This window comes from Microtus oregoni, unplaced genomic scaffold (assembly GCF_018167655.1).
Source record: "Microtus oregoni isolate MIOR12 unplaced genomic scaffold, Mior012 000000F_ref0000247, whole genome shotgun sequence".
NCBI lineage: Eukaryota > Metazoa > Chordata > Mammalia > Rodentia > Cricetidae > Microtus > Microtus oregoni.
Genome location: NW_024543059.1, coordinates 15,735,559 through 16,005,288, shown reverse-complemented (window position 1 = coordinate 16,005,288; position 269,730 = coordinate 15,735,559). Strand labels below are relative to the sequence as shown.

General features: G+C 48.6%; 8 protein-coding genes across 13 annotated transcripts; 3 read left to right on the top strand and 5 right to left on the bottom strand.

The window, feature by feature from the left end:
- The first annotated feature begins 6,516 nt into the window (after window positions 1-6,516).
- LOC121446395 (collagen alpha-1(I) chain-like) lies at window positions 6,517-40,061 on the top strand. Its single transcript, XM_041649047.1, has 9 exons — window positions 6,517-6,634; window positions 6,765-6,949; window positions 7,173-7,396; window positions 21,776-21,890; window positions 22,956-23,027; window positions 31,757-31,915; window positions 33,230-33,368; window positions 37,045-37,425; window positions 37,543-40,061. Exons 1-7 carry the CDS (start codon window positions 6,517-6,519, stop codon window positions 33,359-33,361), a joined length of 1,005 nt encoding a protein of 334 aa, XP_041504981.1. The 3' UTR covers window positions 33,362-33,368; window positions 37,045-37,425; window positions 37,543-40,061.
- A 57,767-nt stretch (window positions 40,062-97,828) lies between these two features.
- Window positions 97,829-116,546, bottom strand: Rhcg (Rh family C glycoprotein). The gene is made up of 11 exons (XM_041657655.1): window positions 116,360-116,546; window positions 109,067-109,253; window positions 105,694-105,844; window positions 103,448-103,595; window positions 102,479-102,645; window positions 101,603-101,740; window positions 101,295-101,431; window positions 100,889-101,013; window positions 100,595-100,668; window positions 99,232-99,427; window positions 97,829-98,084 (listed from the first exon to the last, which is right to left on the bottom strand). Exons 1-10 carry the CDS (start codon window positions 116,544-116,546, stop codon window positions 99,245-99,247), a joined length of 1,497 nt encoding a protein of 498 aa, XP_041513589.1. The 3' UTR covers window positions 97,829-98,084; window positions 99,232-99,244.
- A 22,214-nt stretch (window positions 116,547-138,760) lies between these two features.
- Window positions 138,761-176,522, top strand: Ticrr (TOPBP1 interacting checkpoint and replication regulator). Its single transcript, XM_041656852.1, has 22 exons — window positions 138,761-139,494; window positions 143,480-143,759; window positions 145,339-145,565; window positions 147,003-147,237; window positions 149,467-149,596; window positions 152,190-152,329; window positions 153,710-153,928; window positions 155,938-156,089; window positions 157,699-157,799; window positions 158,431-158,524; window positions 158,614-158,693; window positions 158,860-159,087; window positions 159,509-159,605; window positions 163,663-163,720; window positions 164,949-165,110; window positions 167,528-167,618; window positions 169,139-169,197; window positions 170,239-170,370; window positions 171,254-171,411; window positions 172,999-175,087; window positions 175,211-175,336; window positions 176,007-176,522. The coding sequence occupies exons 1-22, from the start codon at window positions 138,832-138,834 to the stop codon at window positions 176,114-176,116; spliced, it is 5,631 nt and encodes a 1,876-aa protein (XP_041512786.1). The 5' UTR covers window positions 138,761-138,831; the 3' UTR covers window positions 176,117-176,522.
- A 7-nt stretch (window positions 176,523-176,529) lies between these two features.
- On the bottom strand, window positions 176,530-194,771 carry Kif7 (kinesin family member 7). 4 transcript variants are annotated; one of them, XM_041656867.1, is made up of 19 exons: window positions 194,679-194,771; window positions 192,938-193,289; window positions 190,672-190,872; window positions 189,947-190,340; window positions 189,296-189,815; window positions 188,603-188,719; window positions 187,898-188,113; window positions 186,987-187,144; window positions 186,467-186,582; window positions 186,187-186,339; window positions 184,240-184,442; window positions 182,019-182,216; window positions 181,689-181,814; window positions 181,358-181,531; window positions 180,188-180,403; window positions 179,345-179,551; window positions 178,553-178,751; window positions 178,313-178,459; window positions 176,530-178,220 (listed from the first exon to the last, which is right to left on the bottom strand). In XM_041656867.1, exons 2-19 carry the CDS (start codon window positions 193,263-193,265, stop codon window positions 177,853-177,855), a joined length of 4,041 nt encoding a protein of 1,346 aa, XP_041512801.1. In that variant the 5' UTR covers window positions 193,266-193,289; window positions 194,679-194,771; the 3' UTR covers window positions 176,530-177,852. The 4 variants fall into 4 exon arrangements, with proteins under 4 accessions (XP_041512801.1, XP_041512795.1, XP_041512813.1 ...); XM_041656861.1 differs by having other exon boundaries at window positions 176,531-178,220; window positions 181,358-181,534; XM_041656879.1 differs by having other exon boundaries at window positions 176,532-178,220; window positions 181,358-181,534; window positions 186,187-186,336.
- A 6,578-nt stretch (window positions 194,772-201,349) lies between these two features.
- Plin1 (perilipin 1) lies at window positions 201,350-214,037 on the bottom strand. The gene is made up of 8 exons (XM_041660092.1): window positions 213,993-214,037; window positions 210,301-210,505; window positions 208,191-208,273; window positions 206,640-206,892; window positions 205,952-206,124; window positions 203,127-203,330; window positions 202,444-202,689; window positions 201,350-201,688 (listed from the first exon to the last, which is right to left on the bottom strand). The coding sequence occupies exons 1-8, from the start codon at window positions 214,035-214,037 to the stop codon at window positions 201,350-201,352; spliced, it is 1,548 nt and encodes a 515-aa protein (XP_041516026.1).
- A 3,118-nt stretch (window positions 214,038-217,155) lies between these two features.
- Pex11a (peroxisomal biogenesis factor 11 alpha) lies at window positions 217,156-224,353 on the bottom strand. 2 transcript variants are annotated; one of them, XM_041651191.1, is made up of 3 exons: window positions 224,185-224,353; window positions 221,229-221,344; window positions 217,156-219,078 (listed from the first exon to the last, which is right to left on the bottom strand). In XM_041651191.1, the coding sequence occupies exons 1-3, from the start codon at window positions 224,238-224,240 to the stop codon at window positions 218,510-218,512; spliced, it is 741 nt and encodes a 246-aa protein (XP_041507125.1). In that variant the 5' UTR covers window positions 224,241-224,353; the 3' UTR covers window positions 217,156-218,509. The 2 variants fall into 2 exon arrangements, with proteins under 2 accessions (XP_041507125.1, XP_041507135.1); XM_041651201.1 differs by lacking the exon at window positions 221,229-221,344 and having other exon boundaries at window positions 224,185-224,322.
- Window positions 224,354-228,332: 3,979 nt separating this feature from the next.
- Window positions 228,333-261,991, top strand: Wdr93 (WD repeat domain 93). Of its 2 annotated transcripts, XM_041658213.1 has the most exons (17): window positions 228,333-228,632; window positions 229,192-229,384; window positions 230,962-231,026; window positions 235,813-235,891; window positions 238,609-238,724; window positions 240,759-240,797; window positions 243,879-243,914; window positions 245,238-245,322; window positions 248,619-248,790; window positions 250,715-250,782; window positions 251,252-251,338; window positions 252,492-252,611; window positions 253,507-253,720; window positions 259,017-259,080; window positions 260,201-260,357; window positions 260,671-260,875; window positions 261,892-261,991. In XM_041658213.1, exons 1-17 carry the CDS (start codon window positions 228,333-228,335, stop codon window positions 261,989-261,991), a joined length of 2,100 nt encoding a protein of 699 aa, XP_041514147.1. The 2 variants fall into 2 exon arrangements, with proteins under 2 accessions (XP_041514147.1, XP_041514157.1); XM_041658223.1 differs by lacking the exon at window positions 243,879-243,914.
- Window positions 261,992-266,351: 4,360 nt separating this feature from the next.
- Window positions 266,352-267,663, bottom strand: Mesp1 (mesoderm posterior bHLH transcription factor 1). The gene is made up of 2 exons (XM_041656670.1): window positions 266,974-267,663; window positions 266,352-266,683 (listed from the first exon to the last, which is right to left on the bottom strand). Exons 1-2 carry the CDS (start codon window positions 267,646-267,648, stop codon window positions 266,618-266,620), a joined length of 741 nt encoding a protein of 246 aa, XP_041512604.1. The 5' UTR covers window positions 267,649-267,663; the 3' UTR covers window positions 266,352-266,617.
- Between the last annotated feature and the right edge of the window lie 2,067 nt (window positions 267,664-269,730).

The following is a 269,730-nucleotide window of genomic DNA, read 5'->3' as shown; positions in this document are numbered from 1 at the left end:
CTTTCTTATAGAATCTAGGGCCACTAGCCCAGGGATGGCACCACCCCCAATGGACTGGGCCCACCCCCATTGATCACAAATTAAGAAAATGCCTTACATCTGGATCTCATTGGGACATTTTCTCAATAGACACCTCCTCCTCTCTGATGACTCTAGTTTGTGTCCAAGTTGACATAAATCCAGTCAGCACAGTCTGTAACTCCATGGATCCAATACCTCTAGCTTCTAAGGGAACCTGTACTCCTGTGTACATATGCACATATGAACACAGACACAACTGAGAATCAAAATAAAAGCTAGGTGTGGTGGTACATGCCTTTAATCCCAGAGGCAGATTTCCTGCAGAGTAATTTATCCCTGTAAATTTGAGGCCAGCCTGGCCTATAGAGTGAGTTCCAGGACAGCCAGGGCTCTGTTATATAGAGAAACCCTGTCTTCAAAACAAAACAAAAAGGACTGGTTAAAAGTAAATCTTGAGGGGCTGGAGAGATGGCTCATGGCAGTTAAGAGCACGGACTGCTCTTCCAGAGGACCCCGGTTCAATTCCCAGCATCCACAAGGCAGCTAACAACTGTCTGTAACTCCAAGATCTCACACCCTCACACATACATGCAGACACAAACACCAATGCAAATAAAATGAAAATATTTTAAAAAATAAATCTCGAAAAATTGTTATGGTGGAAAAAATATGCAGAAATATACTGGTCTTTCCACAGTGTCTTATGTCTGAAAGGTATAGCGTCTCAGTGCATTCTCTGTCAAGGCCTGGGGACATGGGACTGAGGAGTTTGACTCAGTTGGTAAAATGGACCCATGAAAACATGAGGACCTGAGTTTGATCCACAGCACCCATGTTGAAAGCCAGGCATATCGATGGCTCACTTATTTTTTTGTTTTCTGTTTTCTGAGACACGGTTTCTATGTGTAGCCCTGGCTGTCCTGGAACTCGTTTTGTAGACCTGGCTGGCCTCGAGCTCACTGAGATCCACCTGCCTCTGCTTCCCGAGTGCTGGGATTAAAGGTGTGCACCACCACCGCCTGGCAACACAAACTATTTTTAAGAGGCAGTACAAGAGCCAGGAATGTGAGTATATACTTGCAATCCCAGAATTCGGGAGGTAGAGGCAGGATCATGAATTCAGTTCCAGAGGTCTTAATACACATACCAAGACTCTTCCAGATAGCTGGGCATTGTGGCTCATGCCTAGACTCTGCATTTAAGAGGCAAAGGTGGGGGGATCGTTCACAAATTGGCAGCCAACATCAGGGTTGTGTGTAGTGAGTTCAAGTACAACCCGAGGTGCCTAGTGAGTTCTCTGTCAGCCTGGGCCATGGAGTATGACCCTGGCTTCAAAATACAAACCAAACAGCATTCCAGAGGCTGAAGCAGGAGGATAGTGAATTTGAGGCCAACTTGGTCTACATAGTAATCCAGGAGAGCCTGGGTTGCAAAGGAAAACCCCTGCTTGAACAAGTCAGACTATGGAGTTAGTGACATAGTACTTGCTTAACATGCTCAAGTCTCAGTTTCAACGCCTGAAAACCACACACACACACACACACACACACACACACACACACACCATACCTATCTTCCAACCAGGTGTACTAGTGCATACCTGTAGACCCCATCCCTCAGGAGCAAGATCCAGAATGATGGTGAAGTTACTAGCTCTTGGGCCACACAGTGAGACCCTAACTCAAAGAAAGAAAAGAAATAGTTACTCTGGGATCTCATACTGGGTCAGCCCCTGACTAGCCAAGACTTCACATGTTTGGGATTGGGGTTTGCCAGGGTGGCGTGTCGCTAGTGTTTACTGCAACAGTTGGAGTAGGGGTAGCGCTCAGTAACGGTGTGGTTACCCCAGTGTCTGGCGCAACATACCCACTCAGTCGTTAACCCCTAGTAGGTTTCATGCTGCGAACAAATCCCAATGCAGCAAATCTTGCACCATTTTCAAGGCTAATCAAACTCGCTTCCAAGTACGTTGTAAGTTGTCAGAGCTACCACATGGTGGCGCGCCTGCTCTTGCCTCCATGGAAACTCTTGAAGGGTGGTGCTTTTGACAGGTGTCCGGCTTTTTTTTTTTTTTTCCTAACTTTATTCTGCAGCCCTGGTTTGCTTGGAACTCCCTCTATAACCTCAGACGCTCTGTGATCATCCCGCCTCGCCCTCCTGAGGGATGAGAATACAGTCTTGAGCCACTACGCCAGCTCCAGGAGACTGGCTCCCAGAACGTGTGCCCTTGACTGCACTGCAGTGTGCTGCCTGCCGGGAAAGGCACACGGAGAAGGATGCTGGGCTTGGCAAGAGCTGCTTTGAGTCAGAGAACTGGCAGTGACGGGACAGAATCTTGCTAAAGCAGGCCAAAGACAGGAACAAGAGTCCGCTGGAAGGGAGAGACAGGAGTGTTTCCGACATTTTCTTTCTTCTTGACCCTCTGGTTTGTTCACTGACTCTCTCAGGTCGCTTTGCTCCTCTGCAAGCCTCCAGCCTAGGCCCTTCCTCCAGCAGACCCAGGCTAGAGATCAGGTCTCACCCGGTTAGCTCTCAGGGAAAGTGGTGAACATAGGAGCTGTCAACAGGGCCACAGAAACCCATCTGGTCTAGCTGACAGGGAGGTCATAACGGACCCCTCTGGGTCACAGGCTCTGACTTAGAATCTTCTTTTTAACAAAAGCATATATTTTCAGAAGTTTGAAGCCATGTGAGGTTCAGCATCATACTGATTAAGTATATCCAATGGTGTTTGCAGGAAGGTCGCGTTGGAATCTGGCCCAAACCATGCCACGGTTTCCATGGACCTGAGCTACCTTTGCCCCAGATTACCCTGGGTTTGTTCTGTCTGCTACTAGGAGTCACGTGTTGGTTTTTTTTTTCTTTATACGCATAAGCACATCTCTTGCCTAAGTAGAATTCATTTTCATCTCAGGCATAAACATCTTCAATTTTAAGCAGGGCCCTGTGTTCTCTTCGGTTCCAGAGGCCTCGATTATAGCCTTTGGAAAGCTAATTACCTTTTCTGAGCTAAGCCTCCAGCAGTGTGGGCTCAGAACTCAGCATTTATTTGTTGAGTGAATGAATGTCAAGAACCCGCCCACACTCTGGCCACTGGGAACATCATGTCTGAGCCTTCAGAGATGTTCCGGACTTCAGCTGTGAGATCCAGGCAAGGTAAGAACCTCCTTATCTTACAGGCATTGTCTACACTTTCAGGCATTAGATGCCCCCACCCCACCCAAAGGGAAATAACCTTTTTTTCATTTTCTGAAGTCTGTAAAGCTGAGAAGGACCCTGGCTGAAAGGAAACCGCAGAGATGAGAAGGCACAGCTGGGAAGGGGCTGATATTTAGGTAAGGACAGGGTCTGAAGTCCCCAGGCTCCATTCAACTGTCCTGATGTCCCCAGCGATATAGATGATGTCCTTGACCCACGGCAGAGTTTGAAAAGTGAAGAGGACTCAGGAGGGGGAGAGATGTCCAGACCACCCCGTAAAGTAGTGGCCCTGATGTGGCTAACCATCCGGACGCGGGCGTAGCACCGCCCACTTCGCTCAGAAGGAGAAGTCTTTCCCGCCGCCAAGCTAGGCTCGGTGCGTGCTTGCTTCCGAGCAGAAACCCCGGCAGAGAGCGCTGTTGGACAATGCGCGGAGCAGCATCAGCACGCCAGAGCCGCTAGGTCAGGACAGCGGAGAGCAGAGGACCCTGGGTTCCCCTGCGAGAACGAAAGGAACGAAGAAAATGTGGGTGGGAGTGTGGGAGACCCTTAAGAGCATCTGTGTCTGCAAGAGCTTTCATTTAGTCTGGTCAGATCTCGCAGCTCTGCAGGTCTCGCCAGCTGCGGTTCTGGAGCCCAGAGGAGTGGGAGGGATCGTTTGAGCTGCAGAGTGGTCTGGCTTGGTTGAGTCCTGCGACCTTTCTCCTCCCGCTTCCCAGGCCTGCCAGGAGCGGCGCCCATCGAACGGTGCATCGGACGGTGTTCTCTTGCTGAGTCCTGAGTCCCACCTGCACCCTTTCTTGGTTCACAGTACCCATCTTTGCCCTCTCATTGGCTCCTCTGTGGCTATGCTCTAGAAATCTGTTCCTAATTAACTGTGCCAATCCTAGGAATGGTCAAAACAGGCAGACCAGAGGCCGGATCGACTTTTAGAAGCCCTGTGCATCAGGGTTGACGACCTGGTAACCCTACAGCAAGAAGGTCATGCTTCAAGTGACCTTGCTCTGGGATAAGCAATGGCTAGCCTTTCCTGGGCCACTGATATTCGAACTTCCTCGTTGTTTCATGGGTTCAAGGCCAACACATAGTCTCTGGGAGACAGTGTCAGGATCCCAGCCTGCCTAGGGTGTTTCTGGGACACATGGCCTTGGAGTCCTTCCTAGGCTACCCACCTCATCCCCGCAAGAGTCACGCCTCTCTGTAGCCATGGTTCCCATGATGGGGGAGGGGGGGGGTTCTCCCTCCGTCATACTCTTGGATCTGGGAAGGCATAGCAAGATCATACTTGGCCACTTCTCAGTGAACCTGGGAAGGTGTCATGTTGGGGAGGCAATTTGGACACGGGGCACAGTGGTGCTCCCAGAGGGGATTCCTATTGAAGAGGGACCCCCTTCCCACACTCCTTTTGTTCAGGAGCGACTTTGAGATGCTGGAGAGACCTGAGGAAAGCCAAGAAGGGGAATGCCAGCTGTGAGGGTGGAAATGGAAGACTGAAGACATGGAGAAGGTCTTTGCTGGTTGTCACTTCCCCATCCGATTCCCGAGATCCAGTTCCCTCAAAAAGCAACCACTAGCCAAGCATCTAGCGGCAAGCCAAAGGGCGTTCAGGCTGAGGTGAGTGGGCCAGATTCGTTGGAGGCAGTTGCGACCACTCTCTCTGAGAGTGAGACCCGTGTAACCTCAAGGCGAACCTGCCCTTTTCAGTGACTTTATTTCATCCAAAAAAGGCAGCCGAGGGCGGGAGTGTAGGGGACAAGCTTTGACGCAAGGCCCAGAGCCGCAGAGGCCTAATGGATTCAAGGCCTGCACAGGCTGAGGCGCACCCGCCGGCCTGCCCGCGCTCTCAATAGCGGACAATGGAGTCCCGGGGTGACCCGAACAAAGAATTTGGAAGTAGTTAAACTGCAGAACACGTTCTGGGCCTGGGTGCCTCCTTTCAAAAGGAGCGCTAGGAGAAGAAAAGAAAGCACTGGGGGGTGAAGGGGGTGAGAAAATGCCCAGGGGAAAAGTTGGTAGGTCGCCCTAGTTGCCGCCAGCTACCAGACGCCAGGAATTGAATAGGAAGTGGGGGAAGGGGAAGAGTGGCCCAGTCTGCCAGACTGTAAGGGGAGCCTGAGAAAGTTAGGGGAATGCTGGGGTTCCAAAACAAGGAATAGCCTTTGCCTCAGGCAAGGACACCCCCCCCCCAACACCCACACACCCACACAACCCTACTCTAGATCAAGCCTTCAGGTTAGGCCAGAGGAAGACCATCTTCAACTTTAGAGACTACAGCAGAAGCCAGTGGATGAAGTGCAAGGGAAATGTTTGAACCCTTCAAGGGTTCCCCACCAAGAACAACTACCCCCCACCTCTCTCTCTTGGTTCCTGTGTCTACATTCTTATGGTACTTCCCAGGGTCTCTGAGGCTGCTCTAGCAGGTCTCTGGACACATCTCCCTCTCAGATCCTTTTCTGGAAGCTTCTCTCTGGTTTCCTTTTCCCGTTCAGTTCCAGAAGCCTGATTCATCGCATTTATTCCATCTCCCCCTCCCCTGCTTTCCTTCCCCCTCTCTCTTTCTCTTCTTGCCCCTGCTCTTCACAACCAGAAATCTAGATTCTTCTAATAAGAAAAATTTCATTATTTTTTTCTTTTAAGGTCAGGCCTCCAAGTGTAGATTGAGGCCATTTGATATTTTATCTCGTATTTTTCCAAAATGAACATACCACGACCTGGGAAGAGAAGACGTCTAGAAAACCAACTATGTGTGTATCTATCTCAAACTAATTTATAAGAGGAAGACTCTAGAAATATCTTGGAGACCCAAAAAAAAAAAGTAAGAAAATAACAGGAAAAAATTTTCGGAGCGAGACCAGGAAGAAGAAAGGAGCTGTGGCAGGCCAGCTTCCGGGAGGTGGTGTCCCAGGAATCCCAGACAGCATTCCCTATTCAAAAGGCTCCCTCCTTTGGGAGGCGAACAGTTTGCAAGGGGTTAACTGCGTTGCTCATGAACTTGGCCTGTCTGTCTGGCTCGTGATGAATGATGAGACCCGCTGACAAGTTCGGCCGGAGGGACCTCCCCTGCTGTGGTGGCGAGAGAAACATACACTGGCAGAAGGGATCCTGAGCGAGCCACCGGGGCGCAAGAGGAAGAGGTGGTTCCGCAGGTCAGGCACTCGGGTCTGCCTGCCCTTTCTGTTCCCGCCTCCTCTTGACCTCTCGCCCCCTTCCTTGTAGCTTCCCAATATCATCTCAGAGCACTAGAATTTCAGGGGCTCTGTCTCGGAGTCCCAGAACCCTGTGCCCGCCCTGCGGACAATGCCGAGCGAGGTGCAGCCAGGCTCCGGAGCCCGCCCCGGGGAGGCCGGATTCAGCATTTGGACAGCGGCTCGGGGGCGGTCTGCGGCCCAACGAGTTTGCAGGTGCAAGCCCACGGGTGAGGCGGGGTGGGGGAGGCACTGGGTCTCGGAGCAGCACGATCCAGCCTAGAACACAACCCACGCTGTTAATGAGACACGTTCCTGAAAACTAAAGGGTCGCTTCCGAGCCCACACTGGGACCCCCAGGATCTGCCAATCCTTCATGGGTCCCCTCAATCATCACTTGTGTGTGCGAAAAGATCAAAAGACCCCTTTTCGCCCAGGGCGCCTCAAGCCCTCAGCTCTCCTTTCTTCGCCGAGCATCCTGGATCCTGGATCCTGGAGCTGCCAGCGAGATTTCCAGCCCTGGGCTTGTCACCACTTCCCAGGTGGTTGGTGGCTCTGGGTGAGCCCGGTAGTGCGGGTCGTTTGCGGAGAGGGTTGCAAGCTGGGCAGGGGCAGACAGGGCCGGGTCTCAGGACAGGGCGCCCCTAGCATCCTGCCTCCGCCTCTCTGTTCCGCACTGGTCCGGGTGAAGCCAGGGGGGGCGGGGGGAGCCGCGCTGACGTCACTGCGGGCCGTGCCGGCCCGAGAAGGCGGCGCTGAGCCGCTCAGAGCCGGGAGAAGCAGCGCGCCGCCAGGAGCCCCCGCGCCACCGCCGCCGCGCCTGCCTCTAGCAGCTCTCGGCCACGCGACCGTGCGAGTAGCGGCTCCTGGAGGGCGACCGGAGCTGGGCCTGAGCCTGGGGACTCGCCTGATCCTGGGCGACCGAACCACCGTCACCACAACCGCCCCACCCCCGCCGTCGCCTCATGGGGCCCCGGCCCCCTCCCGGGTCCGTAAGTTCCAATGCCTTTTGCGTTTCGGTCAGGCCAGCAAAGAGGAGCTAGGGCGCCAGGGCAGTAGTCTGCACTAGGACAGCGTCAGGAAGACGGTTGGACTGGTGAAGGGGCCTGGGGTATCCCTGCGGGTCCCTCTTGGGTATCTCACGGGGCTCAGGGCTTTCCTTGACTACTGGAGGGATGGGGGTTGCACTCTGATTGTGGGTCAGAGCTCAGGCATCTCTCGCAAATCGTCAAGACCAAGGTCAAGGGTCTTGGGACAGTGAGACGCGCCCATGGTGTTCAGAAAGGGACAGGGTAAGGGGTCCGATGGAAGTTGTGGGAAGGTAGAAAGGTTTGAGAGAAAGAAAATGTTTCTAAAAGAGATTCCAGGGAGTCCCCCTCCCTAACCCCTACCGTGACTCCCGTCTTCCTTCTTATCCCTCAGCCCCCGCCAACATACAAATAATCTACAAAGTGGCTTCCCGGGAAAACGTATTTTGAGAGAATGCAACACACAGCACCCGCTCTAAACAAGATTTATGACGCCCTTTTCCCCTTCTGAAATGGGAAGTTGGGAAAGCTCTTCTGCTCAGCACCCCCCGCTCTGTGCTTTCGGACAGGCCTTTGGATCTGTCTGTGGGTGTCTCTGGAGCCTCCTCTGAGTTGAGAAGAATGAGGGAAGGCATGGAGGCTGAGACTGTCGAGGGGGCTTCTCTGGGAGCAGCTGGGATGGTGGGGTGGCGTAGGATGGCCCAAGCAGAGCAAGGAGGTGGCCAACTCTAGCAAGGAGAGACTCAAGCCCAGATCTCTGGAGCAGTAAAAACATCCCCCCCCTCAAAAAAAATTACAAGCTTGGAGCCATTGTGCCAGGGACTGATGCAGGGTGCTGAGTCTAAAGGGGAGACCCCCTTTGAATCTCCATGTTCAGGAGGTGATAGATTCTTAAACCTTGGCGGCAGGGCAGTGGGGGATGGAGTTTATTTGAGGGTCTGGCTTTCAATCAAGGGAGGCCAGAGGCAGGCTAAGTGGGCAGAAGCTGGGGTACACCTCAGGAGTCTCTACCAGCAATATTGGCTGCTAGAGGTCCCGAAGAAAGGCTTGGCCTTTGGAAAGGGTGTTTTTGAGGTTCCTGTTTAGAAGAGCCCGCACCCTGCCTGCCTACACCTCAGCTGCTGGGGAAACAGGCTGGGTGGAAAGCCAGAGAAGGAACCGCAGCCCAATTGGCCATGTGTATTTGAGGGTAGGTGTGGAGGCTTCTTAGCCTCTGGGTACCAGGAGCTGGCTCCAGCTGAGGGAACCCAAAGCTGGATCTCCCAAATGAACAGCCTTTCCAGCCTCCAGACAATAGGAAGATCAGCTCATCAAAGCCTGGGCCCGAGGAAAGAATGAGAGAGGAAGGCAGCAATGGGGGAAAAGGCACCTGGAATTGGCCTGGGTTGTGGCTAGAGATTCTGTGTCCTAATTACAGCCCAGAGGGGATCAAAAGGAGTGCTCATTCCAGAGTGAATGGCAGGCCAAGAGGCTACATCTGCTGTGCTCCATCAGCCTCAGGCTCCCAGCCTCAGAATCTGGGCAAGTCTGGTCACAGGACAAGGGTGTGAGCAAGGCTGTGAATTGGCTCGTCCTTCTCTGAACCCCTTAACTCATTGTGTCCTGAAGGGGAAGGTGCCCATCTACGGCCTGTATTGAACTGAATAACTACTGATCATTGGGAAATAGAAACGTGGGCTAGAGGCAAGCGGAGCACTTGCATACAGATTGCTCTCACAAGTAACACACCAGCCTTAGGGGCAGCCTAAGGAGAAAGTGCAGTGTGGGTTTCCTGAGTCAGTGGGCTCTAGAGCAAATGTCTAGTAGCTTCTGTAGATTCAGTTAAGGGCTTTTTTTCCCTCTGTGGAGCTTTGACTATGAAAGATGTTGTCTCCTATCTTTGGTGGAGATGTCTAAATGCTGGACTTGCCCCTGGATGCTTGCTTCTCTAATTAGCCTTAGGCACCCCTAAAGCTTGGGTTTCAAACCTTAGCTGACGGAGGAAATTCTGGGCAAGTGGAACAGCAGAGGGAGAGAAATGTCAGGTGGGTGATTCTCAGCACCATGGCCAGGGCCCACCAGCCGCCCGCAGTTTTCTAGCTGGGCCACCTCTAGACCCAGTGGTGGTTCTTCTTGCGAGTTAAGGACTGTGCTGGGACAGTGGGCTAGAGGCGAGAGATTGACGTGGGAGGAAGTGCGTCGAACTCAACTCAGACCCAGTCCAGGATGCAGAGGAGGAGACAATTAGAGCCAAGGTCAGTAGGGTCTTCCTTCAGTAGCCTTGGCTCCAAACAATGTGCCTCTGCTGGGTGCTGACCTGGGGGCTTCCCCTGCTGTACCTGGGTGTGGCTGCTAACAGACAGCCCATTGCCCTGCCCCATCAGAACAACCTCCAAATGGCAGGCAGCTCATGGTTCAAGGTTCAGCCTTACTGTAATCTTCCTCCTGAGAGTGAGCCTATGATGCTTTCATGCCCCTGGGTACTGGAGGGGAAAAATGAAGGAGTCTCTGTTCCAGGATGGTGTCTTATGCCAGCATGGTGTGGGTGCCTCTGCCTGGTCGACCTCACCTGTTCTGGCAAGGGACGTGGTTTCCTTAAAAACAACAGAAATGCGGCCTTGGTGGCATTGACCTGCTGCACCTGAACTGAATGTAAAATCAAGCTTTTTAATCTTTCTCCCAGAACGCTAACCAGCCCTAGGCTTGCGGGCCAGGGCTCCAGTGTGCTGTTACCGTGAGCCTCGCTGAGGAGCCATTTTGTGCAGCATCCTGCTTAAATTGCACTCTGAGAAGGCTCCTTCTTTTCTCTCTCTCCTCTTTCTCCTGTCCCCTATTTCCCCCTTTCTTCCCCCCCTCTCACTCTCAGGTGAATTCTGTTCGCACACCTCCCCTCTACCATCCAAGCGCAGGGTGGCCCAGAAGGCATAGAGCTCAGGAGGTCCCCCACACTGACAGACACACAGCTAAATGGAAAAGGGTGTAGATTCCAGAAGCCGTAGGCGGAGAAGAAAGGGGCACCCCCTAATTATGAAAATCCTTTAGAATTAACCACGTAGGGCCAAATTTGAGGTTCCTTCCAAATCCTAGCTGTTGGTAGGTCGGTAGGTCGGCCTCTCTATTTTTCTGAGGCTCATCAAGGTCTGGCTTATGTCCCTTTTCTGGAGAGAAGGATGTGTCTGTGAGGTGGAATTTGGAGAGTGGTGTTTTACCACTAGCTGGCTTGGTCACAGGCTGACCAAGAATGGCACTGGGAATACAGCCCACCTTGGATTTTGGGTCAAGCTGAAATAGGACAAATCCAAAACAGGCAGCAGTGTAAAGAGGTGCATGGCAAAGCCTGGTCCTTGACAAAAATCCAGATGTGTTATTTAAAAGGAGAATACCTTGGATGTGTTTAGGAAAATCCCCAAACCCCTTCCAAACCACCCGCTTTGGGCCTATGCTTCGAACACACCCTGCAGAGATTTGCTGGTGGAGAGTGGCCAGGGATTTCCAGCCCCACTAAAATAGATCTGAATGAGTAGCCCCCACCTAAGCCTGGGGTGCTCCCTGGACCTTAGGACAGGAGTCTCTGACACTCCTGTATAGTCATTGCTGGGATCCCGGGATCAGCTAGCCTACTCTATTGTTGCATTTCCCCCTAGCTCCTGGAACAAATCTATCGAATTTTTCATATTTAATCCTTGGCCTCCCAGGGATGGGTGCAGGGGTGAGTCAGAGGGCCCAAGTGGGAGCATAGGCACCAGGAAGAAGGGAGTGGTTTCAAGAGAGCACCTATGAGCCAGTCACATTTGGGAGCCTGAAATGGAGCTCCAGTTTAGTGGACAGGCTCAATTCTACGGTGGCTCTGGGAAACCCAAGGTGTCAATCTTTTTGCTCTGTGAACCAGTTGGAGTGAGTAGGCCAGTTGTGTGCTGAGAGTAGAAAGATGGTAGGAGATGTGGGTTTTTTCTCTCCCTGTGGGAGATAAATAGGAGCCCAATTCCGGTCTTGGGTATCTTCAAAGCGCCAGGGCCCAATCGATTGCACCTTATTGGCTATGCCTAGGAATAACCAGAGGGAAGGGAGCCAGCAGCCTGATATCAACATCTAGAACCTGGTTTGAATGTAGCTTGCCGCTGGAATCCTTACAAGTCAGGCATTATGTATGGGATACACTTACTGATCTAGACACAGGAGGACACTCAATCCCTCCCTTAACCCCCAGTCTTTACCGCGTAGTCTGCACAGTGCTGGGTAAGGGGAAAGAGAGACAGTAGATGAAGTGACCGGTTCGCAGTCTATCAAGCGCTCACTTGGGTTGTCCTGGCGATACCACGACCTTAACCCTCTTCCCTCAAACTCTAACTCTGGTGGTCTGCGGTGGCCTCCAGGCACCCAAGACTTTGAGGGGAGGTCAGAGAGACTGGGAAGAAAAGCCAGAGGGTGTGCATCCAGGGACGCAGGCCTAACGCTTCTGAGGGCAGAAGGGGGCACTCCCCTGTCCTCGCGTTGCAGGAGCCGTGGACGCCGAGGCCATTGTAAGGCTGGGTGGTGCCGAGCGCGGGAAGGGGGCTGGGATTTGAATGGGAGTCCGTGATAGGCCGATTCCTGGACTGACGTCACTTCCCCGCGGGGCGATTAGCCTGCGAGAGGAGGGCTGTCGGTCCAGTGCGCTGGGGGCAGCCGGGGCGCCCGAGGCTGCCCGAGCGCAGCGCACCGGTGCCCCGAGTGCGCCCCGGGTTGCCGTCGAAGCGGGCCGCGGACGCACTGAACGGAGACCTGGGGATGGAGATACCGCGAGGGCGAGGGAGGAAGGGAGCTGGGCGAGCCGGGTAGCGGGAGTCCGTGTGTCTGTGTGTCTGTCGGTCCCCTCTGGCTCTCTGCGTGCGCCCGAGGCTGCGGGAGAGGCGCCCGCTCAGGCCCCCGCGCCGGGTCGGCAGCGGCACGTGGGGCCCACAGCGCGGCAGCGGTGCCGGCGAAAGGAGGCCCGTTTCTCTCTTTGGTTATCTAGCTGTATGAGTGCCACAGAGCCGTCATAAAGCTAGATAACCGAAAGTAGAAATGACTCTCACAACTTCTCCGTGCGATCGCCCGCCCGGCCGCCCTGGCCACAGGAGCCAAAGGAGCCCACTGAAGCCCACGCCAACCAGGGACTTCAACTCGACGGAGCGGCCGCGCCCGGACCAGGTATCCGACCTCGGCTTTCTCAGGAACACCCGCCGCATCCTGGAGGTACTCCCTTCACCTCTTCCTCGTTCCCTGCCCCCTATCCCCATTCCCCAGCGCCGAGGCTGGAACCCCAAAGTGGAGTGGGCTGGGGGCAGGGAGCGGGCTGGGGTTGCAGAGGGGTCGCTGGAGGAGAAGGCGCCAGCCTTTGCCTTCACCCCATAAATCAGGCTTGAACAATCCGCTCCCGGAGCTGCGGACGGGGATTTTGGGATGCAAATGCGATGAGAAAGAGAGGGGGAGAGAGAGAGGAAAGGAGAGAGAGAGAGAGAGAGAGAGAGAGAGAGAGAGAGGAGAGCGGTAGGCGGTGGGGTGGGGGGAGTAAAAGGGTGGGCGGGGGGCTGCCCTGCCGCTAACAATGCGGCCTTTATCGAATTATTCGACGAGTCAGCCCCTGAGCGCCATTAGCATACGGCTGGGGGGTTGCTGGAGCTTCGCCCCTCGGTGAGGTCAAGTTCTTGATAATTTGATCACTTTTCACCGGCTCTGGCAGCTGCCTTTGTGTGCAGTTGGGGGGTCTGTGTGCAGCGTGAAGCGGAGCAGAACTGGCGGGGAGTGTGCTCAATGGCAAGGGGCCTAGGCGGGGGGCCTCCCGCCCCGACCGACCAGCCCTGCCCTGCATACAAACCAAGAGCAGGCTGGTGGGCCGGAGAGACCTAACCTCTACGACTGCCCTGGTGCGACGACTTGAGCCGGCGTCTCCGCAACTTCCCCAACTGGTTAAGGGGCAGCCAGGCTCTCTGGAGCTCTTCTCCTTCCCGCCCCAATAAGTGGCAGCATAAGATGTATTACAATGTCTAGCAAATAAAAAAGCAATTGGGGAAAATCTGAATTCCGTTCCCATGGCAACCTAATGCTGCACACCGGCCACTCAAGCTCCAGGTCCCTCTTAGCTGGGCGCAGCGAGTGGGGCGTGCCACTGCTCAGTGTACGAGGTTCTTAGCCCCACGTAGCGCCGAAGATCCCCCTTCAGGGTTTATCTGCCTTCCAGGCCATTCTCCTCCTTGACACTCCCTTCACCCTCTTTCCTTATCTTGAAGTTTGGGGCCCCTGCAACTTGGGAAACCGTTGACCGCCCCCACCCCCAGTGGATCTAGATCCAGCTATGGGCCCTGTCGAGCTGCAGAGAAGAAAGGATCCAAAAAGTCAGTCCCTTCACGTTCCTTGAAGGGCTTGCAGTTGTTTTTGTGGGAATATCGGTGTGTGAGTGCCTTACCAGATTGACTGGGAAGGACTGGAGCCACCATCCTGACTTGACCCGTTTTCATTTCCTTGAACAAATAAGGAAGCAGATGGGGCGGGGAGACAGACTCCTCCAGGGTCACACGGCTCAGAGGTGGCAGAGGTGGGCCTTACCTATATATCGCTTTACCTCCATCTTGGCCCAGTTCAATCCCAGGAGCCTCCGCCTTAGGTTTTTTTTTTTTTTTTATAAGATTGTCCTCTCAGCCCCCTTGTAAGAATGGAAATCTTTTTCCATCTTCGCACCTACAAGTCGCTTTTTCTTTGCTTAGCAAAAAATATTTAACAAACAAAAAGAAAAGGCTATGTGTGTAAAAGTCAGACATTCAAGAGGTTACAATAGGGAGACCCCTTGGCTCTGGAGAGGGCAAGGTATGGCTGAGGCAGGTGGAGTTGCGTTGCCATTTGAATTTTAGCTGCTGGTCCAAATTAAGAGCAGGCAGGCAATGGCAGGAAAGCAACTATCTCTGCCTCCTCCTCCTCAGAGATGATCACTGGGTGGAAGAAGGGTTTCCATGATCCTGTTACAATGCCTTCCTTTTTGAAAGCCCAGTCTCTCTCTACCTGTGAAGGGTCACTCACTGGCTTGGTACCCCAGGAGCACCCCCCCACCCCAGCATCTCCTGGGCCTGCCCTCCCTTCCCAGTGCACTTGGGAGCCTGTGTGCTGCTGGTGACCTCATTTCAGACGAAACCAGAGCAGCTCTCCCAGCCTGCTAGCCCAGCACTCCCTGCCTCCATGCCTCACAGCTGAACTGGGCTTCTGTGGACCCTGCCTCACCCTCACCGCTTACATCCTTCTTCCCACCATCCCTGCTCCTTTGCTATTTTGGAAGAACCGGTCCCTCCATAAGGCAAAATGGCTTTAGAGCATCACAGCTGTGCCTGTGCAGTTCAAATGTGTGTTGCTTTGAAACACCAGCTTCCCTTGCTATCAGGGGCAGGCCTGAACCTCCATCAGGACTGCGGTGGAGGGAGAGTCCAAGCCTGAGGAAGTGCAGGACTTTTTCTGCTTGCTTTGTACCAAGGGGAAATCTGCTGATACAAAACCTTGCACCTAAGGGAAAGGATGAGGGCTTTGAGGGAGGTAGTGGTGGCTCTTGATGGAATGGCATACTGATTCTGATTCAGACTTTATCCTCACACCCATTAGAAAAGGCTTTAAGGCGTGCCAACCCACCCATTTCATCCTAACAGAGACATGTTCAAATCCTACCCCGGACACTTGGAGCCCAAGATACAGGCTCAGAATTATGTTCCTTATCAATCCCCCTAGCTAGTTTAGGCCTGGAGGAGCCAGCAAGGCCTGGGGCCTCCTCAGCCTTTGCTTCCCACCCCATCCCCTTCCCATCTGTTCTCCAGGTCTCCTCTGGTCTGGCTGCCCAAGTAACGGTGGGCTACACTGTTCCAATTTCCACTAACTAGTCTCTTTCCAAATAAAAGGCTTGTGGGCCCCGAAAACGCGGCTGAAAGTAGAGTTGGAAGCCAGAATTGGTTGGGATCTCAAAGATGTCAACCCCTTTCATTCTACAACTAGAAACACCACGGAACCTTTGGCAGAAGGTCGCACGGAGGCCACTTGGCAGGGCAGGGTTGCAGGCAGCCCTCGTTGATCACAGGCTTCGAGAACAACTTCCTGGTCCACGGAATTTCAACCCTGAACCATACCAGCCTCATATATATAGGCCTCAGCCTGACCAATGAAAAGCTGGCATCAGCAGGCATCACCGAAACGCAGGCTGCTGTGAGGCCAGGAGCCCGGCTCTGGACTGGTCCAGGAGTTCTCGACCGCAGTCGGGACTCCCGGGAAATGGGAACAGAGCACGAAGCAGCGGGGCCAGGAGGCCTCCCAGGACCCAGCGCGACGCTGAAAAGCATGAAGGGTCGGAATTAGGCCCTCATTTAGCGAGCGTTACTAATCCGAAGTTACAGCGCTAATTCCCTGATCCCGCCGCTCCCACACGCAGCGCCGGGATTAGAGGCGAGGCCGCCGCCGCCCCGCCCTCGCCCCCAACGCGCAGCCCCGCGCCCCGGGGTCCGCGGATCCCGCTAAGCCACCAGACTGCGCCTGGCAGGCCAGAGTGTGCAGATCGGCCTGCGGGGAGCGCTCATCCGTGAGCCCCAGGACATCCTTACAGGGATTGATGCGCCCTCCAAAACCCCTGAGGAGCAGTGCGGCCCGCTGGGCCTTCTCCCACCCGGGTGTCCGCACCCAGAGGAGCGGCCCTTTGGAGGCTGCGGCGCCATTTTAATCGCCTTCTCTTCCACCCTTGGCTTCTCACGCGCGTGGGGTGGGGTGTCCTTGTCCCCTATTCCACCCAGACTGGAGCCCACCCTACCTTCCTCTATCCTGGTTTATATGACCAATCAGCTCTGGCCTAGGGTGGGATGCGCGTTACCATGGCGACAGCCAGAGCCCCCTAGTAGTGCTACCCACCTGGAAGGGGGTAAAAGGAAAATTGGGGACAAGCGAGAGGTAGGGGCCTGAAGGAAGATTGTGGCACTTTATCCTCTCACTCACTCCTTCTTAGACCCCATGGAGATGTGGGCAATGAGGACCCCATCTTGGTAGATAGCTGGGCTTGTCCCTGCTTTTTATTTTTTAAGTCAGTTTTTCAGTGAGCTCTCCATAATCTTTCTCATCTTGGTCTGAAGGTCCCTCTTTCTTCCTAAGAGAGTATTCGGGAGTTTCCAAAAGCTTTCCCTAAGCTGCCTGTGATTTCAGGCGAGTCAGTTTTCTCATCCAGAAGATGGGGTGTTTGTTCAGGTGCAGCCAAGAAAAACAAGTTTATAGTGGGTGCTCTATCGTGGTTAATGCCTTCGAGGACAGGGCTTGGGGTAAGACTCAAAAACTGTATTGCCCTTTCTATCTAGGGAAGCCAAATTTAGGTGTCTCAGGGATTCCTAGAGTTAGCTTTTGATTTCTCCTCCAGACAGCTGAAAAGTGAAGAGAAGGGAGGGTCGTTAGCAGTAGAACCAGGGTGGGGGCTGTGGCTGGAACAAAACCTTGGTCAGTGGCTCTGAGAATGGTCGGCTGCAGCCCCTATAGCGCTGGCTCCTTCCTTCCAGCCCGGTCCGGCTTAAGCACCACTTTAAGTGGTCCCGGCATTCACTGGCCAGCCCCTCACCGCAATTGAGCCGCAGGGGTTTGAAAAGAGGGCCAGGGCCTCAATGACAGGACCTTGGGCCAGGCTAATTGGTTTTGGTTCAAGGGGATACTAGATTTGTGAAAAGCTCCAAACCGCCTTTCCCACGCCAGAGCCAGGTCACAGCATCACCGAGAAAGGTTGGAAGAGATTGGGGCCAGAGGAGAAGTCTTGGAGCCAGGTGCCTAGGGCTGGTCCTCTTGCACTATCCGAAATAGCCCTCTGCTTGAAGAATAGGGGGTTGTGAGGGGCCTCAGCAGCACCTGTGTTTAGGGACAGCCTGGTCGTAGAGATAGTCACCCAGCACTCCTGGGCTGTGCCAAGAAAATGGTCTCCCACCTCTTACCCTTTGGCTAACCCTCCTTGTGAAGAGGTCCCACTTTCCCTGCTGGGGTCATTCAGAAAACAAACAAACAGAAATGGTGGTGTAATAGTTCTCATCCCAAGGGCTAGACCAAACCTGGCCTTTGTTCTGAGACTATACTATAGTTGGTCTCAAGAAGACCCACCTGTCCCTTGATATGTCTCTAAACTATCTTGAGCACTGACAGACATTTCAGAAACAAGAAACAGGAAGTCCTCAGTACTTGAAAAAAGTAATAATAAAAGTGGTGATCCAAAGGTTTCTTTACAGTCTCAAAAACCAAGCATTTATTGTGATATGCTTTAAATCTAGTATGACTGCACAAAGTGTCTTTGTAAATTCTTTACAGTGTGTATCTCAATACCTATGTGTTTGTACCAAATGGTATATAACATACCCATTCTTAAGTGCACATATGCACACATTTTGTTGATATGTAGGATTCTACACTTATATTAACAGTCATGGGAGTGTGCTATAAGAGTCAGCTTTACTGGATTTTTTCCTTAATACTATGGATGCTATGGAGTGCTCCACCACAGAGCTACATCCCTCCTCAGGCCCTATTTAAAGTGACAGTGCATCCACAAAGACCTGTATGTGACCCATTGTGTCTATGGAACATTCCAATGGGATCAGGAGCTGAAGAAACTGCCTCCCCCAGTCTTCCAAATTTTGCCCTGTGTTTGCCCACGTGAAGCATATGATCAGGAGGGAAAAGGTACTTGGGAGAGATAGAGAACTCGATGTATTCCATTTTCTATTTTTATTTCTATTTTTAATTGCCCAGAGCCTAATTTCTCTGGGCCTCTGTTGATTTGCACATTGGAGATTCATGTGTAAATATGCATGTGGCATGTATGCACGCCTGGGCCTTCTTATCACCAAGTGTGCGTTCTCGGTGTTTAAATACACACAATCCACACCGAGGCATGATTATGGGCTTACTATTTGCCTCTTCTCTAGAATCGGGTTAATTTTCCCTTGGCTAATCCTCAAACCCATTAAGTTCTCCTCTCCCCACCCCCACACACAAAAAAAAACCTGCAAACCCTACTACAGACCAGTGGGCTTGCCCTGCTTCTCCAGCAGGCAGCTCTCCAGGCAGGGTGCTGGAGTGAAGGTCCCTATTAGGCAGACTTCATTAATGTTACCAAATATACCCCGGCACATTTACTCGTCTACTATGAAGTATTATCATAAATAATTAAAATTAAACTGCACTTGTCAAAATAAATGAACAAAGTAGAGTTAGTGATGTCTTTGCTTTGATTTGCTTGCTAGGGGTTTGCTTATTCACTAATTTGAAGAAAAGAAGAAAGGGAAGGAGGAAAGAAAGAACAGAACAGACTGCCATGGGAAGGGCAGAGCCGTGGAGAGAGGAGAGGAAAACCCCTCAGTCATCTGCCATTGGGTTTCCAGTCATTAGGGCACTCTGGGAGGCTGGAATGCAGCCTCAGACGTCAGCTCATAATGAATATTGAGGTGTGGATGTGGAAGGGGGGACTTCTTTGTTTACTGAGGAATGGCCATGGGAATGGGGGAAGAGGATTGCCTTTGGGGATTAAGGAGTGGGCTTTGTTTTTATGAAGGGCCTTACTTCTTTTCTGAAGTTTTCTGCAGCTAATTGATTCAATTCAGACATTCCTCCTCCCCACTCGGCCAGCCAAGGCCTCGTGTTTGTGATGTGCACAGCCCTGTTTCCCCATCTGCTCTGGCCCCTTTCTCCACGGTGACCCCTGAAAAGGGGTGTGAACCTGCACATCAACCAGAAAGAAGCTCTGGAGAGATCAGTCAGGGGCCAACACCTTTGGGTGGATATGTGAGGCACACACACACACACACACACACACACATACACACACATTCCTAAAGGCATTATTTTCATCTGAAAATAGATTATAGGTGTACAATTCTGTGAGTTCTGACAAATTTACACCCAAGATAGCAGTTCCCCCCTTCCAGAAACTTCTCTCTTGTTTTTTCCCAGTCTGCCTGCTCCCCTCTCCCCAACCACCCTTTGAGGTCTCTGTCAGTTTTACCTAAATGGAATGTAAGCCAGCACTTTTAAAGAGGAATTCATTTCAAGTCCGGAGAGAGCACACTGTCCTTGGAGGCCTGGCTGAACATGTGCCCACGAATATGGGACTTAGGTCAAGCATTCTTCCCCTCAGATGGACCCAGAAGTCAAACCTGTAATTAGATGGGGGTGGGGGCCGGTTTGGGCTGGTCCTTCCACAGGACAGCCCTATTCTCACCCTAGGTCTGTTAATGAGCTGGGGACAGGTGAGCCTCACACATTCCAACTTGACTGCCTCCAGCGGCATCCAGGAGCTGCTGGTGAGCTATTAATGGAAGGTGCGGGCTTTGTGCTAATTAGACCGCCTCAGCTTCCATCTGTGCAGGCACTGGAGCCCCTCACTGGCCAGCCTCACCACCCCCACCCCAGCATACAGCCAAGTTCTGTTACCCCCATGAATTAGGGGGACAGTGAGCAGAACTGCTTCTGGCTGGCTTAGGTCAAATCCCTAGTCTTTGTGTGTTTCTGAAATGTATGGGATGGTGGCATTTCTCAGCCCTTCTCCCCCTTGTTAGGGTATAGTTGGATCTCAGCGAAAGTTGGATGGAAGTTTGGGACCCATGGCCACCCTCCAGGGTGGGTCAGTGTTGCAGGTCTGTCTGGGATTGTTTTGTAAAGGGCTTCTCTTGTCTGCCTCCTGGAGAGGGTGGCCCCAGTCCCTTGCTATTACTCCCCTTAGTCTGCATCTATCTAGTCTGGTCACTCCCACCCACCTCACCTCACCCTACAACTGCCCAATCTTAGCTGCCTCAGCCAGCCTAAGCCGAGAGCCATAGCCCTTACTTATCTGAAAACAACTATTAAAAAAAAAAAACCTTTAAAATGTATTTATTTCACTTCAGGCCTCATGGATTTAATTTTTGCCTCTTATAAACGTTTCATTGAAAAAAAAAACACGTCATGTCATTTAAAGAAAAAGCAGCTCTCAGAATAGGAGAGCTCCTTGTCTAAGATGAAGGAAAAAGAGGGGCATTTCTGAGAATGTTCTTTTTTTTTCTTTTCTTTTTTTAGCTCCTATAATCCCTCAGGGTGTGTGCAAAAATATCAAGCCCTTATATCAATGTATCTCTTATTATTCTGGTTGGGTTATCCTGCTAATAATACCGTTGTCAACGGTGAGAGGATTATTGGCCACGGTGGAACTTCTCCAGGTTCCCTCAAGAGTTTGGACCTACACTGGAGGGTGAACCCTGGAAGGGCTGCAGAAATCCCCTGCTTATGGGGAAGGTAGGACTGACTTGCTTGTGTGGCTTTTTCTGCCCCTGGAGGTGTTAATTCCTCATCTGAAGTTCTAGGGTTCAAGATTCAGAATCACGGGGGGGGGGGGACCCTCACATTCTAAATTTTAGAGAGGCTGAGCAGCTTGGACGGGGGGTTCTACTGTGAGGTAGGATTTTTTTCCCACAGGGTTTACTCTTTCTCTCTCAGGATATCCGTGAGGTGTGGTCTTCACCTCTCTGGGTGAAATGGGGGACAAAAGTACCTGGACCTACAGGGGTCATGTGGGATTTACATAAAACATACAGATAAAATCTCCGGCACGTAGTGGGCAGTAGTCAGATGGTAGCTCAAACGGCAGGGGGTGCACACATGTCTGGGTCTGAAACTCAGAACTTTCCCCCTGCTGAAGACAGAATAAAAGCCCAAATAGATGCTCGGAGCATCACCAAAGGGCCCACAGGCTGCCTTCCTCCCCCAGCTAGTGCCCTATCTGCTGAGTCCCAATGGCCTCAAAGAGCACCCCGTGTATGGGGGAGATCAGAGAGAGACAGGTATAAATTCTGAGCTTGGATGACTAACCAGGGGGGCATCTGTCTTGAGACATTTGAAGTCAGCAGACCTGCATTGACTACCCTAGTAAAGAAGGCTAGGGCTGGAGGCCAAGCCAGCACCTCCAGGAGGCCCGTGTTAGCTCTGGGCATGGAGCTGACTTTTCCGGAAAACCTCCAGGGGTCGAAGTTTCATTAGTTATGACACTGAGGAAAGCCAGGTTGTGCCTTGATTGAGTCGAACTCGGGCTTTCTGTTTAGGTCAGGAACACACATCCAGGTCCCGAGGGACCTCGCAGCGACAACCATGGGTGCTATGACAGAACCCCCACTCCATTCCATAGCAGATACCCAATCCGATGTTTCTCCCATCTTCCGGGTGGATGTGGTTAAAGCTCCGAGAAGTCAACATTTTCCCCAGGCTGGGGTCGTGACCTGGAGGACAACTGTGCCCCCACCTCCAGGCCACTGCCCCAGGGCCCTGAGGCTTCGAATGAACCGGACACCTTTCTAGGAGTCGGTGGCAAGCGCCCGACGTCTCCCGTCTGTGTTACAGTGGCTCACCGGCAGGTGCTCCAGCTTCCCGCCCGTCTTACCTGAGCTCTGCGGCACCTGCGCTGGCACCTATTGCCTCTCCGCGCGAAGGAGGACATGCCACGGCCACGGGAGAGGTGAGTGGCTGTAGCCAGGGAAGGAGGACCCAGCAGTGTCCCCAAAACGGGTCGGCGACCAGGAACGTCGGAAGATTCCAGGATCCCGCTGGTAAGGCGACTGCCTTTCTACCCGAGTCCCCTGGAAGGCGATCCCCCTTCCTCTCGAGGCCAGAATTCAAAGTCACCGTGCCCTCACGCGTCCCCAAGTGGGCGACGGCTTTAAAAATACACCTGCTAGCTCGTGCTCTGCAACGCGGTCCCGCCGAGCTGGTCGCGGAGCGCTTGCAAGCTAAGCGCACCGGGATGCTGGAAGGATTCTGGCCTCCGAGGTGGCTTCTTAGACCCGTCCGGCCGAAGCCACAGTCGCGGGCGGTGGCCAACCTCGGCTGGGAAAAGGCGCAGCCGCTTCTCCTCCGCCCGGGGGGTCAGGCTAGGCGCACAGTGGGGGTCCAGGGCCTGGTCCGGTGCGCTCACCCGCGGCGCCGACAGGGATCCCCGGCCGGCCTCACACCAGGTCTTCCCCGGGCCTACAGAAGTAGGCGACACCCGGCGAGGAAGACCCCGGAGCGCGGCCTGCGCGGGCACACCCGACGCCGGGTGCCGCCGGGAGGAGAAGCCGAGGAAGGGCCTTGTCCCCTCGGCCCGCACCGAGGCTCCGGAGGGGCCGCGCCGCGGGTCCGGGAGGCCATTTTGAGAGCGAGCAAGCGGCAGCAAGATGGCTGCGTGGGCACGAGGTAGGTCGCCGCGCCGCGGGGCCCGCCGAGCTCCTCCTCGCGCCAACCGGGCCGCTCGGCGGCCCATGGAAGCGGCGAGCTCAGGGAGCGCACCCGGCCTGGGGAGTCCTGGAGGCTGCCTGCCCTGGACCACTCCAAATATTCGACTCCCGCCCAGACCCATCTTCCTTTGCCCAGGGACCCTGTCCCCCAAGGCCGCAGTGACCTTCAGGGCTGCAAAGGAGAAAGCAGCAGGAGAAAGTGGAGTGCTACTGGGTTCCTTGCAGGGACACCATCGGAAGGGCCTTCTCCACCAAGCTGAGGAACAGGCCCAGCTGACAGTGGGTTTTGTTGTTATTTGTTTTTGTAGTTTGGACCCGCAGGCTCTTGGAGAGTTACTTCCCAGCGCCCACATTTCCTTGAAACTGTGATGCTGGAGGCGGTGAGCAGCCCCCCTCCATTATCCCAGCCCCTCGTGTGACCCCCCTGAGGCAAAGAGAGTCCAGAGCCCCAATGTGAGACCTTGTGAAAGTGTGGTCGGGGTTCAGGGTGACCTAGAGACCCCATTCTCACTGTCTTGGCTGGACAGAGACAGTTTGAGGATAAAGGTAGACAGATGGCAGCCATGAGACAGCATCTTGGCCTTGCCCTCTCCAGACCTCCGCCCAAGAGCCACACAATTTTAGGTCAGCAGTATCCTAGTGGGTTTGTGTGGGCAGAACTTTTCTTTCTCCTATGCCCCTATTCCATCAATCATTAGTCAGTCTGCCTTCTTAAGCTATGGGCGCCCTAAAGCAGGTCAGATACATGTGTTTGTATATAGAGCCACCATCCACCAAGAAACTTCAGTTATCAGTTTATGTTTGTTGAATTCTGCCTTGTGCCAGGCCTAAGTGCTTCATGTGAACTTGGACCTCCTTACGTAGGGTGATGACTCCCTTAAGTGACTCACCAGAGGGTAGGGTGTGGATCTCAGGCTAAAACCTGAGGCCTGGGTTCTCAGTTTGAGTCTCTGCAAGTGCATATACGTAAACATAGACACAATGATTTATCATGTCTGTTCTCCTTTCCAATAACCATCAAGCCCCTCCTGAACCCAAACCCCCTTCTTACTCAGCCCAACCTCACATCTGAGGACTCTCTTGTCACACTCCCGAATGTCTACCCTGAAGCCCTGGCTTAAAATAATATTTACGATTGGCTACTGTGGTTGCTCGGAGCTTCTTGACAGCCAAGACAAAGAGAGAATGGTGACTTTGTAACTCTGCTCAAAAAGGAAGCTTGTTAGTACCGGCCAGAGATAAACATTTTTCTGACCTCTGGTTTGTATAGAATTGATGTAGCTCAGTGGTGAGCTCTTGCCTATGGCTCAATACCCAACACCAGAAAAAAATATTAATAAAGAATGATGATTATGTAGGTTGAGTGCATATATCACAGATTGGGACATGAGCGCCCCAAAATTTGATTTTCTTTGAGGCCACTAAGTTAGTGAAACAAGGGCTAGGACCAGTCCAAACAAGGACCAGACTCCCCGTCCAGTCTTCATTCTCCAGAATCCAGGCTTTAGTGGCCTTCAACAGGGAGATGCTTTACTTGTGGCCTAACGTCCGCTCATCTTCACTATGAACTCTTTTGCCCCGGGTGCTGTCTCTTTCTTTCCTCAGGTTCCGGGTGTTAAGCTGGATTTATCATGGTAGGAATCTGTAAGCGTGTGGTAAACAAGACCTAATGCAAAACCTAGTGCTTGGTTGAGGGTGGAGGCAGAAGCCCTGACTGGGGGGGCGGGGGGCACTTTTACCATTGTAGAGTTCCTGTACCTAGTAATATAACCATAACCACCAGGGCCACCCCAGCAAATGGTGTGAGCTGGGGAGTGGATTTCCCCTCTAGGAGACTCCTGGCCACACTATCACAGTACTGGTCCTCACAGGAAAGGGTCATTTGTCCTTCACGGGCCTTGTCAGTGAAGCCTTCAAATTCCTCTAGTGAAGCAGGGAAGGTGTGTCTGAGTCCCAGTCCTGTCGTGCCCACCCCCTCCCGCCCCAATTGTTCCAGGAGATCTTCAGTCCTCTCCCATCCCTTCCCAGGTTTGGCTCCTGGGGCTTAAGTACACTCACTGGTCCAGCTGTGGCTCAGGTTAGGAAATGCCAGTGGCCCCCAAAAGGTGGGGTTTGAATCCTGGGCTTGATGACTGTAGGAACAGAATAGTTCAGTAACCCAGACATCTGTACCTGGAAAGTGTCACTCCTGAATATGGGGAGGGATGAGCTTCCTAGTAGGGAGCCCCTCTTTCCAGAGAGGCTTCCACAGATCCGGTCCCAGTCCTAACTGGGCAAAGCAGCAGAACTGGGACCAGTGTGCAGCGAAAGCCCCAGCTGCAGAGGAAAAACAGGGTTCAGCTCCCCAGATTAGTTACTGTCTACAAGGATTAAAGGCCCCAAATAATGGCCAGCTTCTCCCCTGCTCTGTGCCAAGGGAAGACATGTAAATACAGCCGCACGCCAGCTTAGGCAGTAGATGTGTATAAATCGAATTTAGCAAATCAGATCATGGTTTAAATGCACTATTTAAAGCAGTCCTGCAGTGAAGCCTTTTACAAAGGGAATAATCATTTTGTGATGCTAATCATCAGCCTCCAATTTATCTCCTTTGTAAGTTCAGATGTTGGTGCACTGGGTGTCCTGAAATCGGGGCGCTCTTGTGTGGGGCTCCAGCGATGGCTGTCTGCCTTCTTTCTCTGACCTCTCATTTAAAATGGGTGCATGTCCTGCTTCTCACTGGGGGCCTCAGGATGCTTGTCATTTAGCCTGATAGTTCTCATCCGTCCCACTCATCTTTTCATAATCTGATAGAGGACACCATTCAGCTGTTCCTGGCTCCTTTTCTGAGATTTTCGCTCTTCCTGGGGGGAGACACAGGCCCTGCTGTTCCCGGGCATTAGAACTAACTCCCTCTCTGATCTGAACCTCCTTTTGTTTCCTTGAGCTTCTGATACCTCTGTTGTTGATCATAAAGACGATTTCAGAGATGACTACATGACAGCCCGTCTCTGAATTTAGAAGGTGAACTAAATGCAGGCACCCCCTTACTGAATAGGCAGTGTCCAGAAATGTTCTCCCCATTTGCAGAGGGAAAAAAAAAAACCACAAAAACCCGAGGTCTGGGTGTTAAAGTGACTTTTTCCCACAAGTTAAAACCAGAACTCAAAGGAGAACCTGTCTCCTAATTGCTATAAAAGTGTTTTATACACTGAGCTGTAGTTCCTTTCTCTGCAGAGAAAATAAAATCAGACCATCTGGGTGGGAGAAGGAGAATGAAGAGATGGATCCGAGTGGAATAAAGGAAGTGGGCAGGAAGCTGGGGAGCTGTGAAGAGCCTGACCTTGCTTGGCTCACAAGCCCTGATATAGTGTCTTTGTCAATGCTGCCACTATTGACGCGTTCCTTGGTAATTATGACTGTGTGTTGGCATGGCGACTCAGAGTAAGAAGACTAGAGGCAGTGGGTAAATGCACGACTTGTTCTCGCCTTCTAAAGCAGAGAGGAGCTTTTGTGGGTAGTTCTTCCAGGGAGACGTGGTGGAAAATTCACCAGCCCCTGTGCTGGAGCACGGGTATTGATGCGCCATGGGAGCCAGGTGGCCCTGAGCAGGGTGACACAAACAGAGGGCCTCAGCAAGACTTGGGTCTGACACAGAGGTCTCCCAGAGGCCCCTCCAGTTCCCTTCTGCTGTCTTTGTTCCCCGGACTTGTAACGTCAAATGTACCCATTTCTACTCCTTTCTGAGTTGTCTCTATTTCAAATAGGTTGATGTTGCAGTGTCCCTGAACTTGCTTGACCATGCTGTCCTCTCCCTAATAGTCCATGGCTATGCATCTGGAAGCTGAAAGGGAAGGCTGGTAGGCCCAGATGTGAGGATGGAGTCTGGGGCTTTCCTTTCTTCTACCTTGGTGTCCTCTCCATCATAGATAACCTTGGCCATATTCTTATCTGAAAACAGGGACCTGCTGCTGGAGTCGAGCTGTATTGTTCTGTCCAGTGTGATACCCAATAGACATGAATGGTTCATCTCATAAATGTGGATGGTTTGGGTGGTTTGACACATTTAAATAATATTGGACTAAATAAAATATATAATTAAAATGACCTGTTTCTTCTGTCTTTGGACTGAGGCTTATAGAATTTAAGATTACATAGGGAGCTCCCCCTTACAGTTCTGCTGGAAATGGCTGATCTAAGCCGGGGGGTGGGGTGGAGCCCCCTTACAGACCTGACACTTGAACTGATTGTTCTGATCATCCAAGAGAAGTCTAATCACAGAGGTCTATGCATAGAGTGCAGGGGAAAACCAGGTGGAGAGTCTCGGGCCTGCGGGGGCTTTTAGGACAGCCTAGAAGAGCCCGTTAGGTGGAGATTACCCCTCAGTCCTTGAAGGTGGAAGTTGCGGCCTGAGTCTATGGGTGATATTGTATTTTTCAACATTTAAGGTAAGAGTAGCCCCGAAAGAACCTTTAGATAAAAAATTTTAGGTCAGCAGTACCCTAGTGGGTTTGTGTGGGCAGAACTGGAGCTGACAGGATTATTGTTCCAAAAGTGGGACCCACACCCCCCACTGGTGAATTCATATTTTCCCAAATACAGAGAAAGCACTAAACAAGGGAAGACAGCTGTGTGTCCCAGGATCACATCAAACTCCCTTTTGGCTAGGTTCCTTTCCTTGGAACATGGCTGGGGCTGCCCATCTCCTGACTGCCCCTCCTCCGCTCAGCCTCAGCCTATTAGCAAGCCCCAGCTTCTGGGATGCTCCTTGGCTCAAAGCCAGCATTTTCTTGGAGAGGCTCCTACTTTGGCTCCCTGCCAGGCCTCTGGTCTCCAGAGAGACCCCCCCCCCCCCAGGGAGGTGCTGGGCTCATCCTGCTGTCAGAGGGGAGAGGTCTGTTCAGCCTTCTCACCTTGGAAGATCCCAGGCTGTGGGCCAGCCAGGACACCAGCTCTGGCCTCTTTCAGAATCTTCAGTTTCTTACTGGGTTAAGGTCCTGCCAGCCTCCGTACTCTGGGGGTGGCAGAAAGTGGCTCCTCACTGGAGTTTGAGAGATGGGGGATGTAAATCCTAGTGAGTCATAGTGATGGTGGCACAAAGCACCCACCAGGTGCTTGTTCTGTGCCAGGTTCTATGCTAATCTTGGCACAGTGGGTCTCTGAGGCCTGGTTCAGAGTCAATATAATCCAGGGCCCACCCTTCTTTTCTTAGCCAAATGTCATATGGAGTGGCATGAGGTATGACTCGGAAGCTGTACTTCTTAGTAGCCTGACTAGGTTGTCATGAGGTCCTTGTTTCCCAAGGGATCAGCTGGGTCTTGGGAAGCAGCATGGAGTTGTTTGGGTTGCTAGAAGATGTCTCTGCAGCATCTCCTTCTTCAGGTAGGCAACACAGCTGAGTAAGCCAGATGGGAAAGCTCAGAACCAGGCCCCCAGGACCCCCAGTAAGAATCAAAGAGGTGGGAAACATCTCCTTGGGTCCTGGCTTGTCTTGGTATTGTCTGTCAGCCAAAGCCTTGCTGTGCTTCAGTTTATAAAAATCAGGGTGGTTAGCCCGGCGGTGGTGGCGCACGCCTTTAATCCCAGCACTCGGGAGGCAGAGGCAGGTGGATCTCTGTGAGTTTGAGACCAGCTTGGTCTACAAGAGCTAGTTCAAGGACAGGCTCCAAAACCACAGAGAAACCCTGTCTCGAAAAACCAAAAAAAAAAAAAAAAAAAAAAAATCAGGGTGGTTCCAGGACAGCCAGGGCTACACAGAGAAACCCTGCCTCAAATAGATAGATAGATAGATAGATAGATAGATAGATAGATAGACAGATAGGGACTACACAGAGAAACCCTGTCTCCAATCAATCAATCAATCAATCAGGACAGCCAGGGCTACACAGAAACCTTGTCACAAATGAATAAGTTAAAATAAATAAATAAGTTAAAAATAAATAAACGAATGTATAAATAAAGTCAGGGTGACCCAACTCCACCAACTCCCACAATTGCAAGAGACTGACTGCTTAGGGTAAATGTGGGTTTTGTTTCTGCTCCCATAAGTGGTACACAATCATATGGGAGAGGGGTAGGGTCTGCGTCCTCTGTCCAGTCTTGTTTTCTAAGGTGTGTGTTGTGATATGATGTGCGTATGTATGCCGTGTGTGTGCAGATAGCTGCAGAGCCCAGAAGGGGGCTTCAGGTCCCCTGGAAATGGAATTACAGATTTGTAAGCTGCCTAACAAGAGTGTGAAATGTAGACTTAGTCCTCTGGAAGAGCCGGAAGCACTCCTAACTGCTAAGCCGCATCTCTCCAGCCCTCATTCTTAAACAAGAATGCCAAGACTGCCTTTTGTCTGCCAGTTTGGCAGCACAGAAACCTGCTGGTTAGGAGAGTGGCCATCACCTCTGAGAGTATCATTTCCTTATTAAAGAGTAAAGAGAAGAAGAGGGGGTCTCTAGTGTACCCGTCCTTATGAGTCTGCAGTTTCTTGTAACATTTATGTATGTCTATCTGTATAGTGAGTGTGAGTGTGTGTGTGTGTGTGTGTGTGTGTGTGTGTGTAGATCAGAGGACAACATGAGGAGCTAGTTCTCTCTACTGTGTGGGCCTGGTGATCAAACTCGGGTCATCAGGCTTGGCAGTCTCCCTATCCATCTTGCCAGCCTCAGTATTTCAGCTGCTGCAGATTCTCCCTGATGCTGTCAGGGCACAGCAGTGAGGCAGAAACCACAAGGCTTACGGAGTCCAGGTTCTGGGGCCTTTCTGATCTAGTTCAGAAACCATGAGCATAGCAGGTTTCCTCTTTGCGGGCTACTGTTCCACCTGCAGATTTGGGAATAACACTCAACAAATACCAGGGCCTAAGTTCAGTCCCTGAGTCTGAGACAGAAGGAAAGGAAAGAAAGTAAAGGAGAGAGAAATAGAGATATTTAGAGAAAAAAAATTAGCATGTATCCCTTGATGTCCATATCGTGATGTCGGTCACACATTTGTCGTGAATAAAATCCCTGGAAGACAGCAAGCAAGGGACCAAGCTGTGCTCTCAGTCAGCTTAAACTGTAAGCCATTGTGTTTCCTGACCTTTCCGTAAGCTCTACAGTCTAGGGAGAATCCCGACATGCTCCCTGACCTCTGGATCAGAGGGAGGAGCTTGAAAAGCCTTAGCAGGCACATCCACAGGGTTTTATCAGGTATCAGGGGTATGTGGTCTAACTTGGATCCAGGAAATTAAGAAAAGAGGAATTTGTCTGTGCCCAAACATGTTTTTTTTTTTTTTTTTTTTTTTTTTTTTTGGCCACCAAGAGGGCAGGAGAGGGCATCCATGCCACAGGAGAGTATTCTCTGGCCAGAGGTTCAGAGAAACTGCAAGTATCCTGATGGACAGGGCATGAAATTTGGTATGGAGCATCAGGTCAGATGGTAGAAGCCGAGAATAACAGGCAGGGAGCCAACTAAAGGGACTGGCCTGGTCACCATGGGTACAAGGTGGGGAGGATGGAGGCTGTCAGGCCCTGTGCCACCTAGGCCAGCTGGAGCTGAGCAGGCATGCCCACTCTGTGCCTGTCAGCCTGTAGCACTTGGCTTGGGCCTGGGAGCTCATGGAGCCATTTCCAAGTTTGCAAGGAAGTTGTGGAGCCCAGAAATTGGACGTCTTCCCATGCCACAGTGTTTTTTTCTACCACAATCATTTATTCATTCAACATTTACTGACGTACATTATGTGTCAAGTAAAGCCTCGGGGACAGAGAGGAGGAAACCACAGTCCTCTCTCCAGCCCTTTAGCTCTTGTAATATGGAACTTCACGTATCTATCCGCAACAGGAAGGTCAGGCTGAGGGGAGGGAGTGCTGAGTTAGCAGGCATGGGATGTGACAGTTACCATCATTTGGTGGCTTCTTGCCTCCTCTATCCCTCTCCAGTCTTCAAGAACCTGCAAGAGCAAAGCCAGAGGCCATTTCATGCTTTGCCCATGGTGGCCATCAGCTGTCACTTAGCTTCAGCCAGACTTCACTTCTCTGGATCCCACCGGTTCTATAGTTTCCCTTTCTCCATTTAAAACAATTTTGATCTTAAGAATCAGAATATCAATAACTCACTGGGATTTATGTGTGAGACTAGTAGAAAACATCTTAAGTACAATTAAATAATAAGCCATACCTGGAGGAATTCATGGATGAGTGTTTTCTTCTCCTTAGACACCGGAAGGTTCTCTGGATTGCCAGGTTCAGATTTCTACCCTGGTTCTCCTCATGCTGGATCCTGAGCACAGTTCTTGGCACTTAGGCTTGCGTTAGTAAATTGAGAGTGGAGAGCACCTGGCCGCCACTTCCATGCACAGTTGGGTTATGGCCCAGCCCTGCAAAGGAAGCCTTAGCCAGCCCTCTAACCCCAACCAAGGACTTTTTCTGTCCCTTGCCTTCCAAGAACAGGAAAGACAAATGGCTTTCTTCTTCTCATTACTACTACTCTGGTAGACTTGTTACTGGTGTGTGTGTGTGTGTGTGTGTGTGTGTGTGTGTAGATAAAACTCTTAGATACTGTATGGTGAGTATCAGAACACATCAGAGGGTCCATGCCACTTTTGGCTACCTGGGAGTTCTTTCTAAATCTTTGGTTTGGCCTCAAGAAGACTAGGAGGACATGCTTCCTTATGTACTGACTAGCTGTTGCTAGCGTGCAAGGTGAGTGTACTTGAAATCGGTTCTTCTGTGGACAGGTGAGTAGCCACTGGTGAGACAGAAGCACTGGGCACTTTCTAAAACTTCTGCCTTTCATGCGGGAAAGCCAGAGGTTTGTGAGGATGCTGTCCCAGGAGGAGAGCATGTACTCTGGGTTCTGTATGCAGGACAACAGAACAAGGTGGTTTTCAGGGTCTAGCTGCTAGCAAGTGAGTCTTCCTTATACTGAGTGGCCTTGGCTCCCTTCTGGCTTTCTTTGCTTAGATTTCCTGGAGGAAGTGGACTGAATAAATGTCACCCCCACAGAGACTTGCCAGTTGACAGCTCTCAGTCACAAGGAAGCTGCTGGGAGATACTTCCTCCAGAGTAGAGTGGCTCACAGACCCCTGTGCTGAAGAAGGAGGAGCAGAGTTGTCTCATTTCCTGTTCCGCTGTCCTCTCATAGGCCTTGTCTCTCTTCCAGGACAGTTCCAGGGTCAGAAGAAGGGAAAAGAAGAAAGACAGCTTGGTGACAACTAAAGAGGTGTCTCCCTTCCAACACACGCCGCGGGGCCTATGTACGTCCACAGCTCTCACCAGCAGCTGTCCCCTCTCTGGACGGTGGTGCAGACGGATGGTACAGGTAGAATGTGCTCTCATTCACTGTCGTTAATGCTTTTCCTTCGCTGGGACGAAAGCAGCCTCCTCTGAGGAAGACACCGAAATAGGGGAGCCAGATGTGAGGACATACACTTCCTGTCCTGGCTCCTCAGGAGGCTGAGGCAGGAAGAATGCTTGAGCCCAGGATTCAATGTCAGTTTGAACAACTAATGAGGCCCTGTCTCAAAATATAGTACAGTAAAATTAAATTAATAAGCGGATGGAATGTTCCCTTCTTGTGGGCCTAGTTGCTTGCTAGGTTGACCCATATAAAGTTTCTTTACTGTTAAATCAAGACCAGTCAACTGTTGATAGGGTTCCTTCATGAGATGGTACACATTAACCATTTGTGTTCCTCTCATGCTACGACACCCCTTCAAAATTATTTTAACAGCAAGAAACTGGAGCCTGAGATTGTGCTGAAAGGAAACTTTCCCAGCAAAGCTCCACTTTGCTCCGACTTCAGGATATGTTGTCTTGAGATGTAGGACAATCAAAATGACTTTTGAGGCCCAGATAATGGTGGTGCAGGCCTTTAACCCTAGTGCTTGGGAGAGGGGCGCAGGAAGATAAGAAGTTCAAGGTCATCCAGGGCTATGTGAGCTCCTTCCTCAGAAAGCAAACAAAAGAAATAAAGGAAAGACAAACGGCTTTGGCTATCCTTTCCTTCACCATTAAAAAAAGAAGGAAAGCCTCTGAGATAGCCTCGCCAACCCTGACTGGACCAGTTACGGGACTCTGATTCAGAGTCCTTTGCTTCCATGGGTGGGTGAGATGGTGTTTTACTTCTCCATCATGGGAGGCTGTGGTGCAGTAGAGGAAGCAGGGTGCTGGGGTACTGGCTCGCAGCCACACCCCAGCGGCGGGAGTGCCATCCAGTCTTCAGTACATCACTGTCAGTGTGTATCTGTGGCCGCCTCTGGGTGTGTGTGTTTCTTTTTGTATCTCCGTGTCAGTGTCGGGCCGTGTGTCTATTTATGTCGGCCGTCTAGGCGTGCTCAGTGTGACAGGAGCTGGGGGCGGTGTTGGTAAAGGAAGACAGTTCCAAGCCTCAGCTCTCCCCTTGGGGACATCAGGATGCTGGTATATGTGTACTGCACATATATAGATACAGAGCTTTTGTCACGCTGTTTATTGGATGGGGGAATGCATTCAAGTGTCTGGCCAGGTATGGCCTGAGCAGTGGCCTGGCTGGGGAAGCCCCATCTGCCAGGAGCTGACAGAGTTGCCTTGCCGCCCTCTCTGTCCATGGGGAGCCCGTCCTTCGCAGTTTACCATGTACTCTCTAATTTATTAGATGAAAGGAGGAGAAAATGAAATGTTGCCTGAAGACAATGGCCGAGACAGCCCGTCCCACCCTGCACAGCCGCCAGCGCCTCCTTCCCCAGCCTTGACTCCTCTGTCGCGAGTCTGCACATTACCCTGCTAACCCTGAGGTAAGAGAGAAAAGAACCCCAAACCATTCTGTTTAAAAGTTATGCCCGCCCCCTGCACGTGCAGAGATAGCTGAGAGCTGAGAGCTGTTGAAGGAAGAAGCCACCAAGATGAAGGCCTGAGTGAACATAGGATCTAGCTGCTAGACCATAGACACAAGGCCCTTCATCCGCTCTGGGGCTCCCACCTCACAGTCCCAAGACTCCCAGATCCCAGCCAAGCAAGGGAGGGGCAAGGGGCCCAAGGCAGCTGCAGGGGCTATGTTAGTAAACACTTTACTGGCTTCCTATTTTCTTCACACACACCCCCACCCTTCTCCACTCCCTGATGCCCCTTACACACTCCCCCCCCCCCCAGCATCCCCCTTTCTGTGGCCTGCACAATGAGCTCATTGTCCCGGGTGTGATTTGAATAAGGGATCTGCGGGCCTGTTCCCAGCATTGTCCGAGGGGCTGGGAAAAACCCCAGTGCAGGCAGGAGGACCAGACCAGACAGAGACAGATGCCTAAATTAGCAACAAAGCTTTGTGCAGGTCCCCTGGACAAGGGCTCGCCTTGTCTGCATGGACTCAAGGGTGTGGAGCTGGCCGGCTGCTCGCATGTCTCCCCCATGTTAATTAGTTTTGCATGCATGTCTGAGAAGGTGCCAGGGGAGCTGTGTTTGCCTTCCTCCTCCCCCAGGAGGGGGCCCTGTTTGTGACTGGCCAGTGGGCTGGAGGCTGGGAAGTTGAGCTTAGCAGGGTTGGGCTGGGCCTACCTGGGGAGCTAGGCTCAGATTCTGGATGGGGATTCCCAGCTTCCCTGTCCTGCTGTTCTTTGCCCTGTGGGGAGCCTGGCTTTGCTCTCCGTGCCCCCTCCACTCCTTGCCCTGCTGCTGAAAGTTGGTCAGTTCTAACTATGGGGAACTAACTCATTGGCTTCTACCCAGACCTAGGCTACTGCCTGTCCATCTGGCAGTCTGTCTCTTGCGACACAGGGCCCCTTGGGACCAGGCAGCAGAAGCGACCAGTCTGGGCTCTCTTCTGTCCCAGAGCCAGATGGCCAGTCGGCTTATCGCATTACGGCCTCCTCTGTCCCCAGACCCCTGCCGTCCATTGCAGGTCAGGATCTTGTTTAGGATATGGTGAAGAAACTTCCTTTTAGGCTCTTGTAGTAGGGTGGTGGACAGTGTGCAGTCATGGCCTTGCTACTGGCTCACTGTGTAACCTTGGACAGTGCAATTCCCTCTGACCCTTAATCTCAGTAGCCGAATGATGAGGCTGAGCTTCAGGAACCCTTGCTCTCCTCCTAGCCGATACCTCTTTGCTGTTGGTGATCAGCTCAGCTTGTGTTCATTCAGCACAAAGACAAGGGTGAGACCAGTGGGTTCTGGATGAGGGCGGGAGGACTATGGAAGGACAGAGTCGAGGCTTTGTGTTTTCTGGGCAGGTGGTGGAAGTGAGGAATCAGCAGAGCCTGTCTCCTCGGGTCCTCCCTGAGTCCCGTGCCAGGCCTGCAGCTTCCTCTGGCCTGTATGCTGCAGTGGTGGAGAACCACTCCAGCCCAGCCCAGGTTAGGAGAAGCTGGACGGAGAGCAACTGCTGGCTGGGGCCCCAGCAGGCCCTTGGCCAGGGCACAGGGCACAGGGCTGAGAAAGGCTGGACACCTGCTGGGCTAAGCTCAGCCAGGCTTCCTAGCAACTTCCCAGGTCATGTCTTCAGAGTGTCTACCCCTCTCGAACCCCACAGGAACCCCAGGAAGTGAGGGGCAGGTATGCAGCCTTGCTCCTCTCATTCGCGGGCTCTTTGCCGGACTCTTCCCACCACTCATCCGCACAAGTCTTCCTTCTTGTGACCCAGCGTTTGGGTGACTGAATGTCTAAGCATAGGACTCGTCAGTACAAACTCCCTGCTCCTTTCAGATTAGTTTTCAATCAGATTAACCAAGCCTATGCCATTCTTTATAGACAGAAAGGAACTCTCTGTGTGTCTGTCTGTTCTCTCTCTCTCTTTCTCTCTCTCTCTCTGTGTTCGAATTTTAGCTAGGATCTCTGTGTAGTCCTGGATGTCCTGGAATTCCCTGTGTACTCCAGGCTGACCTTGAATTTACAGAAATCTTTCTGTCTCTGTCTTCTGAATGCTGGGATTAAAGGCACGTACCCCTACTCCCGACTACTGTGGGTCTTAAATAAGTTGGGGTGTCTTCAGATCCAGAAATCCTAAGGTCTTTAGGAAAATATGCCAATGCCCAGTTGGTCCCCTCTCTTGTTCCTTTTTGCCAACCTTCTGTTCTCAGACATGGTGGGAGGTACCCTGCTCTAAAGCAGGCAGCTGGTCAGAGACCCACGGGGAGCTTTGTGGTTGACCCCAGATGACCTTGTGGGACAACAGGTGAACCTAGGCTTTTCTCCTCCTTTAGCGAGTTTTCTGCCTCCCACCTCCCTTCATCTCAATACCCCTTCCCCTGACTCCCTGAGCTGTTTCTCACTCAAGCTAGGAGTCTGGTGGAGTCCAAGCTTAGTGAAGAAGAGCGCAGAAGCCAGACACAGTGAGCCAACTGTCTGCAGTAGGGGTGGGAGGAGAGAAGATGGCAGGGCCTTGGGGGAGTTGCCCACTACCCTTCCTGCCCCATTCCTCTCTTAGCTGCCTCAGCTGCTGCCTCAGCTGTATCTGAGCTCCTTAATCTAGTGATCAGTGTGGTGCTGGGAGGGCGGGCTGGCAGAGGCTTTAGGAGGTGACAAGGGATCTTAGGAGTCACACTCTGTTGATGGAGCATCACCAAGTGTCATTGCAAAGCTGGGGAATCACATTCCACGCGCAGCTCCCCCTCTGGAGGCAGCAGCCTTGGCTGGGCTGGACCCAGGATGGGTGGAACCCAGTGGAAGCTAGGACACAGCCCTTGCCTGCTGCAAGGCTTCACCTTGTTCTTTGTTCCTGAGAAGGAAACTTCCCAAGATTGGTGCTTTCTAGTCCTTTCTATGTGACCAGTCCTTTATTTTTCTGTAGCTACCCTTAACCGTACCTCTGCTCCTAGATCTTCCAGCTGCCAATCTCAATTAGAAGTGGTATCTGAAAAAATAAAAAAGAAGTGGTATCTGTTTGTTACAGGTCATCATTCCCCTGGTCAGTCAGGAGAATGCTATCAGAGCTGGCCAGGGGGAGATGTGTTCTACAGATGAGTGGTTATGCTAGACAATGCCTTCATATTAGTGTGAGTGGCTCTGAGGAAACCCAGACAGCTTCTAAAGAGAAGTCAGGATGTGAATGCAGGCCCATGTGGCCACCAGGAGGTAGGCAAAAGCCTGGCTGGAGAGAAGGGACAGAGGGACAGAGACGGGACAGAAGAGGCAGACACACAGCCCTGGATTCATGGGCACTTAGGTTCCTGAGTGTCCTGGGAGTTCGAAAGCCTCATCTGTAGTGTTGAACTAGCTGCTACCTGTGGAGCTGTGGTGACTCTAGCAGGCACACCATCTCTTCTCAGTAACTACGTGACAGAGAGGAAGGAGCTGAAGTTTTCAAGGTCACTCAATGTGGCTGTGTTTGGGGGAATGGAAACACTGGCAATATTCAGAGTATCAACTACCAACTGGCTTTGGTACCAGTATGGCAACTTGCCTGAACCAGCAGCCCATGAAAGAGGGCACAGCTGGACCCAAATCAATTCATTTGTCTTTTTGTCTCTCTGCTCCATCACAAAGGTGTCTGTTCATCTGCAAGCTCACAGCCTCCCTCGGGCACTTCCTGACAAGATGGCAGGATGCTTGATCCTGGGATCTCCTTTGCTCTCTCCAGGTTGGATCTGCCTTCCTTGGGGGCATGCCCCATCTGATCTGAGCTGCAGGCTGGCACTGGTGAAAACCTACCACAGCCTCTCTCTGTGGGGATGAGCTTCACCTGGGTCTCTCACTGCCCTGTTCAGCAGCTCTGTAGGCCAAGGAGTAGGGGCCTGTCCCCATTCTGACTCACCTCCTTATGCTCTGCTTCTTTCTCAAGGGAGCCTTAGTGGCTCCTGCTGAGAGTGTGATGCTGGAGATGGATGGAGCCATGTTATGTTACTGAAGAAAGCTTCTGGTCTCAAGGTAGCATAAGTCTTCAGTCCTAGAATTTTGGAGACTATCCCCTGCCTTAGACATGTGCACCTTGACAGTAATGGCTTTTACTGGGCTTTTCTCCTTACTGAAATCTTTCCCTTTCAGGGTCTGAGGTGGCCTAGTAAAAAAAAAACAAGGTCACGAGAAGATCCACTCATAAGTCAGAGGGTCCTCGGTTCTCCAGCCCACTGTCCTGCTTAGGACACAAGGCAAGCTTCTTCCCTCTCCGGACCTGGAAAAGGAACACTGCATACAACGGTGTCTGCAGCCACTTAGCCCCTACATTTTATAATTTGGGAATTCTTCTTTTTTTTCTGCTTTGTTACCTACAAGTCAGCCTACCCCTCTTCCTGACTTTCAGAAAAGTCAGCTTTTTCTCCTTCAAGCTGTCCTGGGACACAGGTCAATTCCTCTACCTAAAGCCTAAGAAGAAACAACCAACCAAAGAAAGAGAAAACCCAGAAGCTTGTCTCATTTCTGACCTTCGACATTGGACTGGAAAGTGGCCTGGGCCAGACAGTATGTTTTGGCTAGGTGTGCTTCCGGCCTGAGTCTGGATGCTCTGTCTTTGCCTCTGGTTCCAAATGTTCTGAACAGTGCCCCCGTGGTTTTAGGAAGGTTTGCCATATATTTGGGGCCTTTCCTGGGCCAGAGCCCCTTAGATTCTATGAAGGCACCACTTTTTCTTGATGTCTGGTTTCTATCCCTGACTTCCCCAGCCAGGTGGTTCCTCTATAGGCACAGCTGAAACGAGTCTGGTTGTGAAGTCTAGAAGGCGTGAAACCAATATCCCTGTATGGCCAGGGTGACCCTGGGCCAGTGCATAGCTTCCCTGAGCACTGTTTCCACGTTTATAAAATGAGAAGGGGGTAGAGAGGGGAGGGGATATGCCTCAGTGGTGGAGAGCTTTCCAAGCATTCTCAAGACGTTGGGATGTATCCTTAGACTCAAAATATAACAATAATAGTAGCCATGCCTTTCACATACATTACGTGAGATATAGAAATAAGTCCTTCTCCAACTTCAGGACTTCCCTGCTGGGGAGGTCCTGAGATGACCTTCATTTTCCCCTTCCGAGCCCTCATAACACCTGAATGGAATTCAGAGGGCATCTGCCTCCCTGAGCGCCTCCTGCTCACAGACTATTCCTCTTGTCTTTAGAGCGTCCTGCGAAAGGAAGTGATGGGTCAGGCTCTGTTCAGCTTTTCTGGAAAGAGAGAAGTGGCAACTCCTGCTAGGGTCACAGGACGAATACAGAGCCAAGCTGCTTCAGGAACAGAAGAATAGAGCAGGAAAGAAAATGCAATGTCACCACCCTGTCACCACCCTGAGGCCCCTGTACAGGGTGCAACCCAGCCACCAGGGACTCAGCAGGAGAACAGGGAAAGTGCTCCACAGCCCTCCTAGAGGGCCTCTGTCATTGACCAGCTGGCCTGGCAACTCCTCCACACCTGCCCATGCCACACCTTTCTGGATAGTTCTGGGTCTGCTGTGCTGTGGGACACTCTGTCCAGCCACTTGGGAAACGGAAACTTCAGCACTGGCATTTCTACCCCGGAGAACTAGGCAGCACACTGGGAAGCAGCCAGGGGAAGGGACTCCAGCCTCCCAGGAGTTAAAGATGCCTCTCCCCAGCTGTCCTCCCCTTGGTGCTCCTTTTCCTCCCTCCTTCTGCTCACAGCAGGCAGGGCCTGGAACCAGGAGCCATGCTGCTGTGCTGTTGCCAGGGGAGCTGGGAGGCAGATCGGAGCTATGCAGGGAAAAGGCTCAGCCTGTCAAAGTGTCTGAGATGAACCACCGCCATCCTGTGCAGCTGGGCTCAGATGTGTCTTGGCTCTTGTTCTGTGCCTGAGAACGGTGAAGCCCAGTGAGGTTCAAGGGCACACTCGCTATTCATTAGTCAGGGGTTCTTGACGTCCTGTCTCTCCCAGGCATGGGTTCCCCCCTTCCTCTTTCTCTCCCTCCTGTGACACATTCCTGGGTGCCTGTGGTGAGGACTGCACACCCCCTCCTGCATGGCCCCCTCCACACAAACCCTGAATCAACTCCTGTTAAGGAGACCAGGCGGGACAGAGACAATGGCTTCAAGAAACCATTCAGGCGGGACCCCAGTCACATTGGCCTTCCCTCCACTCCCAGTGACCCTACAGATCTGACTCTGCTGTGACTCGGGGCACCCTTGGGCCCCCAGCTTGCACAAGCCCAGACAGGAGCAGGCCACTAGGTGCTGCCCTACACAACAGGGCCAGTCAAGTGCTATTCTCAGTGGGCCCCTCGGTGGGCGCCTCTAACCCACTGGCTAGATATTTTTGTGCAGTTGTTTGGGGAATAGAAACTGTACAATATTTTCTGAAATGTTCCAATGTCAAAATTAAAAGGTGCATTTACTTGGATACTAATTTTATGACTAGGAATTTTCTCCAGATACAGTGGGAAGGTTTGCTAAGGAGCATGGACAAGGAAGTACGGTTCAACTAATGCATTATTTACTCCTGTGGAATGCTTCAGAGCTGTAAAAGTGTGGCAGATCTCTGCACGCAGGTGATATTCAAGGGTGACTGATAAACTTGAGTGGATATAATCTATTCAGATAAATAATAAATAAATAATAAATTACAGAACAATCAAGTATGTTCTTGTTTGTATACATTTAAGTCAGTCATGGAGTCTGAGTTATGTGAAGCTCGGTGATAAGATACATACAGCACACAAGAGGCCTAGAGTCAAATAAAATCTATCAGCCATAAGCTGTGTCTGTGTCTGGATAGTTCCTGAACACAGGCACTGGACGGCAAACCTCTGGGAAATGGGAGGGATTTCTTCTTGTGTGTTTGTTTGTTTTTGTCTCTGTGTTTCTGAAATGCTTTTATTGAAAACGAAAGGGTAGTAGTCGTTTAATAGGCTTAACTTCTCTCAGTCAATAAAGGGTAGGCACTTCAGGACAAGGTGGTGATGTGTCAAGGAAAAGTGTCTTAACAGTACTGGTGGCCTCTGGCCAATGGCATTACTGCAACCTAATAACCACACGTCACCACCATTGCTGCTACTATTAACCTAAAGCCCACCGTGCTCCAGGCTTAGCTTTTCTGGTTCTTGCTTAGTTGAGCATCAATTTTCAGTCCCTCCTATGCAGGAGACAGAGTAAGGAAATCAGAGGCACTACCCTAGAGTGGGTAAGTCAAGTGTGGCTCCTGATTTCCCTCTGGGAGGACCTGTTTCGAGAAGGGGGGGGGGGCTTTGTGGGCTGTGTTGATTAGGAGTAGGTACCCTTCCCTGCTTTAGCCCAATGGAGGTGCCCTGCTGGGGACAGCCTGCCTTCAGGAGTGGACTGACTCAGAAAGACTATCTGCATACACAGCATGTGTCCAGAGATGCACCACCTGACTCTGCTGCTCCCAATGCTAATCAAATGCCTGGCTTTACCCCCAAAGGAGTAAATTGCTTGCTAGAGGGTGTCTGTAAAGGGCAATGTGGAGCTGAGCTTTGAGGCCTAAATCCAACGTAGGTCTAGATACCACATCCCACAGAGCTCTGTGTTGGGTCCTGAGACCCAGGAGCCAGCAAGTAGAGTTGACCAGAGGAACCTGGGAAACTCATGGAGGTCCCTGGACTTTGATGGCGGCTGGAGGAAAGCAGCTGGAGGTGGGACTGTCAGGTGCCAGGCCTCCTGTTCAGGTGCAGGGAGCCCTGTTTTTATACTGTGGGAGGCACTGGTACACTCATTTTACAGGCGACACTGAAGTTCAGAAATGTTGTTACATGTTCCAAGTCACAGCTAAAAAGGGCCAGAACTGAGATTTGACACCCCTCTCATTGATTGCAGTCTGGACTCCTAACCCCAAATATATCCTGTTTGGCTGGGCCACTTAAAAGAGGTTCCCTAAGTCCAAACCCTCCTGGCCAGTTAACCTCTCCCTCCAAGGTTTCCATAATGTCTTACCTGGGGCCCTCCCTAATGCTATCTAATTTCAGCCTTGGGCTATGCCACGTCTTGAAGCCTGGGCACTAGGACTGGAGAAGGAATTCTGGGCCACATAGAGATTGGAGGCCTTGGGTTAGTATTGCTACTGGGGACTATGCTATCTGCCTCCTGAGGACTGGTCATCTGCACTCAGCAGTTGCTGTCCCTCCTTCGGGTCCTCTCCTGGACCCACCCCAGTGCTTCTCAGAGGTGGACCTGTGGGGGCTCCAGCAAAGCTGAGGCTGGAGGAGCAGACATGGGGGAGCCGAGAGGACACTACGGTTCATGAGCCATTGGAACTCTCCCGAAGCCATTGGTTTTTCAGGACAACGCTGGGGGAGGATTAAGAGAAATTCTGCGAGAAAGAACTCTTCCAACCCTGAGAGCCCTCTGCCTCTTTTATCTTAGCTCACAATTAAAGGCTTGAAAAGTCTTCTCTAATAATTTTTTTCTTGGGCAGACAAGAGTGAGGAAAACAAGACTCAGCCCCTGGCAAAGACAGCTCATGGTGTTTTGAGGTGTGAGGGGAAGAATGGATGGAGAAGCTTCAGAAAGCCTCAGACTGTCAGTCTCTCTTACCTGGGCTAGGGTCACAAGGGCAGCCAGAAGCCTGGCTTGTTTTTAGGCTGGAGAGTGTAAGAGTCTTGACATCATAAGTACCGGAGTTCTGAACTGGGAACCAGATCCCAGTCTGCTCCTAAGCCTCCAGTAATGTCTTCTCAATTTTCACCATGATCCCATAAGACGATCACATTTTCCACATTAGGAAACTGAGGCTCAGAGAGGATTAGAAACAGTCAGAGCCACGGTTAGGAAACAGTGGCCCTTGGGCTCGGGAGCTCTATGACCGGAATGGGAAGCAGGGGGTCATGAGGCTCTGAAAGCCTTTGACAAGTTTTTTCATGTATGCGCAAAATCACAATCACGCTTTCCTCAGTTTTCATTCTCACAGGCCCTTGTACCCCAGACAATAATTAACACTCTCTCGCTCCCAGCACACTAAGTGCTTGCGCAGTCCCAAATTACATTTAATCCTCAGGCGTTGGTGTGCATAGCTGGGCACCACCGGCCCTTATTCCCATCTAAGCAACGGAGAGGGTAAGGACCGAGAAGCTGTTCAAAGTGGCCGGTGCGAGTGTGAGCGGCTGCTGAGACATGAGACTTCAACAGTGGAATGCCTGTCTGTCCAGATGCCAGGCGCTTACCCAATGCCTCCCTTAAAGCTTAGTGGCTGGCCAGCCTGATCTGACCCCAAGATCCCAAATGAAAAACTCTCTGGCCGGCTCACAGCAGCCGGAACCACTGAGTAGTTAGAGCCAGAACCACCGACTACCAGGCAGCACTCCCCGGGACGCCCGAATCCAGCGGCCAGGGCGGCAGGCTGGAGCCCCAGGGCACCGGGAGGAGCCAAGATCCTGGGCTGGGAGGGGAGGACTTGGAGGCGGGCGGCACAAAGAGCTTTTTATTCAAATTTGTTTAGAGTTTCGCGAATTTGCATGAAAAATGTGTGAGAAAAGCCAGCTCCGGTGACCTCATCCGCACCTGCCATTAACGTTCAATTAGCGGCTGAATAGTGCCTGCCGACGCGACGTGCAGAGAATCCTGCCTGCCCCGCGCAGCTCGGCAGCGGGCCGGGCGCGGGATCGGGAGGAGGGGCGCGGCGGGGCGCAGGGCTCCGCCTGAGGCTTTGGACCCGACACCCAAGGCCTCCTCACCCTCAGTCTCAAGGGACTCTGGAATCCCAGGGCTCTGGAGCACCAGGCAGTTTGGAGCAAGACGGGGCCATGGAGATCCGGGCTCCCTAGGGTCCTGGCCGAGTGCTCTCCGGGCTCCCGGACCGAAGGTGGCGGGCTAGTCCTGTCCCGGCTCAGACAAGCTTCCTCGCCACCTTCCGGACAAAGTGTCAAGTACAAGTTCAAGTTCAGGGGCAGGCCCCAGGAGGAAGGGGTGGGGGGAGCCATCCCCAGCTGCCTTTGTTCTCCGGGATAAGCGCTCCCACGTTCCCCTCCCGGGCGGGGCCCGGCGCAGATACCCCCGTCCCGCCCCACCGTGCCCCGCTACAACCGCCTCCTCCCGCCCGTTCGGTGCCTGTGCCTGGGTCCTGGCGACCCTGCTCAGGGCCACGGAAGGTTCTGGGGGCTCGGGGCGGGTGGGGGAGATGCGCAGTCCGAGCCCGTGGGAGCCTCCCCGGCCCCGCAGTCCCAGCAGCAAACTGCGCTTGGTCGGACGGACGCCCGCGCGGAGGTAAGGACCCTTGGCGGGGTTCGTCTGCACCCCCTGTGCCCGGCCCCACGCTGGGCTCGAGCGACCTAGACCAGCAGCGCAGCGCGCTGCAAAACCGCCAGGTTGGGCCTCAGGGGGGCGCGCTGCGGCTCCCCACCGTAGAGGGTGCCAGACTTCAGGGGGGATGGGTACTGGGTCAGGGGCGCCTGGCGGAGGCTGGGAGAGATCATTGATTGGCCTCTTTCCCAGGGGCGGCTGGTTCACCATCTTTCTTGCAACACCCCCTTGGCCTCCAAGCCTGCATCTCTCTGACTTCGGCGCACCTCAGATTTAGCAGGGAGGGAGGGTACCGAAGCTAAAGCAGAGCTCCTCAGACTCGAGTCCCCTTGGGAAGGAGGACTGAGGTGTGCTTGCGGCTTAGCTAAAAGAGGAATCAGCGGTGCGCTCACTCCACTACCTCCTCCCCTTCTCCGGAGCACCTAATTGAAAGTTTTGTACCAAATGGCGCTTGCAGATGTGGGCTGAGGTGGGGTGAAACCCACTGTCAGTGCTGTGATCTTTATTCTGCCGCTAAAACCTCCTTGGGTTCCCGCACGCTTGATTCCTGGACTCTTCCGAGTTAGATGTAACCCTTTCCACCCCGCCCTCTCCTAAAGCGAAAGAACCACGGAGGGCTGCGTCAGAGCTGCCTTTCACTCTCTTCTTCTGGATTGGACACCGTTTTGGTGATACTGCGTTACATACTGTTCCAACATCCATGACAGTTGGTTTCTAAATTCGCAGTAAGTTAGAAGTGGAAAGTCAGAAATGTGTGTTCCCCGCTGCACCAGCTCTGCTGCTCCCCTTGGGTTCCTCTGCTTCGTTTGGGAGTCTCCTCCCTGACGTCTCCTTTATGGGACGCTGCCTGACCGAACTTTGACAAGTTCCTCCTTGCCGCCCAGGATGCTACCTCAGACTTCCATCATCTTCCCTCTCTCTCTTGACATCTTCAGCTGTATTGTCAATATTTATCAATAAAGAAAACGGTTTATTGATAAATGGATTTTTAAAAAGATACAGCATCAAGTTAAAAAGCTTTGAGGTTTGCATTCGCTTTGCTTTTTAATGTTCTCTTCCATGTAAGGAAAGGAACTCTCAGGTGCTTCATCTTTCTGTTCCATAACTTTAGGGGTCTCTTGCGCAAGCAGGGGCCATAGAAAGAAAGGGTGAGACGGCCTCTCTATGTGTTTTATTAAAAAAGAAAGGGAAAACATTTAGAGTGTTTTGTGAAAGCAAAAAGGAGAAAGCAGAAAGGAGCCCCTTCAACGCCATCCAGCCCTTCACTCAGTCTGACCTAGTATGGGGTGGCCTGGAAGAGCTAGGGGCATGGGACCCTCTGACAAAACCTTAGTGTGCTGTGGAGAAGCTGGCTGAAAGTGGGGGTCAACTTACCTAGAATCGTTCAGCTCCATGAGATCTGTCACTGAAACACTGTGTTGGTTTTGTATTTTGTTTTTGTGGTTTATAACCTTTTTCTATGTTGCCTTAGCTGTCCCGGATATCACTAGGTAGATCAGGTTAGCTGCAAACTCACAGATGTCAGCCTGTCTCTGCTTCCCAAGTGCTGGTATTAAAGGTGTGTGCAACTATGACCAGTGTGTCACCAACACCCTCACAAGAGAGGAGTCTGTGGAGAAACTTTTATTCCTTAAAAAGAAAAGAAACCAAAGTAGCTTTATTTGTTTATTCGATGAATACGGGTGTTTTGCCTGTAAGTACATCTGTGTATCACGTGAGAGCCTGGTGCCCTCGCGAGCCAGAAGAGGGCATTGCCCCCTGGAAGCAGAGTTACAGACTTCCAGAAGGGAGCTGCGATGTGGGTATGGGAATCAAACCAGGATCTTTTGAAAAAGCGGCTATTGAGGTATCTCGCTAGTCCCCCAAATGACTTTTCTTAGTTTGAAAAAAAGAATCTACGGAGGCTGTTCTAGATATTTCTCTTCCTCAGGGGGGAATTTTGGGTTAGAGATCTCATCCACCTGATTCTCCCTGAGGGATTGTGACGTCTTAGATGAACCCCTCTTTTCCCTCCAGCCCCCCCCAGTTTATAAGTGACAATTATAAATTGTAAATAAGGACACATTAGGCAGCCATGGTTTGCAGAGTGGCATAAATACTTCTCTGCAGCAGGCAAGGACAGGTGTTATTAGTATGTGTCCAATTCTGAAGTTCTCTCAGTTAAAAAGCATGGATCCTGTTCTTAACCCCCTTTGAAGAGGAAAGCGAGGAGTGGAGACCATCTGCCTCACAACTAGAAAGAGGTGCCGGTGGTTTCAGCATGCAGCTATCTATACTGCCAAGACTCTAACTTGTCCCTGAAGCCTCATTCCGCTCCCTCTTCTTTAGAAACCTGTCACTTTGGTCAAATCCCTATTTCTTCATTTGTAAAATGGGCTTGCTGATGGACCTGCAGTGAGGACGACGCTGTCTGACCTGAGACATTATGAATGAACCCATGAGAAGCAGACAGTGTTATGGATAGCAATCACCTTTAATAGTTGGTACTGTCATTTTCCTCCACTCCAAAGCCTAAGAAGAATTTGACCTTCCTGGCTGGTCTCTAAGTGCTTGCCTAAAGCAGTGGTGAAGAACTGGGTCTAGGAAATGATACTACCCACAGCCAAGGAAGACTCACGGATCCCCAAGGTTCTAAATACAGACACTCAGAAAGCTCTCTCTCTGCTCTAAGCAGGTTGGGAGGGGTGTTCATGGAAAGAAACTCCCCATGGATAACCTAGAGACGCACAGACCAAGATAGAAAACTCTCAAAGGAATACATCTGAAGCCTGTTTTTAATTTTTTAGTCAGTTGATTGGTTAGTCATCACCTCTGGGTGGAAAATAAGACTGGATCCTGCTACCAAAACAAATCATGTCACTGGGCTGGCTGTCTCTGCCACCTTTTAAAAATTTAATATTTATTTATATCCATGTTTATTGTGTGCCAGTCAAAGTTTTAGGCATTGGGGATGAAGCAGAGAACAAAACAGAAACACCACTACCCTTGGGGAGCTGGTGGCTGGTGTGTGTGTGTGTGTGTGTGTGTGTGTGTGTGTGTACTCAACATCAGAGAGAATACAGGGATAGCTATGTAAGCTACCGACTCACCTGCCACTGAGCAGATCCTCCATGGTGAGACAGGTCAGCTGGGATCCTCTCTCCTTTAAAGACTGGCTCCTTCTCTAATAGGCAATAAGCAAAGGCCACTGGGAAAATAGCTTGATGGCAGAGGCACTTTCCTGGCACATGTGAGGTCCTGGGTTCCAAGCCCAGTATGAACCACCACAAACAAGGTCACAAACTAAGGCAGAGAACTGTCTGACCTGATAAGGGATTGTGCCCTTCCCCATCCCAGGGAAGACTGAAATCCCAGCAGCAGAAACAAGGATAGAAATAGTGACATTTTGTGGTAGAGACCAAGAGGACTGGGAAGGGTGGAGCTGTATTCAGAGGTCTAGGGAAATTACATTAATTACATTAATAGCTAACCCAGGAAAGTTTGTGATTACCATGCCAATACTGTTTTAATTCATGTTAGTAACACAACCATCAGAGCCCTGAGATGAAATGAGGAAGGAAATCAAGTGGCCCAGAGTCACAGAGGGAGCTAGTACACCTGAGTGGGATATGAATCCCAGGTAGCGTGGTTCCAGGGCTTCCATACCTAACGCTCGACCTAACTGCTAATCTACTGCTAATCTGGGTACTGGGGATGGGTTTCTCCTCAGCTTAAATCTATCCCCTAGAAGGTCCTTAGAGCTGCGGAGATTTCCTTCTGCTACTTTCTGTCACAAGTGTTCAGACTTTATCTATTTGTTTCGAGGTAGGGACTCACTCTATAGCCCAGGCTATTCTCCAGCTTGTAGCAATCCTCCTGCCTCCGTTTCCAAGATGCAGGATTTATACATCAAGTATCCCTCCTACTCCTTTGCAGCGTCAACTTAGAGATGCCAGGAGCCTTCTTTTGCAACTTTCTGTCTCTTGGCAGATAAGGACACCGAGTCTGGGCAAGGACTTGCCTGAAGACATTGTCCAACTAGGCACCTGCCCTCAATCATGGTCTTGGCAGAACTCATTCAGCAGTTGCCAGCCAGGCTAGAACCTAATGCAAAGGCCTCAGGGGGAAGAGCTACTGCTTTGACTGGAGACTTTTCCAGGCTCAGCTGCCCACATTGCTGGGCACCTCGGTGCCAGTGGAGCAAAAAAGGTGATCCAGATGGTCTTCAGGGGCTTCAGAGGACCTGAAGCACCATGCACTGAGAATCAGAGCCCCCCCCCCCCCCCCCCCGGGAAATGCCCTATCCTCTTTGGAAGGAGGAGAAAATGCCAAGGCCCACCTGAGTTTGAAGTCAGAAATGCCAGGACGAATTGTTATGTGTCTCCCCATGCTTGGGGAGGCCTGAATTTCTATCCATTCTCTGAGCTTTTATTTCCCATTCTTTGAAGGAAGACAAAGACACCTCCCAGGGGAGCCTGGTGGGTGAAGGAGAATGGGGGTGTAGGAGAGAGGGTGAAGGTGCTCTACCAAGGGGAAGACGACTGAATTGGGGGGTCCTGCTTACTCCACATCAATTCAATAATTTCGAAAAATTGAGTTTTAGACCAGAGAATCATTGTCAGCCCAAATTCAGCAAGAGGATGGGAGAGGATCCAGAGGGTACAGGAGGAGGCAGGACCCCCCTGAGTTCTACCTCAGCCTACCTCAACCCTAGAGACTCCCTGGCTGCAGCGAGGAGGGAACTGGGGTGGGGTGCGTTCTGTTTAGAATTCTTCCACTGCAATGATTTCCACCGTTTGTAAAGCTGGATGCCCTCTTAATTGGGTCTTCTGGATTTTCCTGGCAGAGATGGAGGCCATATCACCAACTAGCCAAAACACAGTATCGGTGATTGAGCCAGAGTAAAGGAAAAGTATTTTCTTCCGCTCCAGTGACCCCCAAATATAGACCCAACTATTCTTGGGTGAAAGATTTCTGCCTCTGTTGAATCTGGGGTTAAAGTTAAGAGCACTGGGTTTTATCTAAAGAGCTAAACTCAAAAGAACTTTTTGTCCTCTACTTTTGCGTGGCCCATCAGGAGGCCTACCTAACTCAGTAGAGTGAGGGAGACACTTGAAGCCCCTGTGGCAACTGTCCTTGCTCAATGAGTCTTTGCTGGAACGCAAGGACGTCCACCCAGGCCCTAAACTAATCTGCCCCAAAAAGAATTAGCCCAAAACTCTCCTAGAAAAATAACCTTAGAGGACTGGCCAGTCAATCCCATCGTCTTGCTTTCGCTAAGAACATTATTTATATGATATTATAATATAATGTATTTATTATGTTGCTAGGATTTTTAAAAAATCCTAATGTGAAAGAAATCATTCAAGATGTTGGTCCCAACGGCCCTCGTCCTGAGCAAACTTATATCGATTAGATATGCCTTAAAGTCTTGGAAGCAGCCAGGCGGTGGTGGCACAAGCTTTTAATCCCAGCACTCTGGAGGCAGCAGTAAGTAGATCGCTGGTTTTTAAAGTGAGTTCCAGGACCACCAGGGCTACACAGAGAAACCCTGCCTCAGGAAGAAAAAAAAAAGTCTTGAAAGATATATATCTTGGCATATATCTGTAGTCTACCTCCCCTGGTTCCAATCTAACTCTCATTTAGTTCCTGAATTTGGGGCCCCAAGTAGGGGTGACCTTGTGCCTGGGATCTGGCAGCCCCAGTCTGTGGGTCTGTAGGATTTGATTTGCTTCCTGCACGCAGTGGTGCAGGGTGCGTATCCTTTTAGCCTAGGAACTTCAGAGGAGTCTCAGGCTCCTGGCCTCAAAACTTTTACCTAAGCCTGTCGGGGCAGAAAGCTGTTCTTATGGGATTGGCCAAGCACAGTTCATCTCGACCTTCTGGGGCTTGCCTGGCACTTCCTTTATCCCTCATCCTGGAGTCCCTTTGGCGCAGGAGGTACCCAGAGAGAACTCACCCTGGAACTCTGTCTCAGGCCCTAACAGGAGACTTGAGGGGAAGCGTTTCCTTTCTTACAACCATTCTTCCTTCATCGCGGTGGCTTCCTCGCCTCACTCCGCCTGCAGCTGATGGTTGCGCAGTTAAGGCCTTAGGCATTCGGAACTCCCTTCCTACTGTTCTTCGCGGCTCTTTCACAGTCAGGATCTCGGATTCGCCTGAGAGTCAGGTTTACCCTATCCCTATAATTTATTCTAACCTCAAGGTTTCAGAAAAGTCTCTGATGGATGTCACTATATGTACAGTGTGCCTCCGAAGGGAGAGCTATCCGGTTGTTCGCGATGGGAAATATAAAAACTTGCCTCGTGGTGGGTGACATCAGTTCCCTGCCCCTTGGTTTCCTATCATCCTGAAAGATTTTTTTCTCCCTAAGGGGAACCTAGCTTGTTTGAAAACCATTTCTCCTGTCTGATTCTGTGGTCTGGAGATAAGTTATCTTAGCAGGCTTTTCAAAACGATTTAAAACAACAGCAACAGAAAGCAATCCAGACAGGCCCCAGGAGGACGCACACCACTGGTATCTCCGATCTTGGGACATCACTAACACTCAGCACCCTCGCAGCCTGGGGTCTGCCACACACAGATTGCCCAGCCAAGGCCGGGACCTGCTCTTGGCTGGTCTATGACCAGTTCCGTGTCTAAGCACAGGAGAGCCAGCGCTCTGTGTCCGGGGTCGGCGCCCGCCAAGCTCGCTCTGCCTAGGCGAGGTCGCGCTGAACCTAGTGGTATTTAGGGATTCCGCAGCAGCCGCGGCGAGGGCAAGATCGGGTTTGTCCCACGACCTTGGCGCCAGCAAACTGGAGAAAGCGACAGACCCCAATTTTCTCCCTTTGGAGTTGAAACAAAACGTGAAAGCCCGAGCTTGGCCGCACCGCCAGAGGTGGCGCCTAAACGGCGGGCGCCTGAACGTATTCCCAGGCCTGGGTTCCACGTCCCGTCCTAGTTGTCCAGTTAGTTAGCTGGTTAGCCAATAGTTAACTCCCAGGCGACATTCGTGTAAACGCAAGGCCAGATCCCGCGAGCCTCTGCGGCCTCGAGAGCTGCCCGGTTGGGCTCCCAGAGGAGGGTCGGAGGGAAATTCCTGGTAATTAGAGGGGAGGTTTTCTCGGAGCGCCCCTCTGTGATGTGGCCTTGGCTCCAGAAGAGGAACAAAGGGCTAAGGTGCCAGCGTTCGGCGCGCCCTCCGGCCCCGCGCGCCCCGCATCCCGCCCCCTCTCCGTGCCGCGGCGGCCGCGGGCTTTGTGCGCTGGGGCAGCGCGCCGAGCTGCACCTGCCCGGCTTTAAGTACCTTGGCTAGGCAGCTCGGGCGGCTGCTCTAATCGCCATCTCCAAAGTACCTGCTCATGAATAAACACCAGCCCCATTTGTCAGGTACTTAGCTCTCATTGTGAAAGGGAAATTGGTCCTTTTCTGAAAGTGTCTATCCTCAACCCATCTGCACAGTCCTGGTTGCAGAATTTCCCCCACCCTTCACACACACACACACACACACACACACTCACAACACGAGGCTCCTCCAAGCTAAAATAAACTCTCTTTTCTTCCGGTAAGTGCGTGATTGAACCGCGACAAAAGGCCGAGAGGAGGAGGCCGCTGGGTCAATAGCCTGCGTCTCTCCCATTGATAGGAAAAGTCAGCACCGCTCTGTGTTTGCCACAGGGGCTTTGCAAGTCGTACTTGAATAAACCTGCAGACACGCTGCCCAATGGGTTCCCTGGACACTAGGCAAAATACTGGAGGCAGAGGTCTGAGATGTCCTATAGACATTCCTACCAACTTGGGTGCCTCACTGTACGGTCATATCCCCCCCCCCCCCGGCGTCAGGTTTTGATCTGGCTCTTAAGTCTAGGGCATTTGTGATAGAGACTATAAAAATCTGGATAACACAATTGCAAATACCCAGGCCAGTTGCGAGGGAGAGGGTGGAGTGGCGCTTCCAGGAACCGGCTGCACCGAATAAGTAAGCTTGCGCCCCGCCTGCAACTGAGGGTTCAGAATGCACAGAGCTGGGAAGGGGTAGCCTGCCAGTACATTCTTGCTTGCCTGCTAGAGGGTATAAAAGCTGAAGAGAACAACTATGCATTTTAGGTTCACACGAAGGCAGGATAGTAAACCGCAAGTAGCCGGTTGACATCCTGGGGGTGTGCTTCTTTTCCACCCTTACATTCTTGCCGACCACTGTGCTTTCTGTGTGCCTGGCGCCTGTTCCCGGGACTCTTCCCGGGATGGAATTCGTCCTGAAGCACAGCGATTTTTCCAGACCTGCAAACAACCATGAGCAGTTCTGAAAATGAAAGTGTTTGCTAAGTGGAGATTCCTCTAAATGAGCGGAGGGAAGCGGCTTTGTCTTCATTCCGTTCTCCCGATTTCGTTCTGTGTTTACAAACACCAGCCCAGAGCCCCTATACCAAGCCCAGCTTGGCAGCTCAGCCCTTGCATGGCTCATGGAGGTGGCCAGGCTGGGATTCCAGCGTCTGGAAGCTCTGGATGTTCAGATATGCAAACCTTGGGCGCAAAATCGGGGGACTCCTAGAGCTCTCCTTTTACACTGAATACAGCTTCAGTTTCCAGATCCCTCCCAAGCATTAGGAAGGACTTTAGGGTTTCTGCCGTTCTGTGGTTACTGCGGTAAGTGGGTCAGTGGTGAGCCGACCTACTCTGGGAAAATCTGATGGTGGTCCACAAGCCTAGACTAGGTGAGGGAGGGAGCCTGCTGCAGGCTCCTCCAGGTAAGTGGGAGAACCATGGCTGTCCTGGAGTCCTTGGCTGGTCCCAGACTTCCACGTGGGTGCAGAGACAAGACTTTCCAGGTCCTGTCCAGTCCTGGCCAAAGAAACAAAGTCAGCATAGCAGAAACTCAAACACAGCAACTTATTTGAGGAATATTCTCGAAAACAACAAGTTCTTGTTTCTCTTTGTCATTAGCTGGTGGTAGTTGATGGGGTTGGGGATTGGAGTGAGGACAGACAAGGAAGGGATAAATGATTTTAGAAGAAAGGCTTAAAAGTATATATAGGTTTAAAACCTCTGGTGTCCACCCCAGGGGTTCAGGGCCTGAATCCCACAGCACCCCTTACTTATTTGGAGAAGACTCTTGGAGAGGACTCAGGAATCCAAATTAGTTAACCTTATGTGTTATGTTGGAATGTCTTACGGTAAGCGTGTGCGCTTTACTTCTTCACAAATCTATGGATCTGGGGAGGCTGATTGTTGCAGGAACTAAGTGTTTCCCTTCCAGGGCAATGGCTGGATCTCAGATCATAGTGGGAGCACTGAGAGGTTTGAGCCGCTCCCTCCAGTGCTCAGGTTTGGCTTTCTGGGTCAAACCTTTGGTGCATACCCTTGCTGTCCCTCAAGAAACCAGCCTCACTCTCCCAAAGGCCAGGGTGTGGAGTCCAGTGGGAACAGATCAGAGGATAGCTTCAGATCTGGTTACTCCACCTGGTGGGGCAGCTGGACCAGAGGCGTGGCACACCTGCTGGGAAACCTTGGCATGTTGGAGAAGTGCCTTCTTGGACCTGGGTCACATAGAAAAGTCCCTGGGCAGGTGTCTCCGTTTGAGCTCAAGCCAATACCCTCCTCATGTCTCAACAACACAGCCTTTCTTTCCCAATTTTCACTGGCCCTATATTGGGCCCCAGCCTGTTGTAGCCTTAGTGAGGGCCAAGAAAGAAGTCCTGGGGTTGCAGAGGCTCTCTCACGCTGCACACGGAGCAATGGTGGCCCCCTGAACATGGTTATGTCATGAGGTGCTGGTACTGAACCTCTAAATGGGGTTGAAAAGGAACCTGTCATCTTGTCCCATCACCTTCTAAAAACCCCCTTGTTTTCCTAAAAGGATTCAACCTACATATAGGCTTTTGTCTTCAAGCCATTTGCCTTTGATTGCTAGGGCCCCTGCTCTGGCTACATGATGCCCACAGAGCAGTTGCGGCAGCTGGGGATAAAGGCAGGGAGGGTCTTCACCTGTAGTGTAGGGCAATGCCCTCATTCTCCACAAAGTTAGCACAGGCCTTGCTAGCAGAGAGAACTGGCTGTGGTCTCCTTAGACCCTGGTTTACCACCCAAGGTCAGTGTTCTGCAAGCTTCTGAGCCCTGCCCTTCTCCCGTCTGGGGTGGGTAAGAAGTAGGGTCTTGCTCTTTCAAGGGCTTTTCATGACCTTTCTTAGGCTGCCTGGAGCGTCTCTGAACACACCAGAGATCAGCAGCCAGGGCCAACTCCTGGTACACACACTCTACCCAAACCCGGCTTTGATGCCCTACATACCCATTAGCAATCTGTGTTGGATGGAGGAGGCAGGGTGGTCCTAGAAGCCCTTAAAAACAAAGGGCTGCAGTACCCAGCCCCCCTTCCGTTTAGGTTCGTGCTCTTGGTTCCACTCTGGTTGTGCTAGCTCTTCTGCCAGCGGAGCAGAGAATGCAGCTGCCTAGATTTCACTGTTCGGACTGGGTCAGGTCCGCAGCTGTGTACGCTTGAGCGGCCTCCTCCAGAACCTTCTGTTACAGGTCAGCCGGCAGAGGGCGCCCTGGGAGAAGAAAGGAGCGGGTTTGAATGCCTTTCCTGGGTCCCTGGCGCCACACTGTGGGGCTCGATGATTCACGGTCAAACCTGTCATCCCTGTATCCCAAACTGGCAGTGTCTTGGACAAAGCTACAGAAGCAGGCCTGAAGGTGGGTGGGAAGGAGGCGTCCCCACCTACAGCAGGAAGGATGCTGGCTACTGCTCCACCGAAGATCTTTTTATAACCACGTGAACACTGAAGGCAGCCATTGTCAGGCGCACTGTGGAGGGGTGCGTGTGCCAGCAGTGTGTGCATGTGTTCACACGAAGTGTGCAGAAGCAAGGGAGGGCCAGAAGGTATCATCCGTGTGATGCCTGTTAATTCTTCTGAGCTGGTCGAGTTTGTATAGAACATTTGGTTCAAGTAATCGCTCCTCTTTGGTGATGGGAGGCAGGGTTTCACTAAGTAACCCAGGCAGGTTTTGAACTCCCGATCCTCCTGCCTCAGCTTCCCTAGGACTGAGGCTACATGTATGTACTCTACAACCTACTTGAGCATCCCCTTTAATGGCAGGAAACTGCGGCCCAGAAATTGGGATGGATTTATCCAAGGTCCTGTAGCAATTATAAACAGTCTAGTGTTGACTCAGCTAAGGCTGGCAAAAAGCCTCCTCTCAGCTGTCATCTGAACACCAATATCCTCTACTGTTAAACAATGAGACTGTACCAGGCCCATGCTTCTGGGTCACCTTTGGAGGTGTGAGTGTGTTCATGTCCCAGAAGCAGCATATGCTCACTTGGGGAGAAATGTGTCTTAAGCGTGAATGTCTGTAAAGGACTCTGGGTGCCTCAGGTGATGGCTAACACCTGGTAATGCTACCATTCCAGAGACTACAGGAGAATTGTGAATTTAAGGCCAGCCTGGACTACATAGTGAGTTCCAGGCTAACCTGGGCTACAGGCTGAGAGTGAAGAGGGAGGGAAAATAAAAGGATATTTGTGTCTGTGTTCGTGTGTGAAGGAGTGCCTGTGACCTGGGAATAAATCTTCAGACAGTGTGTGTGTGTGTGTGTGTGTGTGTGTGTGTAAGAGAGAGAGAGAGATTTCTATCCCTAGTTCTCTATGGCCCACTGACCCCCACTCTCTGTTTTTCCCCCCGCTCCTTCAGATGAACCCTGGAGCACACTCATCCCTGAGCCCCAAAGAGAGAGTGGGAGGGTCGAGGGGTGCTGGCTCCAGGGTGTGGCTGTGTCCCAAAGCCCAGCAGGCTCCGAGGGTTGCAATTAGGCAAAGCTTCTGGCCTGCAGAAGGAGGAGGAGGATTATGGCAAATTCATTTCTGTTTTCCACCCCAGTAAGCCTGCAGCATGTCCCTGGTGTTAGCATGAGAATGAGCCAGGGCTCCAGGAGCCCCTCCCCACCCGACCTGCTGACCCCTGTTCCCCCACGTGAATAGCAGGACTCACGGCCTGGACAGCCACTCCAACCAGTGCCTGCAAAGCCACAGCTCCCACTCAGGGTAATTTAATATATTTTAAGCCCCCGGCGGCTTTATTTTCCCTCCTTTTTGAGTTTGTTTTAGGCATTCACAGCTCTCACCCCGTCATTAGACTGCCTTATTTGACGGATGGAAGGACCTGCTATGAGACCACAGCCCTTTGTATCCCCTACATAAGCTGGGCTTCCCCGTAATTAGAATGGTATTCCCAGCCATTGAGGCCTTTCATGAGGCGGAACAAAAACTCCCCGAGATGAATATCCCCCAACTCTCAGCCCCCTGGATGGAAAGGGGACTGTGAGTTAAAGGGACTCCTCCGGGAAGGTAGTCTGTGATCAGGGACATCTGAGATCCTGCCAGGAGCAGACATTTAGGGGCCACAGGGAGTGGGCTCCAGACAAAGGTTGGTCAGGTTTTCCCCAGGTGCTTAGCCAGCCCCAGGACCCGCTTGGCTCAGCCTTTTGTGGCAGAGGATCCGTATATACTCACGGGATTGTGGGCTTAGTAGTAAACAAGAGTGTACACGTAACTCTACAGCCATCCGGATCTCACTTAGAAACGACTTTACATTTAAACATACAAACATACATGTCATAGTTACTTTCACAAGTTTTAGGATTCTGTTGTAAATACATGTATGTGAGTGCATATATGTGCACACACATGCTCAGGACAGGACCATATTGTCACAAACCAAGTAGGAAAAGAGTTGCAAATGTACATATATGTCACATGCACATCCTTCAAACATAGAATGGAATTGCGGTGTGTCTTGTCGGTGTACACACACAGATGGACCATCTTGAGGGAAGTGTTGCTTGTAACCACATGCATGCACACACACATACACACACACACACACACACACACACACACACACACATACTTACACACTCATACCCAGATCATCTGTGGCAGTTCATGTACCATGAAGTGATTCCACACTTTCCTCTGAATTATACATCTGGCCTCCTTCTTAAACCTATGGTTAGCCTGTGTTAAAATACAGATTGACATGCACATACATGTGTGGATTTGTAAACATTGTCTGTTCATACTGACACAGGAAAATACTATGGAATGCTATGGAACCAAAATGTGGTTACATTTCCAGGGTAGATCTTATGACCAGACATGCAAGAACAGAAAGAAAGAAAGAAAGAAAGAAAGAAAGAAAGAAAGAAAGAAAGCCAGTTGGATTGAGTTCTTCTCTGAACCCCAGATTTCCCATGCCTTTGGGAAAAGGAAACCTCTTTTAGGGCATTTCCACTGAACTAGGCTTTAAGAATAAACGGCAGGCATGTGGCTATCTGGCCGGTCAGTAGCTTTTCTGCTTTTCCACAGGAGAAGTTCAGAGGGTGTTCTCAGCAAACCAAGTTTCTGAGTGGCACCCAGGAGAAACAACTCCAGAGGGAAGCAATAAATGCCCCATTTCTGTGAGGATTCAAACAAAAAAATGGGGTGATCACAAGCCACGGATGCTGTGGGGGATATGTATCAATAAATTCAGCTTCTAGTCTGTGTCAGATCCTACGCACGGAGCTTGGAGTGTGATGGTGAGGGATGCACGCTATTAATATACAGTTATGGTACGAGGTGCAAGAAAGGTCAGGGCCAGGAGAAAAGTCATGGAATACATCTCTGGTTTCTCTCCACTCTAAGCCTTTATGCGTGTATCCCTGTGTTGTCCACAGTTTTCTCACAGGGGCACCTTTTCCTACAGAGGACCCACACCACAGCCCTTTAGCCCAAGCCAGAGCTATATGCAGGGCCATGGTGAGGGCAACCTGTTGGGGCCCACTCAGATCCCCAGGACCAAAGATGAGGCTGATGATCCCACTTCAGTAGAAAGTGTTGAAGATAAGTGGGTCAGTTCCCAAGTGCAGTCAGCTGCATGCTTATTTTTAATGATGTGCGTGTGTTTGTGTGTGGGTATGTGCGTGTGTTTGTGTGTGGGTATGTGCGTGTGTTTGTGTGTGGGTATGTGCATGTGTTTGTGTGTGGGTATGTGCGTGTGTTTGTGTGTGGGTATGTGCATGTGTTTGTGTGTGTGTATATGTTTGTGTGTGGGTATGTGCATGTGTTTGTGTGTGGGTATGTGTTTGTGTGTGGGTATGTGTTTGTGTGTGGGTATGTGTTTGTGTGTGGGTGCATGTGTTTGTGTGTGGGTATGTGTTTGTGTGTGGGTATGTGTGCATGTGTTTGTGTGTGGGTATGTGTGCATGTGTTTGTGTGTGGGTATGTGCATGTGTTTGTGTGTGAGTATGTGCATGTGAATGCCAGTGCCAAAGGAGGTCAGGAGAGGACGTCAGGTCCCCTTGATCTGGAGACACAGATGGTTGTGAGACACCGGACAGGTCCTCAATAAGAGGATTACGCACCCTTAGCCATGGAGCCACCTCTCCATCACCCATTTGAAAGTTTTTTAAGGCTTGTCTTCTCTTGGAAATGTGGGTGACCTTGCCACATATTGTCACTGAAACCCCAGCGTCTCTATTTGAACAAAACATTCCTCTGTTTCTCTTTGTAGGAAAAACGACAAAGGATTAGAGAATAAGGGGTATTTAAAAGCTACTTCTAATGTGTTTGCTATTACTTTCTAAAATTTGTTTGTTTTTATTGCATTGGTGTCTTTCTTGCATGGATATTTGTGTGAGGGTGTCAGATCCCCTAGAATTGGAGTTACAGACAGCTGTAAGCTACCATGTGGGTGCTGGGAATTAAACCCATGTCCTTTGGAAGAGCAGCCACTGCTCTTAACCCCGTGTTTTTTAATTATTTAATTTAATTTAATGCTATATAGCCTTGGTTGACCTATAACTTTCTGTGTAGACCAGGCTACTCTCAAACCTGCAAGCCATCCTCCTGTCGCAATCTGTCTCTTGAGTGTTGGAATTACATGCAGACATGCGACACTATGAAAAGCTCTTGCTTGTTTGTTTGTTTGTTTTGAGACAGGGTTTCTCTGTGTAGCCCTGGCTGCCCTGGAACTCACTCTGTAGACCAGGCTGGCCTCAAATTCATGAAGATCCACCTGGCTTTTTGTTTTTATTTTTGTCACAATTTTTCTTCGTATTTTATAGAGATTGGGGCCTTGGCTCTAGAAATTACCCAGGATTAAAACCTTTTCCTAGCTTCGTGTGACCCTAGGTACTGATTTTGAGGGTGTGAATGTCTTCAGCTTTAAAGTGGGGGTGGTCATAGTCCCACCCAGATGTGATGGTTGTGAGGATTAAGTGTGCTAATATACAGAGTCCAACAAGAGCTCATATGCAGTAAGTGTTTAATTAGTGTTAGCCATGTTTTCTCACAGGTACTTGTTTAATATTAGAGTCCTCAGTGAGTATGTATAGGGCCAATCAGAGCACCTTTTAATTTTAGTCTTTGCATTCGTAATAAAGTTATATGAAAATAAAACCTTGGTCAGAGGGGCTGGAGAGATGGATTGGTGGTTAAGAAGGGAGAGAGAAGGAGAGGAAGTGGGAGAGGAAAGGGGAGAGAGAGCCGGAGAAACACCAACCAGCTTTTTGCCTTGGCTCAGGTTGTTTCCGCAGCAGCCAGCAGGAGGAGCCCAAGGCGCCGAAGCACGCAGGCGCCAGGAAAGGGCCCAGAAAGTGACACTGACCCATCACCTACTGGGTGCAGTAGTATCTGAAGGAAGGCAGGGAAGTCGGGGGCTCCAGTAACAAAGTGAGGTGTCGAAGGATAAATGTAGAGGTCAGATTTCCGTAGTTCGAGGGCCCTTTCCCTGCAGCGCGGCCTGGCTTTGGGCCTGCAGAAGCCCGGGCTGCTGCAAGTTCAAAGCTGAAGACAGTCCCTAGGCCACCCTGTGGAGTTGCTGGTGACCTGCTCTTAGGCGAGGGTACAGTCTCTTCGTAGCGCCCTAGTGCTCAGAGCAGACACCCTCTGCTACGCACCACAGATGGGGGTGCGGCGCAACTGTCCCCACGTGCTGCAGTGTGGAGGAGAAAACCGCACCCCGGCTCTCTCCCTTACACACCCCTGCACAGTCCCAGCTCCAGCGCTGTCCGGACTGCCGTGTGGGATGTGACTTGACGGCGTCAGTCTCGTCCTACTTTTTCCCACGCCAGGTTTTCTTGTCCACTACCTGGCGCTGGCAGGTGGACAGCGAAAGAGCTAATCCAGGCTCCTGGTATGCATACCTGCCAAAATGAGGGCAGCTATATGTACGATGTAATGGTTGTTTTCATAGATGTTTTTAAATACCAGAGCCCCTGACAGTCTATCATTTCAGCTAATTAAAAATCAGTTGCCTCTCGGTTTCTAAAAATGACAGAATTAGAAAGACGTGGAAGGACAAAAGATGGTAGTGGGTTTTTTGTTTTGTTTTCTTTTCTTTTCTTTTCTTTTCTTTGCTTTTCTTTTCCGGCTGCAGAGCAGACAGGTATGCCCCAGGCAGGGTGTGGTCTGGCATCTGAATCTGGGAGGGAGACAATTCAAAGGGATTCCTTTGCTTGGTTCCCCATGTGCAAAGGTGGGGGGGCGTTACAGAACACAATGACTCCGGCTCTAAGGCCGTGGGAAACCCTTCTCAGACCCCTTCTCTCTCAACTCTCAATTCCCCTTCTCCCACTTTTGTCCAGCAGGATCCAGAACCTGGCTCCTGCCCTCTCAGATGCTCAGGCATACGTGGGTTGGAGTTCTCAAGCTCCACATTTCCTGCTGGGTTATTTAACTTCTCCTACCCAGTGAGCTAACATACCAGCCATTTGGAATATGCAGACTCCTTGTGGAAGGCTGTCTGGACACCATGGTGGAGGCATAGCTGGAGCTTTGTTTTATTTATTTATTTATTCCCTCATCAGAGAAGTCTCTGGAAAAAAAGATAGTTTGTTTTCTTTTTTAAAAAAATAAAAATAAGCCAGGCAGTGGCGGCACACGCTGCCATTCCCAGCACTTGGGAGGCAGAGGCAGGTGGATCTCTGTGAGTTCGAGGCCAGCCTGGTCTACAAGAGCTAGTTCCAGGACAGGCTCCAAAACTACAGAGAAACCCTGTCTCAAAAAAAACAAAAATAAGTAAAGTAAAATAAAATAATAAAGAAGTCTCATTCTCCTGGTGCTAGGGTGAAATAGCCAGTGTTTTGAAGAAGTGGGGCATGGACATTTTGTTCCTGGGGCAGTGAGTAAAAGGTCTCTGGTAGCTCCTTAGGCCTTTGTAGAATTAGTTTCTGAGACCAACCAGACATAGCAGTACAATGTCTGTCAATGCCAGCACTTGTGTGAAAGCTGATACAGGAGTTCCAAACCCATCGTGAGACTGTCTCAAAATGGTAACAACAACAACTAAGGTTCCTAAGGGTGACAAGGGGCACTGATGGTGACTGGCTGAAGGCTGAGGCTTCTTGCGAGGGGTCTTGTTTTTGGGAAACGGAGAAAGGTAGGACAGTTGACTTCCAGGCCTCACTCTTCCCAACTGTAAAGCGGGCTTGCCTATTTTGCAGATGAGAAACTGTTTCTATCTCAGCACAGTGGCTGCACCTGAATCCACTGCTGTTTCAGCCAGTAATTGACAGTAATTGCAGCTCCTCGGGTGCTGGCCCACTTCTCAGGCAGTGGCTCGGCAGGACACTCATGTACCACTGATCCACCTCCTGCCAACTGCCACCAAATGTTTTTAATCCAATCTCTATTGCATCATTCTATTTATCAATAAGACTCGGGAGTCAGAGGCTGGGGTGGAAACCTCCTGGCTCAGAGAGGTTGAGGAACAACTAGATGACCCGTCTTCCCAGAAAGATCATGTCCTTCCATTCTGCCAAACCTAAAACAAAATGAAAACACCACACTCAAAGTCCCTCCCTACTACTTCCTGTGCATCTCTCTATCTGTCTTCCAGACTCCCTCTGACTCTCTATGATTACTTCCTGTCTACTAGTTGCTGGCTCTACATCCTGACCTAAGGTTGATTTTATTTAATTAATGCAAACATAAACTCAGGGTACACAGTGTGATTGAATAGCTCACAACAAGAAATGGTTGCTTGGGGCTCAGCAGAAGTCAAAAGGGTCCAGAAAGATTCTGGGGAGTATCTTGGCTGGGGGCTTGAAAAAGATTTGTCTAGGTGTCTTCTTGGGTAAACTGCTCCCGAGAGAGGCTATTGTCTGGCTCTGTGATCAGTGACTCATATCTGGTTCCCTCCTGGGAGGGACTTGATTGTCCCCTATTTCAAAAGTAGACAAACTAAGATTGAGATCATCAAAGAAAAAAACTGACTTTACTGAGTCATGGAGACAAGAGAGAAAGTTTCATCGGAGGTCTGAGGTCTTCACAGTCACACCAAGAAACCTTGACGTGGGCATGACCTTATTTGTGTAGTCCCCTTCTGTCCCTTCAGGATAGGGTAGTGGCAAAGCAGGGACCTGATCCATTTCAGGTACTTCTAAGGACAAAGTGGGTGAGTACCAGTACCCAGCCCAGTGCAGAAAGCACCAGGGAAATGGAGAGGGTGTGGTGTCAGGGAGTCAGCGTGCTGGCCAGGGAGGTAGTCAGTGTGCTGGCCAGGGAGTCAGTCAGTGTGCTGGCCAGGGAGTCAGTCAGTGTGCTGGCCAGGGAGTCAGTCAGTGTGCTGGCCAGGGAGTCAGTCAGTGTGCTGGCCAGGGAGTCAGTCAGTGTGCTGGCCAGGGAGTCAGTGTGCTGGCCAGGGAGTCAGTCAGTGTGCTGGCCAGGGAGTCAGTCAGTGTGCTGGCCAGGGAGTCGGTGTGCTGGTCAGGGAGGTAGTCAGTGTGCTGGCCAGGGAGTCAGTCAGTATGCTGGCCAGGGAGTCAGTCAGTGTGCTGGCCAGGGAGTCAGTGTGCTGGCCAGAGAGTCAGTGTGCTGGCCAGGGAGTCAGTCAGTGTGCTGGCCAGAGAGTCAGTGTGCTGGCCAGGGAGTCAGTCAGTGTGCTGGCCAAGGAGTCAGTCAGCGTGCTGACTAGGGAGTCATGTGCGGATCTGGACATTGGCAGAGAACTCTTGATTTGCAGCAGGCTTAGCACTGTGGCACAGGTGTTATCCAAGGAGGGTTCCCAGGGGTGACTTGAGGGGAATGGCTAAAGCTGGGGTCTCACTCTTGCTCCCTTTCCCCTCTCCACAGGAAAGCTGAGAGAAAGCATGTCTTTGGAGACTAGAAGCCTAGAGGTCATTTCTGAGCATGAAATCCAGAAACTCTACAGGTCTTAGAACCCTGCTCTCAGCACCTCGGTAGAGAAGGTTCCAGAGAAGAAACTAAGTGGGCTCTTCAGTTCCGGAGCCCCAGTGGCACTCTCCAGACTTGGAAGAGGAATCATGTTGATCGCCAGAGAAGGAATCTCATCAGAACTAGGCTGTGAGCAGGGGAGGCCACGGGCAAAGAGGCTCCCGGATTGCATTCTTCAGAGGCACCACTGTCCTGGAGGGAGGATGTGGCCTCTGGTGTGTAGGGCGACAAAACTACGGGGTTCTCTGGAAGATCTGCCGGGCCACGGTGCAGGACAGAAAGCCCTGTGGTTAGACTTTGTACAGCACTCTCCCACCCACCCGTCCCACAACCCGCTGAAGACTTGACTTTGTTCTCCAGCCTTGTAGGTGACAGATCTAGATCAGAGACTGTGACCTTGTGCCCTCCCCCACCCTACTGCATCCCAGATTCCCCAGGTGCGGAGCTTGTGTGGGCTCACAGAGGCCTTCGAAGGCTGAATGTAGTATTTTCTTCACTTTAGAAGGCAGCAAACGGTTTTTCAAAGGTGAAATATTTCCCGAAGGAGGATACCAAGGCTCAATCCCCAAGATGCCTGGGTCCGAGGAACTTGGAAGGCTTGGTTAATCTGGTTCAGGTTACAGAACTACACTCACCTAGCAAGGTGCTGAAAGTCAGGTCTGCACTGCCGGATCCAGATCCATCTACAAGCCAGGCCATCTGTAGCTCAACCATCGCCCCCCTTCCTGCTCAGAGACACAAGTTAAATGATTCACTACTATCTGGCAACAAATACCGGCAGCCACCTAATGGCTCTCATTGCTTCCAGTTGTGCCTTCCGCCCTTTCTCCAGTCAGTACCCAAAGTGGTCTTTCCTCCCTCTCTTTATTGATTTTAGTTTTTAAAAATTATTTATTTTTATTTTTCTGAGACAGGGTTTCTCTATGTAGTCCTGGCTATCCAGGAACTCATTCTATAGACCAGACTGGCCTTGAACTCAGAGATCCACCTGCCTCGGCTTCCTGAGTGCAAGCAGGCTCTGGTGGTATTGAGAATGCTGGGTAGACCTGGTACTGCTGCTCGGGTCTTTGCCCACCCTCTGGCATGCTTTACAGTCCCTGTTCCAAGAGAGGAAACACGCTACAGACTTGAAGTGAGCGGCCCAAGGTCACGCAGCTGGAAAGTCTCAACTCCATCTCCAAAGAAACGTGTGAGCCCAGGGACTTCATCTCCAGAAGAGGCGTTATGGTGCCGATCCTGGAACCTGACTACCTGGGTGTAATCCCAAATCTGCCAGTTACCAACTTAACCTCTCGTGCCCGTGTTTCCTTATCAGGAAAAGGCAATCCCTTGTAATAATGCATCCACCCTGACTGGCATCGCCGTGAAGACCGAAGGAGATAACGTGTGTGACGGACTTGGCATTGTGCCGCTGTTACCACTGCTGTTCTCACGGCTCTGGGTCTGAGCTCTTCCCCTCATCACGACGGGCAGGTCCAGAGGGTGGAGAGAAAAGCCAGGCTGAGAATTTCTCGCCTCATCATCCTCCATGTGCAGGAGCAGAAAGGGCAGAGGACAGAGGAGGGGCCGCGTGACTGCCTGGGCTGCTGAGCAATTTACTGGAGGAGCTCATTTGGCAACTCTGATTCCAAGTTAATTAAAGATGGCCACCGGGGGTCATTGCCATGGTGACAATTAGGCCAGAAAGAAGCCTCATTAAGGTGCGGTTTTAACTAGGCCAGACGTTTTTAACCTAAGATCTCTGGGAAAGGGAACTAGCTGGCTTCCCTTCTCTCCTTGTTCACACCCGTTTCCAGACAGTTCTGGCTGAGGGAGGCGGCAGAGGGCAAGTCCTAGGCTGAGTCCCAGCAAGGCCACAGGTGTCCCTGTGACAGGCATCCTGTCTCTGAAAGGCAAGTGGTGGGGGAGGGTGGAGGCCATGAGGCCACGGCAGCCAGAGAGGAAAGGGATTTTGCTCAGAGTGGCACAGGACTCTTTTCCCATAATTTGGAAATGTGGACTTATCACCCAATTTGCCTCCCAAATTGAGTGGGGTGAGGGGTTTGCAGTGGGTGATAACAGGGGGCACACGAAGCTTATTTCTCCTGCACTGAATTGAGAAAGGGTAGAAGCTTAAAGCCTGTCTCCGTTTGCAGCACTGTACTGTATTTGAGCCAGGTATGGCGATACCCACCTCATGTCTCAGCACGAGGCAGGAAGATAGCAACACCTAGGCCAGCCTCAGCTACCTAGTGAGACCCTGTTTCATGATGGGGGTGGAATCAGGTTGGGGGGAGGGAAGCTGGTGAGATGGCTCAGCTCTTAACTTGTTGCTCCTGCGGCAGACCTGCCTGGACTTGGTCCCTAAACTCATATGGCAACTTACAATGTCCCTAACTGCAGTTCCAGAGGTTCTGGTGCCATTCTCCTGATCTCTATGGGCACCAGACATCCTCACAGTGCATCTACATACGTGCAGGAGAAGTTCACATACACATAAAATTAAAATAAATAATTTTTTTTTTTTAAATCAAGGGGCTGGGACTGGAGAGACAGCTCAGTGGATAAGAGCATTGACTGCTCTTCCAGAGGACCTGGGTTTGATTCCTACCTGGTGGCTCACAACCACCTTTAAGTACAGTTCTGATACCTTCTTTTGGCCTTAAGACACTGCAAACATCCATGCACATAATAATAAAAAAGTAAAATATTTTATAGAATTAAGGGGTGGGGGGAGATGACTCAATCCATAAGGTGCCTTCCATGTAAGCAGGAGGACCTGAGTTAGGCCTGCAGTCCCCATGTGAGAAGTCAGGTGTGACAGAGTCAGGCACATCCCCGAAGCTCACTGACCAGTAAATCTAACTAAACCCATGTCAATGAGAGACCCTGTCTCAAAAAATAAAGTGGGGAGGCCAGAGAGATGGCTCACCAGTTAAAAGCATTGGTTACTCTTCTGGAGGATTGGGGTTTGGTTCCCAGCACCCACACAGTGGCTCACAACCACCCACAACTCCAGTCCCAGGGGGTCCAGTGCCCTCCTCTGACCTCCCAGGACACAAAGCATGCATGTGGTACACACACGTACATGCAGGCAAACCACAGACACGTGTGAAATAAAAACAAACCTTTAAAACTAAATAAAGTGGAGGGGGCTGGGGCTGGAGAGATGGCTCAGTGTTTAAGAGCACTGACTGCTCTTCCAGAGGACCCAGGTTCAATTCCCAGCATTTATATGGCAGGTAGCAATTACCTGTAACGCCATGATCTAACACCCTCACACAGACCCACATGCAGGCAAAACACCGGAGCACATAAATTAAAAATAAGTATATTATTTTTTTTAAAAAACTAAATGAAGTGAGGAGTAACTAAGGAAGACACTTGGCTTTGACCTTGGCCTCTACATACATGTGTTCAGTGTGTACCTGAATGTGTACATGAATTCATTCCCCCAAGAACACATACATGTACATACAGTATACACAAAGAAATAAAATCTAGTTTTTTTCTCCTCGTCACAATATAAATGCACTGATGAAAACGAGAAGTTCCAGGAAATCACAGAATGAGACTCTCCCCTGTCGTACCACAGCTCAGACATGATGTCTGATGACATTTTCCATGTGATAAGTTAAGCACAGGCTACAGGGAGCTGGATTCGAAGAAGCAAGAAGGGGACATGGACTTTGGTGCTTGTGCCCTTTTCTACTGTTTGTATTTTATCAGAAAAATGTCAAATAAACTGCAGTGAAAATACCAACTAATGCAACATTCCTCTGTGCATGGAGATGTGTCACACATTTTTCTCTACAAAAATAGGGGTCGCATTGTACCAAGAGTTTGAAACCTCAATTTATCACGTCAAGATAACAAGACGTCTTGAATGCTTTTCCAGGATGCTGTAACTTATCTTATCTTTTTTTTTTTAGAGCATATTGCAAACTATTCAAACTGCAAAGACAAAAATCAGACAAAACAAGTTACCTATCTGAGCTTCCCTTGTCCTTTGTTCCTCTCTACAGAGGCAGCCTTGAAGGCCCATTTCTTTCTCTTTCCTTCCCTACTTCCTTCCTTTTAGCTCAAGACGACCTTGAACCCAACAAATAGCTGAAGACGGCCATGAACGAACTTCGACTGCAAGTACCTCCACCTCCAGAGGAGGATGGCTGCCAGGAGCCACCAATGTCACTGAGGGTATGAGGTTTCCCTCAAAGAGTGTTTTATGTTCCACCAAACCACAGAGTCATAACTATCAAAGGGGAGAGCCATCCATTGGCTGGCATAAACTGCCATTCTTAATCCTGCCGATTCAATGTTTCCTACCCACAACAAATATTCCTGTCCTGATGAAAGCTAAAGAAAACAGAACTCACATATTGAATCAAGATAAATAAAGAGGCTGGGGAAGTGGCTCAGCAGCTAAGAACATGTGGAGGACATGGATTCGATTTCCAGCACCTACACAGCACCCTACAACTATCTGTAACTCTGGTTCCAGGGGATCCAATGCTCTCTTCTGGCCTTGGGGATACCAGGCACACAGATGGCACACAGACGTACATGCAGACAGAAACACTTATAAACATAAAATCAAAATAAATAAAATCTTTTTAAAAAAAAATTTATGATTTATTTAACTTTATTTTATGTGCGTTGGTATAAAGGTGTCAGATCCCCCAGAACTGGATTTTCAGACAGTTGTGTGTGCTGCCATGTGGGTGCTGGGAATTGAACCCAGGTCCTCTGGAAGAACAGTCAGTGCTCTTAACCACTGAGCCATCTCTCTAGCCCCCAATAAATAAAACCTTTTAAAAGTACCAATATAAAGTTCTAACCATAAAACAACCAAACACTGGCCTTGTGGCATGAACATGTAGTCCAAATAATTTTAGGGGGTTGGGGAAAGAGGACGTGAATCTGGGAGTTTGTGGACAGCTTGGGTAATATAGACAGATGATTTGCATCACCCCAGTCCTGTATCAGTTAATCTTCACTGTCAATTTTAATGACTTAGAGTCACCTAGGAGACACAGTTCTGAGTGTGTCTGTAAAGGGTGTTTCTGTTCCGCTGTACAGAAATACACGTGAAAAATCTGACCTAAGAAGTGAACCCTGCTGGAAGTTTCTAGAAATCACAGCACCCCTCCATTGTTGTGCTTCTGCTTAGGAAGGGGTCTGGACATCATGGTGGCCAGGTGTTTCTTTGCTGCTACTGTCCCATGACTCTTCTCCCACATTTCCCTCTTGCTGCTCATCACCTGGGCCAGGGCAGGCTTTGTTGTGAGGATGTCTGGGAGTATCTGAAACCCCAGAAACTTGCTTCTGGTAGGGATGTGAGTCTTTGCTCCCTGGTGACTGGTCTAGCCCCCGTATAGCCAGGATCTACTCCTCCCCTCTTTTGGGTATCCCTTCTCCAAAAACATCGAATGTGTTATTAATAAAATAAATTTACAGAGCTGAAGAGATGGTTCAGCAGTAAAGCGTGCTGGCTTTACTTTAAAGGATCTAGGTTCAGCCGGGCGGTGGTGGCGCACACCTTTAATCCCAGCACTCAGGAGGCAAAGGCAGGCAGATCTCTGTGAGTTCGAGACCAGCCTGGTCTACAGGAGCTAGTTCCAGGACAGGCTCCAAAACCACAGAGAAACCCTGTCCCGAAAAACCAAAAAAAAAAAAAAAAAAAAAGGATCTAGGTTCGATTCCCAGCACCTACATGGTAGTGCCCAACTGTCTGTGACTCCAGTCCCAGGGGATCCAGTGTCCTCTTCTGGCCTCCAGGGGTACCGCATGCACCTGGTACAGGGAAAATACCACATACACATTAAAAAACAAGCAAACAAATATCCACTTATATCACACATTACATATAGCTCTGGGTTATGGAGCATTTGCCTGCTGGGCATCTGTCTGCATTATATTAAATCTTTATTCATCTGGATGTTTCCAGGCTTTAGTTTTTCATGTGCATATATTTTGTAGGCCCTGAACACATAAACCAAGCCCAGTGCTGGTCCCTATGTAGGAGCCTTCTGACTTCACCTTGTCCTTCTTCCTCTGCCTGGCCCCAGGATCTGTGCCAGCTTCAGAAGTCTTAATCTCTGTCTCTCCAAGTCACCTCACCCAGCTCTTAAGTTAGCTTAATCTTATTTTATTTGTTTTTTTTTGTTTTTGTTTTGTTTTTTGTTTTTTTTTTTTTTTGAGACAGGGTTTCTCTGTGTAGCCCTGGCTGTCCTGAAACTCATTCTGTAGACCATACTGACCTCAGACTCAGAGATCCACCTGCCTCTACCTCCTGAGAGCTGGGGTTAAAGATTCATGCCACCATGCTCGACTAAGGGAGCTTAATTCTAACTCTTTGTTCTTATTATTTTCAAATCATGTTTGTGATAGAAGTCTGCTCATGGCTGTGTGCATGTAAGTGTAGTCGTCCTCAGAGGTCAGAGGCACTGGATCCCCAGGATATGGACCCACAGGTGATTGTAAGCCACAAGATACGAGTGCTAGGAACTGAACCTGGGTCCTCTGGAAGAGTCGTAAGCACTCATAACTGCCGAGCCGTCTCTCCAGTCCCTGTCAGTTTAATTTTAGGTACTTTACAATTATCAATTTAATAATTTTAGTTTAGTACCCTTTTCAGAAGGGTTTTTTTTTTTCCTCAAACGGCTCAAAATTAAACACGAAAGTTTTTCTACCTCTGCTCTGTGGCTCAGCCTGGATTAATCCTGAAGGAAACCAAAGCCCAGTATTTTTTTTTGTGTGTGTATTTTTCATTTATACGTTCTACAAAATTCACCAGGCTACAGATTCTTTATTGGAAGGGTGTTCACCACTATGCTTTTGAAAATATTGACTTTTAAAAACTATTATGTGTATGTGTGCCAATGTTTCGCCTACACCTATGTTTTTGTTGTGTGTTTTGGAGATAGCATCTCATGTATCCTAGGCTGGCCTCAAACTCAAGTCTAGCTTTGAACATCCAAGCTTTCTCCTAAGTGTTTGGATTACAGGCTTGTTCCACCACTCTCTGCCTGCACCTTTTTTCTTTTCTTTTCTCTCTTTTTTTTTTTTTTAATTTATTTTTCGAGACAGGGTTTCTCCGTAGCTTTTGGTTCCTGTCCTGGAATTCTTTTTCTTTTTTTAAAAGCAATGTCAACAGCAAATAAATAAATAGTCTCCTCATCTTCTTTTTTGTTTTGTTTCTTGTTATGCAGCTCCAGCGGAAATGCTCTCTGTAGCCCAGGCTAGCTTGGAGCTTGCTATCCCCCTGCCTCAGCCTCCGGAGTGCTGGTTTTACAGGCGTGGGTCCCTTCATCCAGCTAAACTTGACTATCCCTCACATACAACCCCACCCCGCGCAAGGAGTGTATCTAACCTCTCTTCCAGTGTGTGGCCCCGCGGGGTCTTTAGTCTAGGACTGAAAATCCTCATGACCTTTTCCCAGAGTCCGGAGACCATCCAGGCTGTGCAGTCCTGGGCTGCCTGGTGCAATCTTGGCCAGAGCCCGCACACCCACAGGGCTTCCGAGGAGCAGTGGGATCCGATTGCTTTGTCACAGCGACACATCGTGGTGGACCTCAGAAGTACAACAGGCACTGAACAGAGGAGTGGGGGTTGGGGGACATTTGATCATAGGCTGTACTGTCTGGGAGTCTCCTAGAAGCAACACCATGCACCCTTCTACCCAAGATCTCTCTTTGTTTGCAAATACCCGAGGTATATGGCCTTGTAACCCCCACCATCCGGACTGCCGTCGGTGCACCTACCTATTGATTGGCAGATTTGTGCCTTGGCAGGTGGTGTGTGTGTGTGTGTGTGTGTGTGTGTGTGTGTGTGAAGCAGATTTGGCTTATTGGTTTCTTGAGCCAGCAAGGATCTCATACAGTCAAGGCCGGCTTTGAACTTCCTGTCTTCTGGGATTACAGGCCTGTGCCACCATGTGAGGCTCAGAAGCAGGTTTGTTTTGCTTGTGTTCTGGTTTTGCTTTTCCTTTCCATTAGCACCACATTTATTTTTCCGTATAAGACAAAATTATAGACACTAATAATCACAAATGAATAGCTATAAATGGCTGGCAGCCAAAATATTATTTTACTGAATTTTGTGTATGAACTTATGATAGTTGGGAAATTAATATACTAAGAAGTAATTATAGCACAAAAGGAAAATAATGACCAAGTGCTTTTCAATGAAATGCTTTTTTAAACATTATTTTTATTACGTTTTGCGTATGGGTGTTTTGTCTGCATGTATGTTTATGAACCATGAGCAAGCACGGTGCTAGAGGCATTGGATACCCCGGAACTAAGATTATAGCCGTTTGTTAGCCACTGTGTGGGTGCTGGAAATTGAACCCGAGTCTTCTAAGAGAACAGCCAGTGCTCATAACCACTGAACCATCTCTCCAGCCCCTGACATTAATTTCGTGATAAAGAGAGGAGGCTTGTACTCACACCTTGCTATTTCTCGGTACTAAACAATGCTAGATTGAAATTTGAGAGTAGAAGAGTAAGCATTTGAAAAGAAGAAACTCCTGGATTATTTGTTTTGTTTTTGAGACAGAGTTTCTCTGTAGCTTTGGAGCCTTCCTGGAACTTGCTCTGTAGACCAGGCTGGCCTTGAACTCACGGAGATCCACCTGCTTCTGCCTATTGAGTGCTCGGATTAAAGGTGTGCACCACCAGCCGGCTGAAACTTCAGTTTTTAAACATACTCTTCAAATGTATTAAATGTTTTCTGTATAACCTACTATTTGTACTTTCCAAGCAAAACTGTTAGAACCTCAGAACTCACTTTCTGGTCCCATTTGAGACTTTTCTGTGCTAGAGTTGAACCCAGGGCTTCCCCTTGCACTCTGTCCCTGATTTGTATCCCCAGTTCTTTTATATTTCTAAAATATAGTTCCTGGGGTTGAACCCAGGCCCTTGCGTGTCCTCAGTGTGTGCTATACATTGCCCCCTCCCCGACTCCCTGTTTCAAGATTTAATATCGAAAAAAAAAAGAAAAGAAGGATTCAGATTCTGTTTCTAAAATTTCAATTTCACTAAACCAGGGCTTGAAAATACAAATTATACCAAAAATAGCTCAAAATTCCAACCATTAGACGCCTCTGCCTCCTCCTCTTTCTCCTCTTTCTTTTTCTTCTAAGCCAGAGTCTCACTGTGCAGCCCCAACTGACCCAAAGCTCCCAACGTAGCCCAGACTGGCCTTGAGCTCACAGGATTAGCCTGCTTCTGTCTACAGGTGGAGGAATTAAAGATGTGGATCAGCAGGCCTGCCTGCTTCCTCCTCCTCCTCTACCTTCTTCTCCTTCTCCTCCTTCTCTTCTTCCTCCTCCTCTGATAGTCTAGCGTACCCAGGCTGGAGTCAAACTTGATATGCCATTGAAGCTGGACTTGTATTCCTGATCATGTGTCTACCTCCCTATATGAAGCATACATATTCATTATTAAAATAAAAGTAAGTTAGAACCATCAAGATGGCTTAGTGGGTACAAAGAACTTGCTTCAAAGCCTGGAATCCAATCCATGGAACCCATGAAAGAACAGATGCCACAAGGTTGTCCCCTGACTCCAATATATGTGCTATGACACACATATGCTCTCCCCACAATAACATATATATGCATGCAAGCACTATGGCACACATATGTCCCACGCAATAACACATACATACATGTAAGCACCCACACAATGGTATGTAGTAATTAGGGCGTCGGGGCTGCGTCCCCAGCACCCCGGTTGCCTGGCTAGCTTATGCCCAAAATAACTACACACAAACTGTATTCATTTAATCACTGCTTGGCCCATTTCTATCTAGCCTCTTCTAGGCTAATTCTCACATATTAATTTAGCCCATTTCTAATCATCTGTGTAGCGCCCCTAGGTGCGCTTACCCGGAAGATTCTAGCCTATGTCCATCCTGGGTCGGAGCTTCATCGCGTGCGTCTGCCTGGGAGCTGGGAGCATGGCGTCTCTCTGAGGCGTCTGCTCCGGAGAGGAGAGCTGTGGAGTCTGAGCCCACTTCCTCTTCCTCCCAGCGTTCTGTTCTGTTTACTCCTCCCACCTATCTTCTAACCAATGAGGGCCAAGCAGTTTCTTTTTATTTAACCAATGACCTTCCTCCATCATTTCCCCTTTTTCGGTTTAAACAAAAAAAAAAGGCTTTAACTTTAACATAGCAAAATTACATATAACGAAACAGTTATCAAGTAAAAGTTACAATAATCTTTATCATAACTAAGGAAAACTATAACTATAACTAACTTTGACCTGGCGCTGTGTGTGTCTCTCTGTCTTTGTGCGTTCATAAGTTTGCCTACAACATGTTACGTGACAGTTTAAGTGAGATCACAGGCGTCAGACACTGACTACAGTGTTCTGAAAAAGGCTCATCCACTGTTATCTCTGTGTGCTCACTCCTGTGAGCTCTGTTCTCGCCTTGGCTGTCTGGGAGGCTCGTGGTAGCTGACCCTTCTGTGCTTGTCTTCTTGACACATTGCAATCTCCATTTGGCTCCTTCTCTGGCCTGGAGTGTGGCTATTAGGTGGGGTGCCACCACCCCTGTTTTCCAGTGGAGGTTCTCCCAGGGCCGGCCTGCTGTGAGGGGGCACTCCAAGGTCTGGTTTGCCCAACAGTCACACCAAAACGGTTCTAGAGTTGTCTTCCTGGTGGCAGTCTTTCCCAAGTCCCAGCTATCCCTGTATTTGCTCATTCATAGGACCCCAAAAGACCCTGGATCTCCTGAGCACAGAGCTTGAGACCTGGACCCTTAAAGACAATTGAGCCGCATGAAAAAAAAATCCTAAACTGGCATCTGACACCCAGCCTGTGTGTTGAGCCTGGGCTCATCGTCACCACTGGGGCTCTGTTTTGCTGTCTTCAAAGCGGACTCTTGTCCCTTCCTCCTGACATTACCAAGAATCGGCCTTCAGTGCAGGCCCCTTTCAAGGGCAGCAGCAGGAGTTTTGCTGAAGGTCCTTCCCACTCAGAGCCATGGGTGGGGGGAGGATAGAGGGTGGGCAGGTGGGAAGCCTGCAGTCTGCCTCACAAAGGGGAGGGTAGCCCTCAGAAACGCTTGCCTCCCAGCTTGAAGGTTCTCAGGAAGAGAAGGGCAAGGGTGGCCAGGACGTCTGTTTCCTGAGCAAAAGGGCAGCCTAGCTGCCTCCGATGGTCTTTTGGAAGTCTCAGATCTGGCCAGCAGAGAAGAAAGACTGCTTTTCCTGGGTGGGGGTGGATATTGGCGCAGACCGTCTAGATACAGACTCCAGTGTCTGTCTTGAGGGATAATCAGATGCCCAGGACCTAGCAGGCTCTGCCAGCTGCCTGGAGAAGGGGGCACTATCCTGGCCACCAGCTCTAATGGGACTTCCATCCACAGCAATGGGAGGCCTGGCTAATTCTTTGCTTCCAGGGTGGGCTGGGACCCAGAAGCCAGATACCAGTACTTAGCTTGGAGGGAAAACTGTCATGCCTCCCATTCTTCCAAGGGTCAGAGTTCTGGATTCAGCATCAGCCTCTGTTCTGCCTGAAAGTCTTACATGGGCCTGTGTGAGTATCCACAGGATGTGCCAAGTAGGAGGGAACAGGACTTCAGAGGCTTCAAATCAGCAAGAGAGCACAGAATCTTGGCTCTGATCCGGAGCTATGCTTTGGGAATTCCACATATGCTAATGATCTTAGCAAATCCACTTCCCACAGGGGAAAATGCAGAAGGTGCTTTGTTGTTGTTGTTTTAGTTTGATTTTTGATTTTTTTCTTTTTTTTAAGATTTATTTATTATGCATACAATGTTCTGTTAACATATATACACCAGAAGAGGCACCAGATCTCATTATAGATGGTTGTGAGCCACCATGTGGTTGCTGGGAATTGAACTCAGGACCTCTGGAAGAGCAGCTAGTGCTCTTAACCTCTGAGCCATCTCTCCAGCCCTGATTTTTTTTTTTTTTTTTGCTTTTTCGAGACAGGGTTTCTCTGTGGCTTTGGAGCCTACCCTGGAACTAGCTCTGTAGACCAGGCTGGTCTCGAACTCACAGAGATCCGCCTGCCTCTGCCTCCCAAGTGCTGGGATTAAAGGCGTGCGCCACCATCGCCCGGCCTGATTTTTTTTTTTTAATGTGTGTGTGGGGGCGGTTCTCTGTGTAGCTCTGGAACTTGAACTCTGCCTCCTTAATGCTGGGATTAAAGGCGCGTGATACCACCACCTGACTTAGGTAAGAATGTTCTTTAACTCTGGTTCCACCATAGAAATGAACTAAAGTGAACCGATGGAGAATATCATTACTGTTCTTATATGTATTAAAAGCCAGGGACCTGGACTGGTGTGTGTGGCTCATTTGGAAGAGTCTTTGCCTAGTGTACAAAAAGCCCTGGTGTGATGACTGCCAACCCCGACAGGGTCTAGAATTATCTAGTGCATCCCCCTGAGGGTTATCTAGATTAGGTTAGCCTCTGGGCAAGCCTCAGTTTATCTAGATTAATTAGGATGGGGAGGCATATGTTTTTAATATTTTTATTTCATGCGCATTGGTGTTTCGCCTTCCTATTTGCCTGAATGAAAGTGTTGGAGTCCACAGAACTGGAGTAACAGACAGTTGTGAGCTGCTGCTAGGAATTGAACCCAGGTCCTCCAGAAGAGCAGCAATTGCCACCTCTACAGCCCTGGGCATGTTTTAACTGTGGGCCACAGCACTTCATAGACTGGAATCTGGGTTGGAATCAAGAGAAGTCTAGCCGAGCATTAGCATTTACTGCTCTCTGCTTCCAGTGGGATGCAATCCAACAGCTACAGCAGGGTCCTGTCACCGTAATGACTGGACCTCCAGCTGTGAGCCCAAAGAAACCCTTTCTCCTTAGATCACTGCTGTCAGAGTACTTTATCACAGAAAGGGGAAAAGGGACTGACACACGTGGGCTGGGTTCCCAGCACCACAGAGATTAGGTGTGGTGGTACACATCTGGAACCCCAGCATTGGGGAGGTGGAGGAGGAAGATCAGAAATTCAAGGTCATCACTAGGGACATAGTAAATTTGAGGGCCAGCCTGGACTACAAGAGACCCTGTCTCAAAAAACCCAAATAAGCCTAGTGATGGTGGTGCATGCCTTTGATTCCAGTACTTGGGCAGCAGAGGCCGGTGGCTCCCCAAGTCTGAGGCCATTGTGGTCTCCAGAGCAAGTTCCAAGAGAGCCAGGGCTACACAGAGAAATCCTGTCTCAAAACACTGAAACAAAACAGCAAGTAAATAAAAAGTCACACACCAAAACAAAAGAGGAAGCTAAATGCTGACACGCTGGACCAACCATATTTATGGAGAAAAGCACAGGGAAGTATTCCAGGGTGTGTAGTCTGTACGGCTCTCTAGTCCCAGCTAACTGGGAGCCTGAGACAGGAGGATTCTTTAAACCCAGCCTACACTACAGAATAAGACTCCATCTTGAGCAGTCTGAGCAGTAAGAAAATAAAAACAAGGGCCGGGTGGTGGTGGCATGTGCCTTTTTTCCCTTCACTCGGAGAGGCAGGTGGATCTCTTTGAGTTCAAGGCCAACCTGGTCTGTAAGAGCTAGTTCCAGGAAAGGCTCAGAAAAACCCTGTCTTGAAAAAACAAAACAAATAAGTAAATAAATAAAAATTAAAAAAAAACAAGGAAGTCTGGCGTTTAGTTCATGCTCTCACACCTACACTAATTCCTCAGTTGTGAAGGATTTACACAGATGTGTGAAAATGTTGGGGTAGGAGGACACTGAGCAATGGGTATGTGCAAGCTCCATTCAGTGCCATATAAAGCTATCACAAAAGTGTGGGTGGGGACTGTAGAAGGAGTCATTATTTCCCCCATGCCGTGGGTCTCTTTCCACTCCATTCCCCTTCTCTGTTTTTATGAGATAGGGTCTCATGTATCCCACGCTGACCTTGAACTTAATATGTAGTCATGGTGGACCTTGAATTCCCGATCTTCCTGCTTCCACTTCCCAAGTCATAGGTGGGTGTCACCTACCCAGCTTTAACCCCATTTCTCTAACCCCAATACACAGTCTGCTACTAAGATTGCTGGTTAGACGGAGATCGCTTTAGAGCACAACTAATGTAGAATTGGTGGTCCTTGCCACTGAGAAGGCAGATCACCTATGTCAGGGGTAAATCCTCATCCTCTCTCATGCCATGCACACCCACCCAACAAACACAGAATTACTGCGTTGCCCAGGCTGGTTTTGAACCCTGGCTCAAGCAGTCCTCTGGCTTCAGCTTCTGGTGGGGAGATGAAGCTGGTTGAGTCAACTCTGAGCTGAAGAACTCTGAAGCACTTCCCATGAATTCCTATCCCTAGAATGAGATGATTATGTGGCCTGCCAGCTGGCCAAGAACAGGGAGCTTGGGAGCTTGGATCCATAGCCTAAGGTGGTATTAGGGGAGATTTTTCTCAGCCTCTGCTTGCTGTTTGGAAACCATTGTCTCCCTGGGAATGAGGAGGGCGGAAGTAGATCTGTCCTTCATCTGAGTGTGATGCTGAATGAACTCATAGGGCAGCAATCAGTCCTGCTACTGTCCCGGAAAAGGAGAAAGCAGCCCCTCTCCCCTCAACTGCCTCCACTGCGGCTCTTCTGGAACTCCTCAGGCCCTGCACAGTGGAGGGTGGTTCCCTCAGCTCTCACCAATGCCTGGGCCAGCTGCCTATGCTGCCGGTGTCTGGGGCCCAGCTGGCCCCCGGGGATCAGGCAGTGGGGGGATGTTGGGAAGATGCCTGGGTGGGCAGCCAGGGAGCTGTGGCTTCCTGGGGCCTCCCCGGGTGCTGAGCAGCGTGGCCACTTCCGAAGGCCCCTTTGTTCACCCCTTTATCCAGAAGAGCGGCTGCAATTGTGCAGGGTACAAAGCCCCCTCGGGCCCTGACTTCCCACCCTTGCCTGTGGCCTGGCTGGGAGAGGGTTTCCCAGGCTCCTGGACCGCAGCCTTCTGCCCCCTCCTAGGCAGCTGGGGACCCATATCCTCTTTTTCTATGCCCAACATCTATTCATCGAACCCTGCCTTACCTCCCCTCCTCCACACCCCCAGTCTGGCCATTCACACAGACCACAGGCCCACTGTTCCCTTGGCATCCATCCCTGGACACACAGAGAGCAGTTCCCAGGCTTAACGTTAGGAGGAAGCCCCTCAGAACATTGAGCGTGGTGTCCGCTGCGCAGGTGGGTTGATGGGAAGGGCTGGGTCGGGGACCAGAGCATAGATAGGGCACAGCTAGATGGGCAGAGGGTATATGAAAAGGGCCCTTGTAACTGGACTGATTGCCAAGAGAAAACAGCCAAGGAACCGGACAGCTTCCTCCCCTCCTCCTTCCTCTGCTTCCCTTTCCCTTCTCCCCTCTCTTTTGAGACAGGGTCTCACGTAGCCCAGCTAGCTTCAAACTCTGCACATAGCCAAGGACAGCCTTAAACTTCTGTTCCTCTTGCCCCATTTTCTGAGTGCTGGGGTTACAGGCACCCACTACTGCATCTGATTTCCTTGCTGCTGGGGAAGGGACCCAGGGCTTTCTGTAGGACGCTAAGCAAGCCCTCTGCCGCCTGAGCTACATCCTCAGCTGCTTTCTCCTCCAATGGGTGCTAGCGTGCAAGCCGAGGCCCACACCGCTGCCCCTGCTCCTCCCAGGATCACCCTTCGAGCAAACTGCCAACGCTAAAAGAAGTCAGTCAGCTAGCTTCCTCAGGGTCATCAAGTTCTGAAGAGAGATTCAAAACCCAGTAGGGGTTTTGGCCCTAAGTCTTGGTTATTACCTATCCCATAGGGACGAAAGCCGGAACACCAAGGCTGCAGACACCTGGCTTCTGTCTTCTCAGACTCTCTAGGTGCAGGGAGCATGGGGAAGCTTCTTCTGCTAGTCCTCTTGGGAGTGGCTGGTCTTGTTTGTGTTTTCAGGGGGATGGTGGGCATTCTAGTCCTTTCGTCTGTCTGGAAAAAGGCCAGGATGCTATTTGACCTGCACTGACCTCTTAACTCTCTACACAAAGAGAGATTGAGAAGGGCCCTCCTGGGCTCATCCTCACCCCTGAGAGCACATAGGGAGCAATCATGAAGATAGTACACTGTTAGTCTTTTTTCACCCATTGTATATAAGCTCCAGAAGGGGAGAATATCCTTGTCCGTAACTAACACAGCCCAAGGGCTGTTGAATAATGCCTGGAACATTTGAGGACTGTTAAACATTCGAATAAATGACAGGATGGGCTAGTGAGATGGTTCAGCATGGCAAGGCATCTTCGCAGAAGCCTGGTGACCTGTCCTCTGACCTCCACACATATAAGCTATAATTAAAATGCAATTAAAAGAACACAAACATTTGGTTTTCTACTAGCTTCCAGGCCCAGACCTGATGTGGATCTCCTGGTGAGGAACAGCCCCACTCCTGGGGCAGCCAGCGGGTTTGTGGAAGGAGAGCAGTTATGGGTCCCCATGTCTTGGGGATGCCGGCTGTGCCTGGCCCATATCATCGTTCTTCAGGTTCTGTGGCATTAGGGTACCCCAAGAAAAGGTAGAACGGGCTGTAGTGGTAATCTGGCCTTGCCCATATGCAAGGGCTGGGAAGAAACGCGGGGGCGGGGCAGAGACTTTGGGTCCTCATTGCCTCCCGCAGTCCCCAGGTGCCACTCTGGGCCGGCTGTGATCCAGAACTGGCCTGACTGAGAAACACTTGCTCTTTATGACTGGGTTTTGTGAGGTTGTTTGGTGCCTGATTGGATGTTTTCCCTGGGAGATCTCATTGGGTTTTAAACCTTGGAAGGATCATAGAACCGGCCACAGCAGTAGTCCCTTGGGCCAGGGAACACCTTGCCTGTTTCCAAGTCATCGTGAAGACTAGGGAAGGAAGCAGCACCGCCACCGCGTGGGTTAAAAATCCCGCCTGTTCTTGATTGGAAGTTGTGTGTCTGCAAAGGCTACATCTGCCTCAAGGGGGCGCGCTTTCCCAATTTTCACAAAAAGACATGACCTGGACTGGTGGATGGGACTCGTGTTTGTCAGGAAAGAAGGGATACTGGTACCCGGAAATCCTCCAAAATTCTCTGAAATCAGAGCACTTTTCAGACCTAGCCAGTTCTTAGAGGCAGTGAGAACAGGACATAGTTCAAGAGGGTCAGAAATCTGAATCTATGACCTCTTCATGGATCGATGGAGAGTCTTTGACGTTCTGAGCCTTTGCCACACACCCAGGGCCCTGCCTGTCACCTGTCTCCAGCAGAAAGCTTCTAGAGGCTGGAGCATCCTGCCCTCCTCCTGTCCCAGCTTCTGCCCACAGGACCCTCTCTGCTCATTTCCCCAGCTTTCGGGTCCGCTGACACAGATAATAAAATTATTATTTCCGTCACATTTGGTGCGGTTTCCCGGTCTAAGTAAAGAGTGCCAAGATAGTGACATGCTAAGAGCTGCTGATTATCGTGGCTCAAGGCAGGGCCCAGTGAAAAGAGCCGGCGTCAGAAATAATGCGGCCCAGCTTGTTTTGGGTGCCTAACCATACAATTAATCAGTGTGGAAGGGAAGGGAGGTCTGCCCAGCTCCTACCCTAGGAGGTAGCCTGCCAATTAAAAGGACAAACATTGTCCCCCCACCAAGAGGTTGGTGGGTGGTTCAGAAGACGGTAAACACGGAGAACAGGGCAGAGTCACCAAGAACCCAGGTTAGCTACTTTGGATTCAAACCCACATTTTTGGTCTGTGGCCGGGGTCTCTCCTCCAACCCCCCTCAAACTCTTAGGATTATCACCGAATCCAATTTAGCTGCCTGCCCTCTGGGGGACTGCACAGGAGAACAGACGAGGCTCCCACCAGGCTCACACACATGCTCAGAGGCTTTTAATCAGTCTGGCAGGGGCAGGGGCGGCGGTTTATGGGCGTGATCCCATTTCTTTCCCTCCCAGTCCAAGGAGGCCTTTGAGGAACAAACCTTTCCCTGGAATGGGCCGGTAAACTTCCCAACTTGTTTGCAACTTTGTTCTAGGGCTAGGCTGTCATGGGGAGAGGGGGAGTCTGAAGGAAGCCCTGCGCAGCTGGCTTTCTGCTTTTCATTCCTGCGGGCTAAAGGTTTTGATGGGACTCGTAGGATCCAACACATCCACACCAGGGTTGGGGTGGGAGCTGACATTCCTACGGCAGCAGAAGTAGAGACTGGTTCTCCCTTCTTCTGGGATGGATAAAGGGGCTTTCCATCACATAGAGCGCAGAGCTAAGCCTCCTGAACTGGGCCTCCCTTCCTCACGAGGACAGAGAGAGGTGTGCTCAACGTGAAGGGTGCTGGGGCGTCAGGGAACCGTGATCTTTCCACCCTTTAGCCCACTGAGGATCAGTAAATCAATCCACTAAAGGAACTTGGTTGTTTTTATCTAACACTCAATTCAGCCCTCCCCCACCCCCACCCCAAGTCCCCTTTGTACATTCACCCTGGGGACTGAGAGCCCAGACAAGACTTAAACTCACAGAGAGGTCAGAGGGGAAGGCCTGGTAATTAACCCAACATCCTACACAGGCAGTCAGGGGTCAGTGGGCATCGGGGAGGAATAGATCCCACCAGCCTTTGGGCTGAGGAGGCCTCCAGGGGCACCCACAGGTGGAATTCCAGCTTCTGCCTAGCTGGCCCTTCTCAGGTCTCTGTGCTTTCCACTTCCTGCTAGATAGCCCAGGGCCTGTCTCTGGCTAGGCCTCTTGCAGGGGTGGGACCCCTGCCCCCCACCCCATCCAAAGCAGCAGCTGAGTCCTCCCCCTGCTGCCCCTCCCTGCTCCACTCTACTTTGGGAGGAGAATAACCTGTGCTAATTTTTTTTCTTCTTCTTTCTGGCAACTAATGGACTCCTTAAATAGCAAAAATTGCGGCCTGTAATTAAGATCTTGCTTTTTAAATGATTAATCATTGTAACCCCTTTGAGCAGCATCCTACTTCCCACTCTTCCCACATTGAAATGCAGATCGCTGGCAAAGGAGGGAGGTGCTCCCAAGCCACTAAGGAGCAATTAAACCTTCCCAGCTGTCACTTGTGCCTCGTCTGCCTCCTCGGCCAGTCCAGACGCTCAGGAGAGAGCTCTGGGCCCCTGCTCCCGGAGAGCGGCGGCGCCAGACTCGCCAGCGGCTCTTGGCTGGGGGCACCGGGACAGTCTGCCTCCAGGCCTGACCCCTGCCCCTGCGTGGAAGCCCGGGCCTGGCTCCTGGGAACTGCTAGGAAAGACGTCAACCTCCGTGGAACACTTACCGAGGAACCAGAGGAGTCAGGCCTTCTCCCGTTTTCCACCACAGCCAAGAGGAGAAGTGTATCATTTCGGCAAGGGGAGGGTTGAGTGCCCAGAGTCACCCAGTGGGTGGGTGGTCAGAGCAGGACCTTAAACAAGCTCAGGTGGACTCAAAACTCAAACTCAGTTTCCTTTTTCAAGTCCTCAACGGGTCAAGGGCACAGCTTCATGTGAGCAAGAGTGGGAAAACCTCTGCATTTCCTCCCCAGCTTACAAAGGGCTGTCCCGACTGATCTCAGCCAACCTTGCAAACAGGGGCCATCTTGGTCAGCCAAGCTTTCTTCTTCCTTTGATAGGCACAGGAGTTCACGCCCTAATTTGGGGGTGGCAGGTTGGGCAAGGCTAGAAGAGAACTTGGGAACCGCTGAGTCTACACCCCTCATGTACTCCAGAGGATCTGGGGATGAGCTAGGCAAGATCACACAGGGCCTGTGTCAGTGCTGGCTGTGGCCCCAGATGCCTAGCAGGGTCTCCAGGGTCTGTGGTGGTGAGGAAGCCTGAAATGTATCAACACAAAAGCAGTTCTTGTTTCAAAGAGAACAGAATAGTTCATTCTGGAATAGGTACAAAGAACCCTGATTAGGAAACACAGCTGTAGGTTGTTCTGGACAACACGCTCCGTTGTGGATGAGGTGGCGTGGCTTTGTTTTGCAGCCACAGAATAAAAGGGTGTTGTAAAGCAGGGTGTCTACTGACATTGACTGAGCAAGGGAGCCCTGTGTGCAGAGTCCAATTCGTCCCCCACCTGTTTAGACGGAACCTTTTAGCCCCTGCTGGTCTCCAATTTAATACCAAGCCGAGGAGGACCTTGAACTTCTAATCATCCTGCCTCAGCCCCTGCAGTGCTGGGATCCCAGGTGTGCAGCTTCTGCATTGTCAGCAGAAAAAAAACCAAACCATACATTTCTCACTTCCAAGGGAGCAATAGAGCAATCTGGAGCCAAATATGCATGAGGATAGAGTGGGAAAGCGGGTTCGTGTTCCCCAAATTTCATGTTTCCGTGCGGTAACAGTTTCGTGAAGTTTTCATAGTAACAGAACAAACAAAGTCATAAACTAAGACATTTTAAAATCCTCTCGCTGGAAGGACTAAAAATGTAGTGATATTTTGTTTGTGTTTTAACAAACAAAGCTTGCCTGGAGATCAGAGTGCAGTGCTAAGCCATTAGAGGCCAGGGATGGTGGCACACACCTTCAATCCCAGGATGGGGAGACAGAATCAGATGGATCTGTGGATAGCAACATCCCAACTCTTCAAACATTGAGGTTCTAATCAGTCTTGAGGAACATTTGAAATAAGACTTTTTTTTCTTCTGGGAACTCTAGTGTGAACAGTGTTGGAGATCAGCCCCAGTCCTTGTTCAGGCCAGCCAAGCACTCTGTAAGTGAGCTGCAGAGCTGGATTCTGATGGTGTCTGGTATCACTTAGCTTTGGCATCGCTGGAAGGTGGACATCCGCTAGGTTTGCAGAACACACCAGAAGTGTCCTTACTAGAGAGCAGGCTGTGAGGTCAAGGGTAGGGCTTCGCGGTGTGTTCTAGTGTGCAAGAGGCAGGGATATCAAAACCTATATCACGAGGTTGAGGTCAGTCTGAGCAACACACTGAGATCCTGCCTCCAGAGTAGGAAAATAAACACGTAGCAACAAAGGCAGAGGTGGGAGTGAGCAGCCGCTAACAAGGACGGAGGAAGGGTCAGGTTGGGCTCTTCATCTGCAGCATCCTCCTCTCCATGGCCAGGACGTCTGCCAGACATCAGTCTGCAGGACAGACATGGCTTCTTCAGAGAAGCTCTCCGAAGACATGCTTCTTCCTTTCCAGTGGTTCTCAACCTTCCTAATGCTGCGACCCTTTAATATAGTTCCTCATGCTGTGCTGATCCTCAACTATAAAATTATTTCATTGCTACTTCATGACTGTAATTTTGCTCCCGTTATGAATCATAATATAAATATCTGATATGAGACCTGTTATGATTTTTATGCTGGTCTGCCCTGTCACCTGGGTACCCTGTCCCTTTAAGAGACAAGCTCTGCCCACTCCCAGTCTACCTATGTTGTGTCCCCCCCCACTCCAAAGAGGCAGCTTTCTGTCTCCCTCCCCCTTTTACTTCTTTCTCTCTCCTCTTCCCTCTCTCTGTCTTTCCCCTCCATATCTCCCCTACCCTTATACCCTCCCAAGACCCACTAAATAAACTCTCCACACCCAAGCTCTTTCTGCATGGTGCATATCTGTCTGTCCCATTGTGGTCTCCCCCACACCCCTTCCCCTGCAGTGGAATCCACCAGGGTCACTGGTGCCATAAATCATAACAAGACCCCCAAAGGGGTTGGGACCCACAGGTTGAGAACCATGGCCTAGACGCTGCTGAAATACTTTCCAGGAGCTGGGGAGGGGTATAAATCAGGCTTCATGAGTGTGGGTTGTGCAGATCCTGTTGGGATGCGCTGGGCCAGTGGCCTGTAAGGCCTGTGCCCTGAAAACCAGACTGAGATGTGTACAGAGATTAGTATGGACCCTGGGTTTAGGCAGGGGAGAGAGGATTGGTGGAAAGCAGAGGAGCAGACCACAGCTTTCTACAGTACTGGTCTCGAGTGGGCAGTGGGACTGCACATTCCTGAGGACTTGGTAAACTCAGAAGGCAGAGCCACCTGCCTTGGTCCCCAGCTCTGCCTAGCTTCCAGGGAGCCAGATGTGTTCCAGGATAGAACCTTCGCTTCATTGCCAAGTCTAGGAGCCAAGGCATGGAGAGATGCGTTGGGGGGCCAAAGTCTCACGGCTGGTAAGTGGCAGAGTTAGTTGTAACAGGCAGGCTGGCCCAGGGGTGTGATCGGCCTCAGAGATCCGCCTCTGTACTGGGATTAAAGGTGTGTGCCACTGTAAGCCATTTTTAAAATGTGAAATTCAGAAATGCTATTGAAGCCCCTTGATTGTGAGCACACTCCGCTAGGTGCTGCTAAGTTCAGTCTTTGGTATGTATTGGCTGAGGTCTCCATTCCTGTCTCACAGGAGGAGGAAACTTGACTGTGGTCTCAGCCTCCCTAATCTCCCCAGTCTCCTTATCCAGAGGTCAAAAGAGAATGCACTACCCGGATCCCTTCCCTTGGCTCCCAGATGCAGTTCTGCCTGCAGCTCACTGCTGGCTTCTGCTGTCACTTGTAGTGGCAGAGCTGTCCTGTCTCCAAAGAAGGCAACTCCTGCCTTCCCTGACCCTCTGTTTTCCCAGCTGGAGGCAGCAGTGACAGGTTAATGCCAGTCTGTGCTGGTGCCCTCGGGATACTTTGACCTTCCCTCTGGGCTTGACATGAACCCACATCTCACACACACACACACACACACACACACACACACACACACACACAGGCACACACACAGAGAGAGGGCCAGAGGGAGGGGAGGAAAGCAAGGGGAGAGAGGCACAAAATGATGAGGGGGGAGGGAGGGAGAGAGGGAAGGAGGGAGGGAGAAAGGGAGGAAGGGAGAGAGAGAGAGAGAGAGAGAGAGAGAGAGAGAGGAGGCAGGCAGAGGAAGAACCACTCAGAATGGCATTTATTTTATACACACTTAACTGAAGTGCATGTAATGATTTACCCTCAGAGTGTTTTAAAATGAAAAACCTGGCAGGGCAGTTGGTGGTGCACTCCTCTGATCCCAGCACTCAGGAGTCAGAGGCAGGCAGATCTCTGTGAGTTCGAGGCCAACCTGGTCTATGGAGCTAGTTTCAGGACAGCTAGGGCTACTCAAAAGACCCTGTCTTTGCAAATATGACACCATGTTATAGGAGGGATCAGATGGTCAATAGATGTATGTGGAGGGCTTCTGAATCAATCCCTCAAGGATGCCGATGGACAAGTATATAGTCAGAATTACCTTTAGTGTGACTTTAAATTTTAAAAGGAAAGAAAAGGGCCACTTCCTCACTCTGCGGACCCACAGCAGCCATTTCTTTGTTGTCCTTGAAGGCAGAGCCTGCTTTAGTCCCTGTCAAAGGGAAGGAGAATCCTATGGTAGCCTCAGGGAGAAGGTGCTAGAAGGTGTAAGTCATTTACAGGGGCCACAATCCCCACATCAGTGTCTGATTCAGGCAGCGAATGATATGCCCCTTAGCACTGTGGTCTGTGGCAGTCTCACTACCTCAGAACTGAAAACGATGACTGACAAGTGTTTGCCCAGCACATCTGCCATGGTTCAGATCTGACTCGAGCAAAGAACCCAATTCCCAGGCCCTGTCCTCGTGGCTAGTCACAGCCTAGGAATGTAGGTCTGGGTCCCTGACTGCTCTGCTCTAGTGGCTGGGGTCAAGAAACAGAGGCAGAAGTCAGCATCTCTTAAGACGTGGGCTTGTAAACCAGCCCAGAGCCACTGTTCTCCTACTCTGTGGCCCAGGAGCTCACTCACTCTGATTCAAAGGGAGGAATGCTAACGAATTTAGGGACCATGGTTTAAATGTTTCACAGCCCATGGAACATCGAGAGAAGTGTGTTTAGGAGAGTCCTGGGACAAGCTTCTTTGCTCTCGAAGGGAGCCATAAACTTAACGGAGTCACCACTGTGAGGCCAGCGTGATAGACAAACTTCCTCCGTGATGAACATGCCCGATTCTTCAAGATCATGGCTCTCACTTGCACAAAATGCAAAGGGAAGGAGGAGCCCACACCCTATGTCCTGTGCACACGCAGGAGGATGGCAAACCTGGCTAAATGACTTTGTTACAGTATGTGACATACTTAACATTTCCAGGATTTCAGCATTTGATGAGAAAAAACTCGCTGTTAAGACGTCAGTCCTGAGGCTGGTGAGATGTTTCAGAGGTTAAGGGCAATGACTGCTCTTCCAGAGGACCAGGGTTCAATTCCCAGCACCCACATGGTGGCTCACAACTGTCTGTAACTATAGTCCCTGACATCCTTACACAGATATACACACACAGGCAAAACACACAATGCATATAAAAAAATAAATGAATAAATAAATTTTTTTAAAAATATTTATTTATTATGTATACAATATTCAATCTGTGTGTGTTTGCAGACCAGAAGAGGACAGCAGACCTCGTTACAGATGGTTGTGAGCCACCATGTGGTTGCCGGGAGTTGAACTCATGACCTTTGGAAGAGCAGGCAATGCTCTTAACCACTGAGCCATCTCTCCAGCCCAGAATAAATATTTTTTAAAAAAGATGCCAGTTCGTCCCAAAGTAAGACATATCCAACACAATGCCACTGTGACTAAAACTTAGAAGCAGATCACAGCATTCTTCGGAAGTCATTGTGAGATCCGGAAGTGTGGATCAGTGGGAGAGAGCTGGCCTACCAAGCATGTCTGAATTCCACCTGCTGGGGGAGAAGGGAGAAGGAGAGAGGGAGAGAAGAAATAAAGAAGAAGAGGGGGGAGGAGAAGAAGAGAGGAAGAGAAACAATAAATCTGAAAAAATTTTGAGAGGAAAATGTCCTCACAGAATGTAAAAAATATGAAAAGGGCCATATTCTAGTAGAAGAAATTGGAAAAAACGTAAACGCCTCTCAGTGGGAAATTAGTAAATTAGGGCCATGTTCTCCAGCCTCTCATGCCTCAGAATTAGCAGTAGTCGGGTTAAACCCAAATTGTCCATCTCCATTCTCAGAGTTTTGATTTTGTAGGTTGGAAAAAATGAGAGGTTTTCATGCTTCCCATGGGTTTTCTGTTATGTAGACTCCAAGCCTGACACGTTATGATTGTGTAGGGCTGACTGAAAAGACCAAATAGGGTCATGCCTGGGTACGGTGGTGCACAATCCCAGCACTTAGGAGGTAGAGGCAGGAAGAGCAGGCATTTAGGGCCATCCTCTGCTACATAGTTCCAGGTCAGCCTAGGCTACATTGAGATCAAATGGGATCAGATAGGTGAACGGTCTTTAAGGCACCTGACGCATAGTGAGGTTCCTCTGCCCAGCCACGGACAAGATTTTCCAGAAAAAGTTGGGTTATGGGGGGAAAGGAGGATACTGTGGGGAAGGTGTCAGGTTTCTTGAGTTCCGGGCTTGGCTACTGTACGGAGAGACAAGAAAAGCAGCAAGATGGATCTTCTGACTAACACAACTGAAACCTGGTGACAGCTGGCATCAGGCACGGAGTGGCTGTCACTCAAAAGATGTCAGTCAGTACATCTCAAGTCTTCTCTTCTGTGACCCAGTTGTACTGTTTCCTCCGTGCAGTAAGAAAACATAGGATTCGCCAACCATGAGGCTAGAGGAAAAGAAAAGCCCCCACTTCCCTCTGCTTCCATCTGCAAAGACCCAGGAAAGGAGCCAGGTTGCCTTTGTTTATCTAAGCCCTATCTTTGCTATTGTTGTTGTTTGCTAAAGCAGAGTTTCACTTTGTAGCCCTGTCTGTCCTAGACCGGGCTCCCTTCGAACTCAGAGATCCGTCTTCCTCTGCCTCCGGAGTGCTGGAATTAAAGGTGTGCGCCAACACACCTGGCTCTTTTTACCCTTATCTTGACTCTTTTATCCTTATCTGCTCCAGGTGAGTGCTCAAGGAGACACTCGTGTAGACAAAACACCCGCACACCTCAAATACTAATCTTTAAAAAATGTATACAGATGGGGTCCTCATTTGAAAGCCCAACTGGGGGAGGTTCTACTTCCGAGTTCATGCAGCCTTTGGCTCAGTCAGCTCGCCGCACTGTCGGGACTGAGGGCTCATCCCTTGGTCGATCCCCTGACTTTCTGGAGGCAATTCTCAGCTAGACCCCAGCATGGCCATCTGCCATATCCAAATCAGCAAGGGTGTAACAGACTCCAGGAAAATGCATGCCACAACCCTGTGTGATTCTACCACACAGCCACATGTATGGAATCACCTACACCCCATCACCTTAGTTATGGTATAGCGATCAGAAGCAAGCCACAGTTTCTACCCAAGTAGCAAACAGGAAATAGGATTTTGAAATGGCTTGAAAACCAGGAAAGAGTTTGAGAAGGGAAGGAGAAGCCTCAAGTACCTGCCATGTGGATATATGTGGACATATGTGTTATAATGTACATGTACTTCTTGACTTAGAGTTGCAACCTGAGAGCTTCATTGTGCATGGAGAATATCCTAAGTCAAAAGTGCATGTTATTGGGTCGTAGAGATGACTTAGCAGTTAGGAACGTTGGCTGCTCTTCCAGAGGACCTGGTTTCCATTCCCAGTGCCCATAGAGGGAGTGGCTCCAGTTCCAGGGAACACAACGCTTTCTTCTGGCCTCTGCAGGCACCAGGCATGAGTGTGGTGCACAGACACACATGCTGGCAAATCATCTATATACACATAAAGTTAAAAAAAAAAACTGAAGTGCACTTGTGGCTCGGGAGACGGCTAAGAGAGTGCAATGCTTACTGCACAGTGTGAGGACCTGAGTTCAGATCCCCAGAAGCCACAGGAAAGCCGGGCACAACAACATACGTCTGTAATCTCAGCCCTGCGGATGGATCTAGCAGGATCCTGGATGCTCACTGGTCAGCCAGTTCAGCCAAAATAGCCAGGTTCAGTGAGAGACCCTGTCCCCAAAAATAAAAAAAAAATTTAAAAAAAAGAGCAACTGAGCAAAGTCATCCCAACACCAACCTCTGGCCTCCAGACACACCCATCACCCCTGGCAAGTGCATATAAACATGCATGCATGCATGTATACACACATGAACAACCCCCACAAAACCAAATAAGAAGCATGGAATGCACTTAAGCTGCTGGCCACCGCTCTAGCAATGCTGTGAAGGACCCACTGTTCAGTCCAAGGAAGGTTTCAGTTCCCACCCTTCCATTTGTCCCCGTTCAGAGGGTAGTCTGGTGTGCCCACGACCATCCTGGTTTAGAGGGCAGTCTAGTCTGGCCACGGCCATCCTGGTTCAGAGGGCAGTCTGCTCTGCCCATGGCCATCCTGGGTAAGGTGAGGGCATTCTGCTCTGCCCGTGGTCATCCTGGTTCATTGGTTTTCCTGCAAAGCAGATGTAGCCTTCCCACCTTCCCGACTCCTGCTCCCCAGACCCGAGGCCTCCAGAAGTGTTGAGAAGGCTGACACACAAAGGCACGGTGCCTTCAAACGCTGAACGGGGAGAGGGGTTCTCTTTTCCCCACAACCTGCGGAATAGAGAGAAAAAGGGCAGAGAAGCAAAAAGACAATGGACTCATCGAGTGTGGTTTCTTAGACATCTGAATCTGGGAACTAGGAGCCGTGAACGCTCACAATATTGACCTGTCGTTCCAACCCACAATCCCCTTTCCAAGCTCTTCTTGTCACCCCCACTCCCAGCAGCAGTTGGAATATTTAACACAATATCAACTTGGAAGCTGGTCTGGGAGGGCAAAAGGAATCAATCGGTCATACATAATTAAAAGCATTTTTTCTTATGTAAAAATCTGGGTATTGAAATAGTAACCCTCGTAGTTATCAAGGGCTCAGATTCTCCATCTTTAAAATAAAACCATTTTTTTAATGCCTTTGTGTGGGGGTGGGCACATGTGTGATAACTCACTCAACTGATAACCCTCCCTCCACCATGTGGGTCCTGAAGATACGATCAGGTCATCAGGCTTAGTGGCAAGGGCCTTTACCCACGGAGCCATCTCTCTAGCCCCCAACTCTTTCCAGCTTGTTTGCTCTGCCATGGAAGAGGGAAGGAGCTTCCTTCCAGAAGTCTGACCTGTTGTGTTGACCTCTCATCAGCCAGAACTTGGCCGTGTGATTACAAGAGAGCTACAGAGGAGGCTGGGAAATGTAGTTTTGTAACGAGATGTAAGGCTCTGTATACCCTTATAATGGGACGGCTCAAGAAACCAGCAAGAACCTCTATTAGTTGGCCTGGGTGACAATGAGTCTCAGAAATGCTATAGCCCCGGAGCCTTGGAGTCTTTAAGAGGTTCTGAATGAGTCTTCATCACAGCAAGCCTTAATACCACATATGGTAAAAACACTTCTGCTGACGTTTTTAAGGAGCAAATAAGGGGAATGCCAGGGCCACACAACTCATGCCCAAGTGCATGAAGCAAGTTTCAAGGATGGCAGCCCTACCCTCTTTTATTTACTGCCCATCACCCCGATTAGTTTGTCCTGTGGTTATTTCCTTCCCCCACTCAAAGCACAGCTTTTGACTTCTTTCAGCACAAGACAGCAAGGGTTACTAGGTTGAAAAAATGAATTCAAAGTTGCAGGAGGGGCCTCTGCTTGTCTGTCTACTGAGTCTACTCTCAAATCAAGGAGATGTGCTAACAGGGTGTGGTGGTGCACGCTTTTTAACCCCAGCACTTGGGAGGCAGAGGCAGGCGGATCTCTGAGTGTGAGGTCAGCCTGGTCTACAGAGCAAGTTCCAGGACAGCCAGGACCACACAGAGAAACCATGTCTTGAAAAACCAAAATACAGAACAAGAAGAAATGCTGTAGGTGGTAGACTCACCTGCTGTCAGTACCGCCTTACAGTGCCCACACTGTTTAACACATCTACCGCCTGCGTTCACGGCCTGCCATCTGTGTTCACAGCTGGCACGGTGATGACCTGAGTTGGTCCTGGGAGAGCATCATACAATGACATCTCTGCTGTCTCTGACCTTAGTCTCCCAGTACAGAAGAACTAAATCCACCCATCCACCCTCTCCATCCACCCTCCCCATCCACCCATTCATCATTCTTTCACTCAGCAAGTATTGATCAAGCTCCACAATCCGCCAGGCTCAGCCTTGGCAGACGAGCTACCTGTCCTGGCGTAGTACATGTACCCCTGGAGAGATTGACAGGTGGCTGACCACACAAAGAAACACGCTACACTTCAGACTTGACGATCACCGTGAAGGAAAGGCAAGTGTAAGAAGGACACAAGTAGGAATGGGGCATGACAAGTAGAACGTTCTAGACCAGTGGTTCTCAACCTTCCCAATGCTGTGACCCCTTAATACAGTTCCTCACGTTGTGGTGACCCCCGACCATAAAATTATTTCGTTGTTACTTCCCAACTGTAATTTTGCTATTCTTTTTCTTAAATATTTATTTATTTATTATGTATACAATATTCTGTCTGTGTGTATGTCTGCAGGCCAGAAGAGGGCACCAGACCTCATTACAGATGGTTGTGAGCCACCATGTGGTTGCTGGGAATTGAACTCAGGACCTTTAGAAGAGCAGGCAATGCTCTTAACCACTGAGCTACCTCTCCAGCCCAATTTTGCTGTTCTTATGAATTGTAATATAAACGTCTGATATGCAACCCCAGAGGGGTCACGACCCACAGGTTGAGAGCCATTGTTCCAGACAAAGGCCACAGCTTACATGAAGTTTCTGAGGGCGAAGGCAGGGTGACTAATCTCTAGGACTGGATGGAACCGAGGTTGGCGTACTGCCTGGCAATGAGCAGTGAGTGCTGTTCTCAGTCACGTGATTGCTTACAGCTCCCGTCTTCATCCCCCTAGACAGTACTGTAAGATCCCAACTTAATCCCAGCACTCGGGAGGCAGAGGCAGGCGGATCTCTGTGAGTTCGAGACCAGCCTGGTCTACAGAGCTAGTTCCAGGACAGGCTCCAAAGCCACAGAGAAACCCTGTCTCGAAAAACCAAAAAAAAAAAAAAAAGATCCCAACTCACCCCTGGTGAGGGAGGTTTCTGTCTTTCTTTCTGGCCTCACCCCATCCATTCTGAGATGGATATTTTGCCACCTCCCAGAATCTGGTTCCTTCACCCACAATCCTTTGCTCAGAAATTCCCACTGGTCCTTCAAGACCCGGCTTGAACACGGCCTCCGGGGTGGCTGTATGTAGATCTGTACTGTTCAAATCCACGGGTTCCCGGTGACTTTGTCAGGAGGGACGGGTGGGAGGCCAGAGGTGTGCTACTCGGTTAGCTTTAGGGTCTTGGGACACTTATTCAACCTCTTTTTTATTTCTCTGTGGAGTGAAAAGGGTATAATAATGGCCCTGCCACGTAGGTTATGACAATTTGTCAAGTTAATGTACAACGCATGCCTAGCATAGCTTGGCACCAAGCAATGCTCCCATGTTGGCTGTTGAGAGAAGTTAGCTCCTATCCAGGGAAGCCACTAATTTCTGGGTTTTAGTTTCTCTGACCAGGGCTGGGGAAGCCAGTGGTTAGAACTTCTGGGCCTCACAGCCCCTGACCCAGCTGAGGCTGTGGTAACTTCGCCACCATTCAGATCTGTTCTAAGCAGACAGGACTTCTGGCCACCCTACAGTTACAAACACTGGCCCTGGCCCGGTCCCCAGGCGTGACCCTGGCTGGTGACCCTCCCCTCCCGAGGTCTCTTTCTTACCTCACCCTTTCCCTGTACCCAGCCCCTTGCAGATGGATTCTAACAGCCTTGGAAAGGAAAGTTAGGAGGCACTGGAATGGGGGCCAAACAATAGCATTGGGATGGCAGATCCAGGGCAGATGGGAAGGGTGATTAGGCACTGAATAGGATTCTGGGAGTCCATAAGGCAGGAGAAAGCAGGCGGTGCGTGTGCTGTGTCTGGGCCCGATGACACTACTGTTCTTAGTGAGCACTGTCCCTAAGTGCAGGGTCTAACACTTGGCCTTTCCGTGTGCCCCATGCAGGGTGACATACCACAGGGTATGGTGGTATGTTAGTAGTGTTCAAAGTCCCTGTGATCATTTCCTACCTGAGTCAACTCAGGCCTCTAAAGTCTCAGTGTCTCACCCAAATCAGGGACAGGGACATAGTTCCTGTCTGAAGGGAAGAGTGAGTCCATGGAGCGGGGTGGGGCCGAGGGACAGCGAAGACTCAGATCTCTGCTGCTCAGCCATGAGCAGCACGGCTTTGGGCAGATGGCTTAGCTTCTCTGCGTCTCTGGATTCTGGATTGTGAATGAGGGCCTATGGCATGCTGACAGTTGCAGTCATAAAGGCTCAAGAAACCAGCAAGAACCTCCTCCGAGTCTCCATCCACCTCTGGATCTGCCTGACGCCATCAGTCCCACTTGGACTCAACCTCCAAAACTCCATCTCCCAGCCCTCCTGTCTCTCACAAATGGCTCAAGTCTGAGCCTGTGCTACTAGGGAGCCAGTCAGCTGCTGCCTGCCCAGTTTCATGAAGGTCTCTTAGGGACGCCTCGCCTAGCCAACCCTCTCTCCGTTTCCCTGTCTCCCTCCCCATCGTCAACCTCACCCATTAGTTCAGGTCTCCCCAGAGGACAATCTAGGCTGGAAGTTTCTGGAATGTGTTAAATAAAGGCCCTAGAGAGGTAGGTAGCTCAGTGGATTCTTTAATGTGGGCCTAGGGTTCCATAATCAGACGTAGGAGTGTGAGGGGGAGAGCCCTATACCAGTGAGGGGAGCCCCAAAAACCTGGGCACCCCATACCCCTGCCCTGTCTTCTCCCCGAGAAAGGTCCCAGTCCCTCCTGTTTTCCCAGCCAGGAATCCTGCTGGTTCCCACATTACCACATGAATGGGGCACATGCCCCCCTGTCCACTTGAGCAAACAATTTGGCTAGCAAATTGACATAATTACCAAAGACTGGGAAGAAAGAAGCCCCCACCCCTTGGCCCCCCAGAGGGTGGCTCCTGCAGAGTTCCTCCGGGGCTTTGTAGGCTGGGGCGCTCAGGGCTGATTAGGGACCTTGTGGCCTTTTCAAGAGCCCTAAGTGATTGGTCCCCTTAATCTGATTACAATTTGCAGAGCCCCTCCAGCCGCCTCTGAAGGGCTTCTCTTGAGCACCCTGCTCGATCAACCCTCAAGTACACACACACACACACACACACACACACACACACACATGCACGCACACATACTGATATATTAGGCTGCCTATTTTTAAAGCATCCTACATCCATACAACACCCAGGCCAGAGCAGCTGTGCACACTCCTTCAGGTATAACTACCCCAGGTGGCCTTCTCAGCACCCAGGACTAGTCTGCAGGGTCCCCTGCAAAAGCAGACTGACTCCCCAGCAGCTTTGTCTGGCTTCCTGGGGCCTAGCTCCCAGGGGATTAGGCTCAGCAGGCAATCTGGACACAGAGCAGTCCGCTCCATCCCCGTCTGGGAACTCAGTTCCTGCCAGTCAATGCTCCAAGCACTTCATATCCAATTGGGATCTCTTAATTCCCTTGTCCCAGCGACAGTGGTGCCTTTTCTCATCCTTGCTGCTGCCTGTCACCAGCCTCAGCCTGGCCCCCTACCCCTAGTGTTTCCCTACTGCAGCTGAGTGCCCCTCTCTAGGGCATAAGGCTTGTATACATGTGAGGGACCCTCCAGGGTAACCTCCAACTTGATGCACCATCCTTGGGGGACCCCAGCCTAGACGCACAATAAGAACAGTAGTTGCATGTAGGAACCCCACACAGTTCAGAGCATCCTGAAAATGGGGCACTGAAGGCTGGGCCTGGAGTCAGAGAGCCTGGAACAAGTGCCCGGGGCAGGCATCAGAATCAGAGGCCCATGTCTCACCTTAGGCTATCTTTAAGAACTTTTATTGGGCTGGGTGGTGGTGGCACACACACCTTTAATCCCAGAGCTCAGGAGGCAGAGGCAGGTGAATCTCTGAGTTTAAGGCCAGCCTTGTCTACAGAGTGAGTTCCAGGACAGCTAGGGCTACACAGAGAAACCCTGTCTTGAAAAACAAACCAAAAAAGAACATTAATACTTGGGAGACCAAGGCAGGCTAGATGTGGAATTCCAGGCCAATCTGAGCTATATAGTGAGACCTTTTCTCTCCATCCTACCACTGTGACCTTACATAAGGTGTTATGTTCTCTCGGCCTCAGTTTCCCCAGCAGTGGTAAGCCTGGAAGACTACAGGCACTCTGTCGGGGTTGTTGGAAAGTTAAATGACCGGGTGGGTGAGGGAAGCCTTCCGTACAGTGTTCAGCTTAGCGCTCAGTGCACACAGAGGAGGGCACCTGAAACACATCCGTAGGACTTTGGCAGGGCAGCCCTAGTGGACCTGAGAGCTCCCTGGGAACCTTCACAGTCCAATTTTCTGGTACAATGCCCTAGCCCACAGCGTCGTGAGACCTCATTCCTGTTCACATCACGTTGAGGCGACCTCTGCCCAGCTCGCTCCCAGAAAGAGGTTGGGCATCGCTTCCAAGGCAGCCAGCCTGATGTTGCCCGAGGGCAGAAGCCTGTCAGTCTCTGTCCTTGGTGTCCAAGCCCTGTGATCAGGGAATCACGGGGAGCGTCATACCACAGTTCCCTCGAAGCCTGGCTCACCATTGGTTTTTCATCAGTTTGGAAGACGGTTCATAGAGACCCAAGGCCCTTTGGAGGATCACGCTCTCTCCACTCCAAGGGCATCCCGCCGTCTGCATCTCTGGTGGATCCTGACCCCTGTATCCTTCGCAGATATCCTCCCACGCTCTCTGCACCCCGCCATCTATACTGCCCCTCCCAGACCCCAAGCCCGTCCCTTGCGCCCCTCCCACACCTCGCCCCTGCACTCCGCCACCTGCACCCCATTTCTTGTCCCCTCCCAGACTCCGCCTCTGCACCTCACCACCTGCGCCCCTCCCACATCCCGCCCCTGCACCCGCCCTGGCCCTGCAGGGACCCGCGGGGCGGGACCGCGCGACCGTGGGGGAGGGGCCGGGCCGATCAGCTGGAATCAAAGCCGCCGCCCCCCTCCCCCGCCACCCCGTCCCCCTGCCGAGCCGCCGCGCACCTCCTCCTTTGTCACAATGTTTTTCAATCCGGTGAAGCAAACTGTCCAATTAGAGCCGGGGCCTCCGGCTTCCATCTTTGCCGACGTTTAATTAACATGCTTCTCTTGGCAGCTGCTGACAAGTTCCAGAAACAGGTTGTAAAGGGTTTTTGTCTTTACCCAGCATGGAAAATAAGGGGTGTTACATCGCGGAACATGAATAGGTGGCACTTCAGCTTCCTCCTTCTCTCCTCCCCCTCCCCCTGCTCCGCAAAGGGGCACGGAGCCCTGAGTGTTCGTGTACGCGCGTGTACGCGTGAATTGCCAGGGAGGCGGGGAGAGCGAGTCGAGTTGGAGGCAGTCGAGACCGGTCCCTTCCTCTCTTTTTCCCTTCCTTCCCAGGAACCTTTGCTCCACAAAAGATTTGGGTTCCTTTGCACTCAAGTCTCCACACTTTCCCCTCCCCTCTCTGTTAGCTAAAGGCAAACTTGATTCCTGTCTGTGAGTTTGTCCGCGCTATCTCCCCTTGTTACTCTTCTAGTAACTATTCCGCCTCCACAGCCCCACCAGGCTACCGCCCATCCACAGACTGCCTCTCCAAACGCTCCTGTCTGTCGTAGTCTACCTGTCCGTTGCAAGGCTGGGAATTTAAGGACCCGAAACTTTCCCCATTGTACAGCAGGAGTGGGGCTGGCCTGGCAGAGGAAGGGAAGGGCTAGGGAAAACCGACTGGAAGGGGAGCCTCCTTCTCCCTAGCCTGCTGGAACGCACCCAGAACAAGTCAGTGGCCTTTTCACCAGGGTGGACCACTAATGTAAGGGAAAAGGGGGTACTTGGAGAAATAAAATGCAGCCGGGTTGAGCCCCCCAGGGCCTCCCAAGCTGGATGAAAATCTTGTAGAGATAGTGGCCCTTTGGGCAAAAGTTAGGGCCAGGCAGGGGACCAGGTTCTCTGGATCCATATATCTCTCACAGGGGCCCTACCAGAGAATTCACACCCATTCTACAAAGAACATCAACAACATTTATTTACTACACAGGACAGAGTGGTCTGGGGTCCTCAGGAGCATGGGAACTGTGGTTGGGGAACAGGCAGGGCCGGAAGAGTCCGTGAAGTGGTACCCCCTGGAGGGTCAAACTCACTCCCGCCCCACCCACTGTCCATGCTGCTTTCCACAGGCTATTGGGCATGGTGACCCCAGGCAGGGGCAGACCTTCTGCAGCTGACCCTGGCTTGGAGCTCACTTTGTCGGAATTCCTCCATTCTCAGGCAAGCCCCCTGGGATGAAGGGGGTGTGGGAGGTGCTGGGTCCAGGTCAGCAGGCCTTTCAGCTGCCCTGCTCCTGAATCCCTAGCTAGGTCGCTCCACCTCCTTCCAGAGCTTGGGGACAGTCTGCGAAGCCTGCAGGGGGGGGGGGGACAACAGCAGGTGGGGTGCCCCTACCAGGCCTGCTGCAGTTTCCAGGCACCAAGGGGGACACCAGCAGCAATGGACACAGTCTGGCTTTGGTACTCCCCAAAATCTTCTCTCCTGACATGACCCTTTGCCTTTTACCCTAGACTCAGCCACTTCCAAGCTGTTTATAGGATCAATGACAATGATCTTGAAAGACTCCAGTTCCCCCACTTGTTAGCCATGCGGCTTGAGTCCTGTGCCTTAATTTCTTCAGCTATTAAAAAGAAAGAAGGGGGCCGGGGATGTAGCTCAGTTGATGGAGTGCGTACCTAGCATGTACAAAGTCCTGGGTTTGAAGCCCAGCATTGGTTAAACGGGGTGTGGTGGTATGCACCTGTGATTCCAGCACTAAGGAGGTAAGACAGGATGATCAGGAGTTCAAGATCATCCTCGGCTGCATAGTGAGTTCAAAGTCAGCCTGGGGTATCTGAGATCCTGTCTTTGAAAGGGGTTGGGGGGGGGCGGGAGGTGGTGGCGCACACCTTTAATCCCAGTACTCGGGAGGCAGAGGCAGGTGAATCCCTGTGAGTTCGAGGCCAGCCTGGTCTACAAGAGCTAGTTCCAGGACATTTAGGACTGTTATACAGGGAAATCCTGTCTCGAAAAACCAAAAAAGGGGGGGGGGGAGGGATTGGGGGTGGCTGGTTGGGATGGTACACATCTGTAATTCCAGCACATGGCTGAGGCAGGAGGATACTTCTTAGTTTCAGGCATGCTTGGGATATGAGCAATTACCCTGCTTTGTGGAAATTTCTCAAGAGTTGGTCGGTATTACAGTACCCCATCAATACACTGTGCTCTATAGAGGGGAAGGAGGAAGGTCTAGCCTGCTCTAACCAAGTAAAGCCAGATCATAGATGAGGAAACTGAATCTCGATCTCTAGGTTGAAGAGAGTCTCCAAGTCACATGGCAGCAAGCAGCCACAAAGTCAAGTGCGTCGCTGGGTCTCTTTCTATGTGCTCCTCCAGACTAGCCTGCCTATCCCACCTCAGGGGCAGGAGAGCTCACGCTTCCATCTGGTTTTGAGACCTGGGCCTCTGGTGAGAGAACCAGAGCATCATCTCCCAAAGAGAAGGCCTACTTGCTTCTCACCTGCCTTGGGAGCTTAGTGTACCAAGGATGCTGAAGGTACTGGAGTTGCTAAGGATACTGGAGGTGTCGGAGGTACTGGAGCAACCAAGGATGCTGAAGGCGTTGGAAGTACCAAGGGTAACGACGGTACTGGAGGAGCAGGATGTTTGTGGGTGAGGTCCTCAGGAATGTAGACAGTGTTCACCTCTTCAGGAATCTGTGGAGAGAGGGCAGGACCCGGTATGCCTAGTGGAACTAAAGGTGCTGGGGTGAGCCAAAGGCTGCAAACACTGTGTGGCGAGTGCCATCTTGTGGTCATGTTAAAAATTGCATGACACAAACATTCCTTTATAGCTTGCTATGGGCCCTGTCAGAACTGGCCCTGTCAGGGTGCTCAGGCAAGGCAAGAACCAAATAGGGTCCTTGTCCCACAAGGACAAACGCTGGGTGGCATAGAGTTCAGATTGCATTCTAGACTCTAACAAGACATGGGGGGGGGGGGGTTGAAAGATGAGCAGTGTGGCTTCTCAGAGCTAGAGTAGCATCCCAAAGTAGAACAAAGGAATGCAAAGACGGGAAACAGATCTGGGAAGTGAGGCATGGGTGGGGCTGCTCAGCCCTGCCTTCCCGCAGCTGTCTCACCCCTTCTCCTGGGAAGCTGGCTCATGACCCAGGCAGACAACCCAGGGGTAGTGTAGTGCTGGGATCCAACTCAGGACCTCATGCATAGGCGAGCATTTTACCAACTGAGGTATAGCCCCAGCCTTTGCTTTTCTGTTGGTTGAGGCAGAGCCTCACTCTGCAGCCCAGGTTGGCCTCAGACATGTGCCTATCCTCTTGCCTCAGCCTCTTCCCTAGGCTAGGATTGCTAGGTGACACCGCTGCTGTTAGGGTCGGGGACAGACTTTGGAAGTCATGACTAGAACACACCAGATTCAGGCCCCATGGTAGGCTGCTCGTGGACTCCACTCCCAGAGTGTGTAGAAAGAAAGGTATACACGGCCCCCTTGGGATCCCCAGGGGAAAGAAAGAAAGACGGGTAGGGAAAAGTCTTCAATTTACAGGCGACACCATGCCCTACATAGATTAGGTTAAGGCAAGGTGTGGGTGTGGCAGGGGTAAAGCTATCCTTGTATAGAGACAAGGTGGGGGGTATAGCTATCCTTGTATACAGACAAGGTGAGGGGGTACAGCTATCCTTGTATAGAGATAAAGTGGGGGTACATCTATCCTTTCATAGAGACAAGGTGGAGGGTATAGCTATCCTTGTATAGAGACAAGATGGGGAATACAAGGTTGGGGTATAGTTAGCTATCCTTGCATAGAGACAAGGTGGGGGGTACAGCTAGCTATCCTTGTATAGAGACCAGTCTCTAGAAATTACCTCCCAGTAGATGCTGTCCTCAAAGCAGTTTTCATCAGCCGCTTGTCCCCAGAACGGCAATTTCAAGATGAGCCCTAAATAGATCGGAGGACACAATGGTCAGGACACACTCTTTGTTTACCCCAACCTCTTCCCTCAGATGGACCCCACATTCCCAGTCCCACAGCTGACAATACAGGTATCAGGTATTTCGGGGAGACCCAGGTCCACCCTTGAGACATGTTCTTGGGTCCCTCCCCTTAGTAAGTCCCCCACCAGGACCCCATCTTTTCTAGTGTAGCCACTCTCACTCACCCACAATGATGCCGCCCACCAGGGCTATAGCCAAGGTCAGGAGGAGGCTAAATATCTGGGATCTGCCCTGCATTTTCTTGGTCCAGTCTGCCTTATAGCCCCCAAAGCCAAATGAATGGAGCAGCCTGGGACAGAGACAGGAATGAGTGAGGACCCCCATGGAGAGGCCAGGGAACTGATTACTGCTACCCCACCCATGTGTTCTTGAAACCCCAAGCCTCCTCCATCCCGATTACTCTATTCCTCTCTTGGACCCTTGTGGAAGGTCTGAGGGTGGGGAGAGAAGCCAGTGAATGGTCTAGAGTGGAAGAAGAGGGTAAAGGAGGAAGACACGTCGGGTCCCACAAAAAGAAGGAATAGAGAACAAAGGAGAAAACCCCACTTCTCACACCTTCTCCACACTTACCCTGGCTCTCCGTAGATATCAGGAGAGGAGTAGGCTGCTGTTATGGCACCCACGATGCCGCCTATGATGCCAGGGATGCCGTGCAGGTTGTGAATGCCACATGTGTCCTGGATGCGCAGGCGGGACTCCAGGAATGGCTGCGGGGAGGAGGGAAGGTGGTGCTGCTCAGGCCGTGGCTGTGGCAGGGGCACGGGAGGCCTTCAAAAACACAGATCTAGTGTTCCCTAGGCCTCACCCCTTCTTCCTCTCCCTGCTTTCTGGAACAAAACCCCCCACAGCATCCCCAGTCCCAGCCCTAGGGTCCTCACCGATAGGTACGCAAATCCTAGGGTGGAGAAGATGCCACAGAAGAAGCCCACGATGAGGGCGCCGTAAGGTGTGAGCATCATCTCCGCGGCTGTGCCCACGCCCACCCCGCCTGCAAGTGTGGCATTCTGGATGTGCACCTGGGCAGGGTAGACAAAGCGTGCAAGCTCTCAGCTCTGTTCCTGGAGCGTGGCCTGCCTTCACACGTCACGCAAAGCTGGGAGCCGGGAACAGCTCAGATTCTGCCTCAGCAGGCCAGGAGCAGGTTGGCCTTGGCCCCAGCCGAACACAGCTGCTTTGTGTGCTCTGCAAGTAAGTCATCCATGACCCCCCAGCAGGCCTGGACATGGTCTGTGTCCATGAGGCAGTGTGCTGCTGGATACGCCCATGGACCCTTGAAACCCATCTGCCCATTCCCTTTCTCTCCATGTCGACCTGTGGGTCAGTGGGTGTATCTGAGTGCACGCTGTATCTATACCAGGGATTTGTGGGCCCCCACGCATACCCAGCTGCTACCATGTTCTTCGTCAGCCATGCCAGGTCCTGGGCTGCTGGCTCCTCTAACTGTGGGGACTGGTACAGCTTTAAAAAGCCCAAGAGGCCAGTGGTGGTGTCAGGAGGATAAAGACCTGGCAGCGGGGGGGGGGGGGGGGATCCGCACGCACACGGGCAATTCTCCCAGGCGGGCCTGCTATGACACACAGCTGGTACTGGCTAATAGCATTTCAGGCTGTGGGGAAGACAAGAACACTTGGCAGGGATGGCCTTCTGTGAATACCCAGGTTTGGGTGTGCCAATCTAGAAGCTGCCTGCCACAACGAGGTGCAGGCAGGGCGAGACAGTCAGATAGGTACCTCCCCGCAGAAGCCCCTGCTCACCATGTCCAGCCTGCCCTTCTTGTGTATGATACTGGACACTGCCACTGTGGTTAGCACACTAGCCGCCAAGGAGAGGTAGGTATTGAGGGCTGCTCGGTGTTGGGTATCTCCGTGGGAGCAACTGGCTGAATTGAAGCTGGGCCAGTATATCCACAGGAAGAGGGTGCCTGGGTCAGAACATATGCAGGCCAGGGGCCAGGATAGGGGGTGTTAGGCCAGGCTCACAGAGCCCAAGTGGAGGCTCTGCCTTTCAGCTCGAGAGATGGCCGGCTGCTTCCAGCCTATAAGAATCACTCTTATGAGTGCTCCTTCTGGAAGATCCTCCTGGCCCAACTCACCTAGATCCCACTTGGCCTCCCACGCCACGTCACAAAGCCTTCTCTGTCTCCCCGACCCCAGGACTGGTTACTCGTCGCCTATTCTTAGAACATCGTGGGGGAGAGTTTCTCCTCTCTGTAGACAGATTAGCTGGTGGCACTACTGTCTCTCAGTCTACAGGGTGATGGAAGGGAGGGCTGGGTCTGATAGACATCACAAGTTCCTTTTTCCACTCCGTCTGCCTTGGGTTATTCCAGGAGGGAGAGAATTGGACACCCAGGAGTCTAGAAGTATCTACAGGGCACTTCATTCTGCCCTTCCTCCCAAAGAACCAGCAGCCACTGACTATGTGGAGACCAGGGATGCACACGACAATCCTCACCCACCATGCAGAGCCTCGCACATTTATAGTGGCCTTCACCCAGCATGGCTGTTCTTACTCGTGACGGGCGTTCCGCTCTTCATTCATTATGGTGACCTTCACTCTCTGTGGCAGCCTTCCAGCTAGTCCTAGTTGGTCTTACCCACTCATGGCCGTCTGACCAATCCTAGCAGCCGGTATAGCTCCCCCACCATGGTGGCCCTCACCAACATGGGAAGACCTCCCCCACCATGGCTGCCCTCACCAACAGGACAGCCGTTCGTTCTCACCAATCATGGCAAAAAGGTCCGAGTGGTACACTGAACTCTGTCTCTGCTTGCTCTGCTCCAGATTCTTTCGGTAGAGGATCCAGGTCACTGTGAGCCCAAAGTAGGCGCCAAATGTGTGGATGGTCATAGAGCCCCCTGCATCCTTTGCCTGGAGTGCAAGGGGCCTGTCAGGGCCTGGTACCCTTTCCCCCTCCTTCTTCACAGTACTCCCCACCCCACACATATGCACACACGCTTAGCTGTCTCATGACTCTAGCTGTGGAACACAGAGCCTAGTTCCCTGTCCCTGTTGCCTTATTTCTTCCTGTGTGTGTGTGTGTGTGTGTGTGTGTGTGTGTGTGTGTTTGTTCATTTTGTCAATCTGACACAAACTAGAGTCACTTGGAAAGAAGAACCTTCAATTGAGAAAATGCCTCCATCCAGCTGGTCTATAAGCAAATCTGTAGGGCATTTTCTTGATGTAGGAGGGCCAGCCTTGGGTAGGGGGGTTTTGAGTTGTGTAAGAAAGCTGGCTGAGCAAGTCATGAGAAGCAAGCCGGGAAGCAGCATTGCTCCGTGGCCTCTGTTTCAGTTCCTGTCACCAGGTCCCTGCCAGGACTTCCTTTGACAACAGACTGTCAAATGGAAGTCTAAGCAAAATAAATCCTTTCCTCCCCCAAGCAGGTTTTCATCACAGCAATAGAAACCCTAAGACAGTTCCTACAGCAACCAATTGAGCAGAGGGAGGTAGGGATGTTGACTGGCTAGCCAACAAAAGGCCAGGGCCCTTTCCTTGCGTCCTCTCCTTGGCTTCCTTAGCTCTCCTGGCATATGCTCTGTAGCGCCCTCTGCTGGGCTGCCTAGCCCTGGCGGTCAATCCTTAACACAGGGCATGCTCAGTACCTCTTTGCTTGGACCCCTCACTGAATTGTAAATTCTGGGGCTTATCTCAGTGTGGCTCGCTCCCCTCTGCCTATAGCCTTCAGTCTAGCTCAACAGAGCCGCAGACTCTGAAATCTAAGTATGTCTGATGCACTGGCCAGGTGCTAAGGCAGAGAGCATCCAGACATGCAACCTTCCTTTCTCAAACAGGGCCCCAAGGGCTGTGAAGAAAAATAGACGAAAAACAATGTAAGAGCTATGCAAGGCAAAGCAATGGCCCAAGCCATGCTAGGGCCAGGAGGGGACCACACGGAAGGAAGCATGCAGGGCCTCTCTGAAGTGACATTTAAATTGATATGTGGTTCGTGAAAAGAATAAAGATGGCTGTTTCAGGATGAGAAGATAGCAAGGGCGAAGTTCTTGACAGGATCAAGCTCCATGCAATTGGGGGTATAAAGGAGGTCCCGACAAAAAGCAGTCCCTGGTGGCAGAGCCAAGCCTGCGTTTTGGAGGGAGAGGAAGCTGGAGCCAGAATTTGCAGAGCCTTAAGTATCCTAAGTGAAATGAAAGCTGTGGTAGTTTTCATTGGGGGGGGGGGGGGGGGGGAGCGATCCTCCGTGTCTGGTGAGAAGCCTGCTCGGGCTTCTGGTGGAGAACAGAGTCAGAGATGAGCGAGTCAGTGGCTGAGGGCTAAAAGAGAAAGGCACAGTGGCTGACTGGAGTTTAGTGTGGTCTAAATTCCTCCCCCAGCGTAGGGAGTGTTCCAGGCTGGGCTCAAATGTAGAAGGTGAGGCTCAGAAACGCATACGGGAGTCAAATAATATATGCTCCTTCACACTGAGGCATCAGGCAGGTTCCTGAGAGGCAGATGTCTAAGGGGCTGTGTGCCAGGGCACGGACTCAGCCAAACCCAAAGCACAGCGTTCTCGCCACGTGAACGTCAATTTCTGAGGTTGCGGCATCCGCCACCAGTGCAGTTGTATGGGGTCACCTCTCTGGGATCCTTCCTGGCAGATCTCTCCTCCACACACTGAGTTTTTCTCCTGGGAGAAAGATCTGGGGGATGGATGCATGCCCCAGTATGTGCAGGAAGGTCCCACTCTTCCCATCTGATGGGAAAGAAAGGAGGTAAAAAAGAAAAAAAAAAAGACAAGAACAAAAACCCAAATTCAGAGAAGGCCTGCTCTGCCCAGATGCTAGGCAGATGTGTTAGACAGACAGTGATTCTGCTAGGGTAGCATCATGATTCCTCCTTTGTAGATGAAGAAACTGAGGCAGGAAACTAAATAACTCACCAGGTTGCGTATATCCACAGACCTCTCTTTCTGTCTCCCTCTTTATCTCCCCCAATGTCTCCCTCCCGCTTCTAAGTAAGTTTTGTTTACCTCTATCAGGTAGAGGATGATGTACTCATTCACTGCGAAGAGGGTCACTTGGAAGAAGGTCATGATAAGCAGTTGGACTGGGCTGATCTTGCCTAGAACTGCCCCAAAGGCCACACAGGTAGACGCCACACAGAAGTCAGCTTCGATGATGCTATCGGGAGACAGACCAGCGAGGAGCTGCAGTTACAACCAGAAGCGACACTCCAAGCCTTTGGTCCTCTGTGGACTGAGACCGGTGGTTTAATCCTCCTGAGCCTCAGTTTCACTCTCTGTGATAATGCGCTCATCCTAGCTAGGACCATACATGCATAGTGCGCCCAGTGAAAAGCCTGCTTTGGCCTCTGGCGGAGACCGGCCTGACTTAGAGGACAGAGTCAAGCTTGGATGGGGTCAGAGATGAGAGAGTTGGTGGCTGAGGGCTAAAACAAAATGGCACTGTGACTGACTGGAATTTAAGGTGGTCTAAATTCCTCCTATAGGGTAGGGAGTGTTTCAGGCTGGGCTCAAAGGTAGAAGAGGAGGCTTGGAGATGTATAAAGTAATCAGATACTATTCTCCTCCACAAGAAGGCTCCTGTGTGGCAGTGGGTGTTAGCAGTGGGCGTCGTGTCTTCCCTTGACAGTCTTGTGGGCTCTATGCTCAGGAACCCAAGTGGTCCATTCACTGTTGTTGAACAAGCCCCGTATTTAGGGTGCAACCCTGTCCCCTGTCTTCTGCTTGCCTTTCCAGAACCTCCTCTTATTGTCTCTGTTTGCCAAAAGCCCTCCTCAGTCCCTCCCACGTGGCCCCTGCCCCTGACACTGCATTCACTCCAGAGTCACTCACCCTGCCCTGCCATGGCCTTCTGGGTCCTCCTTGTCACTGTACCCACAAGGAAAGGTCAGCATCCACACAAGAGACAGAAGGACCTTCCCACAGGAAGTAAAGATCTAGCGTGGTGCTGGGCATAAGGAGGAGGCAGGAAGGCCCAAAAAAGGGATGGGGCAAAGGGTGGCACAAAGGCTCCCCTCAATCCTGAAATGCCCAGGCTCAGCCACCGCAGCAAGGGAGTCAAGGAGGCATGGTCACCTACTGCAGCCACGCAATGCCTGCACCTGCAGGAGACCCTGCTTCTGCCCACCTCCTGTTTTGCAGGGCGTATTGTCCCCTGCTGGCAGCAAGGCAACCCTGCATTCTCAAGCAGAGTTCCAGTGCAGCTCATGAGACCATGGAAGCTGTCAGTGGGGTGGGTGTAGGGAGAACAGGGTTGCTTTGTCAAGGCTGTCGAATACAGAGATCCCGCATGTGTGAGGGTGTGTGTAAAACACAGACTCGGGGGCTGGAGAGATGGCTCAGAGGGTAAGAGCATTGCCTGCTCTTCCAAAGGCCCTGAGTTCAATTCCCGGCAACCACATGGTGGCTCACAACCATCTGTAATGAGGTCTGGTGCCCTCTTCTGGCCTGCAGGCATACACACAGAAAGAATATTGTATACATAATAAATAAATAAAAAATATTTTTTAAAAAAAACACACACACACAGACTCAGGGTGAAACAATCTTACTGAGGTCCAGTTTCTGGAATGAAGGCAGGACCTCTCCAGAGGATATTTAGAGAATGTCCCACCCCCCCACCCCCACCACTGCTAGCCTTGCTCTGCACTGTGTCTGCGGGATCTGCCTGAAAGGGTGATGGGCTACTGAGTAAGCAGTCACGTGGCCTCCTGAATCATCTCCCCCAAACGCAGAAGGTGGGTACTTCTCATCATCAATATTTTATCACTCTGACATGAAGGCTCAGCGAGGCCCAGTGACTAGCCAGAGTTCTCCAGATGCATCCCAAAGAGCCACCTGATGGAGGTGCCCCTCAGGGGGGAGAAAGAGCAAGAACAGAAAAGCCGGGCTTCTGCCCATCGACACCCGGGAGGTGGATCTGGCTACCACATGTTAGGGGCCTCGGGGAGGCCTGAGCAGAGCTCACAGAGGAGAACTGCCCCAGTGTGGCAGGTGAGCATAGCCAGGGCAGATGTCAGAAGTATATCCATACCTATAAACCCACACACTAGGTCTGGCAACAACACACCCATCCTAGCCTTGGGCTCCCAACATCAGCTTCAGGGCAGTTGGCTGGAATCTAATCCCCCAAATCCAGTTTGCCCATACTCTATTTATCAAGTGACCAGCTTGCTGACTAAGTAGTTCACCTCGAACTTGCTAACTCAGGGTTTGTAACCTCTCTTTTGAAAAAAAAAATATATATATATAACGGTATACTTTCTCATGTGTTACAGCCATTCTACCGTAGTGGCTGATTAGACATATAACAGGTAGACTCATGCTTTGGGCCTATGGTATTGAGGCTGTTTTGTGAACGTCACAGATTTTACTGAAGGCAGTTTATCTACTCCACTGTCTTTCCTGTTTCTTTCCGTGTGTCAGTCACTGGCCACTTCTCTAAAGAGGAGAGGGAGGTACCCGGTGGGAAAGGGCTGGTAACACTCATCAAACTGAGAAGTTATCACAGGAGTCACTTACAGGACTGGAGGTGAGAGGAGAGGTTGGTGCCCCACCCTGAAAACCCACACCAGCCTTCCAGCTCTTATTCCGCCAGAAGAGGTGGCGTGCAAGGAGAGAGGGGGCTCCATTTGGCTGAGGTCCTCATTGCTGTTCCCAGCAAGGAACCCTCTGAGAAGAGCTCAGGCATCTGGGCCGCCCTCCTGGGTCCCTGGGGCTGCATTGTCTCAGAGCATTTCAGTGTGTGGAAGGGAGGCTTGGGCTCTTCCTTCCTCTTCTGGAGAAAAGACTATCCTCCATCATGGGAGAGAGACCCTCCCACGGTACCTGGATAACATTATGTACAATCTCTATCTGGAGAGCAGCGATAAGAAAACCGTGTGCGTAGCACAGCTGCAGGTGTCTATCACCGGACCAAGGTGTACTGAAGGAAGAGCCACCTTACCCCAAATCCTCAGAGCCCACTGCCCTCTTCCTGTCTTCCTGTCCCTGCCCACTCCCTTTAACCCCCCCCCCCCCCCGACTCCCATCGCCTCTCCCTCACGGTACCTGCACTACCATCCTGTTAGGCCTCTCTTTCTGAGCCTTTTCCAGTTTTTCTCGCCACCCACCCGTAGGGCCCTCCCTGTCACCACAGGACCCATCCCAATCCAGACCCCGACCCCATCCCCACTCCTGAGCCATGCCCACTCAATCCTTCTCCCCAGGACTCACCCCCAGCCAAAGCCAGCTAGTGAGCATCTCCCAGTCCACCTGTGCTCCCTCCCCACCCAGAGTCCTCCCCACCCAGGGTCCACCCCACCACTGCCAACCGCCCTCCCCGCTGGACCCAGACGGGTCCATCCCGCCTGCCCCTCCCCTGGAACTCTCCCGGGCTCACTTCTCCACGCTCAGGATAATGTGGCCTTCTTCAAAGAAGCGGAACCAGCCCTGCATGAGCAGCGCCCACTGGATGCCGAAGGCTGCCAGCAGGAAGTTGAAGCCTACGGCGCTGAAGCCATAGCGCTGCAGAAAGGTCATGAGGAAGCCGAAGCCCACGAAGACCATGGCGTGCACATCCTGGAAACCTGCCAGGAGGGAGGGCGCAGTTGAAGGTCTCTGCTGCCTAGAGAAGGTCCACCATGGCTTTGAGTCTGACAGGCCAGCCACAGCCTAGGACAGCTCTTGTATTTTCAGCCACACTGACAGAACCTGGAGCCCTGACCTCCCTCTTCTCCTCATCCCTGCTCCCTTCTTCTAGGTAACCAGACTACATCTGGGTGGCCATAACAAGAGGCCTCTTGATGGGTTAAATAAATAAATAGCCACTACCTTCATCTTCAGGTTCTCTGGAGGGAGCCAGGGGACTAGCGGTGGCTCTCCAGATTAGACCTCTGGGTAATAGGATCAAGATGACTGAGCGCACCCTTGGGAGATGACACTTTTCTTGTTCCACCCTCCATCTGGATGGCACTGCTGGTCCACATGCCCTCCCCTCCCGCCCACCTGTCCCGCCCCCCCTCCCCCAGCCTTGCTGGGTTGTGGAATGCAGGGCCTTCACTCATATGCTTTATCCATGAGCTTCTTCCATGGGCCCTGGGCATTTAAAGTGGAGGCCAAGCTGAGTTACACTCTGGGTCCAGAGTCTAGAGAACAGATCATCTTGGGTAACGTAGTCTCCCCCCTCTCCACTGTAACCTTTCCCTCAGGGGAGAAGAATCAAAGCTAATCTGAATAAACAGGACTTCTGGGAGGCCAAGCATTGGTGCACACAGCTATCATGTCCACACCCCGCCTCCGCCTCCACCACCGAAGGCACCTCCTCCAGCCATGCAGTGGAAGGAGTCTCTCTCTCTCTCTCTCTCTCTCTCTCTCTCTCTCTCTCTCTCCCACACACACACCAAATGCACATCCTCCAACCCATGCAGTGGGAGGGTTATCTCTACCACACACCCGCAGCAAATGCATGTCCTCCAACCATGCAGTGGGAGGAGTTATCTCTCCCCCCCAACACACACACCAATTGCATAGCCTCCAACCATGCAGTGGGAGGAGTTATCTCTCCCCACCACACTCCCCACAGCAAATGCACATCCTCCAACCATGCAGTGGAGAAGTTGGAACACCAGTGTTTCATCTTTGGGATGGACAGCTGTTATCAAACAGACTTGGATTGCAGCACATTTTATATGTTGCAGAGGTAAAATACAGATGTGTAGTAGAGTTCTTGGCATAGTGTGCACCCAGAACAGGTGACCCAATTGGGCAGCTGTCTTTATTTATTATTGCTCAAGCACTGCCTCTATTTCCAAGTCTGACCAGATTTCTACCCCACTGTGATCCCGGCAAGTCCCCTCCCCACTCTGAGCCTCAGTTTCTAATAAAGCTAAAGGGGTGAGCTGAAATGATGTGGGATGGGTTGGGGGAATCTAAGCTGTTCTGCCAGCACTAATACTGTTTGCTTTTAGTAGAGCCCAAGAAAACAAAACAAGAGACAGCAAAGAGCTTTAGTAAGTGAAAACTTAAGTGTGGCGGCACACACCTTTAATCCCAGCACTCGGGAGGCAGAGGCAGGCGGATCTCTGTGGGTTCGAGGCCAGCCTGGTCTACAGAGTGAGTTCTAGGGTTACACACAGAGAAACCATGTCTTGGGGAGAAAAGAAAAGCTCAGACAGTGAAAACCTAATAGAAATAGGACACAAAGGAACTGTGGATGCCATGTGACACAAAGAGCCATACAGAAGGGCTCCCGTTGGCCTCATCTGGGGCAATTTAAGCACCAAAATAATGGTTTCTCATAATAAGTTACAATCATTTACATACAGGAATTCACGAGTCCATGCTGATGATAAACGGGCAAAAATGGACAAGGGAGCAAAGAGGACTCTGTCCGCAATGGAACACTGAGGACTCTGCTTAGAATTTGGGTAGAGAGTTGGGATTGGAGAAATGGTTGCTTTCACAGCAGCAGCCCCATGAGTGATGCTAATGCAGGGGGAAATTCCAAGAAGAGCAGGGCTTCGCACCATCTTAAAGATTCTGCCAACAAATGACTCATTGCTCTCAAGGGAGAAACAAACAATAGTAATTGCACAGAGGAAAAATTAGGTTACATATTAACAGGGGGAATAAAAATTAACATGTCCAATGGTGGCAGAAGGACATTGTGTGCCTCCAGATGGGACATCCTATAAAGGAGATATCCCCTGGTATCCCCCATAGGGTGCTCTCCCTCAGACTGCAGGAACAAATTTAATAATGAAAAAACAATTGGGCAAAGAAAAAAAGAAAGAAAAAACAATTGGGCACAGAAGGAGGAGTCTATTGTTGAAAGGGGTTGAGGCTGAGGCAGGGTACAATGGCACATGCCTGGTAGTCCAGCACTTGACAGATTGGCCCGGAAGACTGCCAGCTTCTGCTTCATAGTAAGACCTTGTCTCAAAAACAAAACAAAACGATGGTGGTTAAGCTGTACTCTTGAAAATTAACCAAGTCATGGAAAACGAAGAAAAGGCTTTTTTTTATGTTCCAGATTAAAAGATATGCCAATTATACTTAATAAATACATCTACGCTTGATTTGGCAGAGAGTATGGGGAAGATCTTAAAAAAAGTTATTAGGTTAGCGAGAGAATTAGGTATTGATGGCGGGTTAAGATTCCTCACCCAGGTGGATGTATGAAGCTGAGTACCGTTGATCTGGAAGTGAGTGCTCCTTACTCCTGTTCTGAGGGAAGAAGACTATGAGGAATGTGAGTGACCCCCCAAGTGATTCATGATGGGTCTATATGTGTGTGTGAGTGTGTGTGTGTGTGAATGTATGTAGTGTGTGAATGTATGCTGTGAGTATGTGTTGTGAGTGTGTGTGTGTGAATGTATACAATATGAGTGTGTGTGAATGTATGGTGTGTGTGTGTGAATGTATGCTGTGTGAGTGTGTGTGAATGTAAGCCGTGTGTATGTGTAAATGTAGGCTGTGTGTGTGAATGTATGCTGTGTGCGAGTGTGTATGAGTGTGTGTGTATGCATGCCGTGTTTGTGTGTGTGTATATGCATGCCGTGTGTGTGTGTGTGTGTGTGTGTGTGTGTGTGTCTGTGTGTGTGGCTGGAGAAAGAGCAATGCCTGCACCTGAAATAAAGTACATTGCAGCACACTGTGTCTCTCTGTGTTCTCTCTATTTTTGCAGCGTCTGTAAATTTAAAATTATTTCCAAAGAAAAAGTTGAAAGAGAAACAAAAGTCAGCTCCAGGGACCTGCCAGGCCACCTGCTTCCCTCTGGTTCCCAGTCCCACTGCAGGGGCTTGGGTGTTTCCTTTACTAAAGGACTGTTACAGAATAGCCAGCAAACGCCTCTCTCAGAATAATGCCCCCTCACTGAGAAGCTTTCTGACCACATACTTATTTTTTTTCTTAACAAGGTCTCAGTTTGTAGTTGTCCTGGAACTCACCATGTAGACCAGGCTGGCCTCCAATTCACAGAGATTCACCTGCTTCTGCCTCCCGAGTGCTGGGATTAAAGCTGTGTGTCACTACACATAGCTGTGACCACCTACGTTAAGGGAGGCTGTCCCCTCCTGGTACCCTCATTTCCTTCCCGGTCCCATTACAAAGTGAAGTTGTATGTTTGCTTGTTTGTGTAATCTTCTAGACCAGAAAGCTGCAGGAAGATGTGCTGTGCCCGTGCTGACTGCCAGGGCATTCTTAACACCTAGGCGAGCACCAAGGGGCGCTCTCCACGATATTCTCAAGAATACAGCATACTGGCTGCTCTCACAAGGGACTGGGGTTCAATTCCCAGGACCTAAGTGATAGAATGATGGCTCATAATCATTTGTGACTCCAGTTCCACGGGATCTAAACCCTTTGGTCTCTGCAGGTACTAGGAAACGGCACCCTGAGAGCCTTGGCTCCTCTTAGATACTCTCTACTTTACAGCACAGTCCCGCCCTACAGAGAGGCAGTCTGAGGCTCAAGGTTAGGTCGCCAGGTGAGAGATTTGACCCAGATGTTTCACTGAGAGGCTCATCATGAGGCTATGCTGCCGCCTTCTCTAGTTAAATGAGTTCTGATGGATGAAACCGAGTCTGATGTATACATCATCCATCCAGGCGAGCCTGGAGGCTCTGGCCTCAGGAGACAGGCTCTGAGTCGTGGGAAATCTGGGCATCCTTGACTTCAGGCCCATTTCTAACACATCTTGACCTCCCTCTGGGTCTCTGGAAAGCTTCTGTGGTCAGGACCTGGTGACCCTCCTTGACCCAGCTTCCATTGTCAGAGCTCATGGTCACTGAAGCTGCGACAGCAGCTAGGAGGAGGCTTCACGTTCAGCAACTGACGTGGCACTTCAGATCTCCCAAGAGCAGGAGAGTAGGTTCCCAGCTAGCTCTGTGTCAGCTGTCTGCGAGGGGCTGTGGCAGGGATGCTGATTTCAGGCCCTGGTGCTGACCTGCTCCAGAAACCAGAGACACCAGGCAGGTTCCACTGATCCCTTGAGTAGGGATGAAGCTCCCACAGCACGCCCTGAATGGGTGCTGATGGCTACAAGCCAAGAACTAGGAGAACCACAGGGGCCCACCCTTTGGAATCACCTGGTCATGCAGAAACCAGGGCCTGGAGATGCATCTGGCCAGGAAGCATCATGCTCCTTCGAGTCTAACCACAGTCACCATGATCTAGCAACTCAAAGATCCATGCTGGGGAGAGGCAAAGGATGAGATGTGGGGTGAGAGAGTCACCAAGAGGATAGGCTCAGACGCCAGAGTAACTGCCTGGATTCCTGGTTTCTTACTGGGTGACCTGTGTGAGATACACCTACTATATGTTCAGTTTTCTCATCTGTGAAATGGGGTGTGTGGGAGAGTAGCAACGTCTCCCCTTGAGGATTGGTAGTGATGAGCAAGGAGAGATCCCATGCTTAACTGGAGCTATTTCAGCCACCACAGCACTTCCTGTGCTTGCCAAGGAACACAGCTTCCTCCCACTTCCTGCTTCTGGACAAGCGCCCCCCCCCATGGAGTTAGAGACAAGGGCAACTGGGGGGCATCCTTGGTGTTTAGGGTTCCCTTCTCCCTCAGCATTTCCCCCTTCTCTCTCCGAGTCCTTCTCTTAGGCCATTCCTAACCTCTCATCCCTCTTCCTAGGCTTCTCGTTCAGAGGTCCCTTGGCTACCCTGATCTCTCCTCATTGTCAGAGATGGACTGCCTGCTCGGAGCTCAGCATCACTGGCCTTGGGTGTTTTGACAATAAATCTAGGAGTCCTTGAGGAGCAGAGGATATACAACTCGTTTGTCTAGAGTGACCATAAATCCTAATTCACTGGAACAGTCAGGGTTTATGTCTTGTTCCCAACACTCCGGCCAACACCCTTGGGTGACCCTCTAGATAAACACTTACGGGGTAATGGAAAAGAAGACAGGTGGCTGGGTGAAGAGGGACAGTATAGGAGTTGGGGAGACTGAGGACTGCATCCCTTCTTAGGAGGTGTGAGGTTCTATAGCTTCCTGTGGGGTCTCGATGCCCTGTGCTGCCAGCCCAAGAGCTACAAATGCCCACGAAAGGAAGCCTTTCCCTCGTACTTTTCTATGGGGCTGGCTCTGGTGCCCAGATGTGGGCAAGACAGCTGAAGATGAGATGAAATAAGACAAGGATGAATCCTACACTCGCCTGCTTCCCCATTGCCTGCCAAGTTCCCACACAGAAGAGGAAGGTTTGGGAGATTTACCCTGTGAATTCTGAAGCCACAGCTGTCAAGACCTCTTTTGAAGCACACAGCCCTGAACGGGGGCCCCTTGATTTCCAGACACAGAGGATGCCCTGCTGCTGAGCATACAAGCTGCAGAGGGAACAGAGGTTGACATAGCAGCTGTTGGAGAAGAGCTTCAGGGTCCCCTCAAAAACAAATGGCCCATAACCACATGAGCGCCGGCTGTTAGAAGAATTGTCACTGGCTGCCGGTAGACAGCGTGGAAATTCAGAAAGCACAGGGCACTGGCAGACCCTGGGCTGGCAGTCCAAGGTCAGGCTGCCTGGGGTGACCTTGGGCTAGTTCTCCGTGCCCTCAGAGATGCCTGAAGTCCTCAGGTGCCTGTGTTTAGTGCTCTTGGGTTGATGGCTTTGTTATAAAGTGAGGGTCACACTCCCAGTACTTCTTCACACCCCTCCTGTGCGGTGACTCCCACCAGCACCCCTAGTCAGTGGAGAAGGAAGTTAGGGTCCTTTATGATTGCCATCTGCTTGAGAGCACCCCCAAAGCAGCAGAGCCATGATAGAAAAAAAAAAAAACCTATGTCATTCCAGGACCATATCCTTCTTCATCATCTTCTTCTTTTTTCTTTTTGATGTTTATGAGGGATTTGCCTGCATGAGTGTCTGTGTGCCACATGTGTGTCTGGTGCCCACAGAAGGCAGAAGAAGTCATCAGATTCCCTGGAACTGCAGATATAGATGGTTGTGAGCCACCACATATGTGCTAGGAATCAAACCCCCATCTTCTGGAAAAGCATCCAGCGTCCTTAACTGTTGAGCCATCTCTCCAACCTCTGTAGTCACACTCTTAACCACAATATGGATGCAGACAATCCCAGGGCAGGGAAGGGTGTCCAGCTTTTTCTCCAAAGCCAAAGGGGGTGGGTGTTATGACCTCCTGGCCCAACACCACCTGTGGCCCACGAAACCTGTCTCCATAACAAAAGTGGAGGGTCATCATGCCATCCTTGTGACCGCTGACATTGGACCAACCCCCTATTTAAAGTGTATGGGAGCCAGGTCATCTGCTGGTTGGTTAATGGAGGTGGAACTCTGGCTTTTGAGGACCAAGAAGGACAGGGACATAGGAGCGTCTGATGGTTGGGAGAGATGAAAGTTAAATAAAAAAGTAAAACAATCCAAACTAACCAAACACCAATAATAATAATAATAATAAAAAGGCAGCCCACCTCTCCCAGCTGAGTGCCCATACTCAGATTTCCATAGCAAGTGTGAGCACGTATGACCACTTCTCCCAGGCTGAGGTAGGAGAGTGCCCTGGTGCGGAGCCTACTCTGGGGCCAGCTCGGGACTGTGGGGCAGTATCGCCCCTTCATCTCCATCCTGTTCCAGAGGCAGAGGCAGACCTAAAGCGGAGAGCAGTCAGGCGGTCGTCCAATGGGAACCACCAGGAGACTCTACAGGGGAGACTGCCAGCCATAGGACTTACTTGAGTAGCGATAGTAAAAGTCGTTCTCAATGTCGCTAGAGATGTTCTTGAGCTTCTTCTCCAACCACCAGCGGGCATCCGCCTGGATGTCGTAGCGCACGAACACGCCGAAGAGAACCACCATCACCACCTGCAGGACCAGGCAGATGACGGGCAGCCGCCCCCGGAGGTTGGTGTTCAAAGCCATGCTCTGCACTGCCGGTCGCTCCGCACGCCGGGATCCGAGGCTAGGGAGGCTGGGGCGACACTTGTAGGACCCGGGCACTGGGCGGGGCGGACGCGGAACAGCTGACCCTGGTGCCGCCCTCGCGCCCAGGGCGCTATCCAACCGGCAAGAGGCCCGCGGGGCGGCCCCGAGCCCAGGGCCCCTGATAGCTCCAGGTGAGGGGAGCAAAGGCAGATTGAAAGAAGAGAGTAGAACGTCCCAACTTCCGCGCGTCCGGTCGATGCCTAATCTTTTCCCCCTTGTTTGGGTGAATAGAGCGAGAAGAGCTTCACCGCTCATCCAGATCAGAATGAAGAATTCGAAGACTGGAATCACTACCCACATCGCCACCACTCTGATCCTTTTTTTGTTTTGTTTTGCTTTGTTTTTTTTTTTTTTTTTGTTTGCTACGCAGGGTTTCTTTGAGTAGCTCTGGCTGTCCTGTAACTTGCTCTGTAGACCAGGCTGCCCCCGGAACTCCCAGAGATCTGCCCGCCTCTGCCCCTCCCCCACGGAGTGCTTGGATTAAAGGCGTGCACCACCACAGCCCAGCCACTCCCATCCTTTTTGAGGCACTCTACCTCTATAATCTAGGCTAGTTTTGAACACTTGGCAGTCCTCCTGCCTCAGCCTCCCAAATGGTGAGATTACCGGCTTGAAGCACCGCCACTTAACATCCTTTTCTTTTTTCAGTTCACAAAATATAAAGGGGATGCATCAATGAAAAGCAAAGGAATTATGAGAAATTATCGCAAACCACAGCAGTTTGGGGGAAGGTACAGAAAAACATAAGGAAGAAGATAGAAACCATCAGTTTTCTGCCATGCAGAAGCAATCCTGGAATCTTGGTGTCTGTATATATATAAGTTCAGCCTTTCAAGCTTGTTAGAGACAACACAGGCTCAGGAGAGATCGTTTCACTCTGTAATATTCATAGATAGTTTGGGTTACTCAGCAGTTCATAAATAAACATTTCTCTGACTCTTTTCAACGACTTTATTTACATTGATTGATGGATTGATTGATTTTGTAGAAGCATGGTTTCTCTGTGTAGCCCTGGCTGACTTGGAACTCACTGTGTTAGCCTTGAATTTACAGTGGACCTCCTGTTTCTGCCCTCTAAGTGCTGGAATTACAGGCATTCTGCCACCAAACCTGGGTTTCTGCTGGTTTTTTTTTTTTTATTTCATTGTTTCTGAGGCAGGGTTTCTCTATGTGGTCCCAGCTGTCTTAGAACTGCTATGTAGACCAGGCTGGCCTTAAACTCTGAGAGTCTGCCTGCCTCTGCTTCCTGGGTACTGAGATTAAAGTCTAGCTTTGGTTCTGGAGGTAGTTTGTTTATCTTATTTTGTTTTGTTGTGGTGTTGAGACAGCATCTTCACACATTAGCCAAGGCTGGCTTCCTGCCTCGACCTCCCAAGTACTGGAATTACACGTCTGAGCCACCACACTTACTTTCCAAAATCCTTTTTATTTATTTTTGATTAAACAACATTTAGTACTGAAGAGATAGCCCAGTGGCTAAGAACAAGCACTGAGTTTACAAAGGACCCAAGCGCGCTGTCCCCAGCGCTCACGCTGGTGTCTCCCAGCAGCCTGCGACTCCTGGAGGGCCCGATGCCACTGACCTCTGAAGGCACCTGCACGCATGTGCACACACACACCTCCTAATTAAAAGTAGTAAAAATAAATCTTAAACAACTAATAACCTTTTGTTACATTTTGTTTATGTTCATGCCTGTGTTGTAGCACACTATGGGAAGGCCAGAGGACAGCTTGCGGGAATTGGCTCTTCCCACCATGCAGGTCTGGAGGATCTAGTTCAAGTCTTCAGGCTTGATGTGAGGCATCTTTATCAGCTGAGTTATCGGCCAGGTTCAGCATCCTTTTTAAAAGCAGGGTAATAGGGCTGGAGAGATGGCTCAGAGGTTAAGAGCATTGCCTGCTCTTCCAAAGGTCCTGAGTTCAATTCCCAGCAACCACATGGTGGATCACAACCATCTGTAATGGGGTCTGGTGCCCTCTTCTGGTCTGCTGGCATACACACAGACAGAATATTGTATACATAATAAATAAATATTTAAAAAAAAAAAGCAGGGTAATAGCATGCTTGACCAAGCCAGTTTCTACCGTTGGATACTGAGGCTGGAATCAAAGACACCTCCCCGAGGAAGTCCCCACCACACAAAGTACACACCCCACATCAGCACCGGACTTAAGACCATATTTGCCCACAGGTAACACATGAGGCGAAGCCCTGGTCAGTGTGTTGGAAACTCCAAGGGTTCAACCAAAGTCCCAGTCCTCAGCAGAGAATTGTCCTGTTTAAAAACAGCCAGACACCATAGAAGCCTTGCCAGCAAAAACTCTCCTTCATATCCTTAAATTTGCAACATATGTAGACACATGTTGGAAGTGAAAACTGAGTTCTTGGGCAGGCTAAGGGCCTAACCAGAGAGTCAAACCCTGGCCGTCTTATTGCAAAGGCTGAGATCCTACCATGCTGCTTGTTCTCCGTGGCCAGAGAAGGAAGAGGCTTGAAGTCATCTCACTGGGGATGACACCCAAGGACATGGCAGTGGACTGAAGAGAAGGTTGCAGCGTCCAGCTAGATCCACAGAACAGCCACTGTAGGGGAGAAGAAATGGCAGCGAGAAGTATAGCCTCTGAGAACAGGCCTAGCAGGGATCTATGATGACCATCTTAAGGTTCGATAAGGAAGCAGAGATGTCGCACTCATTCTAAGAGCGGCCCCTTTTCACTGGCTGACCCACACCCCTAACAGAGTCCCTAGCATCCCTGTGGGACTGGAACCTGGACTCTACTTGAGATGCTGCCTAACGGACCCAGAATAGCGTGGCCCAGGCCCAGTATCCTGACAGAGAGCCCTAGGGAATGTTCACGGGACAGACCTGGAGTCACAGGCCAGCCTGGTTCCTCACAGGGAGCATAAGAGAGCCCTTTGACATTGATCTTCACAGAGGGACTACATCTGACAAGCTAGGGAATGCATTCAGAGAACCAGAAACTCAAGACTGAAGAAAGACACGATCATCAGGTGGTATTTTTTCATTGGTCACATTTCTGGGCCATTCTACTCATAGGTCCCTTTAAATTAACAACAAAAACATCATGTCACCTTGTGGTTGGCGAGTTTTGGTTCTGCTGCGCAAACTTTCCGGGTACCACAAGCATTTACTTACTTAGAAAGTCGATATGTAACAGTGCACAAAGCTTTGTGGTATTTTTTTCAGTCCTGGGGATGTTACCCCCTCACACCTCTAATGACCTGTAAAATGGGAACAATAATGCCTGGGTTTTGAAGACTCAAGGCCCGTCAGTGGGGAATGGTGGAAAGACGGCATTTGGACATGCTGTCTTCTTCCCCTTGGTGGGTGACCTGGAGTAAATTCTTAGTCCCTCTGGGCTTGAGGACTCCACTGGGTACGAATGGGCATCCCCAAGGCTTTGCAAGGACAAAGAGCTCTGGAGATGGGTGGTGGTGGTGAGAAACTATGTGCATGAACTCAACACCGACTTACTAAAATAAAACCTAAAGCTGAGTGTGAGTGGGGTGGCGCCCGCCTTTCATCCCAGCACTTGAAGGCAGAGGCAGGTGGATCTCTGTGAGTTCGAGGCCAGTTTGGTCTACATAGAAAGTTCCATAAAACCTCAAAAGGAAAAATGCCAAAAAGAACATACCCAAGGCGCTACGATCAGGACAAGTAGGGGAGAAAGAGGATTAAATGAGTAGGCAGGCAGGGAACAGAAGTGGGAGCCAGACGGCCTCGCTGTGTTCCTTTTAATATTCTTTCACTGGCCGTATGGCCTAGTCAAACATTAAAACTATAATTACAAAATTTAAAAATAGTTCTTTTAGTCTTGAGAGGAAAAAAAGCTGTCGTACCTCCATGAAGTGCTCCTTGAGGGGCTGTGCCTTTAGCACATATGACCATTATGACCACATGCTACGGGGATAGGGTAGAGGTGGGAGTGGAGCTGGCCGAGGCTGCAGGTTGTCTAGGGAACACAGAGATTTGCCAATATCCAGACGCCCATCTCTCTGGGCCCCTCAGAGCACCTTCTTTGGAGAATCTCCCACTATGCCCAGTCTCCACAGTAGGCCAACAGAACTTTTAAGAGATCCTAGTGGTACCCCTTTCTTACCCAGTTAAAATGCAGTGTGTCATGAACCAATCAGTTTGCTCTTCTTCAGCTTCCCTCTTTATAGACTGCTGTCAACAAGCTGGGCCCTGGGGTCATAGACATTGCTAACCATCAGTGTCCCTCAGTATGGGCCTGTGCTAGACAGGACAGTCCATAAGCTTTCTCCTTTATGGGGTACCTGTTGCCCAGCCTTCTGAAGCTCCTCAGTCCTGGCCCAGCTTCCATCCTGGCCGTCCAGCCTCTGTTAATTCTGGGAACCCAAAAACCATTCCACATGTCGTCTTCACTAACCAGCACTTTTTGTCTGGTTTATGCACAAGAATCTTGACAGCTACAAAAGCCCGAGTTCAGAAGACTTGGGAGATACGATGAAGATGGCCTCAATAATTTCTCTGTCTCACACGACAGCCAATGACAACTTTGTCATTCCCTCTAAAGAGAAGTATAGTTCAGGTTCACCCCTACCCACTTCAGTACTAGGGTTTGATCGTAGATCGTAAGCCCTGTAAGAAATCTAACTAACGGGAGAGGATCCTGGAGAGGCCTCTGCAGGGGTCTGGTTGACAGTCTCTGATGGAGCTGCAGACAATAGCCCACATCAGCTGTCAGTCATGGAAGTGAGTCACGGCGTACACCTGGCCCAGTTAAGTCTTCAGGTGATGACAGCCACCATCTGACTGTAACTGCGTGGAGATTGCTGGCAAGCCCTGCCCTGGGTTCCTTTTCAGGTTTCTGATCCATGAAATCATGAACACAAGCATGATTTCTCCGAGCAGCCAAGTGTGGAAGGCACTGTTGTTCTTTTTGAGACAAGGTTTCCTGTAGCCCAGGTGACCCTCAAACTCACTGAGTAGCAAAGAAGCATGTCAACCTCCTGCCACCACCTCTTCTTTTAACCTTTAAATTTGATTTGATGTTTGTGTGTTTTGCCTGCACATATGTATACCACGTGAGTGCCTGGTGCCTTTGGAGATCAGAGGATGGCATTGGATTCCCTTGAACTGGAGTTACAGGCCACTGTGAACTGCTATGTGGCTGCTGGGAGTCGAACCCAGGTCTTTGGGAAGGACAGACTGGGCCATCTCTACAGCCTCATCTGCCTCTACATCTTGGGTGCTGGGATTCCAGGTAGGTTCCACCATGCCTGTTTCTATAGTGGTAGGAACTGATCTCAGGGCTTCGGATACACTAGGGGAACACTCTCCCAACCAAGCCACAGCTTCAGCCTTGGACTCATTTATGTGCAGACAAACTAAAGACTCTTCCTAGCTTGTTTATCTTGCCCCACAGAAAACTGCATATTCTTAGCAACCAGGAAGAGAACAGGATAAACATTTGTTGACTCCTCTCACAGGCCTACAACCTCAGGAAGCCTTTCAGGTTCTGAGAATCAGAGACAATTGCTCCTTTGTCAAAAAGAAGATCACCAGGTGATGGTGGCTCATGCCTTTAATCCCAGCACTCAGGAGACAGAGGCAGGTGGATCTCTGTGAGTTAGAGGCCAGCCTGGTCTATAGAGTAAGTTCCGGACAGGTTCCAAAGTTACACAGGGAAACCCTGTCTCGAAAAACAACTAGAGGGAGAGAGAGAGGGAGAGAGAGAGAGAGAGCGCGCGCATCAGGCCAGATGTGATGGAGAACACCTTTAATCTCAGTACTCAGGAGGAAGAGATCAGCAGATCTAAGTAAATTCAAGGCCAGTCACAGCTGCATAGTGAGACCCTCTCTCAAAGAGAGGGGAAAAAAAAAAAGATGTCTTGGTTCAGAAGGGGTAAGACTCCATTTAGTTGAGAGTTAGATCCTAAAGCTGATATTCTCTAATACTCTGCTTGAGGAAAACTCCTAAAATCAGGACTGAAGGATTGGGAATTAGAGAAGGAAGTTCAAGGTCAGCTTGGCAGCTTGGCCTTGCTGGGATAGAGATCTCCAGAGCAGCTGTGTCTAAAAGGGTTCAAAGCGTCCAGACTGCTGCATCCTACACATTAGTTCTGAGACCAGCGAAACAGGGCAGTTAAGGTGGAACAGGGCATTTAAGGTGGAACTAAGCAATGAGTTTTCATAGAAACTTCCAGCGACAGAGAGCTAGAGGAAGGAAGCCTCCGAGCTTCACGTGGGTAAATCACTCCCCTTAGTTCTCAAACGACCCTGTGAGGACTGAGGTTGGGCTCTCCAGGTAGTCAATAGCAAGACAGAGAAGTAAATGTCATAAATGCCTTGGAGAATCTCTACATGAGCCAGGCACTTAATGCAACATCCCTGAAGTGACAACCCTGACCCTATCGCCTGGAAGGATACAGAGAGAAAATCGCTGGGGACTTCGCTCTTTGTCCCAGGCTACACCCAGCTATACAGTGCAGGCTAAGAAATAATGGTCTGGCTGGAACAGCGAAGGGGAGGAGAGGTGGGCAGACAGGCATCAATCAGGTCCCATTTGGCCTGGAGCCCCAGACAGAGAGAAACTGGGAGACACAAATGAGCCGTGGCACAGAGAGGTGCGTGGGTTCCTGGAGGACAGTGAGTCAAAGGCTCATTGGCCTATGGGTTGAGTGGACCCCGCCCCACCCGGGATAGCATCTCACTCTCAGGCCACCTATAATGGGTTATCCCACCCAACCGCCCAAGTTAGACGTGAAGCCACTGAGACGAGAGAGAAAAATGGACATGCTTAAAGTCCCCCAGTTTAGCAGCAACAGGACAAGACAAGGACTCCTGTCCCCAACTCCTGGGCAAGCTTTTCCTGTCAACTTCTTGCAGTCTAGGATGAACAAGGGCTTTACCTAGGGACCCCTGGCCTGCAACATCTAAAGCGGACAGAGAAGGGGAACTATTAATAATTACACGGAGACAACAGGTGCAAACAGGACTGCCCCAGGCAAATGGGACACACGGTCACTCTGGCGTGACAGCTGACTGCCACCCACCAGAATTCTAAGAAATCTTCTTTGGAGCCTTATGGCCTGAGAGACCTGAAAACTAGTTACTACCGCTTTCCTCATGAGGTAAGGAGCCAGAGCATGGAGGAATCCTGAAGGTCCTGCCTTCCTGGGCTCTACAGGGTGCCTAGAACTGGCTACTCCATACTGGCCTCTGTCCCCACCTGTAACTGTGGATACATAAACAGAGGCGTTCCATTTGTCCCGTTCCCACCTATTCGAGGTCAAGGGCTCTGCCAAGTCCCACACAACTCTAGTTCCAGGTGCCTCTCACTGGCAATTCCCACGGAACCAAATCCATCATACTATGGGGTGTGACTATCAAGCCCTCTTATGAACTAAAAGGCAACAGGGTAGAGGTATGGGAAAACCTGTCACTCCTGGCCTGGAAGCCAGGTCACTGTGGAAACGTCTGGAATATAGCCTATGCCAGCAGAGCTCAGCCCAGATTGTAGGCTCACACCATACTTTTTGAACTCTCTAACTTCTAGGAATTTAGTTATAAATCAGAGGTTAGTTATCACTGGTTAAGGTCTCCAGTGCTTTGAATTCATGAATGAATGAGCTAACCGGGAACTGGGTGATTTCTGCTCCACCAACCCTCTTCCCTGACAAGAAGCTCATTCTGGGCCCGCTGGTCAGTCCATAGTGATGAGTTAGGAATGAGCGTGTGACCTTAGAAAACCCCATCCGATAGACACTCAGGATTTTCCCTGCAAATCCCTGGAGCCTCCGGATGTAGCATGAGGCCCGTTCAGCGAGGCTTATTGTGAACGGTAAGAACAGAAGAGATTTGTGCTGTGCAACGAAGTTAATGGTGGTTTGTGAACATAGCCATAAAAAATGCATTGGCCAAAAAAAGAAAAGAAAAGAAAAAAATGCATTGGCATCGTCTTAATAAGTGGTAAAGTCTGCAACGAGACCCAGGACATAGCTCTTTGTTGTTGTTGTTTTTTTTTTTTTTTAAATTTTCGAGACAGGGTTTCTCTGGAGCTTTTGGTTCCTGTCCTGGAACTAGCTCTTGTAGACCAGGCTGGCCTCGAACTCACAGAGATCCACCTGCCTCTGCCTCCCGAGTGCTGGGATTAAAGGTGTGCACCACCACTGCCCGGCCAAGGCACAGCTCTTTAGGGGACTCAAAAGCACTGACCTCAAAGGGTGGCTCTCGACCCCCAGGGCACAGCATATTCACCTGAACCTGGGAGCACCAGACTCCACACCTGCCAGGTCCACACTGAGAAGTTTCTGATTTAATTGTTCCGCAGTAGGTCTCAGGCACACTGACTAGCCTAGTGTGCAGCACCGTGGAGAACACAGGATCCCTTCCTCACCCTGCCCTCCTTTGGTTTCCCTGTCCCTCCTGTTAAGCAATGGGTGGGATTCTTCCTGAGATGGCAGGGCATGGTTTTGTAAGCATTTCTTAAAAACAAACAAACATATGTGTACGGTGCACGTGTGGATGCCCGAAGAGAATGGCGGGCTCCTTGGAGCCAGAGTTACAGGTGGTTTTGAGCTGCCTCATGTGGGCGCTGGAATCTGCACTCTGGTTCTCTAGAAAAGCAGCAAGCACTCTGAACTGCTGAGCCATCTGGGTTTTGAACCAGGGCCTCTCAGATGCCCCTAAGCACATGCTCTACCTCTGAGTTACATGCGCAGTCCGTTTTCTTTCCTTCATATCTGGAAACAGGGTCTTGCTAGCCTGTAGCTAGCTCACCTGGCTGCTTTAAATTTCCAATCCTGCTGCCTGAAGCTCCCAAGTAGGTAGTATGACTGACCTGTGCCACCAGGCCTGATTTATATTTCTAGCCAAAGCAAGCAATTATATTTAATACATAAGTATATGTGCTGGCTGGTTTTCTGTCAACTTGACACAAGCTAGAGTCGTTGGAAAGAAGGGAGCCTCAATTGAGAGAATGCCTTGTTAACATTGGCTATAGGCAAACCTGTAGGGCGTTTTCTTAATTGGTGATTGATGTGGGAAGGCCCAGTCCATTGTGGGCAGTGCCATCCCTGGGCTGGTGGTCCTGGGTTCTGTAAGAAAGCAGACTGAATAAGCCAGGAGAACAAGCGAATAAGCAGCACCCCTCCATGGCCTCTGCATCAGCTCCTGCCTCCCGGTTCCTGCCCTGCTTGAGTTCCTGTCCTGACTTCCTTCAGTGATGGACAATGATGTGGAAGTGTTAGCCAATTAAACTCTTTCCTCCCCTACTTGCTTTCGGTCATGGTATTTCATCACAGCGTCAGAAACCCTAAGATAGTACATAGATAAGGTTTTTTTAAAATAAAATATAACATTTGGGGCTGGAGAGATTTGGGGCAGCAGATAAGAGTATTGGCTGCTCTTTCAGAGGACCCGGGCTTTGTTCCTAGCACCCACATGGATGGTGATTCCTAACTGTCTGTAACTCCGGACCCAGGAGATCTGATGCCCTCTTCTGGCCTCCTCAGGTCCTGGGCACCCACATGGTTCTCAAATATACATGCAAACGAAACATCCATACGCATAAAATAAATTACATTTTAAAAATAAATAACATTTCTAGTTAAAGAAAAAACAATATAAGCTATACAGTCATATTGTGCGGACTATATAATTGTGCATAATTATAAATCATATAATGAAGAATATATATTTAATTTATAAAATTATGTACCTATTAAACACTTGTCACAAACCTAATAGGGCTGTGGCAGTGGACGACATAGTCACTCTTTTTTTCAAGACAGGGTTTCTCTGCGTAGCTGTGGTTGTCCTGGAGCTTGCGCTATAGATCAGGCTGGCCTTGAACTCAGAGATCCACCTGCCTCTGTCTCCTGATAGGTTGGGTTTAAAGCCATGAGCCACCAAGTCATTCACCCTTAAAAGGATTTTAGTTGGAGAGCACTGTTCTCACCACAGCCTTTCCAGTTGGAGAAACTGAGGCCCAGAAAGAGGAAATAACCCATCTGGGCTGAGGCTCAGCTCAGAGCCTCGAAGGAAGCCCCAGTTATCCGGGGTCACACTTACTGGGACTCTCACAGCCTGGCTATGCTTGTTCCAGAGGCTCCAAGCTAGAACTCTGCTCTTCAAAGGCCCCCACCTTCCTGTCTTGGTTTCCAGGTGTGGGTAGCAGGAAGTCTTTTGAAGTGGGCCAGGAATCCGCTGGAGGTGACCTTGAGTCGGAGCTCAAGTGGCAGGAAAGGTTTGCTAAATCACGATAAGGTAAAATCTGCGGGCCCCAAAGGCAGCCACCTGAGACTATCGCATCTGGAAAGCTGCCTGCGGGCTCTCTCCTGCCCTGAGCAGGAGCAGGGTAGAGGGAGGAAAAGGTGGAGAGGTGAGGGAGAAGAGGGGGAACAAGCAGAGGGAGGGAGTACGGTGCGGAGGCGTGGTCAGTGGGTGGTGAAGTAGGGTCGGGAAATGCCCAGTGGTGTTTTAACTGGGTTACTTGGAGACGCAGATCCTCTGGACCAGCTTCCCTTCGGTAAAACAAGGTTCTAGGCAGTAGCCTATGAAAGGATTCAGGACTGGACACACGGGGCTCAGAAACGGCAGGCAGGCAGCACCTCTAAGGATGGGTCAGCCGCTGGTGTTCAATCCCAGCTCCCCCTCTACCTTGCTTACTCCTTTCTTCTGGCATATGTCGCCGCAGACATCTCCCACCTGACAGGAGTGCGTTAAGGAATGACAGTGGCCTAGGACAGGCCTGTGGCTCAGCAATATCCTTACCGCTCTTGTTCTGTGCTTCCCCAAGGGACTCTGCTGTATATCACCTTAACCTGGCACCAGGAGGCCCCGGGAGGCACCGGGAGGCCCCGGAACTCCCCGGGACTCCAGACCTAGAGTCAGGGCCTTAGGTTTCCACTTTGAGAAAGTGTAAAAGGAAAGCTACAGAAAGAAGTGATGGTCTAGATAAATGTCCATCAAACACGTGTACTGTGTTCGGAAACATTAACTAACTTTTATGACTGTGTTTTGTTTTGTTTTGTTTTTCGAGACAGGGTTTCTCTGTGTAGCCGTGGCTGTCCTAGATCAGGCTGGCCTCAAACTCAAAGAGATCCTCCTGCCTCTGCCTCCCAAAGACGTGGGTCTAAAGTCCTATGCCACAACTACCCGGCCGTTTAATAACTTTTGAGGTCAATTTATAGGTTAGATTTTTTTTGGGAGGGGGGTGGTCTTCAAGGATTTAAGTGATTTAATTAGCTTGTAAAAAAAACAATTATCTTGGGGGCTGGAGAGATGGCTCAGTGGGTTAAGAGCCCACTGATAACCTGGGTTATCTGGAAGAGAATGGCCAAGGTTCTCTTAACCACTGAGCCACCTCTTTAGCTCCCCGCCCTTTTTTTAAACATGAAGCTATATATACAGATACATATATCAAAAACATATATAAAAATGTCAGTGGAAGGGGCTGGAGAGATAGCTCAGTGGTTAAGTGCACTGGCTGCTCTTCCAGAGGTCCTGAGTTCAATTCCCAGCAACCACATGGTGGCTCACAACCATCTGTAATGAGATCTGGTGCCCTCCTCTGGCGTGTGGGCATACACGGAGGGAGAATGTTGTACACATAATAAAAATAAATAAATTTAAAAAAATGTCAATGGAAGAATTATAGCCATTGTTTTATTTATAACAGTAATATCTGAACTTTTATACAATGGCATTTATTTAATTTATTACTGGGTTGGACACCTTCTCTCTCTCTCTCTCTCTCTCTCTCACACACACACACACACACACACACACAAAACAAAACAAAATAAAATGACTGGCATTTTGAAAATCAGCAGACAGACACTGCAATGACTTTCCTGTCATGAAACATCACTCTTGCTGGTTTTGGCCTGCGGTCTTTAGCTGGACAATAGTAGAAACAACATGTAATTTTGAATTCAAATAAAAATGTTAAAATATTTTGATGTAGATGCTATCTCTGATTGAAGAGGACCTATTTTGATCTAAATTTTGCCTCCTTTTTATGGCTGTGGGTAGCACTTCTCAAAGGACCTGTCCAAATATGACTTAACTCTCCAAGCTAGAGAAGGTGTGGGGAGTTGGGATGCACAGCCAGGGGCTTGGGGAGGACAATTTCCTAATGCCTCTGCTTACATCTGAATCTGGCTAGAGCTCATGTTCTGCCCTGAGTCTCCCTTTGGCTGGAAACACCTTCCTTCACAGGTTTCAGGGATCCCCACCAGCTCCCCCAAAGACTGTCAGTTTTATCTTTAACCCCTTTCCTCCCTGCAATACTGTATGTGAATCTTGAAAGCCTTCCCTCCCTCCTTCTGTTCCTTTCCCCCACTCCCTACCCCAGGTCCTTCTCTCCCCTACTCCTTCCTCCCTTCTGGCCTCTTCCTCTCCCTTCCTCAAACTTTCCAAGTTCTGGGAACTATACTTGGGGCCTCAGGCATGCCAGGCAGGGGCTGTACCACTGAGAAAACTGATCAACACCACATTTTTGAAATCGCAATAAAAATTATGTAAGATAAAGATGATGTTTTTCATCATTTTAAGGGTATCTCTCAGTTCAGGGGTAAATAAATACTTTCACACTGTTGCAAAACCACCAACCCCCATTCATGTTCAAAACTGCTTTGGCCTTCCATATCATAGTTTCATGAGAGAGAGAGAGAGAGAGAGAGAGAGAGAGAGAGAGAAGTTCACAGTTTCTAAGATGTGGATATGTGGTATGGATACTGAAGTAGTTCCTGAGATGAACGAGACGGTGGTTTGCAACAATGTGAACATATATTAGTGTTTTGAGGTTCAAGCTGATCTTGAACTCACTATCTACCTAAGGAATGGCTTTGAACTCGTGTTCCTTCTGCCTCCACCTCTCAAGTGCTGGGATTACAGACTACACCCAGAAGCTCATTCATTTCCTGAGCCTTTATAACCCCTTTAGTGTATCAAGAGGGATTTAAGCCCCTTCCTCTGGAGTAAATGTGTCCTCTATTGGGAAGGACCGGGGGGCTGACGAGAGCCAGGATGGGAGCTCTGCAGTATGACAGGCTTCAGAGGGGTCTGGTCTCCTTCAGAGGGCTCTGGTCTCATAAGGACCTTCAGTTCTGCTCAGGCATCCCATGCCGCCCATCTGCTCTGGCCCCTCTCCTGGTGGCCTCCAGAAGGAGACATCTCCCCAAGGCCTTTATCCCTGTAGCCCTTGAATCTCCATGTCTATAAACAGCCGCAATGTTCCAGGTCATGTCTACAGTCACCTGACATGAGGGGTGTCTGGTGATAAGGCAGGACTAGGCCATGCCTCGCTGCCCTCAGTTACAGCTTGCTCCCCTGGCCAGGAAAGGGAGGGCCAGGGCCAAGGGAGTCTGGGACACACCACCAGCCTGCAGACAGGTTTTGCCCAGTGAGTGCCACTGGAGTGTGAGGGGGTGGGGTTGAGAAGAGAGCAGAGTCTCAAGCCTCTAGCTTACAAGAATGTCCCCCATCCCCCCACACCCTGAAGTGGGAGTCCTTTCAATCATCCATGAGACTTTCAGCAATTTACTTAGCCATTTCAAGCTGTATAAATGGCAGGTTTTAAAAGACCCTGTAGGTTTTTTGGAGAATTAAATATGAATGCTCTTGTCTTTGATGCCCTGTATTCAGAAAGTGTTCATTAAATGCAATTTCTCAGCCAGACACACACACACACACACACACACACACCTTAGATCTCAGCACACGGGAAACAGAGGCAGGTGGATCTCTGAGTTCGAGGCCAGCCTGGTCTACAGAGTGAGTTCCATAACAACCAGGGCTGATACAGAGAAACCCTGTCTCAAAAACAAAAGAACAACAACAAAGCTACATAATGAAGAGATCTTCTCTTGAAACAAATAACAAAACAAACAAGCAGGACTCCCTCTCCCCCCTCAAAAAGAAAAACCTAGAATGCTATTTCTCTTTGCTTCCTTCTCTCTAAGAGTTTACGACCACGGCTCAGGTATCTGAGTGTGGTTTGTGTCTAATCCGGGGTCTGGGAGGAAGCCCCACTATTGGGACGTCTCCTTCACTAGGCATCGTGATTCACACCTAGGATCCCAGCACATGGAAGGCAGAAGCAGGACGACTGATGCCAGCCAAGGCTACAGAGTGAGATCCTGTCTCAAAACCCCCAAAATAATAACAACGAATACAATAAAATGCAATAAGCTTAAGAATTTAAAGGTGGCACCATCAGATGTCTAACTAAACCAGGTCCCTTCTAAGCATAAGGTTGGAGGGGCTGGAGAGAAGGTTCAGTAGAGAGTGTACAGAGGGTCTGAGTTCTGCTCCCAGCACCCACATCAAGTCGCTTACAAATGCCTGTGACTCCAGCCCCAAGGGATGCAACGCCCTCTTCTGGTCTTCGAGCGCATTGCACTCATATGCACATGTCCACACATACACATGAAAACTAAAAATTAAAGTTAAAAACCACTGAGAAATCTCTTTCACGCAACTGAAAAATAAATTTTTATTCATTTTTATGTGTATGGGTGTTTTGCCTGCATGTAAGTAAGTCTGTGCAACATGTATGTGCCTAGTGCCTGAGGAGGCCAGAAGAGGGCATCAGATCCCCTGGGACTGGAGTTACGGACAGCTGTGAGCTGCCAGGATTCGAACCTATGTCCTTTGGAAGATCAGCAAAAGGACTCTTAAGTGCTGAGCCATCTCTTCGTGGCCGCTCCTCCCATTTTTAGGCTTTGGCACTTTACTCTGCACAGGCGCCTGAAGTTACACAGTCCTGGCCCCTAACTCCCCGAGCTCTCAAAGGCCAGCGTAGATAATGCTCCCGTTCAGGAAAGGTGGGGACAGGCATATGACACAGGCTTGCTGGCGTGCAGTCAGGAGGGATGAGACACAACTTCCCTAGCTAGTATCCGCTGCCAGCCACGGGAGCACTAAATGCCCACCCGATGCTGGCTGGATGGCGGTGGGAAGATGAGGGTTGAGGGTCCGCGTATTTCGGGGAAAGCAGTGAGGACTTCGGCAGAGACTAAACCCAGTCCTGGGCCTCTCTTGCTAGCTGTGAGAATTAGTCGGAGCCTCAGTTCCCTCGTTTGTAGAAGGAAGAAGAAAATAGCACCAGAATCATCATAAGGCGGCCCAGCATCCCGACCGTCCCACTAGGTGCTAAAAATATTTGATTTCTCTTCTATTTGTGGGGGAGAGAAGGAAGCAGCTTTCTCCAAAAGAAGGGGACTCACGTGTCCCAGGTGCAGCCTCTCAGTCACCCAAGGTCTTTTGAGGGGTGTCGCGGGTGCGGGGAGGATCTCAATAAACCCCTGGTTTCTGCTTTTCTTAGGCAAATTAAGGTCAAGCAGCTCTGTGTGAAACAGAAGTCGGAGCCAGTGATGGAGAGCTGCCGTCGCCCCCTGGTGGTACTTTATGGTATCGGCCTGCTATTCTAACAGGAAAAATAATTTCTTGGTAATATTTTAACGCAACTTACTGAATATGCATTCTGCTAAGTAAGGCTACAAAGAGAAAGACACGACTTGTTACGGCTTGAAAATGAAGTGTCCACATAGACTCACGTATTTGAGCATTTAGTTCCAAGTTCGGCGGTGGCTTTTTTTTTTTTTTTTTTTTGGATTGTGGACCGAGGTAGGACACTGGGGTGGCCTTTGAAGATCCCGCTTCCTACCTAAGCACTCTGCTTCCTGAGTCAGTGAGATTAAGTTTCATCACAGCTCCTGCTGGTCGAATGGGCAGGTGTAAACAGCTTTGGGGAGTCGCTTTCTCCTTCAGCCTGTTGAGGCAGGATCTCGCTTGTCTCCACCGCGCTGTTATTTCAAGCTAGCAGCCCTTCAAGCTTCCAGCGGCTTCTCCTGTCTCTGCCTCCCATTTTTGTTGTGGGAGTGATGGGATTGCAGGCAGCCACTGCTCTGGCTTTCTGTGGGGTTCTGGGGATTGAACTCCAGTCACCAGGTTAGTGCGTTCTCACTGACTCATTTCCCTGGATCAGAAAAAAAGAATATTTTTAATCTATTGTCCTTTTTTAAAAAAAAATTATTTTAGGGCTGGAGAGATGGCTCAGAGGTTAAGAACACTGGCTGCTCTTCCAGAGATCCTGAGTTCAATTCTCAGCAACCACATGGTGGCTCACAACCATCTATGAGATCTGGTGCCCTCTTCTGGCGGGCAGGCATATATACATAATAAATTAATAAAAATTTTATTAAAAATGTATTTTACTATTTTGTGTGCATGGGTGTTTTGCCTGCATGCATGTCAGTGCACCATGTGTATGCCTGCTGCCTGAGGAGGCGGGACGCCTCCATGTGGAGGCTGGGAATCAAACCTGTGTCCTTTCCGAGAGCAAGTGCTCTTAACCACAGAGCTCTCGCCCAATTTTATTATTCTTTTTTTTTAAAGTTTGTACTATTTTATTTATTTATTATGTATACAATGTTCTGTCTGCATGTATGCCTGCCCACCAGAAGAGGGCACTAGGTCTCATAGATGGTTGTGAGCCACCATGTGGTTGCTGGGAATTGAACTCAGGACCTCTGGAAGAACAGCCAGTGCTCTTAACCTCTGAGCCATCTCTCCAGCCCCAATCTTATTATTCTTAATGTGTCTGAAATTCAAATTTACCCCAAGCCATTGTAGCAGTAGTACTTTGTCACACACAGGTGTATGCGATTCCTCAGGGCAGCAGGAGTAGGCCAGCAGGCCCTAGTCATCTCAAAGCTCAAGAAAAACTCAGCTGTCCAAAACTGTGGCTGGGAAATGGCAGTATAGGTTCTGACACTGAGACATGGATATCTACATGACTCCATCACATCTGGATGTTCCGAGGTTGCCCAAGGGAGCTCTTAGTGGCTTAGCTCTGCCCGACCGAAGCCAAAAGCTTTGTAACATCATTGAAGGTCCGTATTACCACTGATTTTCAATTTACTGACTGAGGATTCATTTTACTGGTCATCAAAGCCAGCAAATCTGAGTCAGCCATGAGGACTGTGTAGCCAGCCTTCTTATCTGAATCGGGAAGCACCTGTCCTTGCCATTCTTCACACCCACAACTCAGATGGCAGTCCGTCCCCTGACCCCCTCACCTGGCGCTGAGACACCTAGGGGAGCTCATTCAGGCGTAGGACTTTAAATGGCAGCTAGGTACGCATCATTTCCAAGTTACCTCTTTGCCCCAGCTTTTCCCTGTTTCTCTATACTCGCCTATCTAACAGCACACCTGAAGCCTTCCCACCTGGGGAATTAGCCTTGTTTCATTTCTGCTGGTGCGATAAAATAAATAGCCTGACAAACAGCAACTTAGGAGGTGAAAGGGTTTATTTTTAGCTCACAAGTCCAGATTAGGGCAAGGCAACAGGAACTTGAGGCAGCAGGAACTTAAGGCAGCGGGAACTTGAGGCAATGGGAACTAGAGACAGCGGGAACTCGAGGCAGCCAACAGTCTAGAGCGAAGAGAAATGAACTTATGCATGCCCATCTGCTGGCGCCCATTAGAATTTCTTCACTCATATGGTCCAAGCCCCTCTGCCTAGGGAATGGTACCATCCATCATGGGCTGGCTCTTCCCACACTCATTGCCTTCACTAAGACAACCCCCCCAGAGATTGGCCCACAGGCCCATCCAGTGTAGACGGTCCTTCACTGATACCCATCCCAGGTGATTCTAGGTAGCATCAAGCTGACGAATCATCATGGGGGTCCAGCTGGCATCTTAATCACGTTGCCTGACTAGAGCCTGATACTCTGCCCCCTCCTTACCATCTCTTCCTTATTCCTCTACTTTTTTAAATCATCTTTCAGGGCCTAAACCTCGAAGTTATTATCATAGCCTGCAATCTGTGGGCAGCTACTGTTAGTACCTTTAACACAACCGTGGTTCAACATTCCCCGCACCCCCAGGAACCTTGGTCCAAAGTCACTGCCATAAAGTGTAGACCAATTGTCTCCACGTTTATTTGATGTTTCCCCTTAAGAACACATTAGAGGGGCTGGAGAGATGGCTCACTGGTTAAGAGCACTTGTTGGTCTCCAGAGGACCAGAGTTCAATTCCCAGCAGCCACATCAGACAGCTCACAACTGTTCCAGGTCCAGGGGACCTGAAGCCTCTGGACTCCATAGGCACCTACATTCATGTGAACATGCCTAAACACAGATATAAATACCTACTCATGATTAAACATAATAAAAGAAATCTTTTAAAAGTAACATACAGAGAGGCTGAAGAAATGATTCAGAGGTTAAGAGCACTGGCTGCTCTTGCAGAGGTCCTAAGTTCAATTTCAGCAACCACATGGTGGCACACAGCCATCTATAATGGGATCTGGTGCCCTCTTCTGGCATGTAGACTTATATGCAGACTTATATCTTTAAACAAAATACACATAGAAAGATGTTGAATCTATATCCCCAACATATGTTCTGGTCCTGCCGCAGCCTGGATTCAGGTCCTGAGATGGGGAAGGGGTGTCGGTGCTAAGAAATGAACTGTCCAGCCACCAGATGAGTTTCACACAAGTGGATCGCCCTGAATAGCTCTAGTCGTCTTTATTTATCTGGAGAAACAAGCGTATTTTTCCACTAACAAACAAGTTTTTCTCATTTTTCAATGTTAACCTCCAGCAAAAATAAATATGTCAAGTATGTATTTTCCCAACTTTTACATCGAAACATCTTTAAATCACAAACAACACTTATCATTTTGCTAGCTTGGCCAAATACCGAGCCAGATCCTGTCTTTACAAAACTAAAGGAGATAAACATAGGCACCCATTTTCAAAACAATCCCATTGAAAGTATATTTATAGAAATAAAGGTGATCTTCCTATCAGAATCAGAACAGCTCCCACGGTCTGAAGTGACAGCTGCCATTCCCAGACAAGAAATCTGAGAAACATCAGCTCCCAAAGAATTTTAGGGGAAAATATTTGAGAAAAAAATGGGATTTCCAGGAATGATCACATCTGTCCCATGCATGATCGACAAAATGACATTAAAACCACCAAGAGAATCATCAACATTGCAAGAGAGAAGAGAGCATACAGGCCATGTGGTCACGGCAGTATTCTGCACCATTGTCCCCGAGGGCTGGGCCTCAACTGGAGACCCGTGGACAAGTACTCAAATACTGGTCTGAAACTAGGTCGCACGGCTCCCAACAATATGTACATTTAATCAGCAGGTTATGTGTATAGACTTAAAAATATTTATGTGTAGAAGTGTTTTCATACATGTATGTATACACACTTCATGCATGTCTGGTATCCACGGCAATCAGAAAAGGGCATCAGACTTCCTGGAATTGTAGTTATGGATGGTTGTGAGCTACCTACCAATGCATACTGGGAATGGACCCAGGTCTTCTGCAAGAGCAACAACTGATCTTTACCACGATTGCTCCAGCCCCACCTCCCACCTCTCTGAGACCCAACATAGTGTGGGTCTCACACTGTAGCCCTGGCTGGCCTAAAACTCACTATGTAGACCTAGTTAGCTTTGAACTCAGAGATCTGCCTGTCTCTGCCTCTTGAGTGCTGGAATTAAAAGCACAGTGCAACCATGCTCAGCTCTTTTCTATTAATACATATATAACGAAGTGTAAAATAAACTTAGAAACAATAATATAAATAAGTAGCAAGACGTTTTTACATGCCCAACTAATCATACTTTTTTGTTTTGTTTTTTGAGACAGGGTTTTTCTGTAACAGCTCTGGCTGTCCTGGAACTCACTCTGTAAATCAAGTTGGCCTTGAGCTCACAGAGATCCACCAGCCTCTGCCTCCCTAGTGCTGGGATTAAAGGCAAGCCACCATTGGCATTTTCATCTTTTTTTTTTTTTTTTTAAGACAGAGTTTTTGCAACACAGCTCAAGAACTCTGGATTCTCCTGTCTCAGACTTACTCTTAAGTGCTTCGATTATAAGAACATGCCAACATGCCCAGCTAATATTTCAAAGTACAACAAACATTTATGTTAAGGGCTATGGTTTTTTATCCTTATAAGAAAAACAATCTGTTCCAAAGGCCCTCACCCAGCATGGTGGTACACACTGTAATCCCTGTTTCAAATGCCTTCACTACACATGGTGGTACACACTGTAATCTGTGTTTCAAAGACCTCACCCAGCACGGCGGTACACACTGTAATCCCAACACTTGGAGGTCTGAGGCAGGAGGACCAGGGAGAGAGAGATACAGGCCAATCTGAGATGCATGTCAATGTCTTTTTTATTAAAAATAGAACAATGTTAACAAAAATTTAACAGTCTCAGTAATTCCAAATCTTATCTGGACAACTTAAATATAAGATTTGTTCAAGTTATCTTATTCTTTCTTCAAAATACGGTTGGCATTCTAGGAATGGTGTCATATTCATTATTTTTGTGTTGATTTGTGATTGCATTATTAACATTAATATGTGGCTTTATTACAGAAATTTTACAAGGCCATGTGCCCTCTTTTGGAAAGAAATTTTATGTTAATCAAATAATTCTAAATCCCCTTAATCTGGTACAACAAAAACTCATATGAGGGGCAGAAGAGACGGCTCAGTGGTGTAGAGCACTTGTTCTTGCTGAAGCTCGGAGTTCAATTCCCAGCACCCACATGGTGGCCCACAACCATCTGTAACTTCAGTTCCAGGGGATCCAACATCATATTCTGATCTCTGTCCACAGGCACGCACATGGTACCTATATATGATATCAAAACACTCATATATTTAAGATTTAAAAATAAATAAATAAAATAAGTAGTATCTAGTGGCCAGGGGTGAGGCTGAGAGAGAGCATTGTCAACAGGTACTTACCAGGCCCTGGGTTCCATCACCAGCAACCATTCCCCCAACATACATAAATTAAAAAGAAGAAAAAGAAACACCTATGGATGTTGGAGATGTTGGTACAGGTGCTTGGCTGTCCAGCATGCACAAAGCTGTGGATCTGATCCCCAATGCCCCATAAACAGGATTTAATAGGGGCATGCCTGCAATCCAGCACTGGGGAGGCGGGGTGATCAGAGAGGTTCAAGGTACATCACCGATTTGAGGCCTGTTTGGGATACAAGAGAAAGTCACAACAATCAAACAAACAACAAAAACAAGTTTAAAACAAAATGCCACAAAACACTAGCATCTATTGAATGGATGAGGGTTAAAATTTTTTTTTAAAGGCAGGTTCTGGGAATATAGACGTTCTGGTATAATTTTCATTTTTATTTATTTATTTATTTGTTTGTTTGTTTATTATGTATACAGTGTTCTGTATGTCTGCTGGCCAGAAGAGGGCACCAGATCTCGTTACAGATGGCTGTGAGCTACCTTGTGGTTGCTGGGAATTGAACTCAGGACCTCTGGAAGAGCAGTCAGTGCTCTTAACCTCTGAGCCATCTCTCGAGCCTGGTATATATATATATATATATTTTTTTTTGCACCCAAAGAACTGACTTAGGTACTCTTTGGTGTGTTGGTTGTTTCCTTAGTTTGTAAGACAGCCTCCCAGATGTTCTGCAGACTCTTCGTGGATCTCACTGCTTCTATTTTGACTCCTTTAGTGGTCTGTATATCGAATTCTGTCACTTCCTTTCCGGAAACCTTTCCCCTGCCTTCCTGTCCTTCACGGGATCCACATCCCTTCCACTGTACTCCCTGTTGCCCGGCTGGCCTGGAACCCTCGATCCTCCTACCTCCGCCTCCCGAGAGTGGAGATTATGAAATTCATCTTTATTGAAAAAAACTAAAGCCTCCGTCATCGGATTCTGTTCCCTAAAGACTTCAGAGTAGTCTAAAGAAAGTCTGACCCAAGCCACGCCAAACCCCTGCCCACACACCGCCCAGGCTCCGAGGTCCCAGGAAACAAGCCCCGCCTCCCACACGCACACGCCCCCGAAGTACCGCCTCTTTAAATTTTAAAACGAAGGCTCAGGCCAATGAGGACTGAGTTTCTCCCGGAATTCATCGCCCCGCCCACAGTCACATCCTCCACCAATCAAGCGGAGCTTTTCTACACTCCTTCCAGTTAGGGTTAAAAATGGGAGTGCTTACGTAACTTACTTTCAGCTCGCAGCCAATAAGAAGCAAGCTTGGGAACTAGCTCCTCCAATAGCGGCTGCTGTCGCGGAGCGCGGGAGGCTTCGGAGCCTTAGAGAAGCGGGCAATGGCGCTGGTTCACTGAGCAGAGTGCCTTGCCTCGGGGAGGGCAACGCGCGTCCGGGGCTGAGCCCGGTGGCGGCCGAAGATGGCCTGTGGTCACAAAGTGCTGCTGCTGGTGGACACCGCGGGCGAAGCCGCTCGCCACGGCCCGGCCCGGCGCGCCGCCCTGCGTCTCCTCACTTACCTAAGCTGCCGCTTCGGCCTGGCCCGGGTCCACTGGGCCTTCAAGTTCTTCGACTCCCAGGGGGCCCGGAGCCGACCCTCCCGCGTGTCTGACTTCCGCGAGCTGGGGAGCCGCTCCTGGGAAGACTTCGAGGAGGAGCTGGAGGCCAGGCTCGGGGATCGCGCTCCCGGCGCCCACCTGCCCGGCCCGACGCCCAGGGCCACCCACACGCACGGCGCCCTGATGGAGACGCTGCTAGACTATCAGTGGGATCGGCCGGAGATCACGTCTCCCACGAAGCCCATCCTGCGGAGCAGCGGCCGGAGACTGCTGGACGCCGACAGCGAGGCCCGGGAGGCCCAGGCCGCGCTCGGGGGCTTTGGAAACGCCGTCTTCCTCCTAGCTCCCTGTCCGCATTCGCAGAGGGAGCTGCTGCAGTTCGTGTCCGGGTGCGAGGCCCAGGCCCAACGCGTGCCGCTAACCTCCAGGCAGGTGATGGAGAAGGTGCTGCCCAAGAGGGTCCAGGAGGTCATGATCGCCCGAAATATAACCTTGTACTGGGTGGACACCACCGAGCGGTCCAAGGTAAGGTGAGAGCAGTCTCGGATCCGGGACTCTCCGCCAGCTAGAACTTGGCAGGCTCTGTAGAGGGCCATAGACCCAAAATGAACGGTGCATCATGACCCCGCGTCCCTTCCGAAGGAAACCCCTGCGGGTCCCAAAGAGGGACAGTTTTCTCCAACAAAATGAGTAGATTCTGGGTATTTACTAAGTACGAGTGTGAAAGAGCCTCTGTGCTTTGGTAGCTGTGTGCTTTCGCGTACTTAATTTTCCTGCACAGTACTTTGTTCCAGCATGTGGAAGTTTGGTTCGGCCAGGCCACGGATCTTTTTTCTTTTTTTGGTTTTTCCTAGACAGGGTTACTCTGTGTTGTCCTTGCTGCCCTGGAATTCACTCTGTGGTTCAGGCTGGCCACGAACTCGCAGAGATCCGCTGCCTCTGCCTCCCTAGTGCTTGCACCACCACCGCCCTGCTCAGGTCACAGATCTTGACTGCTTGTTTTGTCTTGTGCTGCCCCGTCTTCCTGCACCGCTAGCCCTCCTCCTTCTAAAGCTGTAGAAACCTGTCTTAACTTTTGTTGTTGGCTTGGTATGGTGGCCACCCAGCCCACACGTTTAATCCCAACACTCAGGAGGCAGAGAGAGGCAGGTGAATCTCTCTGAGTTCAAGGCTACCTGGTGAGCTGTGAGCTCCAGACAGCCTGGGCTACATAGAGAGAGACTCTGTCTCTAAAACAAACAAAACCAAAAACCTTTTGTGGTTGTGGCATGTAGAACTTTGTATATTCTGTTCCAGCTGGACACGTCTGTCATTTTCCATCTGTTCTAAAATACCACTTCAATGATGATGGCCTATGGGAAGCCGAGGCAGGATTGTCACAGCTAGCCAGGCTGCATAGAAAGATTTTTATCTCAAAAAAAGCAAGCAAACAAAAATCTCAACCTTGACCTCCTGGTCTCTTTCATATGTATATATGTAAAATTATAAGGTGAAAATATAAAGTTTAATTTTTATTTCTGTTACATTATTTATTAAAGATATGAATTAACAAGCCGCTAAAATAGAGTTTATACTCTTTATTTTTTTTTCTTCAAGACAGGGTTTCTGTGTAGCTTTGGAGCCTGTCCTGGAATTCATTCTGTAGACCAGGCTAGCCTTAATCTCACAGAGATCCGCCTGCCTCTGCCTCCTGAGTGCTGGGATTAAAGGTGTGCACCACCACCGCCCGGCCTAAAATAGAGTTTATTTTCTAGTGTGGAAGATGTGTTATGTTAACAGATGAGCAAATAAGTGATGATTTCAAAACTTGCTCCAAAGAAAAGAAGGGCTGGGTGAGGCCAGGCAGGTGGTTTCTGTGTTAGAGGTGTCCTTAGGGAAGAAGGCCTTTCCTAGCAGAATTGGACAGTGAATGAGGAAGACCATGAAAGCTTGGAAAGAACATTCCTAGACTTAGAGAAGAGTGTGAGCTGGGGATGAACTTTGTACATTACAAATAGAAAGACTAGGACCTGGGGATCCATGAAGCCCTGGGGAGAACAGAGAGTTGGGAAGGCGAAGTGCTGCTCCACCAGGCCTGGCTTGAGTCATGGGTTTTGTTTTGTTCAATGAGAAGATTTGGACAGTGATTTAAACAGGAGAAGAGCTTCCACTTCCTAGAATACACAGCTCTAAACCAGGAGCTGGTGAAATAGAAAGACTTGAGATGAGAAGTCAGCAATAATTAATCCAGAATGTTAAGATTTAGGGGGAAAAAATGGGAGGTAAATATGATCAAATACATTAAAAGAAATTCTCCAAGAATTAATCAAAATTGTTTGGCTTTATTTTACGTATGGGTGTTTTGTCTGCATGTATGTCTACAGGGGCCAGAAGATGGTGTCAGATACCTTAGAACTGTAGTTATAGGTAGTTGCCAGCTGCCATGTGGGTGCCAAGAAGTGGACCTGGTTCTAGAAAAGCAGCCAGTACTCTTAACTGCTGAGCCATCCCTCCAGGTCTAATGAAAATATTTTGTTAAATCTGGGTATAGTGGATCTCTGAGTTCAAGGCCAACCTGGTCTATGTAGTGAGTTTCAGGACTCACTAGAGCTACACAGTGAGGCCCTGTCTTGGAAAAAAAAAAAAAAAGCAAAAACAAATAAAAATTATGTTAAGTGTTAAGATGACTAAAGTTAGGAACACTGATTGCTCTTCCAGAGGATCTGTATTCAATTCCTGGTACCAACCTGGAGGCTTACACCTTTTTGTTTTTGTTTTTTTCTGAGCTAAGGTTGTCCTGGCTGTCTTGAAACCAAGCTGGCCTTGAACTCACAGATATCTGTCTGCCTCTGCTTCCCCAGTGCTGGGATTAAAGGCAGGTGCTAGGATTAAAGGCACACACCACCACTGCCCTGCTTTTTAATGTGCATTGGTGTTTTACCTGCCTTTATGTCTATGTGAAGGTATTGAATCCCCTGGAACTGGAGTTAACAGACAGTTGTGGCTTCTACCTGGGTCCTGGGTCTCTGGATGAGCAGCCAGTGCTCTTAACCACTGAGCCATCTCCTTGCTCCCTGTTTACAACCTTTTGTAACTCCACCTCCAGGGGATCTGACATCCTCTTTTGGCCTCTGAACGGCACCAGGCAAGCAAGTGTTGTATACATTCAAGAAAAACACCTATATACATATAATAATAAATTATAAATATATATCTATACACATATACATACACATGATAAATTTTATATATATATATTTAACACATGTAAATGAAAAGTGAACATGCTCTATTAAGCTTTGCCTTCATCTGCAAACAGCCCCACTCTACCTTTCCAAGCTGGTCTTGGCTGAAGCAGTTTCAATAGATTTGCTTCTATCCTTTTGGCAGAAAAAAAAGTCGTAACAGTGATATCTGAGCTAGTTTGCTTCCTTCCATATAGCAGTGAACTGCATGTATGATAACAGATTAATTGATGAATTAGTTGTTATTTGCTGTTACAACACTTATATGGTGTGCACAACTGAAAGAAAACTTTCAGAATATATTGTGGTTTTTGTTTTTAAAACGGAAACCGGTGTATAGCTCAGGTTGTCCTGGAATTCAGTCTTCCTGCTTTAGCCTCCCAAGTGCTGTGACGTTTAGTTGATCCATCAAAGTCCATGGAAGTGTCATTTTTACAAACATGAAGGTGGTTTCATTCTTGGACTGGTTGTGTTCTGTCTACATTTATGTCTGAATTACTTGTGCTCTTGGTGCCCTTGCAGTTCAGAAAAAGGTGTCAGATCCCCTGGAATTGGAGTTACAGATAGTTTAAGGTACCATGTGGCTGCTGGGAATTGAATCTGGGTCCTCTGGAAGAGCAACCCAGGACTGAAGAGTATTTGCTGCTCTCCCAAGAGGACCTGAGTTTGGTTCCCAGCACCCATGTTGGGCGGTTCATAACTGTATGTAGTGTTAGCTGGTCTTTGAGGACACCCACATACACTGCATATACTTATACAGATATATGCATATAAATAAAACATGAAAAGCACTAAAAAGAGGGCTACTTTAAGAAAACGAATCTTTTCTTTCTGTGTAGTAAATTCATTTGTGTTTCATGTGTGTAGGAGGGCAGTAGGCAATTTTGGGTGGTGTTGCTCAAGTGGAACTCAACCAAGTAGGTTAGCCAGCCAGTGTGCCCTAAAGATAAACACTCTATTCCTGGGTGCTAGGATTAAAAGCGTGTGTCACTGTGCTTGGCTTTTTAACCTGGGTTCTGGGGTTTGAATTCAAGTCCTTACACCTATAAGGCAAGCTCTTTATTGATAGTATCTCCCCGGTACTCTGTTTTCTTGAAGGAATGTTATGTGGTAATTATGACTGTGTGGTAATAGATGCTAACCATTATTTGTACTTGGTTCAACAGACACATTAATTGTATAATTTGACCCTTTAAAGTTGGTATCAACTTTTCCCCAATTTCCTCTAGTTTATTCATAAATGCTTAATTTACACTAACCTAAGCTCTTTGTCATGTTCATTTTAGTTGTGGGCCTCCCCAGACCACGTTGGGTACTGGACAGTTTGTGAACTGCTCCACCAAGGAGGAGGCACCATCTTGCCATCCGAAACCTGGAGCCTGGGTTTTACTAAAGTCAGGGAAATGGTACTGCAGAGTGGTGGCAAGCTGTCACATGAACCTCACCTCTCCCCGTGGATCTCAGCTCTGCCAATAGATGCCACTGTAAACTGCTTACTCTATAATTCTCCTGAGTATGAAGCCTCCTTTCCCCAGACTGCAGGGACATTGTTTCTCCCTGTTAAAGGTAAGCAAATAGCTTTTTAAAAGAATCTTATTTTTTTTTCCTCAAGGCATACTTCCAATTTCTGTAGCATTTCCTATAGCCAGTGCTCAATTTCACTGAAAGAATTTTAAAAATCCATAAGCAAAATAGACACCACAGGAAGACTGAATTGTAGTACGACTGCCAGTGCACGTGTGAAGAACTTTTCAGCCCTTCCAAAAAAGAAGGGTAATATTGTTCAGATACCCAAGCACACTGCCTTGTAGAAGAAACTGGTAAATTAGAGATCATATAAAAAGAGGATGATTACAGAAGAAATAAGTTACAAAATCCTCAAACAGTTCTTGTTACCAGGAAAAACCAACAGCCTCACAAATTTTTTCCCATATGATTTACTACATGGTGAAGCTCATTCTGAATATATCTGTATTCACATTCACAGGGAAATACTGCATAGAGATGGGTAATTTAAACTATGTTGTAATTATGTGCAGCTTAAGGACTTTTAGTGTTTTTTTTTTTTCTTGGTGGTTTTTTGTTTGTTTTTGAGGTAAGATCTCAAGCTGGTTTCAGACTTGCTAGCCTTGAACTGCTTGCTGGTCATACTGCCTCCACCTCCTCAATGGTGGGATTCTAGGTGTATGATTCAAGAGTTGGCCAGTTTAAAGAATTTTTAAGAGTATTTTTGGAGGCTGGAGAGAACACCTGCTTGGTTCCTAGCACCCACATGGTGGCTCACAACCATCTGTAACTCTAGTTTCAGGAGATGCAACATCCTCTTCTGACCTGAGGATACTAGGCACATGTATGTACATATACATACACATATATAAACACTCTAACACATAAATTTAAAAAAAATTTAAAGAGTACATTTGTTTAAGCAATTTACCATTCAGCCTTTAGAATTATGAAGATAATATATAATACAGTTTTTATAAGATTTTTTTTTTTCTGGGCTGAAGAGATGGCTCAGTGGTTAAGAGCATTGCCTGCTCTTCCAAAGGTCCTGAGTTCAATTCCCGGCATCCACCTGGTGGCTCACAACCATCTGTAAAGAGGTCTGGTGTCCTCTTCTGGCCTGCAGACATGCACACAGACAGAATATTGTATACATAATAAATAAATAAATATTTTAAAAAAAGATTTTTTTTTTCTATCTGGTACCTTGATATTGAACCTAGAGCCTACGTGCTAGGCAATTTTCTATCACTGAACCATATTCTGTTCTTACCAAAGTAGGGTTTTTTTTTCCTTCCAGTTCTGTTTTTGAGTCTTCTTTGAGACAGGACCTCAGTATGTAGCCCAGGCTGCCTAGGCCACTCTATCTTCCCCCTCAGGCACCTGGGTGCTGGGATTATGGACATTTACCACCACACTAGTCAGGGAGTCTTATTTTTTGTGATTGAGAAGTTCTGGTACCATACCCATGTGTACCTCCTCTGATTGCTTGTAGACCACAGACTGAGGGTTGAAGTGTGAATTGAGTGACATTACCCACTGTCTCAACTGGAAATCTGAGTCTTTTCATTCTTGCTATGAAATCTCTTTTAGAAACTATTCCATACATTAAAATTTTAATATTCTTTATTTCTACCAGGAAAAGAAATTCAAGAAACGTGGACAATCTCCCTAGAGCCCTTAGCCATGCATCAGAGACATTTCCAGAAGCCAATCCAAATATTTCTAACAGGCTCAGTGGCCCAGTGGTCTCTCTCAATGAGTAGCGAGTTAGGCACGGACAACTGGATGCTACAAAGTCCAGGGGCTCAAAGGCTGTTGTTTCAGGAGCTGGTAAGCAGGTTGACTGCTGAAGAATTCCATCTGGTAGGTGTCCTCCACACATCAGGGATTTTTGTCAATAGCACACTGGTGAGGTGAGACAAGCTTGTTCACAAAATGCCAAGGATCGCCTACCTGATACACTCTTACTGAAATTGGTGGTGTTTTTCAAATAATATTGTTTATACTGAAGCATAGCAAAAATGATGATTATTAGTGAAGAAACCATTTGTGAAGTTGCATATATTATGAATCCAATTAAGTTAAAGAACCTGAATTTACATAGGGAAAGGGTAGTTGACCCAATGAGTATTGAATGAGAATGAGATGATGGGTGGTTTCTCACTATTTATTAAATATTCTGTAATATACTTTGATTTTAATCTATTTAAGAAAAAGCTGTATAATGTAAAATTAAATATAAATATAAATAAATATAATAACTCAAACTTAGAACTGTCTTCTGAAAGGAACACAAATATATCCAACTTTGACTTTAAAATGGTGGCTTCTTTTGTTCCTTTTGCTTTGGTTTTTTAAGACAGAGTCTCACTTTGTAGCCCTTGCTGGCCTGGAACTCAACTTTGTAAACCAGACTGGCCTTGAAGTCAGAGATCTGCCTGCCCCTGCCCCTCCAGTGCTAGGATAAATGTTGTGTAGCACCACACCCAACTATGATGCCTATTTTGAAATTACTCTCAAATTCCTTATTTTTCTTTGCCTTTGTAATCTCAGGGAAATATCTTTATTCTGGATCCTGTGGTAAAAGATTCTAGAGGAAGATTCTAGATCTGTGGGAACTGTCCTAAGAGTTGCATGCTCCAGTGGAAAGAACACTTTATTGTGTTATTACTAATGTGATACAAAACTTGGTTGTACTAGGTAGACAAGCTTGGGGAGTCAGGCGTCTGGATTAGTTCTCAGCTCTACTGCTCAGATGTTGTGTTGGCTAAATCCTTCAGTGATTGTATTGCCTCACAGTGAAGTACTTTGTTCTGAAGTCAGGTGTACCTAGTAGCATTTTCTTACACCAACAAGTAACCTTGAACAAGGAGCTTTTTCCTAAGCTTCAATTCATCCTATAAAGTGGAAGTGATAATCATTAAATTAAGTGGTTGTAAGATTCGGCAAACGTGTAATGCATGTATATATAGCTGTGCTTGCTTTGGTTGCCACTTGAAGAAAGTGGGCCAGGAGTTCTTTATTCTATTTCCCAATTGAATAAATCTTGTTTTCCTGCTTCTAACTATTAAAATAAAGCAAATACAATTGGAAGGATGCAGAGACAATAAGCACATAGTAAATATTACTGGCACTGTAAACTTTTTCTTATAGGTTGAGATTTAGGGACTGTATAATTAGTAACTGTAAGTTCTCTTCTGCCACTGTTAGCCAACTATTGTTCTGTCTCCTAGTAGGCTACATTCTTTTAGGCATATTGACAATTAGCATTAGTCTCAACTAATTAGCATTTCTTTGCAGGTTGCCAGTGTGGATCCTGGTGAAGGCTGGCCCCCCATCACAGGAATTATTTCCCCATTCTCTGCCAATGCTATGATTCTCACAGTGTTCCGAGCCAAAGAAGATGAATTTCAAAGACATTTTCTCCAGACAGCTGCGGCTGAAGGTCCCCAGGAAAAGGCATCCCTTTTCTCAGATGTTGTAGATAGTGTACTAAATCAGGTTCATAATTTATCTGAAGATCCTGTTTCTTCTGGTAAGTTTTCCCACCAGTAATTAGCCTGGCATGAGGTGGTTTGCAGTCTCTTCCAGCCCTTTTCATCATGCATGTAGCGGAACCCTAGGATGTTATAAGACAGATAAAAAGCAAGCCCTATTATAAGCTATAGGCAGTTTAAGTTTCTAGTTTTAGAAATCCCGAAGGCCTTCAGTTGAAGGCTCTATAGAACACTTTGAAAGTCGTCATAAGATGAAGCCTGGCTTTTTTTTTTTTTTTTTTTTTTTGTTTTTCGAGACAGGGTTTCTCTAGCTTTGGTGCCCGTCCCAGAACTAGCTCTTGTAGACCAGGCTGGCCTCGAACTCCCAGAGATCCGCCTGCCTCTGCCTCCCAAGTGCTGGGATTAAAGGCATGCGCCATCACTGCCCGGCCCCTGGCTTTTTTTTTTTTTGAAGCTTGACTCTTACTATATAGTTTATGACTATACATGTAGATGCATAGGACATAAAAGTAGAAGGAGATTAAAAAAAACAGGAGGGACATGGGTAATAACAATGTACAAAAAGACAAAATACTCTTTTTTTTTTTTTTTTAAAGACAAAATATTCTATATTTCTCTCATGCGGGCCCTGTCTTTCTGTATACATACATATATATGTGACATGGAAGCTGGAGAGCTGTTTGAAGGTGGGAAGGGGAACAGCAGAATTGGGACAGGTTAGGAAAGGGTGATAAATATGAACAGGGTTCATTGATGCATAATAAAAGTCCCAATGAAAAAAATTTAAATGAATGAAAATACAGTGAAACCTATATTTTATACATTGAAAAATTAATTTTAAAGCTTGGGGTGGAGAAGACTGCATGAGGGCTGGAGAGATGGCTCATTGCTTAAGAGCACTGACTGCTGCCTGGAGACCTGCGTTCAATTCCCAGCTCCTACATACGGCTCACAACCATCTGTAATGAGATCATGGGTGCCTTCACAGCTGTCACAGGCACTTCACAAAGTGGTGCACAGACAAATAAAATTACAAAAAGAACTGTGAGGACTGTGGAGATGGCTCAGAGGGACTAAGAATGCTTGCTGCCCAGCCTGAGAATCTAAGTTTTATCTCTGGAACCCATGTATAGAAAGAAAGAACCAGCTCTACAAAGTTGTCTCCTGATCTCCATGTGCACATTGTTACACACACACACACGGTAATATAATTAATAGACAGCTTTTGTAAAAGGTGCACTATATTCATAAGTAAACTGCTGAGTGCATGTTTTTCATTCCATAAATAAGAGGTAAAGATGCTGCTATGGAAAGGAGTGAAAGGAAAGGTTGGGATTGGTGTTCTAGAGATATGGCCGAGTGGCAAGGAAAAGAATGTGGCTTGAAGGCAAGAGTGTGGGCTGGAAGAGGGCAGTGGATAGTACTGTGTTCTCCTATTGTGTTTATGTTAACTCACTCTAAATTCAGTTGTTGCTTTTTAGGTAGGATGATGTATTAGCATATTTGAAATAATACATATTAACCAAAGCAATGGATTGTTTTGTATCTGTGTCATTGTCTTATTTGTCAAGTATGTGTAGGCTATTTGTAAAGTCTTTAGAAACAGGTCAGAAAGCTATTTTAGAATACTGTAAAACAGCATTCTGAGTATTTTGCCAGAGTGTTCTAGCATGGCTCACTTTCGTGGAGTACGTAAGTTGGCGTGATGCCTTACTGTCCAGGCTCCCCACCATTCTCTATCCTGATGAGATCCTATTCATGAGGTCCTACTGAAGCTTGGTCTGGTGCTCCAAACACCCTCTAGCAGGCCTGTTCTAAGGGAACCTACTCTTCTATAACTCGGCGTCGCATCTTACTGTCTCAGAATTACCAACTTGATGCAATATGGTGGTTCTGGTCTGTGGTTTTAGACTGCTTTTATGTTAGTACATTATTTATTCTTGTACTAAAAGGCACTGTTAAAAGGAAGTAAATTTCTTAGTATAGAAAAATAGCACAATTTTAAAATGCATTTAGAGGAATATTTCAGAAATAAGATCAAAGGTTGTGAGAATAATAGGAGCAAAAAGCTTCAAATTGTGTTTGTATTCCCCACCCCCTCCCACCCTTATCGCAGACAAGATAGACCTGCAGGAGTCGATGATGCAGAATGGCGGTTGTTATTAACAATGAGCATTTACGTGCCCTTTGGAGAGAGGGAGTCAGTCCAGGGACAAAGAATTGAATTTTCTCCTTGGTTCTGATGTCTTCTGTTTCTGTCCTTTTAGCCCCCTGTGTTCCAGAGTGGGCCCAGCAGGAGCTTAGTCGCACCAGCCCCTGGAGTCCAGCTCTTATGGAAAAGTGGTTTCCTTTCTCTAACGTCAGTGGGGCCACTTCAGACTTGATGGAATCATTTTGGTAAAGCTTTATACATCTTTTTGAATATTGATTATTAAAGTCAATAGTCAGATGTGAACAGGCTTGTCATAAGGGAGCTTACCCTTAAATTAACTCAGTGTCATGTTTTACTATTGCAGATTTGTCAACTTGATGCAGTATGGTGGCTCTCTGCATTTTGCATGACTATATTATTTTCTTGTACTAAAAGGCACTTTTTAAATGAAGTAAATTTCTGAGAATAGAAAAATAGGATAATTTTTAAATGCATTTAGAGTAATATTTCAGTCAAATATAAATACATAGTATACAAACACATTTATCTCCTTTAATCACTGTTATATTGCTAGGAAGAGACACTGTGACCAAAGCAACTTATAAAAGAGGGATTTAATTAGGTGTTTGCTTTCAGTTTCAGAGGGCTAGTCCATGACTCTCATGGTGGGGAGTATGGCAACGGGCAGACAGACATGGTTTGGAGCAGTAGCTGAGAGCTTACATCTGATCGTTACATCTTGGAGGCAGGTCAAGAGAGAGATGAGACCTGGTGTGGGCTTTTAAAGCCCAGTCACGTGCCTTTTCCTACAAGGCTACCCCTCCTAATCCTTAATAGTCTACCAACTGAGGACCAAACAATCAAATGTGAGTGTGTCTATGAGGCCATTCTCATGTAAACACCACACTGTTTATCTATCTGTATAAATATATGGCAGCAGGAAACATTTAGAACTACGTATTAATGAAAGCAGAAATTAAGCAAACTTGAATTGCTGAGATGGTTCAGTAACTAAAGCTGCCAAGCCTGATGATTTGAGTTTCATCCTAAGAACCACATGGTGGAAGAAGGGGTAACTTCTGCAAGTTATCCTCTGACCTTTACATATGCACCATGGCACGTGTGTTTCTTCTGCTGCCTGTGACTCGATGTAGAGAGTCTTAGCTACCATGTCTGTCTATGTGCACCTTTATTCCTCATCGTGATAAAATGGACTAAACCTCTGAAACTGTAATCCAGCCCCAACAAAATGCTTTCTTTTAAAAGAGGTGCTATGGTCATAGTGTCTCTTCACAGCAATAGAACACTGACTAAGAAACATAGGCTTCACTGACTAAATTTCTAAAGAGAAATTTAAGAACCAGTTAATAAGAATCAAGTATAAGAAGGGATAAAGAATCAGTATTGCCAAGCGGTAGTGGTGCACGCCTTTAATCCAGCACTCAGGAGGCAGAGACCTGTGGATCTCTGAATGGATCAAGGCCAGCCTAGTCTATAAGAAACCCTGTCACAACAAAACAAAAAACAAACAAAATCTAAGATCAAAATAAAAGTTCCTCCTCCCATGACATGCAGATTTTCTGTAAAACTTTAGTACATGAGGCAGTGTGGCATTAGTGCACAAATAAACCAAAACAGAAGAGAACCTGGAAAGTGACTGCTATATGTGGCAGATAACAAACAAGGGTGGCATTGAGAGCCAGCAGAGAAGATAGCCAAAAGATCAAATCAGATTTTAATCATTCAGAAAACACAACAGTAAATTAAAAAATATGGAAAGCAAGCCGGGCGGTGGTGGCGCACGCCTTTAATCCCAGCACTCGGGAGGCAGAGGCAGGCGGATCTCTGTGAGTTCGAGACCAGCCTGGTCTACAAGAGCTAGTTCCAGGACAGGCTCCAAAACCACAGAGAAACCCTGTCTCGAAAAACAAAAAAAAAAAAAAAATATGGAAAGCACTTTAAAATTATTAGAATGGTATTAGATAGGATAAATTCTATCTAGGTGTGTATGTCTGCATATAGATATGTCACATGAGTGAAGGTAACCTAGGGGGCCAGAGTTGTCCCCTGAAACTGGAGATAGAGATGGTTTGATAGAGATGTGGGAATTGAAACTGGGTCCTATGAAAGAACAGCACATTCTTAACCACCGAGCCATCTCTCTAACCCTCATATACTTTTGATAAAACTTGTAAAGATGAATAACTAGAGATATTTATATGCAAATGAAAAATATGTTGAATAAGAGCAATTGCAAAAAATGACATCATTTTTATAAACTTTACAATGTAGAAAATAGAGATCATGCTGGGTAGTGAGAAAAGATGGACTGTGACTTTAACTATGTCTGCAATGCTCAATTTCTTTTAATAGTCTGGAACAGGTGCAACTATTAACAAGAATTAAATCTCTAACTTTCTTTTTGGTTTTTTGAGACAGGGTTTTTCTATAGCTTTGGAGCCTGTCCTGGAACTCACTCTGTAGACCAGACTGGTCTCGAACTCACAAAGATCCACCTGCCTCTGCCTCCCTAGTGCTGGGATTAAAGGCGTGTGCCACCACCACCTGGCTATCTCTAATCTTGATGCTAGGTTCATTCTTACCTTTTTCTACTGTTTTCTCTGTTTTTCTGGTTAAAAAGTTCATATTTCAAAATTAACAGCAAAATTTTAGAAAGAGAAAAAGGGGGAGACAGATCTTTACCTTCCAGCTCTCATGGGACAGTCAGTCTGCTGAAGAATAGCATGCGTGTATGAAGTTGATAGCCCTGTACCTGTTCTGATTCTGGTGGTTTGGAAAGTTAGAATTTGTCTTTATACTATGTATCTTGTCTTATAGGTTATTACAGGCCGCCTCCTCTGATAATGAAGAATCCTCCAAAGCTGAAAGTGAGCTAACTCGCTGCCTCTCTGAACTCTACCAGAGAAAATCTCATGAAGAATCAACTGAAGTTAATCAAGACCGCGGCAGAAAGAAACGTATGCTTTTAGAAAGCCTGTTTCTTGAGGCAGTCTTTTTTCCTTTTGAGACTATATTTAAAACTATTATACTTTCTAAAAAAGAAATAAAAAGTTAAGATTGAAATGGTAACTAAAGGCAAATTTTTATATTTCAAATTTGAAAGTATTAATTCAGTTTAGATTAAATCATTAATGTTCTTGCTAATGAATTGAACATCCTCATTTTTATTATAATAGAAATATCAATACAGCTTTTTTACTCCCTATTTACAAATATTTGCTCATGGGTTACTTTGCCTCTCCGAACCCCATGCTAGGGGCATGAACCTAGGGCATCAGGCATGCTAGGCAGTGCTTTCCCCTAGAGCTATATCCCCACATGACTTTGCCTTTTTGTATTTATTTATTATGTATACAATATTCTGTCTGTGTGTATGTCTGCAGGCCAGAAGAGGGCACCATACCTCATTACAGATGGTTGTGAGCCACCATTGTGGTTGTCAGAATTTGAACTCAGGACCTTTGGAAGAGCAGGCAATGCTCTTAACCACTGAGCCATCTCTTCAGCCCCCTGGCTTTGCCTTTTTAATCATTCTGCTTCGCTCATGTTGTTGACTATGTAGATTGTTTTCAATTTCTGTCATTACAAATAATACTCTAGTACACATACACACACACACACACACACATACACATATATATCATGCATAAATTCTGAGTTTTCAGGAGTGAGTTGTCATTGTTAAAGAATAAGAAAATTGACTTTTGGTGCAGATTGCTAAATTGTGCTTGAGAAAAGGCATCTACTTGCCTAGCATGCCTGAGCTATAGGCTCCATCCTTAGCACTACCAGGAAGAAAAGTCTCACCACCACTGTCTCTTGAGCAACATCAAACTGAAGCATGCTTGGTATTTGCTTTGGGTAAAATCATTGAGATGGTTCAAGAGAGATGGCTGAGCAGTTAAGAGCACTTTTTTCTTTTGTAGAGGACCCAGGATTAGGTTCCAGTACCCCATGGCAGCTCACAACCATCTGTGATTCCAGTTCCAAGGAATCCAGTGGTCTCTTCTGATCTCCCTGGGTACTAGAAACGCACACATACACAGGCAAAAGCATTATATACACAGATGTAGGCAAATGCTTATATATGAAAATAAAATAATCTTAAAAAATGACTGAGTTATTTAGTCCCTAAACTTCAGTAAAAAGAACCTGTTTATATTACAGAAAGAAGCAGATAAAAGAACTACCTAGTTCAGATAATTTCTGAGGGGAGCTATTTCTTTCATATATGTTTGTATACATACATTCATGCATACACACACACACACACAGCATAATATAGTCTTGATTCCATAGAGGTAAAAGTTGACTTTTCCACGCTGATGTTTTGGCAGGCGGTATCCCTCGAACTCCAGTGAGACAGAAGATGAATACCATGTCCCGCTCCTTGAAGATGCTGAATGTGGCAAGGCTAAATGTGAAGGCTCAGAAGTTACACCCAGACGGTAGTCCAGACATTGCTGTGGAGAAAGGCCTCCAAAAGACAGCTGTCGGGAAAACAGGAGAGAAATCGGAAGATAGAGGAAGAACATTAAGAAGTTCTAAACTTAAGGGTATTCATTCATTTATTCATTCTAGAGCGTTCGGTGTCTGTGTTGTTATATAAGAGAGCTGGAAGCTGGGGAGTCCAGCCCAGTTGATAGAGTGCTTGCCTAGCATTCATGGAATCCTTTGGTTTGATTCCCCACATAAAACTGAGCGTGATGGTGCACACATATAATCTCAGCACTGGGAGGTAGAGGCAGGAGGATCAAAAGTTCGGTGTCATCTGTGTAATGAGTTTGAGGGCAGCTGAGCTATATGAAACCTCTTGTAAATAAATATACAAATAAATAAAATGAAATGGGTGAGGGGGTGGGACATTGAGATAATTTGGGGAAATGAAAACCAGACTAGGAGAGCCTTGGTTGTCCTTCAGGAGCCATCTACCCTTTTAAAATTTGTATTTAATTAATTTATTTTATTGACTTAGGGTCTCATATAGCTGAAGCTATCTTCAAGCTCTCTATGTAGCTGAACCTGGCCTTAAACTCCTGATCCTCCTGCATCCACCTCCACAGTGCTAGAACCACAGGCATTTGCCACTATACCCAGCAATCTTTTTTTTTTTTTTTTTTTTTGAGATAGGTAGGGTCTTTCATTGGCCTGAAGCTTGCTGAGAGGCTGGGCTAGCCTGGCTAGTAAGCTATAAGGATTTATCTGTCTCCATCCCCCCAGCACTGGGATTATAAGCGTGGTCCACCACATTTGTCTTTTAAAACAATGATGCTGGGAGATCAGGTTCTCATCCTTACAACTGAGCTGTGGCCCTCAGGTGGCCATATTGTTTAATTTTAAATAATTTTTGTAACATTTTCATTTATATTGTATGTTATGGTGTATATACATGGTGTGTGCATGTTGCAGTGTACATGGAAGTCAGAGGACAGTTAGTGGGAGCTTGTCCTTTCCATCCACAATGTGAGTTTGATCCTAGAGGTCAAACTCAGGCCATCAGTCTTGGCAGCAAGACTATTTAACTATTGATCCCTCTTACTAGCCTTTATTATTTTTTTAAGAAGTCTTTGCATATTTTGGATAATGAACCTTTATCAAATGTCCCTTGCAGATATTTTCTTCAAATCTATGACTTACCTTTTACACTCTCATCAGTATGTTGGTAGAACATTTCATTTATTTAGCTTTTCTTTTCATGTAGCCTAGGCTAACCTCAAGCCACTATGTGTCTGAGTCTTGCCTTGATTTTCTGTTTTTCCTTCTAGATATTCCATTTTTTTGCAGGTTAAAAATGATTAATGATGTGTGTGTGTGAGTTTATAAAGATTTATTTGTGTTTATGAGTTAGCCTGCATTTATGTATTTGTACCACATGTGTGACTGATATCTGCAGAGGTTAAAGGAGGGCTTCACATCACCTAGAAATGGAGTTACAGGGAGTTGTGAGCCACCAGATGGGTGCTAGGCACCTAACCCAGGTTCTCTGCAAGAGCATCAAGTGCTTTTAACACTGAGCCTTATCTACTAATCCTGCTAATGTGGTTTTAGTTTCAAATTCTGCTCATAAATTGCTAATATTTAGGGAAGTGGCAGGTTTTTGTAGGTTAGCTTTTTTTTAAATACAACTTTTTTATAATCTCCCATTAATTCCAGGAGCTGTCTTATTAGTTCTTTCAGATTTCCTGTGTAGAAAATCTTGTCGTCAATGAACAAAGACATTTTTAAAATTTTTTTTCTTGATCTTAATTTTTATTCTATATATTTACAAAGCCTTAGACATAGTCACTAATCTCTCTTCTTCCTCAACCTCGGCACTAGTGATGTTTTGAATGAGATATCCTTTCTTGTTGGCCTGTGCTAGGCACTGTGGGGTGTTTAACATTATTACTAGCATCTATACACTTTATGCTAATAATCCCTAGTGTCTGCCATGGCAATCCAGGCCACACATAGTTAGATTTTTCCTGGGAGACAAAAGTCTGTCTTCCCAATTGATAAACCCTTTAAATGATAGAGAGTTGATCAGAGTATGATAACCAAATGTTTGTTTTTTGTTTTTTCACAGACTTTAAAACTGAAGAGGAGCTGATGTCTTACTTACATGAAAACTACCACAAGACTGTGGCTACAGGAGAAACCACATTGTATTCATGTGCTCAAAATATGGTCTCAACCATTAAAGTGTTCCTAAAGTTGAAGGACGTCAAGGAAGTAGAAGTAAGGATGTATGGATGATGCTGTCATCAACGTAGTTGATAGTTTAGTGCATGTACCTTGAAGAATTTCCATTATGCTTACATGACTGAAAAGTTATTAGTAGGCTAGAAAGCTGGCTCAGTAGTTAAAAGCACTGACTGATCTTCCAGAGGAACAAGTTCAATTCCCAGCTGCATGGTGGCTTCCATTTGTAACTCTGATCTGATTCCCTCTTCTGGCCTCTTTGGGTACTGCATGCAGATGGTGCACAGCCCAAACACCCAGACTTGTAAAATAAAATAAAGATAATTTTTTTAAATAATGAGTAAAGGATTGTATATAATTCCAGATTTTGAAATGTGAGCCTGATAAAATGGAGAGTGGACTTTTTTCCTAATGAAAGTGCTATAATTTGTGTGTGTGTGTTTGCTACATGAATTAAACTAATGGGTTTAACCCTAGCTGCTCTTCAGAATCAATTTGTTGTTGTTTCGGTTTATTATTATTGATTATTGTTTATATTTGATGTATATGGGTGTTTTGTCTGCACATATGTCTGTACACATGTGCATTAGGGCCCCTGGAACTGAAGCTACAGACATTTGTGAGCTGCTGTGTGGGCACTGGGAATCAGACCTGCATTTTCTGGAAAAAACAGTCACTGCTCTTAATCAATGTGCTATCTTTTCAGGCCTGCTGTTTTGTTTTTAGTGCTGGTGTCTAGTCCTTTCAGACTGACAGACTAACTCCAGGTCTCTTTGTATTAGGACTTGGGCATCTATTTGTTTTTTAAAAAAAAAAACTCTGTACGTAACTTTAGCAGTGCTGTAAACCACTGTTTTAGAATGCCTTATTCTTTTTTAATCAAGTGGTTATCGCTGGGTGTGATGACCCACTCCTTTAATTTCTGCACTTTGGAGGTAGAAGGATCCAGTGAGTTCCAGGCCAGCCTGGTCTACATGATAAGTTCTAGGATAACCAGGGCTACATAGAGAAACCCTCTCAAAGAAAAAAGTGTGTGTGTGTGTGTGTGTGTGTGTGTGTGTAGTATAAACATGTGAGTGCTATATGTTCAGAGTCCAGAAGAGAATATCAGATCCTCTAGAGCTAAAGGTACAGATGGTTGTGAGCAGTCCAGCATAGGTACTAGGAATCATCTGTACCAGCAGTTTGTGCTCTTAACCTTAGCTGTTGAATGTCTGTAGCTCAGGGAACCTTCCTTTAATAGTTGAAATCTAAAGGCTTGCTACTTGGGTACACATAGATTTTTTTGTTTGGTTGGTTTTTTGTTTTGTTTTGTTTTTTTAAACCTGCATTCTCTTGACATCAAAGGAAAACATTCATTCCAGTGGTTTTCATTCACATGAAAAAACAGTCAACTGTGCAGCAAACTAGAAATGAGTAACATTTAATATAAAAATTTTGGGGCTGGAGAGATGGCTCAGAGGTTAAGAGCATTGCCTGCTCTTCCAAAGGTCCTGAGTTCAATTCCCAGCAACCACATGGTGGCTCACAACCATCTGTGATGAGGTCTGGTGCCCTCTTCTGGCCTTCACGCATACATACAGACAGAATATTGTATACATAATAAATCAATAAATATTTAAAAAAAAATAATTTGTATTTGCAGGTGGTTTGCCTGAATCATATGAACAACAGCCTCTTAAAAACCAGCAAAACTCTCCGACAGAATCATGGGGGAAAACTGGATAAAGAAGACAAAGTCAGAGAGTAAGCAACCACTTTGTTCAATTTTACTACTACTCCAAAACAGAGTTCTCAGGTTAGCTTGGGACAGTTTAACGTTGTCAGCTACTCAAGCATGCTTTTGTTGGTGATCTTTTTGATGTTTTGAGGGCAGTTTGGGTCACCTGTTACCTAACAGGTATACCAGTGTTTAGAGAAAGCACTGGATTCTTATTGGACTTAGTCTTCCTTTCCTTTTTTTTTCTTTCATGTATCATGGAGCCTGGCCTGGCCTCAAACTTGCTGTGTAGCTGAGGCCAGCCTTGAACTCCTCATTCTCCTTACAAGTATTGAGGTTGCAGGTGTACATCACCATGCCCAGTTTATATAGTGTTGGAATTCAGATAGAAGGCCTCAGGCATGCTAGGCAAGCACTTCACCAACTGAGCTACACTCCAGGTTTCCCCACCCACTTACTGCTCCCTCCCCCCCTTTTTTTTAGTACCGGAGATTGAGTCCCTGGCTCGGTGGTATATGCTAGGCTTCTGCTTTGACACTGAGCTGCCTTCCCTGTTCTTGGTCATTGCTTCTTATGTAAATACATCTTTGCTTAGAGAAAGAGTTTCCAGTAAGCGACAGTCAAAGGAGATGTGACAAAATATTTTGTTTCTTCCAGGTGCCAGCTTCAGGTGTTTCTTCGTCTGGAGCTGTGTCAGCAGTGCCCCTCAATACTGGAAAGTACAGATGAGGTGGAACAAGTAGTGGAGGAGGTGAGTCCATGGCTGCTGCCCTGAGAGCATGTGCCCGCGCTTTCTGCTTCCCAGCAGAGGCTATGGTAATTTTTTGCAACCTCTTCCAGGTGACAGATTTGCTGCGCATGGTATGTCTCACTAAGGACTCAGCATACCTGTCAGAGTTCCTGGAGGAGATTTTGAGACTGTAAGTTTGATTACTGGCTTAGTTTAAAATTGTTACTGAGGACTCCTCATGGTGCTGTCTTAGAATTACAAGATTACAAAAAAAGATTTTTTTTTTTCAGACTGGGTGGAGGGATAGGGAGGATAAGATGGGAATCTGTTCTGTATCTAACCAATATACTTCACAGGTATATTGACTCCATCCCAGGGATAATTGGACAACTTTACCACAGCCTGGGGTTAAAGATTCCTCAGAAGCTGGCTGGAGTCCTTCCTACAGAATTTTTTAGTGATGATTCTATGACTCTAGAGAGTAAGTCACCACCTCCTCCATCAAGTGCTCACAGATCGGTGTCAGGCGTCACTGAGTCTGAGCAGCTGGAGGAGCTGCGGACCAGATCAGCCAAGAAGAGAAGGTATTGTTCATTTAATGTGCTGAGTTGGTAGTTGCCCCGGTATCAGCACCACAGACATAATTCTCAGGAGTTCCTCCAAGGAGCATCTGACACTTTATGTTTTTTACTCAGGGAATGGGTGGTACTTATTTATTTATTTATTTATTTTATACAAAGCCCTTTACTGTCTACGGGGGTGTGTAAGAGCTAGGAACCTCTTCTGAAATAAGATTACGGTTTAGCTTATTTATAACACTTCCCTTGCTGCCTGTCATTGTGATTAGCTAGCTGAATCTGTATTAGTTATTTCTCTTAATTCTGGATTTGTTATAAATACAAGGTAACTAACTAGAACTCACTTAAACAATGTATTTTAGATGCTGGGTTCATGCAAGCCTCACTACATCTTTCTTTTATTTGGTGTGTTTTCTATTTTTAAAAGGAAAAATGCACTAATAAGACATAAAAGCATTGCAGAGACTTCACAGACTCTTCGACAAATTGAAGTTCCCAAAGTGTCCAAGAGAGCTACGCGAAATGTAAGTGATGGCATTGATTAAGAGCTAGCGGCTCCTCTGCGGCTAGGGTTGACGCTGAAGAGGAAAGGTGGTGTTTCTCCGGGTGGGAAGACAGCTTTGGTACCTTATCTGAAATGACACTTCAGGGTTTGGATTATGGAATATTTACAATCAAAAAAAAATTTTTTTCTTAAATGTTTGGGAGTTAGAGAGATGGCTTAATGGTTAAGAGCAGTTGTTGCTCTTCCTGAGGTCCTGAATTAATTCCCAATGCCCTCATTGTGACTCAGAGCCTATTGTGACTGTGCTACCATGGCATCTGCTGTCCTCTGGTGTGCAGACAAAACACCCATATACATAAACAAATCTTTTGGAAAGAAAAACCTTTGGATTTTAGTGCCATTTTGATTTTGGACTTTGGATTTAGGTATATTTAACTGATGTTGAATATTTCTGTGAACATGCATGAAACTATAACCAAAGGAATAAAGAAATATAAATTTAAAAACCAACAACAAAAGCAACAAAATAAGGGCTAGGGTGATAGTTGAGTTAGTACTTGCAGCCTGAATTCAGTCTTCAGAACTGCTGCGTGGACGTGCACAAACACGGAAACACGCGTGCGCGCGCGCGCACACACACACAACACACACACACACACACGGACGGGGATAGAGGGAGATAGAAGCTCAGTCAATAAACTTCTTACTTTAACATGAGAACCTGAATTTGGTCTGTAGAACCCATGTTGAAAAAATACATCCAGGGCTGGAGAGATGGCTCGGTGGTTAAGAGCACTGGCTGCTCTTCCAGAGGTCCTGAGTTCAATTCCAAGCAACCACATGGTGGCTCACAACCATCTGTAATGATATCTGGCACCCTCTTCTGGCATGCAGGCATACATGGAGGCAGAATGTTGTATACATAATAAATAAATAAATCTTAAAAAAAAAAAAAAAGAAAGAGCCGGGCGGTGGTGGCGCACGCCTTTAATCCCAGCACTCGGGAGGCAGAGGCAGGCGGATCTCTGTGAGTTCGAGACCAGCCTGGTCTATAAGAGCTAGTTCCAGGACAGGCTCCAAAACCACAGAGAAACCCTGTCTCGAAAAACCACAAAAAAAAAAAAAAAGAAAGAAAGAAAGAAAGAAACCATGTCTTGAAAAGCCAAAAAAGAAAAAAATAATAGGACTAGAGAGATGGCTCAGTGGTTAAGCAAACATGAAGACCTTAGTTCACAAATCCCTGGGTCTGCTAGACAGCTAGCCTAGGCTACTTAAGTTTCAGGCCAGTACAAGACCCTGTTTCAACAAAATTGTGGATAGTACCTAAGAAAGGAACCCCTAAGTTGGTCTTTGGCTTCCACGTGCACACATGTGGACCTGTCACTACAGAAATACACACATCTGTGAACAAACAAACTCAAAGACAATGATAGTGATAGTAAAACGAAGAAAGCAAGGAAAAGCTAGGAGTTGGGGCTGGAAAGATGGCTCAGTTAAGAGAGCTTGCTTCTCTTCCAGAGGACTCCTTTGGTTTTCACAACCCACACTGGGAAGACTGACAGGCACCTGTAACTTCAGTGCTAGGGGATCCTGTGCCTTTTACCTCCAAGGACACCTGCACAGACACACATGCACATAACTGAAAATAATAAAAATAGGTCTTGGCCAGGCATGTAACTCACGCTTTTAATCCCAGCACACGGGAGATAGAAGTAGGTAGATCTCTGTGAGTTCGAGGACAGCCAGGGCTGTTATACAGAGAAACCCTGTCTCAAAAAGCCTAAGACTAAATGAATGAACGAACGAATGGATAAATAAATAAGTCTTTTTAAAAAGTTAAGCAAGAATAAATTCAAAGTTTTTAATGTACATAACAAAACTTATAAAACAACAGTGAAAATGTTATTGAAAAATAATATGATTGTAATAGGTGTTTGATTATCTCCCAGAATCAATGTGTTACATTTCATTTCAGTAGTAGTTTGGGGGTGGGGGAGTAGATAAAGATGACCACTGTCATGAAGCCTGGTGGTAATTGATTTTCCTGTGGCAGCATAATAAGGGCTTGCAGGGAAACAAAACAGTATACCTAGAATCTGCTTACTAGCTGGGATTAACGTCACGCTGAGGAAAGACGGGAGAATAAAGATGCAGTGAAGCTTAGGAACACAACCTGTTTGAGAAGAGGGCAGGTCTGAGAACTTGCTTCTGAAGCATCCGCTACGGCAGTGGTTGTTCATTTCTAAACTGCCCTTAGCGTGATTTACTCTTTCTAGCATTTTTTTGAAATTTTTATTTTATATTGTCCAAGATAGCCATGACTGGACCCAGTGCTCAGGAGGCAGAGGCAGATGGATCACTGAGTTCGAGGCTGGTCTGGCCCACCTAATGAGTCTCAGGCCAGCCAAGGCTACATAGTGTGACCCTGCTTCTAAAAATAAACAATAAAAAATATCAGAGCAGAGTTATGGAGATCAGAATTTGATATTGATTATAGAATTATTTCATGCCAGTTGGTACCATAGATAATGATAGCTGTTGAGCAGGCTCAGATATTCATTTCTATTAGAATGATTGGGAAAAGTACCTCCTTGATACACTCTCCTAGTTTTTCTTTTCTCATTTCTCTTTTTAAAAGATTTTTTTCACTTTGTGTGTATTTTATTTATGTGCATGTTTTAACTGTGTGAGTATGTGTGTTTAAATGTACCGTGTGAATACCTAGTATCCATAGAGGCCAGGAAAGGTCATCAGATACCCTGAACTAGAGTGGCACTATGGGTAATGAGAACCAAACCTGAGTCCTCTGCAAGAGCAGCTATTGCTCTTAACCACTGAGCCAAAACTCCAGCCTCAGTTTTCCTTTGTAAATGGAAGAATGAGGTTAATAAACAAGGTTAATTACAAAGGACTGATTAAAATGTTAATAATGTGTCAATACAGAAGAGTCCTTGCTTGTTTCAGGGCTCTGGGTTCAATCCCCAGTGCCATCAAGAAAAAAAAAGCTACACGTCATATGTGGTATTCCATTCTTCAACTATTATGAGAAATGGCACAGTTGAAACAGCAAGTAGATGGGGCTGGAGAGATGGCTTCACGGTGAAGAGCACTGGCTGCCTTGTGCAGGACCCAGGTTCAATTCCCAGCACCCACATGGTGGCTCAGAGCCATGCATAGATCAGTGCCAGAGGATTCAGTGCCCTCTTCTGACCTCCCGTGGGCACATTAATGGTACACATACAGACAATGCAGACAAAACACTCATACACACAAAGTAATAAGTAAATCTTTAAAAAGAAAGAAATAATAAATAGGAAAATTTTGAGAAAGGATTCCCTTATTAGATGCACCTGGAATTTGGAGTTTTGACTTCTTTACTAGAATACCAAGCCAATAGAGGTTTGATAGAGAAAAGTTAAGAGTCCCATGTCCTAATCAATCTGTATGGCTTTCACCTTTTTAGGTCATCATTAAAAAGTTGAACAGTATCTCTTCTCTATCCAGTTTTCAAAAGTTGTAACAGCAGTTACAGTCTGTATAATCCTAGACCCTTTTCTGTGTATACCTAAAACAGACATCAGCAGTTTATGTTTGTTCATAACGGACCCACATCTACATGAACCTTAAAAATAATTTCATCCTAGCTGGGCATGTGCACATCCCTAACACATTCCTGGTATAAGGAGCTGAAGCGTGAGGATCGTTACATGGCCAACCCCAACTACATAGAAACTCTTGTTTACAAAGAAGCAATAGACTTAAGCTGCCATACTTACTATTCTGAATTTCAGAACCCTCCCCATCACCATCTCTAAGGTGGTATACACAAGTCTCCCGTGTGTGGTTTCAAACCCTCATTGGTTGGGTGTGTGATTTCACTGTTGCTCTTTTTGTTTTGTGTGTTCACAGTGCTTCTCATTTTGAATCACTGCTCTGTTGCAGAGGTGTTTCTGGAGCGTGTACTTTAGTGCATTTTTCCTTTGGATCTCTCTGAATTGCAAAGGTCAGAGAGTTTCAGGTTGAGCTTTTATCTTGAATGAATGCCTGTGTTGATAGTCCTCATTTCTCATTTCCAGGAGAATTCTCACCTTGCTTCTGCACAGCCATCACTCCCAAGGAAAGACACGGGTCAAGGTGTGTTTTGTGTTTTCAACACCTATTCACTGGATTGACAAATTTATTTTGATTGGATGTATTTAATGTAAGTTACAGCTCTATATCAACACTGGTTTAAAAAATACATCCAAATCCTTGTTTGGGGGGAATAAGATAGTTCATATAGCCTAAATTAAAATACTGCATCATGTAAATCACTGACTTAAAATATTTTAAAATGTCATTATCGTGGAATCCAAAATTAGGAAAAAGAAAAGAAAGAAAAAGAGTGAGGGAGGCAATGACACTGTTTTAGACAAAAGGAGTTTAACATGTTGGTCAAAGTGCACTCCGTGGTCCTGCTTGGATCTTAAGTTAATTTTATTTCTTTCTTTTTTACAATTATAATATAATTATGTCACTTTTATCCTTCCTTTTCCACTCTCTAGTCCTGCTCATGAGCCTTCCCTTCCCTTTGGAAATCATGGTCTTTTTTTCTTTGTTATTGTTATATGTATGTGGAGTACAAACCTAAACATATAAATTATATAAACTTCTCAGTCTGTTCAGTGTTGCTTATATGTCTATGATTTCAGGACTGGCCATCTAATATTAGATAACCAATTAGGGGCTTATATCTGCTGAAGACTATTTCTCTGAAGTTAATATATTTTTGTTTGTGTTTTTGTTTTGTTTTAAAATAGGCTCTTACTAGTTAGTTCTGGCTGCCTGGCACTTGATATTTGAACCAGCCTGGCCTCTGGAGCCAGAGAGCTGTCTTACCTTGACTCCCTAGTGCTAACAGATAGGAACATTTAATAAATCTATAAGTAAAGATACTAAATTCATTGTTTAAAAAATACTTCCCAGGAAGAAAAGTTGAAGATTAGATTAGATGATGGCTTCACTGCTGAACTGTAGTTCATTTAAAATAAACACACCAGCTTGTATTATTTCAGTTGATAATTCTAGACAGTTCGTTGAGGAATGAATTACATTGAATAAATGATGCTGAGATAACTGTATATCCATGAACAAAAGAACGGTACTGGCCCTCTACCTCATTGAAAATTCTGTGTAAAAACTTTTGGAACCTGTAAGGTCAGTAGTTTTGAGATCCCCGAGAAGAGTGCTATCCAGGGGAATCATTTTAATACTCAGCGTTACAGAGTGGCTTCCTTAAGCAGCTCTGTGTTTGGATCCCTTGTCAATTGACACTAACATAATGCTTTTTATCTCTTTGTCTCCCTCCCCTCAATGCTCTTAGAAGTGACTAAAGTCCGAAGAAATCTTTTCAATGAGGAAATGCTTTCTCCTTCAAAGCGGGGGCTGAAGCGTGGAATGCCTCGCAGCCATTCTGTATCAGCCTTGGAGAGTCTGCACCACAAACAGAACAGCTTCAAGAAGACCAAAAGTAGCACTTTTCAAGGTAACCACAAACACAGTTGGTAACAAATTTGCTGGTAACATTGTTTCTACTTTTATTCCCAAATTAGTAATCTGAGTCTTTTGCTCTTTTCTGGATTAGTTTAGCTAACGGTTTGCTAGTTTTATTATCTTTTGGAGAAACTTGAATTTTTCTTCATTGACTTTCTAGCCTTGCTTTCTCTGCTTACTTTGGCTTTAGTTTCTTGCTTTTTCTTTTTCTTTCTTAAAAATTTTTGTCATTGGTTTTGTTTTAAGACAGGGCCTCTATTTGTAGGGTGTGGGCAATAAGTTGTCTCTTTGGGCTCATCCTTCTTGGAGTACATTAAACTTGAGCAGTTAGGTTCGTGTCTTTCGTCTGATTGAGGATGTTTTTAACAATTTCTTCAGAAACGTTTTCTGCCACTTTTTTTCACCTAGAATTCTCATGATACATGTGGTCACATACATGATGGTACAGTGTACACGGGTGCCTCAGTTCTTAATTTTTACTTTTATTTTTTCTGTTTAGGCTGTTTGGTCAGGCTGTTTAATTTTGGAAGCCTTATTTTTCTGATTCACTGATTATTTTGCCTGCTAAGACATGTGGTTGAATCCCTTTACAGAGTTTCTTATTGCATCTGTATTTCTTTGTTAATTTGAGTCAGTTTCATTTAACCTAGGCTGGCCTCAAGCTTGTTATATTACTAAGACCTTTGATTTCTTTCTTTCTCTTTTTTTTTATACAAATTATTTTTATCGTTTGGAAATGTTTAAATTAAATATAATTACATCATTTTTTCTCCCCTCCAACCTCTCACTCCATTTCAGATTCATAGTCTCTTTTTTTAAAAATTATTACTGTTAAACACACACACACGTAAGTAAGTGTATGCATATGTATGCACATAAATATATAAATACAACTTGCGGAGTCCATTTAGTGTTGCTTGTGTATATATGATTTTAGTGCTGAACACTTGGTATTAGATAACCCCTCGATTTGTAGGGGTTATCCTCTTTGGGGGATATTCTCCCTCTCTCTCAGCCATTAGTTGCCCATAGTTCTTTGTCTAGGCCTAGACAAAGAATCTATGAGATTATGTTAGCGTGTCTGTTGATGTAATTGTTCAGTTTTTATTCATCCAAATTGTTGAAGTACAATGTATATAGCTTCTCTGTCATTTGCAGCAGGTTTTCTGTCTCCTGGCTCTTATTAATCTTTCTGCCCCCTCTTTGATGATGTTCCCCAAGCCTCAGGTCTGTGGTTTATATTGTGGATATACTAATTTGGGCAACGTACCCCACAGTCAGTTGCTCTCGGCATTTTGGCCAGCTATGGCTTTTTGTATTGGTCTCCATTAGCTGCAGAGAGATGCCCCTTTGATAAGAGGTGAACGCTCTACTTACCTGTGGGTATAAGGATAAATATTTAGAAGGCCCATGATCTCACTAGCCGTAGACAGTTGGTAGGTTTCTCTACCAGGCCTGAGTTGACTGGGACTTAAGTCTAACTAGACAGCTGTTGGTTACTTACGGCCAAGACAGGTGCCTATTACACCTTAGGGATATTTTGCCAGGCTGCTCACTGTTACAGATCATAGGCTTCACAGCTGATTAGGACCGTGGGTTACCTTCTTCCCTTGGCAGCTTTCATGGCAACTTCCAGTGCAAGAAAAAGCTAGTCCTCAGAAAGGAGGTTTCTGGGTCAGATCCAGTTCAAATCCTTAAGTCCTGTGTCCAAAATATCTCTCTAAGTGGCACAGCTTCATATATATGTGTGTGTGTGTGTGTGTGTGTGTGTGTGTGTGTGTGTGTGTATGTGTGTGTATGCATGTATACATATATATGTATATATATTTTATATATAATTTTAAGTAAATATATAATAATATGATTTCTATGGCTTTTCAGTCATCCTTACTATTATTTATCCCTCTTTCTTCCCTCTCCTGTATTGACCTCTCCTCCCTCATTCTTAATTAAAGCCCTCCCTGTCTTTAGTTCCTCCCTTTGTATCAGTTTTGTTGCTCCTGCCTCTGCCTCCTGAGTGCTGGAATTTGCTGCACGTGCCTCTTGGTTTTGTTCAGTGCTATTGGTTGAATTCAGGACTTTCTACGTACAAGGTAGAAGTTCTTCCAACTGAGCTGTGCCCCTACTTCTGGCTTGGTTTTTTTTTTTGAGATAAGGTCCAGGCTGGCTTCAAACTCACAGAGATCCGCCTGCCTCTGCCTCCTGAGTGCTCGACCGGCTTGTATCATTTTTAATCAGAGCTGAAGATTACTCCATTCTGATGAGCCCTGAAGGTATAGACTCTAGCTCAGTTTAACATCTTCTCTAGCCAGTAATAAGCCACACATAAGTTCAGACTGCTCGCTTTCCCTTGCTGCTGCCTGAGAGGGTTAAGTGAGATTTATAGTTTACACTGTTTTTGCATCTTAGGTTATCACAAACTGCTGACTAAGAGTGTGGCCGAGACCCCAGTGCATAAGCAGATCTCCAGGCGACTGCTCCACAGACAAATCAAGGGCAGGTGAGTGACAGTCCAATCCAGACCCCATCAGGCCACCTTCAGCACCATCCCACAGGCAGCTCTTTCTTGGATAATTCTTTACCTTGTTGCTTATATTTTACTGACAATAGAGCAATATGCACTGTTGCGCTCTGACCTCTCTCACTGGCTGTAAATAATTCTGAGATTTACGCACACTGCTTGTATCAGTTTGTCCCTTTTGTGTTAAGTAGTATTCTATTAAATGGATCTTCAGCCGTCACCTGCTGACATGGGGAAAGGTGGGTCCTTTTTCCTGCCAGGCAAGGCTGGAGAGCCAAGTTAGCCTTTGCTGAGAGAGGTACATCCCAGGCTTGTGTTTCCTGTAGTCACTGTTGGACTAGGATAATTCCTGCCCCTTTCCAAAAGAGAGTCATCTCACTTGGCAGTAAATTTTGTATCGACCTTTTAGTATCTATTGTCAGCTTCTACAACACCCAGTCTGAGATACGAGCAGCACAAATAAGGCTGAGGGAGCTCACTGCCCCTCCCACAGCTCATTAATAACAGGGAAAAAAATACATCTATTACATATTATCACAACTCCGCCTGGACATTGTGTACAGATTTTACACCCTTGTGAAAGTTACAGGGGAATTTGTGAGAATGAAAGTTGGAAGTCCTTGATGAGCTGATGGCTATTAAAACTCTCCATAAACATGCCTACTCTCCACTGTGACTGTACAATGTTTAGCTGTACTTTCTTTAAAATACATTAATGGAATTAAAAAAAAAAAAACTTCTATTTTAAAACTAATTTTGACATTGTCAAAATACATTTCACACCTGAGTAGTGGTGGTGCACGCCTTTAATCCCAGCACTTGGGGGCACAAAGCAAGTTCCAGGACAGCCATAACTGTTAAACAGAGGAAACCCTGTCTCAAAAAACCAAAAAAAAAAAAAAAAAAAAAAGAGTGTATGGTCTCTTACAGAGGACCTGAGTTCAATTCCCAGCCCCCAGCACCAACACCCATGTAGTGTAATTTGTAGCAATCTGTAACTCCAGCACACATTTTTTTATCTTAAAAAATTCTAACCATTTCCATACACACACACACACACACACACATAGAGAGAGAGAGAGAGCGCGCATAACTTGATGTGTATATTAGCTTATGCAAGATTCACAGTTCAGTCCTCAGTTCTCACAGGGATAATGATTATGAGTGAGAGTGCTCACCAGTGCTAATATTGTCGAACCCCAAGACTTTTGTGACTTTGCTGAGATATATTCTGTCTTTACTGTGTTTTTGTTGTTGTGTTCTACTTTAATTGTGTATTTGTGGTGTGTGTGTGTGTATGTGCGTGTGTGTGTGTGTGTGTGTACTTGCATGACAGAGAGCATGTGAAGGTTGAAGACGGTTTTTTTAGAATTGGTTCTATCCTTCCATCCTGTGGCTCCTGGGGATAGAAACACAAGTTGGGCTTGGTGCAAGCACCTTACTTGATGAGCCTGAGTAAATCCTGAGTGCTGTTGACCTTCATGCTGTTGCTCTTCAAGGTCTTCTGATCCTGGTCCTGCTATTCACGTAGTTGAAGAATCTCCTGAGAAAGAGGATGGTGAGCGTGCTATCTACTCTTTTTGCATTCTACCTACTTCCACAAAAGCTGTTCTGTGTTTTTCATTCAGCATATCCTCAAATAGTTACAGAAACAGGGTTGGCTTTGGATCTAGCATATGTGAATGTTGCTTTACTGCGAATGTACTAAATTTTTTGGGAAGAAATAGAAATACTTTTACGTACTAGAAATAGGGCTTGGTGTGAGGATACAACTTCCATGTTATATAGAGCACTGTGACTTAAAGTGTATCTTAATAAGAGCAGTTGTTCAAAACCACTTTTTAAAAAAATATTTTTTTCCCTTCCTTTCTTATTTCCTTCCTTCTTTTCAACAGGGTTTCTCTGTGTAGCAGCCCTGACTGTCCTGGAACTAACTCTGTAGACCAAGCTGGCCTCGAACTCACAGGCCTGCCTCTGCCTCCCAAGTGCTGGGATTAAAGGCGTGAACCACCACCGCCCAGCTCAAAGACTACTTCCTTAAATTGTTTAAGTATTTGTGGCAGAAAAATGACTTGATAATTCCAGCACTCAAAAATACTTTAAATACATTTTAGTGTTTATTCTTCCTAGACAAAAATATTATGTAATGTGTATATAGAAAACCTAAGTAAGCTGGGCGTGGTGGTGCGTGCCTTTAATTGCAGCTCCACCACTCTGAGCAGGTGGATCTTTGTGAGTTCAAGGCCAGCCTGGTCTACTTAGAGAGTTCCAAGGCAAGCAGAGGTACCTAACAGATAAATTCTGTCTCAGAAAACAAACTTTGGTTTTATACAAAAGTCACACTATTTATACTTTTCGTTCTTTCTGTTACACTTAGAGGTGCCAATTGATGAGACTTGTAAAGGAGGGAGCTCACAGGTCAGTGTGTTCTACCCCCTTGGTGGGACTGTGTATCAGTCTCTTGTACATTCTTCAGACATTTCAGATGCCTCTAAAAGCCATTGTTGAATCTGGTATCACAGATTGATGCCTGCGACACAGACACTGGGGAGGGAGGTGCTGAGTCTCCTGTTTACCAGTTCTGCTTCTGGTTTTGCAGAAACAAGTTTGAGACGAAGTCCTCGAATCAAACAGTTGTCGTTTAGCAGAACAAATTCTGGTTCCTTCTATTCTGTGTCTCAACCAAAGTCTCGAAGTGTGCAAAGACTCCACTCATTCCAGCAGAAGTCAGGTAATGTGAGCCCGTCTGTCAAGTGAATGTTTCTGGGAAAGGGAATATGCAATTTGATATTTTCTCAATGTTTGAGAAGGTTAAGATTAGAAGTCAGTAATCAAGGTGATGGCAAGATAGCAATCCTTGGTCTGTAGCCATTCCTCCTTGGATTCCTACAGCTGTCACCCACGCTGCTGCTGTAGGTAACAGTTGCCCAGGTAGAGGGTCGGTACTATTAGTTTGTCTATTCTTCATTCTGTTTTCCATTTTTAGCTTGACTATAATGTTTTTACATTTATACTAAAATATATTTATACTAAAAATAAGTTATTTCAGTTGCTTACATTTTCTAAAATAAGGTTAAAATCCAGGTATACAGGTTCTACAGAGATGACTTAGTAGTTAGGAACACTGGTTGCTCTTACTGAGGACTGGAGTTCCCAGTACTCACTATTGCTAACTCCTGCAACTCTAGTTCCAAAGGATCCAGTACTCTGTTGGGCTGCCTCAGGCACTGCATGCACGTGGTGCATAGGCTTATGTAGACAAAACACCTAAACATGTAATAAAATAAAAATGAATAAAATCTTTTTTTAATCCAGGAAGGTAGCGGTCATTGCAGTTGTGTGCATCATCAGTGGGGATTCTCCACCCCAACTATGCTAAACATTGTTTTTCTTGTTTAATCATGTTGGGAGCACTGGACATGGTGGTGCACACCTTTAATCCCAGCACTGGGAAGGCAGAGGCAGGTGGATCTCTGCAAGGTTGAGGCCAGCCTGGTCTATGTAGTGAGTTCCAGCAAGTGCTACATAGAGAGACTCTGTCTTCACCCCACCCCCCAAAACATATTGCCAGGGCAAGTCTTAAGGAAGAATTAAATGTTGTTTTTGACTTGCAGACCAAAGAGAAAACTTTCCAGTCCAAAATATTCAGTCTCCTAAAACACTTCTTTTTGGGGCACTATCTGAGATAACTGGCTCCTCCAAGAAGGGCTCAGCCCGAATTAGGAAGTCCTCAAGAAGGATGTTGGATTCTGAGAACTCTACAGCTTACCAGGTATAAAATTTCTTTAGTGTTTAAAATAGTACAGTCTTGGGGAACATAGAGACATGGCTGAAAGAAAACTGGGGATCTATAGAGAATAAAAGGTGTGGATGGGTGTGGTGGTGCATGTCTTTAATACCAGCACTTGGGAGGCAGAGGCAGTCAGATCTCTGGGTTTGAAGCCAGTCTGGTCTACTCAGTGAGTTCTAGGACAATCAAGACTGTGTAAAGAAATCCTGTCTTTAAAAAAAAAAAGGTTTGGGTGGCTGGCTTAAACCTCATGAATGGTTGCTGGGAATTGGGGGTTTAAAGTAGCAGGTCTGGCTGAGTCACGTCAGCGAGGAGGAGATAGAAGCTACTGACTGCTCTGCTCCTTTGCCTGTGTCCACCACATGATGATTACTGACTGCTTCTTCCATCCAGTCCCACTTCACTGGCAGCTGCTCTTCATGTCTCTCTCAGGACGAAGCCACTGAGTCAAGTCCTGCATGTCTTAGTACAGACATTTATGCTTGCCTCCGTCCCCCAGCCCTGCCCTCTTCAGTTCACCTAGAGCATTTTATTAGCCATCCTCCATTTGGATCAAGCTGGTCTCTGCCATCTGGCCTTGCTAAAAGCAAAATTCCCTGAGTTTTCCTAGAGCAGAACCCTTGCATTCAGAAATCATCATTTTCTTTGAAAATCATTGAAACCACTTCACTGTTAGAGGATGCCACAGAGCTACACGACCATGCCCACTCTCCCCAGGGCCGTCTCCATGTCCATATGTGGGCCTGAGCCCTCCCCACTTGATGCTGTTGCTACTCAGACTGGACCTAGAAAGCTACCTGATTTCATATTTCCACTTTTGTTTGTATTGTTTTCTGGAAATCAAGTCCGTGTCCCTCCCCACTCCCCCACCGCCGCTGCCCCACTTTTACAGTCTCTGCCTTCCCTCGCAGATGCTGATTCTTTTTTTAAATTAGTACTTATTTGTGTGTGTGTGGTATGTAAAGTGCTGTGCACATGTCATAGCATGTGTGTGAAGGCCAGAGGGTAGCTTTTTGGAACTGGTTCTTTGTTCCTACCTTTATTGAGGGATCCAGGGATCAAAGTTAGGCATCTATGAAAGCATCTTTACCTACTGGGCCATCCTGTTGGCCCTCAGCTGAGCTACACAGCTCCCACTGTGCTTTCTTCATGTCCCTGCCAACTCCCTGAACATGAAAACCAGTTAGCCTGGGCTTCCCCTGAAACAGTCATGTTATAGAAAGATGGACATTGACTGCCTTACCTTGTAGAGTTTTTAGCCACACTGTTAACAAGAAAGAAGGAGATTTGGGGTTTGGGAGTAGCCTTTCTGAGACATCATTGTTGCTATGTATATTCTACTACCCCCTCTCCCGCCTTGACTGGACGAAAAGTGTTCCAGTAAAATCTGAGGAATGTTTGGGAACAGAAACAGGTCACTACTTCTAATTTCCAACTTAAGACCATTCTTTCGGCTGACTTTAAAGCTCCTGTTTGGTTTTCTAGAGGTCTAGAGATTATTAAGACTAATCTTTAGAGAATAGAGATTATAATATTCAAGCTCTGAAATAAACATTTTTATCTTTTCAGACTCCCAAAAAGAGTAACCAGAAATCTCCAAGCTTTCCTAAGACTACACCAAGAAAGTTCCCTCATACGGGACAGACTTCACTATGCACTCCAGAAAAACTACAAAACTCCCCTACAGAAATACCTCCGGCTGAGCGAGCCATTTCTGAGGCATCCTTAACAGACTCCTCACGTGGTTATAGCTCACCATTGGCATCAAAAGCCACTCCCCAAAAAAGAGCCTCCCCTGCAGCAGACGAAACCTCTCCTCTCCTCACAGAACTGCCCAGAACACCCAGTGGGGAAGATGAAGATGTCCAACCTCCTCGATGCTTGTCGGACTGTGCATGGCTGCACTCAATGAATTCCAGTCCAAAGGGCCTTTATTGTGCAGCATCCCCACCTCCCTTGACTGCCCAGTCCCAGAGTCAGTGTCTAAGCCCTGTAAGATATTCTTTCAGAACACCTCCACGTATAGCCCTCGCTGGCACACCTGAGCATCAGAAGCACCAACAGCTCCCTCTCCCCAGGACCTCTCAGGTACAGGAACCTGCACAGAAAATAGAGGAGAAAGCCGTCAAAATCCCAAAGAAGCCAGCAGACTCCATTCCTTCTTCCCTACCTCTTTCTCCAGAGGAACACTTTACTTCTGGATGTGATGGCTCCCAGCGTCAGCTTAGGAAATCTTTGTCAGCCTCTCCTCCTACATCACCCAGCACAGCTGCATCTGTCTCTTACTCTGTTCCCTCAACTCCTCCCAGAACCCGACAGAGAATGACCTCCCACCACATCCCCCCTTCTCCGCCATCAAAGCTTAGGAGACAATGGAGAAAGACCTCCAGTCCTGAAGATTTCCCAGAGTGCCAGCCCGGACCCTCTGCTGCTCCAGTGCTTGAGGCAGCTGCCAACCCAGGGGCCACCGTAGGCTCTGGAGGACAGCAATCTCAATCTTCTGAAGGACAGAGCTGCCAGGGCACTGGTTTCAGGAATGCCTGGCAGGTATCCTCTCCTGTGCTCATTGCAGGTGACACAGAGCACCATCCTTTGATTGAAGCCCAACTCCATAGCCTTGAGAGCCATGAGGTAAAAGGTGGCATCTTACCAGGGGAAGAAGGTGGGGGGCGGAAAAGCACACGAGCTGATGAGCCTCCCTCTGTGTCTGGCCCTGGGATTCTTCCACCTGTCCCTTCCTCTGTGTCCAGCTCCCCTGAGCTGCTGGCCTACACCTGCATGGCAGGCAGAAGGCAGAGCGAGACTGGTGCCCAACAGGGGAGCCCACACACTTTGGAGGCCACTGGCAGCCCTCACACCTATGAGGTTGAGCTGGAGATGCAAACATCTGGCCTTCCCAAACTCCGAATTAAAAAAGTAGACCCTGGAGCTCTTCTGGAAGCTGAGGCTCCAGGAAAGGAAAGCCCTCTGGAAGAGGAGGGTTCCCTCCCTGCTCTTAGCATGCCCAAGGCCAGCAAGTCCTCCAGTACCTATTTGTCGCCCCCTTGCCTCCGCCCCTCACACAGCACGCCTGGCAAAAATGGGGGGCAAACCTTCATCTGCCAGTCTTGTACTCCCTCGCGCTGCCCGCCCAGTACCCCCTCTCCATTTCAAGCAGATGTCGGGGTTTCTTGGACACCATCCCCCAAACAAAGTGGGAAGACCACTCCTGAAATTATCAAAGACTGGCCCCGAAGGAAGAGGGCGGTGGACTGCAGTGCTGGTCCCTGTGCTGGGAGAGGCGAGGCCAGTGCGGACTTCCCTGGGGTTTCATCACTGCTTGAGCCTGAGGCTGAGGGGAAGGAGCAAAGTCTTGAAGGTGACCTCCCTAAGGTTCTTGTCTTGGAGGATTTTGAACTAGAGGGGGTGTGTCAATTGCCAGACCAGACACCTCCCAAAGACAGTGTGTCTAAGGCTGAGGAAGCCTTCTCCTGGGGACAGTTTGGATTAAGCTCCAGAAAGAGATACCAGTCCGCCAAGGAAGAAGCCGAATACGATGTCAAAAGGGTCTGTGATTCCCAGAGTGAAGACCCCCAAGCTAGCAATCACAGAGAGTGGTCTCCACACTGGAGTGCACCGCCAGTCTGCTCTGTAGGGGAAGACGAGGTGTTTGTTTCTGGTGAGTGGTTTTCAAACCAACATGTGGTGTATTTTCTCTTGGGCAGGTTGGTGAGGAGGTGTTTGGAGCTGTGGGTCACCTGGAGTCTTGTGGGCCTACACTTACCTTGTGGCTTTTCCTTAGGCTCCACCCCACCCTCTGGCTGCATGGTTCGGAGCAGCCTCTCTGCCAGTAGTCTGCAGGCCCTGACTCAGTCTCCGCTGCTGTTCCAGGGAAGAACACCGTCCTCTCATAGCAAGGATGGCAGAGGTAACCTGCTGTTAAAGGTCCCAGGTGCTTACCAGGGCAGAGATTTCCTGTGAGTGACATGCAAGATTCTTGAGAGTGCAGAGTGTGGGAAGGTGGTTTTGACCCTGCAGTGTCGTGTGCCTTTCCCAGAGACTTCATGGTAGAACTTGGGGCGCCTGAAGAGAAACCTGCAAAATCCTCCCAAACTAATTCAGTTGCTGGGAGTGGTGCTGGTCTGTAGTCTTGGGCTTGGGCAGCACAAGTGGCAGTGATGAGCCACTTTCTCACAGTCGGTTTATTTCCTTTACATTCCTTTACATTTCCTTTACATTCATCACTAGGAAGTTCTGTCGGCCTCTGCCATCAGACCCTAGGTTCCCCACCTTCTGGCCCTTACGTAAAAGCACAGGATCTAGCTACTCAAGACAATGGTTAGAAACATTTGTGGTGAGGGACTTGGGTGGCTCTCTTCTCACAAAACATTTCAGCCATGCAAAGTAACAAACTCTAATCCGACCTAAAAGAAAGACTTAAGTGTGGACACGCGATGGGGCACTTGGCAATTCCAGCACCGTCTGCACATATCCCTTAAAACTGTAGGCGACACTCCTGAGTCCCCTCCTGTAAGACCCTCTGTGGTTAGAGCATGCTGTCTTTTATTCAGGCCTCACTGACCTCTGCTTTTCCCTAGATGAGGATGTGGATGTGTTCCCCTCCACTACCGAAGTGTCTCCTTTCAGTCAAGCCTTCTCCCGGAGACGGCCTTTCAGAACCTACACGAGGAAGAAGCTCATTAGCTAATCCTGGTAGAACACAGCTGGAGGACTCAGAATGAGGAGCACAGAGCCTGGCCAGATCCCTTGCCTTCCTGGAGCGGTACTCCAGAGTGGCCTTCTCTGAGTGTGGAAACAATGCCAGGCTCATACCACCGATCCCAGCAATGTGCCCAGAACTTAATGGGACTGAGAGAGTTCACAAGCAGCTAGGTCTCCCGTGGAGTTAAAAAAATTGGGGGCTTTGCAGGGTGTGGTACTAGGCCTATAGTCCCAGCACCTGGGAGATGAGGCAGAAAGCTCAGAAGAGTCTGACCGCTCAGCAAGTACACGGACAGCCTGTGCTATATGAGACCCTGTACCAAAAACAAACCACAAAAAGACATCAAGGACCTTGGCTTTTCCCCAGTCATTGTTGAGCTTACCACTGGAATGCCTCGTGGACTTCATCTGAGGCCAGGCACTGGCCTTTGTGGGGAAGGTTAGGAATCTGGTGAGCAGCCTGGCAGTCTAGACACCAAGCAAGGTCCTACTCCAGTGCTTCCATGCCCTGACCTCGGTGAGTCAGAGGACCATTGCCGCACTGAAATGGAGAAAAGAACCCTTGATAGGGTCCCTTGAGGTACTTGCCATAGGCTTGAGTTCCCTGACACACGCGGTAGGTACTTCATTAACTAAGACCTGTATGTAAAGACTACAGCGAGAAGCTAGGTCACAGTAAAGTCCTCCTGGCTACTTAGTGTTCAGTGTTTTTGCCTGGGAGTAATTGCGACCATGGTCCAAAGTGATCATATTGTAGGTCTGCCTGGAGAGCCAGCCACATCATGGCAGGGGTGTTAGCCAGGTATGTGCTTGGCATCTGGGTTGACCTGTAATCAACTGAGCCACCTGCTGTGGAGTCTTGGCAGGAGCCTCATCTGTAGTGAGGGCTGCTTTGGTACCTTCTCAGTCTTCCCAGAAGGGTCAACCCTATTGTGGCTTCCTATTGTCAGATTCCAAGTGAAAACTCCCATTTCTTCATTCAGAGATGTTCACTTTGTGTGGTTGAGATAAACAACTAAAAATGAAGAAAAGGCAGACCTGGAGTGTCTGCCTGGGTTCAGTTCCCAATACCGCTGATAAAGAAAAGGCTTCAAGTTGGCTCAAGCTTTCCAAGGCCAAAGTTCATGACTATTTGTCCACCTGTGCACTGGCAGAGAGGCAGCCAGGAAGTAGAGAAGAGGAGCAGGACTCCAGTACCCCCTTCAAGGATGCTCTCCAATAGCCTAACTTCACTAGACCCCAGCTCCGATAGGCTCCACTGCCTCGCTGAGGACCAGCCTTCAGGAGTCTTGTGAACACATTGAAGATGTAAACTATAATGAGATTATTTCTGTTTATTATTAAATGATATTTTAAAAAAATCTAAAAATGGTAATAACTCCTAGCTCCCCACCTACACAAGACCATCAAAGCTTTAACCCTGTTGTCATCAAGCCTTGGATGATCTCCAGCTGTGTCCCACAAATGGCAGGTAGCTGTCAGGTACTACAGCTTAAAAGGGTAGTAGGAGTTTGAATGTATTTCAAAAAGAAAAAGACTTCCTAGATTTGATCCCCAGTACCACAGTGGGGGAAAGTCCGGTTCTTTTGGGCTACAGCCGAATTTGCTGACTCCAATTGGTGTAAAGATGAGACAGGGTTTACAGTGTGAGGCTGTCCTTCACAGAAGCCAACAGGCAGCCTCTCAGCAGGACTGCAGTCGGAGACAGGGCCTGACCAAGGCCTACAGGGGGTTTTTCCTGACATCAATCATCCATGGGCTGGTTCTTCGGGGTTCCCACCGGGGCTTAGGCAAAGGTCCAAAGTTCCAGGAGAGACCCGCTTCACCCACGGATAGCACCCGCCCTCCTGGGGGTTCAGTTGTTTCACGGGCCCTCAGCTCCTCAGAGGAGCCCTGCTCGTTGCACAAGCTTGAGCGTTTCCATGTCAGGGGTAGTGGGGCATGGACCAAGTCCCTGCTCTCATCCCAGGCACGGGGCGCCCCCTCCAGAAGGGAGGGCTGCCAGAGAGCTTCAGGAGCTGCTGGGGGGAGCCCATCTTCATTTCCAAGGCCTTGTCTGTTTTCCAGGCAGAGGCTTCTCCTCTCCCCACCTGTTAGAACAGCATCTTTGTCAGACATGGAAGAAGACATAGATGTCCCCAAACCCAGTGGGGCAGACTCACAGGGCAGCACCAGTGTTTACCTCGGCTCTGGCCTGCTGTGTTTCCTGCCCCGAGCTTCTGTTTCAGCTCCTGGTTTATCCACATGTGTCGGCCCAGTTCCTTCTCCAGAGCTTGAATCCGGGCCTCATATTGCCTCTTGCTGTCTGCTAAGCCCTCGCCGAGGTGCTCTGGTGTGGAGAGACAGGATTAAGGAGTGAGGGCTGTGGGCAGGGCACCTTGGCCTAGAGGCAGTCAGAGCGCCAGCACTCCCCTGCCCTCACCTCGGCCCTGCTGGAGGAGCAGCTGCACGTTCTGCTCGTGCTCCTTCTGCTGCAGGGTCAGCTGGCGGTCCATCTCCAGGCGCTGCCGCTCCAGCGCCACCTCCAGCCAGTACACCAGCCGCTGCTGCTCCTCCAGCTGCATCTCGAGCTCCGAGAAGGCGATCTGTTGCTGGTGTTGCTCCTCTCGGAGTGTCACCACCTGTCCCCAGACCAGCCAGGCTCAGCCACTACACCATCGTCTTTCCCCGAGCAATCCTTAGCCAGTTGGTAAATGTGGTCCCCAGGAAATCACCGGGTCTTTCCTGCCTCTCACACAATACTATAGACAGTAAACTCCCAACACTCGGAGCTGGCTGTCCAGGTGGAACTTACCACAAACCTTTCCCCACCACAGAGTACACGGTGGAACTATGGGATTGCACCCAGACCAGGATTTCTCAACCAAAGAATAAGGCATTTGGGGCTGGGTGATTCCTGGTTGTGGGGCCTCCCTCCTCACCTCCCAAATATCAACCAAAAGTACCTCAAGACATATCCCTGGGGGGGGGGGGACAAAAAAAAAAACAGCCTCTCTTGAAATCCCATGAATGTGGGCCAGGGCCTTCAGACCAGAAGGGAGAGGAAACTGAGTCCTAGCTTCACTGAGATAACTTCAAAGAGACTGGAAAGTAAAGAGGACCCTGCCCTTGACTCCTCATCTGGGAGGAAGGGACAAACTTTTTGGAATTGCCAGCAGAGCCTCCAGCAACAAGCTAAAGGAAGCAGAAGCAAGGGTTTGTGCTGGTAATCCACCTTGTCAAAATACTTGCAGAGCAGAGCTCTGGTCTCCGAGGAGGAGAGGTAGCTGAGCTTGGCCATGAGATTCATCTCACACTGCGACAGCAAGGAGGCCGAAGCCCGCAGCACCCGCTGGCGGCATGTAATGGCCTCGTTCTTGTACTCAATGGCGGCGTCCAGGGCCTCGATGGCTTCATCCAGTTGGAATAGCGTCCTCTCCTCCTAAAGAAACAGGTGCATGCATGGAGGAGGGGTGCCAAGAGTCCCTATCAACAGAGCCCTGCCTGGGCAGATATAAAACAGCCAACGCATAGACACAGCTGAGCCTTCCGTGTCCCCTCTACCCGAGAATGTCTTGAACATAGCAGAAGTGCCCCTCACTGCAACAGCACCAGGGTCTGCCTGACCACAGCGTGACAGACACAATGCTGTGTGGCTGAGTTCTCAAGGGAAGCTACTTCTATTCCCTTCGGGAGAAGCTCGGGGAGCTCCAGAAAGCAGAGCTGCTGGGACTGCCTAAGACCCCAGACAACCGGGGATAAGCTTATGCAGTGCAGGCTTTCGCTGTTCGAAGGAAGAGCGTTTTGTATACAGCACAGCACAGTTGTCTAGTTCTGCTGGAAGGGAGCTGAGACTCAAGTCCATGGGGTCCCACATCCATCAAGGGGGCCCAAGGGACAATCTCACTCCACCTTACGAGGCTTAGCACACACTAGGGCACTTGTGTCCTAAAGCAGCAGGGCCAGCCCTGACAAGCCAGGGAAGGAGGTAGAGGGTGGCAGAAGGACTGGTGGACAAGGGATTGATCAGAGAGCTGAAGCATAGGGACAGTGCTGGGTGGCCACCCAGTGGCCATACCTCGGGTGACAGCAGGCTTCCTTGCCTCAGCTTGCTGTCAATCTCTAGGCGTTGCTTCAGCAGCAAGTCCTTCTCCTGGCGCAGGGTGTCTATCTCCCCACGGATCTGCTGCTGGTTCTGGGCGCTGCCTTGCCGCAGCTGCCCGCTCTTCTCAGACAGCTCCTTCTCCAGGTGTTCCAGACGGCTGGACACGCGCACGATGTCCTCGTTTAGGGCCTGAGGCAGCACCACCAGTGATCAGAGAAGGAGCAGGCACTGTCCTCACAGAGGACACAGAAAGGGCCTGGCTGGCTCACTAGGTGCTAGGAAGGATGTGGGTCCTTCCCTGCCCTACCTGTAACCCTGATGCTCACTTAGGGAGCAGGGCCCTTCAGGGTCGTCTGTGGGGGAGATGGCCCAGAGGATTGTGCAAGCAGAGAGAAAAGACTAGTATCAAGAAGCTGCTGTGCAGGAGGCTATCGGTGAGACTTGGCTGGAGAGTATGGGACTATGGGAAATTGACCCTTCCTGGAGGCTCGCTCATGTGGGAGGAAGCAAGGGTAACTGTGTCCAAGGGATGTTAGAGATCACCTAATGACCCCTAAGCCTCTCAGATCTCTTGTATTCGATGATGGCAAGGACAGGAACCCTAGTTTGAGTGTCCATAACCCTTCAGGAATCTGGCTTTGACCCAAGCACCTGGATTAGAATAGGCCTGGATTTGGGTGTGACATAATCCCACTGAATTCTCTTGGCCACATTCTGATCCCTTCTGACAGAAGAACAAGGTGGCTCAGCAGCTGGACTTCCTATTAAGGAGGAGGTAACCAAGGCAGATACAGATGGACCCACAGCCTGCCTCCCCCAAAGCTGGAATCTATTTGGCCATACCATTTCCTACACCTGTTCCTCATTTTGCCCACGTGGGTACCAAAAAGCTGTTTGCAAAACGTGAAGTGGACTATGGGATGGGCACTACTGTCCCATATGCTAGTTCCTGTATCATAAACAGCCTAAAGCCTTGGGATTCTTGGGAACCCATAGGATACACCCCAGAGGGCAAAGCTTCCCCTGTCTTACCTGGCAAGACCATCACTTCGAAAAACTTCACCCACCTACACACTGCCCTTATAGGGCCTCACCTGGCCAGGAATCTTGTGGCGGGGGTGGGGGGTGGAGGTGGGGGCTCACCTGGCTGGATCTCAGGCGCTTGCTCTCTAAGCCGGTCTTCTCCTGTATCAGGGCCTCCTTCTTGGCCAGGATGACCTCCCGCTTGTGGAGCTCTTGCCCTAACTCCTCCAGTGCCCGCCGCTGCTGCAGCACCTTTTCCATCTCCTGGTCCAGCCACTTCTTCTGCTCCTCGATCTTCTGAGGGACCGTGGGGGAGGCGGGGATCTCAGTACCCACCTGGAGCTGGAGCCACTACCCAAGCAGCAGGTCCCACAGGAAATCCCCAGTGTACAGTGGCAAGGAGCAGGTTCCCCGCCAATCTCACGGGGACACGGGCTCAGCCCAGTCGCACCTGCTGCTGCTCCAGGCTGACCACGGAGCCATTGCTGCCACTGCGCCTCTTCCTCTGGAAGGCTGCAATCTCTTCCGTCTTGATTTTCAGGATCTTTTGCTGTTGTTCATGCTTCAGCTCGAGTTCCTGGGGGGAGGAAGCCCGGTGAGGAGAGGGAGAAGCACGGTGGGGAGAAAGCCTGCTGGAAAGGCCATGTCTTGTGCTCATAGCCTCAGGTTTCCTATAAGCTCTTGACGGACCCCTCTCAGAGAACCTCCAGTAGCCTGTTTCTAAGATGGTGTAGCTGTGAGTAGTGGGAACCCTCACCCACCCGGCCAGCCAGAGCCTGACCTTGACACGATGCTGCCGCTTGTTCATCTCTGTCTCCAGACGTCGCTTCTGCTCGGTCTCCTCCCGGAGCCGCCTCTGAAGCTGCCCCTGCTGTCGCCGCATGAGCTGCACGTTCCTCTCCAGCTCCTGGAGCCGGGCCTCGCTTTGAGCCGAGAGTGACACCAGCCGCTCAGTCGCCTGCTTCTTCTCCTTCAGAACCTGGGACCCACAGAGCAGCCACAGGACTAGGCACGGCACAGTGCTTAGCATTTAGCAAGGGTGGGCAGGGTCAACAGGTGGGTGAACAGGAGGACACGAGGAAGGAGGGAAAGGTAGGTGGACAGGTAATGACAGCGGAATACTAATAACGTAGCTACTACAACTTCTGCTGTTCTTTGGGTGAATTGTGCTAGGTGCTCGGTACATAGTAACTGATCTAACAGACTAATGATAAAGTCTGCCTTCTGGGCTGGGGAAATAGTTCAGTGGGTAAAGATGCTTGCTGCCAAGCCCCGTGACTGACTTGAGTTTGATCCCTGGGACCCAGACAGTGGAAGGAGAAAGCCAACTCCTAAAAGGTGTTCTCTGAACTACACACATACACACACTGTGACACCCTTACACATACACACAAAAATAAAGAAAGAAAATTGGTGTGACCATCACCACTTTATAGATTAGGAAACAAGCACAGAGAGGGAGGTTAGGGGAGTTGATCAAGAACCTACACCCAAGCCGGGCGATGGTGGCGCACGCCTTTAATCCCAGCACTCGGGAGGCAGAGGTAGGCGGATCTCTGTGAGTTCGAGACCAGCCTGGTCTACAGAGCTAGTTCCAGGACAGGCTCCAAAGCCACAGAGAAACCCTGTCTCGAAAAACCAAAAAAAAAAAAAAAAGAACCTACACCCAGGGACTGGAGAGATTCAGGGGTTAAGAGCACTTGCTGGAACCCTGGGTTGGGTTCCCAGCACCTCCATGGGCTCACAACGATCAGTAACTCCACTTCCAGAGAATTGATCAGTAACTCCACGTCCAGAGGATCTGATGCCCTCTTCTGGCTTCTACAGGTACAAGCACACATGTGTTACACATCTATTAATTCAGGCAAAACACTCATACACATAAAAATAAGTAACTCTTTGATCCCAGCACTTGGGAGGCAGAGACAGGCAGATCTCTGTGAGTTAGAGGCCAGCCTGGTCTACAATCTCAATTCCAGGACAGGCGGGGTAACACAAACACTGTCTCAAAAAACAAACAAACAAAAAGAGGCAGGTTTTAAAGCCAGGCGGGTTCCAGAGCCCCTATTCTCAGCCATTCTACCAGATCACCTCTTGGGCTGGAACTGAGAAAAGAAGGAAAGAGGGAAGTGGAGAAAGGGTAGATGGGTAGGTGGAGAGGCAGCTGGGGTCGTCTGAAGAGAAAAGCTAGGACGGACTGGGCTGCGGGCTGAGCTGTCTTCCCCCACACTCTGAATGGGATGGTATTCAGACATGGAACGGCCTTTCAAGAAGTAAGTGGAGGCCTGAGGGTGACCCTAAACTAGCATCCAGGCATTCGATAAAAGAGGAAGAAACACCAAGAGCCCAGGGGCACAGGAAGGCAGACACACAGACAGAGAGGACCGCTATCCACAAGCCTCAGGAGGCCTTGGACAGGCCAGACCTGTGGAGGCCTTGAACTTGGATGTCCAGCCTCTAGTGTGAGAATCCGCTCTCGCAGCACTAGCGAATGAATAAAAACTGCACGAGCTGCTCAAGGGGATGATGTGAAAGACGGGCACACACAGCTATGTGAGCAGTCATCTGGCGGAAGGCTAAACCCGGCCTTGGGGACAGTGCTCGGTCTGGGCAATCTTCTGTAATACTCAAGGCCTTAGGTTCCTTCCCAGAAAAAAAGCAAGCAAGCTAAATTAATGAGGGTCAGGTGGACACACACACTGACCAACAGGAAAGACAGGACTGAAGAGCAAGCTGGGATGCATGCACAGACAGCGTTGTGGGCTAAAGGACATTCTCTTTAGACAGCCGCCCTTCCTTGTTCGCTAGGCAGCACCCACCTCTCTATTCCTGTCGTGTGGAAAGCTAAGCTTATTACAACTTACCTGTGGCACCAGCCTAGGGGCCAGGAGGAGTAATTGCCGCCAGCAAGGGCTGATGGCAAGGATCTCAGTACATACAGATTCCAGGCCCACAAGCCTGTTCCCAGAGACCCCCCCCAGCTGGGGAACCCCAACACTGACCTGCACCTGGTTTTGGGCTGCAGCCACTCTCTTGCGGAATTCCTGAAGCCTGGACCGCTCGCTGGCATCCTGGGGCTCCCTGCCCTCCAGCTCACGAAGCTGCCTCTGCCCTTCGTACAACTCCGCCCGGACACGCTCGGCCTCCTGCTCCAGCTCCCGGATGCGCTGGCTGTGCTGGCGGTTCAGGGCCTGCGCTGCCTTCCCTGGAAGAAAGCGGGTCCCAGACGGTGGCACAGGCGTCTAGACCCCTTTCCAGAGTATTGTTTCCCGGGCTGGAACACTACATGGGTTTCTTCAAGCCCTCACGCCAGCCTTTCTTTAATCCATTCGCTAAATCACACCCCCCCACACACAAACCCTGCCTCTAATCCTAGCTGACCAAAACTCTTGACGTTCACCAGGTTGGCCTTGAACTCCGATCCACCTGCTTCTGCCTCCCGAGTGCTGGAATTAAATACATGCACCACCCCTTCCAGCCCCCTACTCAATTTTTAAATGAGTTTTGCTCACAGAAGTGACCCAAATGAGCAAGTTTTATCTTTATCTAATGCTTGACAAAAATCAATATATACCCTGAAACTGCATATATCTCTAGCTTCAATCTGCAAGAAATATGAAGGACAGCGGAAAAACACCCCTGCTTGGAGTGAACAGACACACTCTGGCAGGATGACTCAGAGCTGAGAGAAGGGGGACCTCAGAAGCCCACGAAGCCAGCCAAGCCTGCTCAGGGCCCAGGTATGGAAGGCCAACTCAAGCCAATGAGGCTGAACAACACCTCTGGGTCACCAGGAGACAGTGCCTGGTACTAATGGGAACAGGAGTTTCTAATGTGGAGGAGAGCCTGCAGCTTCACCCCCGACACTGCACAAAATACACAAGCCAGCCTGTAATCCCAAGTGCTGGCTATACAACACCTTTAAGGCCAACTGGGGCTACATAAAACCATCTAAGAAAAGGAGAGAAAACGACAGGGGCATGGCGGTTAGTCAGGAAAAGGTCCAAGTTTTTTTGTTTTGTTTTGTTTTTTGTGAGGCCATTGTAAGTAGAAAAGTAAAAGGGTACAGTAGCTGGAATTTGTTTCAAAATCTTTCAGCAAAGAAATGGGCCCAGAGCTGGGCGGGGGGGGGGGGGGGCGCACCCTCAGTGACGGCTAATTCTGAATGATAACCTCTGGACTGTTCTTTCTTCACTGTCTGTTTGAAAGTTAGAAAAGGGAATTTCTAATAAATTCACAGCTAAGACATTCAGACCTGGGCAGTGGTGACGCACACCTTTAATAAAGATGTCTACCACCAAGCCTAATTACCTACATTTGATCCCCAGGCCAAATGGCGGAAGGAGAAAACTACGCCTGTAAATTACCCTCTGACCTTGACAGGGGCACTGTGGCACGTGAACACACACACACACACACACACGCGCGCGCGCGCGCGGCAGAGGGGATAGAGAATAAATAAAAATGTTTTTAAAAAATTTTTTGAAAACCTGTCAAATGGCTACCACTTAAAATTATCCCCTGTTCCTCAGCTCATTACCAGTATCTGATGTGGCCCATCTGGAGGGAGTGGGTTCTCATTTATACTGTGTGACGAGGACCGAGCGTTACTGGTCTCGGCACCTCCAACACAGCAGGTCAGGAAGTAAGGGGCTCTGTTTACTGAGGGCTAGTCAAGACACGCCACCAGAGTGGCATCATTTCACCGTCACAGCCACCCTATGAAACAGGTTCAGGCATCACTCCCTTCAGGCAAGAGGAAGCAGAGGGGTTATGATACCTGCTGAAGGCCACACAGCTAGAAGAAACTGAGTTGGGTCTCAGACCTAGGTCCTGCAGCCTGTGCTGATAACGGGGACGCTGCCAAACCCTCTCCAAAGCAGCATAGGAAGAATGCCGGGCGAATGGGGACCATCCCAAGGAGGAACCACCCCAATGCCACCACTCACCTGTGCGGACCAGCTCACCAATGAGCTCCTCCTTCATCCGGATGTTGATGGCCAGTTCCCGGATCTTCTGCTGGGCCTGAGCCAGCCGCCACTCCGAGGCCATGGCAGCTGAAGCCTGGCGGGGCTGGACTGGGACCTTGCTGCCACCAACTGCTACGACATGCAGACTGTTAGGGGGAGCACCCTGACTAAGAGTGGAGGAGGCAGAAGGGTGGCATGGAGGGGTTCCTGGGTGAGTAGAGACGGAAAGAGGACCCTCTCTGTTCTCCATCCAGCTTACCATGGGGAGCGGGGTTGGCAGGAGCTGACTCTTCTAAGCAGACCTCGGGGCCCTTCCTGTCAGGTGGGCTCCCCGGCCGGACCCCTGCCCTCTGGCTCCAGTTGCTGATCCCATTTCTGGAAGGCAGAAGCAGAAGTCAGTATCATTCCCCAGCTCCAAACCCAGCCTAGCTACTACCTCTTAGGCCGGGGGGGGGGGGGGGGAGCCTCTGGACCCTCCAACCCTCAGGATCAGGATGAGGCAGAAGCCAGAAGTCAGGAGCAGAGCTTAGAAGATGCCAAGGATCACCTTGGAAACTGAGCCGCAGGAGGCCTGGGCACTTCCTCTCACAGGCACCCCAGTGAAGTCTTCCCAACCAGAGCTCGCAGTCCCCCAAGGGCTGGTGAACATGAGACAGGCAAGCGCCTTCCTATCATGTGAGAGGCCTTCACACCACCACTGGGAGAAGGACCAGGAGTCTCCCACAGCCCAGCGCAGCCCTGAGCGGATCCTGGGCATCCACACACTGGGTCTCCCTCACCTGCGAAGGTGTAAGGTCCGCCTGGGTGACTCCTCTTCTTCCTCCTCCTCTTCTTCCTCCTCCTCCCCTTCTTCCTCTGAGGTACTGGAAGAGCTACTTCCCAGCTTGTCCGCTTGGGCCAGCACCTCCGCCTTGACCTCCCTGCCGTTTGCCACCTGCTAGGGGAACATTAGGGACTCAGATTGAGAATATTTGTGGGGCATCCTCCTAACCATCTCCCTCCCAAGGCTGTTGCTGGGGTGTGTCCAGCCATGCACACCCTCCTCTCCTCAACTTCCTCTGCCCTGTCTTCACCCTCCAGATCTGTCAAGGGACACACTGGGAAGCAATCTCGTCCTCAAGTAAGGATGTGACCCCCCCCAGCATCTGGGTCTCCTCGGGTGACAACCTGCCCTTTCTAGTAGGCAGCTCATGTGAACCTAAGCCCTTTCTCACCACTGACGCCCCGCCAGAATGACGGGTACCTGACATACTCCCATCCAGCCCGAGCCCTCTACAACCGCAGAGCTGAGATGAGCTGGAGTGCTGAAGAGCACAGGATTCAATCAACTTTATTCAAAAGACCCCAAGCTGCAGAACCTACGGGCAGGGGACCAAGCCTTGGGGAGACAGAGCAGAGCTTGTGGAGGAGTGAGCCTGCAAAGAGCCACCCGCAGACGTTAAGAGTTCCATCCTCAGGTGTACAAGGTGCCACCTTGCCGTCGCCAGTCTCCTCCCTCCAGCGGTCTCAAGATGCTCACTGGCCCTGTCCACTTCTGAGAGGCCCCACAGTCTCTTGTATTCTGGCCCTTTCTCTCGGGATGCTTAAAATAGGGATTTTATAACTCACAGCTGGTCCCATGGAGACACGAACAAGGGACACATGCCCCAGTGTTGCCCTGACCCTGCTCCAAGCCTTGACGTCTCCTCACCTGCTCAGAGCTAACTTCTCCAGGAAGACAAGTGGGGGACACCATGCCCAGCATGTTAGTGTGAATACCCCCCAGGGGGGCTGTGTGAGGTCGAGGCACAAAGGACCCAGGAGGCAAGCCCTGCAGGAGCCCTGGTGCTCCCCAACCAGGCCGTGCCAGCTCCAGCCGGAGCCGCAGTTCCACCATCTCCTCCTGTTGCTCTCGCAGGCGGTCACTCTGCAAGACAGTCCAGGGGACATGGATGCCAAGGGATATTTGCTGACCAGCATAAAACCCAATCGGAACATCTCACCTTCTGGGATGAAACTGAGCCGTTTGAGTACCACTGACCCCATCTGGATCCCATTCTGTCTGAATAACATACTAACTACACTGGGTGACTCAAGCTCCCATGTCCAGTGCCCATCACATTCCCACCACGCCTGCATGCCTCCCCTGCCCCCGACTGGAGAGCCCAGCATAATGCTGACCTGATGAGCAGACTCCCAGATAACACCCTGCTGCCCTCATGCAAGGGCTGAGGTGCCAGGCAGTCAGCACACTCCCTTCTCTGTTTTGCCCTCACCCCCATGTGTCTGTCTATGCCGGGCACCTCCCATCTCTACAGATCCCTTCACCAGCATCCCCTGCCCCAGTTCCCCATTCAAACAAACTCCCTTCCACTCTGGGAAACTCTCCCTCCCTCCTGCAGGAAGAGCATCCTACCTGCAGTTTGTACTGCTCCATGGCATCCTCCAAAGCTGCCAGGAAGTCTCGATTCTCCTCCTCCAGCCGGGCCACCTGGTTCTGCAGGCTCAACAGCTGCTGGGCCCCCTCGTCTCCCTATCCGGCAAGGAAAAAAGCTTTAGGCTAAGATGGGACCTGCTAAGGCACTGGGACACCCCAACTCTTTCTCTGCCCTGCCCCCAGCTCACCCAGTCCTACTCTCCACTTTGTTCTGAGAGCTGCCTTGCAAGGGGTGCTCCTGGCCCATCTAGCCTTACGTTCTCTCTGTATGCCATTTGAGCCATCTCCCGCCATTATTAATAATGCTTTAAATTTTGCTTATTATTAATAGCACTTTAGTTTTGAGCTAGGGTATTTCTATATAGCCCAGGCTAGCCTGGAATTCGTGATCATCATGTTTCCTCTTTCACGGGGTTGGAATTAGAGATGTGGTCACTATTCCCACAGATCACGTTTTTATTTATGTTATATTATTAAGAACACCTCGGTCTTTACTAGTGTGCTTGGTACCTGTTACACCTTCCGATCTTATAATATCCTTGTTTAACAGATCCAGAAGCTAAATAAAGTTAAGGAAGTGACAATGAACCCCGAATATACTGTTAACAGGCAGGACCGCCCAGCAAGGACCCTCTTCCCTCGATCCCTACCCCGAGCCCACCCCAGGGCCACCTTTCTCCCGCTGTTCCCCTGCGCCGTCTGGTCCTCGGCTGGAGCGCTCTCGATGCCGCTGTCGGGCCCAGAGGCAGAGCTCAGGGCGCTGCGCTCGCCTTCCACAGCGCACAGCCAGTCCCGCACCTTGCGGGCAGCAGCGCCCGGCAGCCCAGGCTCTGCTTGCAGTTCTCGCAGGAGGCTGTAGGCGGCGCTGGTGCGGGCCCGGCAGCGCGCGCACTCGGCGCCCAGGCCGGCAGCCGCTACGGTGGAGCCCCCTACAGGGCCGGGCACGCGCCGGCCGCGGTGGATGATGCGCGTCTCCGAGCGGTGTCGCGGCGGCCCGCGCGCGACCCCCGCCTGCTCTTCGGGGGCGCGCTCGGCCTCGGGCCGCCAGTTGACTGTGGCGCGATTGCGGATGTTCTGGGCTCGGCTGGCGTAGTTGAGGGTGTTGAGAGTTTCGTCGAAGTCGGACGAGGAGGGGCTGACGCAGGCGATCATCACCGTCTTGGCGTTCCCTCCCAGGGAGTCTTTGAGGATCCTAGCGGCCAGAGGACGATGAGCATAAGCGGCTGAGCTCTTGTGAATACTTACCTGGGATCAGGTGACAAAGCCACCCTTCCTGGAGGGCTCCATGACCCCAACCGAGCCCAGAGAGATGGGCCAGCTCACCGGGTGATCTTGGAGTCTCGGTAGGGAATGTGGCTGCCGCGGCGCTGAGGGTCCCCTAGAGCGCTGATGACATTGCCGAGCGCTAGCAGGGTGCTGTTAATCTGGATGCTCTCCTTGAGCCGTTCGCCGGTGCTGCCGGTCTTGAGTACCCTCTCAGAGCCTGCTAGGTCCACGAAGTGGAATTTGGAGACCAGCAGGTGGCCGCCGGCGGGTCGAGGCAAACGGCTGGGAGCCCGTCCCCGCTGCTCCAGGGTCACAGTGAAGACCGTGTGTGAGCGGCTGGAGAGCCGGTTGAAGTGGGTGGCGCCTGTGTGGCGCGCAGCGTTGCCCATCTCCAGGAGGCTCAGCACCTCATCCAAGCCTTCCACGTCCACTTCTTTCACCCCGCACAGCACTGTAGACACAGAAGACTGTGAGCGGCTCTCCTACAGACAGCCAGAAGACAAGCACAACAGTCCAGGACTTCTACCTGTTCTTCCTCCCCCAGAAGCACCCACTCATGCCAAGGGTCCCAGCTTTCCCACACTTAACCTTAGTGCTTCTCACTCTGGACACAGAAGCATATATTCAACTCACTGGAGGCAGGGGGAAAAAAAGCATCCAGGGTCTGGATGGTGTTTTCCTTCATGGAATGTCTCTCCCACACAGGTAAGCCAGCCCACTGTCAGAGCAGCCTGAGGTTTTCCTTGCCACAGGCCTCACTCCCAGTCCCCAAGATTTCTCACCAACATTTCCCCGCTCATCTTCCCGAAGCTGGATGTCCCGGCTGGCAGTGCCCACTTCTAGCAGGTCTCGGAACTCCTCCTTGTACACTTCCAGGTAGGACACGTGCACCAGGCAGTCCAGCAGGTCATTCTCATCAATGAGCTTGAAGGCCTCGGCCATGGCCCTTGGGATGATGCCCTGCTCATCTTCATGCAGGGAGGCTAGGGAGATAGCACAGAGTCTCCCGCTGCCATCCGCCCAGCTAAACCTGGCCCAAGTATCCTACACCCCACCATCGGCTTGAGAATGGGGCTGCAGCATGGAGAAGACAATGACAGGGACCAAGAAGGACAGACAGCCTCTGGTAGGCGGTGCTCCAGGACGGCTAAACAGAACTAGGGAATTCGAGCAACCGCTCATGGTTTCATCAGCCCCAACAGATATCAGATACCCTGGGACCAGTAAGTCACTAGCATGGCCCATGCACAGCTAACTAAAGGGCTCTTAGTTTGCTTCAAGGAAGTAGAGTGTTCATTCTAAGATCCCATATGAAGTTTGCTTAAATATATTCACAGCAGAATGCCAGGAAGTTACTAAATAAAAAGGAGATTGAAAGACTAGGGTTGTGGCTTAGTGGTAGAGAGCACTTGCTCACATGTGAGACCCCAAGTTCAATACACAGCAATACACACACACGACTGAATAATATTTAACGATAAATATTCATCACACACACACACACACACTCACATACACATACATCTATGGTCTTTATCACTATCCCAATTCAAAGTAAATAGTTCCACATATCAGGGTCAGGAACTAAAATACTATTTTGTGGCCAGAAAATTCAGATGCTGCCAGGTGTGGTATTGCATAAGCCATGAACATTTACCATGAAATATTATTCATCTGAGTGTAGGCGTCCCCATATGTGGTGTTGAGGATCAAAGTCATGACCTCAAACATGACAGCAACTCTACCAGTGAGCTACTACAACTGCAGCCCTATGGCATATTATTAAGAAAATAAAACAGGCTAGAAAAGAATAAGTATAAAATAATGCCATGTTTAGCTGGGCATTGCGGCACACGCCTTTGATCCCAACACTTAGGAAGAAGAGGCAAGTGGATCCCTGAGTTCTGGGCCAGCCTGGTCTATGGAGTAAGTTCCAGGACAGTGAGGACTACACAGAGACTACACAGTTTTGTCTCGAAAGATGAAAAATAAATAAAAAATAAATAAATTCATGTTTAAAGAATAACTATTTTCACAGAGAAAATGCTCAAAGAGGCAATTATCAAACATGCTATTTTGTATTTTTCTGCATTTTCTTCATATAATAAATGATTATACCTTTGTAATACTATGGTCTGCTTCTTATGTCTCCCCTAAACTCATGTGTTAAAATCCCCACCCCTACTGTGATAATATCAGGAAACAGGTTGACTAACTCATGAGTTGGAGCGCTCATGAATTAAATGAGTGTGTAGAAAAACAAGTACACGGTGCTGGAGAGGTTGCTGAGGGGTTAAGGTCACTTACTACTTTTGCAGAAGACCAGGATTTGGTTTCCAGCACCCACATGGTGGCTCACAACCACCTGTTATTCTAATTCCAGGGGATCTGGTACCCTGTTCTGGCCTCTGAAGACACCAAGCATACATATAGTGCACATACATACATACAGGCAAAACATTCATACACATAAAAAGAAATCATTTAAAAAAAGGCTTTGAGCATGGTATGGTAGTGCATGTCTATAATTTCCTAGCACTTGGGAAACTGAGGCAGAAAATTGATAGTTTGAAGTCTGCCTACACTATGCAGTGAATTCCAGACCAGCCTCAGATACATCAAGACTCTGCCACAAAAGACAAGAGAAAATAGTTCATGCTACTTAGAAGGAGGAATTCCTCCCATTGGAACTGGCCCCAAGAATCTTCCCCGGATGCAGAGGCTCCAATCTCAACTGCTTTGACTAAAACACAGATTCCTAGACCTTGGTAGCCCTGAGACACGCCAACTTGCCTTGTCCCTCCTATGTTACGATTCCAAAACCCATCTTATCTCATCTCAAGAAAGACACCCACCCACAACTCCACCCACACTTCCTGCCTTTCCTAGTAGCTGGCATGGCTGGTCCCACTATGGAGTGCTGATCTCTGTCTAGGAAATCTTCATTCCCTCCTCAGCATGTCACCTTCCGGGGGGGGGGGGGCAGAAATTCAGGAAGACCTTGAGGCCCCTCAAAGTGGTCAAATGGGCACAATACGGGTCACTCACCCACACTGGCCTCCCCCATGGTATACGTCTTCCCGGAGCCTGTCTGACCATAGGCAAAGACGGTGGCATTGAAGCCCTCAAAGAAAGCCTCGAGAAGGGGCTGGACGCAAGCCTGGTACACAGCCTCTTGTCCGGTGTCCTCTCCCAGTACCACATGGAAGCCAAAGTGGCGGTCACGCCCCAGGGTGATTCGACCATGCTCCGGCTCCACCTGCAGGCAACTCTGATGGCCATGCAGCAGCTCCTTGGGCAGCAGTGGGCGAACTCGAAGGGCCACCCTCACTGGGGCTTCCTCAGCTCCAGACAGCTTCTGGGCCTCCAGCCCCATGTTGAAGGAGGGCAGCTCTTGGATCTATAGAGAAGAGGAAAGGCCCTTGCCATCAGGACCAGACCACACAGCTGTAGACCTTGGGTAGACTGGAGTGGGGTGCTCAAAGTTGAGAGCCTCTGCTCGACCTGGCACCCATCTGCCACACAAACGGTGATACCATCTTAACACAGTAACTTCTCTTGACATCCTCCACCGGCAAAAAAAAAAAAAAAAAAAAGGCCCCACCACTTCGCACCCCGGGGTTTAGTGTTCCAGTGGACCCCTTCCCCTGTGACCTCATCTCGAACCACACACAGGGCACCACACCAGGGAACTCTTTCACCTTGATACCCACTAGGCTTCACACAGTCCACCACTGTCCATCTCCGAGACTGCTCGACGCCTGCCCGTTTCTTCAAAGAAGCCATCGGATCCTTCAAGGTAAGTTCCCATCACTAAGTTCTGCTAAATCCATCTCCTAAACACCTCAAGATCTATCCTAATCCTGTTTTGCTACGGACATCCTGAAGGGATGATTTTTGTCAGCCTTCTGAGTCTCAAGTCTCCCTGCCCTCTCCAAACCCACAGTCTGGGGCAACTTTCAAAAATGCAATCACAGCAACCTCCTTTTTATATACACCACCACCAACAATAAAGGAAGCTTAGAACAGAAACCCCACTTTCCCCGTCTCCTGGACAACCGTGCCTCTCCTCGCCTCTCAGGTCAGCAATCTCTGTGTTACCACCCACGCTTGAGCTGGACCCACTTTTTGCACAGGGCCAGGGAAACTGCTCTTTTCCGTGCCCACCACCACCATAGACAGACCTTTGAGCTGCCCACATCAGACACTGACCACATAGATGCAACTGCCAGATTCGCCTTCCAGATGGAAAGCGAGAACCCTCTCTGTTTTGAATCCTATCGCCAGCACCCAGCACAGAGTACAACACTACCCAGTAATCCGTGATGACCCACCCCCCGAGCTCCATCCCCCTTCCTCATCACATTCCTTAGTCACCAGTACCCCCACACTGCACTTTGTTGTTTTGTTATTTACTGTTTAGTCTCGCTACATGTATAACCGCTCATTCATTCGGTCCGGGTACACATAGGTAACACTGTCTGGCGGTGTGATAACACTCCAGGTAAGGCTCTGAAGCTTAGACCTGGCTTCTCCATCCCCACAATCAACGCCCCGAGCCTCAAAGGAGTCCTGACAACTCCACCCGCGCGATCGACCACTGGGAACAGGCCCTCCCGGAAAGTTTGCAAAAGCAATTACAAACACGGACCCTCGCAGGCTGCTCCTCCTGGCCAGGCCGGCCCAGTGAGGAGCTCCGGGCAGGCTGGAGAGCACCGATGAGGCGCTGCTCAGGCGCCTCCCGGGTGCGCCCCGCCTCGCCCTCCACCCTCTCCTGACCCACACCCACCTGCCAGGGTGCGAGCGCAGTCCCGGGACCTGCGGTCGTGCTCGGCGCCCCGGCGCGGCGCGCTCCGATGCCGTCATCGGGACCCCCGCCCCCCAAACATCCCTCCCTTCACCCTCAACTCCGCCTGCCCTGGCGCTCGGGGGCGGAGGCGCTAGCTGGGCGCCTCCAAGTCGGCCCGCAGACAGGGCGGGGCGGGCCCTCGGCTGGGGGAGGGGCGGGCCTAGGCCAGAGGGGGCGGGCCTGGAGAAGCAGCCGGTGGCGTCTCTTCGACTCTCCGAAGTCTCCGAAATCCACACTAGGCATCTGTCCTTCACTTAGAGACTCACTTCTTTCTTTCTGCTCCCAGCGTTAAGCCATCCTCCTCATTAAAAACAAAACAACAAAAGCAAAAGCCCACCTTTCTTCAATTCTAAAACTAACTTTGTCACATTTTAAAATTTCTGAGATCAAAATGCATTTTACAGTCACTGTCAAAGGACACATATCATCGAGAGAGGTGATACAGGTGTGGCCATCTTAGTGACCTCAGAGGGATTGAAAACACCATGCATTGTCGAATGTTTAATCCAGAACTGGAATCCAAACGGGATGGGAGCCACAAGCCTGCAATCCAAGCGCTCTGAGGGATTCCTAAGGCAGGGAGACAGGGAGGCATTCAATGCCATCCTGAGTTACAGAGTGAGACTTTGTCTCAAAACAAACACAAATATATGAAGTCAAGACACCAAACCGGGAAGTAGTAAGGCCTATGCCTAGACCAGGGAGGCCTTGCTTTCCATCCCAAGTACCACAAACAACCACCGCCATCTCAGAATACATATGTGTCACTTAAAACAACACCAAAGAAAACTCTGATATAGCAGTGATTTTTAATGCGGTACATCTGCAGAATATTGCCCGTTATAGACGGGCAGCAGAATTAAAGGCTTTAGAAATTGCCAGCTCTCCCAGATCTACATGAGAAAACTCTCAGCCCCAAATGGAAGAAACACAGCCTGAAATGACAAGAACAAAGACCCTGGAGGGGTCCCCAGAAGGTGGAGTCAGGGGCAATAGTACCAAGGACCTTCTCTTTCACGTGTATGATCTGCTGCCATTACAGAAGCTAAGCACCCAGCGAAAGGAGGGAGCACCGTGTGGTGTGCACGGCTCTGGGGATCAAGCAATCGAACCCTATGTTCTTCCTTCAGTCCTTGTATGTCACATGGTTAAGTCTGTTTATTCCTGGGCTAATCACTGGCAAGGCGATGGCCTACAGGTGCTCAGGAGACGGCATAGATAGTCAGCCAGACCCATAGCCTAGACTTTTGAAATAAGAGCAGGCAGCCAGCTGATTCCTGGGCGAGGAAGGGCCGCCAGGAGGACACCAGACAGCTCTCTGTTAGGTGCACATGCCGGAAGCTGTGGCACTTCCTACCATATGCAATTCAGTGGAGGAGATAAAGCAATTGGGAAAGGCAGATGCAGTGCAGAGTTCTCTCACACACCATAGAATTGCGTTGTCAGTCCCAAATATTCTAAACCAGTTGGAGACCTGAGCAGGAATGACCCAAAATGCAAAGCAGCCTGCCACGGAGACAACCAATGAGATTCATCCAGACTCTGGATGTGAAGAAGCCGGAAGCTAAACCTGCATAAACATCGCACAAGGCGATAGTGACTGATGAAACATCGCATTTTTCAGAGGAGTTATGACTATAATTATAATGGCAATTACAGTAATTAAGTTACCGAGAAGGTAACACTGAAGCTGCTTCTGTTACGGTAAAACTGTAGAATCCTGTGGTGTTACGCATCTCTGGGGCTGTCAATCCCAATTCATGACTTTACAAAGAAGTAACCTTTGCCCAACCCTTACCACTGAGCAAGTGGTGATTTCATGTCTACCGCCAAAACCCAATGTGGCACAATCTAGTATGTCTGTCCCAGGGTTCAAACTGTGGTCTTTATCACTGTCCTCAATTCAAAATAGCTGGTTCCACATACTAGGTCAAGAACTGAAATAATTTTTTTTTTTTGTGGTCAGAAAATTTGGGTTCTGTTAGGTGTGGTGGTGCACACCTGCAATACCAGAACTGGGAGGATGGAGGCAAAAGGATCAGGAGTTTGGGGCCAGTCTCGGCTGAATATCAAGTTTGAGGCCAGCCTGGGCTATATAAGACCCAAGAAAGAAAGGGGGATTGAGGAGGAGAGGGAATGATGAGGCAAAAGGGAAAGGAAAAGGAGGATAAAGAGGAAGGGATAGAAAGAGGCAGGTAAGGAAAGAAAAAGGAAGGAGGGAGGGAAGGAAGGAAGGAGGGAAGGAAAGAAGAGAAGGAGGGAGGAAAGAAGAAGGGAAGGAAGGAGGAGGAATCCGGATGCTTTGACAGTGTGATAGCCTAAAGACCATGAGGATCTGACTAGCGGGTTTTTACTACTTATATGGAAATGCAAAGACCCTCCTGCCGATGAACAGTGTGGGAACGGCTAAGCAGATAGAAACACTGGAACATATGACCCAGATAATCCCGTAGAAATAAACAAAAAGAATATACTAAAAGTTAGGCTTGTATAACAGGATGTTGATCAGCAGCAGCAAGTCAGGCTGCCTGAGACATCAAATAGAACTCAGTTTGTTGACTCCAACTAGGCTCCAAACAACAACAGGTCAGAAATTTCCAGCTGATCTCTGAGAAACTCTCAATTCTCCTGTAGTATTCAGTCACAAAGAAATTCCAGGGTGAAGCGATTGGGAAACATGCAGGCCTCCAGGCAATTTTCCACATGGATGGAAAAACTGACTCCTCACTTAAATCCTGTTTTAAAAGTAATCAAATGTATAGAACAACATTGTGAAACTATTTGGAGAAATACTAGAGACAGTGTTGGGAGTTTTCCACAGGGAAAGATCACTCGGACGTCGGTTTAAGCTGATAGAAAGTGTTTAATAACCAGCTGGTGACTACACCAGGTGGTTTTGGGACCCAAGTGCAGCCTTGAGCCTTTCTCAGGGTGGGCGCATGTGTGCATGTGCGCGCGCATGCGCGCGCGCACACACACACACACACACATGTGCATGCGCGCGCACGCAACCAACACACAAGAAACCCCACATCCCTGGCTGACACACCTTAATTAGCAACAACAGTTAGCCAGAAGCGGAACTACAGAAGCCGAAACCCAAGGTTAGTGCATTTAGGGACTTTCTCAGAACTACGGGATCTGATGGATGAGGTCTTCGTTCTTGTTTTAGCAGGCAGGCGTAGCTGCCACGTGCGGGGTTCCCAAGCCTATGCGGTACTTCCATCATGGTATCCGTCGTGCGCAGGTCTAGGGCCTACGAAGTTCTGGGGCCCTGTGACAATAGCATAATGACTTCGTGGTAAAGAATAATTTTAAAGTTGTAACTAAGAATTACAAACTATAAAATAAAAAATATGGTAATATGACTAAATTTAAATAAATCAAATTTAAATCAATCTGTGCTTGAGAGCACATATTGCTGTTGTAGAGGGCCTTAGTTTGCTTTCTGGTACCCACACCATGTAGCTCACAAACAATTGTAACTCCAGGTTCATGAGATCAGACACCATCTTCTGGCTTCCTGGGGTAGCTCACTCAAGTGGCAAACCCACACACAGACATGAACTTATACATATAAATCAAAAACTTTTATTTTAATATTTTTATTATTATTATTATCATCATCATCATCATCATCAGTTTTTTCAAGACAGGGTTTCTGTGTGTAGCCCTGACTGCCCTGGAACCAGGCTGGCCTCAAACTCAGAGATCCACCTGCCTTTGCCTCCTGAGTGCTGAAATTAAAGGTGTCTGCCCTCACTGCCAGATCAAAATAAAACTTAAAAAAAAAAAGAACCCCTGCTTGTTTAAAAGCAATCATAAAGATGAAAAACATAGTCATAATCCAAAGGAAGACACATGTGGTGCATGCAGCCAATAAATCATAGCTATCTGGGAAAACGTGCAGAGCCCAAGCCTCAAGGGGGAAAATAAGTTACCAAGAGGACAATACTTAAAAGTTTTGACGCCACTTCACAGTAGGGGAACTACGAATGTTCAAGAAATATAGTAGGACTTCTTGTGATTTGTTTTGCTTTGTTGCAGCTCTGTGGGTGGAATCTCGGGGTGGATGGGGAGGTCTAACTTGGGTAGGAGATATCCAGAGTTAGGCAGGGGAGGTCCACGGTGATGGGGATGCCTACAACAAATAGGGAGGTTAGGAGGAGCTTGCCTTTCTCTCTGCACATCCAGAGGCCTGGTGTCACTTTCCAGCAGCTGCCCGCGTATCTCTGCCAGAGATGGATGGGTTCTGTCTTCACAGCCCTGCACACCAGTGTCTAAGAACTCCTCTTGCCAGATCCAAACCCACTCGAGTGCAGGACATTCCTGAGTGTGGTGTGTACTTAGGAGGGGTGTGCTAATCATGTTCACATGTGCATGTCCCTGTCCTCTCCCCTTCCCTATTTTTTGGCATCCTCAAATTCCAAAACCAGGGCTGGCTGCTCTTCCAGAGGTCCTGAGTTCAATTCCCAGCAACCACATGGTGGCTCACAACCATCTGTATTGAGATCTGGCGCCCTCCTCTGGTGTGTGGGCGTACATCGAGGCAGAATGTTGTATAATAAATAAATCTTTAAAAAAAAAAAAAAGACTATCAAGGTTGCTGGATGGTGGTGGTTTATGCCTTTAATCCCAGCACTCAGTAGGCAGAGACTTGCTTATCTCTGTGAGTTTGAGGCCAACCTGGTCTACAAGAACGAGTAACAGGACAGGCTCTAAAACTACAGCAAAACCCTGTCTCGAAAAACAAGACAACAAAAAAAGAATATCATGGTTACAAATTACAATTTGTTCATAGATTTATGCATATACGCATAATAGTGTGTGTTGCTGGGAATCGAACACACATTGCGCATATGTTCTACCACTGAGTTACATCCCGGTCTTATTGTTTACAGACGGGAAGAAAAAAGAAACAACCTGTAAGTTCATCATTAGGAAGCTAGCTACACCAAATTATTCTTATTACTTTCATATTCTGGATTATCATTCAAAAGAGAACATAGGGCTTCTGATTCTGGTACAAAAAAATGGCTAGGATGTACAGTTGAGGAGCTGGGAAGATGGCTCGGTGCTTGAGAGCACTTGTTGCCTTGGAAGAGGACCAGGATTTTACTTCCAGCACCCACAAGGCAGCTAACCACCTATATATAACTCAGTTTCAGGGGATCCAGTGCCCTCTTCTAACCTCCATGGGCACCAGGCACACACATGCTGCACAGACACATATATGTGAGAAAAACATTCGTACATGTAAAGTAAAAGAAAAAAACGTTTAAAAAGTGTAATAAGCATTTTAAAAGGAGGGATTAAAGCCAGGGAGGATGCCACCCACGGTTTGTGTAAACAAAGATAGGTGTTTATACACATGTGCTTGCCCAAGCGTAGCCTATAACTGGAAGGAAGCATAAGAAACTGAAGTGTGGTTGGTTTTGTTTGTTTGTTTTTGTTTTTCAAGACAGGGTTTCTCTGTGGCTTTGGAGCCTGTCCTGGAACTAGCTCTTGTAGACCAGACTGGCCTCGAACTCACAGGATCTGCCTGCCTCTGTCTCCCAAGTGCTGGGATTAAAGGCGTGCATCACCACTGCCCGGCATGTGGCTGTTTTTATAAAAGAGAATTGAGAAATCCAGAAAGGAAAACACACACCTCGCAATGTTTGAACGTTACAAGTGTATTTATGAATTCCCTAGATCGATCAAATATTGATATTCTCCAAAAATGGGATTTGGAATGGATGGTGGCTATGGATATGTGCTCTATATAGTATACGCTGTTAGGCTAAAGGTGACCACTGTCGGCTCCCAGCATCTGGGGTATCAGCATTCAACAGTGACTACACAGGTGGAAAGCAGGAGTGATGAGAGGGGAACCGTGGCTGTGAGCAAGAGCTGGGGCTATAGAGGACAGACCCAAGGCTCCACTGTGCAGGCAAGAGAGATGCAAAGTCTGAACTGTTATCTAAATGAGCGCACAAAGGCTTTGGCACCTCGTTGTTCTTTTTAAAGCGGTGTGCTGAGAGCCAGGTTATCAGAGGGTCTCAAAGCTCAGAGCTAAAAAAAAGCACCAGGAATTCCTGACATTCAGAGGGAGCAGGCCAGAGCCGGCATCTCCTAGCACTAGAAAAGGACCCAGCCTGTGCTACTTGGGAGAAGGAGAAGAGGAAAGAGAGAGGGGGAAGAGAGGGAGGAAAGAGAAGAAAAGAAAAGAAATTGTCAACTGACCCACTACCAAAACAAATGTTCACAGAGAAAGGATATGAATTTTAGAACCAATCAGGTGTCATTTTGCCACAAATTTTGACACAGAAGTGAGAAATTGAATTAAGCAATTACTTTTTTAGTTTAAAAGAAAGAAAGAAAAGAAGGGAAAAGAAAAGAAAGCCATGACATGAAAATCGCCCGCTACTCTGGTGCCTCTTAAAAACTGCCTGTGATGGCCAAGCCCCAAAGGATGCTTTAGAAATGTGTGCAGCATCATGGGGATGCAGCTCAGGCTTCCAAGGAGCCACCCTGACCGAGAGGCCCACTTAGAAGTGTGGTTTCTGTTTCCTTGGTGAGAGGCGAACCTTCCATGGGGTGGCGCCGGGGCGAGCAGGGACGCAGGTCGCTCAGCTCTTCTTGCGCAGCTGGTTGTACTGTGCACGGCCCAGGATGGGCTCCATGACGCTGGGTCGGAAGAAGCTGTCGCTGACCCTGCGCGCAGGCTTCTCCCGGGGCATGGCCAGGAAGCCTGGACGCGCAGACGACTCCGCCTTGTCGTCCAGACCCGGGCAGGAGGGCGCGCTGAGTCCCCGCACGCTGCGCAAGCCACCGCGAGGTTGGCTCGGACGCTGCGCGGACTCCGGACTGGCTGGCCGCGTCCCTGACCCCTTGCGCTCGACCTCTGCTGGCGGATTATCGATGTCTCTGAATTCGCTCTCGGGCTCCATCAGGGACAGCCTGGGAAGCTGACAGCCGGGCACTCTGGTTAGGGATCCTTCTCCGTGGAGTCATCCCCCTTTCTATAGCTTTTGGCCTAGTTCCCCGCTCCGGTGGGGGGGGGGGCAATCACAAGGGCGCAGACTGGGGTGTAAGCCATCAGGATGGGGGGGTATCCGAGAGACCCCTGAGGTTTTAAGAACTCTGGTCGCCTCTAGTAGTGGGAGGAGTCCTCTCCTTGAAGCTGATTGAGTAACCTTTCCCTGGCCAGCTCTAGGGGCCCCTCCCCTTCCACCAAGCTCTACTTCAGCCTGCTCACCCTGCTCAACCTTTGGAGAGGGTGTCAGGGATTCCCAAAAAGACGGTATTAGTCTTGGCTCCCCCCCACCCCCACCCCCACCCCCACCCCGCGCTGCTGTTGATAGAACTGACCTAGGACCAGCTACTCTCCCTAGAATGCACAGCCTACTGTGCAGGTAGCCCTGAAAGCTTATGGCCAGGCCCTTCCTCCGGAGCTAAAGGGGAGGTCTGAGCCTCTAAGGACTCACAGACCAGTGACTCCATCATCAAAGGAGAGGCACAATGCAATGTAGGGGAGAGATCTGAGGCCAGGGCTATGAATGTCTGTGCTCTGGGTTGGCAAAGATCAGTCTGTAAGAAGGTTTTGAGTACTGGAGATTGGAGAAGGGTCTCCACGGGGCTGGAAGAAGCGAGGGCGGGGGTGTCCTACATCTCCTTCAGACAAATCTGCCTTGGGAGAAGGTGGCCCTGGGGTGGGACTCACCGGCACATAGTGTACCACAGTGTCTACCACGTTATCGGTAACACCCTTCAGGGCATCCGATAGGGACATGGCCCTTCCTTTGGTGGAGGAGACAGCCTGGGCTGGTGTGAGGTGCAGAATCCTTCCCACCGTGCCCAGCACAGCCGCGGGTGCCCAAGTCACTGCTGAGATGGTGTTCCGGAGAGTCTTCTGCACGGTGTGTACCACCCCACCCAGGAGGCCTCTCGCGTTGGGCAGGGCTGTTACCTGCGGGCCAGAGAACCATTAGCCCCTGCCCTGCATCAACTCCTCTGATCCTTTCCCTAACCACCAGCCCAGAGCTAGAGGGGAAATGTGGACATAAAAGAGAGAGAGAGAGAGAGAGAGAGAGAGAGAGAGAGAGAGAGAGAGAGATATTGATTCTGTCCCTAGCTGTGGGTAGTGTGGCCTTGGGCATGTCACTTCCTCTCTCTGAACGCGCCACCGCCACCCCACCCCCCAACTTTTCATCTGCAAAATGAAGCAGCAATCCCCACCCTGCCTACTTTTCTGGGAGTTGTGAAGCCCGCTGAGTGACACAGTGATACTTAGTTGGCTGTGAATTGGGGGTGACCTGGGGACAGAGTCCTTTATTTACTTAGCTTCTCCGCTTCTCAGCCCCAACCACGGGCTGTGCGGCCTTAAGCGCTCAGTCCCCTCATCACCTCTCCAAGCCCGTTCTCTTCAGCCTCTGATCCCTCTTCTTCCTCCTCATCCGACTCCTCTCCCTCGCTGTCCGTCTGGTTGTCGTGGCTCTCATCCTGGGAGGCTGCTAAATTGTGCAGCCAGGGCACCCGCACCTCACTCTGCCGCCGCCGCGGGGACACCACCTGCAGGGCTGCTGATGCACCCCACTGGGCCAGGCTGCTCTGTGGGAGAATGGCCAGTAGACAGATAGCTCAGTGGATGGACCCCCTAGGCTGGAAGGCTTTGACACAGGAACAGAGACAGGGGTGGTGAGCAGGGTCTGGCCCCATGGGGTCTTGGGTTTAGGTTTATTTGTTTTTTTTTCTATTTATTTATTTTATTTTATGTGAATACATGTGTACCACCTGTGTGCCTGGTGCCCATAGGGGTCAAAAGAGAGTATCAGATTCTCTTGAACTACAGTTATGGGTGGCTGTGAGCCACCATGTGGGTGCTGGGAATCGAACCTGGGTCCTCTGCAGCAACAACAAGTGTTCTTAACCACCGAGCCATCTAGCTAACCTCTTCCCCAGCATTTTAATTAATAATAACTATAACTGAAGGCATACATCGTTAACATAGAACTCTGAGACTTTCTAAGCACACCCTGTGTAACCATAACAGATAGAGACTATCTCAACATCCCAAAAGATTCTTGTCAGTCTCTTCCATCTGTATTCCCCAGTCTGTGGTCCCCTCTGACTTTACAGTCACACACTCATCTTGGCTATTCTCTCTTCTTTTTAATGTTGAGATGGAATCTGAGGCCCTTCTATTCAACGCTTGAGTTTATAGCCCCAACCTCGGTTCATTCATATATATATATAAGGTCTCACTGTGTAACCCTGGTTGGCAGGAACTCACCATGTAGACCGGGCTGGCCTTCAACCTGCAGGGATCCTTCTGTCTTGCTTCTCAAGAGCCCCAGCCCCCGAGAGCTATCTTTTAACCTTGGGATGGGTGCCATCACCCCCACGCCAACATAGCATGCATCCATCCCTATCTCAGAAGGGGTAGAGGGCTACACACAGAGTAATAAGTAAAACCACTCACAGCCAGGTGTAATGGGCAACACCTGCAATCCCAACACTTGGAAGGTTGAGGCAGGAGGACTGCCACAAAATAAGGGCTACCTGGGCTACAGAATAAACCCATCTCAAAAAAATTAGTCAATTAAAGCTTAAAAAAATAAAGTAAAAAGACCTTTCACACAACTGAAAAGCAGTCACTGCCTGCCGACTCCTGAGATTTCCCATCTTCCAGCTCTGTGGGTGCGTGGCCTCCAGTGAGCTAGGCAAGGGCTCTACCACTGAGCTGCAGCCCTGTTCAGACCCCGCCTCCATGTTCTCCGTGCTGTTTTACTTGTCTCTGGTGTTCTGTTTATTTTTGTTGGAGGATCTTTTCTTGTTGTCTTCTGAAATGGGGTCTGGATACAGCTCTGGATAGTCTGGAACTCACTGTGTCAACAAGGCTGGTCTCACACTTGAAGAAATCCTCCCGCCTCTGCCTCCCAAATGCGGAGATCATTAGCACGCACTTACGTGCCTGACTTTAGTGGTTTTTTCTCCTTTTTTCTTTCATTTTTTTTCCCTCTTAGTTTCTCGCTAAGTTCCTTATTTCCAAAAACTGCAGCCTAACTGCATCAAGATGAGTGGAGACGCAGCTTGGCCTGGGTGCTGTGGGGATGTGGTCTGAGCATGGGGGTGAGGGGGTGGGGGTAGGAGAGGTGGTCCGGGTGCAGTGGGGAAGTCAGGAGCCCCTACAAAGGGAGACTCAGGGGCAAGAGCTGTTGGAACTTCCATCCACTGGACAGGTTTTTGTAATTTTTATTTTTAACAGTTCATGGGTGATACCTTCTACTGTTTTATTTAACTTTATTTTATGTGCATTGGTATGAAGGTATCAGATCCCCTGGAACTGGAGTTACAGACAGTTGTGAGCTGCCATGTGGGTACTGGGAATTGAACCCAAGTCCTCTGGAAGGGCAGCCAGTGCTCTTACCCCACTGAGCCATCTCTCCAGCCCCCGATTACTGCTTTTTTTAATGTCTCTGTTCTTTTTTTTTTTTAAAGATTTATTTATGATCTGCCTGTATGTGTCCCTGCAGGCCAGAAGTTGGCACCAGATTTTATTACAGGTGGTTGTGAGCCACTATGTGGTTGCTGGGAATTGAACTCAGGACCTCTGGAAGAACAATCAGTTCTCTTAACTGCTGAGCCATCTCTCCAGCCCCTTCTACTGTTTTAATAGCAAACAGGGGTGGGCAGGCCCACATAAGAGACCTACTTGGGTCTACAGCCATACCACCCTGAACGCGCCCGATCTCGTCTGATCTCGGAAACTAAGCAGGGTCGGGCCTGGTTAGTACTTGGATGGGAGATCCACTTGGGGTCATGAAGACTGGGAGTCAGGGAGACTTCTAGAGAGGGTGGGGGAGACAGAAGAGGGTGATGGATCAGGACCACCCCTCAGTTTGTGTCCTGTTCTTTCTCTTCTCCCATAGGCTGGGCAATTAGCTCAAGATCCTATTTATTTATTTGTTTGATTGCTTGCTCATTTGTTTATTAAGACAGGGTTTCTCTGTGTAGCCCCAGCTGTCCTGTAGACCAGGCTGGCCTTGAATTCACAGAGATCTGCCTGCCTCTGCCTCCCAAGTGCTAGAATTAAAGGCATGTGCCACCACTCTCTTAAGATCCCTGTCTTTATGTCTAAGATTCCAGCCCAGCTTGAAAGATGTTCCCAAGATAGTGGGACCAGGAAACCCACAGAGCGGGGCCAGGCAGAGTTATAAGCAGACACTCACCAGAGGTGCCACACCCGGGATCCACATGGCCAGAGAATGGCCCTGCTTCAGGGCCCAGGCAGTGGTCTGCATGGTGTGTCGAGAAAGGGTGTTGGCCAGGGTGCTGACCCTCCTCACGAGGCTTGGTTTGGTCTTGGGAGTCTTCGGATCCCTCTGCCGTCCAGAAGTGAGGGCTAGATAAAAGATACGGAAGAAAACAGATCGGAAAGGGATGGAGGGACCTTCACTCAGCAGTCAAGAGCGCTTGTCACTCCAGTAGAGGACTTGAGTTCAGTTCCCAGCACCAATATGGTAGCTCACAGACATCTGTCACTCCAGTTCCAGAGGATCCAGTGTCCTCCTCTGGCCATTGCAGGCCATAGCCACACACATGGTGCACACATATACATGCAATCAAAACAGTCATACACATACATTTTTGAAAGACTAGAAAATGCCCTCAGTATGGTGCCTTGGACTGGAAAGCTGTTGCCTTACTTCAACCACAACCCCCAACCATGACCCCACTGGTTCTAGCCAATGCCAGCTCCCTCTCCCTCTTACATCTAGGGTGGAAGGAGCAAAGAACTGAGCTCCTCTAGAGATTCCGAGGGGCATTCCCTATCTCAGAGCATGGGCGATAAGACTTGGGGTCTCCCACTGATCCTCAGGTTCTGAGTGGTAGCCAGTCAGTCTGAAGGGCAGTTACCTGACTCCTCCTTGGCTGGTGGCAGAAGGAACTCTACCACCTTCTCAATGCCGCCCAGAGCCAGATCAGCCCCTCCAGAGGCCAGTCGGCCAACTCGGGTGTTGGCAGCATATTCCACGGTCTCTTTAGCCATCCCCAAGGCAAGCTCGCAGCTGGCCAGGACCTTGTCGGATGTGCTTGCAATGGGCACGCTGATGCTGTTCCTGGCGCTTCGAAGGCGGGTAGAGATGGTGCCTTTCAGTTCAGAGGCGAGCTGAGGAGTGTGTGTGTGAAGAGACAGTCAGCTGTGTGGATTTCCTGACAGGCCCTGAGCCCAGTTCTCTGGAGGGCCCTATTTAAAGACCCAGGCAACCAGACACACACTTGTAATACAAGAGCTGGAGGCTGAGACAGGAGGATCATCATGAGTTTTGTGTTATCGTTGGCTACAAAGCAAGTTCTAGACCAGCCTGGGCTACAGTGTGAGACCATGTCTAAACACTGAAAAATTAAAAATAAAAAAAAGGGTGCAGGGACCAGCAGAGATATGTGGATATGTGGGAAAGAAAAAGGCCACCTTGGCTGTGCCAGTCCTCTAGGTCTCCTGGTTTCTCCACACTGAGTGAAGATTCATCCTGTAAGGATAGCCCCAAAGCTCCCCTGGTGGCACCAGTCCTGATACCCTCCTTCACATAAGGCACCCCGTCTTTCAAAAGCTCGCCTCCCTCTTCTGTCTTTCCCTCAGCTCACAGTTCACACTGATTGACAGATGTGACAAGCTTTATGCTGGAGTAACTCGCCTTCTTCCTTCTGAGACCCCAGGAGCTCCTCCGTGGCTTGGTCTAGGGCAATAGAGAGGAGGTGACCAGCAGGCCTGCCCCTGGTGGCCTCCACCTCAGGCTGGGTTTACTCATCTGCACAATGAGGGCAGCAAGCCCCATCCTCAAGGATGACCTGAGAGGGCTTTATGAAGGCCATGCTGCGACTGTTGACAAGGGCAGGACATGGGCACAGGACTCAGGGGAGATTTGTAGGACAGGCTGGTGGTTGGTCAGTAAAGTAGATGAGGCCATGGGCATTATTGAAGCCAGTACTGGATAAGAGGAGATAAAGATGTGCCCCAGGGGAAGTGACTTGTTTCGTCTCACGGTCTATAAAGGGTTGGATCTCAAGGCTGTGTATGTGACCCCGAGATCCCAGTGAGTGGACTTGGTGGCTTTGGTAGTTGTTGTCACCACATAGTCCTGTGCCAGACCTCGGAGTCCCAGATCCCACGGCCATAGTAGCAGAAGACTGAGCAATTATGGAAGGGACCACATAGGGGTTAACCCTTTCTCCCCCTTGAGAACCCTGAAAGTGTCTGTCTAAGCTTGTCCGAGGCATATACCTGCTATACCAGACACCCCAACTCTACCTGACCCCACAGAAAGAGGAAGAGGGGTCTCCCTCTGCCTAAGAGGGTGCTCACCCCATGAACACAGAAAGTTACACAGCCAGGGAGTTGGCTGCTCTCCTTCCTGAGAGGAGGTCACAGTGGAGTATATGGAGCATCATGGAAGAGGGAGGACTCACCTTTTCCGGAGGGTACTGAAGGGCTGGAATCTTTTCCTCCAGGTGGTCCAGGCCTCTGCAGGCCAACTCATTGGCAGCTGTGACTGAGAGGGAAAGGCTGTGTTGGGATGATCTCTGCCCCCTCCCGAGGAAATAACAGTGGCCTCTGTCTCAAAGGAAGCATGTTGGGGCCCACAGATCCCAGCTCTGCTGTTTCCGGGTCATCTGGACTCTGCTGTATTTAGTACCCGTGTACTTATGGCTCCTTGAGAGCAGGGTCATTTTGGACTCAGTAAGACCTACACCTGCTCAGCATGGTCCTTGTTCTTCACTCCTAGGACCCTGGGCAGCAGTTCTCTGCTGCCCCCTCCTGTCAGGAGCCAGAACCGTCAGCCTCTGGGTTTGCAAAGCGGGAACGGATGAGCAGACTTGGAGTGGGCAGAGGTGGAAACTCTATGAATCGCCACCAAAGACTGCACTCTCTCCTCCCAGACTCCCCATCCCGTGTTCCGGAAGGCTGTGAGGAAGTGAGAGAATGCATGTGGGAGTGAGGCAGGGAGTGAGCTAGGCCCCTGGCACTGGCTCAGGGGGACCAGGCCTGGGCTTGCTTAGTCCTGGAGATGATGGATTCAGCCACAGCTAGAGCAGTTCCAGACTGTCCCTAGACCCAGATTTAACCCCCAGCTGTCAAGATGGCTGCAGCTGAAAGGAGCCATGGGGAAGAGAACGAAGTTGCCCTAGAGGAGTGGGACAAGCCCCGGGATGCAGATGTTTCCAGGGGCAGACTGCCCATGGTCTGCTGAGAACACAGCCTCTATGGTCGAGGTCACAGACTGCGCGGGTTTAAAGAGTGTTTATAGATACTCTTTCATATTTTTTTGAAACAGCAAAGAGCTCAGATGACTTTGGCTGTCTTCAGATTGGACAGAATGAGGGCATCCATGAAGGCTAGCCTAGATCCTGTGGTATTTATCACCATCACCACCATCATTATCATCACCATCACCATCATCACCACCACCATTATTACCATCATCATCATCACCATCATCACCACCACCATTATCATCACCATCACCATCATCACCATCACCATCATCACCACCACCATTATCATCACCATCACCATCATCACCACCACCACCACTATCATCATCATCATCACCACCATCATCACCGTCACCATCATCATCACCACCACCATTATCATCACCATCACCATCATCACCACCACCATCATCATCACCATCACCATCATCACCACCACCATTATCATCACCATCACCATCATCACCACCACCATTATCATCACCATCACCATCATCACCACCACCATCATCATCACCACCACTATCATCATCACCATCACCACCATCATCACCATCACCATCACTATCATCATCACCACCACCATCATCACCACCACCATCACTATCATCATCATCACCATCATCATCATCACCATCATCATCATCACCATCACCACCACCACAACCACCATCATCATCATCTTCACCACCATCATCTTTGCTTGGTGCCCTTGTGCACTGCTACAGTGGCTTTCATTGAGACTCCGCCGGTTCATGATACTGCTCTTTCTGCTGTATTTGTTTTTTTTTAATATTTATTTATTATGTGTACAATATTCTGTCTGTGTGTATGTCTGCAGGCCAGAAGAGGGCACCAGACCTCATTACAGATGGTTGTGAGCCACCATGTGGTTGCCGGGAATTGAACTCAGGACCTTTGGAAGAGCAGGCAATGCTCTTAACCTCTGAGCCATCTCTCCAGCCCCTTTCTGCTGTATTTGGAGTTGGGTTAGCTAGCTGTCCTGCCACAGGCTCCCCTCTCACCACTGCTCACATAGTTCTACCCTTCTTTCCCCTTGAAAGTTCTTTGACTGTCATTGTTAGCCTAGGATGCCCTAGGCCGGGCTACAGTTGAGGCATGCATAGTAACAAAGAGAGCTGCACCTATACCTCTATCTCTGCAGACAAAAAGACCAGGAAGTTGTTCAGGGAGGTGGACAAACAAGTTGTGAGATGATCAGACAGACTGACAAGCAGACGGGCAGACACGCAATGATTATCAGTGGGCGGGCAGGCTGCTGCCAAGTTCAATGAGAACTCACACTGGGTGGACAGCCGGCGGACCACCGGCTCCATGCTCCAGGCAGCCAGATTGCTGGCACCCTGAACACCCTTCTCATAGGCATTGCACACAGAGGCCACCAGGGGGTGGGCTTCTTTGGTGCTGTTGTAGGTCTTCTGGACGCATTCGCAAGTCCCGCTCACCACAGGCAGCTGCAGGACTCTGTGGAGCACATTCTCCTGCTCCTGTGAGGGAAAAAAAAAAAGAGTCAGAGCCTCCCACCCCCACTCAACCTCCCTGCAAACTGAGCCCAGCTAGGGTCATACATGGCGTTGGTGAGGGCAGCCCAGGTCTAAGGGAAGCACTCATGGGACCATGAGGGAGCCGGCAGGGAAAATGAAAACCTGCCTGCAATGCCTTTCTGGTCACTACCTAGACTCTGGGGAACTCCTGAGGCGACCTGTGTTCTCTGGGGACCAAACCAAATTCCAGCTCACCCCTCTTAGACTGACTGCCAAGTTAATGTACTTGTTGAGGGTTTGAGTCCCCCTTCAACTGGTAGCTTCATCTAAACACTTTCATGGTCTTTCTGAGATTCTGGGCCCAGGTCTAAAAGTGCTGGACCACTGCCGAATAGGCTGGCCATCCCTCCCACACCCATTTCTGCTCACTAGATTCTCTCACTTTCACCTCCTCTGTGAGACGGCGGCTCAAGTAGCTCTGGCTGGCCTTGAACTCACTACTTGGCTAAGGATGACCTTGAACTACTGTTGTGTTGACTCCACCCTGTCCAGCTTTTGACTCTCCTCCATCAAGGCTCTGTTTGTCCTTGGGCTGTCCCTGCGTGTGTAGCCCTGCTATGATTATGCGTGTATGCCTCCTTTCTTTCAGTAGAATGTCCTCTATTTCCCAGCGCCTGTGTGAAAGCTTGACCCTGGAGACATGAGCCATACATGGAGCTGTGACTCGTGGAAAGTATAGGCTCTTCTTTACTTTGTGTTTGCTTATTGTTTTTATTGAGCTATATATTTTCCTCTACTCCCCTCTCTTTCTCCCTCTTCTACCATGATCCCCATGCTCCCAATTTACTCCGGAGATCTTGTCTTTTTCTACTTGCCTTGTAGATTAAATCCATGTATGTCTCTCTAAGGTCCTCTTTGTTGTCTAGTTTCTCTGGGGTTGTGAATGGTAGGCTGGTTTTTCTTTGCTTTATGACTAAAGACACTTATGAGTGAGTACGTATTTTATTTGTCTTTCTGGGTCTGGGTTACCTCACTCAATATGTTTCCTAGATCCGTCCATTTGCTTTTTTTGTTTTTTAGCCCCGCCTGTCCTGGAATTAGCTTTTTTTTTTTTTTTTTTTTTGACAAAGTTTCTTTGTAGCTTTTGGAGCCTGTCCTGGAACTAGCTCTTGTAGACCAGGCTGGCCTCAGATTCATAGAGCTCCGCCTGCCTCTGCCTCCCAGTGTTGGAATTAATGGAGAGCACCACCACTGCCCGTGGGCTCTTCTTGACTACACAGACTAGCAGATCTGAGGCCTCCTGGGGCTCCTCAGCAAGAATCCTTTCCAGAAAGTCTCACTAGACTTGTATTTGGCTATCTCCTTGGTGGGCTTGATGCCTTCACAGAGCGGCTGGTGCCCTTGTGGGGTAACTTTGCTGAGCTGAAGCCTGCCTCCACACCCCGCCCCCGCCCCGCTGGAACAACCCTAAACAAATCTCCTTCAGCTTTTGTGTGTCAGCCCTTCACACACTTCCAGTCAGTGACACCCTGCAAAGGTCCCTATTCCATAGGAAACAGCTCCACGTTCTATCTTAGCTTATAAACGGGTCACACGATGTTCTTGTGACCCTTTCCTTATGACACTCTAGGATCTGACACAGCCTCTCTTAAGCCGGTACTCCAGTGAGTCTGAGCCTTTGGGGGGCACTGTGGTCCTCTCTTCTTACTGGGATGTCCTACTCTTACCAAAGCATTTTGCTTTGTCCGCAGTTGCATAATTAAGCTTTAGAGAGGAGAAAAAGTCCAATCTTAGAGTGAAGGAATGAGTCTGGTTGCGTGGTAGGAAGCGACCTTTACTAAAGGTTTTTATGCTCCGGGACTCTGGTCAGGGCGCCTTGATCTCAGTCCTAACAGTCATTTGCTGTTTCAAGTATTTGAGATTCAGAGATAAGATTGACTTACCCAAGATCACACAGATAGTAAGTAGCAGAGCCAGGAAGTCAGTCAGGTTTGATTTGATTTGTGTGTGTGTGTGTGTGTGTGTGTGTGTGTGTGTGTGTGTGTGTATTTCTGAGACAGGGTGTGATGAGATTTCTGAGATTGGCTGTGATGGGACATGTCATTGATCCTAGCACAAGGAGGCAGAGGCAGGCAGATCTTTGTGAGTTCAAGGCCATCCTAGTCTATAAAGTGACTTTCAGGACAGCCAGAACTGCTACAAAGAGAACCCCCATCTCAAAGAAAAAGATAGGCTCTCATCTAGTCCAGATAGGCCTTAAACTCACTCTATAACCAGCACCTGGTTCTCCTGCCTCTACCTCCCAAATTCTGAGATTAGAAGCATGTTCACCATATTGGACTGTTTCCAAGTCAGGTTTAAAATGGACTATATGGAATTTGTTTGCAAATAAATTAAGATAAAATAAAGTAACGATTGGGTGAGGATGAGGCAGATTGGCCAATGAGTCAAAACTACCTGGGACCTTGTATCCTTTTGCCTAGTCTTGTGAATGTTAAGAACTGTCCATTCAAAAAGTAATACAAGCCAGCTCTCCAGGGTTGACCCCTCTGCTCCAGCTCTGTATCACTTCAGATGCACCCTGTGACGGGCTCTGCTTGCAGGGGGTCAAGTTAGCAGAACCATCAAGGAGAACAGTTTGGGCTCTGGGACAAAGAAACCATATTATTTTAGTATATCATCCTGAGTCAGATATCAGAAGGAGAAAGGGGTTTGGAGAATGTGAGGAAATATTCTCCTTAACATTTTGGACAGTACTTTCAAGGGTTGTTTTGGACAAGGTTAAAGGAAAAACAGGCTGGGCATGGAAGAAACAACTAACTTAAAAAGACTTAGCGTTTCTTGCGACCCATTTTCACCCCTGTTACGGTTTAGTACAAAACAAGGCAGCTATCCCCAGAATGGAGGTTCAGTAAAGTCTAGTTTAGTCTCTGATAGGCTCATAACTCTGAATGTCGCTAACTATCTGAACTGTACCCAAATCAGAGAGGTTTTAGCAAAACATATCAAGGGCCTAGAAAAGTATCAGAATTATTTAAAATCATGATGGGCACACTGTGTGTCCCGTTTATTCCCACACATGGCAGCACAGGCAGTGAGGGCATTGCAGGGCCACTGAATGCATGGGTTCCGTATGGCATGCATGTCCTCCTGAGTGGTGCACTTTTGCCTTGGGGTTTAAGGCATGGTGAGTTCTTGCCCTGTCTCTCTTTAACCCCCAACCAACACTCCGAGGTGCTTAGACCTTCGTAGGCCTGGTCTCTTTTCTCCAGTTCCCCCTCCTACCCTTCTCTCCAAGGCTCTTAGACCTTCATAGGCATCGTCTCTTCCCCCAGTTCCCCCAAACACCCCTGCTAACAGTGGCAAGGACAGGAGTAGTTGAGAGCGTAAGGCAGACTCATCTTGCTTGAGGCTCCCTGGCTCTCCCTCTCTGTGCTCCCTTCCCTTGGTTGTCCATTCCCCATCTCACATGAGAGGCCAGGTTACTTACAGGGAGGTCTCCATCCAGCAGGGTCGGGCCCTTGTTCATTGCCATCCTTACTCTTCAGGCTGCAAAGCAGGGTCCCAGGTCCATCAGAAGCCCACAGGCTTGCAGTTCGCAGGGCGACTCCCGACCTCTCCCAGCCACCCGCCAGCCATCCAGGAGCTCAGCTGCCCTAGGTGGAGGACGAATGTCCCATACAAGAGCCACTCCTTGGAGCCCCAACACAACGAGTCTCCTATTCTGCTCAAAAAGAGCTCCATAGTCTGCTCAAAATTGATGTCTGTTTTTTTTAAGGCCTCAAGATAAAAGAAATTGCAGGTAATTATATACAGATAAGGAGAGAATGAGAGAAAAAGTTTAGGATGAAGTCTGGGGCTCTTAAGTCAGAGTCCCTAAGAGACTGAAGAATGAGTGTCAGGTAAAGTCTAGTCCTTTCTTCATGACAAAATTCTAGCTAATTACCATTTCCCTCTCTTGCCAGCTAGGTAAGCCTCCCAGAGAACTGTCTTCTGGGTAAGCCCATGGCTGCTCTGCTCTGGTCTTTGCCTCAGTGGTCTCCCTGCAGAGCACTGTGCCCTCGGAATTTTCCCATGTGCTCTTTCTCCCAGCCCCTTCCTCTTTAACACTCAGAAAGCAGCAGGGTAAGGCAGACACCCGAGAACCCCCACACTCACTGCAGCGGACGGCCACCTCAGTCTCAGAAGCCCCAGCTATGGAAAGTCTCCTCCACAGAAGCACCTCCAGCCACTCCAGGGAATCTTGGGCAATGCCTCTCAGACCTCCCAATTGGAGGAGGGCAAGGAGGAAGAGAAAGCTGGGCCCGTTGCCGTAGCTGTCTGACCCAGGATGTCCCCTGGGCTCACCCTAGCTTCTATGGGGGATGCTTTTCCAATGACAAGGTTGCTCACAGAGCTGACGGAGCCCTGTGTCAGAGCCCCGAGACAGTAGTTCCAGAATATTTCTGGCTTTCAGCGGACAAAAATTGCTTTCCATAAAGAAGGCACTAGTATTTGTGCCATTAAACCCCTAAGATCAAAGTTCCATGCCATTCTGTCCCTGTCCCCAATCTTTGGTCCCTTCCCCCAAAAGTTTCTATGCAACAGTACTCCCATAGAGTGTCTCCCATGCTTTGCTATTTGCTAGCAAGGATGACTGTTGAACAGCACAATTCAAACCCACAGAGGGATGGGGTTCAGTTTACTGTATTAGTCTATGACTATCAAGATAAATTCCCAGAAAAGAAGCCCAGATAGAGCTGAGTCTGCAGTAATCTGGGCTCTGAGAGAACAGTTTTGACCTCTGTAAATCTCGAAAGTTAAAGAAAACATTTTGAAACTGGTTGTACGTGCCGGTAACCCCAGCACTCAGGATGCTGAGGCAGGATTGATAATTTGAGGGCAACCTGAGCTACAGAGCAAGAGCTTGACTCAACAAACTAGGGGCTAGGGGGCAGAGCTCAGAGCGCTTGCCTAGCGTTGAAGACCCTGGATTTGATCTTCAGCACTGAGGAAAGGGGGCGGGGTGAAACTTTACCTAGCCTAAGATACCTCCAGAACAGGAAGAAGGAGAATCATTGTTCACCTAAGTCTGCAGAGGTGATGGTGTTGAGTTTGGATTTGTTTTGTTTTGCCAACCAATAGCACCCAGACAGTCAAGAACTATCAGTGCATGTCATTCCTTCCTCCACATAGGAAGCTCAAATTTTAGTTCCTGATTAAAGTAGGTGGAACACCGTGGTCCCAACCAGTGTCTTCGACCAGCTAGAAAGGGCCTCTTATATCAAAATGAGAGGACAACACGAAATATCATTCCTAGTTAGCAGATTTGCATGTTGCTGACTCTACTGAGTTAGTGTGGATAACAGAACAGAAAAGTACCAGGAGGTAGGTTCAGCAAAATGACTCAGCAGGTCAAGGTGACTGCCACTAAGCCTGACCACCTGAGTTCAGTCCCTGGAACCCACATGGTAGGAGAGAATTGACTCTGGCAAGATGTCCTCTGGCCTCCACATGCATGCTGTGACACTTGAGTCACATGTACACATGCACGCACACACACATACACACACACACACCGATACATAAATAAATGTAATAAAAAATAAGGATATGAAAAATAGATACAGATATCTCTCTGGTAGTAAATTTTATCCTTCGTGTAATAAACCAGGGAACAAGATGTCAGGAAAGGGAGGAATGTGGAGCGAGGAGCTTCCAAAAGAGGTAATGGATAAGCGAAGCCTTTGATACTTATCAACCTTGGTCTAAGCCTTTAGGCTGTAAGACAGCAGTGGCGAAGGAGGGACGCGTGTGTATAAAGTGGCCTCTGCTCTCACTTCAAGGTCCAGGACAAATGATCTGGAAAGCTCGCATCTGGACACGGCCCAGGTTAAAGGGCAGTCTGCCTTCTCGGGCGGTGGCTCTGGGCCAGAGGGGCTAGAGGGCTCTGTGCCTAACAGCTCTGCTGACAAAGCTGGTCCTTTGACTGCTTCCACTGGGATTCTAGAAAGTGGGTGAGAGGTGAGAAGGGAAAGAGCCAAACAGATCCTAATGGGGGGGAGGGGCAGTTATCCAGCAGTACTGGGGGATGGGAAGGCACTGAGCTATCTCATGCTGGCCCCTTCCCTCCACTACAGGGACCCAGGAATCCTGGCCAGTCTGTGCACAGGTGGGTCCCCAAGCTGAACAGGACACTCAGACACTTGTGGAGCCAGCCCTCAGCAGCACTGCTCAGCTGTGAGTGTGCTGGTCTGTGCAGCCCCTCAGGACTGTGGACCCAGGAAGAGAGGTTAGTCGAGGGGAATGATACAAGGATGAGGTAGCAGGGCCCTATGGAGTTGGAGTTTACAGACTCTAGAGATGGTAGCTCCCAACCCGCCCACCATCCTCTCCACTGTGTAAGACCCAAGGACCAAAACCGATATCTGCAACACACTGCTATGAACTCTAGGCAGGCTTCTCCAGGAAGAAGCTAGCCAGCCATGGCCAGGCTACGGTGGAGCACCTTGGCAGGGGTGGTCTGGACAGTGTGCAAGGGAACCTTTCAACCAAGAGCTTTGACATCCATAGTCCCTGTGCCGTCCTCCCAGCCTGCACCTGCCAGCCCCGAGCTTCCTCAGCTCACTTACTCTACACTCCAATCCCAGACACATTCATAGACGCGAGTCAACTCTGCTTAGAAATTTATTAGACATAATCGATGTTACCGTACAAGTAGCTACTTAGACATATTTGTCTTGTTTTAGCCACTCTAGTTTCTCTCGGATTCCCCCAAACTTTTCTCCTGTCACTCATTTTAAAAACAGAGAGCCAAGAACCCGAGTCCTTTTCAAGAACCTTTGTCACATTCACTGGAAGCGGTTATTCAGTAAGTGGTTCTCATTTCCATTTCAATGGTAGTTTTATATGGCTTTAAAGGTGCTGTCACAGCTGCCTGGTGGTGGGGACTGGGGACTCAGTGTGCCCATGTACTCTTCACTGGCCCTACTGCTCTTTCCCACTCCTCCCCCCACCCCCCGCTGTCCTGAGTAAACCTGATTTATCACAGAAAACTGACATTCTTACATGCAAAGACAGGAAATTTTTAATTCTCACATTTTGATGAAAATTATTGTGGAATTGCCCCAACTGTTATGTAGCTTTAAATAAAATCAATCTGGCTAAGTCTAGATTTTTCTTTTCACAGACTAAGACAGAAACCATCAGTGAAAGTTCCAGGCCTGGAATGTGTATGTGTGTTGGGGGGTGGGGCGTGTCAAGGGGCAAAAGGCAAAGGACTCTTGAGCCTGGAAATGCTGCTGATGGTTATGAGATGGTAGAGGAATCACCTTGGAAAGAACCAGAATGAACCTCTGACTTCAGTTTTGCTAGTGTCAATTTCCTTATCTGTCACGGACTTTGTAACAGGCACCACAGTGACCTTCCATCCACTTTCACCTCTGTCTCCTCCGCTGCACTCTCGCTGACCCGCAGTATTACCTGAGCATTCCACCCAGACACAACTTAGACCCCGAGGGTCCTGACACTTCCCTGAGTCTACCTCTGGACACAGTAAGGACACACTGCAGCAACGGCCAGAGCCAACAGGTTAGGAGGCTCCAAGCCCAGCTCCCCTCCATCCCACACCAACACCTGTGGGGTCAGGGGTCGGAATAACAGATGGGAGGGAAAGGGAGGCCTTAACCAGAGCCAGGAGTGCCATGCTTCCGCTCTGATGAAATCAAGGACCCATACAAACCAATCCACAGTTCTAGTTTCTTTGGGTCTTCTATGATTTCTTTCCTTTCCATTTTTATTCATTCAGCAAACATTAAGCTCTTACGACGCATATAAAAATACTCAGTAATGTTAGCTGAAGGGAAAATACTCAGAAATCCCGAAGTTACTGCAGCGTATAAACAAAGTATCGGTCTGCACGCGCCATTGTTGGTCCCACTTCTCACAGGATTAAACAAGCACAGGGAGACCTGGGACAAAAACAGACGTCTGCTCCACTAAGCTGTTAGCCTTCAAGCCTCCAAACACCTAGTGGGTCTTCAGTTTCAATTGAGGACACACTATGGTGATGAGCCCCGCCACGGAGGACACGAGACCGCCCAGTCCCACGACACCTAGATTGGATTTGTAGATTCCGAGGTGATTCAGAGGGATGAGGATGTCACACAAGTTCTTCACTGTGTCTAGGAGCAAGGGGGGATGCCGCTTCAGAGACTGGAATAGGAGTAGGAGAAAGGACTGGAGCCAGTCGATGTCTTCAGTGACCACGCTGTACCCAGGAGGGTCCCGGGATGACTTCTCTCTCTTGGCCCTGTCCCGGGCCACTCGTTCCATCTGCAGCAAGATCTCATACAGATCGCGGGCCAGGCTCAGCAGGAGGAAGTAGTAGTAGTGGCGGGTGGCCCACATTTGCCATTTTTCTCTGGTGACTCCAGAGGTCAGACCCACACTCTTCACCCACAGGACAGTGTCACAGATGTAATAAACCACGCGGTTCAGGTTGGCTAGCGTAAGGCATAAGCGGGGCACTAGGTCCATGACTTGGATGCTCTGTTCTGTTGCCTGGATGGCGTGAACCACGTTGCCTAGTCTGAACCCTGTAAAAAGAAGCCACAGGATCAGTACTTAATTAGTTCTTAATGGGAGGCAGAAGCCCCGAGACGAGTTAAGGATTTAGAACTTAGCTGATCGCAGTTGAGGCTCACAGTCCTAGCTGAGGAAAGAAGGAGCCCTACCGTGATCCTGAAAAGCCCAAAAGATAGTGACCTTTACAATTTGACACCCCCATTCCAAGGTGTGCCTTAACATTCATTTCCAGGATACTCCAGACCAGGTTAATCATGGGTGTGTGTTACTGTGTTTGAGTATTAACCTTTACACTTTAGAAGCAAGAGTACTTAACACAAGTTCCAGGCTTAACATTCTTACACATTTGATTTCGCATTTGTGGTGCTTTAAATAAGAATGCTGCCTTCCCCCACAGGTTCATAATTGAATACTTAGTCACCAGGGAGTAGAACTCTTTGATAGTATTAGAAGGATCAGGAAGGGTGGCCTTGTTGGAAGAAGTGTCAGTAGGGGTGGGCATTCAGGTTTCAAAAGCCCATCCCAGGCCCAGGCCAGTCCAAAGTCTCTGTTTCTCTCTCTTTCTTCTTCTCTCTCCCCCGATCTCTCTCTTGGCTTATAGATCAAGGTGTGGCTCTTAGCTACTCTCCATTACCACATGGCCTGCCGCCATGCTCCCGTCCATGATGACCATGGACTAAGTCCCTGCAACTGCAAGCAAGTCCCAAATTAAATTCTGTCCTAAATAACAACTGCCTTGCTCATGGTGTCTCTTCACAGCAACAGAACAGTGACTAAGACACCATCAAAAGGCTGCCTTAGGCAAAGCAGCAGTATCCTTTGAGGGTCATTCTAGTTCATCTTCCTTCACTATGGACGAAGAGCACAGAGAAATGGTAGTACTGAGGGGCTATGGTGATCAGGACTCACAGGGAGCACCTAGATGAACTAGCCAACCACTGCAATGTGTGCCCTTATATAAGCATGCATTAGTCAATTGGGGGTCACCTGTATTTCCTGGAACTACCCGAAGCAGCTACCCTCCAAACACAATCTCAGAAGAGCACTTGACATTATTTTAACTAGCATAGAGCAGTATATGAAATGACTGTTTCAAAACCGGGGCTTCGGGTTCTCATTCCAGCTCATGGGCCAGCTGGTAAGTACCTTCTGGCCTCTCAAGACTAGTGAAACCCTAGGGGACACTTCAGCAATGACATTCTGGAGCATTTATTACAGAATTTCTAATCTTAGCCTTCAAAGACAACCAGAAATCTTACCCAACTTTGTTGACTATTTAAGTCTTCTCTCTCTGCCAAACCAGGTTTTGGGGTTGACACTGACGCTCCAGGACAGTTAGCACCTAGCAGTCCTGAGCCTCTGCTAGGGGAAACCTCCCTTTCAGAGTCCTTTGTCTCTCCAGCCACACCTCAAATCCTACCTCCTTCAAAATATTTTTTTCCCAGCCATCATATTTGGCACTAAATAGGATTTACGTTATTTTATCTCTCCCATAAAGCTAAGGAATGCTCACTTATTAAGTAGGTACTCGAACAACTCATCGATATGGGATGGTCTACATCTCATCCTAGTATATCTGCTGATCTACTGTCGAAACATCTGCTTTGCATCACACAATGGAGTCAGGCATGCAACTGTTATAAGAAGCATGGGCTCTCCCAGGATGACTGATATGAGGGTGTAGCCATGGGTGAAAACCCCTGCCATCACTCTTTGACTTTCACATGGAGCTACCTGACACACTAAGAGAATGTACCCATTCGGGTCCCCCACGGATCCTCACTGGAGGAGGAGGAAAAGGCATGTGCACTAGGATATGGCTGTCCTGGTCTACAGAACTGCAGGGGTCATGCTAGACTGAAGCTCATGTGGGCACTGCCAAGACACTCTTAGAACTGAAGTGAACCAGCACACCGTGTGCCCCACCGGCTAAGATTATGCAGGAGGCTATGGTATGGCATCAAATGCGACCAGAGGAAGACATCTGTGAACAGCCCACAGCAAAGCATTCGGCCTTGGATCCCCAGCAGGACTACTGCCAGCTGCACCGTAGACTTGGGCGAGTGGAAAGGAAGACCTTGAAAGCACATTGTCAATTCCAGGGGCCGAGGCTAAGGATTTTAAACCAGAAGCCGCTGTCCCTCGAGAGACAGGTACTTACATTTACGGCCAGTGCTCACACTGGACTCCAGCCTCTTGAGCTTCGTTACCACCGCCTCTTTGCCAGCTCTAGACTCTAACAAATATCTAAGCAACATGCATGCATGTTGAGTGGCTCTGAAATGGAAAAAATGAGGAAAATGGTTTACAAAGCAAATAAAATTTGATTCATGAAGGGAAAGCAAAGAGAAACATCGTGCTGAGGCCAAATTTCTGGGAAGATTTCTCATGTTGCAGCTCTTACAAAAGCAACATTCTGCAATAGTCCTTACACAGGAGGGCCAAAGGGCGAACATGCAATGGAAATGTAACACAAAGGTTAGGAAAGAGGACTCTAAAGCCCTTTGCTGGCACAGGAAGATGGATGTCATGAAAAGCTGCACAGAGATGTCTCTCAGCTCCGTGAAGGTCCAAATTCACTATCTGCCCCTGGGTAGATCCGATATCCAAAATGATCATTTCTACCACATAGTTTAAACTTACTATTTATGCGACAGGACACAATCTCAAAAACCAGTCTCCATATTTAGTTTTTAAGACTAAAGGACCAGGCCGGGCGATGGTGGTGCACGTCTTTAATCCCAGCACTCGGGAGGCAGAGACAGGCGGATCTCTGTGAGTTCGAGACCAGCCTGGTCTACAGAGCTAGTTCTAGGACAGGCTCCAAAGCCACAGAGAAACCCTGTCTCGAAAAAAAACCAAAAAAAAAAAAAAAAAAAAGACTAAAGGACCAAAGACACACCAATCTACAAATCAGCACCTATAGTGTTTGTCCTTCAAACCAACTAGTATTTTACATACAGCTGTTTAATAATACTGCACATTCAATACAGTGATTATTATTACACAAACAATGGTAACAATAACAATGACATGGCCATGAATACCATAAATTAGAATCACAAACATCCAAATGCATCTGCAGCCTACTTAATAAAAGCAGGTTCTGGGCCAGGTGTGGTAGTTAGTGCACACCTTTATTCCCAGCACTCAGGAGGTAGAGGAAGGTAGTCATAACCAGCCGGGTCTATATACAGAATTCCAGGACAACCAGGCCTACAGAGTGCAACCCTGTCTCAAACAAAACAAAGAACAACAACAAACGTAGATCAGTAGTTGCTGGTTGGTTCCTGCTGTCTTAGAACTGCACCGGAGTCCCTGTAGGGTATCAGTGTTCTCAGCAAAACTGGCACAGGGCTGGTGGCTTGTGCCTACAATTCCAGTGCTCAGAAGGCTGAGACAAGGGGATTGTGGTGGCAGTCTGGGCCACAGAGTGAGATTCTTCCAAAATAAATAAATAAATCCTCCCCAAAATGGTATGATGATGAGCTACTTCTGGGTAATGAAGTCAAGAAGGGAGAGTAGAAGACAGAAGCCACTTCTGGCCAAAGGGCTCAAACTGCGCATGTCAATACATCCTCCTCTCTCAGCCGGGCGGTGGTGGCGCACGCCTGTAATCCCAGCACTCGGGAGGCAGAGGCAGGCGGATCTCTGTGAGTTCGAGACCAGCCTGGTCTACAGAGCTAGTTCCAGGACAGGCTCCAAAACCACAGAGAAACCTTGTCTCGAAAAAACCAAAAAAAAGAAAAAAAGAAAAGAAAAAAAAATACATCCTCCTCTCTCAGATTTGGTCTAACAGGAGAGGGTCTGAAACCAAGGCATTATTTTAGGAACGCTAGCTTGTTTATGGTTACACAGATCCTTAAAGGGGTTGGGAAGTAAAATTTTGTTGTCCACTTACATCCAAAATTACTATTTTATTAAAAGGCATCGCAGGTTACATTCTGGGCACAATAGAATTCTGTGTTTTGACTTTTGATAGAGCATGTATGTTTTCAATCATTTTGAAAACCTATCAAGTCAGACGCAAGACAGCATAACTAAGTTAAGAGGCGGGCGCTAGAGCGGACCGTGTGGACCAGCATCTCTCGGCTCTGCACTTCCGTTCTTCTTAACCTCCTGCTTCAGTTTCCCTAGATGTGAAATTGGGAGGTCAAAGTGTCTCCTCCACGGGGCTGAGCAGCTCTACAGTTGGTCTCCTGGAGTCTATTAGGGTTTTTCTTTTTTTTTTTATTTTAATATTTATTTATTTATTTATTATGTATACAATATTCTGTCTGTATGCCTGAAGGCCAGAAGAGGGCGCCAGACCTCTTTACAGATGGTTGTGAGCCACCATGTGGTTGCTGGGAATTGAACTCAGGACCTTTGAAAGAGCAGGCAATGCTCTTAACCACTGAGCCATCTCTCCAGCCCCCTATTAGGGTTTTTCTTATACGTTTAGTGTACATTAGAAGTTGAACACAAACACCTGGAAAGGGCTGTTAAATAAAACTATTTTTTTTCCTTTCCTTTTCTTTTAAATGGTTATTGAGCACCACTCAGACAAATTTCTCTTTTAAAACAAAAATGAAGGGGGATTAGTTTCAAACACTCATGAGTGCTTTCAAAACCACACCATGTACTTTGGAAGTACAGACCAAACGTTTTTTTCCACTGTACTTCTTACAGTTTACAAAGCTTCTTAACTCTCTGTCTCCAAGACACAGGCTGAGCCCAAGTGGAAGATAAAGAAGATACAACTGTCTTTCCATGAGTACTTCATCTGGCGCTCCAAGCCGCAGGGGTTCTGCTTCCTTAGGTACAAAAGAAACCCAAAGTTTCTCTCGAAAAGAAATCTCTAGGAAAGATGTTGCGCGTTGGGGACTCAGTTTCCCTCTCTGGGGACAAGTCAGGAGATAAGCTGCTGTCATAGGCTGCTGTCACGGAGGTGGCGGGCGCGCACAGCCCCATTGGATTTCGGAGGAGGGACTCGGGTCCCAACTCCCTCAAGTGGGAGCTGGCCGCGTCCTCGTGCCTCGATTTACAGGGCTGTTATCTCCTTCTCCGAGCCCAGGAGAGGAGGAAATCTTGGGTCCGGACCGGACAGGGGTGGAGGCCGACGGCACCAGACTCACCTGAAAAGTCGGTCCCGGCCCTGGCTCTGGTTGGTTAAGCGGATGAAAGCGTCCATGGCTCCCACCCACGGCCACGCGTCGCACCCGGATCACTCGTGGGTCCTCTGGGGCGCCGCGGGTCCCAGGGGACAGCCGGGGACAGGGCAGCCGTGGAGTGGGCGGAACCGGGTCTCTCCGCCCACACGGGGGCGGACTTACACCTTCGGAAGCTCGGCTTTTTAGGTTTCCGGTAGGGACCGGAAGTAGTAGTTACTAAGGCGATGCCAAGCCGCGAGCAAAGCTACGACTCACCAGTTCAGCTGTAGTGGCCTCCTCCCGCCTCATTTCCAGGTGGAGGCACTGAGTGGGTCAATCCGCTCCCTGCCTCAGGCGTCCCGGTGTGCTCAGGTACCCATGAACCCCACCTGGAACGCTGAATGGTCTTCTCAGGCGGAGGACCCAGAAGTCGTCTTTTGGAGACCGCAGGCGTCCTCATTTCCCTGTTTTTGGCCTGACGTGATGCAGGCGACAGAGATAAACCAGTCCTAAAGGGTGTTTCTAGCTGGAGAGTGGGGGAAAGTGAGAGAATTTTCTATTAGGAGTATTGAAACCCGAATGATTCTTTCCTGAGGGAATCCTAAAAGGCTCAACATGAACAAAGTGCAGGCGAAGGAGATCGTAGTGATATCGCGCTGCTGTGGAGCTGGAAAATGGGGCCTCACTTATATTTTGTAATCTTCTCTTCACCTTTGCTTCCTCCTTCCCCCTTCCCTGTTTTTCTGTTTGCTTCTCTCATCTCCCATTATTTCCTCCCATCCCTGACTCCGATGGCTAGGGTGGGAGTATTCTGCTGAAACACAGACTCAGTCATGTCACCCTGCCTTCTTAGAGGATCACCCAGAGGTGTTTTCTCAGGATGGGGTAACGTGGGAGTTGCCAGTCTTCTCTGAAAGCATCTCTGCCGGGACCTCTCAGGGACACTTCTCTAGACAGCTGTACCTCACCTCACTGATCCCTGCAGCGACCTGGGCCACAGTGTACAGCCCTCCCTTGGCTGGCACTCTTTCCAGAGACATCAAGGCTCCCTTTTGTGGGTTAGACTAGGGAGGAGACTGGAAGGCGATTTTATTGAGCATTTGAAAGAAAAACAACAGGGCAGGCAAAGTGTAAATCTCAGAAGTGTCCAGGTATAGAGAGATGATGAAGAGAGAAAGCTGTGCTTTTTCACAGTGGAGGTCGCTAAGCAGCCACGTGGTGAGAGAGGGTGGGACTGGAGCTTCAGAGAGCCAGTGAGAAGACCCAAGGCTCTGCAAGTAGCCGCTTGCAAGAAATTTTATAAGATTGTTCTCTATAGCCACGAAATAAGGTGGCTTTTCCCTTTTCTGCTTTTCTTATCTTTATTACCTGTCCCAGACCTATCCCTAAGACTTGAAGGCTGAAACGGTTTCTCTCCCACCCACCAGTCCCCACAGCCACTTTTGAAATAATCATTTGGAGGTTTAATATTAGTTATATTCTGTTAACCGATGGCTCAGGCTTCTTAGTGGCTAGCCCTAAGCCACTACAAATGAACTCATTATAATATAAATTAACCCATTTCTAATAATCTGAATATCACCACATGCCAGTGACTGGCAATACACTGGCTTCTTACTCCTCTGGTGGCTGCTGGCACCTCTCCGACTCTGCCTTCTTTCTCCCTGTCTCTGCTTGGATTTCCTGCTTATCATTATTCTGCCCTGTCATAGGCCAAAGCAGCTTTATTCATCAACCAATAAAAGCAGCACATATTCACAGCACATGGAAAGACATCCCACATCATGGCTTCGCTTTTTCTTTTTCCTTAAAGATTTATTTTTATCTTTAATTGTGTATGTGTGTGTGTTCATGCACATACATGTATGCCTTGTACATGCTGGTGCCCTCAGAAGCCAGAAGAGAGCATTGGAGCCCCTGGAATGGGAATTACTGAAGTGGGTGTAGGAACTTAACTTGGGTCCTCTTGAAAAATAGCAAGGGGGCTGGAGAGATGGCTCAGTGGTTAAGAGCATTGCCTGCTCTTCCAAAGGTCCTGAGTTCAATTCCCAGCAACCACATGGTGGCTCACAACCATCTGTAAAGAGGTCTGGCGCCCTCTTCTGGCCTTCAGGCATACAGACAGAATATTGTATACATAATAAATAAATAAATAAATAAATAAATAAATAAATAAATATTTTTTTAAAAAAAAGAAAAATAGCAAACGTTCTTTACTGCAAAGTCATCTCTCTGGCCCTATCAAGTTGCTTTCTAATTTCTTTTTTAAAATGCCAGCTTGGATTATCATATGGATTATAACAAATGTATAGTCAATGTAGGGAGAACTGACATTTTAACAAAATGAATCTTCCAACCCATGAATGAGTTCTCTCTCTCCGTTTAATCTTTGCTCTGAGATAAAGTTTGTTAAAGGCTGTTTGGCCTTTTACATTCTAATACATCATTTCATGTGTGTGATTCTGATGCAATAATTCCCTCTTGGGCTTATGTTTCCCACTAGCAAGTCTAGACCCTTCTGAATGCTCTATCCACTGCTTGTGACTTATGAGATTGTCTAGTCTAGCTAGTTAAAGAAACCACAGTAGTCCCTGCTCTGTGTGAGTTTAGCTGACTGTCCTCACTAACACCCTCAAGTGGTCCTTGCCCCAGTATCAACTAGCCTTGTCCATCACATACTGGAAGCATCGTATATGCACTCCAGCGTGTAGGGAAAGACAGTGATGGCAGCAGGCTCTTTATAGGACCCCCATAGACCACAGCCACTTTATCAACAGAAGACCATGCTGCCCTGAGTTAAGCATCTTAAAATGTCTCATAATTTTGTCATCAAATGCTTTTTAAAGCCATGACAGGCTGGCATGATGGTTGAGTGGGTAAAGGCACTTGTCACCAAGCCTAATGACTGAGTTCAATTTCTAGGACTCGTGAGGATGGAGAGAACCAACTCCTCAGGGTTGTTCCTTGAACTCTCATATATCTTAGTTTGGGTTTCTATCACTGTGAGGAGACACCGTGACCATGGCAACTCTTACAAAGAAAAACATTTAATTGGGCGCACAGTTTCAGCGGTTTAGTCCATTATCATCATGGGGGACATGGCAGACGTGGTGCTAGAGAAGAAGCTGAGAGTTCTCCATCTTAATCTGCAGACAGCAGGAGTGATTGTGTACTGGGCATAGCTTGAACATATATGAGACCTTAAAACCCGCCCCCACAGTGACACACTTCCTCTAACAAAGTCACACCTACTCCAACAAGACCAAACCTCCTAGTAATGCTACTCCTTATGGGCCAACATTCAAACACATGGGGGTCTATGGGAGTCATACCTATCCACCATACCACACATGCACTATGGCACACATGTGTATGTGCATATGTGAGCACACACACACACACACACAAATAAGTAGGAAAATGTAATTAACATTTGAAATCTCTTTTACTCAGAATGGTACACAACTTTTAAGCTTTTGAAATACAGATTATTTTTTCCCTTCCCGTCGTCTTCTACTTCATACAGAAATATAGAGAAGAGATGCTAAGTTATAACTACTTTAGAAATATCTAATTATTCTGATTTTGCAGGTTTTTTAGTCAGTAGTCTTTCCATGCCCGAGATAGTTCTGTAGACTCTTGAAGAAGTTCACAGATGCAGGACACGGGGCATGGGACCCACAAAGCTCCTGATGAGGGAACACATTACACCACCAAGATTGGAAGTGTTAAGCTGCATCTGACTGGTCCTGAGGAGAGAGAAAGAGGGAGACTCAGTGGCTTAACCAGAGACATCTGCAAAGGCAGACAACCAGGGAAAGGTATTGGCTGTAAGTGGGTTCAGTTTAGAACACAAGATAGTTACTTCTATCAGGAGGGGAAGAAGGACAACAGAATGACGAATTCTTCCACATCAGTGCACATCATCATGGGTTAGTCTGGAAGTACCTGTCCCTTCCAATGCCCACGTGACTATGAAGACCATATCCCGGGAATGTGGTAGCAATCCTATGATACATAAGGAAGTCATCTTGAGACAGCCTGGCTTCTTATTTACCTTCTTCTCAAAGTCTCTCCTCTTGCTTTGCTTCTCAGCTTGGAGTTCCCAGAAGCTCTCACTGCCACCTGTTGAGATGTCATCCTCGAAAGGAAGTCAGGCTCAGAAAGTCAGGCTGTCTGTGTTTGCCAAGGGACCACTGGAGATTCCCTCTCCAACAGAGGCAGACTGGCCTAAGGATGATGAAAAGGATTTTGTCTTCAGGGACGTGGATCAAGAGCTGGACTCCCTGCCTCAGCCTTACCGAATGATCAACAAGCTAGTGAACCAGCTGTTTGACCACTCGTGGGAAATTATCCAAGAGAGAGAAGCTGTCCGGGAAACTGAGAAAAACCGCGTCCAGCCCACTGTCTACCCTCCAGTCACAGAGATCCAGGTATGAACGAGGGTGCCTGGTTTTCATTTCAATGTTAATGGAAATGCCTGATTCAGGGAAGGGAGGAATTCCTACCGAGCTCTATGAACAGCACATGTGCATTTTTGATAGATAGTAGGCATGTTGCTTTTGGTAAAAGAAAAAAAGCTGGCAGTGGCCTGCGGGCAGTGGGGTGTTATGGTTAGCTGACTGCACTAAGGCCCTTTGTGCTGTGTTATTGACACTGAAAAGCTTCATTAATGTATCAGGCCCCCTCCATGCTTGGCAGTTGAGGCCTATCAGTGGCTCAGATGTTGTTCTTCCCACAGGACACTAGATTTAATACAGCAGAGGACCTGTAGGTGTGCTTACGTTCAGAATATCTATCTAGTCTCAACTTTTGTTTTCCCTGGCTACTGCCCCCCAAAGGGAAATGCTTACGGCAAGCATTTTCAACAGGCACACATTTGGCGATGCTGTGCCTATGATGAGCTCTCTTTGAAAAGTTAGCTCAGATTGCTCGATGGCATCGACAGCTGGAAAGACTCAGTTTGGTCCTTTTATGTCTGTGCTTCCCCAGCTCAGCAAAAGGCCTGGCGGCATGGCTGTTTCACAAGACTATCTGTTTGTTGGAGGAGTCAAAGGATTCTCCATCTATAATCTGCACAATTTCAAAAGAATGTATGTATGGGAGAAGTTTAAGGTTGATGTTGTTTCCATCTGGGCCACGGATCTGGGCAACGAAGTACTTATTGTTCCTGTGGATGAAATAGGTATTGTTTTTCTTCAGTTTTAGATTAATTTATAAGTGCTTGTAGACTGGTATTCAGTTTAATTTCTTTTTCAAGTATGGGTGGAGAGAGAGAGAGAGAGAGAGAGAGAGAGGAGTGAGGGGAGACTTGTGGGAAGGACTGATGTTTTCATTTAAGAGAGAAAATCTGAAGAAATTTGAAGGTCTGAGCCAGGAAGGGTCAATAAAGGAAAAATTGTTCTGTGATGGTCCAAGCTGTGGATTTAGCTGAAGTGAAGTGGAAGATACAAGGGAGTGTCAGTTCTGTTTTTGCACCTTTCCTCTGGAATAAAATCAGCTCCAAACAAAAAACTTAGAAATGAAATGAGAGGGCTGGTAGGATTGCCTCGCTATCGTGCTGTGCTTTGGGTCCTAGGACTCACCTGGTAGAAGGGGCCTGGCTCCTGCAAGTTGTCCTCTGATTGTCACATGCCTGTGTGGCATGAGTGCCCCCTCTCATAATAAATAAGTTCTGACAAAAAATTTAAATTTCTTAAAATGGAAAGGGGAATACAATAGACGAGGTGATGAGTAGCCGCTCATACATGCAACCTGGCAGTCGCACAGCAGAAGAAGCAAGAGGATCGGGAGTTTAAGGTCATCCTTCATTACGTAGTTTTCGACCATGCTGAATTACATGAGAGCCTATCTCAATTACCCTTTCTACCAAAAAGACTTAACGTTAAACCTATTTGTGGTAAAGGAGGCGTACTGGGCAGCACAGGCAGTGAAGATTCCTTCCTGCATTGGATACCTGGATGAGCTTAGTAAGAATGATAGGAGAATAAGGTTTCGGGTCATGTGAATTGAAAAAGTCCATCTGAACCCACAGATTTGAGATACCTGCAGGATATCTGGCTGGGCAAAACACAGGGTCTTTGGGATAAAGGAAAAGCCATATTCATTATGATCCCTTATACAGATAGTTTCATGTCTGTGTTATCTTCTTTTGATGAATCTGAAGGCAGACTGCCTTGGGGACCCTTGTACAGTGTCACAGAATACCTGTCCCATGAATCTTTATTAGGATGGATTAGATTCACCCACAGTGGGTCAAACACCTCTATGTGGTCAGTTTGTATCACGGGTGCAAAGGCAGGTTATGAATAACTTCCTAAATAAACGTAAAAAGTAAAAAAAAAAAAAGATAGAAAGAAAAAAGGAAGAAAGGGAGGGAGGGAGGTAAGAAGTTACTGTAGGTGACAATTGCATCCTGAACTCAACAGCATTAATTGCACGAGGAGCCTAGGGGGTTAAGGCTCATGGAACGGTGAGGGATAATCCTTTCTGTTCACAGCAAACAGCTGGGTGGCAGTGTGAAGAAGGGGCTGGGAGTGCTGTGACTGGCCTGCTTACAGGAGACCTCCAGGAAATGTGGGTAACACTAGCTAGGCAGGAGGGGTCTGGGTAGGAAAGAAGACTGAGGATCTCAAGGTAAGGTGGGGACTGCTGGGGGATCAGAGCAGCATAGGCCGCATGGGGCAATGAGCTTAGAGGCAGAGACTATGCCCCGACCCCGCCTGGCTTCCTGGGCTCACAGTCTCTATGTTCCTGTTTCAGGCATTGTGAGATTGTTTTACTTGTATAAAGACAGTCTTCTTCTCATCAAAGCCATCAATGAAATGGTGAGTCCCTGTTCTTTCACCTTTGGCTGGGGAACATCAAGTAGGCAACGCAAGGCACTCACTGATAAAGGCTTGTATCCAGGATGTATGAAGCTGCAGCAAATCAAACTGTACTAAAACCAAATGGGACCAAGATGGCTCAGGGGTAAGGTGCTTGCTGCAGAGCCTGATGCCCGATGACCTGCGTTCTTAGGACCTACATGGTGGAAGGAGAGAACAAGCTCCCAAAAGTTGAGTTCTGACTTCAGTTCTCACTGTGACACACACACACAATTTTAAAATTGCTTTTTTGCCCCTGCATTTAAGTTTTTAATTCATGTGACTTGTTTAAAATGGGCATCCATAATAGTTGTCAAGAGAAGGTGGGAGAGGAAGGCAGGGCAGGGCAGGGCAGGGGAAACAAATCCCCCTCTTTCAGTAATAAAGCACCTGCTTTATCCTGTCATGGATTTTATAATCTCCTGAGACATATGGTCCTTAAAAATTGTGTTCCACTTTTAAAGACCGATCTTACTCCAATGGACGCTAGTGTGGGCTGCTACCAGTTTCCTCCGGTCCCAGATGGCATTGGGGTTGTACTGGAGATGAACTTTCTTTCCCAGATGGTTGTTGCAAACACCTCCACCGTGGGGCAGGAAAATCTCAAACCTATGGGTGTTGCAACCTCTAGAAATTTTTAAATTACTTTTTTTTTTTTTTTTGGTTTTTTGAGACAGAGTTTCTCTGTGGTTTTGGAGCCTGTCCTGGAACTAGCTCTTGTAGACCAGGCTGGTCTCAAACTCACAGAGATCCGCCTGCCTCTGCCTCCCGAGTGCTGGGATTAAAGGCGTGCGCCACCACCGCCCGGCTTAAATTACTTTTAATAATAACTGTCTATCCTAGATTTTTTTTTTTTTTTTTTTGCTTTTTTCGAGACAGGGTTTCTCTGTGGTTTTGGAGTCTGTCCTGGAACTAGCTCTTGTAGACCAGGCTGGTCTCGAACTCACAGAAATCTGCCTGCCTCTGCCTCCCGAGTGCTGGGATTAAAGGCGTGCGCCACCACCGCCCGGCTAGATTTTTTTTTTTTTTTTTTAGGCCTTTCTTTTAGCTGGCTTTCTGGTCAGGCAGTAAGATGGGGACTGCCCCAGAGTACAGTGTAGAAATGACAGTGACTAACCCAGAACTGCTCAAGGATGGAGATGCAAAAAAAGGAGCAGAATCTTTGGAGGAGCAAGGAAATGAATCCCATGCCAAGAAAGACTCCGCTGAAACTCTAGTCTACAACCGCCATGGATTCTGGGAAATGCTGGCTGCTGTGGTAACTGAGCAGTCAGGTGATGCTTGCCAGGCTCTGTGACGCTCCTGGAGACTCACAACAGTCAGGGAGATGGGATGGAAGTTTTGTCTAGGGACAGATATGATCTTACTAAGGGATGTGAGAGTATGTCATCAACTTCCAGAACCTTAGAACTGGGCCATAAAAATGCCCTGGGCACAGCAGGGGTTGAAGGATGCAAATGCAGGGGATGGAGAGGTGGCTTAGCCAGTGAGAGTGCCTGCTGCTCTTCCCAGTCCCTACATCAGGCCACCCTGAAATGCCAGCCCAGGGGCACCCACACCACACATGGCATATACTCTTACAGATACACACATTAATATATATACATATATGTACATATGCATATAGCATGGAATGGAAAATAGCAGAAGTTGATTTTGTGTGTGTACACGTGTGTGTTTGTGTGTGTCTGTGAGAGAGAGAGCAGAGTCACTGCACACATGTGGAGGTCAGAAGATGACTTTCAGGAGTTGGTGTCTCCACTGTGACATTCAGAAAGAACTGTACTTCTCAGTATTTTTTTCATTAATAAGTTCTCAAAACTATAGTAATTGTAGGTTTTAAAGCGCAGTTTGACTTGTGTGTGTTCATATGTCTGTACATGTATGTGCAGATGGGCATGCACCCATGTGGAGGCCAGGGGACAACTTCTGGTGTCTTCCTCAACCACTCTCCACCTTAGTTTGGCACAGGCTCTCACTAACTCTGTGTGTAGCTCACTGATTTGACCACCTGGAGAGGCAAGCTCAGGGTCTTCTTTTCTCTGCCTCCCCAGCACAGGGATTAGAGGCACACACTGCCTCCCCCAACTCATCGTCATCATCATTAACTTTATGTTTTGACAATTTGTATCCAAATTTTACATGAATGCTGGGGATCCAAACTCGGGTCTTCATGCTTACATGGCAAGCCCTTTGCCAGCTAAACCGTCTTTCCAGACCCATGGACTTTGGAGTTTTTGTTGGTTATTTGTTTTTGTGTTTTGAAAGAGGGTCTCCCTATTTTGCCCTGCCTGGTCTAGAATGTGCTATGTAGACCAGGTCAGCTTTGAACTTGGAGAGATCAGTTTGTCTCTGGATTAAAGGTGTGCACCACAGTGCCTGATGGGCTTTCTTTTGATTGTGATCTGAACATAGCAATTGTGAAAGATATTCATATCCTCACTGAGGCAACTGAGGAAACTGAAAAACCGACTAGTAATTAGCTCTCATTAGGAATTCATTAGGGGAACTTAAATAAAAATTACCAATTTCTTGGGTTTGGACGGTAATAAATACAACTAAAATTGTGACGCCACAATGCAACATCATGATGACACAATGGAAATTGTCACAGTGGAGTGTAATGCTACAATGGGCATTCCAGTGGCATGGTGGAGCTTTGTGGACTCACAACGTAATATTGTTGTAGTGCAGGACAGTGCATCATTGTGATGTTACAGTACAGGACAGTGATGTCACAATGGGTCATTGTGATATTACAGTGCAGGATAGTGGTGTCACAATGCATCATTGTGATGTTACAGTACAGGATAGTGATGTCACAATGCGTCTTTGTGATGTTACAGTGCAGGATAGTGGTGTCACAATGCATCATTGTGATGTTACAGTCATGATAGTGATGTCACAATGCGTCTTTGTGATGTTACAGTGCAGGATAGTGGTGTCACAATGGGTCATTGTGATGTTACAGTGCAGGACAGTGATGTCACAATGCATTTTTGTGATGTTACAGTTATGATAGTGATGTCACAATACATCATTGTGATGTTACAGTGCAGGACAGTGATGTCACAATGCATCATTGTGATGTTACAGTTATAATAGTGGTGTCACAATACATCATTGTGATGTTACAATGTAGTAACAGTGATGTCACAATGCATCATTGTGATGTTACAGTGCAGGATAGTGATGTCACAATGCATCATTGTGATGTTACAGTGTAGTAACAGTGATGTCACAATGCGTCATTGTGATGTTACGGTGCAGGACAGTGATGTCACAATGTATCTTTGTGATGTTACAGTTATGATAGTGGTGTCACAATACATCATTGTGATGTTACAGTGCAGGACAATGATGTCACGATGCATCATTTTGATGGTTCAGGAAAGCATTTTAATGTACTTTACATCACAAATTATCCAGTGCAACATTGTGACAGCACAGTTAAGTAATGTGACATCAGTTGGGATGCAATGTGATGTCACAGTGTAGATTATAACATCACAATGCAGCAGTGTGGTGACAAAATTGAATATTGTAATGGCACAATGCAGAATTATTATGTCTAAATGCAAACTTGTGTTGTATGGTAGATCGTTATAACAAACAGTATTGTCATCACATAATGGACATAATGCCACAGTGCAGCATTCTGATTACACAATTTAGCTCTGTGATGTCTCAATGAAACATTCTAATGACACAATAGAACATTATCTTGTCACAATTCAGCATTGTGGTGGCACAGTACAATATTATGTCTACAGTGGAGCACTGTGACATCACAAACGGCGTTAAGATTGCAGAATGAAGAGTTGAGATGTCACAATGCATCATTGTAATGTTGTCATGAAGCATTGTGTGGGCACAAGTCAGCATTTTGAGGTTAACAGTGCTGTATTATGGTGTCACGATTGTGCTTTTTTTTTTTTTTTGAATTTTCAAGACAGGGTTTCTCCTCAGCTTTTTTGTTTCTGTCCTTGAACTAGCTCTTTTAGACCAGGCTGGCCTTGAACTCACAAAGATCCGCCTGCCTCTGCCTCCAGAGTGCTGGGATTAAAGGCGTGTGCTACGATTGCGCGTTTTTACATCACAGTGGAGCTACGCTGTAGCCCAATGGAGCCTGGTACAGGTACAGTGGAGCATCATGAGAGCCACATGGGGGCTGTTCATGCCACTTTCATTTTGTAGGTTTGCAAAATCTCTGCTGTAAGTTGCTAGATATGGAGATACATAAATAAAAATTGTTTACTCTTTAAACAAATTAAGGCGCTCACCAATAAAACTAGTCTAGCTGCCTTATTTTATTAGTAGCTCTCAAACTCCTCCAAGGTAGCATACCCATCTCCCAGCCTCTCTCAGTTGGCCCCAGATTGGAGGAGCTTTATTCCAAGGCTAACCCAGCTTCTGCTCTATTCCAGCTCGAGGCTTGTCCAACAAGCACCAGTGTTCAGTATCGTAGAGATCTCACCTTGACTAAACTGAATAATTGACTTTAGGGTTTGCAAACCACATCAGATGGCATCCCATGACCCACAAGGAACGGTGTCTACAGCAAGTCCCATTTCTTCACATGCTGTCTTGTCCCGTTCCTGGGCAGAGATGGGGAATGCAAAATGATGGGCGGCACTGCACCATGGCAGGCTTCTGAGGACCCCTGTCCAGGTGTGCCCCACAGGAACCCCTGCCATATGCTCCTCCCCAGCATGGCCCTCACTCTCTCAGCATCTCTTCTTTTCAGGATGATGCCAGCAAGCAAAGCAGCTGTGTAAAGACAGAGCTCTCTCAGACCGGGGACTACGCTGCATTCCTCTTCCAAGGCAAGCTCACCCAAAAGCTGCGAGGAAGGTTCCGATCTGTGTCTCTCCCTTTTATTTAGGACTAATTCTAGATTTAGATATGTGTGGTGGCACCAGGGAGGCTCAGGTAGAAGGATCATGCATGTAAGACTACATAGTGAGACCCTGACTCAAAAAAACAAACAAAATAAATAACTTTCAATTTAAAAAAAAATGCAAGGGCTGGAGAGATGGCTCATCAGTTGAGAGCACTGGCTGCTCTTCCAGAGGCCCAGGGCTTGATTCCCAGCATCCCCATAACAGCTTACAACCGTCTGTAACTCCAGTTTCAGGATATCTGACATCCTCTCTTGGGCACTGCACACAGGTGGTGTACAAACATACCTGGAGACGAAACACTCAGACACAGGAAATAAATAAAGCCTTAAAAATAAAACCAGAACAGTAGCAAAGCCAGACATAGTTCCTCTGTATTCTTCACTAGCCTCCATTTACCCTATGGCGTGAGTGTGGACACAAAGCCAGTAACAATGGTACTAGATCACTGACTAGCCCCTACTGACTAGGTTTCCCATCGCTTCAGCTTTTTTTTTCTTGTTATTTTTTTTCTCCTTGTTTTAGGCAAAGATACAATATTGCATGGAGTCACATGTCCCCCTAGTGTACTCCTATGACAGCTTCTTGGTCATTGCATGGTTTCCATTATCTTGACATTTTCCAGGAGAATCAACCAAGTAGCAAGTTGGGTGCCCTTCACTTCAGGGTGTCTACCTTTTTTCTCATGGCCCAGCCGAGGCTGGGATTTAGGGGAAACCAGCACACTGTCTCAGGAACTGTAGGGTCCCAGCTGACTTGCTTTTGCTCATATTAGCCTAGCTCACAGGTTCCTCCAGACTGGCTCCAAAATCCTGTGCACAAGCAAAGCAATTCTCCTACCTCACCCTCCAGAGTAGCTGTCACTCTAGGTCTACCTAGCTCACTGTTTTCCTTTTTATCCTCTTCAAGGAGCAAGTCCCTAAGTCCAGACAGCATTCAGAGGAAGGTGATGTAGGTGTCTCCCGAGGCAGGAGTATCAAAGATCGTGTGGTCTTCTGTTGAAACCATTGTTGTAATAATTAGACATGTGGGGAACAGCTTTGAGAAGATACAGATATCTTTTTTGTCTTGTTTCTTTCCTTCTTTTTTTTTTAAAACTCTTCTCTCATATATTACATCCTGACCAGTTTCCTTTCCTCACAGTCTCCTCTCCCCTAGATCTACTCCTCCTCCATTTCCCTTCAGAAAAAGGCAGGCTTCCCAGGGATGTAACCAGACAAGTATACCAAGTTCAATAAGGACAAGGCACCTCCCCTCATATTAAGGCTTGACAAGGCAATACAGTAGGATGAAGGGGGGTCCCAAAAGCAGGCAAAAGAATCAGAAACAGCCCCGTTCCCACTGTTAGGAGTCCCACAAGAACACCAAGCTACACAACTGTGACGTGTGTAGAGGGTGCTAAGATTGGTGGGTAAACTTTTTTGTTTTGTTCTTTGTATTTTGAGGCAGGGTTTCTCTGTGTAGCTTTGGCTATCCTGGGAGTCACTCTGTAGACCAGGCTGGCCTCAAACTCAGAGATCTGGCAGGTAAAACTTTAAGAAGAATTAAGATATCTAAGATTACCTGCCAGTCTTAGCCCCTGTAGCCCATCTTGCCAGCTGCAGTTATGCCTGTGTAAACAGAAGATATTTTATTCAAATGTTTGGTGGTTTGATTTTCAGCTTTTAAATATTTGAACATATTTTATATGAGTCTGAATTTATACTTTTTTTGTCCCCTATGGGCCCTAAAATACTAAATGCTTGAGGAAGATAGAGATTTGAGATTTTAGAAAATTTAGGACATGGTAGGGGCCTGAGAGATGGCTCAGCAGTTAAAGCACTGGATCCTCTTCCAGAGGACCCAGGTTGGATTCCCAGTATTGATATGGCAGCGAACAACCATATGTAACACTAGTTCCAGAGGATCTGGCACCCTCTTTTGGTCTCTGCAGGTTCCAGGCACATACATGATGTACAAACATACATGCAGTCATGTTCTTGGGCTGTCACAACAAAGTACCACAAAGTGGGCAGCTTAGAATGATGGGCATTTATTCCATCATGGTTCTGGAAACCAGAAGTGTGATGTTAAAGTGTCCAGATGACTGTAGTCTTAATGGAACATTGAGGCAGGACCCAGTTCGTGGGAGAGCAACCTCTCCCAACTGGGCCTTGCGCTGGGAGAAGGCCCAATAGCATCCCATAGATCATCATCTCAAAGGTTGGCTGGAAGAATTCCAACCTTTCCATTGCTCCAAGACTCTCTTACTGTGCTCAGATGTGCCACCTTCCTTCCCTAGCTGGCAATGTCAACTCTAGGACAGACTGCCAGTAGAACTGACTGTTTGCGGCACAGAAATCAGGGGACTTGGCAAAGAAGACAGTTTGATTAAAAATGCATTGTGTCAGTGTTGTGGGAGAAGCCCCTGATTCCATTAGATAGCCGTGGCGTAAGGGGTCAGCTCTCCATGCAAACGTTGCTCGGTTAGTGAGGGCTGGCCATAGCCAGTGCTTCAGTTGGTGCAAGCCTCTCTTCCATGGGTGCCTGCTGCAAAGGTTCTGGCTCTGCAGGCCAGCACTTCTGAGAAAACACACCTTCTTCAGCTGAAACTCGCCTGCTAGCAGTTACTTAACGCTTGCTTGTTTGGTTTCCCAACGCAGGAGCTGGGGATATTTGGCTGGAAGTGTATAAATTGCCCAAGGAGACTTGGATAAAGGAAATGGAGCACCCACAGTCTGCTCAAAATCCAAAGAAAAAAACCAAGCAGCTGCAACTGGTAGGAAACAGCTTTTTCAATCACTGCTTTTCTCTCCGCCCTTAGCCCAATTCTACCCTAAATCCTCCGTGGAAATAGCAAGGCCACTGAAAGGCTTGACAGATGAGAGCAGGAACAGTGACTGTCTCCAGAACTGATTTACTTTAGATAGAATATTTGTCAATAAAGGTATCTTGAGGAGCCCGAGTTTCAGGGTCTCTCTTGCCTTGGAGTTGCTACCCCTGAGACGGCACACAGGCAATTCTTTCGCGGGGGATGGGGGGTTGTTCTGATTCCTGCCCCACAGATAACTTTCCCTCTCCTGGTCTGAAGTGATCCTTGAAGGTTTCGTGGTCCACGCAGGGTCTCCCAGAGTGTAGTAATACAGACAAGGTTTCTCTGTATAACCTTGGCTGTCCTGGAATTCACTCTCAAGATCAGAGATCTGCCTGCTTCTGCCTCCCAAATGCTAGAATTAGAGGGGTGTGTCACCACTGCCTGGCTTTTTAAATTTTATTGATTGATTGATTTTTGTTTTTTTAAGACAAATTTTTGGTTTTTCTGTATAGCCCTGGCTGTCCTGGAACTCTCTTTATAGACCAGGCTGGCCTAGAACTCAGAGATCCTGAGTGCTGGAATTAAAAGTATCTGCCTCCACTGCCTGGGTATTCACTTGGTTTGTTTTTTTGTTTTTTTGGTTTTTTTTTTTTCTTAATGTACTGAGAATCAACCAGCATGGAACAGTAGTCGATCTTTTTTTTTTTTTTTTTGTAGCTTTGGAGCCTGTCCTGGAAGTAGCTTTTATAGACCAGGCTGGCCTTGAACTCACAGAGATCTGCCTGTCTCTGCCTCCTGTGTGCTGGATTTAAAGGTGTATGCCACCACCACCCAGCTGGTAGATCTTTTACTGTAAGTTATATTTGGAGTTACTTAAATATAAACTGTTATCATCATTGTTATATCTCCCAAATCAGAAATGTTCACTTTAGGAACACAACAGAGGCTGCTGGGCATAGTGGCACACTCCTTTCACCCTAGCTCTCTGGAGGAAGAAGCAGGTGGATGGATTTGAGTTCAAGGCCGGCCCGATCTACGAAGTGAGTTCCAGGACAGCCAGCGCTACATAGTAAGACCCTGTCTTGGAAGAAAAAAGAAACGTAAAAGGAATACAACACAATATAACCATGTGGAGAAACATCCCATGGTGCTCTATACATGTGTCAATTTAAAAAAGAAAAGGACGGCCCTGAAGATTGCTCGGTGGGAAAAGGAACACACTGACAAGTTGACAGCCTGCGTTTGACCCCTGAGACCCACATGGCAGGAGAGAACTGACTCCCACAGGTCGTTCTCCGATTCCCACAACCCAACCATGGCACACACAAGGCTCCTTCTCACAAATAAATAAAAGTCAATTAATTATTAAACTAAATTATTTCTTTAAATATTAAATTTTTAAATTGAACTATTTAATTTGATATTAAATTTTAATTTAATTTATAAAAAATTAATTACAATATAATAAAATATATATCACATAAAATAATAAAAAATTAAAGAAATACTCATTGCAAGTTTCTCCAACATTCATTTTTATAATAGTGTCCTAACGGATCTACTCATCCCACACCTATAGTCTCTAAGTACTTCATCTTTCTCCAACCTTAAAGGTCACATCTTAAAACCCTATAGGCTAGGGGACTGCCCAGATACTGAACCTCCATGTGTACGCCATGAATTCACTTCTTTTTGTTGTTATTGTTTGTTGTTTTGTTTAGTTTTTTTCAGATAGGGTTTCTCTGTGTAACAGCCCTGGCTGTCCTGGAACTTACTCTGTAGATCAGTTTAGCCTCAAACTCACAGAGACCTGCCTGTCACTGCCTCCTGAGTGCTGGGATTAAAAGGTGTGCGCCACCATACACAGCTCGTGAATTCACTTCTTAAAAGAAAAAAATGGGACCAGGGGAGAAAGAACATCTCTGAAGATAGCAGGGAGTCAGGAACACACATAAAACCTATTGTGAATTTGTTTCCGTTTCCTCTTTCCTTCCTCAGAGCACTCCTGAGCCTGCTGCTATAGAGTGTGTGGAAACGGTAAGGACCCTTAAAGACGGTCTTCAAAGAGACCTAAGTTCCATTTGAAGGGTTCGTGCCCGTAAGTGAAAAGTGCATCCTCTATCAAGTGTGCTGCTAACATGTCCTGCTGGGGCCCTGCTCCCAGCATCTCTGGGTCTTAATCGCAAATCTCACAACCACTGAAGACAGCCTCAAACCATGTGACCTGAGGCAGGTTTGTCTGAAGCTCAGGGAGCTCAGCCCCAGCCCCACCACTGACAAGCCCCCAAAGTATTGTTCATCGCCATCACTTGAGACTCTAATTTCCCTATGCTGTAATCTCCCTCGTGTGGAGTGGGTTAGAATGGCTGTGGGTGTTCTGGGTTGGTAACTTTATGGGTATTTGTTTTTGAGGCTGGGTGTCCATGTAGCCCACACTGATCTCGAACTATCAGTTTTTCACTGCCTCCCAGTGTTGGTATTCCAGACACACACTACCATGTCCTGATTTTGTTCTTTGCCTTAAAGAGGACCCCATGAAACCTGGGTTTGCCCCTGCCACTGTGACGGTGTGGTCCACCAAGTCAAGTGAGAGCTGTGGGGTTCATTTTCATCTTGTGATGCTTTGGGAGATGGTGCAGACTTCCTGTGCTGGGGTGCATGGAGCATACATACCCTTTCTTAAGGTTTAGCAGAGGACCCACAAACATCTGAAATGGGGTCCTTCGTGAGAGTCCTTCCTCCCACCCTTGAAGTTACACTTAGTCTCAAGCTACATAAACAACACATGGCAACATCACTCTTGGAAAAGTTGGCTCACTAGCCAACAGCATGGAGGCATAGGCTCCTGCAGCACTTGGGAGGGCCATCCAGGAGGACCAAGAGTTCTTAGTCTTCCTTGACTATGGAGCAATTATGAAGCCAGCCTGTGGTACATGAAATTCTCTCTCAGAGAAGAAACATTCTTCAAGACGTAAACAATGGTTGAGGCTCCTCCAGAGAGAAGTGTTCAGGGCTGGGGAGGCAAAAAAAAAAAAAAAAAAAAAAAAAAAGACAAGAAGTCAGACATGGTGTGGTGCACAACATTATTTATTTATTTGGTTGGTTGGTTGGTTTTGGTTTTTCGAGACAGGGTTTCTCAGTAGCTATAGAACCAGCCCTGGAACTCACTCAGTAGACCAGGCTGGCCTCGACCTCACAGAGATCTGCCTGCCTCTGCCTTTGAGTGCTGGGATTAAAGGCATGCACTGCAACCACCCAGTGGTGCACAATTTTAATCCCAAAGCTCAAGAAGCAGAGGCAGGCAGATTTCTGAAAATTCAAGGTCAGCCTAGTCTACATAGTGAGTTCCAGGACAGACAGCCAGGGCTACAAAACAGGACTCTGTCTCAAAAAAGACACTGGTTCATATGAACTTACTGATTTTTGTATGTTGCTTAAATGAAGGAGCAGAATTTAAAGAAATACTCTCAGAAAAAAAATGAAGGGTGGCTGGAGAGATGGAGGGATGTCTCGGTGGTCAAGAGCACTTGTTGCCCTTGCAGAGCGTCTGAGTTTGGTTCCCAGCACCTACAACTGGAGCTTACAACTGTCTGTAACTCCAGCTCCAGGGGATTGAATTCCTCCTTTGGCCTCTTCAGGCACCACCTACACTTAATGCACACTCCTCCACACAAACACACGACTTCAAAAATCGATCTAATAAAAGGGAGAGACTCTTAGGTGCAGAGTTCACACATCCGAACGAAGGCCTCTGTGAGTCTCTCCAGGCCCTGCTGGGCTGTGAGCGCCTTGTTCTCTTCCTCCCATCCTGGCCCTGCCGATCTCTTTACTGAGCATTTCTATCTCTTCTCATGACTTGCTTGCTGTCTAATAACTTTGTATCTTGTAGACATAACCACAGCTACAAGTCCTGACAACCTTTTCTGTTTCTTGTTCTTGCTCTCTTAGGCTTTCCAGGGTCCCTACTAAAAATGTTGAAGAGAGGCAGTAAATTAGCCTGTGTCTAATTCAGCCTGGGCCTGTCCCTCCAGCCTCAGCTTGCTAAGAGTTTGTTTTGTGCATGGTGATTGATATGGGTCTATTTTCATTTTTCTACATGTTGATATCCAGTTATGCCAGCACCACTTGTTAAATATGCTTTTTTCCCATTTGATACTTTTTGCTTCTATCAAAGATCAGGTGTTCAAAAATGTGTGGATTGATATCTGAGTCTTCTATTCGGTTCCACTGGTCCTCCTGCCTGTTCTATGCCAATATCAGGCTGTTTTCAGTACTGTAGCTCTGTAGTAGAGTTTGAAGTCAGGGATTGCAATGCCTAGATGGGGGTATTTTCTAGCTGAAGGTCTCTCTTCCCAAATGACTCCTAGATTGTGTCAAATTGATAAAAACAAAGATAAATAAATAAATAAAAAACACCTACCCAGCGTGGGCTGACTACGTAGCCTGTGCTGAGCTGTTCGGTAGTGTGCTCTGTTTGGGTGATCTACACAGACACTCTCGCACATACACATGCGCACACACGATAATCCTAGGTTCACAGGTATTTTCAAGTTTAAATATGAGACATGAAGCTGGCTTCTTGTTTCTGTGTGAATTTGTCTGGATAGTTTTCTGTTCAGCTTCCAGTGTCACGATGTGCTAGCCTTCCTTGTAAGGTAAGCTGTATATCTTCCTCTTAGGTGAAAGTCGTGAGGTCTTACTTAACAGCAAAGAATTTTATTATGTTTTCAACTTCTATGCTGTTCAGTCCATTATTTTTTCAATGTTTTGAGTCAGTTTCGGTGATAATTCATTTTATGTAAGCATTCTGTTTCATAAAGATATGTGTGTGATGCTGGGCGTAGAGCATGCCTTTAATCCTAGCACTCAGGAGGCAGGGGCAGGCGGATCAATGTGAGTTAGAGTCCAGCCTGGTCTACATAGTGAGTTCCAGGGCAGCCAGAGCTAAATGTAAGACCCTGTCTCAAAGCACATGCATACATCCCACCACCGCCACCATCACCACCACCACCAACAAAGATATGTGTGTAAATGTTTCCTTTGTGGTTTTTTTCTTTTGTCTATTTCTCTTTCTTGATCATAACATTACTGAATTATTTGTGCTTTTTTTTTTTCCAGAACTTGGGACCAAGACAAAGCCCTCATACAATCCAGGTAAACACCTTATCACTGAACTAGCTCCCCAGTCCTGTGCTATTCTATCGTCAGGACTGACTCTTCACAGCTTGCTAGTTTTAGTTTGTTAATATTTTACTGGATTTTTTTTGCAGTGTGACACCTTTCAAGTCTATTAAGATTTGTTTTATGCCTCAAATATTGTTAAATGCATTTGAAAAGATGGTAAAGTCTGCTTGTTTTGGACAAATTATTCAAATCCTCTGCATCCTTCTTGCTTTTCTTCCTACATCCATGCTATATTTCACTCCCATGTCTGGGTGCTTCATCCTACCATCATTTGGAAGTGGCATCTCTATGGCTGTATTTGTTTTCTCCCTTCTGTGAGGTTTTGTTTGTGTATTTTGAAACCCTGTTATTAGATGCAGAACTATTTGAGGAGCTATGTTTTCCGACAAACTAACATTTTAACTTTACTCATGTACTCTTTGGCTCTGAGTAGGCTGTTCTGATTGAAACCCAAGTCAGACATTAGTATCGGCCACCCCTGCTTTCCTTTAATTATTTCGAGTTAATATAGACCACCAGTTTTAATAGTTTTATTTTTAATATGTTTATTTATATTTAAACTGAGAATTGAAGTAGGGTTTCTCTCTCTCTCTCTCTCTCTCTCTCTCTCTCTCTCTCTCTCTCTCTCTGTCTATTTGACACAGCATCTCTCTGTGTAGCTGAAGCTGATTTTAAATTTGCCCTGTAGCCCAGGATGGCCTCAAACTCATAATCTACTGTCTCAGCCTTCCAAGTGCTGGCTTAAATAGAGTTTGTTTTTGACATCATATGGTTGAAGTTTGTATTTTCATTAATGTTTCTTTCTTATTTTTGTGCTTGGTGCATTATGCATATTCAGTAAATATTGGTGATAACACAGGGATATAAGAATGAGTGAATCCACCTAGCAGTCAGAACTGATGTATCTGCTTCCTAAGTATAGTATTTAGAGCATTTACATTTAATGTTGTTATTGGCAAGTTTGAGTTTTCCATTTCTTTCTTTTTTATTTCTACTTGTCCTGCTCATTTCTCTCTCTCTCTCTCTCTCTTTGTTTTTTTTTGTTTTTTTTTTTTTCGAGACAGGGTTTCTTTGTGGCTTTGGAGCCTGTCCTGGAACTAGCTCTTGTAGACCAGGCTGGTCTCGAACTCACAGAGATCTGCCTGCCTCTGCCTCCCGAGTGCTGGGATTAAAGGCATGCACCACCATCGCCCGGCTCATTTTTCTCTTTTTCTTGGCATCCTTAAGAAGGGTTATTTTAATGATTCCATATAATTTCCTTTGTTAGTTTATAGTGCCTTTGCTTTATTTTAGGACTTAAACATTTCTTTTAAAACTGACATTAAGTTGAGTCCTCCATTTTATGTAATGAAGATTAAACCGCCTAAGCCCATAGCAGGTAAGTAAGAGGTAGCACTTGCTTTTTTTTTTTTTTTTTTTGCTTTTGGTTCCCCTTTTGTTTTCCTTTCTAGCCCTACTTATTAGCAGTAATAACTAATTAAAATGCACAATTCTAAAGAGGAATATTTTTAAACTCTGAGGCCTTAGGACTAAAAAACAAAAGGAAGCACAAATATTACAAGAATTCAGTTGGTAGAATTAGGAAATTGGGGCTGGAGAGATGGTTCACAGGATAAGAGCCCTGGCTGCTTTTCCAGAGGTCCTGAGTTCAATTCCCAGCAATTACATGGTGGCTCACAACCATCTGTAATGAGATCTGGTGCCCTCTTCTGGCTGCAGCCATACATGTAGGCAGAACACTATACATAATAAATAAATAGCCGGGCGATGGTGGCGCATGCCTTTAATCCCAGCACTTGGGAGGCAGAGGCAGGCAGATCTCTGTGAGTTCGAGACCAGCCTGGTCTACAAGAGCTAGTTCCAGGACAGGCTCCAAAACCACAGAGAAACCCTGTCTCGAAAAACCAAATAAATAAATAAATAAATCTTTAAAAAACAGAATTAGGAGAGCCGGGCGGTGGTGGCTCACGCCTTTAATCCCAGCACTCGGGAGGAAGAGGCAGGCAGATCTCTATGAGTTCGAGACCAGCCTGGTCTACAAGAGCTAGTTCTAGGACGGGCACCAAAGCCACAGAGAAACCCTGTCTCGAAAAACCAAAATAAATAAAAAAAAAAACAGAATTAGGAGATCAAAGATATTGCTAGGAAGAATTAGCTCATTCCCATACTTGTATATAAGTTATTATCACTCTTGCTTAATGCCTGCAAACAAACATGGAGATCCGAAAGACAAAGGGAGAGTGGAAGGAAGCCACAGTATAGTATTTTAAGTATAGTAACTGGAAACATTTAGGACTGTAAAAACAGAAAGGAATGTCTCACTCTGCCCAGGGATAAACAAAGGCTTTATCAAATGAAGGGATATTGGAGCAAAGTCTAGAAGGTTAAGTAAGAGTTGGCCAAGAAGAGGAAAGCAGTGAGCCATTATAAGCGGAGAATATGGAGTATCTTGGCACCCACATGGTCTTAAAGACATACCAATAAAAATATTTACCTACACCCATAGACTTCATAGCGTTATTGACAAGGACAGCAGACTGGTAGGTAAAATCTATTTTAGTTAAAATTTATACATAGGAATACTTTGCAGCCGTTAAAAATCAAAGAGAAGGGGTTGGAAAGATGGCTTAGCAGGTAAGAACGCTGGCTGCTCTTCCAGAGGACCCAGGGTTCAATTCCCAGCACCCGCCTGGGAATTTATGATGGTCTGTAACTCTAGTTCCAGAGTATCTGACACCCTCACACAGACATATGTGCAGGCAAAACATCAATGCACATAAAATAAAAATAAATAAATTATTTTGGGAAAAAATCAGAGAGAAATGCAAAGGCCAAAGAATAGCATTAACTTAAAAAGATATTAGTGGAAGCTGGGGATGTGGCTCGGCAGTAAGGACATGTGTTGTTTTCACAAAGGAACCACGTTCACTTTGTAGCACCCACATGGTGGCTCATTCCAGTCAGAGGGGACCTGACACCGAATCTGCCCTCCATGGACACCGGGCATGCACACGCAACACAGACATGCAGGCCAAACATCACACGCGGAAAATAAAAGGTCATTAAAAATTTTTAAAAGAAATTAGTGATAGGACTCACAAGATTTGTTACAAGGGCTGGAGAGATGGAGCAGTAGCTAAGAGCACTTGCTGCTCTTATAGGGGACCCACGTTTGGGTCCCTCCAGCTACACGGCAGTTACAACCATCAATAACTCCAGTTCCGGGGAATCGGGCCCCCTCTTCTGACCTCTGTGGGCACCAAGAATGCATGTGCACATACATACATGCAGGCAACACACACATAAAGCAAATATATATATAATATATATATTTTATAAAAATGTTAAAGGTTTGTTGTAAAACTACAGTAATTAAGAAAAGATTAATCATCTGGGCAGTGGTGGCACAGGGCCTTTAATCCCAGCACTCGGGAGGCGGAGGCGTGGGGGGGGGGCGGGAATCTCTGTGAGTTCAAGGTCAGCCTGGTCTACACAGAGTGAATTCCAGGACAACCAGAGCTACAGAGAGAAGCCTGTTTTCACGTCTCAAAACAAACAAACAACAACAAAAAAAAAGATGAATCTGTAATCCTAGCATTTACAGAGGCAGGGGCAGGAGGACCGTGAGTTCAAGGTCACTCTCTACACATCTTGAGATGATAGATAGATAGATAGATAGATAGATAGATAGATAGATAGATAAGAGTTGTAAATACCAAGAGACTTGTGTAAGAATGGCAGTAGTGGTCTGGGATATAGTTCAGTAGGTAAAGTGTCTCCTGTGTAAGCCTGATGACCTGAGTTCAGATCCCCGGAACCCACATAATTGTGTGGGGGCTGGAGATATGGCTCAGTGATTAAGAGCACTGACTGCTCTTCCAGAGGACCCGGGTTCAATTCCCAGCACCCACATGTTCAATTCCCAGCTCACAACTGTCTGAAGATCCAGTTGCAGGGGATCTGACACCTTCACACCAATGCACATAAAATAAAGTTAAATAAAGCATAAAAAAAAATTTAAAAAAAAAAGTGTTGTGTGATGGTGTGTGCCTTATAACCCCAGAACTGGGAGGGCATGAGGGCAACTAGATGGATCCCTGAAGCTAGTCATCCATTCAGTCTAGCTTAATTCACTGAGGTAGAGAATGATCAAGGAAAGACAGCTGTCGTCTACCTCTGGCCTTCACACATACCTATAGTAACAAGTACACAGACACCGCACACACGCATGCACACATGCTTGCAGGCACAAGACGGCATAGTGGACTGGGAATGTTTTAATGGGAGTGATTGCCTGCTGGGCATGAGATCCTGGGTTTTACTCCTAGCTCTAGAATGCAGAGGAGGGCAAAGACTGTGTAGGAATAGCGGGAAGTGATGGTCATTGCCAGGTCGGGGCCTTTCTTTGTTGGAGAAACAGCAGCACAGGCCTTAGCACACCATGGGCGTTTCCTTGGCCTTTTTGCAGAAAGCCTGGGGTGCCAGGTTGGAGGTGCAGAGAGGGAGAACATTTGTCCTTTGCCTGGACTCTCTGAGCCTGTGCATTAGAGGGAGAGGGTGGCGGGGCTGGATCCCCGGCTCACAGATCCACTGCGGGTTTCTGAGGTGAGGCTTCTGAAGGAACCAGCAAAGGGAAACAGGATTTCATTGAATCCTGGGATCTCTTCAATCCAGGTACCACATTTAAAAGCCCCTTGGAGATTTTTTCAAAGATAGAGGACTACAGTGGGCTGGGCTCCGGGCAGAATCACTTCATCAAGGATGTGCAGTGGGAACAGCACATGGAGATCTTCTGTGCCTCCTACAGGAAGTACCTGGAAGGGGAGTGGGAGGAGGAGCCGCTCAGGTGAGCATGGGGGAGGAGGATCCATGTAAGCTCAGGTGAGCCAGGGTGAAAAGGAGACTCTTAAGTGAGCATGGGGGAGGAGGAGCCATTCAGGTGAGCCTGGGGGAGGAGGCTGCCAGGCCCTGCTTCCTGCAGAGCTGAAGAGCTGCTGCTGGCTCTGTGCCCACTGCACCCGTGTAAGCATCCTGGATGAGTCCCCCTCTAAAACCTCTTTGAGCTTGGGAGAATTTCAGCAGATTCTTCTTAAAAGTTTATTTTAATTTTACTTAATTAACTTTTTAAATTTTGTGCATGGGTGTTTGCCTACATGTATGTCTGTGTACCATGTGCATGCAGTGCCCATGGAGATCAGAAGAGGGCCTCAGATCATCCACGGGAAACGGATTATAGACAATTGTGAGCTACCATCACAGGGGTGCTGGGACCCCAACTGCTCTAGAACAGTGATCGCAACCAGTGAGCACTCTCTCCAGCCCCTGCAGATCCTTGTAAAATGTTCTGTGGGGCTTGTTTAAATAGAGCTAGAACGAAAGCTGGGAACTAGAACGTTAAAGAAGGAATAGTTATATGACTCAGCAGAACACTGTCCAAAACCTGGGTTCAAAGCCCAGCACCTCAGACAAGGGAAAAGAAGCAGGAGCTTCATATGTATCTATGGAGATGAGATAGAGTTAGATACGTGCATGACATCTTTTCTGTTTCTTCCTGGTTTCCAAAAAGGAAAAAGCACACAAAGAGAAGATAACAAAAAAAAAAGTGAAAGGAAGGAAGGAAGGAAGGAAGGAAGGAAGAAAGAAAGAAAGAAAGAAGTTACCACCATTATGGACATTCCCCTCCATTTCTTCTTGCTATTTTACAGCACTGGGATCTAACCCAGGGCCTGTGTGCCAGGCAGGATCTGTGCTGCTGAGCGTCACAGCAGGCTCTCCTTGTCTTTCTAAACAGGATGTTGTATAGGTCTATAGTTACTACAGTATGTTAGCAATAGCATATGCTAACACCTCAGTCAGCAGGCAAGCCTCGTTAGCCCACGTTCTGATGGTCAGAACTGAGCCCAGTGTCTGAAGTAGCCGCGGTTTTAAGAACCAACTTGCCTCAAAGCTGTGTATGACTTTGGAGCAATCTTGTTTTCACATGTCAATTGAGATCTCTCCATCTTGCTGTCAAGTGCACCTTGAATGTCCTCACCTCAGGATATAGATTCTGAAGGCTGAGCCTTGATGGCAGCCCTTTATTGTGAGCTGAGACCCTTGCCTGGCTTGATGGTGCCCACTTAGTTCCTTCTGCCCAGGGAGATATTTAGGGACCACATGTATTGTCCGCTGTGGGAATACCATAAAAATCCACAAGCACTCCAAATAAGGGCCATTTTATCAGCACACTTTGAGTGTTGTGACCCCCTGGTGAGGAAGCATTTATGGAATGTCACCCACGTCTGGCCTTTAAGAGATCTCTTCTGGGGGGCTGGAGAGATGGCTCAGTGCTTAAGAGTACTGACTGCTCTTCCAGAGGACCCAAGTTCAATTCCCAGCACCCACATGGCAGCTCACAATTGTCTGAAGATCCAGTTGCAGGGGATCTGACACCTTCACATAAAATAAAGTTAAATAAACCATAAAAAATATTTTTTTTTAAAAAAAAAAGAGATCTCCTCTGAGGACAGACAAGGCCTTCTAAAAGTGTATGGGGGGGGGGGTGTTCCTTTGGCTGAGTCTCCAGCCGTACCCTGCTGGCCTATGAGTGACCCACAACTTCACTAACACTGTCTTCATCTGTGACCAAGGTCTGTGTGGCCCCTTAGTCCCAACATGCGGCTGTCGTGAGGCTCTGGGAGGCTCATCCCCAGAAATTAAGCCATTCTGATCTTAGTCACTTATTGTGCCAAGGGGTGTACGTGGCTCTGACTCCTGTCTGTCTTTCCCAGCACGGCCACATTCCACTTCCTTACTCACTCCATGATCCCAGTGCCAATGGATGTCAAGATTTGTCCAGGTAAGTGAGAGTGGGACAGTAGTCATCTGGGAAGGGGGCTTCCTGGAGGTGTGCCACATGGTGAAGGTGGTAATCAGGCTGCCAGCTGTAGCTTGGCAGTGTCTGTCTGGGTATGTGTCTCTGAGCCCAGTTTCCCTACGATGGAAGGCACAGGACTTCAGGGAGGGGCCGCCCTGGAAGGGCGTGTGAGTATACGTCTGTCACGCTGCTTCTGGTTATGAATGCGTAACAACCAGACCAAACTCTGACATCCAAGTGGATGTCTTCTAGAAGATGTAAAGCAGCCAAAGGCAGCTGTAGCCTATGCTAGAAATGGCCTCCAGGGAGGTACCAACCGTCCTTCCTGGGAAGTCCATCTTTCTGCCGAGAGGAACCCATTAGAACGAAACACTCCAGACTTGACAGGCAGGACACAAACCAAAGGCTACCTGATGTCTAATAACGCTCTCTCTTCTCTCCCCACCTCCAGGGGCAGCCCTTGTCCTCAGCATACACTGGACTGGCAGTCATAATTTCTTCCTCTATTCGCTGAACAAAACTCTGAAGGATAAAACTGGTACTTTAACTGCCGAGGCTGAGACAGTACCTTAGCGCGGGGCTCTGAGAGCCTGTGTGTCTCCAGCTGAGCTGTCAGAGTGTGTCCTGAGGGACCCGGAGCTGTGCAGGCAGAAGTGGGGTGCTCAGTGGGTGCTCAGGGTCTGTCCCTGACTGTCATGTTTCTTGTCAGTAGTGACAGTGTCCAGAGTCCAGTGCACAGGGCCCTACAGAATGTGATGTGAATGGAGAGTGGGTTTGGCTTCAGAAGGCCAGCGCTTGGTCCAGCCCAGTGTATGTAAGAGGTTCAGTTTCAGACCAGTTGCTTCCCGTCCCAATTTTTTTTTCTTTGAAACAAAACTGAGGTATTATACAGCACTGTAAGCTGAGTGTATTGGCTGTAAGTAGCAAAATCCAGAGGGTTCAATATAGGAAAGCCCTTTGAAGCTATAACACAGGTAGTGATGCCGGACACATCCACGGACACAGCCTTATGTGCAGTCTGCTCAGGATAAGGTCTTGAGTGGCTGGCACCTGTGCTTTTTACATTCATGCTGTGCTTCCAAAACCAGGTTAAAGCCCGGCGGTGGTGGCGCACGCCTTTAATCCCAGCACTAGGGAGGCAGAGGCAGGTGGATCTCTGTGAGTTCAAAGCCAACCTGGCCTGCAGAGCAAGTTTCAGGATAGGCTCCAGGCTCCAAAGCTTCACAGAGATACCCTGTCTCAAAAGAGAGAGAGAGAGAGAGAGAGAGAGAGAGAGAGAGAGAGAGAGAGTCAGGTTAAGTATGCATGCAGAAGAAGGACAGCCTGGCTTCTAATCCCCCTCCTCCCCGCTTGTCTACTGATTGGCTGCGGCCTTTAGTCCAGCTGCTTGTTTATCTCTCAGTCTTACCTATGCGATGCAGTTGTAACAGGATCTGCTGCATAGAACTCTTCTGAAAGTTAAATGAAATGCTACCTGTGACCTGTAAGAAGCCTATGTCCCGCGCATGCCCACAAATAGCCACTAAATGTTAGCTATGACTTATTTTACTCTGTACTGAAGAGAAGTGGAGAGTCTAGACAAGGGGCTCTCAGTGCTCAGAGCCTGCGTTGGATAGACCAGTCTGGGCCTCAGATTCCCCTGGTAGAGGCGCTGGGCGGGGCGGGGCCTGGCAAATGTCTCTTCCCTCTAGACTGCGAGAACGTGTGGCCCTGTGCTGCGCGCATTACAGTGTCTCAGATCAGCAGCTCCTCTTCCTACCTGGCCCTTGCCTGTGAGGACGGTGTGCTCACTCTGTGGAACCTGGCCGAAGGTGAGTTCCCCATCTCTCCCCTGACTGAGCACCGATGGGTCTCCTCAGGGAGCCTCCAGGAGCTGGGGATTCCTTCATCTATGTTCATAGTCCTCTTGGGGCAGTTGGGCCTGCTTCCCCTTCTTCCTTCCTGGAACACACTAGCTTCTATTGCCATGTTGTCATTGAGAGCTGGCTCTGTGCCTGGCGGTGCATCAGGTCCTGAGAACACAGCCATCGCTTCCCCTGTTCCACTGCAGGGAAGATATGGCTCCCAGCACGGCCTGAGAGGTCCTGCAGCCTCTGCCCCTGCTCTCAAAGAAAGCAGGTCTTCTTCCATGCTGTACTGCCCCCATGCCAACCAGCAGGAACTCTGCTGGTATTAGAGCTAGGGACCTAGAAGGCAGCCAAAGCAAGACTAGCAGTGGTCCAGGTTCCTGGTCCAGCCTGGCATATGCAGAGATGTTTATATCTGGAAGGATCCACGAGCCAGGCTTCAACAGGGATCGTGAATCAACAGTGACTCACAGCCCCATAGCCAACAGCTTGTTTTCAAGGATATCAGTAGATGCTTGCTTGGCTGCACACACATACAGTTTCTAAAGCCACATCCTCTGTGTGCTGTGTGTCATCCCTTGTAGGTCAGCTGGGCTGTAGATCCTCCATTCCATTGCTACTTCTTCCCCTCCAAGGCCAAGGCCTTGGTCTTCCATCCCCCAGCTCCTCTCTAGGCACAAGATTCCTTGCGATGGTTCCTCTGCAATGGGCATGGGTTTCCCCTTCGCAGAGGCTGCACCTTGCTTGACTTGGTCCTTACCTGATACATGCCCCTCACACATTTTCTGGTCACAGAACTATAACCCATGGCTGCTACCTCATCTTTTCTGATCAGCTAGAGTAATTTTTTTCTCTCCAGGATTCCTCTTTGGGGTCATTGCTCTGCCCGAGGGGTGCTTCTGCCAAAGCATTCACTTCCTAAGATTCTTCCTGGTGCACGAAGGACGGAACGTGTATCCAGAAGGCCCCGTAAAGTCGGAAATGATGTGTGTGGTGCTCTGCACTGATTCTTCCCTCCACCTGGTGACAGCCAGCGGGACCAGGGGGCCCACCAGCCAGGTGCTTGTAGAGAGGTCAGTGGCTCAGGGTCAGACAGGAAAGACTGGCAGCCTCTGCCTAGTGCCCACGGCCATACCCGCCACCCTCCTGTGCCTGAGCACAGTGGCATGTGGGTAGGGCACAGATCTCTAGAAAAACTGTCCCTTCCCCATGTCATGTGACCACAGAGAGGCTCAGCTCTCCTAGAATAACTTTCACCAATTTCCCCAGAGATCTTTAAGAAAAAAATTAAAAAAAAATAAGGCCAGGCATGGTGGCACACACCTTTAATCTTAGCATCCAGGAAGCAAAGGAGCTTGGGTTACATAGTGAGACCCTGTCTCAAAAATGTTTTTTTTTAATGTTATATGCATGTAAATGAATCCATACAGTGTGCGCGATGAGATAAACTGTCTGTGCCCAGCAGAAACTGATCATCTCCTGTTCCCCAGGAAACTGATCACATCCTCCTCCTCTCTCCTTGAAGGTTGCTATCAGCTGCCACATAGCAAATCTCCCCCGATATGACTGGCCGCAGAAAGCAGTCCTTCAGCATCACCCCCATGCCTGCAGTCAGCCAGGCCAGGTCTCCACTGACCTTACCTAGCTTGCACAGGTGCTTGTAGGCCACTGGGGGCTAATCATCCGCAGGCTAGGGCCTAGGATAGCTTCTCTCCCACTCATGGAAGCCAGCAGGCTGTTGACCAGGAAACACCGGTTCCCTTCCTCTTGCTCTCTCCTGCCGGCTGCCCGAGGCTCCTCACATGCGGGTCTAACCTTGCCCATCCATGAGAGAGGGCAACAGCAAAGTACACAGGCTTCTCGCACTTCTGGATTTCCTGACGTCTGCTAAGATCTTACTGGAGAGGCACGTGCCCTGGCCACGCCCATGTTCAAACAGTGGGAAACTTTTTGTTTCCTTAGCTTTTATAAAAATTTATTTTTATCTACGTGTATGAGCGCTTGGCTGCATGTATGTTTGTGCACTGTGTGCATGTTAGCACCTGCAGAGGACAGGAAAGGGTTTCAGATGCCCTGGAACTGGAGCGATGTGCTGTTGTTAGCTAGCACATGGGTGTTGAGAACCCAACCCAAGTCCTCTGGAAAACCAAGTGTGTTTAATCACTGACCCAGCTCTACAGCCCCAGTTTTTAGGAGAGTTACTGCTAAATATTTGGGTTGGATTTTTCCCAATTTCCACATAATTTTCCTATTCTTTCTTTCTCCCTTCCTTCTTCTTTTTTTTTTTTTTTACAGTGTTTCTCTGTGTAACACTCCTGGCTGTCCTGGAACTCACATCGTAGACCAGCTGGCCTCAAACAGAGATCCACCTCCCTCTGCCTCCTGAGTGCTGGGATTAAAGGTGTGCACCATCAAACCTTTTTTTCCTTTACTTATCATTCCTTTGGTTTAAGGATTTACCATCTTTGTATTATTTTGCCTCTAAACAATGCATTAAGTTGTGTGTATTTAGGAAATTATGAGTGGAATCATATTCTATGAGCCTTCAATTTGCTTTCTATCTATTCTGTTTATTCTGACTTGCTTTATCACATTGACCATGAAAGCTATACATGTGGGCACATGTATGTACCTCCATCCAGTTCAGTTTCCATTGTGTTATCTTCTGCTGCTTAAGCAGCCTCCTGCTGGTGAGTATTGTAGTAATAAGGGCGGCGGGGATGCATCCCCAGCACCCCAGCCACCTGCACGGCTAGCTTATGCCCGAAATAACAACACACAAACTGTATTCATTTAAACACTGCTTGGCCCATTCTCTTCTAGGCTAATTCTCACATATTAATTTAGCCCATTTCTAATCATCTGTGTATGGCACCCCAAGGTGCGCTTACCAGGAAGATTCTAGCCTATGTCCATCCTGGGTCGGAGCTTCATCCCGGGAGCGGGGCATGGCATCTCTCTCAGGCGTCTGCTCCCGAGAGAAGAGCTGTCGAGACTGACCTCACTTCCTCTTCCTCCCAGCGTTCTGTTCTGTTTACTCCTCCCACCTATCTTCTAACTAATAAAATGGGCCAAGGCAGTTCCTTTATTAGCCAATGACCTTCCTCCATCATTTCCCCTTTTTCGGTTTAAACAAAAAAAAAAAAAGGCTTTAACTTTAACATAGCAAAATTACATATAACAAAACAGTTATCAAGTAAAAGTTACAATAATCTTTATCATAACTAAGGAAAACTATAACTATAACTAACTATTCTTAACTCCATCAAAGACTCCAGAAAGATACACTACTACCTAAGCAAACAAGAAAAAAGCAACTTTTAAAACTCTAGAAATGACAGAGACATCTCGCTGCCTGGACAGTCACCCAAAGTTCCTCTGTATCATTGGGGCATCCATCTTCAGCCTTCAGGCCCATGGTATCCAGCAGACATTTCCATAAAGTAGGAAAATTCAAAGTCACACTATCTGTTGTGTCCTGCAGAATGTCTCGCAGACTCTTTCATGAATCAGGAACCCCGAAAGATCATCTCACCTTAGGCAAGTTCAGTAGTCCTCTCTCTGTGTCCAGTTTATGCAATAGTCCAGGCAAGAGCAGTTTCTTGCCCAAATGGCTATCAAACTCCATAAGGTGCCTCTTCGATGCCCATCTTCCTCTTGAAGTAGATTGGTGCTGCCAGGAGCAGAGTGTCTCATTGTCATGAAAAGTCCTCAGTTATTAAAACATTAAATGTCCTATACTGTAATCTTTGAAAGACATGAAGAATGTCTATCTAAAATATATCTCTATATTTCTAGAAAATCTAACTAACATGACTACAAGCTTTACTATTATCGATGATTATCCATTAACAACCTATATTTCTTAATTATACAGTACATATTTAAATGAACTACACAATCACAATACCTTAATAAAGATCAGAAATACATATACATATAACAAAATTGACCTTAAATTTAAATCACTAAAACAAAATCCATATCAATGTAAATTATTCATATCTCTATCATATCCCCCTTTAAATGTAAAAGAACGTTTATAAACCATATTTGGGAACATGGGCGCAGTTTTTTCTCTCCAAACTGCTTCCTGCTGAATGGGGGCGTTGTTAATTAGGTCTTTCATGGTAAAACCTGTGTGCTAGTTTCATCTCAGTTGGCAGTTGAGCGAAGCAATTTTCTGAAGGCATTCACACCAACCCTTCAGGAGGGCATGGTCCATCATACCAAATCGGAATAGAAGAAATGAACAGCGTCTCATCCTCTGTGAAAACAAAATAAGAAACTCTTTTCCAAAGTATCATATCCTTAGATCCAAATTCAAAATATCTATGTTGGATTAGTTCAGCAGCATTTATAAATAAATATCTTTTAGCAGCTGTTGCTCCTTCCTCAGCATTCAAATAATTCAAAGAGAGCATAATAGCATACAGTATCAAGATTCTCTGTGTATTTTCCATCTTTGTTCGTTTTATTTTAACCTCTATTTTGTTTATTTTTACTTTTAACTCTTTGCTTTTTGAGACAGGTTCTCTGTATCTTTGACCTGAAGTAACTCTGTAGACCAGGCTGTCTTTGAACTCTCAGAGATCCGCCTGTCTCTGCCTCCCAGGCATTGGGATTAAAGGTGTAAGCTACTACACCTTGAACTCACAGAGATCTGTTTGCCTCTGCCTTCTAGGCACTGGGATTAAAGGCATGTGCTACCACACACAACAACTCTCTTCCTTTTTTTGTTTTTTACTTTAAGAACTTCAACTTTTAGTCTGCCTATATTTTTAACACACAGTAAACCATTTAGAAATTTTGTTTGTCTTTGAATCTCTCTTTACTGTATATCTCTCTTTTTCTGACCACAAGAGCCTTTAATTTACCAAGCAATCTCAGTAGGACTAAAGGCGTGGCTTTGCCAGCTAGATCCAGTCCATTCCTTAGCTTTCCAGCCTCATGGCGGATATACAGGCTGTAGCCATGTTTACTGCAACAACTGTATGGCATTTCAAGGTCCCTGCCAGCAAGTGAGCTACAACAGACAACACTCAAGTCCTCTCTCGGTAGCCGGCTCTCCTGCCTCAAACAGTCAGAATTTGCCCTGGCAGGATGGCCCAGAAAGCCGGCATTTTTAAACGGCGCAGCTTTTTTCCTGCTATGGCTGAAAACCGAAAAGCATGCGTTCAGCTTTTTGTCAACACCGTTTAAGTGTTTCGTGGCAGGACCTCTTAATGAGCTGCAGGCTTTGCAGCTAAAGCTGAGTCAGGAAGCTTCTCTTAGAAGAAAGCGCATGCTTGCCTCTAACAAGCAGAGCAGACCCGAGAACACAGCGAGTCTAGTTGCCATCAAACAAATCGTAGCACTTTACTCCAAATGTTCTATTCAAAAGCTCTGTCTCCCGCAGGAGCCAGACAGAGATCGCAATGGCGGCACAGCCCCAGGAAGTCGCGCTTTAAAATGACACAGCATTTTTTCTGCTACTGTTGCCGAATCAGGAAATCTCTCTACAGCACGCCACCAACAAATAGCAAAAATCTGTGTTAAACTCTCTCTCCCTTATTTTTAAGCCTTCTCAGGTTTTTTAAATGGGTTTAGTTGTCCACACGTCTGGGCGCCAATCTGTAGTAATAGGGGCGGCGGGGCTGCATCCCCAGCACCCGGCCGCCCCTACGGCTAGCTTTACCCAAAATAATTACACAGACACCGTATTCTTTTAAACACTGCTTGGCCCTTTAGCTCTAGCACTTGCAGGCTAATTCTCACATCCCGATCAACCCATCTCTAATAATCTGTGAGAACCGGTCTTACCGGGAAGATTCTAGCCTATGTCCATCCTGGGTCAGAGCTTCATCCCGGGAGCGGGGCATGGCATCTCTCTCAGGCGTCTGCTCCCAAGAGGAGAGCTGTCGAGACTGACCTCACTTCCTCTTCCTCCCAGCGTTCTGTTCTGTTTACTCCTCCCACCTATCTTCTAACCAATAAAATGGGCCAAGGCAGTTCCTTTATTAGCCAATGGCCTTCCTCCATCAGAGTATCTACACTGTTCCTGGTTCTGTTTTTTATTTGTTTGTTTCATTTGCTACTATGAATGATCCCTTCATATATCTACTGGTATACATTAACTGTTTCTCTAGAGACTGGAGAGATGGCTCAGTGGTTAAGTGCACTGGCTGCTTTTCCAGAGGTTCTGAGTTCCATTCCCACCAATCACGTGGTGGCTCACAGCCATCTGTAATAGGATCAAATGTCCTCTTCTGGTATGTGGGCGTGTATGTAGAGCACTCATACACAAAATGGAAATAATACCTAGGAGAAGATAATAAAAGCTTCAAACCTTTACAGAAGGGGAATGAATGCCCTTTTTGTGCCCCATAGGCCCACAAAGCACCTGGAAGAAGCCATTTGTACAGTGGCCCCGGTCCCAGCCTTACCTGGCATGGTAGGTCCTTGGTCATCTTCTGTAAGTGTGTTCATCATCCCTTCCAGAAACAGTTGCTGCCAGCCTACTGCATGCTAGGCATTGGATTTGCTTTGGATATGTAAATGGATATGGATATGGAAGAGAAACCCCAAGGCTGGGTGGGGGTAGTGATCAGCAGCAGAGTAAATGTTAGCAGGCTCCAGATTCAATCCCAATCACCAAGTAAATACTAACACACCAAAGAGAATGTCCTCACCCTGACGGCGCTCACACTTCATCAGGACACGCAGCACCAAACAGCTGCCTCAGACCTAATTTGTAATGTAACAGAGGAGGGACCACCTGATGTAGAAGTTGCAGAGGGGAGGGGAGTGTGACAGGAGGGGACAGCAGAGCCAGAGAAGCTGAGTGAGACAGTATCAAAAGGTACTAACCAACATTCAGGTCAGTAGGTATGAAGGAGGAAGAGGGCGGGGATGGGGCGGAAGGACCAGCCTTTGTGTGCTGGCAGAGGATGCAGGCATCCCTCCCATCAATAAGACCCACAGCACTGAGAGGTGGAAACAGGGAGCATCGTCTTCTAAGAGGGACTAGAACCACGTGCTGACCTGCCTCTGGGTGTACTGGAGAATGGGCATGCTGGCTGGTCCTGCCACATTCTGCTGACTCCCTAATCGTGTCAGGGTCAGAGACAGAGGTTAGTGAGAACGGCTGTGACTTCTGGTATGGTGTGGCAGTGGGTGAGGCTCTGCAGGGCCCAGGTTGGCTCTTGGAACATGAGTTTACAAATATCCGCTCTGTGCCCACCAGGAGTTAGTAATCACTGTCAAAACTAGTGTCCTGTTGGGTCCCTATAGTCCCCAGGAGATGAGCGGACCCGACAGGCAAGACCAGGAGAGTGAGTTCATAAGTGTCAGAGAGGGACCCCAAGGGCATGCAGGAAGGGCCCCTGAAAGCCCAGGGCCAGCAGGGAGGGAATGAGGGCAGCACCCTGGACTGAGAACCAGATTTTTCCTTGTGGCAACTTATGTCTGAAGTGGGCAGATGCCAGGAGGTAGGAAGAGGGTCCCAATGTGGCCTCTACCCTCTGCCTTTCTGTGAGAGCCAACTCTGAGAGTTCTTTCTCTTTCTTCCCTAGGTGCTCATCTATTCCAAGAACCACTCTATAAGTCTCATGGACGTGACCAAGGCTGAAGTCATCTGTGCCTTTGCGGCCCCCATACACCACCACCAGGCGATGCCCTGGAAGCCGCTCTTCATTGTGTCTCCACACCGTCCCTATTTTCTGCTTCATGGTATGGAAGGGAATCTGAGGACAGCCACTCAGTGCTGGGGCCTACTATACTCTTCCCTGACCTTTCCTGACCGCTCACAAAAGCTTGGCAGCGGTTCTCAATTGCCTCCTCAGCCCCCTCTGTCCCAGGCCAAAAGAGACTTCAGCCTGGTTCCCACAATGTTCTTTGATAAAATGCTGGCAAGGTCTGCATGATTAAGTAATTCCCTCCCAAAACAAGCCAGGTAAGCCAGCGAGAACAGCCCCACATCCTGAAGACCCTACACCCATGGAGAGACAATTACACTGAACACAATGGTCTCCTCTCCTCACAGGAGCCCACCTGGATGGTAACACCACACATACTGATGGTGTCAAGGACACCCCAGATTCTATTTTCTGTTTCAATTTTGAGGAGTATTCCCTCCTGGAAGATATCTCCAAAAATTGTACCATTTCCCAAAAGGACTTGGAATGTAACCAGGCCTTCCCCCAGGTGTTGCCCCTGGAGAAAAGATGTGAGCAGAATCTCCAGAAGAGGTAAGATCCCCCGCCCCCCATCCCCCCACCGCCCAACTGTGGGGTTGTGTCTGGTGAGACCCCGCCCAATTGTGGGGTGGTGTCTGATGAGACCCCACCTAGCCACGAGGTGGTGTCTGGTGAGCCGTCACTGAATATGGTTTGTGGTTAAGAACTTTTCCATATTTAATTACTGCTAACTGAAGGGTTTTTACCACATGAACCAACCTATCCCACTCTGTGAGTGCTAGGCCAGTGAGAGATTCTGCTCTTCCAGAGGACCGAGATTCTATCCCCATCACTTACATAGCAGCTCACAACCATCCTGGAGTACCAGAGATTTGATACCTTCTTCTGGCCTCCACTGGTCCCAGACATGCAGGCAACAAAACACCTATATGTTGGGGATAGAGACCCAGAGGCCAATCAGCAGGACCAAAGTCTGAACTGAGAGTCTTTCCCACACAGACTACAGGAACAGAACCAGAAGTCTCTCCAGCCCCCGAATCCCTCCTCCAGCCCCTGAATCCCACCCCCCAGCCCCTGAATGCCCTCTCCCCTTTGTTTGGCTTGTTTTCTTTCTTCTTTTTTTCCTTCGAGCCAGTCTCGGAACTTGCTCTATAGACCAGGCTGGCCTCTAACTGCCTGCCTCTGCCTCCGAAGTGCTGGGATTAAAGGCATGGGTGGGACACCACTGGCCCGGCTGAATTCTCATTTTTAAAAGCTGACCACAGACCTCTGCAGGTGTGAGCCACAATCTGCTTTAGGAATGGTGCTGTAGCAGTACGATCGCTTCCCTTCAGAAGGCTGAACGATTCCTTTGGGTATTGGGCTTCTAGGCACCCATCTTCCTTGGGCCTGCTCCATAGAGCAACGGGCCTGCCATTCTCAGGAAAGGTCTGTCAGGCTGAAGGGACAGAGATGAAGCCAGTGTGTCATCTTTCAGAGTTCCCCACCTGAATGCTCAGGGTCAGCCAGGGACCAGGGGACTGGGTGGCTGGGGTGACAGCTCTCATTGATGGTTGTGTGGCCCTCAGCTTCCAAAAGCTGGTGAAGACCCAGATGAAAGGGAGTGATCAGTGGGCACGGCTGCGGAGGTACTCCGTTATTCTCCAGAAAGAAAACTTAAAGAAGTGACCACTCTGGGACCTCCGCAGGATCCTCCACCTTGACAGCCACTCCCCATGACCCTGCAAGGCAAAAAGTCAGTGACAGAGAGCCACACTCCAAGCCTCGGAGCCAGTGGGGCCAACAGATTTTGAGAACCCTCCAATACTAAATCCTCGTGGAGTTAGATGTATCGGTCAAATAAAGAAACTGGAAGCTGCTGTGCGTGTGGCTCATCATTGCCATCTAGCCCTGACCCCAGCAGAGCCCAGCTCTTGGATTCCCCAAGTCTAGTGAGGCCCGCTAGTTCCATAGGACTAGGGGAGTCACTTCCTTCAAGTAAGACAGCCGGCCTGCCAGCTACCGTGTGGCCCCTTCTCTTTCCACACCCTTACCCACTCGAAGCAGTTCTTCACAGACTCTTTGACGGCCTGGGCCTGGTGTGTAGCACAGTAGGGGAAGTATATATTTAGCATGACCAAGGCCCTGGTGAGGTGCCCCAGAAGAAGGAAAATGAAGGAGGGCCAGGAGAGTGGAGGGGAGTAGAAGGGAGACCACGCAGATATGGGAGGCGGGGTCAGAGAGTCGGGACCTGGTGGGAGATGGACCGGACCGCTAGAGGAGGACAGAGAGGCTCGGGTCTCTTTTTCCAGAAATCGCCCTTCCCTTTGGAAAGCCACACTCCCTGCTGCTCAGGGAAATGTGTTTCTCTGAGGACACCATGTGGTCATGTTGAGAATTGTAGGAGGCTACCTCACAGGCTGGCCCTAGGCCAGGGGATCCCCCCCCCCCCCACCACTCCGGTCTTGACCGACCTTGCAGGTCTGTGCTGCTTCTTCGTTGTGCTCCCATTCACCTCGTCTCGTGGGGCACAGGCCTTGCCCTGGCTGGCACTGACACCGACCACCCAAATGTCCCCGGATAACACTACACTCCGTCCTCTCTTTCAGTAGGAAAGAGAATTCAGTACACAGCCCCTGCCTTCCTCCCCTCTCCTTTCCCCTTCCCCTCCCTCCCTCTCCTACTCTTCTCTCTCTTTCTCCTCTCCTTCTCTTACCATCCCTCTCCCTCTCCTTTTACTACCTCCCCTCTGGCCTCCTTCCCTCCCTCCTCTCCCTTCCCTCTCTCCTCCCCTCCCTCCCTCCTCCCTCTCTCGCCCCTCTCTTCCCTAACAGCGCTTCCTTGAGATGAGGTGGAAGCCTTGGAACTTCAGTCTTAACCCAGCACAGGACCCAAATGCTCAGAGCCAGGCTTCACGTGGGGCATGCGACATGCGTGCTTCATCCGCCAGCCCTTACGCCTGCCCTTGACATACAGAGGAGAGCGCAGACCCAGGTTATACAGGTTGGAGCAACCCCCAACCCAACAGTCGAATCACCTTTCCTGCAAGCCAGCCACCCACCTCCACGGTCAAAGTCAAAGGGGCTTGGCTGACTGGAGCAGCAGCCAGCTAGGAGTGACCCTTCTGGAGCCCCAGGAAGAGCGTGGACCTGGCATGGGAGTTTCCCTGCATCTCTCTCAGCCCTATTCCCTTTCAGCTAAGCTCTCGCCTGGGGTGAGCACGCAGGACACACACAGTACCCAGGTACAAACCACATCCATGGCACCCAGTGCACAAAAGTGGCCTGGGAAAGGATGCGCACAGCACACATGGCTCATGTCCCTTTCCTGTGGCTCTAGCTGAGTCTCAAGCCTGCCTCTTCTGTGCCTGAATGTGGTCAGATGATGATGTAGGTGACACGGGTCTGTGGTGCATGTTTATCCCTGGAGGGACAATAGAGGTCTGTCCCCCAAACTTCAATCTGCCCAGGGGAGAGAGAGCTCTATAAGGTAAATGGAAGGTATCCTGAGAAGAGTGTCCTGCCAGCTACGACTACACTGTCACGTCTGCCAGTGACACAGGCCCTCTTACTTCCGGTGTCTAGAAGGGAAAAGGGAGCTGGAAATGCCAAGGACTTAGGTGTGGCATCTAGAAGGACCAGCAAGACCTGGCCAAGCCCTCTCCAGGCTAGGAGGGCTCAGTGTGCCATCCGCTGAGGAGGAAGCCGGCGGTCCCAAGAGAGGGTCTTCCCCTGGATGACAGAGGCCCCAAAGAACATCTGTAGGAGAGCAGCGCTAGGGTGATGCACACAGCACCTAGGCACAAAACTTAATACAGCATCCCCGCCCAGTGTGACGGGCACCAGAGGGAAGGTGTACATAAAGCCATAAGGCCTGCCCCCCCAGGACAAATGGCATTGTGGCGAGATGAAGCTAACCCTTAGCTCTCCAGTTCTCTGGGTTTCACAAGCTTGCTGCACCCTTACCCATGTAGAAGGCCCCTATTCACCATGCGAGGCCAGAAAACCTGTGATCTCAGCCATGTGCCGCTTGTCTAAGCGTGGTCACTTTCTCATTCTCTGCGAGGACCCCTGATATCAACCCATTTCTCTTCTACCTGACGCTAAGCCAAACTCTTGAGCCTGCTCAGGAACCATCTATCACCTGCTGATGAGGGCACTGTCTACCGCCACCCCCCTCCTTCGGCCCCGCCTTCAGACGGCATCCTTCTTATGTCCTCAGAAAACAATGGCTTAAACACTAATTTTTATTCTTAGTGCGTATGGCTGTTTTAACTGTACCAAAATCGCGCCTGGTACCAGCGGAGGCCAGAAGAGGGCGTCAGACTCCAGTTACAGCCCGTGACTGAGATTACAGACAATTGTGAACTCCTGGGTGGGTACTGTGAACAGAACCGAGCTTCCCTGGAAAAGCAGTCCGTGCGCTTAACTAGGTTAGATGGAGAAAGCAGCTCCCTCACTGGAAGAAAGGCAGCTGGAGCCAGCGGGATTCAGAATGGGCTACCCCTAGCCTTGTTGGTACCCATGTGTGTGTGCCCTGCTTCCTGGAATGAGTCTGGACCTCTCCAGACCTTGTAAAGAACTCGAAGGAGTTGAGTACAGAGTCAATCCCAAAGCAGACACTTGGCATCTGTAGGACCTGTGAACCTCATCCTTCCTCACAGCTGCCCACCATCAGTAAGACGGGCCTGTAATTGCGATACCTCTTAGGTTGGCTGCGAACCAGGGCGACAGGCTCCCCCACCATCTGCCTCGGGGCTGCCCTCCTGGGCTGTGGTCTTCATGATGAACTGACACTTGGAGTCTGCTCCAGGTGCTGATTGGGCCAGGAAGCGGGGAAGGGGCCTGGGAGCAGTGGGAGGTGACCCTTTTCTACCGACAATCCTGTGTCCCAGCCACCATTAGCAGGGACCTGTTAATGAAAATTCACACCCAAGTGCTAATAAACAGCGGGCTGCTCCCAGGCCCCTCGGAGGAGAGGCCCTCTGCGGGGAAGGGGGCTGGCAATGAGCTCCACTTATCTGTGAAAAGACTTGCTAATATCTTTAATTCCCCATCCTAAAACCCCGGGTCTTTGCCTCCCGAGTGCTGGGATCAAAGGTACACCACAGCATCCATATAAAACTACTCGAAAATTAGTGAGAATAGTTGCACAACTCTTATGAATATGCCAAAATCTTCGCCTTGTGCTTTTTAACACAAACACGCTGCTGCTCGTCACCACAGCACTTCTGTGAGGCGAGGGCAGGAGGACCTGGAGTTTGGGGATATTATCTCAATAAAATGCTTATTTAAAAAAACAAATACCAAGGCCCAAATTTCTGACAGTTGAGGGGGAGAGAGAGCTGTTGCGCCTGAGAGTGAGCCCTTGGTAGCCGCGACTATGAGTCAAGAGCCCTCATAGGACTGCTCTCTGCAATCCCCTGGTTGGTTAATGCCAGTCTCTCTCTTAATGAACTCCAGGTGCCTCTCTTCTAGGTGCTTCTTCCTGATCTGAATTGCATCAGCACAGGTCAGCAATCAACAAAGTCCTTCCTTCACCTCACCCTAGCCCAGGCCTCCAAGGAACCATGATCACACCAACTCAGCTCTCCTACCAGTGTTATTGATGTCTCCAAGTCACGTGGGAGGGGCAGCGCCCCTAGTGCTGCAGCCCAGCGGCCCAGAGTGAACAGATACTATCCTCCCGTGGCTGAGCCCTCCAATGCCCAGGTCCTACGTGGGTCTGAGTCTTACCTTTACGCTTTTGTTAAACATACGCAAAGGTAACCAAGACACAGGTTGACCAGGATAGGGGTAGAAGAAAGGACTCTGGGCCTGTGTTTCCAGGCTGAAGATGACAAACCCTCTCTCAACAATCCCGTTAGCTTTCCTGCCACATAGCAGAACTTCCAGCAAGATATGTGGGTTCCTGTTTATAATCCCAGCATGAGTTTGGGCCAGCCTGGGCCTTACAGTGTGAGGTCCTAGTGGAGGGGCGGCGGAGGCGGTGGGGCGGGGTGAGGGGACAGGACCGGGGACTGACAGATACACAAATGCCAAATGACACCAGCACAGACGGTTTATTCACAAATAAATAAATATACACCAAGCAGAGTCTTGTTCCTGCTTCATTTTTGAGCGTTTACCCTATGGGTCCCTCCTTCCAAGAGGGCAGAAAAGGTACGTTCTAGATGAGGCTCCCACCCGGGGAATGCCCACGTTGGTATCGCTGGTGCCTCTTCCAGGAAATACTCGCTTCGAAGGTGCGGAGGCAAAAGGAAAAAAGTCTCTGTGCTCAGACAGGGTGCCAGTCATCCAATGTCCCTTCGACTCTTCAGGCTGGCGGCCACTCCTGCGGCGTCCAGGTTTCTAGCAGAGCCAGCACGTCGCTGCTGAAGAGCTGCAGAAAGAGTGAACAGCGTCGCAGTCAGCACCTGTCCCTGGGCCAGGTCCACGCGCTCACGTGCTCCAGGTTCATCGAGCGAGCAAAGCAACCTTAATCCCTGCCGGTCCCCCACTTCCCACCCCGTTTGGGCACCCAGGGAACGCGGGGATGCTCGCTAGGGAGGTCGGGTGAGGTCAGCTGCCCTCCGAGGTGCAGCAAGGAGATGGTCCGCGCTGTGGGGCTGTGCGTCGCCGCCCCGACAGCAGGCGGCGCCACCAAGACGGCGCGAGGAAGGGGCTACTAACCGGAGACGAGGGGCTGGGCTCCATCTCCTGCCTTTCCAAGGATGCTGTCTCTGTCTCAGCGTACAGGAACGATGGGTCCCATGGCTCCGCGACGACTCGGGGATCAGGGTACGCGGACCGGGACCCCCACGACACCCCGCTGCAGGCGGCCGGACTCAGATGCAGACCGAGCGTCTGCGACTGCGCCGGGCCACCGTCCGGGCATAGCGGGCAGCCTCGAGGTGACGCCGCGTCTGCGTGCCGCTGTCGCCGGAGACTGTCCTCGCTGAGGCCCAGCACGGCCGAGAGGTGGCCGATGTAGCGGATGGCCAGGCGTAGCGTCTCGATTTTGGTCAGGCTCTGGCCGGTTGGTGCCACGGACGGCGGTAGGAAGCGGCGCAGCTCATGCAGCGCTCGGGTGAGCGTGCGCATGCGTAGCTTCTCGCGCTCGCTGGCGCTCTGCCGCTGCCCACTACCCAGGCGGCCGCCGTGCGTCTCGCGCCTGCCGGGGATCCCAGTGCGCCGGACCGGGCGGGCACAGGGTGGCACGGGGCTGCCGACCTGGGCACCGTCCCACGAGTCCGAGGACCAGGCCGGGGACCAGATGCTGTTCCGGTGGGAAGGCATCGGAGGGGGCCGACGAGCAGGACCCGGGATCCAGGACTGGGAGAGCGGCGTGCACAGGGGCTGGGCCATAGCAGCGGAGGCCGGTCCATTGGCCCCGCGGCAGCTTTATCCCGAGCCCAAGGTGTTAAGTGGCCCCTTCCAGAACTCATCAGCACATCAAAGCCGGCTCCGGCCAGGAGTGGGGGCAGGGGCTGACCCTTTGAACCAAGAGCAGGGGCTCTAAGGTGCAGGACCCCTTGCTTGGTTCAGTCTATCCTACCTGGGCCGTATTTGGGGCGTTACAAAGACAGGCGTCTATGACCTGCAGTGCCCAGGGCGTTGAACCAGCCCTGCAAGTAGAAATAACCACACTCAGAGAACGGAAGTTCAGCTCGGAGGTTTAGGGTACGCCTTCCTATAATATGCAGTTTTCCCCCCATCACTTTAATTTACAAATTGTATAACGAGATTCTGGATTGCATTGGCCGACTGTGGACTAGGGTAGGAACCTCTAGACATGGAGAGAACTGTAGCCCATTCCTCCCCAGAAGCTTGGTGGTGGCCTGTAGCCCTTCCCTGATGTCCAGGCTTGGGAGGCACAGTGAAGAAACGATCTCAATCGGTGAGGTTGCTGGGTTGTCTGAGCAGGGGGAAAGGTGAGCCTGCACCCTACACTACAAGTCATTCCTAGTCTTGACGAGTTGGGAGCTTGGTCGGTTTCCCAGTTCTCGTGTGACTAGTGTTTGGCAAAACTCAACAGCCCTGAGCTGGACATGGTGGCACACTTGGGAGGTGGAGGCAGGAGGATCAGGGCCAGTCCTAGCTATATATCGTCCAGACTAACTTGGGCTGCATGAAATCCTGTCTCAAAGCAAACCAAAAGCAGGAATCTTCCCCTGTCCATGGCAGTCTTGCAATCCCACTATTTCCTAGGATGCTATCTGTTGGGTTCTTATCTTTTATTTTTTCCAAGATTCGTTTTTATTATGTATATGTACATATGTGCACCCATCTGTGCTAGAGATGCCACGTTCCTCAGGACCACAGTTACAGGCAATTGTGAGCTGCCTGAGGTGGCTTCTGGGAACTGAACCTTAGGGTCTCATCAAGAGCAACGTGTGCTCTTCTTAGCAGCTGCGCTGTATCTCTAGTGCCCCCCCCCCCCACTTTGAAACAGTGTCTCATGTAGCCCAGGCTAGTCTCGAACTTAACTATAACCTAGCTGACCTTTTACTCCTAATCCTCCTGCCTCAGCTGAGTGCTGAAATTGCAGTTGTGAGCTGATGTGCCTGGCTGTTGAGGACGTCTGCTCTTACCACACCTGTTTAGTGTTGTACCAGATGGAAGGTCTTGGTTGGGAAAGAAAGAGATATAAAGATAAATAAAACTGTTGAAGAGAAATAAAACTGTCCCTACTTACATGCAGCATACTTATTCACATAGTCTCAAGGAGTTGGGCATATAATACATGCCTGTAATTCCAGAACTTGGAAAATGAAGACAAGAGGCTCAGGAGTTTGAACTAGCCTTGGTTACAAAGTGAATTTGAAGCTATCCTGGGCTACACAACTGTCTCAAAAGAAACCTACTAGAGGTCTAGGTGTGTGGCTCAGTTGGTAGAGTGTTCGCCTAGCCAGCAGGAAGCCCTGGAGTTGCACCTGCTTGTAACTCCAGCACTGGGGAGGTAAAGACAGAAAGACCAGAGGACGAGGATCAAGATTATTGGCCTAGACACAAGGCTTAGTAGTTAAGAGCACTGGCTGCTCAGCTGGGCAGTGGTGGCTCACAGCTTTGATCCCAACACTAGAGAGGCAGAGGCAGACAAATCTCTTGAGTCCAGGAGAGCCAGAGAAAACCTGTCTCAAAAAACCAGATGGATGGAAGATAGATAGATAGATAGATAGATAGATAGATAGATAGATAGATAGATATTAGATGATAGATTGTTAGATGATAGATAGATGATTGTTAGATAGATAGATAGATAGATAGATAGATAGATAGATAGCTAGCACTGGCTGCTCTTTTGGAGAACCCGGTTCGATTCCCACCACCCACATGGTGACTCACAGCTGTCTGTAACTCCAGTTCCAGGTGTTTGCACTCTTCTGGCCTCTGAACACTACATGTGCATGCAGTACACCAAAGACATGCAGGTGCTCATACACACAG

Coding starts and splice junctions, on each gene's coding strand:
- Ticrr (XM_041656852.1), top strand. CDS start 138,832: ATGGCCTGTGGTCACAAAGTGCTGCTGCTGGTGGACACCGCGGGCGAA. Junction 163,721..164,948: donor AAGGAAAGACACGGGTCAAG/GTGTGTTTTGTG, acceptor CAATGCTCTTAG/AAGTGACTAAAGTCCGAAGA. Junction 165,111..167,527: donor CAAAAGTAGCACTTTTCAAG/GTAACCACAAAC, acceptor TTTGCATCTTAG/GTTATCACAAACTGCTGACT.
- LOC121446395 (XM_041649047.1), top strand. CDS start 6,517: ATGCCGAGCGAGGTGCAGCCAGGCTCCGGAGCCCGCCCCGGGGAGGCC. Junction 21,891..22,955: donor ATGCCACGGCCACGGGAGAG/GTGAGTGGCTGT, acceptor TTGTTTTTGTAG/TTTGGACCCGCAGGCTCTTG. Junction 31,916..33,229: donor GGTGCAGACGGATGGTACAG/GTAGAATGTGCT, acceptor CTAATTTATTAG/ATGAAAGGAGGAGAAAATGA.
- Mesp1 (XM_041656670.1), bottom strand. CDS start 267,648: ATGGCCCAGCCCCTGTGCACGCCGCTCTCCCAGTCCTGGATCCCGGGT. Junction 266,684..266,973: donor AGCCCAGCCCCTCGTCTCCG/GTTAGTAGCCCC, acceptor CTCTTTCTGCAG/CTCTTCAGCAGCGACGTGCT.
- Kif7 (XM_041656861.1), bottom strand. CDS start 193,265: ATGGGGCTGGAGGCCCAGAAGCTGTCTGGAGCTGAGGAAGCCCCAGTG. Junction 189,816..189,946: donor CGAGACTCCAAGATCACCCG/GTGAGCTGGCCC, acceptor TCTGGCCGCTAG/GATCCTCAAAGACTCCCTGG. Junction 178,752..179,344: donor TCTGCAAGTATTTTGACAAG/GTGGATTACCAG, acceptor GTCTGGGGACAG/GTGGTGACACTCCGAGAGGA.
- Rhcg (XM_041657655.1), bottom strand. CDS start 116,546: ATGGCTTTGAACACCAACCTCCGGGGGCGGCTGCCCGTCATCTGCCTG. Junction 103,596..105,693: donor TCATCCTCTACCTGATAGAG/GTAAACAAAACT, acceptor CTTGCACTCCAG/GCAAAGGATGCAGGGGGCTC. Junction 101,014..101,294: donor GATATCTACGGAGAGCCAGG/GTAAGTGTGGAG, acceptor TCTCTGTCCCAG/GCTGCTCCATTCATTTGGCT.
- Wdr93 (XM_041658213.1), top strand. CDS start 228,333: ATGTCATCCTCGAAAGGAAGTCAGGCTCAGAAAGTCAGGCTGTCTGTG. Junction 235,892..238,608: donor CGCTGCATTCCTCTTCCAAG/GCAAGCTCACCC, acceptor TTCCCAACGCAG/GAGCTGGGGATATTTGGCTG. Junction 243,915..245,237: donor AAAGCCCTCATACAATCCAG/GTAAACACCTTA, acceptor GCTTTATTTTAG/GACTTAAACATTTCTTTTAA.
- Plin1 (XM_041660092.1), bottom strand. CDS start 214,037: ATGGCAATGAACAAGGGCCCGACCCTGCTGGATGGAGACCTCCCT. Junction 206,125..206,639: donor ACCAGCCAAGGAGGAGTCAG/GTAACTGCCCTT, acceptor TCTTTTATCTAG/CCCTCACTTCTGGACGGCAG. Junction 201,689..202,443: donor CTGTGGTACACTATGTGCCG/GTGAGTCCCACC, acceptor CCCGGCTGTCAG/CTTCCCAGGCTGTCCCTGAT.
- Pex11a (XM_041651191.1), bottom strand. CDS start 224,240: ATGGACGCTTTCATCCGCTTAACCAACCAGAGCCAGGGCCGGGACCGA. Junction 221,345..224,184: donor GGCCGGGACCGACTTTTCAG/GTGAGTCTGGTG, acceptor TTTCCATTTCAG/AGCCACTCAACATGCATGCA. Junction 219,079..221,228: donor TGTGAGCACTGGCCGTAAAT/GTAAGTACCTGT, acceptor TTCTTTTTACAG/GGTTCAGACTAGGCAACGTG.